Source organism: Oncorhynchus gorbuscha, linkage group LG12, assembly GCF_021184085.1.
Source record: "Oncorhynchus gorbuscha isolate QuinsamMale2020 ecotype Even-year linkage group LG12, OgorEven_v1.0, whole genome shotgun sequence".
In the NCBI taxonomy this organism is placed as follows: Eukaryota; Metazoa; Chordata; class Actinopteri; order Salmoniformes; family Salmonidae; genus Oncorhynchus; species Oncorhynchus gorbuscha.
In genome coordinates, this window is record NC_060184.1 from 25026347 (window position 1) to 25314704 (window position 288358).

At 43.0% G+C, this 288358-nt stretch overlaps 6 protein-coding genes and 1 long non-coding RNA gene across 16 annotated transcripts; 3 read left to right on the top strand and 4 right to left on the bottom strand.

Moving 5' to 3' along the window:
* Positions 1 to 371: 371 nt before the first annotated feature.
* Positions 372 to 8039, top strand: LOC123990757 (clusterin-like). Its single transcript, XM_046291586.1, has 9 exons — positions 372 to 527; positions 3683 to 3813; positions 3937 to 4085; positions 4261 to 4431; positions 4639 to 5077; positions 5171 to 5302; positions 5631 to 5857; positions 7497 to 7672; positions 7799 to 8039. Exons 2-9 carry the CDS (start codon positions 3723 to 3725, stop codon positions 7809 to 7811), a joined length of 1398 nt encoding a protein of 465 aa, XP_046147542.1. The 5' UTR covers positions 372 to 527; positions 3683 to 3722; the 3' UTR covers positions 7812 to 8039.
* Positions 8040 to 8842: 803 nt separating this feature from the next.
* Positions 8843 to 25797, bottom strand: LOC123990758 (ralBP1-associated Eps domain-containing protein 1-like). Of its 3 annotated transcripts, none has more exons than XM_046291588.1 (19): positions 24858 to 25796; positions 23193 to 23316; positions 20988 to 21181; positions 20597 to 20756; positions 19259 to 19323; positions 18651 to 18816; positions 18309 to 18372; positions 17914 to 18068; positions 17637 to 17755; positions 17069 to 17149; positions 13359 to 13446; positions 13046 to 13144; positions 12823 to 12895; positions 12530 to 12728; positions 12094 to 12267; positions 11915 to 12001; positions 11673 to 11812; positions 10733 to 10838; positions 8843 to 10559 (listed from the first exon to the last, which is right to left on the bottom strand). In XM_046291588.1, the coding sequence occupies exons 1-19, from the start codon at positions 25008 to 25010 to the stop codon at positions 10491 to 10493; spliced, it is 2316 nt and encodes a 771-aa protein (XP_046147544.1). In that variant the 5' UTR covers positions 25011 to 25796; the 3' UTR covers positions 8843 to 10490. The 3 variants fall into 3 exon arrangements, with proteins under 3 accessions (XP_046147544.1, XP_046147543.1, XP_046147545.1); XM_046291587.1 differs by having other exon boundaries at positions 19190 to 19323; XM_046291589.1 differs by lacking the exon at positions 17069 to 17149 and having other exon boundaries at positions 19190 to 19323; positions 24858 to 25797.
* A 3457-nt stretch (positions 25798 to 29254) lies between these two features.
* LOC123990760 (headcase protein homolog) lies at positions 29255 to 65128 on the top strand. Of its 6 annotated transcripts, none has more exons than XM_046291596.1 (4): positions 29255 to 29455; positions 38166 to 39260; positions 40037 to 40191; positions 40439 to 40934. In XM_046291596.1, the coding sequence occupies exons 2-4, from the start codon at positions 38282 to 38284 to the stop codon at positions 40601 to 40603; spliced, it is 1299 nt and encodes a 432-aa protein (XP_046147552.1). In that variant the 5' UTR covers positions 29255 to 29455; positions 38166 to 38281; the 3' UTR covers positions 40604 to 40934. The 6 variants fall into 6 exon arrangements, with proteins under 6 accessions (XP_046147552.1, XP_046147551.1, XP_046147550.1 ...); XM_046291595.1 differs by having other exon boundaries at positions 38169 to 39260; XM_046291594.1 differs by lacking the exon at positions 29255 to 29455 and adding an exon at positions 31420 to 31573.
* On the top strand, positions 32698 to 35532 carry LOC123991473 (costars family protein ABRACL-like). Its single transcript, XM_046293093.1, has 3 exons — positions 32698 to 32758; positions 34402 to 34578; positions 35468 to 35532. Exons 1-3 carry the CDS (start codon positions 32698 to 32700, stop codon positions 35530 to 35532), a joined length of 303 nt encoding a protein of 100 aa, XP_046149049.1.
* A 4961-nt stretch (positions 65129 to 70089) lies between the features above and the next one.
* On the bottom strand, positions 70090 to 98401 carry txlnba (taxilin beta a). The gene is made up of 10 exons (XM_046291590.1): positions 98271 to 98401; positions 91590 to 91925; positions 89741 to 89832; positions 88960 to 89130; positions 83635 to 83829; positions 74265 to 74384; positions 73880 to 73954; positions 71699 to 71791; positions 71393 to 71488; positions 70090 to 71310 (listed from the first exon to the last, which is right to left on the bottom strand). Exons 2-10 carry the CDS (start codon positions 91909 to 91911, stop codon positions 70399 to 70401), a joined length of 2076 nt encoding a protein of 691 aa, XP_046147546.1. The 5' UTR covers positions 91912 to 91925; positions 98271 to 98401; the 3' UTR covers positions 70090 to 70398.
* A 15699-nt stretch (positions 98402 to 114100) lies between these two features.
* Positions 114101 to 179932, bottom strand: cited2 (Cbp/p300-interacting transactivator, with Glu/Asp-rich carboxy-terminal domain, 2). 3 transcript variants are annotated; one of them, XM_046291598.1, is made up of 6 exons: positions 179776 to 179931; positions 168019 to 168090; positions 165766 to 165881; positions 165511 to 165607; positions 165225 to 165312; positions 114101 to 115974 (listed from the first exon to the last, which is right to left on the bottom strand). In XM_046291598.1, the coding sequence occupies exons 3-6, from the start codon at positions 165783 to 165785 to the stop codon at positions 115229 to 115231; spliced, it is 951 nt and encodes a 316-aa protein (XP_046147554.1). In that variant the 5' UTR covers positions 165786 to 165881; positions 168019 to 168090; positions 179776 to 179931; the 3' UTR covers positions 114101 to 115228. The 3 variants fall into 3 exon arrangements, with proteins under 3 accessions (XP_046147554.1, XP_046147553.1, XP_046147555.1); XM_046291597.1 differs by lacking the exon at positions 168019 to 168090 and having other exon boundaries at positions 179776 to 179932; XM_046291599.1 differs by lacking the exons at positions 165766 to 165881; positions 168019 to 168090; positions 179776 to 179931 and having other exon boundaries at positions 165225 to 165343; positions 165511 to 165599.
* Positions 179933 to 185247: 5315 nt separating this feature from the next.
* LOC123990764 lies at positions 185248 to 191043 on the bottom strand. The gene is made up of 2 exons (XR_006830711.1): positions 189722 to 191043; positions 185248 to 186156 (listed from the first exon to the last, which is right to left on the bottom strand). It is a non-coding gene; the product is annotated as an uncharacterized LOC123990764 (long non-coding RNA).
* Between the last annotated feature and the right edge of the window lie 97315 nt (positions 191044 to 288358).

Consider the following 288358-nt stretch of genomic DNA (forward strand, 5'->3'; position numbering starts at 1 on the left):
CCAAGTGTGGGGATATGCTTTGAAATAGAGCTACAGGGTGTTACAGTAAATGTGTGCTCTTGTTTGGCTGATGCCAATATGTTTTGAATGGGACTCATTTTGCACTATCCTTTTGTGTGTGTATACTGATGCACCCAAGTTAATCAGTTGTTCAGCCCTGAGTCATGGGGATGAGTGTTAATGTAAAGAGCAATCATCTTTAAAGTACCCTCCCCCAAACGTGTTTACTGACCCACACAGCACACACAATCCTCCCTCTATTTGGTTTGTCTCCCAGCAGCCATGCAGAGAGAAGCTAGAGGGGGTTAGTGACACACAGTGCAACACTGCCCACTTCTGGCTGCTTCATGGCTCAGCTCCGAGCTATGGCCGGAAATTACACAACTTCTGGAAAAGTCCAAAGCCACAGGGCATTATATGGGAGTGAATCACAGTGCCAACATCACCGCCAGGTCATGTATAAATACCTAGCAGCGGACAGCCCCACTGCGCTTCATCCACTCTGAAGAGACGAGATCCACAGGGAGGTGAGTGGTCCTCTGCTGCCTGTGAGAACAATTGTGTCTCGTGTTTCAGAGTACCAGCCCTGTGCGCAGATATCTTTTGCTGCATATTAAGATAGGTTTATTGTTGGAATGCTGGGTTGCTCTTACCATTTCTACCTGGGGATCAAGCTTTTATTGTTGTTTATTATTATCAACTCTTGACCTTGCAGAAATGTTGCAGTGATGGGACTGTATTTCCTGATTCTTACTCATGGGTGACCTCTAGTATCAACACTGCTATTTCTGCCTGGGAATGACCCAGATATGTACTAACAATATCAAAACATTTTAAGGTTGCAAGCTTTATTTGACACATTTGCTATAAAGAATGTACACATTTTGATAATTTAGTTCAACATCTTTTGCTCAAAGGCACAAATTCACTCTGAGTTATGGAGAGTTGTTATTGGGTTGATATTCTAGCTGCGCAGGGCAAGTTTGAGTGAGATGGACAGAGTAGACAGTAATCAAGTCTGGACGCTGCAGTTCTCTGACCCCATGTTTTCCCCTATTAGGAGGGTATTAAAATGTGCAAATCCATTCTAATACAGGACTCAGTCCATCTGTGTGTTAGATCAAAATTCTGTGTTCTACTTTTGAATTCTATAAATAGAGTTCTGTTTTGTCCTGCAAGTACTTTTGGAGCAATTTATGAGTAGGAAGTTGTTAACTATTGTTATTGACTTGTTTTTCTCCCATTATTATTGTATTTTAGAACAACGTCCATTTTCTAGGGTTTGCAGGCTGACAAAACAATCTGTCCCAGATCCATTTGTTAGAGGCAGCTCTCCTCCCACTCCATGGGAGAAGCTTCAGTAAAGACCCTCTGGAGAGGCCATGCAGCTGTCTCAGTGGTCCTCAGAAAGGAAACTCAAGTGTCTCTGCAGACACCAGCTGGAATCAGAAATATTATTAGAATAAAGTATTCAGAGTGACTTCATGGTTCTTACATAACCAAGCTAGGTGTTTTAGTTTGGCAAAGACTCATCCTCTCTAAGTGTTTTCTTATTCTATATCAGTGGCGCAGTGGTCTAAGGCACTGCAGTCCCTGGATCGAATCCAGGCTGTATCACATCTGGCCATGGTTGGGAGTCCCATAGGGCGGCGCACAATTGGCCCAGCGTCGTCAGAGTTTGGCCGGGGTAGGCCGTCATTAAATAAGAATCTGTTCTGAACTGACTTGCCTGGTTAAATTAAGGTTAAATAACAAAAACAAATGCTGTTTGGAGTCTGATCATATGTGATGATGCCTCATTTGAGAGGTCCTTTATCCAGCCAGACCAGTATAATGTGTAAGTCTACAGTCCTCAGACGGAAAATGTCAATAATATTTTCCAGAATTTTATCCACCCAGACCTGTAAAACAAAAAAGGCTACTAACAGTCATGTGACTGAACATGTCAACATTATGACCTCCTTCAATGGTGACATTTCCATTGAACATCTGGTGCAAAAATTGGACAGATGTGTCATTATATCTCCAAATGAAGATTACTTTTTTTGTTTCTCAATGATTCAGTGTTTTCTTGTATATTGCACAGTGAGTGTTAAATACACAAGGGATTATAGGGCTGCCTGGAATATTCACAGAGATTAGTGGAGAAGGATTTGTGTTTGTACTTTCCTCCTGTTGGATTGGAACAGAAACAAACGTTTATCTGTCAGATAAATGTCTCCTAATCCTCACATTGTATCCATGTCTACAGGGCTCTAGGAGTCTAATGTCTATACTTATATTAACAAAATTAGAAAAGTATCAAATGTGACAAAGGTATATGATGTAATGCAGATTAAACACACTGCATCCTTTGGATAAAATTTGCTAACGTCAGAATGTTCTCGTGGTATCCAATTAGTACCGTTACTGTCTTGTCTCATCCCTGCAACTCCCGTACGGACTCGGGAGAGGCGAAGGTCGAGAGCCATGCGTCCTCCGAAACACAACCCAACCAAGTTGCACTGCTTCTTGACACAACGCACATCCAACCCGGATGCCAGCCACACCAATGTGTCGGAGGAAACACCGTTACACCTAGCGACCTGGTCAGAGGGCACTGCGCCCGGCCCGCCACAGGAGTCGCTAGTGTGCAATGAGACAAAGATATCCCTTCCGGCCAAACCCTCCCTAACACTGGACGACGCTGGGCCAATTGTGCGTCGCACCATGAGCCTCCTGGTTGCGGTCGGCTGCGGCAGAGGCTGGGCTTGAACCCAGAATCTCTGGTGGCACTTAGATCACTGCGCCACCCGGGAGGTTGCTGTGTCACACTTAGGGTTGCAAAGGGAAGGTATATTACTGGTATCTTTCAAGTATTTTATGTAATCTATCACAAGATATCTAGTGGCCTTTTGGGTACTTCAGATTTTTACAGGAGTCTAATTATCTCTTGCCCTCTGTGTGACCTTATCACATGTAAAATATATGAAATAATTAAATAAGATGATATTCAAATAAAAAAATGTAATGACAAAGCTGTAAAACATTACCATCAACGTAGTGAATACCATTGGTTTTTAATATGAGGGTTTCAGCATGAAATATCCTTTATATTATATTAAATATTATATTATTTTACACACTTAAGTTATTTTATTTTACAACTTTGCTGTCCATATTTTTTAATCAAATGATGAAAAAAGTCAATAGTTGGAAGAGTTGCAACTATGGACTTGCCATTGTAGGTTAGATGTTTTTTTTCATTAGTCAGTCAATTTTCTCTTGAACCATATGTTGTATCTACTAGAAACTCATGAACAATATGGACACAGATGTAAAAACGTATACTATATATACATACTTTTTAAATGATTCAAGTATAAATTACCAAAGTAACAATAGATTGCCATAGATTCTCTCTTAATTACCAAAATTACTGAAGATTCCGGTAACTTTGCAACCCTAGTCACACTATTATCATTATTAGATGTGAAACATTACCCTCTAGTGGATATAATCAACATCACAACAACACCAAGGTCAGATGTGAACTATGAGGTCATTTTGCAGTGCTTTTCATGAGGTGTAATCATTACATCCAAAATACCCTCAGCCCCAAGTAGCTTCCATAGGCATCCCCTCCCCATAAATGTATTAGATTTAGGTTTGCCAGTGATATTGTATCATGTCTGTTTTTCAGGTTTGTACTGCATCAGTCACTTGATATATGAGAAAAAGTGATGATGAAAGTCTTTGGGTCAATAGTGGGCCTTGCCCTGCTCCTGGTCTCTGCTCAGTGTCTACTGCCTCCATCCAAGGACGATCTAAGCCGTAAGTCACCTGAGAACTATAACTAAATATTTTTTAAATTCCGGTAAATTGTATGATGCGGGATGTTCTGTCCATTGGAGTCATTTTGGAGATTTATTTTTAAGCAACGATTCTTATTGGCAGAGATTTCTCTCCTCGGAATGAAGTACCTGGACAAGCAGATAGAAAATGCTATCAGTGGGGTGAAGGAGATGAAGACAGTGATGGAGAGGTCTGGAGAGGACCATGAGAAGTTCCTGAGTGCCCTGGAGAAAACTACACAGCAAAAAGAGGTACAGTGTATTTGAGCATCATACTGTACATGTTGAGCTTGGTCACTATATTGGCCCCCCAAAAAAGTCAGTGATCAACTTGTACATTTTGTATGCAATACATCACCTTATCCAGTTTCCTGGGTGATTACAGTAGTTCCCAGCCACTGACCCTGTTTCTGTGCTTGTTTGTCAGGATGCTCTGAAGGCAGCTCAGGAGATGGAGACGAAGCTGAGTGAGGAGCAGGAGGTGTGTAACGGCACCATGCAGTCTCTGTGGGAGGAGTGCAAGCCCTGCCTGAAGAACACCTGCATCAAGTACTACTCCAGGACCTGCAGCAGTGGCGCTGGACTAGTCGGCAGACAGGTATGGCCTCAACTACACTACTCAACTATTATCAATCAATCTCCACATTGGTTTGCAATTGTAACTCAAATATGTTTTGTGAGAAAGACTTACACAAGGGCATGAAGTACAAAGCACATGATCAATGTGCTTAAGCTATTGTTATACAATCCTTTCAAATAAAATAGGTTACTATTGCACTAGCCGCTTTCTCCTGTTTTCTCTCAGCTGGAAGAGGTTCTGAACAGGACCTCTCCATTCTCCATCTGGATCAACGGGGAGAACATGGATGTTCTGGAGCGAGAGGACCAGGAGCAGAGCTGGAGGTTCCAGAATCTGGAGGAGCGCTACTCCAACGTGGCCGATGGGGTGGACAGCATCTTCACTGACAGCATGAGGGTGTTTGACCACATGCGCTCCCTCAACCCTCCCATGTTCCCCAGCCCCTACCGCATGCCCGGCATCTGGGGTCAGGGTGAGAGGGCCAATGAGAGAGCAAAGGTGGGCGAGGTGCATTCCCGTGTGGTCAGGTCCCCTCTGAAGGACCCAGACTTCCATGGGTTCCACAACATGTTCGCTCCCATGATGGACATGGCCTGGAATATCTTTGGCTCCATGGGGCCTTTCATGGATGCAGATGCTAACTTTGACATCAATCCCTCAGAGGGTATGCCTCAGTCCTAATTAAACAACTGTTATTAGAACATAATATGATGTGAAGAGTCACATAAAATTACCTTTGGGTATTTTTTTTCCACAGAGGGGAGTGTGAATGAGGATGTTGTTGTGACAAAGCCTTCCGGTATGACCTGCAGAGAGATACGTCGCAATTCTGCTGGCTGCATTAAACTGCGAGGAGAGTGTGAAAAATGTGTAGCGATCCAGGATATTGGTAAAGCCCTTCAGATTTGTCTTTTGCAACATTCACATAACCCAAGTGCTTCATAACTCAGAGGTCAGAACAGGTCTGAACAAAAGCAAGCAGGATTATCCTTGGCACTGACATCACAGGGAGTAGCATTCATCATGCAACATGCACTGGCTTGTACACCTATATTTTCAAGTCTCTATGATACCACAAAGCCAGGCCTTGGCTGAGTCAAGTATAATAAGTTGCTATTACATCACACCAGAAGTTGCTGACATAGGGCTGAAGGGATAACAGCAACCCTGTTGACTTTATAGTTGTATATTACATGAATTGATTTTCTCTCGTCCAGACTGCTCTGGGAAGAAGCCTCTGACTGGTCCTCTGAAGGAGGAGCTGGAGCAGGCCCTGGCCATGGCTGAGAAGTTCACCCAGGAGTACAACAAGCAGCTGAGGAGGTTTGAGGAGAAGATGTCTAACACATCCAGCCTGCTGGACCTGTTCAGCAAGCAGTTTGGCTGGGTGTCTGCCCTGGCCAACAATACCGACACCAAGGATGGAATCTTCAAGATTGAAACAGTGAGACTCAATAGTCTGCATTTCTATTAAACTATTTATTTCTATCATGGTCTTATGAATAGACGTACAGTTGAAGTCGGAAGTTTACATACACCTTAGCCAAATACATTTAAACTCAGTTTATCACAATTCCTGACATTTAATCCTAGTAAGAAATCCCTGTTGTAGGTCAGTTCGGATCACCAATTTTATTTTAAGAATGTCAAATGTCAGAATAATAGTAGAGATAATGATTTATTTCAGCTTTCATTTCTTTCATCACATTTCCAGTGGGTCAAACGTTTACATACACTCATTTAGTATTTGGTGGCATTGCCTTTAAATTGTTTAACTTGGGTCAAACGTTTCGGGTAGTCTTCCACAAGCTTCCCACAATAAGTTGGGTGCATTTTGGCCCATTCCTCCTGACAGAGCTGGTGTAACTGAGTCAGGATTGTAGGCCTCCTTGCTCACACACGCTTTTTCATTTCTGCCCACAAATTTTCTATAGGATTGAGGTCAGGGCTTTGTGATGGCCACTCCAATACCTTGACTTGGTTGTCCTTAAGCCATTTTGCCACAAATTTGGAAGTATGCATAGAGTCACTGTCCATTTGGAAGACCCATAGATGATGCCATCTATTTTGTGAAGTGCACCAGTCTCTCCTGCTGCAAAGCACCCCCACAACATGATGCTGCCACCCCCGTGCTTCACGGTTGGGATGGTGCTCTTCGGCTTGCAAGCCTCACCCTTTTTCCTCCAAACATAACGATGGTCATTATGGCCAAACAGTTCTATTTTTGTTTCATCAGACCAGAGGACATTTTTCCAAAAAGTACGATCTTTGTTCCCATGTGCAGTTGCAAACCATCGTCGCTTTTTCATGGTGGATTTGAAGCAGTTGCTTCTTCCTTGCTGAGCTGCCTTTCAGGTTATGTTGATATAGGACTCGTTTTACTGTGGATATAGATAATTTTGTACCGGTTTCCTCCAGCATTTTCACAAGGTCCTTTGCTGTTGTTCTGGGATTGATTTTCACTTTTCGCACCAAAGTATGTTCATCTCTAGGAGACAGAACGCGTCTCCTTCCTGAGCAGTATGACGGCTGCGTGGTCCCATGGTGTTAATACTCGCATACTATTGTTTGTACAGATGTACCTTCAGGTGTTTGGAAATTGCTCCCATGGATGAACCAGACTTGTGGAGGTCTGCAAGTTATTTTCTGAGGTCTTGGTTGATTCTTTAGATTTTCCCATGTCGTCAAGCGAAGAGGCACTGAGTTTGAAGGTAGGCCTTGAAATACATCCACAGGTAAACCTCCAATTGACTCAAATAATGTCAATTAGCCTATCAGAAGCTTCTAAAGCCATGACAATTTTCTGGAATTTTCCAAGCTGTTTAAAGGCACAGTCAACTTAGTGTATGTAAACTTCTGACCCGGAATTGTGATACAGTGAATTATAAGTGAAATAATCTGCCTAAATAATTGTTGGAAAAATGACTTGTGTCATGCACAAAGTAGATGTCCTTATCGACTTGCCAAAACTATAGTTTGTTAACAAGAAATTTGTGGAGTGGTTGAAAAATAATAACTCCAACCTAAGTCTATGTAAACGTCTGACTTCAACTGTATGTTGAATTGTCTTAATCTCCTCCAAGGTCATGTCCAAGGACACGGAGGACCCTGAGAAACCAGGGGACACCAACGTGTCTGTGCAGCTGTTTAACACCCCTGCCATGACCTTCAGTGTGCCTGGAGACATTACCTGGAATGACCCGAAGTTCTCAGAGGTGGTGGCACAGGAGGCCCTTGACCGCTACAAACAGACAACAGTGTGAGTACTGCTCTATTACTGGACAAATAATATTGCAAATCAAACCAGGCTTTATTTTTTATTGTTCAACTGCACCATGTGACAATGACAAGAAATGTATTTTAACTTACTTTATTCCCTTTCCAGAGTGGTGAAGTAGACATCTGGAGGGCACCAATGTTCAGGACAATTTCACAAGTCAACTATAAGAGAAGAGAATAGAAGTGATTGTATTCCTATATGTTCTGTGTAACTAGAGTTCATCCTGCTATAAAAAACCTAACTAGAAATGGTGCACCAAGTCCTGTTGTCTTGAGGAGAAAGAAGAATATAGTACTAATGTTATCCTTTGAGTAAAACTTGCTCACTGATCCTTGTTTCAAGTGAATTGCAACTTTTTATTTTGTACTTTGTGCTCTTCTGTCTGCATCATTTCCAATCTCCCATATTTTATTTGTAAATATATACAGTGGGGCAAGAAAGTATTTAGTCAGCCACCAATTGTGCAAGTTCTCCAACTTAAAAAGATGAGGCCTGTAATTTTCATCATCGGTACACTTCAACTATGACAGACAAAATAAGAAAAAAATCCAGAAAATCACATTGTAGGATTTTAAATAAATTTATTTGCAAATTATGGTGGAAAATTTGTCATAGTTGAAGTGTACCTATGATGAAAATTTGCGCAATTGGTGGCTCACTAAATACTTTTTTGCCCCACTGTATATACACACACAGTACTCGTCAAAAGTTAGGACATGCCTACTCCTTCCAGTTTTTTTCTCTCCTTTTTACTATTTCCTACATTCACTGTAGAATAGTGAAGACATCAAAACTATGATAACACACATAGGGAATCATGTAGTAACAACAAAAAAAGAAGAGTTAAATCTAAATATATTTTATATTTGAGATTCTTCAAAGTAGCCACCCTTTGCCTTGACATATTTTCCCCTAACCCTACCACCTCTCTCCTAATTTGAGTAAACGAATGGACACCACTTAGGCATCTACTTCCAGCTTATACACTACATACCTTTTGCTTGAGAAATGTTACACCAGGGGAGAAGTTAACTTGTATGTCAGACTGGAATACATAAATTGATAGTGTTAAAAATGTAGCAATATACACATTTGTAAGTTCTTCCTTGAGTCAAATCATCAATAAAATAAATTAGACCTGGTAAAAAGGCAGTTAAAATATTGTGCAGTTTTTATTTTGTGTAAAAATCACACAGCTGCTAGTTCATTCTGCAGAGATACATCCATGCAGTTAAACATCTATGATCACACAGCCATAATATAAGCAATTAAATAGAATATTTGCTGTTAGTCAGCAATTAATGCAAATGTACATATGAGATCAAAAGGTGTGTATCATATACAATATACAACATACCCCTTATACAGTACATCAACCTGAACAGCAGGGAAAAGAAGGCTCAACTTGGTTCAATACAGGGAGAATAGATTACAGTGGAAACCTGAACGCCAGGAGTAAGGCTTTTGAAGACAGGTTAAGAAATTAAGAAAACACAAGAAGTTCCAGAAAAACAAAAAGACAGTTATACAAGGTGTAGGTACCAACACAACTGTCAGACTAGGTAAGATACCGTATACAGGTAGAAATCAAGTGGTTTGTATTTAAGCACTGTCTTCATACTAGATAAGAGCATGAACAACATGCGGGGGGTGGACAACAACAAAAAACTGGGGGAAAGTGCAGTCGTTTCATTCTGGTCTCGCTTCCATAGTTGGTTATCATATCTCACAGAGAACCTTGTGTTTGGGGCAGGACTGATTCAATTTATGTACCGTAAGAGGCACAGGCAGCGTCAGCATGAGCAACTACAGAGCCAGGAGCAAAAACAAAAATGTGGTCTGTCATCTGGGGATCAATCACTTCACATAGTAACACAGCTCATTTTGTTACAGATTAAATTGCAGAAGACTAGTGGAAAAAAAAAATACATACACACTCATTTCATCATGCCGTTTATGTAACCATTGCGTGCCCAAATAAATCCAAAACACACACCATACATACAGCACACATGTATACAGAGACACACATGGACAGAATAGCCCTCCGCGTAGCGGGATGCTGTAATAAACTGGAACATGAATTCATTCCTGTCACATGATCAGTCCAAAGCGCTTCAGGATAGAGAGTCATCTCCTGCAGACTCCTCACAATGCCTTCACTTGCATGATTATCTGTCCTCGACAGGTCCCTGGAGACCAGGCCCACACACAGCACAGGCAGACCCCAGAGTGCTCCTCTATTGGACACTTATCACCATGGGGAAGAATGAGGGAGGGAACTCGGCCTTCAGTACCCCATGACTCAAGTTCCAGTTCAGTGCCTGTCAGTCTGGCCCCGGGGCCTGTGATATAGAATAAGGGATTGACGTCCAGAATAATCTTTGCTATTTATTTGATAAATAAAAGTGCCAATATTTGTAACATTCCTATCCCAGCCCCTTTGGAAAGACTGTTCTGTCTGATGAGGGCGAGTCCGGGTGTGTTGTTGCAAACCGACCGTCAGTCCGACCGACAGGCGGTCAGTCCGACCGACAGGCGGTCAGTCCGTCAGTCAGCCCGTCAGTCAGACCGACCGACCGTCCGTCCATCCGACAGACAGACCGTCCGACAGACTGTCAGACCATCAGGCAGACCGTCCAACAGACAGACGGTCGGTCAGTCCATCTGGTTCCCACAGAAGAGACAGCAGAATGCAGAGGGAATGGACAGTGGAGATAACATGTGCATCACACAAAAGGCCCCTTCAGGTCTCTCCTATCTTCTCTCATGGACTTGTCCTCCTCACACACACAGATTACAAATGGGAAAATGGTCTGAGCTGTTCCAGTTGAACCTCCAAAGATATCCTCTCTTCTAGTAAATCCTATGAATTAAAAACAACAAGATAAACAATCCTCAAACGAGGACTAAAGTTTAACCTTGTTAAAGGCTTGGATTTCGTGAAGATAACATTTTCCAAAATAAGCATCAGGTTCATTTTAGTAACGGAATAGCTAGCCAGCATGCATGCATGTATTATTGTAATCACTCCTATACCTTTAGCTGTTGCTGTAATTCACTGTTGAGTCTGGCCAAAACTGTGTTGGTTTCCTTGTTTCTTCTGATAGAGGCTTGAATTGCTTTTTTATCCTTACCAACAGACCTGTAAAAAGTATTCAAGAGAGTTTTAAGTTTGTTGATGTTAACTACGGAATCTAATGTATAATCAACAACCACAGACCAGTCACTATTCAGATTTACTATGTGCCCGATGTCACAAGAAGGCCAAAAAGATCATCAAGGACAACAACCACCCGAGCCACTGCCTGTTCACCCTGCTATCATCCAGAAGGCGAGGTCAGTACAGGTGCATCAAAGCAGGGAACGAGAGACTGAAAAATAGCTTCTATCTCAAGGCCATCAGACTGTTAAACAGCCACCACTAACATTGCGTGGCTGCTGCCAACATACTGACTCATCTCCAGCCACTAATAATGTAAAAATTGATGAAAAAATGTATCACTAGCCACTTTAAAAATGCCACTTCATATGTTTACATACCCTACATTACTCATCTCATATGTATATACTGTACTCTATACCATCTACTGCATCTTGTTTACATACCCTACATTACTCATCTCATATGTATATACTGTACTCTATACCATCTACTGCATCTTGTTTACATACCCTACATTACTCATCTCATATGTATATACTGTACTCTATACCATCTACTGCATCTTGCCTATGCCGTTCTATACCATCACTCATTCATATATTATTTTATGTACATAGTCTTATTCATTCCTTTACACTTGTGTGCATAAGGTAAGTGTTGTGAAATTGTTAGGTTAGATTACTAGTTGGTTATTACTGCATTGTCGGAACTAGAAGCACATGCATTTCGCTACACTCGCATTACCATCTGCTAACCATGTGTATGTGACAAATAACATTTGATTTGAGATTCCTTTGAAACCCCTGTTCCTACCTGGGAATGGATGGCAGTGTAGCTAGAACAGTGGCTATGACGTTAGACTTCGGGGGGGGGGCTTCATCCTGGAGTTCGTCCTCGGATTTCAGTCTCCGGCGGACAGGTTTGGGTGGGGGGGCCATGATGGACCCTTTGGCCTGACAGGAAAAAAACAAACCCACTGTATAAATCATCTGAACAAATGAGGACATTTAGGCCCCCAGTATTGGCATCATGGTCTCAGTAAGTCCACTACTTACAGAGTTCACAGTAGCTGCAGCTCTCTCTTCCTGGTTGTCAATCTTCACAGTTCTCAAAGGCCCAGCCCCTTCTGTAGACTTCTCTACCTGTGAACAGAGCACACACAGTCTCAGTCTCTTTTCTTATAACAGAGCACAGCTGATAGAGTATAATACAGAACCTGTTCTGTCTGACTTACTGGCAGACTCTCTGGGTGCTTCTCCCCGTCGTCACTGGGCTGATCTGAGGCAGCAAACGCCTGGAACTGACTGAAGTCAGCGAAGTTGGGCTGCTCTGGGATCTGCTGGGGCGAGGTAGTGGAGTGAGCTGCCAGGCCCTCATCCGAGCGATGCCCACTATGAGGACCAGAGGTCTGGGGACAAAGGGAATAGGACAGACAGAGTTCAGACTTACCCCTGCATATTGAAAACTGAACACAACCTTGAACTGGAGAGTACATGGTCAATGACTGTAGTCTGTGTAGAGTGAATAGAGCGTATGGACAAGAAAAGACAAAGGGAAGAGATTTCAGCATTTCAATGTGTATATTTCCTATTAAAAAATAGACTACCCAGAGGTGGCAACATCTCTTCTGCTATGAGATTGACTTTCTTCTGTCTGTATTGGCTTTCTACCTGTGTGGGTAGCGGCCTAGGAGGTATGGCTGGAGGACAGGCCACGACTCCAGATTGCTGGGGCCCTGTGGGGTGAGCGGCAAAGTTTCTGTTCATGTCTAGCGAGGAGGAGCGGGAGTGGGAGGCGTTGGGCCTGGGAGGGGGTGGTGGGGGGGCAGCTGCCACCTTTAGACCTTCAGGAGAGGTCCCAGAATTAGACCTACAACCCAGACAACACGGCTAGTGAGCTTACTGTTCAAAAGCGCTTCAATAAACAAAGCATCTATTATCTCTAGACATTGAGACTAACTTACCTTTGTCTTGTTACAACACTTGTAATTGGGTCTTGATCTGAAGTATATGAATCTGAACTGCTATAACCATCACCTTTAGTAAAGAACATGAGTATTCTGTTTAACCAATCCTCAAGGAAATGCCATATAATTATGGTCACATGACATTTTCTACAATAGATTTACCTACAAACTGCAATAGTCCTAAGTTCCTTATGATAATGGAACATCCCTTGACACTTACCAGAGTTAGCTGTTACAAACTTCATAGAGGTGGCAAGCTTAGTTTCTTCAGAGAGCTCAGGTGGTTTAGCCATCAGGGGACTGGTAGGATGTGTGTGGTCTGCAGGAATGAGAAAGAAAAACAGTAAATTCCATCAACAGTATATATATTTTAAACAGTTCTTAAGAGAAAAAGGTACAGTGCATCCCTTCACCACTCCCAGCCAAATAAGTGAGAGTTGCTAGTTGATGGAGTCTCAAAAGTGAACACTGTTTTAGAGGACAGAGCTCAGTGTATGTTTAAGCGCTGTTATCATATGGGGAAACCATCTTACCACTTCCGGTTCTTTTCAGTTCCATCTCTTGCATATGGATCTTGCTTGGGGTCATGCGGATGGGAACAGGGTGGACAATAGCTGTATCCTGTAAGAACAAAGGTTTCTTGTTTGATCATTAGCTCACAATAATAATGCCTGGAATCTATCCAATGCCTGGAATCTATCCATTCCCTTTCTGACTGTAAAGAGACCTCCTTTCATACTATCAGAACAGTTTATAAGGTTAGAAAAGGCTTACAGTGGGGCAAAAAAGTATTTAGTCAGCCACCAATTGTGCAAGTTCTCCCAGTTAAAAAGATGAGGCCTGTAATTTTCATCATAGGTACACTTCAACTATGACAGACAAAATAAGAAAATAAAATCCAGAAAATCACATTGTAGGAATTTTTATGAAATTATTTGCAAATTATGGTGGAAAATAAGTATTTGGTCACCTACAAACAAGCAAGATTTCTGGCTCTCACAGACCTGTAACTTCTTCTTTAAGAGGCCCCTCTGTCCTCCACTTGTTACCTGTATTAATGGCACCTGTTTGAACTTGTTATCAGTATAAAAGACACCCGTCTACAACCTCAAACAGTCACACTCCAAACTCTATGGTCAAGACAAAAGAGCTGTCAAAGGACACCAGAAACAAAATTGTAGACCTGCAATAGGTAAGCAGCTTGGTTTGAAGAAATCAACTGTGGGAGCTATTATTAGGAAATGGAAGACATACAAGACCACTGATAATCTCCCTCCATCTGAGGCTCCACGCAAGATCTCACCCCGTGGGGTCAAAATGATCACAAGAACGGTGAGCAAAAATCCCAGAACCAAACGGGGGGGCCTAGTGAATGACCTGCAGAGAGCTGGGACTAAAGTAATAAAGCCTACCATCAGTAACACACTACGCCGCCAGGGACTCAAATCCTGCAGTGCCAGACGTACTGGCTTAAGCAGGGGGACACATGTCCAGGCCCGCCTGAAGTTTTCTAGAGAGCATTTGGATGATCCAGAAGAAGATTGGGAGAATGTCATATGGTCAGATGAAACTAAAATATAACTTTTTGGTAAAAACTCAACTCGTTGTGTTTGGAGGACAAAGAATGCTTTGGGGCTGTTTTTCTGCAAAGAGACCAGGACGATTGATCCGTGTAAAGGAAAGAATGAATGGGGCCATGTATCGTGAGATTGAGTGAAAACCTCCTTCCATCAGCAAGGGCATTGAAGATGAAACGTGGCTGGGTCTTTCAGCATGACAATGATCCCAAACACACCGCCTGGGCAACAAAGGAGTGGCTTCGTAAGAAGCATTTCAAGGTCCTGGAGTGGCCTAGCCAGTCTCCAGATCTCAACCCCATAGAAAATCTTTGGAGGGAGTTGAAAGTCCGTGTTGCCCAGCAACAGCCCCAAAACATCACTGCTCTAGAGGAGATCGGCATGGAGGAATGGGCCAAAATACCAGCAACAGTGTGTGAAAACCTTGTGAAGACTTACAGAAAACATTTGACCTCTGTCATTGCCAACAATGGGTATATACAGTGCCTTGCGAAAGTATTCGGCCCCCTTGAACTTTGCAAACTTTTGCCACATTTCAGGCTTCAAACAAAGATATAAAACTATTTTTTTGTGAAGAATCAACAACAAGTGGGACACAATCATGAAGTGGAACGACATTTATTGGATATTTCAAACTTTTTTAACAAATGAAAAACTGAAAAATTGGGCGTGCAAAATTATTCAGCCCCTTTACTTTCAGTGCAGCAAACTCTCTCCAGAAGTTCAGTGAGGATCTCTGAATGATCCAATGTTGACCGAAATGAATAATGATGATAAATACAATCCACCTGTGTGTAATCAAGTCTCCGTATAAATGCACCTGCACTGTGATAGTCTCAGAGGTCCGTTAAAAGCGCAGAGAGCATCATGAAGAACAAGGAACACACCAGACAGGTCCGAGATACTGTTGTGAAGAAGTTTAAAGCCGGATTTGGATACAAAAAGATTTCCCAAGCTTTAAACATCCCAATGAGCACTGTACAAGCGATAATATTGAAATGGAAGGAGTATCAGACCACTGCAAATCTACCAAGACCTGGCCGTCCCTCTAAACTTTCAGCTCATACAAGGAGAAGACTGATCAGAGATGCAGCCAAGAGGCCCATGATCACTCTGGATGAACTGCAGAGATCTACAGCTGAGGTGGGAGACTTTTTCCATAGGACAACAATCAGTCGTATATTGCACAAATCTGGCCTTTATAGAGAGTGGCAAGAAGAAAGCCATTTATTAAAGACATCCATAAAAAGTGTTGTTTAAAGTTTGCCACAAGCCACCTGGGAGACACACCAAACATGTGGAAGAAGGTGCTCTGGTCAGATGAAACCAAAATTGAACTTTTTGGCAACAATGCAAAACATTGTTTGGTGTAAAAGCAACACAGCCCATCACCCTGAACACACCATCCCCACTGTCAAACATGGTGGTGGCAGCATCATGGTTTGGGCCTGCTTTTCTTCAGCAAGGACAGGGAAGATGGTTAAAATTGACGGGAAGATGGATGGAGCCAAATACAGGACCATTCTGGAAGAAAACCTGATGGAGTCTGCAAAAGACCTGAGACTGGGACGGAGATTTGTCTTCCAACAAGACAATGATCCAAAACATAAAGCAAAATCTACAATGGAATGGTTCAAAAATAAACATATCCAGGTGTTAGAATGGCCAAGTCAAAGTCCAGACCTGAATCCAATCGAGAATCTGTGGAAAGAACTGAGGACTGCTGTTCACAAATGCTCTCCATCCAACCTCACTGAGCTCGAGCTGTTTTGCAAGGAGGAATGGGAAAAGATGTCAGTCTCTCGATGTGCAAAACTGATAGAGACATACCCCAAGCGACTTACAGCTGTAATCGCAGCAAAAGGTGGCGCTACAAAGTATTAACTTAAGGGGGCTGAATAATTTTGCACGCCCAATTATTCAGTTTTTGATTTGTTAAAAAAGTTTGAAATATCCAATAAACGTGGTTCCACTTCATGATTGTGTCTCACTTGTTGTTGATTCTTCACAAAAAATACAGTTTTATATCTTTATGTTTGAAGCCTGAAATGTGGCAAAAGGTCGCAAAGTTCAAGGGGGCCGAATACTTTCGCAAGGCACTGTAACAAAGTATTGAGATAAATAAGTATTTGGTCAATAACAAAAGTTTTCCACCATAATTTGCAAATAAATTCATTTAAAAAATCCTACAATATGATTTTCTGGATATTTTTTCTTCTCATTTTGTCTGTCATAGTTGAAGTGTACCTATGATGAAAATTACAGGCCTCTCATCTTTTTAAGTGGGAGAACTTGCGCAAGTGGTGGCTGACTAAATACTTTTTTGCCCCACTGTATATGCGTGGCAATTATGCAGATTTAAGAAACCAGAAGATATGGGAAAGATATTTCATACTGCTATAATTTATCAAATAGCCCGGACATTGACTTGCCTAGTTAAATAAAGGTCAAAATAAATAAATATATTGTAGAACCCAATATATCATATTTTTAATATGGGACAGAAAGTTGAGTATCCAATAAGCTAAGCAAGCAAAATCACATTGACACCTCCGTTGTGGCAGATTCAGCAGAATTAAGTACATGCACTCTAAGAGAGAGATCAAGGGGCCAAGGGTTAATATTATCATTAATATAGAAACAGGAAAACTAGGTGATTGACTTACAGGGTCAGCTGGTGCAATGTTAGAATCAAATTGGGTCAGAGTTTGTGAGCTGGAGGAGCGTTCACTAAAAGTCTCCCACTGCTAGAGACAAGAGCAGAAGTACATCAGCACCACAGGCATCTCAATGGATCATCACACACAGGATGATTTCAGACCCAGTTACAAACCCCACTGCTCTCCCACAGGAGGGGTGATGAACTACATTTATCATCACATATCATCCATTAGTAATAGTGAGGAGGGGGTGGATATTGGCAAGAAACTGGTTAGTGATAACTAGATATGGAAGCAAACTGACTTTGGGACTGATAAGAATATCAACAATTGCAGCTTTCTGACAAAACATATACAGTATGTAAATTAGTAAGTACTAAGTGGTGTTTCTCAGAAATGGATAAGAAAGGTTCTGAATCAGGAAAGTCCTGCAAGAGGATAGGTACTAACACCTCACAATGGAAAGGACCTTATCGATCATTTCATTGAGAAGTCATTTACAAAATGCTGGAAAGTTAAAAGTTCAATAATGTCCTTTTCTACAGTGATAACATGGGGTGGTGCTGTGTCCAACCTCATTGCCCTGGTTGAGATCAGGCCAGGTCTGGTTGAGTGAGGGCATGGGGGACTTGTTTGGGGTCACCTCGACGGGGGAGCCCGAGTAGCCGACGTCAGGGGCCTGGTCTGGAACCTCTAGAACATGGAACATTTATACCATCAGGATGACTGTTCCATTCAATCACACTTATTTCTTTCCATGTTTCATAAATCAACTGTCTGCAGCAGATGGTCCCCGGGGCAGATTTTGACAGATTCAGAATATGTAGCAGTAGGAGAGTACGAGCCATTACCTGCTGAGTCATCCAAGTCAATAAGCTTTGGCATAAGACTCTCTGGCAGCTTTTCGGGAAGGTCATAGCCATTTTTCCGAGCAACAACAAGATGAAATGCAGCACAGAACTCATCCAGTGTCAACGCCCCGTCTTTATCAAAATCCGAAAGCTCCCTGTAATGCAAAGAATGTGAGAATATTTATTTAAACCCACTCATGCATTGCAATCTCCTGGAATCCCTTGTGAATTCACCAACTGGTAGCCAAATTCATTCATTGAAGAGGAGTTACCGAAGGTTATATTTTCCATTCTTTGATATAGCTTCCTAGATTAAAACTGAAGCAGATAGCTCATATGTTATCATTAGATATGGGGAACAACTAAAGCCAATAGCACACCTTCTAATAACTTACCAAATGTGGGACAGTTCAAGAATAGGTAGCTTTGATTTAGTGAAAAACTCTTTTGCGGCAGAACCTGTAATATAGACACAGGGGAAAAGTCAGTTAGTGATAGGCCAATCATTGTAGTGTAACAGCCAGAGTCCCTGTAACCTTTAAATGGGAACAAGTGTAAAAGGTGGTCTCAAACTAGGGTTGCAAAATGTCCTTAAATTCCCTGGTTTGTCAGAAATCCCGGTGGAAGATTCCTGATGTTCTGCTCATTCCAAGAATCCTCCATCCAGGTTTAATGGAAAACCTGTACATTTTTGGAAAGTTTACAACCCTATTCCAGACAAAGATCACTCTACTTACCAGGAATGAAACCGTTGAGGTCGGGCTGGATGGTCTTGAACTGATTGATGTAATACTGCCTCTGCTCGTCCGTGATTTTCCAGGGGTCGTCATAACCGCTACTGGACTGTCTTTGGATTTCATTGGCTGTAGTAACAGACGCAACTGTTCGTATGGAAGAGTTCTCCTAAAGGCAGCCAAGTGAAACATTTAGAGGAAAATAACAGATTGAAACAATCCTTTGGAAGAGCTGTGATAGTACTAATAGGTAATGAATACACAGACTGTGGGACGATGGGAAATAAACAGAAGAGTATCAGAAGAGGATTTGCAAGTGTTTGTTTTCAAATACCCTAACCCACTTACAATGAATCTTGCTCATTTGGACACAGAACTGTTCCTGATTTATTGCAGTGAAATATGTATTTTTTGAAGGGGAAACTGAAGCCATCAAAAAAGAGCATATAGTGAAGTAGGCTAGACAAGAAGTTAAGATAAAGCTCCATCTCTGCCTTTAAGTGAGAAAGATGACAGGTCCATGGAAGCATTTGCTGCACTACCTGGACCGGCGAGAGATGCATTGGTGGCATTTTGCTGGAGGAGGGGGGATAAGTATCTTTCAAACTGACCCAGCTTTCCTGAACGGGGGGAGGTGAGTGGGCAGACCACATCCCATCACCTACCACCACAGGTCCTATGGAGAGAGGATAGTTACACAGCCTCAGACAGTGCCATTAGATTACACAAAGATAGCAACAGTAGAGAGCATACTCAAGAACTGTTGAAGGACTGGACCACAGAGAGACCGTGCGGTGAAGAAATATTTGCCCCATTTTTTGATTGTCTCTATTTTTTGCATGAAGTGCTCATTTCAAGTCGTGCCACAACATCTCAATTGGGATTAGGTCTGGACTTTGACTAGGCTATTCCAAAACTTCAAATTTGTTGCTTTTTAACCATTTTCATGTTTATTTTAATTATTCAACTAGGCAAGTCAGTTAAGAACAAATTCTTATTTACAATGACGGCCTACCAAAAGGCCTCCTCCGGGGACAGGGGCTGGGATTAAAAATAAAAAATATATATAAATATACAACAAAACACACATCACGACAAGAGAGACAACACAACGCTACATAAAGAGAGACCTAAGACAACAACATAGCAAGACAGCAACACAGAATGGTAGCAACACAACATGGTAGCAGCACAAAACATGGTACAAACACTGGGCACAGACAACAGCACAAAGGGCAAGAAGGTAGAGGTGTGTTTTGGATCATTGTCTTGCTACATGACCCAGTTGTGCTTCAGCTTCAGACGGGTGGCCTGACATTCTCCTGTAGAATTACCTGATAGAAGGAACCATGAATTCTGCTCTATTAAGTCAAGTCGTCTATGTCCTGAGGTAGCAAAGCATCCCCAAACCATCAAACTACCACCACGCTTGACCGTTGGTATGAGGTTCTTATTGTGGAATGCAGGGTTTAGTTTTCACCAGACATAAAATGGGACCCATCTCATCCAAAAAGTTGACTCGTGTTTGCCAAAAAGCACCGAGATGATCATCAAGACTCTTGGAAGAGTGTTCTATGGACAGATGAGTCAAAAGTATAACTTTTTGGACGACTTTGCTCATGAAATAAGTACATAATTTGTTATTTAGTCACTCAGGTTCCCTTTATCTAATATTATGTGTTGGTTGAAGATCTAATAATATTTAGTATAAAAAAATATGCAAAAGTAGCTACAATTAGAAAAGGGGCAAATACTTTTTCACAGCATTGTATGACATTAACATCCTCGTCAGGAAACAAACCAGTTCTGTTTATTGGCTGAACCTCTCATTTATTTAAGACATGCAAAAGTTACAGGATGGTGAACGTCAATAAGACGCATTATTGGACATCTCCATCGCCAGATTGTCATCTTCGCAGAGGATACAGTTTGCAGAGTAGAGTGTGTACCTGATTGTGCTTCTCTGAAAGGTGTCCAGACAGCACCTGCCACCACCACAGGAGGTCTCTCTACGTTCCCCCCGCTTGCCTGCCGTTTGTGCTTTCTCCAGGCATGAGGCGAGGTGGGAGGGGACTGGTGGGGAGATACCACTGGGGATGTGGTGTCGGGCTGCAGAGGGGTAAATAACATTAGATAAAACGTATGTCTATCAAAGTTAAATCTGTCTCAGTTTCTTTAAAAAAGGATAATACAAATTGGTTTGTATCAAATAAATGTTGATTTCCTTGCCTTTTCCAACATGTAGGCTATATCAAACTTTCACCACTATCAAAATACCAGCTCTTATTGAGCATGATATCTAAACTACTTCTCCAGGCGGGAAGAATTATTATGACTGACCTGTGGTTCTACTGTGGGCACACAGGGCTGGATGACCTCGTGGGCAGACACCTTCTTGACCTGCCCTCGGCCAGGGGGTCGTGGAATCACACCCTGGTAAGGCCCCTGGTTCTCCAAGTCGGGGTACATGGCTGTGTGTCTGGCCTCCTGCTCATTTTTGGCCACAACAAAGCGAGGCAGAGGCAAGTCCTTGACTGTGGATGAAAAGCACTGCTAGATAACAGCACTACCTCAAATCCCCTCCAGCTAGTTGACTTGACAAGTCAGTTGTTGTAGTCTAGCATGGCTTATCACAACAAAAGTATTGATATTGAAAACCAGATCAAGTTAAGTATTACAAGATTGACAACGTGTGTGTGTGTGCGTGTGTGTGTGTGTGTGTGTATGTAGAAAAGGCCCATGGAGTTAGTGGAATACTCCTTTAATTAATTGCCATTTACTCAGCTGGGCCAGGGCCGCTTTAATTAGGTCAGGTGGAAATGTCCTACAGATCTCAACTCCATAAAAGGAGGAAATTGCCATTGCCTGATCTCGCTGCTTTCTCTTCCCTAAATCCATCTGATCCAGAAGTTCTGTGCGTCCATGAATCCACGTAAGTCCACCGACTCTTACCTTTCATCTGAATGATCTGTGGTGATCGGGAGAGTGGGCCATTCAGTTATTGTTTATAGTTATCACCGCGGAGCGCGGCTTGGAGCGCACGCTTCAAATATATTGTGTAATGTGAATTGTTAATAATGACTGCTATGATTTGATCTTTGATTATGAATTTGATTGTATACATGTCATTTGTTTCCTTTGTGATGCAGCACAGACTACCAGTAAATATACCGCTTTATGGTTAAAGGAATTCCTGCCTCAGTCTCATACATTCCTCTGTCACCTGACACGTGACCACCTGTTCAGCTTCACTGTCAGTCATCCTACCTGTCCAGCAACCCACACAGATTCCACTAATCTTTCAGTGTGTATATATATATATATATATATATATATATATATCTCAAAGGTCCTTTACAAAGCTTGATGTAGTCATATGACAATTCTAGTTGTTTTTCTTTGTTGAGTTAATGTGTGTGTGTTTTTATGTCTTTTTGTAGTTTGTCAGGGTAATTGCTTGTGTGTGGGAGTGATTCTTTTGTTAGTTTTTTCTTGGTTTGTTTGCTTTTGTGTGTCCACCAAACTGGGGTAGTGGGCTAAAAGGGTGGGGTGTTCTCGGGGAGGTGTGGAGGGTAGTCTGGGGGATCATGAACCTTTACCTCCCACTTTCCTATTGTGGTTTGAAAAGAAAGACCAAACACAGGACAAAAAAAGGTGGCGGCTAAAAAAGACGGGGAAAAACCTGATGTTCATGTTCTGAAGGGCAACTTGGAGTCTTTTCCTCCAATCTCACTGGCCCAGCTGCCCGTTTGGGTTGTGCAATTTCCTGTTGACTTAAGTCTCTATTCTTCTCTTGTATCTTAACCCTACAGGGATGCCTTTATTTCCTGCAAATGCTCACCAATGCTCTCTCTGAACCATCCATATATTTGCATCCTGTTGCTTATTAATAGACAGATATGAGACTTGGGTGAGTCTCCCAAGTGATGCACATATCCTCCATGTTTTGACAGAATACTACACATTTAAAAACAGCTCATCTCTAGAGAGCAAATTCAGTTCAATACCAAAACATACACTTATTTGTATTTTAGGCCCATGTGTTAGGGCTGTGACGATAGCAGTATTGCGATATTTGGTCATTAATGATGTTTGTTTCCAACATTGTGTCCGTTTTCCTAAATAAGTTAAATTTGCTTTGTGTTTTGTTAAATTGCCACGATAATAACGAGTATCGCAATATTGGTATTGTCTCGGCCCTACTGTGTGTCCATTGATTCAAATGGGAAACCTAGTCAGTTGCACAACTGAATGCAACTAACCCAACCCCTCTCAATCAGGGAAGAAGTTGGTAAGTGTAGGCTATCCTTATTCCATCTTTGAAGTTATGCAATAAGCTCTCCTGTTGCAACGTTTGAAGTCAAATAAATGCCATTGTATAGTCATGTGTTCTTTACTACTGTCCCTTCAATATCAGCAGGTTGATTTTAAATATAACCAGACCGAAGGCAAACAAAGATTTAAACATTGTCCGGTGCTATACCCTGCCTCATATTTTAGGGGTCCATTTCTAATAGTTGGAGAATTCTAGACATGTTTACTCACCAGAATTGAGGCTCTCTACCCGGAGTGGCAGTCCAGACTGGGCTACAGCGATGAGTTTCAGTGCAATGTAAAACTGGCTCCTTCCAAAATGGCCCAGGCGAGTGGCTCCACAGAGCTCTGTTATCTGAGACAACAAAATATTACCAACATCAGTCTGTAGAGTGATACAAACTCATTCTGTTAATGCACTACTGTTTTGTGCCAAAATGTTATAATGGGGAAAATGCTGCAGTCTCTCGCAGAGAAAGTTCCAAGGACAGTGCTTCCTAACACAGGAAGACAGTTGTTGCTTTGCGTGCTTACTGAGCAATGCGACTTGTGTCTGCACAAAATGGTCTGTAATGTCTAAAAGGAACATGCACTATCTGAATATGGAGAGGTGTACACCTTTAGCTTTGCAGTGCTATAGGGTAAGACCAACGTTGGTAAAATAAAAAAATGATGCTACCAGCCTAGGCCTAGTGAGTCAGCATCATTTCAATGTGAAATAGGCGGTCAAACAGACAGACCCAGGAAACATTTCACATCTCAGATTTATGGATCATGTATAAAGCCTATTCTTCAGTACACTAAACAACCATAGCAGAAACTATTAGTATTGTGTTTCTGCAGGAGGAAGAAATCATGGCCCCAAAAAAATAGCAAGTTAATTATGTACACCAGGACAAATGGCTGAGGAATTAGACTGAGCCGGTCAATAACTGACACTTCGAATGAAAGACAGCCCAGAAATCCTTCAACCGTGACAGTAATGTTGATGTCAGCCCAGAAATTGATAATAGCACGAATATACAAAGAAATAGGCAAGCTGAACAGAACTGCGTTCAAGTAACTCAGTCTGTGCTACAACGCACATTCTACTGACTTTACATCTTGGATTTGATAAATCGTTCAAATGAGCACTTTGACCTTTGGATAGGTCATTATTAACAAACCGTCACAATAAAGGTGCAGCACAATCGGAAATGTGTATATCAAGAGGTGATGATATTAAAACCAAATAATTATAACATTTATTTAACAATCCCTTGAAAACGACACATAGCTGGGCTCCTGAGTGGCACAGCGGTCTATGGCATTGCATCTCAGTGCTTGAGGCGTCACTACAGACATCCTGGTTCAAATCCAGGCTGTGATTGGGAGTCCCAAAGGGCGGCACACAATTGGCCAAGTGTCATCTGGGTTTGGCAGATCGATCGATCGCTATGCACAGTATTATGTTTTATTGATAACGACCTATATAATCAAGGTAATACAAATAAGATTGTGTCCGTTTAATATGGACAATATTATTATAAACTTTGTATCCAGTCATCAACTAAGTATCAACTGCACAAGGAAGGAAGTGGGCTATAGACTGTTAGGTAGCTAATAATTAAAATTGTAAGACTATCAAGCAGAAAGATAGCTAGAAGAACATTAGAAATAAATATGGTGCTGAAAGAACATGTCTATTAACATCAGTTTGCCCATGTAGATAATGGAATGCTAGCAACTTGCTAACTTCCTCTGGGTAGCATACTTGGTTAGCAGTTAGCAAAGTGAAAAGGGGCTTTGCAACTGGCTAACGTTAGAAGGTGTCTTGTCACGTTCACCAGTCAACAAGCACGCCACATACAATAAATCTCGATCACACTTCACAGATTGATACATTAGCTAGCTTACCTGCAGGACAACCTCACTGGGTAGCTGGGCCGCCCGGAAAAGATCAAGAACTTTGCCGTTGGAAGCCACTTTCTTGGTGTTGTCCGTATCGCAATAAACGAACAAATCAGAGTAATACTTCTGCTCCACATCAGTTAACGTTAAACTTTCCATTATGGCATCAAACGTACGTGATCAGCAGACTAATTTTGTTATCCTTGTGATTACTGGACTCAACAAGGCGAGAGGAGCGACGTTGCTGATCAGCTTTGCTAGTTTCTCTGCTTCGCTAAATACTACTGTAGTTAGCTAGCTATGGCAAGAAGGGTTTAATTTTTTTGTATTTCACCTTCGTGAATTTCCTCAGAAACTTGCCTAGTAGCAATATTACGTGCCGACTAAATAGAACAATGATTTATTTCGGATAATTATGAATTTATCAATCAATAAAATGTGAGTAAATAATGACTGACGTTGCTACCAACGTTAGCTAAACAAGCTAGCTATATGATATTAGCAGGTAGCTTAACTAACAACGTTAGCCTGAAGTCAGCAGTGCCAGTAGTCAACTTCCGAGACTGGACGTCGCTATTGAACAGTAAATCAACCAGAATTCGAGTTCTTCCGGTTCTATTCCGTTACCGTATGTTGTTTCAATCGATTTAAAATATTTCTTAATTATGTTAGAAGTAAAGTTTCAGGGTCTTTTGGCTCTTTCCTCCATCAGCCAGAGCCGCCATTCCTATACCCCGTGATGTCATCGTACAGACCGTGAGAGTCAGCGCGTGTCTGCAAAGCAGGGGGGACTAACCGTGTCCCGGATGAAGGATGTCAACCATAGAAATATAATGAATAGAACGGATCTTCCCATTCAATTCAATGGCCTTTTGTCATTTGACAAAGTCCGTCCTCAGCCCTCTCTTTCCCGTCCTCTCTTCTCCGTAACCCGGAAACCGATAAGTGTTGAGTGGTCGAGGAGTTGTTCCAATTCGTTTGTAGGCAAACGGAAGACGGTCCTCCCCTCCTCGATAGCCTCCTTTTGGTGAGGAAGCAGAAGTGTATCCTTCTCAGAACAATTTTGAAATCTGCCACACCCCCTTTGAATCAGTTATTGTTTTATCGAAGGAATGCACTCAAACATGTGTTCCTTATCATGTATTTTAAAAATGTCCTGCACAACTAGCTACATTTGTTTTAATCACTTTATACATCTATTTTGCGTTTTCACCCAAGTGTTGGAGAAGGAGAGTCTCATTTCATACAAGTACATTTAAGTCCACTTTCCCCTCTCCTGGCTGCCTCTCCTTTTCTCAATTGATGTGCTTAATTCCTGCATCCTCTCTCCAAGGTAATCGAGGCGAGGCAGTGAGGAGAGGGAAAGTGGACGAAAAATGAGATTGCATTTGGATTACTGTTACAGTGCTATTTGGGTTATTAATAGGATTTGTTCGGACATTTCTTAATTTCTTTCTTTTTACATTGTGTGTATTGTTTTGTATTGCTATGTTTTACTACACTGTTGGAGCGAGAAACACACATTTCGCTGCACCTGCGATAATGTCTGCAAATCTGTGTACGCTACCTGTAGGGTTCTGCTTTTATTTTCTTAGTCAACCTTGTTATTTTTTATTTGTATTCCTGAAAATAGCCATGTTTCTTTGTGTTCTGGAACATAGCCCTGTCTTTCATTTTTGTTGATTAATTTCACCTGTGTTCGGTCTCGTCAGTTCCCTATTTAGTTCAGTTCTTTCTGTTTGTATGATTGTGAGGTTTTGTTTGTTTTTGACCATTGCCTGCGACCATGATTCCTGCCTTTTGCATCAGACTGTGGCCCTCAGTTCACCTCACTTGTATGGAAATAATTCATGGAACACCTGGGGATCATGGTCAGTCTCCCCTCTGGGTACTGTCCTCAAGCTAATAGGCAGGTGGAGCAGGTTAATTAGGAAGTGGGCAGGTTCCTGAGGTATTACTGTCAGGACCGGTGGGGGAGTGGGTGTTTTTTTTAAACCTTGGGCGGAGTACGTGCAGCATTCCCTCTGCCACTCCTCCACTAACCTCACCCCAACACGCACTGGAAAGGCGTATCAGCCGGCCCTGGCACCTTGGCATCCCAGCCTGACTGAGGCCCCTGCGGTGGACGAGTGGTTTCGGCGCGCTGAGGAGACCTGGAACACTGCGCACACTCGTCTCCAGCGGGCTGTGTGTTGGAACAAGAAACAGGCTGACCGCCACTGCAACGAGGCGCCTGTTTTCTCTCCAGGCGACCAGGTCTGGCTCTCCACCTTTAACCTGCCCCTCCGCCTACCCTGCTGGAAGCTAAGTCTTTGGTTTGTGTGTCTGTTTTTAAAGTCCTGAGGAGAGTTAATGAGGTAACATACCATTTGCAACTCCCCGTTGACTTTTCATGTCTCTCCTCAGGCTAGTGGTGTCTGGTCCCCTCGCTGAGGCTGAACCCTGTGACGCCCTGCCTCCTCCTCTGGACATTGAGGGAGGTCCGTCATACTTGGTCAGTGAAATCCTGGATTCAAGGCGACAGGTGGGGCGTCTCCAGTACCTCATCGACTGGGAGCGGTACGGCCCAGAGGAGTGGCGACGTGTTCCTGCGGTGGACATCCTGGATGCTTCGCTGACCAGGGTTTTTCACCATTGGCGCCCATGACTGACCCATACCTTGTCCCTGAGGCCTGTACTCAGGTCTGTCTTGTCTCATTACGCACACCTGGTTCCCCCAGATTTAGTGTGCCCTCTTCCCCATTGTTTTTTTTCTCCATTGGTTTTGAGTACCTTTGCTCTGTTGTATTGTGCACTTGTTGTTTTAAATGGAGACATAAAACCCCTTATTACGTATTCCTGTGCCTGTCTCCTATCATTAAACATCATTAATAGTTATTGTTGATGGCCTTCATGAGAGAATTATGTTGGGGGATTATGTAGATTACATTTTTGATTCATTAAGTTACACTTAACTGGTTAGACCAATAGACTTATAAAGAGGGGTTCCTGCAGATTCATTAAGGGTGTGGTTCGATGTGACGGTTATTGATGTTTGTCACTATAAGCACAAAGCCAGTATAAATTCCGGACAATAGTCTAAATGAATTGAAGAACGCGTCAGCTTTTGCCAGGATTTTACTCAAGCAATTTTACATCTAGGTAACGTTTGGTGCAGTATTTCTCAAGTAAAAAAATGTCTTATGTAGACCATGCTTGGCAGGTCCGTTTCACTGTTTCCATCACTTGTGTGTAAAGTACGTCGGATAACATTTCATGACAGGCCTGATGGAAACATTTCGGAGGAACATTCAAAATGTTGACAAGACAAAATATGCAAGAAGTTGGGATAATTGTCTAAAATAAATCATGCAAGGGCTTTCGGTGGAACGCTTGGTTATATCAATACCCTTATTATTTAAATGCAGTTTATCTGCGGTCAACTGGTATTTTGGATGCAGAATAACTGCAGTGTACTTGTTGCAGATAAAAGGCTGTGCGTGATGTAGTGCACACACACATTTGCAGTTAAATTCAGTTTGGAAACACCACTGGTGGGGAAATGCTGATAAGTCTTTATGCAGATGTTAGAATATTCGCATGAAATCTGAAATGTCACCAATTGGATGGAAACCTCGCTAATAGCGATGTTCCTATTAACTTATGTGATTTTGTTTTTTCACATTTAAGTTCGCATAGAAAATACAATTTCCTGCTAGGGTGCATTTCCAGTGAGAACGATCTTGTATCGATAAAAACATTACCGATTTAGGCAACTTGTGTAATAAATCAGTGACCGCCTGTATGCCCTCCCACCTATCTGTTTGTCTCATGTAGCCTTATTTGCCACATTCTAATTATTCACATGCCAATGTATTGACACGGTCCGTGACATTGTAAAACTTGCCAACCAGAAAATAAATGTGACTCATATCAGGCATTCTTGAAAGAGAAACTAAATGTTTTAGTTGCAAGCAGTAGACATTTTGAATGCAAGGTAGACGTCACGTCTACCTTACAAATTATTCGGCAATCATCCTCTATTCGAAAAATCCACCCTTTGAATAGATAAAAATAGCTGTTTCCATTAACTTGTTAAGTGATTTTTATTTATTTAAATGTTGACATTTAGAAAGTTTCCATAGAAAATAGACTCAATAATTGCCTGCTAGGGTGAGTTACCTGGACGCAAAAGCCAGCATGGATAGTATGCAATTTAATATTTGCCATATTCTAATTATCAGTTTCCGTCATTTGTCGCAATAACAAAACTGACAAAAGAAAAATCCACCCCTGTCAAACGGCTAACATTTTAGTCGATCTTTAGAAAAATGGTCCTATATATCTGCCGTTTCCATTAGGCTACACCTAATGGTGTAGCGACGTCGCTTTAATCAAACCTGGGTCAATGGAAAACTGCCTACTGTTGTCGATCTTTCGAAATGTTTATCTTCCATTTCCATTACACATCTAATCATTTTTTGTTGCGACATTGCTTTTGTCGAATAAACGTGCGTCAATGGAAACTTAGTTAGTGCCGGGTGTATTCTGCGGATAGAGCGCAATCACCGCAGCTGTTTATCGGGTATGCGTGGGCATTGTTCCAATCAAAACCCAACCATCAAGTAAGTCCTGACGAACTCTTAATGAAATATCACAAAACCCAGTTTAGATTATATTGACTTCATGACAAATTAACCTACTTGCACTTCCTAGTCAATTTTTGCACTGGAATAAATGTTTCTGACAAACATCGCTGTCACATGCCGTTCAACGAAATAAGTTGGTTCTCGAGTTCAGGTCTGCTTTATTAACGTAGATGCAAATTACTGATGTATTTAATCAAACATCACACGAAGCTACTAGTGGTGCTCAAATGAATTCTGAAAGGGTTTTTGAGATGGGCTATTATCTATCTGTCAGTGTCTAGCAATCTTTACCCTGGCCTTAGTCCTTTTTTTTTTTTTAGAGTGAACACATTTATTGCACCTCAACAACATAGAAGCATATAATGTGTTGGTCAGTGATGTACGATCACCAGTATAATGTCATAGGCTGTGGTTGACCAGGCCTGAGAGGTTCATTAGGTGCAGTTCAGGAGTATGTGGGGCAACCTAGGACATTTATAAACTGTTATTGTTTCTCTTGAGGATAAGAGGAAACTTACCAAGAACAAATCAAAATAAAATGTTATTGGTTCCATACACATGGTTAGCAGATGTTAATGCGAGTAGTGACATGCTTGTGCTTCTAGTTCCGACAGTGCAGTAATATCTAACAAGTAATCTAACAATTCCACAACTACCAAATACACACATCTTAGTAAGAATAAGAATGGAATAAGAATATGTACATATAAATATATGGATGACTGAGGGGCATAGGCACGATGGTATAGAATACAGTATATACATATGAGATGAGTAATGCAAGGTATGTAAACATTATTAAAGTGACTAGTGATCCATTTATTATTAAAGTGGCCAATGATTTTAAGTCTATGTAGGCAGCAGCCTCACTGTATCAGTGATGGCTGTTTATAGTGATTGTTCAGTCTCTCGGTCCCAGCTTTGATGCACCTGTACTGACCTCGCTTTCTAGATGGTAGCGGGGTGAACAGGCAGTGGCTTGGGTGGTTGTTGTCCTTGATCTTTTTGGCCTTCCTGTGACATCGGGTGCTGTAGGTGTCCTGGAGAGGAGGTGGTTTGAACTCGGTGATGCATTGTGCAGACCGCACCACTCTGGAGAGCCTTGTGGTTGTGGGCGGTGCAGTTGCCGTACCAGGCGGCGATACAGCCCGACAGGATGCTCTCAATTATGCATCTGTAAAGGTTTGTGAAGGTTTTAGGTGACAAGCCAAATTTTGGGCCAGCATTGAATAGTTCTAGTCACAGGTATATCCTGTTTGAGTTTCTGCCTATAGGACGGTAGGAGCAAAATGGAGTCGTGGTTGGATTTGCCGAAGGGAGGGCGGGGGAGGGCCTTGTATGCATCGCAGAAGTTAGAGTAGCAGTGATCCAGTGTATTGCACGCACGAGTTCTACAGGCAATATGCTGATAGAATTTAGATAGCCTTGTTCTCAAATTTGCTTTGTTAAAATCTCAAGCTACAATAAATGCAGCCTCAGGATATATGGTTTCCAGTTTGCATAGAGTCCAGTGAAGTTCCTTGACGGCCGTCGTGGTATCGGCTTGAGGAGGGATATGCACGGCTGTGATAATAACCGGCGAGAAATCTCCTGGGGGATAATATGGTTGGCATTTGATTGTAAGAAACTCTAGGTCAGGTGAACAAAATGACTTGAGTTCCTGTATGTTATGATTACACCGTGAGTTGTTAATCATGAAGCATACACCCCCGCCCTCCTCCTTCCCAGAGATGTTTATTTCTGTCGGCGCGACACAAAGAATCCCGGTGGCTGTACCGACTCGGACAACATATCCTGAGAGAACCATGTTTCCGTGAAACCGAGAATGTTACAATCCCGGATATCTCTCTGGAAAGCAACCTTTGCTCTAATTTAGTCTACCTTGTAATCTAGAGACTGGACATTGGCGAGTATTATACTCGAAAGCAGTGGGTGGTGTGCACGCCTTCAAAGTCTGACCAGGAGGCCGCTCCATCTACCTCTTCTGTGGCGATGTTGTTTTGGGTCGGCCTCTGGAATCAGATCCAATGTCCTGGGTGGTGGTGCGAACAAAGGATCCGCTTCGGGAAAGTCGTATTCCTGGTTGTAATGTTGGTAAGTTGACATCGCTCTGATATCCAATAGTTATTTCCGGCTGTATGTAATAACATTTTAAGATTCTCTGGGCTAACGATGTAAGAAATAATATATTTTAAAAACAAATCTGCATAGTTTCTTAGGGACTAGAAGCAAGGCAACCATCTCTGTCGGCGCCATCATGCTAAACAAGGCACGTGCTATCTGGGATTCTTGGGATGTCCCAACTCTGACTTTACCCTATTTGAAATGTCAAATAGTTACGGTTAGGTAAGGGTGATGGTTAGGGTCACATTTCCATTTCCCAAGGGTCCCAGATAGCAATAACAGGCACAACTTCGATAGTGTTTTCTTCTCAAAGTTGCCGGGATGTCACATGTCCTACTTAGGCTATATCTGTACACTCCCAATAACATGATAATTACAACTTCTATTAGATCAAATAAACCTCATGTAGCAAATAAGCCATTACATTTTTTTGTTAACCAAATTCAACACTCATTGACCTCCATACAAAAACTCTTTGCTTGGTAAGCAAAGAAATGGCACTTGCTGGAAAAGATTTTGGGCCGAGTTATCCCTCTTGCTTTGCCTCTTCCTCTCTGTTTACGTTGTGTGGTTCAAACAAAAACACCCTATTGATTGGTTGACAATGATGAATACCACAATGTAGGATGAAGTTGAAGAGCAACTTCAGAAACTTTCAGTCAACTGCAGTCAACTTCATGACCTATGATCACATGATTTTTATAAAGATCATGCAGTTGACATGTACTATAGGTGCAAGTCGGAAAATGTTTATCCCCATAATGCAACACACTTTGAAAGGCTGTGACACAAAAGTGATCTGTTCGAATGCGCCCATAATTGCAAATTGTTACAATGTGACATTGATTTGTTTATTCTGCTGCTGTAGACCATTTAGCAACAATGTAGTCCATCTTTAAAATACTTTGTTGGAATATACTGTATTAATAAGGTACCATACATTATAATAATACAATACAAGGAATGTTATGACTTAAATGTCTTCATTATGACACCCCTCCCATTATTCTCCCTTGCTATTGATTTTGGCTTCTGGGAACACCTGTATAATATTGGCATGTAACATTATACACTTTGTTGTATTTCTAGGGACAATGACGGTTCACCATGAAGTATCTCTGCTTATTGTAGAGATCCAACTGTTTGCCAGTAAAAATAAGTCTAATCTAGTATTACAGTGCACGTTGTTTATAACAATAACCAATGCAAAAATCAAACAGTAGTCAATCAATCTGTCAATAGACACTTTTGTGTAAATATAGCATATGGACACCCCTTCAAATTAGTGAATTCGGCTATTTCAGCCAACCCTGTTGCTGACAGGTGTATACAATTTTGCACACCGCCATGCAATCTCCATAGACAAACATTGGCAGTAGAATGGCCTTACTGAAGTGCTCAGTGACTTTCAATATGGCACTGTCATAGGATGCCACAATTCTAACAAGTCAGTTCGTCGAATTTCTGCCTTGCTAGAGCTGTCCTGGTTGCCTGTAAATGCCGTTATTGTGAAGTGGAAAGGTCTATGAGCAACAACGGCTCAGCCGCGAAGTGGTAGGCAACACAAGCTCACAGAACGGGACCACCGAGTGCTGAAGCACGTAGCATGTATAAATTGTATGTCCTTGGTTCCAACACTCACAACAGAGTTCCATACTGCCTCTGGAAATAACGGCAGAACAATAACTGTTCGTAGGGAGCCTCATGAAATGGGTTTCCATGGCCATGCATCCGCACACAAGCCGAAGATCACAATGCCAAGTGTCGGCTGGAGTGGTGTTAAGCTCGCCTCCATAGGACTCTAGAGCTTCACCATCTGGCAGTCCGACAGACGAATCTGGGTTTGGCGGATGCCAGGAGAACGCTACCTGTCTCAATGCATAGTGCCAACTGTACATTTTTGGTGAGGGAGGAATAATGGTCTGGGGCTGATGGTTCGGGCTAGGCCCCTTAGTTCCAGTGAAGGGAAATCTCAACGCTACAGCTTACAATGACAACATCAGTCCCCGACCTCGCTAATGCTTGTGGCTGAATTGAAGCAAGTGCCCTCAGCAATGTTCCAACATCTAATGGAAAGCCTTCCCAGAGGAGTGGAGGCTGTTATAGCAGCAAAGTGGGCACCAACTCTATAATAATGCCCATGATTTTAGAATGAGATGTTTGAAGAACGGGTGTCCACATACTTTTGGTCATGTAGTGTACTTTGCAAGACAATCTGTTAAAATAATAAAATCACCAGGGATGGGTGGTGTGATTCCTGCAATAGGGGATGCACTGTATTTTAAAACCTCTATAATTCTAGTACTGGGGTGGAACCAAAGTCTGCACACCATGTGGATTCCCAGAATCATGAAGCTATTAATGAGATCTGTAATTAATTAGTACAATAAAAGTAAGCATATTTAGTCTTCATTTGGACACTTGCTCTTTATCCTCAGGCAGTGCAGCAACTGTTTGTGAACTCCTCTCTGGCTGTTCCACCTCATATTAGCTCCACTACCTCATGCTCTCTCCTGCTGTTGAAAATCCCCTGGCTTTCATATTTGTTTAGAGCCATGCTTCCTCTTTTTTGCTCCTCAGCTGACACAGCCTATTTGAGTGTATTGTTTCAGTATGATCCACTGTTTATCTGAACTGTATATATAATGATTAATGTTTCTGAATGTTTTGGTGGGGAGATGGAACTAGGAAGCCTTGCCATTACCATGCAGTGTTAGTGGAAACAATATAATGTCATAGACATTCACAAGAGCTTTAGGAATGTTGAGTTTCTCACTCAACCCTGCTTTGTTTTACACATTCAGATGGACAAACTAGTGCCAAATGTGGTGTTCTGTTCAATGCCTATAAGTGCACCAATATCTTTGAGGCTTTGGTTGTGAGGGCTGTCAAGAGGAAAAAGATCATTGCATTTGTAGGGGAGCTGCTCCTGCAAGGTGTCCATGACAGTGTTGATAACCATCAGCTTCATTCTTGTAGGAGTGTGTTATCATTATTCAGGTGATAAGTCAAGCGTTCCTTTGAGGCTTTACTATTACATCTACCAGGGATCATAAATCAACATTTTATAAATTCTTAGGACTACAAATATTGTATTTCTAGGGGATGAAATACGTAGACATCTTAGGAAACAAATTCCACTTGTTTTATTAACCCGTACAGGAATCACTAAATGGAAATTGAATTGATTGTTTAAATGGTAATTTTTCTACCTCGTGTGGAACTAAGAGAGCAAGTGCTTCAAGAGAGACCTTTGCACATACTGCTTTTGCAAAAGGCTCTCTTGAAGCACTTTTAGTTTTTCCAATGCATGGTGTTATTGTTATTCAAGGAAACACATACTTAGTATTGTGCTCTGGTAGGAAAGAAATGTGAAACTTGATATGGGAAGCAATTGTAATTCTTCAAGAAAATGTCTAGAAAAATAAATACCAACAATGACAAATAGTCTTATAATGTAAATAATACATTCCTAAGAAAGCAATTGGGGGGGTTCTGAGGATGGTGAATAAAGTACAAACCTTTACTTTGCAGCCTGATTATTAGCCCAATACAACAGATGCATTGCATACATCCTATCTTGTTTGTAGCCGTATGCTGTGTTATTACATTGCACTCTGCCTCTACTGTATTATTGAAGAACATTTGTATTCATGAAAAGGATAGGAAACCATGCAACTGCAGACTGAGTCTGCACTCAATCAATCTATTGTTGGCAAAGCCATAGAAGATTATGACTGCAACTGTAGCCTCAGATAAACCAGATAAAGCATTGACTTGATCCTGAGGTATTACCGTGGATTCCCCTTCCTACCAGGCCCCTTTACTTGGGACTCCCTTGCTAGATCTAATAATAACTTACAGCAATGGGTCGAGGGGCGGGGCCATGTTTCGTCATGGAGGCAGGAGGAAAACAGAACAGCGCCTGACCGATCTACATTCAAAGCAGGAATCAAAACAAGAAACGGACACGCCTTCTTCGTAGGTTACCTTTGCTGTCACAACTGCAGAAATCTAGATGGTGATATAGCTGCAAAAACAGTACCTGCAATCAAGAAGAGAGAATCAGTTAATTTGAAGTGGGATTCAAATGGAACCCACAGAAATGGCAGACAGTCGATTATAGTTTGAAATTATTCATATCAGGATCATTAAAATGCCCAACCAGAAAAGCAACAAGGGGAAGAGAAATAAACGCACTAATAGTAGTGGAGATGAACAAGAAAATGGAGCCAGTGCTGCCGCAACAGTGGGAGCACCAGGGGTAACAACCTTATTGGGTGCTACAGCTGCACCGTTACACGAGCATACAAGTGGTAAGTGTGAAATTGTGTCAAAACATGCGTGACAAGTTATTGCAATGGATTTTATTGCATACGCACTAGACGACAAGCTTACGTTGCTTCACATTTCATTGTTGTCATCGACTGTACCTAACTCACGTGTTATTGCTTTATTGGCAACTAGCATTATACATTGGTAATTTAATGATGCGTTGACATGGAGCTCCATGCACTGCCATATCACGACGCACACATTCAGCCTGGTCTCTTAGACTAGAGTAACATAATAAACGTTTATCCGGGAAACGTCAATGACTACGTTAAGTTACCTTTGGTAACCGCCCTACATAAGACAGAATGTTATTTTAGGCGGTAAACGAAAGTAAAGTGATTGGTCGGGGTGGATGGGTGAGCCTATAACGCAAACATGTAGCAACTCAAAGTTGCGTGTTTGAATCTCATCACAGACCATTTTAACGAATTAGCAACTGCTTATCATGTTAACTAACCCTAACCTAAACGTCTAACAACCCAAAGGTTATGTGTTCAAATCTCATCATGGCAACTTTAGCATTTGAGCTAATTAGCTTTGCAACTACTTATACTTTTTAGCTACTTTGCAACTACTTAGCATGTTAGCTAACCCTTCCCATAACCTTAACCCTTAGCCTAGTTAACGTTATCCATTTAGCCACCTAGCTAACATTAGCCACAGCAAATTGGAATTTGTAACATACTATACACCTCTCAAATTCGTAACATATTGAAATAATTGCAATTCGTAATATATACGAATTGTAATTAATAACATAATTTTAAGTGGTTGGCGGACATTCACAAATCATACTAATTGGAGTGTCCTGGATTTACATCTGTCTTAGTATGATATGTTTCGTATCGTATGTATTTTGTGGATATCTATAATCCATTTGGTATTGTATGTTACAAATTGAAATTCGTACAATATGTAACAAATTTGCTAAATACGAATTCCAATAGTTTTTGGCTAACGGTTTTTGGCTAACGGTAGCTAGGTGGCTAACGTAGGTTATGAGTTAGATGGAATGGTTAGTTAACATGCTATGTAGTTGAAAATAGCTAAAAAAAGTAGTGAGTAGTTGCTAAAGTTGTCCGTGATTAGATTTGAATATGTAACATTTGGGTTGGTAGACATTCACATTATACATCTACCCGTGACGAGCCAACCTACTTTCATTTTTGCCTTAAGTAACCTTCTGTCTCATGTACCCATACCAAACGTAACATATTGTACAATTTTACTGTACTGGGTTTACATTTACTATGTGATGTCTAGTCTGAGACCAGGCTGATCTAGAACCTGAAACGGTTCTTCAGCTGTCTGAAGAACCGTTTTGTGTTACATGTTTTGGGTTCAAAGTAGAGCCCTTTCCACAGTGGGTTCTACATGGAACCCGAAAGGGGTGTACATGTGTAACAGTGCTACTTCCGTCCCTCTCCTCGCCCCTACCTGGGCTCTAACCAGGGACCCTCTGCACACATCAACAACAGTTACCCTCGAAGGATCGTTAAAATCGCTCCACAAAAGCCGCAGAGCAAGGGAATCCATTACTCCAAGTCTCAGAGCGAGTAAAGTCACCGATTGAAACACTATTTTTCTTTAGCACCTCGCTAACCAGCTAGCCATTTCACACCGGTTACACCTGGAACCAAAAACGGTTCTCCTATGGGGACAGCCAAAGAAGCCTTTTGGAACCATTTTTTCTATGAGTGTAGTGCTTCTTTAATTACTTCATTAAAGGTCTCCCCTGAATCGTCGAAGGCCACATTTTCATTAAATCCATTCATTGGACTACTTTCCCACTCACTTGGCTGTACTGATGGGTTTCCCTGTCTGATGTGTATTCAGATGGCCTTTCTCAGTGATCCATGCTCAGTGATGATGGCTCTTATGTTGCAAAATAACACAGATCCCATTAGCATTCTTCTTATTTTTGAATGTTCACACAGTCCATTACAGTTTAATGTTAAGTTCCAGACAGGCTCTGCATTGATGTTTCAGTCCTGAATCGTTCACTAACAGCATGGAATATTTTCAACATGTCATTCACAGGAGTTAGTCTTTACAGCATTAATTCAAATCTATTATGTTTAATATCATTTTGTTGTTCTGTGATATGTCCAAAGTGAATATTGTGCCTCAAAAGCTCATGTTTGTTTTTACTTTCAAGTCATACTTCGTATGAAGATGTTATAATATATTTTTGAGTGATATAGTAACTCTTTTGTTTTGTGTTCAGCAGAAGCCCCCTGTGCCACCCCTCTTGTGTGCAGTCTGGCCAGAGACATTGACCTTGAGAAGGATGACTATCAACGTGTAGTGTGCAACAGTGATAGCTGCCCCTATGGCAACTGGATGCACTTTCAGTGCTTCTACGAGTGGGAGAGCAGCATCCTGGTCCAGTTCAACTGCATTGGAAGGGCCCGCAGCTGGAACGAGAAGCAGTGCCGGCAGAACATGTGGACTAAGAAGGGATACGACCTGGCCTTCCGCTTCTGCTCCTGCCGCTGTGGCCAGGGCCACCTTAAGAAAGATACAAACTGGTACCAGGTGAAGCGCATGACAGATGTAAAGAAGAAGATCCCTCTGGAGAAGAGCCTGGGGAAGTTGAGCAGCCTAACTGGAGCTGGGGGGGGTGCATGTGGAGGTGGGTTGGATCTGCCTGATGATCCTAAGAGGGGCAAATTACATGGGGGCAGTAAACTGGCTCACAGAGCAAGTCAGGAGCTGCCTCGCCGACAGTCAGTGGATCGGCAGAACTCTCAAGAGAGGGGACACGTAGGGCTGTTCTGTGCAAGCAGCCTGGGGCCCTGCTCACCCTCTGAGTCCCCGGGCCAGTCCCCTCCGTTAGGCTTCTCCTTCTTCTCCCCGCCCGCCTTCGCAGGGCCCCGCAACTCCCGGCACCTGGGGGAGTTCCTGAAGAATGCAGTGCACATGGATAGCCACCGGAAGCACATGCTGGCAAGCGGCATGCTGGGTCGCGGAGGCCACCTGGATCACACAATCTTGCCTCTGCCCAGACTCACCCTGGGGGACAACCCAGTGCAGTTCCTGCGAAGGCTGGACCTCACAGAGCTGCTGACCCACATTCCCAGACACAAGCTGAATACCTACCACGTACGTATGGAGGATGATGCCCAGGCGGGCCAGGGAGAGGACCTGAGGAGGTACATCCTGTCGGCTCTGAGCGCCAGCCACAGGAACATGGTCAACTGTGCCCTGTGCCACCGCACCCTGCCTGTCTTTGAGCAGTTCCCCCTGGTGGACGGGACCCTGTTCCTGAGCCCCGCTAGACATGATGAGATCGAGTACGATGTGCCGTGCCACCTGCAAGGTAGGCCTGCGGAACAATGTCTGTCTCCAAGGAACTGGATTTGAAACACTTAAGCGATCAGGTTCAGCAGACAGCCAAAACACTGCACATGCCTCATAAGTATGCTTTGATAAGCTACAAACTCATATTGCTAACGGAAAATGGCATCATTCTTGTTTGATATTCTGTGGACATATTTTCCCACAAACAGTCTCAGGAAACCTGTAATTACAACATTGAAAATGATTGCCTTGGTTCCGAGCTTCCTGCTGAGGTAGAAAAAATGTGTACAGTGAAAAGTTCAAGCTTACTGTTGACAGCTGATAAGGTTTCAGGAGCTACAGTATGTGGCTGCAAGCAAATTATTTGGACTCAAAAGGTGTATGGTGGGACAGACAAAGGTCTTCAGAATAACAATTTTCATCATTTGTTATTCTGGTCTGCATATAGGGTGTTATCTCTTGCATATATTTAAGATGAGAACACACCATAATAAACTTGGCACAATACAATTAATGACTAATTGAGAAGTAAATGAAATGATTATGCCACATGAATGTGATCAAGCATATCATACATATCAATCAAGTCAATCTATCCAATTTTCCACGAGCAGCTTGGTAGCTATTCACCACATGGATATGAATTAAACTGGATGGATGATGTTGCTTTGATCTTCAGGCTTTGATATGCATGATTAATATGCGTTACAGTGAAATCCTTTCATGCATGTATTTTTTACGCTGTAGGGCTTATTGTAGATTCTATTAAATAACACTATTGTCTCTCTTGTGAAGGGAGGCTGATGCACCTGTATGCAATCTGTGTCGACTGTCTGGAGGGAGTCCACAAAATTGTATGCATCAAGTGCAAGTCCAGGTGGGATGGGAGCTGGCACCAGTTGGGGACAATGTACACCTATGATATACTGGCCGCCACACCATGTTGTCAGGTGAGTAGGCCATCACATCTTTTTCTTCTCATGAGAAATTCATTTTGGGGTCAGTATCTGCATGGTCAAGGGTCGTCATTCGGACATGGCAGGCTGCCATAAAGTAACTTCGTGGGCCATAGTCCGAGCAAAATGGAGGTTGTGTTGTGGCTAGATCTCTTGCTATCAATTGCTATCTCATTGACATTATGAATGGCAAAGTCAACTACTGCAGATCCATAGCCATTTCCTCTCTTTGTGCTCTTAGGCCCGACTGAACTGCAAGCACTGTGGTAAGCCGGTCATAGATGTCAGGGTGGGGATGCAGTACTTCTCAGAGTACAGCAACGTGCAGCAGTGCCCCCATTGTGGGAACCTCGACTACCACTTTGTCAAGCCATTCTCCTCCTTCAAAGTCTTGGAAGCTTATTGACAAATGTTGTGCATGTATGCTAGTGCTGTTTCTCTTGTTACATTTTTTTTAACTAGGCAACTTAATTTTGAGCCTTGAATACTTTTTTTCTGGGATTCAGTTATTGTTTTCTCTTTTTTTAATGTATAGAAAGAATATGACTCTACTAAAAAGTTCCAAGACAACATCTACATGATTTCAGAAAAAATTATATTCATAAGACCTTAAACGGTTTGGAGCTGTCTGGCACTTAAAAAGACGAGCAACACATATACTGTGACAAGTGAATGTATCTGTAGGTCAAATTGCATTTTTACAAAAAATCTCTAATAAAGGAGAGAAAGAAATGTTGCATGTTCTCGTTCGTCATAATTGGCAAACAGCAAAGAGTCGGTGGAAATTAGTACATTTTAAATGATACTATGAATCTCTTTGGTTAATGCTTGGCTTATTGGTGCACAGTGATTGGTACATATCACTCAAAATAATGTTTAAGATCACAAATAACAATAACTGTAGCAACCCTGTGTTTATAAATATGGATATTGACTTTACTACTTAAGCATGCCTTTGTGGCACAGTCGATGCCATGCAGGGCTACAGGCCAGAAGGTTGAGGGTTAGCCGATCAACACGGATGAGCTCACTATTTGAACAAGGAGAGTGATGAAGTGCTGCATCAGATGACTGGCCTCCTCAATCACCCAACCTCAATCCAATTGAGATGGTTGGGGATGAGTTGGACCACAGAGTGAAGGAAAAGCAGCCAACAAGTGCTCAGCATATGTGGGAACTCCTTCAAGACTGTTGGAAAAGCATTCCTCATGAAGCTGGTTGAGAGAATGCTATGAGTGTGCAAAGGGTGGCTACTTTGAATAATCTCAAATATAAAATATATTTTTAATTTAACACTTTTATTTACTATATGATTCCATGGGTTATTTCATATTTTTGATGTCCTCACTATTATTCTACAATGTAGAAAATAGTCCAAATAAAGAAAAACCCTGGAATCAGTAGGTGTGTCCAAACTTTTGAGTGGTACTGTATATACTCACCCTAAAGTTACATTAGTAGCCAGCAATGTTGCTGGGGCTGGAGAGGCGGCATCCTTCTGATGTACTAAATATGACTGTCCCATGTTCTCCACTGCAACCTGTTGAAGAGGGCTCCCCTGACTGGGGAAAGCCCGGGATCTATTTTTCTGTTGCCATAATGTGAAGAAGCCTCCGTTACATCCTGCTTCATACGAGCAAAATGTGCTTCCTGCACACAATCGGAAAAGGGAAAACAATACAACGGATGCAGAAATGTGGCTCTCTGGTAGTCCACCCATTAGGGTGTTACTGCAGCCCCACCTGGTGCTGATTAGTATCCCACAGGTGGAGGAGAGGGAACATAGGATCCATGCTGCACCGTCCTCAGGCGTGGGGTTTCCATAGGCTCCAGAGAGGGGGGTATAATCCACATGGTAGTAGTACACTGGATACCTCAGAACCATACTCTACTGGACCGCGGGTTGGCAGCGTGGCAATTACCCTGTGTGGTCTCTGTGGGCCGCCATACTAAAGGAAAGGGGGATACCTAGTCCACATGTTTTAAGCAGACCACCATAGTGCTTGTGCCCAAGAACAATAAGGTAACCTGCCTAAATGACAACCGACCCGTAGCACTCACGTCTGTAGCCATGAAGTGCTTTGATATTAACAGAAAACTTGCAGGCTTGTTTTCGAATTGCTGTGCGTTTTGTTGCCAACCTATTTTGCTACCTGACAACTTTACGGGTTTCACTTTTTAATTACCGTTCATATATTTATTTTTTCCTCGACTTTTCTTTCCTCGACTTTTTCACTCCGGACGCTTTATCTGGACACGATTCGTCAGGACCTCCAACAGCCGAAGCTAAGTAGTAACATTAACATGATGCCTTCTAATTGCAGCCGCTGTGCTCGCCTTACGGCGAGGATAGCTGTACTGCAAGCCCAGCTTCAGACGCAATCGTTAGGCAAGGGTAATTTCAGTGTAGGAAAGGATGAAACAGCGTCTGTGCCACCAGTAAGTATAGATAGTAGTATAAATCCCCTGGCACAGTCCCCGCAGCCGGACAACTTTCTCACGGTTTCTGGAAGGAAATGCTGTAGGAACGCTCAACCGGTGTCGCTCATTCAGCAGACAGAAACTTTCAACCGGTTTTCCCCATTAAGCAGCGGGTCGGTGTCAGAGGCCGAGTCTTCTCTGGTCTCTACTCCTCCCGTTACGGGGTCTGAGACGCCGAAGCTTCCCACCATTAGCTCTGACAAATTGAAAACTCTAGTCATTGGCGACTCCATTACCCGCAGTATTAGACTTAAAGCGAATCATCCAGCGATCATACACTGTTTACCCGGGGGCAGGGCTACCGACGTTAAGGCTAATCTGAAGATGGTGCTGGCTAAAGCTAAAACTGGCGAGTGTAGAGAGTATAGAGATATTGTTATCCACGTCGGCACCAACGATGTTAGGATGAAACAGTCAGAGATCACCAAGCGCAACATAGCTTCTGCGTGCATATCAGCTAGAAAGATGTGTCGGCATCGAGTAATTGTCTCTGGCCCCCTCCCAGTTAGGGGAGTGATGAGCTCTACAGCAGAGTCTCACAACTCAATCGCTGGTTGAAAACTGTTTTCTGCCCCTCCCAAAAGATAGAATTTGTAGATAATTGGCCCTCTTTCTGGGACTCACCCACAAACAGGACCAAGCCTGACCTGCTGAGGAGTGACGGACTCCATCCTAGCTGGAGGGGTGCTCTCATCTTATCTGCCAACATAGACAGGGCTCTAACTCCTCTAGCTCCACAGTGAAATAGGGTGCAGGCCAGGCAGCAGGCTATTAGCCAGCCTGCCAGCATAGTGGAGTCTGCCACTAGCATAGTTAGTGTAGTCAGCTCAGCTATCACCATTGAGACCGTGTCTGTGCCTCGACCTAGGTTGGGCAAAACTAAACATGGCGGTGTTCGCCTTAGCAATCTCACTAGGATAATGACCACCTCCATTCCTGTCATTACTGAAAGAGATCATGATATCTCACATCTCAAAATAGGGCTACTTAATGTTAGATCCCTTACTTCAAAGGCAATTATAGTCAATGAACTAATCACTGATCATAATCTTGATGTGATTGGCCTGACTGAAACATGGCTTAAGCCTGATGAATTTACTGTGTTAAATGAGGCCTCACCTCCTGGCTACACTAGTGACCATATCCCCGTGCATCCCGCAAAGGCGGAGGTGTTGCTAACATTTACGATAGCAAATTTCAATTTACAAAAAAAAAATGACGTTTTCGTCTTTTGAGCTTCTAGTCATGAAATCTATGCAGCCTACTCAATCACTTTTTATAGCTACTGTTTACAGGCCTCCTGGGCCATATACAGCGTTTCTCACTGAGTTCCCTGAATTCCTATCAGACCTTGTAGTCATTGCAGATAATATTCTAATCTTTGGTGACTTTAATATTCACATGGAAAAGTCCACAGACCCACTCCAAAAGGCTTTTGGAGCCATCATCGACTCAGTGGGTTTTGTCCAACATGTCTCTGGACCCACTCACTCTCACAGTCATACGCTGGACCTAGTTTTGTCCCATGGAATAAATGTTGTGGATCTTAATGTTTTTCCTCATAATCCTGGACTATCGGACCACCATTTTATTACGTTTACAATTGCAACAAATAATCTGCTCAGACCCCAACCAAGGAACATCAAAAGTCGTGCTATAAATTCACAGACAACACAAAGATTCCTTGATGCCCTTCCAGACTCCCTCTGCCTACCCAAGGACGCCAGAGGACAAAAATCCGTTAACCACCTAACTGAGGATCTCAATTTAACCTTGCGCAATACCCTAGATGCAGTTGCACCCCTAAAAACTAAAAAAATGTCTCAAAAGAAACTAGCTCCCTGGTACACAGAAAATACCCGAGCTCTGAAGCAAGCTTCCAGAAAATTGGAACGGAAATGGCGCCACACCAAACTGGAAGTCTTCCGACTAGCTTGGAAGGACGGTACCGTGCAGTACCGAAGAGCCCTTACTGCTGCTCGATCGTCCTATTTTTCTAACTTAATTGAGGAAAATAAGAACAATCCGAAATTCCTTTTTGATACTGTGGCAAAGCTAACTAAAAAGCAGCATTCCCCAAGAGAGGATGACTTGCACTTTAGCAGTGATAAATTCATGAACTTCTTTGAGGAAAAGATTATGATTATTAGAAAGCAAATTACGGACTCCTCTTTAAACCTGCGTATTCCTCCAAACCTCAGTTGTCCTGAGTCTGCACAACTCTGCCAGGACCTAGGATCAAGAGAGACGCTCAAGTGTTTTAGTACTATATCTCTTGACACAATGATGAAAATAATCATGGCCTCTAAACCTTCAAGCTGTATACTGGACCCTATTCCAACTAAACTACTGAAAGAGCTGCTTCCTGTGCTTGGCCCTCCTATGTTGAACATAATAAACGGCTCTCTATCCACTGGATGTGTACCAAACTCACTAAAAGTGGCAGTAATAAAGCCTCTCTTGAAAAAGCCAAACCTTGACCCAGAAAATATAAAAAACTATCGGCCTATATCGAATCTTCCATTCCTCTCAAAGATTTTAGAGAAGGCTGTTGCGCAGAAACTCACTGCCTTCCTGAAGACAAACAATGTATACGAAATGCTTCAGTCTGGTTTTAGACCCCATCATAGCACTGAGACGGCACTTGTGAAGGTGGTAAATGACATTTTGATGGCATCGGACCGAGGCTCTGCATCTGTCCTCGTGCTCCTAGACCTTAGTGCTGCTTTTGATACCATCGATCACCACATTCTTTTGGAGAGATTGGAAACCCAAATTGGTCTACACGGACATGTTCTGGCCTGGTTTAGGTCTTATCTGTCGGAAAGATATCAGTTTGTCTCTGTGAATGGTTTGTCCTCTGACAAATCAACTGTACATTTCGGTGTTCCTCAAGGTTCTGTTTTAGGACCACTATTGTTTTCACTATATATTTTACCTCTTGGGGATGTTATTCGAAAACATAATGTAAACTTTCACTGCTATGCGGATGACACACAGCTGTACATTTCAATGAAACATGGTGAAGCCCCAAAATTGCCCTCGCTAGAAGCATGTGTTTCAGACATAAGGAAGTGGATGGCTGCAAACTTTCTACTATTAAACTCGGACAAAACAGAGATGCTTGTTCTAGGTCCCAAGAAACACAGAGATCTTCTGTTGAATCTGACAATTAATCTTAATGGTTGTACAGTCGTCTCAAATAAAACTGTGAAGGACCTCGGCGTTACTCTGGACCCTGATCTCTCTTTTGAAGAACATATCAAGACCATTTCGAGGACAGCCTTTTTCCATCTACGTAACATTGCAAAAATCAGAAACTTTCTGTCCAAAAATGATGCAGAAAAATTAATCCATGCTTTTGTCACTTCTAGGTTAGACTACTGCAATGCTCTATTTTCCGGCTACCCGGATAAAGCACTAAATAAACTTCAGTTAGTGCTAAATACGGCTGCTAGAATCCTGACTAGAACCAAAAAATTTGATCATATTACTCCAGTGCTAGCCTCTCTACACTGGCTTCCTGTCAAAGCAAGGGCTGATTTCAAGGTTTTACTGCTAACCTACAAAGCATTACATGGGCTTGCTCCTACCTACCTCTCTGATTTGGTCCTGCCGTACATACGTACGCTACGGTCACAAGACGCAGGCCTCCTAATTGTCCCTAGAATTTCTAAGCAAACAGCTGGAGGCAGGGCTTTCTCCTATAGAGCTCCATTTTTATGGAACGGTCTGCCTACCCATGTCAGAGACGCAAACTCGGTCTCAACCTTTAAGTCTTTACTGAAGACTCATCTCTTCAGTGGGTCATATGATTGAGTGTAGTCTGGCCCAGGAGTGGGAAGGTGAACGGAAAGGCTCTGGAGCAACGAACCGCCCTTGCTGTCTCTGCCTGGCCGGTTCCCCTCTTTTCACTGGGATTCTTTGCCTCTAACCCTGTTACGGGGCTGAGTCACTGGCTTGCTGGGGCTCTCTCGTGCCGTCCCTGGGGGGGTGCGTCACCTGGGTGGGTTGATTCACTGTTGTGGTCGGCCTGTCTGGGTTCCCCCCTTGGGTTGTACCGTGTCGGAGATCTTTGTGGGCTATACTCGGCCTTGTCTCAGGATGGTATGTTGGTGGTTGAAGATTTCCCTCTAGTGGTGTGGGGGCTGTGCTTTGGCAAAGTGGGTGGGGTTATATCCTTCCTGTTTGGCCCTGTCCGGGGGTGTCCTCGGATGGGGCCACAGTGTCTCCTGACCCCTCCTGTCTCAGCCTCCAGTATTTATGCTGCAGTAGTTTATGTGTCGGGGGGCTAGGGTCAGTTTGTTTATCTAGAGTACTTCTCCTGTCCTATTCAGGTGTCCTGTGTGAATCTAAGTGTGCGTTCTCTAATTCTCTCCTTCTCTCTTTCTTTCTCTCTCTCGGAGGACCTGAGCCCTAGGACCATGCCCCAGGACTACCTGACATGATGACTCCTTGCTGTCCCCAGTCCACCTGGCCATGCTGCTGCTCCAGTTTCAACTGGCCTGGGCCCTAGGACCATGTCCCAGGACTACCTGACATGAGGACTCCTTGCTGTCCCCAGTCCACCTGGCCATGCTCCTGCTCCAGTTTCAACTGTTCTGCCTTACTATTATTCAACCATGCTGGTCATTTATGAACATTTGAACATCTTGGCCACGTTCTGTTATAATCTCCACCCGGCACAGCCAGAAGAGGACTGGCCACCCCACATAGCCCGGTTCCTCTCTAGGTTTCTTCCTAGGTTTTGGCCTTTCTATTTGAACATCTTGGCGTTATTTTTCCTAGCCACCGTGCTTTTACACCTGCATTGTTTGCTGTTTGGGGTTTTAGGCTGGGTTTCTGTACAGCACTTTGAGATATCAGCTGATGTACGAAGGGCTATATAAATAAATTCGATTTGATTTGATTTGAAAGGCTGGTCATGGCTCACATCAACACCATCATCCCAGAACCCCTAGACCCACTCCAATTTGCATACCGCCCATACCGCCCATCTCTATTGCACTCCACACTGCCCTTTCCCACCTGGACAAAAGGAACAGCTATGTGAGAATGTGGTCCTTCTGTAGCTCAGTTGGTAGAGCATGGCGCTTGTAACGCCAGGGTAGTGGGTTCGATCCCCGGGACCACCCATATGTTGAATGTATGCACACATGACTGTAAGTCGCTTTGGATAAAAGCGTCTGCTAAATGGCATATATTATTATATTATAGAATGCTATTCATTGACTACAGATCAGCGTTCAACACCATAGTGCCCTCAACGCTCATCAATAAGCTAAGAACCCTGGGACTAAACACCTCCCTCTGCAACTGGATCCTGGACTTCCTGACGGGCCGCCCCCAGGTGGTAAGGGTAGGTAACAACACATCCTTCACGCTGATCCTCAACATGGGCCCCTCAGGGGTGCATGCTCAGCCCCCTCCTGTACTCCCTGTACACTCATGACTGCACGGCCAGGCACGATTCTAACACCATTGTTAGATGGGGGTATAACAACGAGACAGCCTATAGGGAGGAGGTCAGAGACCTGGCCGGACAATAACCTCTCCCTCAACGTGATCAAGACAAAGGAGATGATTGAGGACTACAGGAAAAAGAGGACCGAGCACGACGGGGTTGCAGTGGAGCAGGTTGAGTGCTTCAAGTTCCTTGGTGTTCACATCACCAACAAACTAACATGGTCCAAGCACACCATGACAGTCGTGAAGCGGGCACGACAAAACCTATTCCCCCTCAGGAGACTGAAAATATTTGGCATGGGTCCTCAGATCCTCAAAAGGTCCTACAGCTGCACCATCGAGAGCATCCTGACTGGTTGCATCACTGCCTGGTACAGCAACTGCTCGGCCTCCGACCGCAAGGAACTACAGAGGGTAGTGCGAACAGCCCAGTATATCACTGGGGCTAAGCTTCCTGCCATCCAGTACCTCTATACCAGGCGGTGTCAAAGGAAGGCCCTAAAAATTGTCAAAGACCCTAGTCATAGGCTGTTCTCTCTGCTACCACATGTCAAGCTACCAAGCCCCCCCCCTCCCCTCTCCACACCACTGCCACTCTCTGTTGTCATCTATGCATAGTCACTTTAATTAACTCCACCTACATGTTCATACTACCTCAACTAACCGGTGCCCCCGCACATTGACTCTGTACCGGCACCCCGCTGTATATGCTGTTATTTTTTACTGCTACTCTTTAATTACTTGTTACTATTTATCTCTTATTCTTATCCAGATTTTTTAGGGGCTTGTAAATTTAAGCATTTCACTGTAAGGTTGAAATACCTGTTGTATTCGGCGCATGTGACTAATACAATTTTATTTGATTTTGATTTAACCCAACCCCTCTGAATCAGAGAGGTGGGGTGGGCTGCCTTAATCGACATCTACATCATCGGCACCCGGGGTATATTGGCTTGACTGCCTTGCTCAGGGGCAGATCAAAAGATTTTTACCTTGTCAGCCCAGGGATTCAAACCAGCAACCTTTCAGTTACTGGCCCAACGCTCCTACCCTCCAGGCTACCTGCTGAGGTGTCAGCAAAGGCACAAATCCAGCTTAAAGGACCATGAAAGAGAGAGCACTAAAAAAAGGAAAATGTATATCCCCAATTTAAATTTTCGTCAGGGTGTGTAAATAAAGTTCCCTGTATGTGTTGACTCTAGGGGTGCCTTATTCCCCTCTAACTGGGGGCGGTGTCAGTGGGTCACAGGTCAGCAAATACGTGGAGCCTGGTCGCTCTCTTTCAAGTACACTCGTAACAATCTAAGCATTATGATACATCTATTAGATCAAATAAGCCTCACATATCAAAATAACAATTAATGTTTATCTTGACTAAATTTGACACTCATTGCCCCCCAAACAAAAATTCATTGCATGCTTTGCCTCCCTCTCTCTGCCTGAACCAACTGTCACTGGTTTAAACTATGATAGAGAGGTGGGGGTGTTCGTTTCATTTGGAATAAGCTTTTCTTTTTATATTTACCACTATCAGTACAAAATGGCATTTTAAACAAATAAGGGAATGGTTCAATTAGAGACCCCCCCAAAGTTTGACTTATGTTGCATTTTGGGGAGCTCATGTTTCCTTCTGGGGTTTGAGCCCCCTTTGGCCCCTGTAATTTGCACACTGAACAGATGGTTATTTGCATTTATCAAATGGCGTGGCGGTGCACAGTTTGGATGCTAGAATTATATTTTGGACGAACATGTGCAGTTAGCCTTGAAGTAGCCTAATCAGATTAAAACTTTGTCTGGTTGTGTTTATGCCACACATAAAAAGGTAATATATTTTATATTTAGGCTATATTGAAGCGTTCTAGGTGAGTGAAAAATAGCTACTTGGATCAGAGAGGAGGCAGTGCAACTTTAAGCTTTCCTGAATAACTAGGCATTCAGAAAGTATTTATTGAAATGAAATGCAGAAATATCGAATTTACATAAGTATTGACACCCCTGAGTCAATACTTTGTAGAACCAACTTTGGCGGCAATTTCAGCTTTGAGTCCTCTTGGGTACTGTATGTCTGTATCAGCTTTGCACATCAGTGGTGTGTATTCATGGATGCCAAGGGAAGGGAAAAATACATGTAAAAAATGTTTTTATTTATTTTTTAAATGCATCTTTCGTCTCTCTGTGTTTCATAATTTTTACTTAAAATCGCAAGAGGCGGAATGTATCTCACTGGAGGAAGCACCCGAGCGAGCGAAACAGCGCCCCTCTTTATCAGTATGTTTAGCCCACTTATCTGAGGCTGTCTGGTCTTAAAAGAGTATGACATCGTTGCCGCCCGTAGCATTTAATGCAAGGGAGGCGAGAGGGGAATAAGGCACCCCAAGAGTTAGCACATACAGGGAACTTTATTTACACAACTGTTGCATCTTGTTGTTCTTTCTACTTGCACGCACACACAAATCAGCACCATCGACAGCCACATCCTATTTAGCTTACTTTGATTCGATTCAATTGTTTTTGGTATCTTAAAGTTGTCATCGTATTAAACTAAGTGCAGGTGATTTGATGATGTTGAAATGTTCCTGGAATAGTGCAGGCAGCACCTGTTTTATTTTCCACTTGTGGTAACTCACCATGTTTCTAAGTCAATGGTTGTTTAGTAGTCCGAAACATTAACCTGCTTGACCATGCTGTAGGTCATGAAACTGTTTGTTACATGCAAAATGCTTTGTGGACTTCACTGGACAGATGTTGCTCTCCGGTATTGTGATGAAACAAAGGTGTGGTGGAATTTATTTTGCCACTGTGTCTTATAATAAAATGTTACCCCTTTTTCGTGATTACGATCTTGTCTCATCGCTGCAACTCCCCAACAAGCTCAGGAGAGGCAAAGGTCGAGTCATGCTTCCTTAGAAACATGTCCCGCGAAACCACACCTTTTAACACCCACTCGCTTAACCAGGGAGCCAGTTGCACCATTCAACTGACGACCGAAGTCAGCCTGCAGGCGCCTAGCCTGCCACAAGGAGTTGCTAGAGCGCAATGAGCCAAGTAAAGCCCCCCGGGCCAAACCCTCCCCTAACCCAGGTGACGCTGGGCCAATTGTGCACCGCCCTATGGGACATCCGGTCATGACCAGTTGTGACACAGCCTGGGATCAAACCCAGGTCTGTAGTGATGCCTCAAGCACTGCAGTGCCTTAGACCGCTGCACCACTCGGGAGGCCCTACTTTAAAGTATTTTTACGTAAGTACTTTTTACACCACTGATGAATGGTGGAAAGAGGGCAGGAAAGATACAGAAGTTAGACTGGTGAGCTATATTGATCTGTGGTATAGTTAGTGTGTGGAAAGGTATAGTGCCTAAGGATGTACCAAAACACTTTTATAGGGAAGGCTCATACAAGGCAAGCAGATGAGGACATTTGCCTAGGATGGAATAAATTATGTAGTAAAACCTGCAAATGGTCAAATGTAAACCAGAGAAAAAATATACCACCCTCCCCTTTGCCCAATTTTTAAAAAACTATCTGCAAAGGATGAATGTAAATCAGGGAGGGAGAAAAAAACACAACCCTCCCCAAAGCAAAGAAAAAGTTAGACAACTGTTCCCTATTTTAACATTTAGAACGAGACACCTCTTGCTCCACAGTGACATAGGGTGCATGCCAGGCAGCAGGTTGTCAGCCAGCCTGCCAGCTTAGTGGAGTCTGCCACTAGCATAGTCTGTATCCCCATTGAGACCGTGTCTGTGCCTTGATCTAGGTTGGGCAAAACTAAACATGGCGGTGTTTGCTTTAGCAATCTCACTGGAATAAAGTCCTCCTTTCCTATCATTATTGAAAGAGATTGTGATATCTCACATCTCAAAATAGGGCAACTTAATGTTTGATCCCTCACTTCCAAGGCAGTTATAGTCAATTAACTAATCACTAATCATAATCTTGATGGGATTGGCCTGATTGAAACACACTTAAGCTTGATGAATTTACTGTGTTAAATTAGGCCCCTCCTCCTGGTTACAATAGTGACCATATCCCCCACACATTCCGCAAAGGCGGAGGTGTTGCTAATATTTCTGATAGCAAATTTCAATTTTCACAAAAAAAAGACAGTCTTTTTGTCTTTTGAGCTTCTAGTCATGAAATCTATGCAGCCGACTCAATCACTTTTTATAGATACTGTTTACAGGCTTCCTGGGCTGTATACAGCGTTCCTGACTGAGTTCCCTGAATTCCTATCAAACCTTGTAGTCATGGCAGATAATATTCAAATTTTTGTTGACTTTAATATTTGCATGGAAAAGTCCACAGACCCACTCCAAAAGGCTTTCAGAGGCATCATCGATGTCCAACATGTCTCCGGAACTACTCACTGCCACAGTCATACCCGGGACCTAGTTTTGTCCAGTGGAATAAATATTGTGGATCTTAATACCTTTCCTCATAATCCTGATCTATTGGACCACCATCTTATTACATTTGCAATCGCAACAAATAATCTGCATAGACCTCAACCAAGGATAATCAAAAGCCGTCCAAGAATTCCTAGAATTCCTCCACCTACCCAAGGACGTCAGAGTACAAAAATAGGTTAACCACCTAACTGAGGAACTAAAAGTGGCAGTAATAAAGCCTCTCTTGAAAAAGCCAAACCTTAACCCAGAATTGTTTTTCTTTTTTAACTATCAGCCTATATCGTATCTCACATTCCTCTCAAATGTTAAATAAAAAGCAGCATCTCACTGCCTTCCTGAAGACAAACAATGTATACAAAAGGCTTCAGTCTGGTTTTAGACCCCATCATAGCACCGAGACTGCACTCATGAAGGTGGTAAATGACCTTTTAATGGCGTCAGACCAAAACTCTGCATCTGTCCTTGTGCTCCTAGACCTTAGTGCTGCTTTTGACACCATCAATCACCACATTCTTTTGGGGAGATTGGAAACCCTAATTGGTCTACATGGACAAGTTCTGGCCTGGTTTAGATCTTATATGTCGGAAAGATATCAGCTTGTCTCTGTGGATGGTATGTCCTCTGACAAATCAATTGTACGTTTCGGTGTTTCTCAAGGTTTCGTTTTAGGACCACTATTGTTTTTACATCTTGGTGGTGTCATTCGGAAACATAATGTTAACTTTCACTACTATGCGGATGATACACAGCTGTACATTTCTATGAAACATGGTAAAAGCCCCAAAATTGCCCTTCCTGGAAGCCTGTGTTTCAGACAAGTATGTGGATGGCGGAAAATGTTTCACTTTTAAACTTGGACAAAACAGAGATGCTAGTTCTAGGTCCCAAGAAACAGAGATCTTTGTTGGATCTGACAATGTCACGCCCTGATCTGTTTCACCTGTCCTTGTCCTTGTCTCCACCCCCTCCAGGTTCTGCCCTTCTTCCCCACTTATACCCTGTTTTTTTATACCTATGTTTTCTGTCTGTCTGTGCCAGTTCGTCTTGTTTGGTCAAGCCTACAAGTATTTTGTGTCTCAGCGCCTGCTTTTTCCAGTCTCGCGTTTCTCGCCCTCCTGGTTTTGACTCCGAGCCCACCTGCCTGACCACTCTGACTGAGCATGCCTGCGGTCCTGTACCTTTGCTCCTACTCTGGATTATCGACCCTTGCTTGCCTTGACCTGTCGTTTGCCTACCCCTCTTGTTACAATAAAAAAAATGTACTTCTACACAGTCTGCAGTTGGGTCTTACCTGAAACCTGACAGACAATTAATCTTGGTTGTACAGTCGTCTCAAATAACACTGAAAGACCGACGTTACTCTGGTTCCTGATCTCTCGTTTGACAAACATTGAATATTTCAAGGACAGCTTTTTTCCATCTTCGTAACATTGAAAACAATCAGAATTGTTGTCCTAAAATGATGCAGAAAAGCTAATCCATGCTTTTGTCACTTCTAGATTAGACTACTGCAATGTTCTACTTTCCGGCTACCCGGATAAAGCACTAAATAAACTTCCGTTAGTGCTAAATATGGCTGCTAGAATCTTGACTAGAACCAAAAAATTTGATCATATTACTCCATTGTTAGCCTCCCTACACTGGCTTCCTGTTAAGGCAAGGGCTAATTTCAAGGTTTTACTGCTAACCTACAAAGCATTACATGGGCTTGCTCCTAACTGTCTCTCCAATTTGTTCCTGCCGTACGTACCTACACGTATGCCACAGTCACAAGATGTATGCTACTGTCCTTATTGTCCCTTGAAGCTCAATTGTTATGGAATGGTCTGCCTATCCATGTGAGAGACGCAGACTCTGTCTCGACCTTTGTCTTTATTGAAGACTCATCTCTTCAGTAGATCCTATGATTGAGTGTAGTCTGGCCGAGGGGTGCGAAGGTGAAGGGAAAGGCCCTGTAGCGACAAACTGCCGTTGCTGTCTCTGGCTGGCCGGTTCCCCTCTCTCCACTGGGATTATCTGCCTCTGACCCTATTACGGGGGCTGAGTCAATGGCTTACTAGTGCTCTTCCATGCCGTCCCTAGGAGGGGTGCATCACTTGAGTGGGTTGAGTCACTGTCCGGGTTCGTGCCGTGGGGGAGATCCTCGTGGGCCATACTCAGCCTTGTCTCAGGGTAGTACGTTGGTGGTTTGTGGATATCCCTCTAATGGTGTGAGGGCTGTGCTTTGGCAAAATGGGTGGGGTTATATCCTGCTTGGTTGGCCCTGTCCAGGGGTATCATCGTACGGGGCCACTGTGTCTCCCGACCCTTCCTGTCTCAGTCTCCAGTATCTATGCTGCAATAGTTTGTGTCCACGGTTAGGCTGTTATATCTGGTGTAATTCTCCTGTCTTATCCGGTGTCCTGTGTGAATTTGAGTATGCTCCATTTAGTTCTCTCCCTCTCCCTCCCAGAGAACATGAGCCCTAGGACCATGCCTTAGGACTACCTGGCCTGATGACTCCTTACTGTCCCCAGTCCACCTGGTCGTGCTGCTGCTCCAGTTTCACCTGTTCTGCCCGCGGCTATGGAACCCTGACATGTTCACCGGATGTGCTACCTTGTGCCAGACCTGCTGTTTTTGACTCTCTCTCTACCACACCTGCTGTCTCAAACTCTGAATATACATATACTCCTGAGGTGCTGACCTGTTGCACCCTCTACAACCACTGTGATTATTATTATTATTTGACCCTGCTGGTCATCTATGAATATTTGAACATCTTGGCCATGTACTGTTATAATCTCCACCGGGCACATCCAGAAGAGTACTGGCCACCCCTCAGAGCCTGATTCCTCTCTAGGTTTCTTCCTAGGTTCCTGCCGTTCTAGGGAGTTTTTCCTAGCCACCGTGCTTCTACATCTGCATTGCTTGCTGTTTGGGGTTTTAGGCTGGCTTTCTGTATAGCACTTTGTGACATCGGCTGATGTAAAAAGGGCTTTGTAAATACCTTTGATTATTTGGGGAGTTTCTCCCATTCTTCTCTGCAGATTGTCTCAAACTCTGTCAGGTTGGATGGGGAGCGTTGCTGCACAGCTATTTTCAGGTCTCTCCAGAGATGTGCGATCGGGTTCACGTCCGCACTCTGGCTGGGCCACTCAAGGAAATTCAGAGACTTGTCCTGAAGCCACTCCTGTGTTGTCTTGCCTGTGTGCTTAGGGTCGTTATCCTGCTATAAGGTGAACCTTCGCCTCAGTCTGAGGTCCTGAGCGCTCTGGAGCAGGTTTTCATCAAGGATCTCTCTGTACTTTGCTCCGTTCATATTTATTAGTCTCCCATGCCCTGCCGCTGAAAAATATTCCCACATCATGATGCTGCCACCACCTTGTTTCACAGTAGGGATGGTACAAGGTTTCCTTCAGATATTACGCTTGGCTTCAGGCCAAGAAGTTTAATCTTGGTTTCATCAGACCAGATAATCTTGTTTCTCATAGTCTGATAGTCTTTAGGCACCTTTTGGCAAACTCCAAGCAGATTGTCATGTGCCTTTTACTGAGGAGTGGCTTCCGTCTGGCTACTCTATCATAAAGGCCTGATTGGGGGAGTACTGCAGAGATGGTTGTCCTTCTGGAAGGTTCTCCCATCTCCACAGAGGAGCTCTGTCAGTGACCATCAGGTTCTTGGACACCCCCCTTACCGAGACCCTTCTCCCTCGATTGCTCTGTTTGGCTGGGCAGCAAGCTCTAGGAAGAGTCTTGGTGGTTCCAAACTTCTTCCATTTAAGAATGATGGAGGCCACTGTGTTCTTGGGGACCTTCAATGCTGCAGAAATGTTTTGGTACCCTGTGCATCGACACAATCCTATCTCTGAGCTCTACGAACAATTACTTCGACCTCATGGCTTGATTCTTGCTCTGACATGCACTATCAACTGTGGGGCCTTATATTGACAGGTGTGTGTGTGCGACTTTCAAAATCATGAACAATCAATTAACTTTACCACAGGAAGACTCCAATCAAGTTGGAGAAACACCTGAAGGATGATCAATGGAAACAGGATGCACCTGAGATCAATTTCGAGTCTCATAGCAAAGGTTCTGAGTACTTATGTAAATAAGGTGTTTCTGTTTTTTATTTTTAATACATTTTTGAACATTTCTAAAAACCTGTTTTTGCTTTGTTATTATGGGGTATTGTGTGTAGACTTTATTTGAATCAATTTTGGAATAAGGCTGTAATGTAACAAAATGTTGAAAAGGTGTAGGGGTCTGAATACATTCTGAAGACACAGCACACTGAGTGTACAAATCATTAATAAGGACACCTGCTCTGTCCATGACATAGACTGACCAGGTGAATCCAGGTGAAAACTATGATCCCTTATTGACGTCACTTGTTAAATCCAGTTTAATCAGTGTAGATGAAGGGGAGGAGACAGGTTAAAAACTTCTTGGTGGCAGGGGGGCAGTATTGAGTAGCATGGATGAATAAGGTGCCCAGAGTAAACTGCCTGCTACTCTGTGTCATGTTTTGTCTTAGATTGTCTTGTCATTTTGCTTTTCCTCTGTTCATTTTCCCCCTGCTGGTCTTTTTAGGTTCGTTCCCCTTTTTCTCTCTCCCTTCCTCTCTCTCTTCTCTCTATCGTTCCGTTCCTGCTCCCAGCTGTTCCTATTCCCCTAATCAATCATTTAGTCTTCCCACACCTGTTCCCGATCCTTTTCCCTGATTAGAGTCCCTATTTCTCTCCTTGTTTTCCGTTCCTGCCCTGTCGGATCCTTGTCTATTGTTCACCGTGCTGTGTCTGTGTATCGCCCTGTCGTGTCGTGTTTCCCTCAGATGCTGCGTGGAGAGCAGGTGTCTGAGTCTGCTAGGTTCAAGTGCCTTCCCGAGGCAACCTGCAGTTCTTGATCGAGTCTCCAGTCTGTTCTCGTCATTACGAGTGGAATTATGTCTTATGTTTGTAGAATTACTTTTCTGGATTAAAGACTCTGTTTTCGCCAAGTCGCTTTTGGGTCCTCATTCACCTGCATGACAGAAGGATCCGACCAAAGAATGGACCCAGCGACTACAGACGTTCGTAACACTGCCGTCGAGATCCAAGGAGCCATGCTCAGCAGACACGAGCAGGAATTGTCTGCTGCTCGCCATGCCGTGGAGAACCTGTCCGCTCAGGTTTCCGACCTCTCTGGACAGTTCCAGAGTCTTCGTCTCGTGCCACCTGTTACTTCCTGGCCTGCCGAGCCTCCGGAACCTAGGGTTAATAACCCACCTTGCTACTCCGGGCAGCCCACGGAGTGCCGCTCCTTTCTCACCCAGTGTGATATTGTGTTCTCTCTCCAACCCAACACATACTCTAGCGAGAGAGCTCGGGTTGCTTACATCATTTCACTCCTTACTGGCCGGGCTCGAGAGTGGGGCACAGCTATCTGGGAGGCAAGGGCTGATTGTTCAAACAATTACCAGAACTTTAAGGAGGAGATGATTCGGGTTTTTGACCGTTCAGTTTTTGGTAGGGAGGCTTCTAGGGCCCTGGCTTCCCTATGCCAAGGTGATCGATCCATAACGGATTACTCTATAGAGTTTCGCACTCTTGCTGCCTCTAGTGACTGGAACGAGCCGGCGCTGCTCGTTCGTTTTCTGGAGGGACTCCACGCAGTGGTCAAAGATGAGATTCTCTCTCGGGAGGTTCCCGCCAGTGTGGACTCTTTGATTGCTCTCGCCATCCGCATAGAACGACGGGTAGATCTTCGTCACCAAGCTCGTGGAAGAGAGCTCGCGTCAACGGTGTTTCCCTGCTCCGCATCGCAACCATCTCCCTCCTCTGGCTCAGAGACTGAGCCCATGCAGCTGGGAGGTATTCGCATCTCGACTAAGGAGAGGGAACGGAGGATCACCAACCGCCTGTGCCTCTATTGCGGATTTGATGGACATTTTGTCAATTCATGTCCAGTAAAGGCCAGAGCTCATCAGTAAGCGGAGGGCTACTGGTGAGCGCTACTACTCAGGTCTCTTCATCTAGATCCTGTACTACTATGTCGGTCCATCTACGCTGGACCGGTTCGGGTGCTACATGCAGTGCCTTGATTGACTCGGGGCTGAGGGTTGTTTCATGGACGAAGCATGGGCTCGGAAACATGACATTCCTTTCAGACAGTTAGACAAGCCTACGCCCATGTTTGCCTTAGATGGTAGTCATCTTCCCAGTATCAGATTTGAGACACTACCTTTAACTCTCACAGTATCTGGTAACCACAGTGAGACTATTTCTTTTTTGATTTTTCGTTCACCTTTTACACCTGTTGTTTTGGGTCATCCCTGGCTAGTATGTCATAATCCTTCTATTAATTGGTCTAGTAATTCTATCCTATCCTGGAACGTTTCTTGTCATGTGAAGTGTTTAATGTCTGCCATCCCTCCCATTTCTTCTGTCCCCACTTCTCAGGAGGAACCTGGCGATTTGACAGGAGTGCCGGAGGAATATCATGATCTGCGCACGGTCTTCAGTCGGTCCCGAGCCAACTCCCTTCCTCCTCACCGGTCGTATGATTGTAGTATTGATCTCCTTCCGGGGACCACTCCCCCTCGGGGTAGACTATACTCTCTGTCGGCTCCCGAACGTAAGGCTCTCGAGGATTATTTATCTGTGTCTCTTGACGCCGGTACCATAGTGCCTTCTTCCTCTCCGGCCGGGGCGGGGTTCTTTTTGTTAAGAAAAAGGACGGTACTCTGCGCCCCTGCGTGGATTATCGAGGGCTGAATGACATAACGGTTAAGAATCGTTATCCGCTTCCCCTTATGTCATCAGCCTTCGAGATTCTGCAGGGAGCCAGGTGCTTTACTAAGTTGGACCTTCGTAACGCTTACCATCTCGTGCGCATCAGAGAGGGGGACGAGTGGAAAACGGCGTTTAACACTCCGTTAGGGCATTTTGAGTACCGGGTTCTGCCGTTTGGTCTCGCCAATGCGCCAGCTGTTTTTCAGGCATTAGTTAATGATGTTCTGAGAGACATGCTGAACATCTTTGTTTTTGTCTATCTTGACGATATCCTGATTTTTTCACCGTCACTCGAGATTCATGTTCAGCACGTTCGACGTGTTCTACAGCGCCTTTTAGAGAATTGTCTCTACGTGAAGGCTGAGAAGTGCTCTTTTCATGTCTCCTCCGTTACTTTTCTCGGTTCCGTTATTTCCGCTGAAGGCATTCAGATGGATTCCGCTAAGGTCCAAGCTGTCAGTGATTGGCCCGTTCCAAGGTCACGTGTGTCGAGTTGCAGCGCTTTTTAGGTTTCGCTAATTTCTATCGGCGTTTCATTCGTAATTTCGGTCAAGTTGCTGCCCCTCTCACAGCTCTTACTTCTGTCAAGACGTGTTTTAAGTGGTCCGGTTCCGCCCAGGGAGCTTTTGATCTTCTAAAAGAACGTTTTACGTCCGCTCCTATCCTCGTTACTCCTGACGTCACTAGACAATTCATTGTCGAGGTTGACGCTTCAGAGGTAGGCGTGGGAGCCATTCTATCCCAGCGCTTCCAGTCTGACGATAAGGTTCATCCTTGCGCTTATTTTTCTCATCGCCTGTCGCCATCTGAACGCAACTATGATGTGGGTAACCGCGAACTGCTCGCCATCCGCTTAGCCCTAGGCGAATGGCGACAGTGGTTGGAGGGGGCGACCGTTCCTTTTGTCGTTTGGACAGACCATAAGAACCTTGAGTACATCCGTTCTGCCAAACGACTTAATGCCCGTCAAGCTCGTTGGGCGTTGTTTTTCGCTCGTTTCGAGTTTGTGATTTCTTACCGTCCGGGTAGCAAAAACACCAAGCCTGATGCCTTATCCCGTCTGTTTAGTTCTTCTGTGGCTTCTACTGATCCCGAGGGGATTCTTCCTTATGGGCGTGTTGTCGGGTTGACAGTCTGGGGAATTGAAAGACAGGTTAAGCAAGCACTCACGCACACTGCGTCGCCGCGCTTGTCCTAGTAACCTCCTTTTCGTTCCTGTTTCCACTCGTCTGGCTGTTCTTCAGTGGGCTCACTCTGCCAAGTTTGCTGGTCATCCCGGTGTTCGAGGCACTCTTGCGTCTATTCGCCAGTGCTTTTGGTGGCCGACTCAGGAGCGTGACACGCGCCGTTTCGTGGCTGCTTGTTCGGACTGCGCGCAGACTAAGTCGGGTAACTCTCCTCCTGCCGGTCGTCTCAGACCGCTCCCCATTCCTTCTCGACCATGGTCTCACATCGCCCTAGACTTCATTACCGGTCTGCCTTTGTCTGCGGGGAAGACTGTGATTCTTACGGTTGTCGATAGGTTCTCTAAGGCGGCACATTTCATTCCCCTCGCTAAACTTCCTTCCGCTAAGGAGACGGCACAAATCATCATCGAGAATGTGTTCAGAATTCATGGCCTCCCGTTAGACGCCGTTTCAGACAGAGGCCCGCAATTCACGTCACAGTTTTGGAGGGAGTTCTGTCGTTTGATTGGTGCGTCCGTCAGTCTCTCTTCCGGGTTTCATCCCCAGTCTAACGGTCAAGCAGAGAGGGCCAATCAGACGATTGGTCGCATACTACTCAGCCTTTCTTTCAGAAACCCTGCGTCTTGGGCAGAACAGCTCCCCTGGGCAGAATACGCTCACAACTCGCTTCCTTCGTCTGCTACCGGGTTATCTCCGTTTCAGAGTAGTCTGGGTTACCAGCCTCCTCTGTTCTCATCCCAGCTTGCCGAGTCCAGCGTTCCCTCCGCTCAAGCGTTTGTCCAACGTTGTGAGCGCACCTGGAGGAGGGTGAGGTCTGCACTTTGCCGTTACAGGGCACAGACTGTGAGAGCCGCCAATAAACGCAGGATTAAGAGTCCTAGGTATTGTTGCGGCCAGAGAGTGTGGCTTTCCACTCGCAACCTTCCTCTTATGACAGCTTCTCGTAAGTTGACTCCGCGGTTCATTGGTCCGTTCCGTGTCTCCCAGGTCGTCAATCCTGTCGCTGTGCGACTGCTTCTTCCGCGACATCTTCGTCGCGTCCATCCTGTCTTCCATGTCTCCTGTGTCAAGCCCTTTCTTCGCACCCCCGTTCGTCTTCCCTCCCCCTCCTGTCCTTGTCGAGAGCGCACCTATTTACAAGGTACGTAGGATCATGGACATGCGTTCTCGGGACGGGGTCACCAATACTTAGTGGATTGGGAGGGTTACGGTCCTGAGGAGAGGAGTTGGGTTCCGTCTCGGGACGTGCTGGACCGTTCACTCATTGATGATTTCCTCCGTTGCCGCCAGGATTCCTCCTCGAGTGCGCCAGGAGGCGCTCGGTGAGTGGGGGTACTGTCATGTTTTGTCTTAGATTGTCTTGTCATTTTGCTTTTCCTCTGTTCATTTTCCCCTGCTGGTCTTTTTAGGTTCGTTCCCCTTTTTCTCTCTCCCTTCCTCTCTCTCTTCTCTCTATCGTTCCGTTCCTGCTCCCAGCTGTTCCTATTCCCCTAATCAATCATTTAGTCTTCCCACACCTGTTCCCGATCCTTTTCCCTGATTAGAGTCCCTATTTCTCTCCTTGTTTTCCGTTCCTGCCCTGTCGGATCCTTGTCTATTGTTCACCGTGCTGTGTCTGTGTATCGCCCTGTCGTGTCGTGTTTCCCTCAGATGCTGCGTGGAGAGCAGGTGTCTGAGTCTGCTAGGTTCAAGTGCCTTCCCGAGGCAACCTGCAGTTCTTGATCGAGTCTCCAGTCTGTTCTCGTCATTACGAGTGGAATTATGTCTTATGTTTGTAGAATTACTTTTCTGGATTAAAGACTCTGTTTTCGCCAAGTCGCTTTTGGGTCCTCATTCACCTGCATGACACTCTGTCCCAGATGCTAATATATTTATATTATTAATGTTATTGGATAGCAAACACTTTGAAATTTCTAAAACTGTTTGAATGATGTCTGTGAGTATAACAGAACTCATTTGGCAGGCGAAAACCTGAGACAAATACAACCAGGAAGTGGGAATTCTGAGGTTTCATTTAAGTGATTGCCTATCCAATATGTTGTGTCTATGGGGCCAGATTGCACTTCACAAGGCTTCCAGCAGATGTCAGCCACCTTTAGAAAGTTTGAGGAAGGGTGTCGAATAAGAGCTGTTTCAACAAGTGGACTAGGCTGAGACCAATCAGTTGGTTACTGCGAGGTCATGCGGGCGCGCCGTTCCTTCTTTTTCCTCTGTAATGAATACGCTATTGTCCGGTTGGAATATTATTGAAGATTTATTGTAAAAAGACCCTAAGGATGATTGTAAACATCGTTTGACATGTTTATACAAACTGTAATGGAACTCTTTTGACTTTTCATCTGGATTTTGCGCTCGCGCATTGTGCCTTTGGAATAGTGAACTAAACGTGCGAACAAAACGGAGGTATTTGGACATAAATATGGACGTAATCGAACAAAACAAACATTTCTTGTGGAAGTGGGAGTCCTGGGAGTGCATTCCGATGAAGATCAGCAAAGGTAGGTAAAGATTTATAATGCTATTTATGACTTTTGTTGACTCCACACTATGGCTTGCTTTTGTGGCTGAACGCTGTTCTCAGATTATTGAATATTGTGCTTTTGCTGTAAAGCTTTTTTGAAATCTGACACAGTGGTTGCATTAAGAACAAGCTTATCTTTAATTCTATATAAAACATGTATCTTTCATCAAAGTTTATGATGGGTATTTATGTTATTTGATGTGGCTCTCTGCAATTTCTCTGGATGTTTTGGAGGTATTTCTGAACATGGCGCCAATGTAAACTGAGGTTTTTGGATATAAATATGATCTTGATCGAACAAAACATACATGTATTGTGTAACATTGAGTCCTGGGAGTGTCATCTGATGAAGACCGTCAAAGGTTAGTGATTAATTTTATCTATATTTCTGCTTTTTGTGACACCTTTCTTTGGTTGGAAAATGGCTGAATGCTTTCTGTGACTAGTTGCTGACCTAACATAATAATATGTTCTGCTTTCGCCGAAAAGCCTTTTTGAAATCGGACTCTGTGGTTGGATTAACGAGAAGTTTATCTTTAAAATTGTGTAAAATACTCGTATGGTTGAGGAATTTTAATTATGAGATTTCTGTTGTTTTGAATTTGGCGCCCTGCAACTTCACTGGCTGTTGGTGAGGTGGGGCGCTAGCGTCCCGAACGATCCCAGAGAGGTTTTAAAGAAGGATTTCTAAGCCTTGAGATAATTGAGACATGGATTGTGTATGTATGCCATTCAGAGGGGGAATGGTCAAGACAAAGATTGAAATGCATTTGAATGGGGTATGGTAGTAGGTGCCAGGCGCAACGGTTTGTGTCAAGAACTGCAACGCTACTGGGTTTTTCACGCTCAACAGTTTCCCGTGTGTATCAACAATGGTCCACCACCCAGGACATCCAGCCAACTTGACAATTGCATTGAACTGCATTGAAGTACAACATGGGCCAGCATTCTTATGGAATGCTTCCGACACCTTGTGGAGTCCATGCCCTGACGAATTGAGGCTGTTCTGACTGCAAAAGAGGGGGTGCAACTCAATATTAGGAATGTGTTTTTTAATGGTTTGAACTTGGTGTATAACTTGTTAACAGTTACCCATTCCTAAGAGTGAGTACTATTTTAATAGTAATGTTAAATAATACACAATGGCTGTTAAGCCAATTATATTTTGACTGTTGCCTCCTGTTGAGGTTTATTGTGATGGTAATGATGTTTGTTTTTGATTATTATTTGGCGGAGGTTGCTAGCTACAGTGGTATCTTCAAACTAGCCTGACTTTGAGCTAGTGTACGCTATCTTGACTTGCTATAAAGTTGGAGAAACAAGTTGAGGAAAAAGTAACTAAACAAAGCATGTTTTATCACCAAAAACAAAATATTTATTCTGTCTTGGGAAAAAAAGTCATATTTTACAATCTTCCAAAATAAATGCGACATCTGACAAGAGGGCTCTCCTCTTTCTTGCGTTAGAAACAGTAAACTTGTCCGTTCAATAGCGGGGAAGATTCTGTGATAGGGATTAACACGGGTAGATGGTATCCTGGGACTGTCCCGGGACCACTTCACATTTCCTGAAGAAATACAATTACAGGACCTGGGAAATTACAACATTTTCCCAATGTCTCACTAATGCAATTCCACAAAATACACAACAGGGTGCTCTTCATGGATGAATCCTGGTTTCAACTGTACCGGTCAGATGGCAGACAGTGTGTATGGCGTTGTGTGTGGGCGAGCGGTTTGCTGATGTCAACATTGTGAACAGTGTGCCAGTGGGGTTATGGTATGGGCAGTGTGACGCCCCTCCCACTCTGTTTGCTGAATTCTTTCTCTTTGCTCTTGTTTTCCTTAATAGGATGTAGGTGGGCGGAGCTGGGAGGGTCATCAGCGAAATGGGACACGCCTGGGCTCAGCTGTTTCCCGGGTATAAATGCACCTTTCCCTCATTCATTGAGGAGACTCTCTCCACGCAGACACATTGTATTTTTTGTTCTGGCTTGTTTTTTTGCACCTCTCAACACCCCTCATTTTCACCATCTATGCACGCAACCACTCACTTACACTAATGACTACACTCACCATTGTTAATTGTATATGGTTTACTTTATTTAATAAATACATGTTTTGTTATTCCTTATCTCCACGTTGTCTCCCTCTTTGTTAATAAGGGCTACAAGCTGGGTTTGTGACAGCGGGCATAAGCTACTGACAACAAACACAATGGCATTTTATGATCTTTGCACAATTCCTGGAAGCTGAAAATGTCACAGTTCTTCCATGACCTGTATACTCACCAGACATGTCACCCGTTGAGCATGTTTGAGATGCTCCGGATTTACGTGTACGACAGCGTGTTCCAGTTCCAGCCAATATCCAGCAACTTCACACAGCCATTGAAGAGGAGTGGGACAACATTCCACAGGCCACAATCAACAGCCTGATCAACTCTATGTGAAGCAGATGTGTGGCGATGCATGAGGCAAATGGTGGTCACACCAGATACTGACTGGTTTTCTGATCCACACCCCTGTGACCAACATATCATCCAAGATGGCGTAGCAGTGCAGACGTGTTTTGTTTGTCCTCTCGTGTACTTTTGTATTTTTTCATCTATTTTTGTATATATTTCAATTTTATTTTAATTCTCTTCTCCATTTTAGTTCAATTATACTTTCCGGTAACCTGCCTCACCCAATGTGATACGGATCTGCTATTATTTTTAATTTCTAGACCTTATAGCAAGAACCACCTAGCCATCAGAAGCTAATTAGCTACAAGCTATTTAGTCATTGTTAGCCACTGCTAGCGGCCTTTACCTTCTGCACAGGTACCAGCCCTTTTTTTTAGCTTGGATAATACTCGCCAGCCTACCAGTAACAGACTGTTTCCACTACAACGCCGGATTCCTGCCGTAATCCCTGGACCATTCTCCTGATCTTCACAGCTAGCTAGCACCCACCGAGTTACCCAGTACCGAAGCTATCCCTGAGGCTCACCTCCCGGCCTACTCAGTTGTTCACCCGGACTCCACCCAAACACGGCTAGAACACACTACTCCACCGGACTCCACCCAAACACGGCTAGAACACACTACTCCACCGGATCCTTGCCGTAAGCTCTGGACCTTGGCACCGGATCACCGCTGCTACCGAGTGCCTATAGTGCCCCGAAGCTAGCACCAGTTAGCCGTGAGCCAGGCGCATCTCCCAGATAGAAAACTAAATTACTACAACTACAATACCTCTTTCGCCATCTGGCTTGGATCCTTAGTCGACACGGCGCCCTGCCACACCACCATGACAGGTCTGCCGATGAATACTCCATCCACTGTGCCTTCAACCGGCCTCCGTCGGACGTGGGAGCAGACGCTTCTACTAGCCCCGGGCTACTAACTTTAAACGCTGTGTCGCCCGCATGCTAGCGTAGCAAAGACTACTCCGCGGCTTCCCTGTCTCATCTATTGTTGCCCCCTGGGCCCTATGATCACTTGGCTACATAGCTGATGCCCGCTGGACTGTCCATTAATCACAGTACTCTATTCTGTTTTATTTATTTATTTGTTATTATTATTTTGTTTATCTGTTGGCCCCAGCTGCAAACTCAGGCTCTCTGTGTAGTTAACCGACCCTGTCTGCCCATTCATTTCCATTTGACCTGTTGTTGTTTTAGCTGATTAGCTGTTGTTGTCTCACCCGTTGTTGTCTTAGCTAGCTCTCCAAATCAACACCTGTGGTTACTTTATGCCTTGCTGTATGTCTCTCTCATATGTCAATATGCCTTGTATACTGTTGTTCAGGTTAGTTATTGTTTTAGTTTACAATGGAGCCCCTAGTTCCACTCATTATACCTCTGATACCTCCTTTGTCCCACCTCCCACACATGCAGTGACCTCACCCATTATAACCAGTTTATCCAGAGATACAACCTCTCTTATCATCACTCAGTGCCTGGGTTTACCTCCGCTGTACCCGCACCCAACATTTAGCATGCAATAATGTAGCCTAAATCAAGTGTATTATTTATCTATTGACTCACGTAGTAGCCATACATATACCCTAGGCTATTTTCTTATCGTCCCAATCCCACTAAAAACGCAAAATCTTGACTCCTGTCTCGCATGAAAATTCGTAACTTTATTCTGTAATCCATAGGTTGCATTATCAAAGCACGTCTGGGCTATGCATGTCAAAACACCGCTATAACATGTCCCCTGCTTCTCTGCGCTGTCTCGTATTGTTGCCGATATGAGAGCTCCGGTGGAGAATGTGTGATCTACAAACTATATGAGAGTATATATGGATATTTATTTTACGGGTTAGTCCCCGTTAAAATACCTTGATATTTAAACAATTTGCTTTCCATCTCCCCGTTATTCATGATCTGATATACCATCTGTATAACCAAATAGTAGATATGTCATTCGATGGAGGTTATCTAGCAAGTTTAGGAACTTTGGCCATTTGACTTTTGTTTAAATGCCGTTACAAGGTTTATATGATTCGACAATGCTGTGCCGGGGTGCGCTCTGTGTCGAGATATCCTAGGCTTACTGGTGAAATGTGATTAATTAATTGAGGAACATAACGCTCTGAATGTTGAACGGCCTTTTGAAATTCACAATGTCATTTGAGATCAAAGTTACTCTATCATTACTAAATCACAGTTTCACTTGCTGTGAAATCGTTATACAGTTGCGCAGCCAAGAAGGCAATGTGAAGCAGCGACAATCTTATTTTGGGAGAACATTGAGTGACCTTATCTTGGTTTAAACTTTAAATTGGCACTTGTATTTTTTACGGTATTTCCTGGGACTTCCCGGTTTTGCAATTTGGCAGATTTTGGGGAAAATGTGAATCTCTAATCCGCGAAAACGTACTGTGTAATGTAAAATGTCATAATGGTTGGTGCTTTCAGGACAACTGGGAACTCAAAAAAAGAAGGTACAATTCTGACGTCAGTCAGTTCGGAAAGTCGAAGCTCTAGATGCCTGAGTTTCCGAGATGGAATTCCGAATTGGATGACCGTTCAAAACGATTTTTTCCCCCAGTCGGAGATGTTTTTTTCTGCGAGTTCCCAGTTGTCTTGAAGTCGGACATTTCCGAGTGTGCTGTTTAATTAAGACTTCATCCATAGGTGCGTTCAGTTCGCTTGAACGTTTGCTACGTTGCGGAACGGTTTGTTCAGAACAACACGTTTCCCCAAAACGTTCCTGTAAATTATTGAAAATATTTTGAGGGAAGTTTGCTCCTGTTTGGTGGTTGTGGCTAGAAGCAATGCAATACGTATTTAAAGGGCAATGGCCATGTTGACAGCGTTCGACAAGGCAACCCCTCGCACTTTTTTAAACTGGTCGTTCAGTACAGCAACTTTCTCGTTCAATCGAACATACCAGAACGTAAACACGTACTGAACGCAGCCCATGTTCCACTGTCTCGTTCAGTTTCCATGTGAGTGAACCGAACCCAGACTCCCTGCTCTCACTTCACTGTCAATAACTGCTGATGAAGTTGCTGATGAAGTTGCTGATGAAGCTGCTGATGAAGTTGCTGATGAAGCTGCTGATGAAGCGGGTTTAGGGGATATATTTTATCCGATATCTAAAGTCAGGAAAAGGGGGCCAGCCTGAGAGCCGTTGGGCCAGTAACCGAAAGGTTGTTGATTCGAATCCCGGCTGGCAACGTAAAAGTATGACGTACTACCCCTGAACAAGGCAGTTAACATCATTGTAATTAAGAACGTGTTCTTATCTGACTTGCGTAGTTAAATAAAGGTTATAAAAAATGTTATGACTAGATATTTGGTATGGGCAACATGAACATGTGGTTTCTGGGGCTGTAAAAAAAAGTGGATACCTATTTTTAATCTTCAGGCTAAAATTAATTGTATAGGCTGTTGGTTGATACATTCATCTCTAAGATTCTGACTGTATGAAGTGCAAGCTCTCCTAAAATATGAGGTATGCAATGAATTTATTCCACCAACATTTTCCCAAGACTGTTCAAATTGATGTGAGTGTTTCTAGACATACTGTATCAATCCAGCATGGGATTAAAAATGTGAGGAATGTTAGTATGAGGGTTTTGGTGACATTTTGAATTGATTTCAAAGGCCCCATCTGGTGGCCACAACAATGAAGTGAAATATAACTGTGACCAGAAAGCTTTGAAGAACCTCTGCCATACTCTTCTTGAAACAGGTTTTGGAATTACGTGTAGCCTGTTTCCCTACGAATTTGTATGTTTGCAGTGTCTCTTTCTGCCTGCTGACTGATGATTCCCATAGGTTGGTGGTAATATGATGATACTTTATGACATTGTCAGTTTCTTCTTTAAGTGACAGCTAGGTCCTTTTGTCCGTTACTCTAGTTCAGAACAGTATAAATTGTTTTCCATTTTTGGTGTGCAATCTGCTCAACCAGTAATACAATCCAGAACATAAACATGATATTCACAGAGATCGGCAGCAGGTCTAATTTGTTTTCCCCGTGGCACTCAACACTGATCTGTATTTATTAAAAACCCAGGGTCCTCTGCACTATTATTATCACTCATACATTAGTGCTGTCCTCAACGGATTCGCAGATGGCGTTGCTATGGTGACTCAGTGCCTGTCAGTCTAATGTCCTGTTGTGTCCTTGGTGGAGGAGAGTTTGTGTAACTCAGTTATTTTGCCAGAACACAGACCGACCACGGCCAGGCCAGAACACAGACCGACCACGGCCAGGCCAGAACAACCCACTTTGTGGATAGAGACTGTCTGATACAGATTGTGTTAAAAAGGGAAATGTGCACCGGATGGGGGGAGTGTTGCCATGGAAACTACTGTAAGGATCCATGTCTAAATCATTGTGAATGACTGGCCAGTTAACTTTTAAGCAAATAGTTAACAATCCATATAGATAAGACATGAGTCAAAATAAAAAGGGACTTGGATTTAATATCAGGCCTTTATCTAGATATATGGGTCCATCTTCCAATATTTGGTCATATAAGGTTGGATATGAGATGTATATTGCGTAAAACAGTGTGATGGGTCTAAGCAATACATTCCAAAAAGCACAGGCCTGTCTACATAGTCTACAATTAGATATTTATTGAAGTTACATTATAGGGGTTCAGATGGAAAAAGTCAAAAAAAGACAGTGACTGTTCTGATGCTGTTTGCGCAAGGCAACATTCGGTATTGGAAAGTTTTGAGGGTGCATTGTCCTGAATAACCTTTCTACCTATTCTTTGGTTATGCAGTAAATCTCTGTCTGGCCTCATCTGGTATACGACTTAAACATACTTCTACTGCACACCACTTCAGATAAAACAGTATATAGACAAACCAAGCTGGATTGGATATCTCAACTCAACCATAACACGAGGCACAGGGACTATAGTTCTAACGCTCACAAAATGACACATTCGTCGGTTCAGCTAGTCTTTTTGCATTCTCCTTTTTTGGCGTCTGCTTCTTGGCGGAGGGCTCTGGCTGTTTTGGGGTCTCTGGCTGGACTGGGGCAGCCATCTCTGCCTGTGCTGGTGCCTCCACCTGTGCCGGTACCTCTACTTGTGCTGGAGCCTGTGCTGGAGCGTATGCTGGTGCCTCTGCCTGTGCTGGATCCTCTACCTGTGTTGGAGCCTGTACTGGTGCCTCTACTTGTGCTGTAGCCTGTGCTGGAGCCTCTGCTGTATCCTCTACTTGTCCTGGAGCCTGTGCTGGAGCTTGTGCTGGTGCCTCTGCCTCTGCTGGAGCCTGTGCTGGTGCCTCCGCTTGTGCTGGAGCCTGTGCTGGTGCCTCCACTTGTGCTGGAGCCTGCGCTAGTGCCTCTACCTGTGCTGGAGCCTGCACTGGTGCATCTGCATATGTTGGTTCTGGTTCCTCTGCATGTGCGGGTGCCTCTACCACTACCTGTACTGGGGCCTTTGTTGGTTCAGGGATCTTCTGGGCCTCAGCAGGTTCTGTAGACTCTGGCTCTTCCTCACTGTCAGAGTCATCGTCATCATCGTCTCCTGTAGATGGGGCCAGTAGGGAGGCTGCGAACTCCGCCAGCCTGTTCTGCTCAGCCCTCAGACGGGCCATCTCCTCTGTCATCTCGGGTTCCTCAACTATGTCCATGAGGCTGTGGACTGGTTCAGTGGCCACCTCCTGTGTCTCGACCTTGGGTGTCCCCTCGGTGGCGTCAGGCGTTTGGCGAATGCCTTTGATCTTGGAGTACAGGATCTTCCTCTCATCCTGGAGTGCTCGGCAGAGCCTCTCCAGCTTGTCAATCTTCACGACGAACATCTCATACTCATTCTCCTTCACAGTCCTCTGTGGAAAAGAGAGTCTAACTTGTTGTAGTGCATTTGAATAAAGTCTAACACTATTGCATGTGTTATAGATGAGTATTTACCTCTTCAATCATCTCCGAGAGAGCCTTGTTAGTGCTCTCAAATCTGGTCTTCCAAACATTCGACTCTTTATCAAGTTTTTTCATCTTCTTTGTCATCTATGAAGCAAAATGTTTGTTGGATTAAAACGTATCTGAAAATGTAACCATCATTCAGAATATGATTAATATAGAAAACAGTCCCTCCAACATAAAGCTGTTTTCTCATTTCAGAATTATGTCGACCTTATATTACCTCCATGCACTTGGCCCTAAAAATAAACAGTATATTTAAAGGAAGGATGATTTTATTTTAAGGATGCCACATACCTTCTCCATTTCATTTTTGAAGCTGGCGTACACATCGTTGCTCTTAGACAATGTAGTCTGGAACTCCTCAAACTTCTGGGAGTACAGAGCAAGCTGCAGAAAAACAGAGGGACAGTCAGAAGAGAACTCCAGAAATTGATTTCACATGTAGCATTCATCTGCTAGATCTATGCTTTGAACCTTATTTGACCCAGAAACAAATTTGTTATACTTGATGAGATGAGATGTGGTGAGAGGAAGAGCCAGCCGTTTTCACCAAACATTTAGTCAATTCACGACTGACTCAAATATGTATATTTTCCCATACAAACATGGCCACGCATTGTTGGTATGCCTTGCCTGGTTTCTTCATTGCTTCAGGGCCTAATTACAGAGCATTGCATTCCAAGTCCTAGGGCCCTCGGTGTGAATGCTCTACACTCAGCTGGCCAGGCGGCCTCCCTGGGCTTCCCTTTGTTAATGTTAATGAGCAGCTCTATACATTTTTCAGTGGCAGTCGGTCCAGCTAGAGTTAACAGGCTAATCTCCGGAGGCCCTCAGGGGAAACCACATTGCACACACCGCCAGTCTCCCGTATTCAAACCTGTCTATCTGCTAGCCACCCCGTTGAGATCAACTGTCTTTATTTGAAAAACAACTGATTTGACATGCGCTATTAAAGAGGAAAGGCATTTGCTTGGTTATGTGTTGTATTTCAGAAAAGCTCACTTGATACAGATCAGTTTCTGCCTCACGTCTTTCTAACAGATTTTTCTTGCTGGCTGCACTGCTTTGGCCGTTTCCTTGTGTGATCTAAATCTACGCCTGGTATCGTAGAGACAAATAAGGTTGACATTCCTAGTTAATTGGATTGGAAATATGACATGGTCTGGTACAAATACATGATGAAACATATTGTCATGCCCTGATCTGTTTCACCTGTTCCTGTGATTGTTTCCACCCCCTCCAGGTGTCGCTTATTTCCCCCAGTATATGTATCCCTATTTTTCCTGTCTCTCTGTGCCAGTTCGTCTTGTATGTTAGTCAAGTCAAACAGTGTGTTTTTCCCGTACACCTTTTGCTATTCTCTTTTGATAGTTTTCCTGGTTTTGACCCCTGCCTGACTCTGGACTACTTTCCAGCCTGCCTGATCATCCTGCCTGCCCTGACCTTTATTCTGCCTGCCCTTCGGTACCTTTTGGACTCTGAACAGGTTTTGACCCTTTTGTCTGTCTACGACCATTCTCTTGTCTTACCCTATTGGATGAATAAATACTGCCTCCTGTGTCTGCATCATCTGCCTCCTGTGTCTGCATCTGGGTCTCGCCTTGTGTTATGATTTATATAGGCACTGAAATGCAGTATTAACATAATTTGTTTTATTGTTACTTTGTCATTTGGGAGTCAGGGTAATGTTTCTACTGAGAAAACACAAGGCTTTAAATAATGGCAAGGTTTCTCTGCAATTAATTATAACCATATCAACTGTCAGCTATAATTTCTGAATCCAGCAGGGAAGCATTTATCTTTGTGCGTCAGACCAACTCATTTCATTGTATAATTTGCTTGCACCATACAATAATTGTGCCATATCCAATAAACATAGCAATTGCAATTGGTTCATAATTTATAATTGAATGATCAATGATCAATGATACTGGAGTATGTGGTACTTGTGTGGCATTGCATCACATTTTTTTATATTCCCATGATGCTGTGTCATCCTGTTGGTTCAGGAAGAGGGAGTTTCTCTTGCCTGCTGCTATCATGGGAATTATGGCTGCTCTGTACAGTACAGCTGACACATTTTCCTTTCATATCAAGTACCAAGTACATCAAGCCATATAGCCGAGTTATGAGAGGAGAATCTAATTTTTGATGGTCACTTTTGCCATGGTGAGGATATTGAAAAACATTACTATAGATCCAAATGAACTTAATACAGTATATACTGAAATATTAGTTGTCTTTAACACACATGGAGCAATCCAGAGGACCTTAATGGTAGGATTGGACTTGCCTTTCATAGACTTAGCCCTGAAATAAATGTAGTGAAAAGGGTGTTTGGCACCACATTGGATATATTCACCTGAGCCTGCATGACAGTCTCTTGCTCTCTCAGAAGTTTAGCTTGTAGTTTCCACTCAGCTGCATGTACCAGTAACTGGTTAAAAACAAAACACACGTAAAGCACAAATTTACCTTTTTCTTCAACTGCAACTCTTGCTCCTTCAATGTGTAGCATTTCTTTGTTTTGTCAATTGCCTCCCTAAGTAGCTAACAACAGAGACAGTGGCTGGTTACAATACTCATTTCTGTGAGCATCAAATGCACAACAAACATGATTGGTTTTAAACTTAATACCGTTTATTAGACAAAAGTTACTCAACTATATTTACATTGCTTTACAGTACTTGTGGGTAAGGTCAGTAAAAGCTGTGCTGCTGTGTGGCTCAGTTGGTAGCACATTGCACTTGAAATGCCAGCATTGTGGGTTTGATTCCCATGGGGGACCCGTCTGAAAATGTATGCACTTGCTCTGGCTAACAGCGTCTGCTAAATGACAAATGTAAGTACAGTGACTCACGTATTCCTTTTCTCTCTTGTGCTTCTCCTCAGCCTCCTGCAGCTGTGCATTAGCTTGCTCCAGTTTGGTATCAGACAGCTTCTGCTGCAGGTCGTGGTGCTTGAAGATCTTCTCCAAGCTCTGAGTGATAGACAAGGTGAGATGACTCACTAGATTAGACACTTAGTTTTAAGAAGGGCTTCTAAGACATTCTGTACAGGTTATGAATCCATCCATTAGGATACATTTCTCTAAAACCACCACTTCCATCCTGTCTGTCTATGAGAAATTATCATTAACATGTGCCTTGAAAAGTAATTAAGGCCATTGTTGTTTGCGCACAGTATTTCATTGGAAAGTTCAGACACGTTTTATGATGCCTGAGAAAACAGACAAAATAGTGGGTGGAGAACTCATAAAACCTGGGACTTGAATTACAGTTTCACAATTAACAGGAGGACAAATGCAAAAGCTTTATCTATATTTTTTAAGTATTGTCTTTTTCAGGATTACATTTACATTTGTCATTTTAGCAGACACTCTTATCCAGAGCGACTTACAGTAGTGAGTGCATATATTTTCATACTTTTTCATACAACCCACTCATAAAGGATGGATTGTAAAGGATAAAGGATTAAGGATTATTATTATCAGGGCACAATTTCTGATAAGAAAACTGACCCCAGATTAGTTCAATTGGGATAAACAATTGTTTCTATAGAAATTATTTATTTTTACGCATGAGACTAATCTATACTGCACAAAAATATAACAATTTAAAAGATGTGACTGAGTTACAGTTCATATAAGGAAATCAGTCAATTCAAATGAATAAATTAGGCCCTAATCTATGGACTTCACATGAGTATGCAGGGGTGCAGCCATGGGGGACCACTTGGCATTCAGGCCCACCCATTGGGGAGCCAGGCCCAGCCAATCAGAATTAGTTTTTCCCCACAAAGAGGTTTTATTACAGACAGAAATACTCCTTAGCTCCCCTCCACAACCCCCTCAGACAATCCCACAGGTGAAGAAGCCGGATGTGGAGGTCCTGGGCTGGTATAGTTACATGTGGTCTGCAGTTGTGAGGCCAGATGGACGTACTTCCAAATTTTCTAAAACAACATTGGAGGCAGCTTAGGGTAGAGATTTTTTACATTTTTTCCCCCAATTTCATGCTATCCAATTGGTAGTTACAGTCTTGTCTCATCGCTGCAACTCCTGTACAGACTCGGGAGAGGCGAAGGTCGAGAGCCATACGTCCTCAAAAACACGACCCAACCTAGCCGCACTGCACATCCAACTCGGAAGCCAGCCGCACCAAAGTGTCAGAGGAAACACCGTACACCGGCCGACCTGGTCAGTGTGCACTGTGCCCAGCCCAACACAGGAGTCGCTAGTGCGCAATGAGACAAGGATATCCCTGCCGGCCAAACCCTCCCTAACCCAGACGTAGCTGGGCCAATTGTGCACCGCCCCATGGGCCCTTCCGGTTGCGGCCAGCTGCAACAGAGCCTGGGCTCAAACCCAGAATCTCTGGTGGCACAGCTAGCACTGTGATGCAGTGCCTTAAACCACTGCGCCACCCGGGAGGCAGGGTAGAGAAATTAACATTAAATTATCTGGCAACAGCGCTGGTGGACATTCTTGCAGTCAGCATGCCAATTGCACATTCCCTCAAAACTTGAAACCAGCGCTGTGGCATTGTGTTGTGACAAAACTGCACATTTTAAAGTGGCCTTTTACTGTCCCTAGCACAAGGTGCACCTGTGTAATGATCATGCTGTTTTAATCAGCTTCTTGATATGCCACACCTGTCAGGTGGATGGATTATTTTGTCAAAGGATAAATGCTCACTAACAGGGACATAACTAAGAATTAAGCTTTTTGTGTGTATGGAGCAATTATGGGATATAGCTCATGAAACATGGGACCAACACTTTACATGTTGCATTTATATTTTTGTTCAGTGTATTTACTTTACTATGGCAAATAGCCATATGTGTACACAATGTGGAATAATCCACAATTTCTCTGCCAAAAGGAGAACATTTAATGTCCATCTGGAAATGAATCCATCTCAGCATTTAGCCAACTATCAAATGTCAACTTGTGTCCATTTTATGCAACTGCTGATGTCAGAATGGCTTGTTCATCATTGCAATGTGTGGTTCTAATCACTTATTTTAATAGGACACATTAGATGTTATTTGGATGTCAAATAATCACATCTCTTTCTGGCACGCTGCCTCTTAAGTGTTTATGCTGACTACAACCAGCAGATGGCACTTGAGACAAATTACTAGAAACTCCACCAGTAAAAAAGCAACAACAAATAAATAGGACATTTAAATCATGATGGTTTTTATACACCATTCCCAGCTGTGTATGTGAGCAGCAAAAGCAGCAGCAGCAGCTTGTCCTGTATTGTATTTATTATGGATCCCCATTAACTGCTGCCAAGGCAGCAGCTACTCTTCCTAAAGTCCAAATTAAGGCAGTTATACAGTACCAATCAAACGTTTGGACACACCTACTCATTCAAGGGTTTTTTTTGTACTATTTTCTACATTGTAGAATAATATTGAAGACATCATGAAATAACACAAATTAATCATGTAGTAACCAAAAAAGTGTTAATCAAATCAAAATATATTTGAGATTCTTCAAAGTATCCACCCTTTGCCTTGATGACAGCTTTTCACACTCTTGGCATTCTCTCAACCAGCTTCATGAGGAATGCTTTTGAAGGAGTTCCCACACATCCTAAGCACTTGTTGGCTGCTTTTCCTTCACTTTGAGGTCCAACTCAACCCAAACCATCTAATTTGGGTTGAGGTCGGGTGATTGAGGAGACCAGGTCATCTGATGCAGCACTGCATCACTCTCTTTCTTGGTTAAATAGCCTTTACACAGCCTGGAGGTGTGTTTTGGTCATTGTCCTGTTGAAAAACAAATAGTCACACCAAGCGCAACCCAGACGGGATGGCGTATCGCTGCAGAATACTGTGGTAGCCATGCTGATTAAGTGTGCCTTGAATTCTAAATAAATCTGACCAACCTTGATCTGTTTCACCTGTCTTTGTGGTTGTCTCCAACCCCTCCAGGTGTCGCCCATCTGCTCCATTATCCCCTGTATATTCATACCTGTGCTCTCTGTTTGTCTGTTGCCAGTTCGTCTTGTCTCGTCAAGCCTACCAGCGTTTTTTCCGTACTCCAGTTCTCGTTTTCCCGGTTTTTACCATTCTGCCTGTCCTGAACCTGAGCCTGCCTGCTGTTCTGTACCTTGTGACACTGCCCTGGATTACTGACCTCTGCCTGCCATTGGCCTGACCTTTGCCTGCCCTCTGTTTTTGTAATAAACTTCTGTTGCTCCGAACTGTCTGCATCTGGGTTTTATCCTGAGGTCTGATAAAATCACAGACAGTGTGACCAGCAAAGCACCCCCACACCTTCACACCTCCTCCGTCTTGCTTCACGGTGGGAACCACACATGCGGAGATCATCTGTTCACCTACTCTGCGTCTCACAAAGACATGGTGGTTGGAACCAAAAATCTAAAATTTGGACTCTTCAGACCAAAAGACAGATTTCCACTGGTCTAATGTCCATTGCTTGTGTTTCTTCGCCCAAGCAAGTCTCTTCTTCTTATTGGTGTCCTTTAGTAGTGTTTTTGCAGCAATTCGACCATGAAGGCCTGATTCACACAGTCTCATCTGAACAGTTGATATTGATGTGTCTATTACTTGAACTCTGTAAAGCATTTATTTGGGCTGCCATTTCTGAGGCTGGTAAATCGAATGAACATCATCAGCAGCAGAGGTAACTCTGCATCTTCCTTTCCTGTGAAGGTCCTCATGATACTCATAGCACTTGATGGTTTTTGCCATAATATGGACTTGGTCTTTTACCAAATAGGGCTATCTTCTGTATACCACTCCTACTTACCATTTCTCCAAAAAGTTTGATCTTTGTCGCCATGTGCAGTTGCAAACTGTAGTCTGCCTTTTTTAATCACGGTTTTTGAGCAGTGGCTTCTTCCTTGATGAGCAGCCTTTCAGGTTATGTTGATATAGGACTCGTTTTTACTGTGGATAGAGATAATTTTGTACCTGTTTCCTCCAGCATCTTCACAAGGTCCTTTGCTGTTGTTCTGGGATTGATTTGCACTTGATTTAGATTCCGTCTCTCACAGTTGAAGTGTACCTATGATAAAAATTACAGACCTCTACATGCTTTGTAAGTAGGAAAACCTGTAAAATCGGCAGTGTAAAAAATACTTGTTCTCCCCACTGTATAGGGCAGGTAATCAAGGAGGTGATGGAGTCCAGGTGAGTGTCATTATGCCCCTAATGCTGGTGACAGGTTTGCACCCTAACGAGCAGCCAGGTGACCTAGAGGCCCGAGAGGTCATGTGACAGGGTGAGACATTCTTACTAGTTTACTAGAGAACCATTTTGGATTTAAGTATAACTTTTGCATGACTGATGCCTTTAGTGAGTGGTCTAATGCTTTAATATTTAATCATTTCTGCCTTCTGAATTCATATTTAAATTTTGTCTGGATTGCAATTCCAAATAAAATTGAATATTTTTTGCTCATATAATTTAAAAAGCAGGTCTCTAGGTGTAGGCAAAACCATAAGCAAATAGGTCAACTGTAAAATGACTAAAGAATTAATCAGGATGATTTTTCCATAAATAGACAGGTATTTACATTTCCATGGTAGCAAGATCTTATCTATTTTTGCTGACTTTATATTAAAATTGATTGTCGTGAGATCTTTTCTTTCTTTTGTGATATGTATACCGAGTATGTCCACATCCCCTTCAGACCATTAAATTGGTAAACTACACGGTAATGTATAGGTAGCCTATTTTTGTGATCCAATAGATAATATAATACACTTACCATAATTTGGTTTTAATCCAGAGAGGTTTGAAAAAGTATCTAGATCCTCTATGAGGCTGTGGAGGGATTCAAATTGTGGATTTTTGATCCCTTAATATTATTGTTGGATCTAATTTTAACAGCTAACATTTAGATGGCAATAATAAATAATAAATAATAAATAAATATGCCAATAATGGACAACCTTGTTTTACTCCTCTTGACAGTTTAAAACTTTCTGAGATGGAGCCACTATTTACTATTTTACACCTAGGGTTACTATACCTAACTTTAACCCATTTTATAAGAGATTCTCCAAAATGAAAATATTCCAGGCATTTACATTTATATATAAACTCAAGTCGTACTTTATCAAAAGCTTTTTCAAAGTCAGCAATGAAAACCAGGCCTGGTTTCCCAGATATTTCATTGTGTTCTATTGTCTCCAGTTATTGTCTTATATTATCTCCAACATATCGTCCATGTAAAAAGGATGAATAATATCTAACAAAACCATTTTAATTCTATGCGCTAAGCATTTAGCAAAATGTTTGCATCACAACACTGAAGTGTAAGAGGCCTCCAATTTTTTTAAATGGACTGGAGTTTTATAGTGGTCCTTCTGTAGCTCAGTTGGTAGAGCATGGCGCTTGTAACGCCAGGGTAGTGGGTTCGATCCCCGGGACCACCCATACGTAGAATGTATGCACACATGACTGTAAGTCGCTTTGGATAAAAGCGTCTGCTAAATGGCATATATTATTATATTATATATTATATATACTAATTGGATCCTGTTTCAGTAATTTACATTTACATTTAAGTCATTTAGCAGACGCTCTTATCCAGAGCGACTTACAAATTGGTGCATTCACCTTATGACATCCAGTGGAACAGCCACTTTACAATAGTGCATCTAAATCTATTAAGGGGGGGGGGTGAGAAGGACTACTTTATCCTATCCTAGGTATTCCTTAAAGAGGTGGGGTTTCAGGTGTCTCCGGAAGGTGGTGATTGACTCCACTGTCCTGGCGTCGTGAGGGAGTTTGTTCCACCATTGGGGCGAACAGTTTTGACTGGGCTGAGCGGGAATCTGACCTTGTTGACCTTGTTGAATGTCGTATAAACTACCATTTATATAGGAGTGGTTATAACATGCTAATAATTGTCATCTGAGTATATAAAAAAAGTATACCTCCACTGGTATGCCATCCAGCCCTGGAGTTTTCCCGGACATAAAGTCTTTAATTGCATCAAGAAGTTCCTCCTCTCTAATTTGGCCTTCACATGAGTCTTTCTGAACAGATGTTAATTTAACATTATTAATAAGAAAAAAATCCGTACAATTAGCTGTTTTTGGTAGCATTTCTATGTTGAAGATTGAAAAATTATTTTGTGCATTTATCCCCATATTCCATCCAGTTCCCCTTATTTTTCATAATATATTACACTTGATATTTCTTGAATAAAGTTCCTTCCTTTATTTTTGTTTTTCCTCTAACTTACTCTGCGCCTCAATGATACCGTTTTTATTGCTATTTATCTTTACTGTTAGTCAGTTATGAATTATTCTGTCCTAAATTTACAATATCCTCGCCAACGTGGAAATTCTGTAAGAGTAATATGAGAGTAATAGAGTAATATGTAATTATGTGGTCCTACTGCACTCTGTCCCATATCAACACTTTTTAAACGTTTGGTGCCAGAGAGAATGACATAAGAATGTAATCAAGACAACTAGCTCGATTAAGCCTCCGCCATGTATATCTGATTTCCTTAAGAACCTTTTAATGATTTGACCCTTTTTCAAAATTTTTACCTAAAATGACATAGCCAAATCTAACTGCCTGTAGCTCAAGCCCTAAAGCAAGGATATGCATATTCTTGGTACTATTTGAAAGGAAACACTTTGAAGTTTGTGGAATTGTGAAAGGAATGTAACAGAATATAACACAATAGATCTGGTAAAAGGTAATACAATGAAAAAAACAACCGTTTACATTTTTTTGTAACATCATCTTTGAAATGCAAGAGAAAGAACTTAATGTATTATTCCAGCACAGATGCAATGTATATTCTGTCCACTCGATGGCAACAGTGTTTGTGCAACATTTTAGACTGATCCAATGAACCATTGCATTTCTGTTCAAAGTTTTTTGTCAAGACTGCCCAAATCTGCCTAATTTGTTTATTAATAACTTTTCATGTTGAAAATTGTGCACTCTCCTCAAACAATAGCATGGTATTATTTTACTGTAATAGCTATTGTAAATTGGATAGTGCAGTTAGATTAACAAGAATGCAAGCTTTCTGCCAATATCAGATATGTCTATGTCCTGGCAAATTTCTTGTTACTTACAACCTCATGCTAATCACATAAACCTATGTTAGCTCAACTGTCCCGTGGATGGGACACCGATCCCTAAATAAATTTTAAGTGCCTGAGGGTGATAGTTTGTAGTGTGATTTCCTTTACGATCCATAGAGGTATTTAAAACCGTATTATAATCTCCCACCATAATAATAGAGTCTTGTTTGTAGGGTTGATAAATTATTATATACACTACTGTTCAAAAGTTTGGGGTCTTCAGTTTCTTGACAATTTCTCACATGAAATAGCCTTCATTTCTCAGAACAAGAATAGACTGACAAATTTCAGAAGAAAGTTATTTGTTTCTTGCCATTTTGAACCTGTAATCGAACCCACAAATGCTGATGCTCCAGATACTCCAGATACTCAACTAGTCTAAAGAAGGCCAGTTGTATTGCTTCTTTAATCAGGACAACAGTTTTCAGCCGTGCTAACAGAATTGCAAAATGATTTTCTAATGATCAATTAGCCTTTTAAAATGATAAACTTTGATTAGCTAACACAACGTGGGGCGGCAAGGTAGCCTAGTGGTTAGAGCGTTGGACTAGTAACCAAAAGTTGGCAAGATCAAACCCCTGTACAAATCTGTCGTTCTTCCCCTGAACAAGGCAGTTGACCCACTGTTCCTAGGCCATCATTGAAAATAAGAATTTGTTCTTAACTGACTTGCCTAGTAAAATAAAAGTTAAATTAAACATGCCATTGGAACACTGTGACCTTTGCTGATAATGGGCATATGTAGATATTTAATTTAAAAAACAGCCTTTTCCAGCTACGATAGTCATTTACAATGTCTACACTGTATTTTCTGAACTATTTGATGTTATTTTAATGGGAAAAAATAGCTTTTCTTTCAAAAACAAGGACCTTTCTAAGTGACCCCAAACTTTTGAATGGTAGTGTACATTTTCAAGAAGTGTGGATCATCATTATATGGACATTATAGGTTAATAAGCCATATCTGTTTATGGCCCAATAACATATTTAACCTCATCCATCTATCTTGAGGATCTTTTTGGACAATTTTCACATTTGGATCAAAATAATTGTTAATTAATATCATCACCCCTTTTGAAATTTTTCCCCATGGGAGAAGTATATTTGGCACCCCCAGTCCTTTTTCCACAAAACTCCATCTAAAATTGTTGAGTGAGTTTCCTGTAAACAATAGATATTATATTCCTTCTCTTTTAGCCAGGTAAATACTGATCGTCTTTTCTTATTATCTGCTAAGCCTTTACAACTATAACTAGCTACACTTATTTAATGAGACACAAGTTTAAATTATATTCATCATATCTATGTTTATAAACGTACCATTAAGAAGTAACATGATGATTGAGTGTCTATGCAGCTGTACCATGATATTTGCATTACTACTAAGTAAAGGGTCACTACTTTGAAGAATCTCAAATATAAAATATATTTTGATTTGTTTGGTTACTACATGATTCCATATGTGTTATTTCATAGTTTTGATGTCTTCACTATTATTCTACAATGTAGAAAATAGTAAAAATAAAGAAAAACCCTTGAATGAGTAGGTGTGTCCAAACTTTTGAATGTTACTATACATTTGAAAAACATTACAATACAATATATTCGTAACAGATTTCACAACATATTAAGTGCGTGCCCTCATATTAAGTGTGTTTTTTGTGATTATACTGTACATGCTATAGTGTCACTAAATGAGTGAGATTCAACCTTAAAAATGGTATGAATTTGTCATGTATACAGCACAAATAAGGAGCCCTTGCTGGCTACATCTCTAAGTATTGATGTGAGTAGGAAGCAATAATAGCTTTAAGCATAGCAGCAGGAAGTAAGGGTGCTGAGGGGGCTGCATACTGTACCCCCCCCCCCCCCCGACAGCACCCCCACAACATCTTCCCGCGGCCAGCCATGCCTCTGAGTGTCTTTATCTGACTCAACTCTTTTGTCACAGCTATCTCACTCAACATTACATGCAATTGTTCATTTCCTGTAGATGAATCATCATCAATAACGTCTTTGGTTATCAAATGACTCTCTGACTGGAGCCTGCATGCATGGGGTTAGTAGGCCGGGGATGAGGGTGTACAGATATACAGACATGTAACAGTGAGGTTAAGTGTCCCTGTCGTGTACCTCCTCTCTCTGCTCATACTGGCTGATGATGTGTTTGAGTTTGTCTGCCAGGTTGGTGTTCTCCGAACACAGCTTGTTGTTGCGGTTACTGTGCTGCTCGATCTGAGCCTGGATGTCTGTCAGCGTGCTCTGGAAGTGAGTGGTGATCTCTCTGCGCTTCTCCTCATCCTCACGACAACGCGCAAGGGTCTCCTCCTGAGGGAGAGGGAGGGGGAGAGGGAGAGAGAGAGACATTCAGACTTTAGTCAACCTCCAACACAACCCTCTCATAAAGATGCTGGGGTCAGGTTTGTGAAATGCCAGTTTCCAGACTCAGCTTACTGAGAAGCAAGCCAAGCATTGCCAGAGTTTCTATATTAAGACATGGCTGTTTATTTTACAAATGACACAGGCGTAAGCCCCCACATGGGAAATGTAACTCAATTCAACCTGCAGCTAAGTGCTCAAAGACAGAGCTCCTACCACTGAAGTAGCAAAGCACATTAACGCCACTCCTCCTCAGACTCTGCTACCAGATGACAAGACATGATGTTCCACTTTCAACAGCTGTCACATTCCCATTCAAATCGGCACATTTTGATTCACTTTGCATGTACTAACAATGTTCATTTTTGCATAATGATTGCTGCATATCAATCGGTTATACCCAATAGTCAAATGATAACCCTAACTCTGCTTCAACCCTGATCTCCTATAGACATTGAAATGTGAAGATGTTAGAAGGAAAGAGATGGATGTGTCAAGGCTTTAGAGCTTTAGCCCATCAGGCGAGGGCCGCGCCCATCCTCTGCTTGTGCCTCTGAGCCTTTTTCTCTTGCCTTTGATTTATAGTCGAAGGGCAGATGCCACAAAAGACCAATGAGACCATCCCTCTTGTCAGAGAGCCACGACACCTGTGCCCTGTGTTTGAGGGGTCTCCTCCCAAGGCCTGAGTGTGAATCACACACACACTAACACACACACACACGGCGCAGTGTGGCAGTGAGAGACAACAGAGGTCCTCCAAGTGTAGAGAGACGGGGTGTCCAATTACCTCCCCAGGGGAGAAGAACAGGAGATGAAATACGTCCCAGAGGTTGTGTAAGTGGTACACAATAGACAGGATACTGATCCAGTGAAAAAGGTCCATTTGTTTACAGATCATTGAGCATTATGCCATTAATGACCAATAGGGTGATTTATAAATGATTCATAAACAAATCAAATGCCCATTTAATCATACTGTGTACATAACTGTTGGCTGTGAGTCAAAGAATACGTGAACACTGGGTTCAGTGATGCTGAATTAAGGGATAAACTTAATCAAAACCGGAGATTTAGCCAAAGAGGTTTCACATTAAGAGGACTAACAGCAGTGGCAACACAATATAAATCTTTGATTATGCTAAACCTGTGACCTTTGCTTAAGCATGTGGCCAAAATAGGTAGTGCTATTGGTCATGGACTTTCTTTGAAACCTTACAGACAAACTGCTTATAATGGGATGACTAAACATTTGTCAATCTATTATTTATAGATGTAACAGGACACTCAAGCATGTAAGGGCTAATTGAGCTATGACCCTCTGACATTGAGAGGACTCTGACTCAGGGAAGTGAGTCAAGGCCTTTTGGAAGTGGCCCCTTTAGCAATCTAACTTTTAGAATGAAAATACCAGTAGTTTAAGATATAAAATCAAATGTACATTGGACAGTAAGTATAGTTGACAAGCATTGACAGTAACATTTTCTCTCTCCTGCGTTTGATGTCCTATTTCACTCATCAAGTTTATTTGAGTTTCAATACTCACAGCTACCAACAGTGAGACATCAATAGATCAGTTGATTAAACATACAGTAAGAGGCTGGTAGATTGTTGCTCTGCTCCCCTGCTGTGTATTGGAGTCAACTAAAGGCATCCCGTATGGTTCCCATCCGAAACATTTCGGAACAGTTTGTACATACAGTACCAGTCAAAAGTTTGGACACACCTACTCATTCAATGGTTTTTCTTTATTTTATACATTGTAGATTAATAGTGAAGACATCAAAACTATGAAATAACATATAGGAAATCATGTTGTTACCAAAAAGTGTTAAACAAATCAAAATATATTTGAGATTCTTCAAAGTAGCCACCCTTTGCCTTGATGACCTACACTGGCCCTTCTTTGGACACTGTGTTAACGACCCTCCAGACGAGCTTCAATGCCATACAACTCTCCTTCCGTGGCCTCCAACTGCTCTTAAATGCAAGTAAAACTAAATGCATGCTCTTCAACTGATAGTTGCGCGCACCTGCCCGCCCGTCTATTATCACTACTCTGGATGGTTCTGACTTAGAATATGTGGACAACTACAAATACCCAGGTGTCTGGTTAGACTGTAAACTCTCCTTCCAGACTCACATTAAAACTCTCCAAACCAAAATTAGAATCAGCTTCCTATTTCGCAACAAAGCATCCTTCACACATGCTGCCAAACATACCCTCGTAAAACTGACTATCTTACAGATCCTTGACTTCGGCAATGTCATTTACAAAATAGCCTCCAACACTCTACTCAGCAAATTGGATGTAGTCTTTCACAGTGCCATCCATTTTGTCACCAAAGCCCCATTTACTACCCACAACTGCGACCTGTATGCTCTCGTTGTCTGGCCCTCGCTTCATATTCGTCGCCAAACCAACTGGCTCCAGGTCATCTATAAGTCTTTTATAGGTAAAGCCCCGCCTTATTTCAGCTCACTGGTCACCATAGCAGCACCCACCCGTAGCACACGCTCCAGCAGGTATAGTTCACTAGTCATCCCCAAAGCCAACTGGCCACCTTTCCTTCCAGTTGTCTGCTGCCAATGACCGGAACGAATTGCAAAAATCACTGAAGCTGGAGACTCATATCTCCCTCACTAACTTTAAGCATCAGCTGTCAGAGCAGCTTACAGATCATTGCACCTGTACATAGCCCATCTGTAATTAGCCCACCCAACTACCTCATCCCCATATTGTTATTTATTTGTTTAGCTCCTTTGCACCCCAGTATCTCTACTTGCACATTCATCTTCTGCACATCTATCACTCCAGTGTTTAATAGATAAATTGTAATTATTTCGCCACTACGGCCTATTTATTGCCTTACCTGCCTAATCTTACTTAATTTGCACACACTGTATATAGACTTTTCTATTGTGTTATTGATTGTACGTTTGTTTATTCCATGTGTAACTCTGAGTTGTTGTTTGTGTCGCACTGCTTTGCTTAATCTTGGCCAGGTCGCAGTTGTAAATGAGAACTTGTTCTCAACTGGCCTACCTGGTTAAATAAAGGTGAAATATATATATATTTTTTAAATGACAACTTTGTACACTCTTGGCATTCTCTCAAACAGCTTTATGAGGTCATCACCTGGAATGCATTTCAAATAACAGGTGTGCCTTGTTAAAAGTTCATTTAATGCTTTTGAGCCAATCCGTTGTGTTGTGACAAGGTAGGGGTGGTTATACAGAAGATAGCCATATTTGGAAAAACACCAAGTCCATATTATGGCAAGAACATAATGACAGAGAAATGACAGTCCATCATTACTTTAAGACATGAAGGTCTGTCAATCCTGGAAAATGTCAAGAAATTTTAGCGTTTCTTCAAGTGCAGTCGCAAAAACCATCAACCGCTATGATGAGACTGGCTCTCATGAGGACCGACACAGGAACAGAAGACCCAGAGTTACCTCTGCTGCAGAGGATAAGTTCATTAGAGTTAACTGGGCCTCAGATTTCAGCCAAAATAAATGCTTCACATAGTTCAAGTAACAGACACATCTCAACATCAACTTCTCAGATGAGACTACTTGAATCAGGCCTTCGTGGTCGAATTGCAGCAAAGAAAACACTACTAAAGGACACCAATAAGAAGAAGAGACTTGCTTGGGCCAAGAAACACAAGCAATGGACATTAGACCGGTTGAAGTCTGTCCTTTGGTCTGATTATTCCAAATTTGCGATTTTTGGTTCCAACTGAAGTGTCTTTATGAGATGCAGAATAGGTGAATGGATGAGCTCCACATGTGTGGTCCCCACTGTGAAGCACGGAGGAGGTGGTGTAATGGTGTGGGGGTGCTTTGCTGGTGAAACTGTCAGTGATTTATTTAGAATTCAAGGCACATTTAACCAGCATGTCTACCACAGCATTCTGCAGCAATACGCCATCCCATCTAGTTTGTGCTTAGTGGGACTATCATTTGTCTTTCAACAGGACAATGACCCAACACACCTCCGGGCTGTGTAAGGGCTATTTGACCTGTAAGGAGAGTGATGGAGTCGTGCATCAGATGATCTGGCCTCCACAATCACCCGACCTCAACTCAATTGAGAAAGTTTGGGATGAGTTGGACCGCAGAGTGAAGGATAAACAGTCAATACGTGCTCAGCATATATGATAACTCCTTCAAGACTGTTGGAAAAGCATTCCATGTGAAGCTGGTTGAGAATATTAAGAGTGTGCAATGCAGTCATCAAGGCAAAGGGTTGCTTTATTTATTTATTTATTTATTTTATTTTACCCTTATTTTACCAGGTAAGTTGACTGAGAACACATTCTCATTTACAACAATGACCCGGGGAATGGTTACAGAGGAAAGTAGGGGGGATGAAAGAGCTAATTGTAAACTGGGGATGATTCGGTGGCCATGATGGTATGAAGGCCAGATTGGGAATTTAGCCATGACACTGGGGTTAAGTAGAATGGTCTACTTTGAAGAATCTCAAATATAAAATGTATTTGGATTTGTTTACTACATGATCCTACATAAGTTATTTCATAGTGTTGATGTCTTCACGATTATTCTACAATGTAGAAAATAGTAAAAATAAAGAAATACCCTTGAATGAGTAGGTCTGTCCAAACCTTTGACTGGTACTGTATATTAAGACGACATTTTGTAGCATTTTTGTTCATTTTTGTTCATTTTGGTCTATGGTAAGGGTTTTCGGCTGTTCATACACACAAACAATGTTCTCAAGGCAAGCTGAAGTTTGGAGCCAAAGTCTACGCAACTTCATCTGTCATTGGTCAACAGTAGGGATTCGTCAATTAAGTGTTTGTTGTCATGCAATGATAGACAACTAATTTTCATGCCAATTTTGTTCAACTGAGAAATACTGCACCAAACATCTTAGTTAGATATGTAAAATTGCGCGACTAAGATCTCCTCTGTGAAAACGTCAAAATTAATGACAGATTTCTTGAGTTATTTTAGAGCTGAGCAGTGAGCATCAACCCACCTTCAGGGTCTTGAACCCATAATGTCGAGTAGATTAGTGTAGTGATGGAGCCGAACAGTTATCACCCACCTTGAGGGTCTTGTTGTGCCTCTGGAGTTCCTTGCAGAGGCCCTCCAGTTTGCTGTGGGCCAGGATGGCTCTGCTGTGCTCGTACTGGAGCTGGTCCCTCTCCTTCCCCATGTGGCCCTGCTTCTTCTGAAGGAACTTCAGCTGCTTCTGCTCTCCTCGCCGCTCCTCCAGCTGTGGACCATGCAGACAGATGTGCCATATACATTGCACTGCCTTTCAGCCTCTGCCCTCTGTTCAGACTTGGGCTATCTAAGCTGCTTTTGACTAAAATAATAAAAACATGTCCTAAGAAGATTTCTTATGGCTGGGTGGGTGGATGGGTATATATTTGTTTCATCTCGACATCTCTTTAGGTTTGTCTCTTTCTTTTTCCTGGTGATACTATGCACTGTATATGTAGGTACTGTCCAATTACTACACATGAAGCAGACTGGTAGGCGATGTCTTTGGTAATATTATTCATAATGCCTCGTGTTCCTGATGTTGCCTTGTTGAGGAATTACAGAGCCATGTTGCAGCTAGCTGTCTTATTATGGAATACGGCCTTTGCGTTCATATTCGCCTTTGCAGCCAGAGGCGCAGAATATTTAGGTCATCACGGTACGAGACTGAACCACTTTCAAGATCTCACTAGGCACTCTCTGTTTTCCCTCTTGATTCATGTGTGCTTTTATTTGTTTCCTTTCAACTTTCCCTGGTCTGTTTTATTGCTGCTGGTTCCTGCTGTGCTGAAGGACTCTACTCTCTGGTGTGCTGATAGAGGGGAGAAGAGAACACTCACCAGTTCGGCATACTTCTTGAGTAGAGCATCCAGTTTCTCTTCTGGCGTGCACAGCTTGTTCAAACTTTGCATTAGAAGCGTGCCCTCCTTTCCTGTGTGGATAGAGAGAAATTGTGTAGTGTTTGTTTCCATTTGGACAGGCACTAGAAAAAGAAAGATGAAAAAAGGCCAACAGGGATCATTCTATAAATGGTTTCAAAATAAATACTTTTCTGAAGCAATTTCCCCTGCGTGAAAGCTCTTGCATCTTGACACCTATGGCTTTGGAAAAGCAAATAAAATCAAATGACTGAAAATGCGTAACCAAGATTTGTATTACCCTCTGTTGCTGGCCTGGTTTCATGTTGAGGCAAAGAAACTATCTCCAACATCTGCTATTGGTTAGAAAATACACTTTGTGTTGCTCTGAAGCAGGCCTCTCCCCATAACTTGTGTAACCTGTCCTCAAAACAAAGTCTGAACATGGGGCACAACATGGATGGATGTTGAGATACAATAACATGACACTTAACATGTCTGCTTTTTCCTTTGTGGATAAGCAGTCATGATTTTAAATGACCTTGCCCACTTCTACAGTAAGTCTTAGATTCAAAAGAAGATGAAGGAATGTATCCTCTGACTATATAATAATAATTTGCCGGATGCTTATATTTGTTCTATTTCAAACATTTACAAGTGTGTACTATACGCATGTGTGAATTTGATATATATTTTTTTGCATATCCCAACTCCCCCTGAGAGTAGGGTCATGGCCATGGTCTTCCATTATTAACAGTGACTCCTGAGCAATTAAGGTTAAGTGCCTTGCTTAAGTGCACATTGACACATTTTTCACCTTGTCAGCTCAGGGATTCAAACGAGCAACCTTTCAGTTACTGGCCCAACACTCTAACTGCTAGGCTACCTGCCACCCCATTTACAGTGAACAAAAATATAAACACATGTAAAGTGTGTTGGTCCCATGTTTCAGGACAGAAATAAAATATCTCAGAAATGTTCCATACAAAAGCTTATTTCTTTCAAATTTTGTGCACACATTTGTTTACATCCCTGTTAGTGAGCATTTCCCCTTTGCCAAGATAATCCATCCACTGGACAGGTGTGGCATATCAAGAAGCTGATTAAACTGCATGATCATAACACAGGTGCACCTTGTGCCGGGGATAGTAGAGGGCCACTCTAAAATGGTCAGTTTTGTCACACAACACAATGTCACAGATGTCTCAAGATTTGAGGGAGCGTGCAATAGGCATGCTGACTGCAGGAATGTCCACCAATTTAAATGCACAAAGATGCCGCAACGAGATCCTGAGGCCCATTGTGAGGCCCATTTGTTTAAGGTATCTGTAATCAACAGATGCATATCTATATTTCCAGTAATGTGAAATCCATAGATTAGGGCCTAATGAATTTATTTTCATGGATTGATGTCATTAAATTAACTGTAACAGGAAAATCTTTGAAATTGTCGCATGTTGCGAACATATTTTTGAAGTCAATGAAAACTATTCTTAAGAGCAATATACAGCATTATGTGTCCAATCATTCCTTTTAACACATGTTCTGTCAATTGAATGCTTGTTGAGTGGTAACTATAATACCTCCTTTGGTCTATCTCATTAGCACACTGCCCCGTCTTTACGCTCACAGATACTGTTGTCGGACAACAACAAATTATAGCATAGCTGTGTTGAAATACAAAACCCTTCTGCTTCTGAATGTAAGGTTGTGGGACTTGACTATGTTTTCTATATATATCAAAGTGTTAATGTTGTCTTTAAAAACAAAACTGCACAATCCAAGTAATGCGTGAGGAAAACAAAACATTGACCTCCCTAAATCCACCTACCTAAGCCTTTCAGCAACTTCTTTGCATCCTTGCCCGTGCTGGTGTTCTTGGCGGCTGTGACTTCATCAGCTTCCTCTCCGCTTGCCTCCTCTTCCACCTTATCCGTTTCCAGGATGATGCACTGTTTCTCTATCAGGCTGGCTGCGGAGCCATAGGTGTTGATAATTTCGTCCAGCCGACGACCAAACTCCTCCATAGGGTCCATGTGCTGGCCCTCCTGGGGTAGAGGGACCAGGGTCTCTGCTGTGACTGGGGACGGTGGTGGAGTCACACTGGTCTGGGCTGGGATGACCTCTGCAACAGACTGGACGTTGATCTCCATTCTCACAGATGTGGCTGAGAGGGGACAGAGATATAGGATGTTAGATGTCCTACATATACAAAATTCTGTGGACACCACTTCAAATTTGTGGATATTTCAGCCACACTCGTGGCTGACAGGTGTATAAAATCGAGCACACAGCTATGAAATCTCCATAGACAAACATTGGCAATAGAATGGCCTTACTGAAGAGCTCAGTGACTTTCAACGTGGCACTCTCATAGGATGCCACCTTTCCAACAAGTCAGTTCGCCAAATTGCTGCACTGGTAGAGCTGCCCCCGTCAACTGTAAGTGCTATTATTGAAGTGGAAACATCTAGGAGCAACAACAGCTCACACAAGCTCACAAAACGGGACCGCCGAGAGAACTTAACATGTAAAAATCGTCTGCAACACTCACTACCGAGTTCCAAACTGCCCCTAGAAGTAACGTCAGCACAAGAACCATTGGTCGGGAGCTTCATGAAATGGGTTTCCATGGCCGAGCAGCTTTTAAGATAACCATGCACAATGCCAAGTGTCAGCTGGAGTGGTGTAAGGTTTGCCGCCATTGGACTCTGGAGAAGTGGAAACACGTTCTCTGGAGTGATGAATCACACTTCACGATCTGGCAGTCTGACAGACAAATCTGGGTTTGGCGGATGTCTGGAGAACACTACCTTCCCAAATTCATAGAGCCAACTGTAAAGTTTGGTGGAGGAGGAATAATGGTCTGGGGCTGTTTTTCACGGTTTGGGCCCCATAGTTCCAGTAAAGTAAAATCTTAACATTACAGCAATGACATTCTAGAAGATTCTGTGCTTCTAACTTTGTGACAACAGTTTGGGAAAGGCCCTTTCCTGTTTCAGCATGACAATGCCCTCGTGCACAAAGTGAGGTCCATACAGAATGGTTTGTCAAGGTCGTGTGTGGAAGAACTTGACTGGCCTGCATAGAGCCCTGACCTCAACCCCATCGAACACATTTGGGATGAATTGGAACGCAGAATGTGAGCCAGGCCTAATAGCCCAACATCAGTGGCCGACCTCCCTAATGCTCTTGTGGCTGAATGGAAACCGAAAGTCCCCGCAGCAATGTTCCAACATCTAATGGAAAGCCTTCCCAGAAGAGTGCAGGCTGCTATAGCAGTAAAGGGAGGACCAACCCCATATTAATGCCCATGATTTTGGAATGAGATGTTCGATGAGCAGGTGTCCACATAATTTTGGTAAGGTAGTGTACTACTACCCATCTGGCAGATATGGAGACACATTAGAAAACTAACAAACAAACTGACAACTATACTAATAATACTAACTATACTAAAAAGGTACCTGTGTAATAGTGATGCACGGGATGACTCATATCCGCTGGGCGGACGGTTTTAGGGTCATTCAGGTTTGAATAAAGAGAAGCAATGCCTTTTAAAAAATCCATAAATGTATAATTATTGTGCAATTTATATAGGTTTCATTGAGGCTTTTCTTTCACTATTTTATTCTATCTGGTATTTGTGCATAAGCCTAAACTTCACGGCTGTAAACGCATCAAATAGCCTACACAGCCAATCTCCAAATAATGCTTTTGGGAACGGGCAGAAAAACTTAACGTCAATCGCAGGCAAAACAGACGTTGTCCAAGTTCAATTCAATAAGACAAAAGCTGAGAAATTAGAGTTGAAAATAATGAGAACGGAGGGCCAGAAAAGTAATGTTTGTAAAATATTTGGTGAAGTGGTAAAAGAGGATGATAGCCTTGCCAGCTATGTGATGTGTCATGATTGTGAGGCGCTAAACAAATCTGACAGTCACAAGACGGGACTTCAAATAGGCCTATGGCATGTCAAGGGAACAGTAGCATACTGTTTAGATTGGTTAAATGAAAACTGAAATCTGGCATTGACTAACCAGAATAACCTACTGTTTTTCTGGCAAACTACAAAGTCCTCTGATAGTACTAGCCCCGTGCCAATCGACATCCCTGTGTTTTGAGAGAAATGGCGGAGTTTGACAGGTAGCCTATTGCTCACGGTTTGAGCATGAAAACAATAACTGATTTCATGATAAGGACAGATGCTTGCTTGAAGCAAGTACAGGGAGTGAACATTTAATTAAGAAACAGACATAAAATAGGACAGAAGAGCGTCTGGACATGAAAAACATAACAACCTTAATGCTGACATGGGGATGAAACAGAGGAACAGACAGATATAAGTAAGGCAATCAAAATGGGAAGGAGTACAGGTGAGTCCAATGAAGTGCTAATGCACGTAATTAAGGTGGCAGGTGTGCGTAATGATGGGCAGTCTGTCCCCTTTGAGCGACCAGGGAGGGGGAGCGGGGGCAGGCGTGATACCTGGGCGAGGCGTAGAAGCCCATGGGAGGCTGATGATCCGGCTGAGGCGTGAAAGCCTGACGAGCCGACTGAGGCATGGGAGGCTGATGATCCGGCTGAGGCGTAGAAGCCCGATGAGCCGACTGAGGCATGGGAGGCTGATGATCCGGCTGAGGCGTGAAAGCCTGACGAGCCGACTGAGGCATGGGAGGCTGATGATCCGGCTGAGGCGTAGAAGCCCGATGAGCCGACTGGGGCATGGGAGCCTGACGAGCCGGCTGAGGCATGACGTGGGATGGGAACCTGCCGAGGCAACCGAGGCAAGGAAACCTCTCGAGCCAGCTAAGGCGTGGAAGCCCGACGAGCCAACTGAGGCCCCCCGGCTCCATCGGCAGCCCCGACGTTACCAATATAAACAAAAACAAAAACTCCCTGATGCTTCAAATTGTGGTGTCAGCATTCTGTGAGGACAGGCGCTTGGAGACGAGAAGCAAGTATAGGGAGTGAACATTTAATTAATAAACATATATGAAGCAGGACAGGAGAGCTTCTGGACATAAAAAAACATTAATGCTGACACGGGTATGAAACAGAGGAACAGACAGATATAGGGAAGGCAATCAAAACGTGAAGGAGTACAGGTGAGTCCAATGAAGCGCTGATGCACGTTAAGAAGGTGACATGTGCGTAAAATGGTGGGCAGCCTGGCGCCCTCGAGTGCCATGAAGGGGGAGCGGGAGCAGGCATGACATCGATCAATTTAATGTGCATAGCCTACAGTTGATGTCGGAAGTTGACATACACTTAGGTTGGAGTCATTAAAACCACTCCACAAATTTCTTGTTAACAAACTATAGTTTTGGCAAGTCGGTTAGGACATCTACTTTGTGCATGACACAAGTCATTTTTCCAACAATTATTTACAGACAGATTATTTCACTTATAATTCACTGTATCACAATTCCAGTGGGTCAGAAGTTTACATACACTGAGTTGAATGTGCGTTTAAACAGCTTGGAAAATTCAAAGAAATTATGTCATGGCTTTAGAAGCTTCTGATAGGCTAATTGACATAAGTTGAGTCAATTGGAGGTGTATCTGTGGATGTATTTTAAGGCCTACTTTCAAACTCAATGCCTCTCTGCTTGACATCATGGGAAAATCAAAAGAAATCAGCCAAGACCTCAGAAAAAAAATGTAGACCTCCAAAAGTCTGGTTCATCCTTGGGAGCAATTTCCAAACACCTGAAGGTACCACGTTCATCTGTACAAACAATAATACGCAAGTATAAACACCATGGGACCACGCAGCCGTCATACAGTGCAGGAAGGAGACCTGTTCTGTCTCCTAGAGATGAACGTACTTTGGTGCGAAAAGTGAAAATCAATCCCAGAACAACAGCAAAGTACCTTGTGAAGATGCTGGAAGAAACAGGTACAAAAGTATCTCTAACCACAGTAAAACGAGTCCTATATCGACATAACCTGAAAGGCCGCTCAGCAAGGAAGAAGCCACTGCTCCAAAACCGCCATAGAAAAGCCAGACTACAGTTTGAAACTGCACATGGGACAAAGATCGTACTTTCTGGAGAAATGTCCTCTGGTCTGATGAAACAAAAATAAAATTGTTCGGCCATAATGTCCATCATTATGTTTGGAGGAAAAATCAGGAGGCTTGCAAGCCGAAGAACACCATCCCAACCGTGAAGGACAGGGGTGGCAGCATCATGCTGTGGGGGGGGGTGCTTTGCTGCAGGAGGGACTGGTGCACTTCACAAAATAGATGGCATTATGATGTAGGAAAATGATGTGGATATATTAAAGCAACATCTCAAGACATCAGAAGTTAAAGCTTGGTCGCAAATGGGTCTTTTCAAATGGACAATGACCCCGAGCAAACTTCCAAAGTTGTGGCAAAATGGCTTAAGGACAACAAAGTCAAGGTATTGGAGTCCTATAGAAAATTGTGGGCAGAACTGAAAATGCGTGTGCGAGGCCTACAAACCTGACTCAGTTCCAGGAGGATGAGGGCCGCAGTAGGTATATCAGATAGGGGGGAGTGAGGCCCTAGAGGGTTTTAGAATAGGCATCAACCAGTGGGTCTTGCGACTGGTATGATGTGTCCTATAAGGAGCATTGGTAGCAAATCTGATGGCCGAATGGTAAAGAACATCTAGCCGCTCGAGAGCACCTTTACCTGCCAATCTATCAATTACGTCTCAGTAATCTAGTATGGGTAGGATGGTCATCTAAATCAGGGTTAGTTTGGCAGCTGGGGTAAAAGAGGAGCGATTACCATAGAGGAAACCAAGTCTAGATTTAACCTTAGCCTGCAGTTTTGATATGTGCTGAGAGAAGGACAGTGTACCGTCTAGCCATACTCCCAAGTATTTGTATAAGCTCTAAACCCTCAGAGGTCGTAATCACACCGGTGGGGAGAGGGGCATTCTTCTTACCAAACCACGTAACCTTTGTTTTGGAGGTGTTCAGAACAAGGTTAAGGGCAGAGAAAGCTTTCGGACACTAAGAAAGCTGTGTTGTAGAGCGTTTAACACAACATCCGGGGAGGGGCCAGCTGAGTACAAGACTGTATCATCTGCATATAAATGGATGAGAGAGCTTCGTACTGCCTGAGCTATGTTGTTGATGTAAATTGAGAAGAGCGTGGGGCCTAGGATTGAGCCTTGGGGTACTCCATTGGTGACAGGCAGTGACTGAGACAGCAGATGTTCTGACTTTATACACTGCACTCTTTGAGAGAGGTGGTTAGCAAACCAGGCCAAAGACCCCTCAGAGACACCAATACTCCTTAGCCGGCCCAGAAGAATGGAATGGTTTACCATATCTAAAGCTTTGGCCAAGTCAATAAAAATAGCAGCACAATATTGCTTAGAATCAACAGCAATGGTGACCTGTGTACCACTTGCCTAAATCTAAAACAAGATCTCCAAACTGCAATATCTCTTTGTTAATCTAAAAGATGAACATTTTCTGAAAGAAAACTAAAAAATGTACATTTGTCATATTTAATCTGATGGTTAAGCTTCTCTTAGACTGAATACTAGGTATAGTATTAATTCTCAGTAAAGTAACTTTCAATCTGATGCATGTGGAACAAATAACTGTGGGTGGTGTACAATAGCACAAACCCAATAGCCTGTCAGGAGTCAGGAAACAATACCAATGTGAAGATTTAAATCTGCCCTGTCACAAATACACCTCAGGCCCAGTAGCCTCCCTTCCCACTTCTCTATTTGATTTAATACAGAATTAATTTAAAGCATCCAGAGGTTGTTTATCCCTCAGCTCTATTGCTACATGACTGCTTCCAGCTTATCAGGATAAAATTAGCCCTAACCCCCCCCCCCCCCCGCAGCCCCTTTCCCTCTCCCACCCTCCCTGCTTCCAGCGGACAGGCACATGGCACCTGTTCTGAGGCCTCACTCTATTTTAGGAGCCTCTAAATATGGTCAAGATATTTGTTATTCCAGCCACGTATCTGTTGATGTCGATGACGGCACTTTTAATGTAGCAATGTGAAAAACACAGTTGACATTATGTTCTAAATGTCTACATTCATTCTTTGTTAGCTGATAATACATCTAATGAGATGACATATATATTTTTAAAGACAATGTGTTTCAGTTGATGATTTCGAATAGATCATAACCTTCTCTGATAATGTTGAATAAACAACACAAATCAAAAAACACTGAATAATTCAGTGTGACTTCAGACCAAACTAACACAGGGGAATACTTCACCACCAACTCAATTCACCATAATGATACAGAATCGTTAGCTTACACTACATACGTTACACAGGTCACACTAGCACAACACATTTGTCACTATGATCCGAAGGTAAAGCCAAAGACAACTCATCAACTTTGTCACCACACATCATGAAGCAGTGTTTTTCTAATCATCAGAACTAAACAGGGCAGATAGACATCGCTCAAAGAAAAGTCCACCATAAACTCAAACTTTACATAGAATTTCTGCACCTGAACAGTGTGTAAAAGTGTTTGGGAAATCCACTTACCAGGTCCAGGGATAGAAAGATAAAAGTGAAGAGGGTCCAACAGGACTCTGGTGACTGAGGCAACAGCTGTGACAGGCAAGCCCCTCAAAATAACTTCCTGCAACTCAACTCTGCTCACATCAAGTGGAGAAGCTGTCAGCGTATGAGGGGCCACAATAATAGCCTTTCTGATCAGGCTTTGCTGGAGGGCAGCTCAAAGGCCCACCCTTGCCTGTCCTTCCTGGAATCTCCAGGGGCTGTTTTTAGAGAATGGTTTGGTGCAGTTTTAACGTGCAAGTTTGGATTGTCTGGTTATTATAGCTCTTGTTTAGGGCACTGAGTTTTTCCTTACCATGTCACCTAGATGGCTCATAACTAGGGCCCAGTTTTTCTATATATACAAACGTATTTGGACACCCCTTCAAATTAGTGGATTCGGCTGTTTCAGCCGCACTCATTGCTGATAGGTATTTAACATCGAGCACACAGCCACGCAATCACCATAGACAAACATTGGCAATAGAATGGCCTTTCTGAAGAGCTCAGTGACTTTCAACGTGGCACCGTCATAGGGTGCCACCTTTCTAACAAGTTAGTTTGTCAAATTTCGCCTTGCTAGAGCTACCCCAGTCAACTGTAAGTGCTATTATTGTGAAGTGGAACACCTAGGAGCAACAACGGCACAGGCGTGAAGTGGTAGGCCACACAAGTTCACAGAAGGGGACAGCCGAGTACTGAATTATCTGTCCTCGGTTGCAACAGTCACTGCCGAGTTCCAAACTGCCTCTGGAAGCAGAGTCAGCACAAGAGCAGTTCGTCGGGAGCTTCATGAAATAGGTTTACATGGCCGAGCAACCGCCATTGGACTGCAGTAGAAATGCATTCTCTGGAATGATGAATCACACTTCACTGTCTGACCAATGAATATGGGTTTGGCGGATGCCAGGAGAATGCTACCTGCCTGAATAACGTTTGGTGGAGGAGGAATACTGGTATGGGTCTGTTTTTCATGGTTCGGCTAGGCCCCTTAGTTCCAGTGAAGGGAAATCTTAACGCTACAGCATACAATGACATTCTAGACAATTCTGTGCTTCCAACTTTGTGACAACAGTTTGAAGGACCTTTCTTGTTTCAGCATGAGAATGCCCCCACGCACAAAGCGAGGTCCATACAGAAATGGTTTGTCAAGATTGGTGTGGAAGAACTTGACTGGCCTGCACAGAGCCCTAACCTCAAACCCATCGAACACCTTTGGGATGAATCGGAACAGCGACTGCGAGCCAGGCCTAATCACCCAACATCGGTGGCCGACCTCACTAATGCTCTTGTGGCTGAATGGAAGTAAGTCCCCGCAGCAATGTTCCAGCATCTTGATTTTTAATGCACATGATTTTGGAATGAGATGTTCGATGAGCACATAATTGTGGTCATGTAGTGTATCATGTGGTCATGATAACCTCCTCCTCTGGCCCTAGTTAAAGCTTATGTTGTGTTGCGACCGCTGTAAAAACGGCCATGTCTCATGTTATATAGAAGTATTTAATAGAGCTGTTTGTAGGACTCATACAAATGTGTATACATTTATTCCAATGGAATATATGATGGACATCAGCTATCAACATTTACAGGAGGCAGCCAAAATGGCACTGGGCCATCTAAATGACCTCTTTTTAATTAAAACTTTTATGGAATGACTCCCGATGATGAGCATTTAACTGCTCCAGAGTGCATTTTGTAACTGCGTTGGCGCCCTGATTTACCACCAGCTGCAACACTACTTCTAATTCTTGCCAAGTCATAAATGTTAATTATTTCATTTCATGGATTTCATGTGGAAGCTTTGCCTCTGCACCATCTATTTCATAGGCCAGCACTGAACTGTATATTTAAAATAAACTGTATGTAGCTACTGACCCCGCACCCTCTATATGGTCAAATTCAATGACTGGCTAAATGGCAACTCAGATTCATCTGATTGATGTGGATTGACTGAGCAGAAGAATATGTTGAATCCTACTGCTGGACTGGGATTAGAATCCTAAATCTAATTATTCAGAACATGATTGAGGTGGCCAGGATTGGGGTGGGGGATGGGGCACTATCTCAGCAGCTTGACAGTATGTTGAGGTTGATAGTGAAAGCCATGGCTTCTCTGTTGTACTGCACAGTATCCTACTTTGCTAGTACCCTACGTTCAGGCTATGCTCAAACCCTGCACCCCAACATATATATTTTTAAAGCCTTTTGTGAACTTACACTCCCACTTGAATTTTTTCCCCCTACTAGCTCTGACTTTGCTGATAACTACTTTATTGAGGGAACACTTACTTCCCATGACTGTGACATGTGGTTGTCCCGCCTAGCTATCTTAAGATGAATGCAGTAAGTGTAAGTCACTCTAGATAAGAGCATCTTCTAAAGGACCACACATTAAATATACAGTGCATTTGGAAAGTATTCAGAAGCATTGCATTGTTCTTGAAATTTTAATTTAGCTATGAATGAAGACGTGTGGAAAACAACGGAACTCCGGATCTAATGGAGAACAAAGGAACAAAATCTGCTGTGGGGAGACACAAACTCAACACTGAAAACTTTGGAACTCAAGAACTCAGATACCTGTGTCAACACCTAATAGCAACCAGCCAGCTAGCTAGCTAACTAGGTTGCAATGGAACCCGCTTCACCTGGAATAACTAACAAACGTTTCCAGCGCTGTAGACACAGTGTTTTGTACATACTTGTCCGTGACAATATTGACAATCCGGAGTTCCAATGCGGCAGTTGTTTGCTAGCGGAGGACTACAGGAATGAGGTGGCTATGCTTAACAAACAGATCTCAATTCTGGAGGAAGCAAATGTAAAGCCCCCTTTACTAAGAACAGTAAAAGCACCCTTTACTGGCTCTAATAGCCAACCAATCGGCCTGTTACCAACCCTTAGTAAACTTTTGGAAAAATTGTGTTTGAACATATACAATGTTATTTTACAGTAAACAAATTGACAGCAGACTTTCAGCATGCTTATTGGGAAGGACATTCAACAAGCACAGCACTTACACAAATGACTGATGATTGGCTGAAATAAATTGATGATAAAAAATATTGTGGGGGGTGTTTTGTTAGACTTCAGTGCAGCTTCTGACATTATCGATCATAGTCTGCTGCTGGAAAAATGTATGTGTTATGGCTTTACATCCCCTGCTATATTGTGGATAAAGAGTTACCTGTCTAACAGAACACAGAGGGTGTTCTTTAATGGAAACCCATCCAACACAATCCAGGTAGAATCAGGAATTCTCCAGGGCAGCTGTCTAGGACCCTTACTTTTTTCAGTTTTTACTAACGACATGCCACACTGGCTTTGAGTAAAGCCAGTGTGTATATGTATACGGATGACTCAACACTATACACGTCAGCTACTACAACAAGTGTAGTGACTGCAAACACTTAACAAAGAGCTGCGGTGAGTTGCAGAATGGGTGGCAAGGAATAGGTTAGTCCTAAATATTTCAAAAACTAAAATCATTGTATTTGGGACAAATCATTCACTAAACCCTAAACCTGAACTAAATATTGTAATGAATAATGTGTAAATTGAGCAAGTTGAGGGGACTAAACTGCTTGGAGTAACCCTGGATTGTAAACTGTCACGGTCAAAACATATTGATACAATAGTAGTTAAGTTGGGGAGAAGTCTGTCCATAATAAAGCGTTGTTCTGCCTTCTTAACAGCACTATCAAAAATGCAGGCCCGACAGGCCCTAGTTTTGTTGCACCTGGACTACTGTTCAGTTGTGTGGCCAGGTGCCACAAAGAGAGACTTAAGAAAATTGCAATTGGCTCAGAACAAGGCAGCACAGCTGGCCCTTAGAGAGCTAACATTAATAATATGCATGTCAGTCTCTCCTGCCTCAAAGTGGAGGAGAGATTGACTTCATCACTACTTGTATTTGTGAGAGGTTTTGACATGTTGAATGCACCGAGCTATCTGTTTGAACTACTGGCACACAGCTCAGACACCCATGCATACCCCACAATACATCTACAGTCAATCACGGTTTACAAAAAGAAAACCAGCACCGTCACGGACCAGGATGTCTTGCTCCCAGGCAGACTAAATAACTTTTTTGCCCGCTTTGAGGACAATACAGTGCCACTGACACTGCCCGCAACTAAAACATGCGGACTCTCCTTCACTGCAGCCGACGTGAGGAAAACATTTAAACGTGTCAACCCTCGCAAGGCTGCAGGCCCAGACGGCATCCCCAGCCGCGCCCTCTAAGCAGGCGCAGAACAGCTGGCTGGTGTGTTTACGGACATATTCAATCAATCCTGGGTCTCGACCCCGCCCTGTGCAACTGGGTACTGGACTTCCTGACGGGCCGCCCCCAGGTGGTGAGGGTAGGCAACAACATCTCCACCCCGCTGATCCTCAACACTGGGGCCCCACAAGGGTGCATTCTGAGCCCTCTCCTGTACTCCCTGTTCACCCACGACTGCGTGGCCACGCACGCCTCAAACTCAATCATCAAGTTTGCGGACGACACAACAGTGGTAGGCTTGGTTATCAACAACGACGAGATGGCCTACAGTGAGGAGGTGAGGGCCCTCGGAGTGTGGTGTCAGGAAAATAACCTCACACTCAACGTCAACCAAACTAAGGAGATGATTGTGGACTTCAGGAAACAGCAGAGGGAACACCCCCCTATCCACATCGATGGAACAGTAGTGGAGAGGTTAGTAAGTTTTAATTTCCTTGGCGTACACATCACAGACAAACTGAAATGGTCCACCCACACAGACAGCATCGTGAAGAAGGCGCAGCAGCGCCTCTTCAACCTCTGGAGGCTGAAGAAATTTGGCTTGTCACCAAAAGCACTCACAAACTTCTACAGATGCACAATCGAGAGCATCCTGTCGGGCTGTATCACCACCTGGTACGGCAACTGCTCCGTCCACAACCGTAAGGCTCTCCAGAGGGTAGTGAGGTCTGCACAACGCATCACCGGGGGCAAACTACCTGCCCTCCAGGACACCTACACCACCCGATGTCACAGGAAGGCCATAAAGATCATCAAGGACAACAACCACCCGAGCCACTGCCTGTTCACCCCGCTATCATCCAGAAGGCTAGGTCAGTACAGGTGCATCAAAGCCGGGACCGAGAGACTGAAAAACAGCTTCTATCTCAAGGCCATCAGACTGCTAAACAGCCACCACTAACATTGAGTGGCTGCTGCCAACACACTGACTCCTCAACTCCAGCCACTTTAATAATGGAAATTGATGGGAAATTATGTAAAATATATCACTAGCCACTTTAAACAATGCTACCTAATATAATGTTTACATACCCTACATTATTCATCTCATATGTATACGTATATACTGTACTCTATATCATCTACTGCATCCTTATGTAATACATGTATCACTGGCCACTTTAACTATGCCACTTTGTTTACATACTCAACTCATATGTATATACTGCACTCAATACCATCTACTGTATCTTGCCTATGCCGCTCTGTACCATCACTCATTCATATATCTTTATGTACATATTCTTTATCCCCTTACACTTGTGTCTATAAGGTAGTAGTTTTGGAATTGTTAGCTTGATTACTTGTTGGTTATTACTGCATTGTCGGAACTAGAAGCACAAGCATTTCGCTACACTCGCACTAACAGAGGTCTCTTCACAGTCCCCAAGTCCTAAACAGACTATGTTAGGCGCACAGAACTATATAGAACCATGACTACATGGAACTCTATTCCACATCAAGTAACTCATTCAAGCAGTGCAATTAGATTTTAAAATAATATAAAAATACACCTTATGGAACAGCGGGTACTGTGAAGCAACACAAACATAGGCACAGACACATGCATACAAACACACAATAACATACGCACTATACACACGTAAACATGGATTTTATGTTGTAGAGAGCCCGGACTTGAACCCGATCGAACATCTCTGGGGAGACCTGAAAATATCTGTGCAGTGATGCTCTCCATCCAACCTGACAGAGCTTGAGCGGTTCAGCAGAGACGAATGGGAGAAACTCCCCAAATACCAAGCTTGCCAAGCTTGTAGCACCATTTATTTATTTATTTTCTTCAACCTTTATTTAACTAGGCAAGTGGCCTCTGTCATGACGTTGCTATCATTAATGCGATGACGGCTATTCATTGAATAATTACATACCACGTTCAATTATTACGCGATTAAATTAATCATATAACAATTAATTATGTAGTAATCTGCGGCACCACGGGGAAAGTTTTTTTAACGAGTTACCGTTTTCCGAATTAACTAAAATATTAGAATATCTCGATATACTCTCCCGTCATCCATCAATCATTTGCTCCTATTTCAGTCTGAACGGCGTAATATCCTATAAATCTGTATGAACCCTAGTCTTCATGATGAATCAGCTTACACAAATTGGCTTAATTGTTTATTTACTAACTAATGAAATAATCACACAGGAATACATAAACACACACACAGTATAGTATTGAATATTAACATAATGCAATGAAAAGTCCCTAGTGGACTAACCCAATATGATGGCTGGTTACACAACGAAAGGGGGCGGGGAACAAAAGTAGAGGAGGAGAGACAAAGGAATTCAGCTATCATACATACAGTTGTATAATATGCTCATCGTAAATGTGGATATTTAGCACCCTAACAACCGCTCATTTGGATTTAGGATTGCAACACATATTTACGCTTGTATGTCTTTGTCGTCTCTCTCTGTTGAAAATGCCGGATCAGTCTGTGGAGTCAGTCAACAGAAATTCTCTGGTTGTGTAAGTCTCTGGTTGTCCACCAGAGGTCACCATGTCCTTTGTAGTTGTAGTAGGTTGGTCTATGAGTGTCTGTTAGAACAAATCTTCCAGAGGTGTACCACATGGTATTCAGCGGGCCTAGTCCTTCACTCTGTTTGTTTAGAATAGATACCCTAGAGATATCTATAATGGTGAGAGGAAATTGTTCTTTGTTTCTCGTCTTAGATCGAGTTTCCTAGGCTAACAGCTGCAGACTGAATGTTCCTGTGTAGTCTTCTTCTTCTTTGAGAGAGTTTCAGAGGGTCTTACCATTTTCTGGTATTGTAGTTTCAAACCATTTTGCCATATCCCGCTCGCACTGTAGTTCGACTGGTATTTAGTTTTAAACCATTTCTCAGCAGTGTAGCCACCTCTTCACGCTGTCTGGTCTGGATGAAATGTTCTTCTTCTCTGTTGAGTTTCAGAGTTTCTAACCATTCGTACCTTTCATCGGGCATGCTTGTCTAATGTAGAGTCTAACCATTTTAAACGTCCGGCTTACCGTCCGTATACTGGTCTGTAGAGATTCCAACCATTTCTACGTGTGGATGGTCCTCACGTTCTCTGGTCTAATGTACATTTTGTTAGCTGTCCTTTTATGCCCTTGTCTTGGAGGGCAGTTCCATACCGCTGCCACAAGGTCTGTGCTCACATGTGCGTGCTTACTGACTGGGTAAAACTTTACATGAAAAACAATTATCTCATTTAGAAGGCTAAAATCACATTTAATCTTCTCACAAATAGTTTCATATTTAATCATATAAGTTCCACAACATTTAGATGTAACTGGGACATATACATTTGTAGAGTTACCGTTATTTGGTTATACCGTCCTTAATAATATCACACAACAACAACTGATCTGACATAATTGTTCTTTAAGTCCCTCCCTCCCAATTCCCACATTCTTTGTGTTGGGAATATTGTCTCAAAGTTCAACCTTTTGATGTTACAGTACTGCAAAGTCTCTCTCTGTTGTAAACAAAGGGATTTTTAAATTCCATTTCTGCAGAGTGGGAGAGAGAGTTCCTGCAAGGTATTTACGACAGTCATAAAACTGGCCAACTTCCCCCCTGGACAACTTCCTCTCTGGTGGTGGAGTCGGGGCTCTCTCTGAGCCTCACTTAGGAGGGAAAGTTATGACACCTCCATCATACCCAAGAAGACTCAAGGATGTAATTTCTGCCAAAGAAGCTTCAACAATGTACTGAGTAAAGGGTCTGAATACTTATGAAAATGTGATATTTCAGATTTTTTAAATTATTAGCAAAGATTTCAAAAAACCTGTTTTTGCTTTGTCATTATAGGGTATTGTGTGTAGATTGATGAGGGACAAAAAAACAATTTAATCAATTTTAGAATAAGGCTGTAACGTAACAAAATGTGGAAGGATCTGAATACTTTCTGAAAGCACTGTAGCCATCAGCAGAGAGGATCAGAAAATCTACCTAGCCAGCGTTCACATGTACTTGCTAATGCGAGATAATTGCTATAGCAATACTGATCTTAGGGAGGCCATCAGTCTGTATAATGGGAAATATAACTCTCGATGTCCTCCATGGATTGAGTACTTTATAAATGTCTCACTAATTACAACACAGAGAGAGAGAGAGAGAGAGAGAGAGAGAGAGAGAGAGAGAGAGAGAGGTTTTTACATTGCGCTCAAGGCTTAATTATATCAATGAGTGCTTGCAGCTAATTTTTTTATAATGTCCTCCACCTCAAAGAAAAGACGCATTGGATGATGTATTGGTAGACAGCAAATTGTTGTAGCTTTTCATCTATACTGAACAAAATTATAATTCAATATGTAAAGTGTTGGTCCCATGTTTCATAAGCTGAAATAAAAGATCCCAGAAATTGCCCATGTGCACAAAAAAGCTTATTTCTCTCAAATGTTGTGCACAAATTTGTTTACATCGCTGTTAATGAGCATTTCTCCTTTGCCAAGATAATCCATCCACCTGACAGGGGTGGAATATCAAATAGCTGATTAACAGCATGTGTAACCAGTGTGAAATGACTAACTAGTTAGCGGGGTGCATGCTAATAGTGTTTCAATCAGTGACATCACTCGCTCTGAGACCTTGATGTAGTTGTTTACCTTGCTCTGCAAGGTCCGCGGCTTTTGTGGAGCGATAGGTAACGATGCTTCGAGGGTGACTGTTGTCGATGTGTGCAGAGGAGCCCAGGTAGGGGCGAGGAGAGGGATGGAAGCAATATTGTTACACATGATCATTCCACAAGTGCACTTTGTACTAGGGACAATAAACGTTCACTTTAAAATGTGCCGTTTTGTCACACAACACAATGCCACAGATGTTTCAAGTTGAGGGAGTGTGCAATTGGCATGCTGACATCAGGAATGTCCACCAGAGCTGTTGCCAGAGAATTGAATGTTAATTTCTCTACCATAAGCTGCCTCTAATGTCGTTAGACACTGGCCTCACAACCGCAGACCAGGACCTCTGATTCCGGCTTCTTCACCAGCAGGATTGTCTGAGACCAGTCACCCAAACAGCTGATGAAATTGCAGAGTATTTCTGTCTGTTATAAAGCCCTTTTTTGGGGGAAAAACGAATTCTGCTTGTCTGGGCCTGGCTCCCCGGCCCATAGATTAAGGCCTAATATATTTATTTCAATTGACTGATTTCCTTGTGAACTGTAACGCAGTAAAATCATTGAAATTGTTGCATGTTGCATTTATATTTTTGTTCAGTATAGATTTAACATCACACTTAACCATCTTTCTGTCAGATTGATCAAAGGCGTTTGTTATATTAAACTGATTCAATGTATAGCGTGCCCAGAAACAAATGAATGTGCTATAAATAAATATTATACATTATTTATTTATGTCAAAAGTCTCTGTAATAGACCAGAAACTATTAAGTATCTGTGGTTAGTTTATTCATTAACTAAATCTATTATGTCTTCCCTGTACTTTTCAGAAGGTTCCTTTCATCTTCGCTTTGCTCCGACTGACACTATATGACAAGATTACTTACTGCTAGGCACCAGTATAATTGGCACAATCAAACATTCCGTAGTCAACTGTGGACCTGCTCCGTCTTGCCAACTCATATTCCAGTGCTGCAGTAGCTGTTATAAAAGGTAGGATACCCCGAGTGCATGTTACATAAGCAGCAGAGATCTAAAGCATTGCTTTAATTTGACCCAAGGTGACTCTTTCCTTTTCATGGAGTTGAGTTGGAGTCCTGCAGTATGTGCAGTGAATTTGTAAGTGAAGCGCAAAGAAAGCTTTGTGGTATGATTTCAGAAAAACTTTGGGACAGAAAGCAATTGCTTGTTGAAATCGAACATACTGTAGACCAACAATCAGATGATCCGACCATGAAAGCTGACTATATGTTTGATCTGGTATTTCATGTATTGTATCTCCACTGGTCTTAGATGTGGCAAATATGTACATGCTTTTTCATCTTTGGGGATTTTATACGGTGTATCGCTCTTGATCAATGTCAATCTACATTCTGCTTCTGTCTCCTACAGCATTACAGGCCCTAGCTGCTCCTCTCCTCCTCCTCTCATATCAGATTCATTGGGAACCAAGACACTCTCCTGCTTTAACACTCCAGAGAACCTGAACATGTCATTAAAGAAAGATAAGTTGGAGAGATACACTGTCAAGGAAGTCAGTGGAGTGTATCTTGTATGTGCAAGATGAAAGTGGCCCTGTTACTCAGTTCTCCATGTGTATTTTGAATGTATAACTCCTCTGCAACGTGACTCCTCTCCAACATGATGCCTCAGAAACAGAATGTAGATTGACATTGATCAAGAGAGATACACCGTATAATAATCCCAAAGATGAAAAAGCATGTACATATTTGCCACATCTAAGAACAGTGGAGATACAATACATTAAATATTGCTGGTGCTGGGTACAAATAGAATTAAAGGCAACGCAGAGGGATCTGCACTATCCAAGGTACTCTCTCTCACCTTGGGATGGAAAGAAGAAGAGGCATAGTGCTCCTCCTGGGCACTATGCCTCCAGGCTGAGAGAGAGTACCTTGGATAGTGCAGATCCCTCTGGGTTGCCATTAATTATATTTGTACCCAGCATAATCCATCAGTTTCCAAACAGTGGCAGGGTTAGGGTGTTGAAAGTACAGATTGGTTCTTTAAATGGTGGGGATTAAGTCTTCAACAAAAAAATCTGTGCACACCTGTGAACAAAATTAATCACAAAGCATTTAGCCTTTTTTAAGGGCAGGTAATTGTATTCCTTCTACTAGAAACTGTAAACATACAAATCAGGGCTTGTTTGCACACTCAACAAGGTGTTAATGGCACACAGACTGACAAGCAGAGCAATAGCTATGGTTTTTGGCATAATGATACTCCTCTTCACTGTAATACATCCCTGCCAACTGTCCCTAAGACAGTTCTGTGTCTATATGAAGAATCATGGTCGGGCTGAAGCTGAGGTATATTGAGGTGAATCTGGAATGTTGGGAGCCAATAGAGCATATCATTTTGTCTGAGTGAAATTAATATACAGTGCATTAGGAAAATGTTTTCATGTCCCTTGACTTTTTCCACGTTTTGTTACTTTACAGCCTTCTTCTAAAATGGATCAAATAAAATACGATTCCCATCAATCTACACACAATACCCCATAATGACAAAGTGAAAACAGGTTTTTAGAATTTTTTGCAAATGTATTAATATAAAAACCAGATATATCTTATTTAGATAAGTATTCAGACCCTTTGCTATGAGACTCAATACTGAGCTCAGGTGCATCCTGTTTTCATTGATCATTCTTCAGATGTTTCTACAACTTGATTAGAGTCCACCTTTGGTAAATTCAATTGATTGGACATGATGTGGAAAGGCACACACCTGTCTATTTAAGGTCCCATAGTTGACAGTGCATGTCAGAGCAAAAACCAAGCCATGAGGTCGAAGGAATTGTCCATAGAGAGAAGTATACCAAAACATGTCTGCAGCATTGAAGCTCCCCAAGAACGCAGTGGCCTCCATCATTCTTAAATGGAAGAAGTTTAAATTCCATTTCTGCAGAGTGGGAGACTCTTCCTAGAGCTGGCCGCCCAGCCAAATTGAGCAATCAGGGGAGAAGAGCCTTAGTCAGGGAGGTGACCAAGAACCTAAAGGTCACTCTGACAGAGCTCTAGAGTCCCTCTGTGGAGGTGGGAGGACCTTCCAGAAGGACAACCATCTCTGGAGCACTCCATCAATCAGGCCTTTATGGTAGAGTGGCCAGACGGAAGCCACTCCTTAGTAAAAGGCACATAAAGACTCTCAGACCATGAGAAACAAGATTCTCTGGTTTGATGAAACCAAGATTGAACTATTTGGCCTGAATGCCAAGCGTCACGTCTGGAGGAAACCTGGAACCATCCTTACAGTAAATAATGGTGGTGGCAGCATCAAGCTTTGGGGATGTTTTTCAGCTGCAGGGACTGGGAGACGAGTCAGGATTGAGAGAAAGATGAATGGAGCAAAGTACAGAGAGATCCTTGATGAAAATATGCTCCAGAGCGCTCAGCACCTCAGACTGGGGTAAATGTTCACCTTCCAACAGCACAACAACCCTAAGCACACAGCCAAGACAATGCAGGAGTGGCTTCGGGACAAGTCTCTGAATGTCCTTGAGTGGCCCAGCCGGAGCTCAGACTATAACCCGATCGAACATCTCTGGAGAGAACTGAAAATAGCTGAGCAGCAACGCTGCCCATCCAACTTAACAGAGCTTGAGCAGATCTGCAGAGAAGAATGGGAGAAACTCACCAAATACAGGTGTGCCAAGCTTGTAGTGTCCTACCCAAGAATACTCAAGGCTGTAATTGCTGCCAAAGGTGCTTCAACAAAGTACTGAGTAAAGGGTCTGAATACTTATGTAAATGTAATATTTCAGTTTATTATTAGTAATACATTTGCTAAAAACGATTTAATCAATTTTAGAATAAGGCTGTAACGTAACAAAATGTGGAAAAAGTCAAGAGGTCAGAATACTTTCCGAATGCACTGTATACTGAACAAAAATATAAACGCAACTTGCAGTTGTTGGTGTTGGTCCAATGTTTCATGAGCTGAAATAAAAGATCCCAGAAATGTTCCATATGCACAAAAAGTATATTTCTCTCAAATGTTGTGCACAAATTTGTTTACATCCCTGTTAGTGAGCATTTATCTTTTGCCAAGATAATCCACCCACCTATCAGGCGTCTCATATCAAAAAGCTGATTAAACATCATGATCATTACACAGGTGCACCTTGTGCTGGAGGTCAATAAAAGACCACTCTAAAATGTGCAGTTTTGTCACACAGCACAATGCCACAGATGTCTACAGTTTTCAGTGAGCATGCAATTGACATGCTGACTGCAGGAATGTCTAACAGAGCTGTTGCCAGAGAATTTAATGTTCATTTCTCAACCATAAGCTGCATCCAACGTCATTGGCAGTACATCCAACCGACCTCACAACAACAGGTCATGTGTAACCACGCCAGCCCAGGACCTCCACATCTGGCTTATTCACCTGCAGGATCATCTAAGGAGGGGTGTGGGGTGGGGGTAGGGGGTTGCTGAGGAGTATTTCTGTTTGTATTAAAGCCCTTTTGTGGGGGAAAACTCCCAAGTAAAATCCATATATTAGGGCCTAATGAATTGATTTAAATTTACTGATTTCCTTCTATGAACTGTAACTCAGTAAAATATTTGAAATTGTTGCATGTTGTGTTTACATTTGTGTTCAGTATAATTAAAGGGATTGCACAGCACACTTCACAAAGACAAGTGTCTCTGTTGCTAACCTAGTGTATTGATGTGTCAATTTCGTTTTTTATAGTCAATGACACCAATTTCAGGAATTATTGCAATTTAATGATAACCCTTCAACTATTCAGTCTCTCCCTGCTAACAATTCAAGCTTCTTTTAAAAGTGTGTCCCTCTGAATCTAATCCTTTCTTTGTTATGAAAGGGATGACTGATTTGGAAATGGGGAGAAAAACTCAAGGACAATACAGGGTAGATTGCCTCTGGGATGAATGAGTCTCCACTTCAATATTCAGTAAAAATCTCACCTGGGACTCATCTCCCTGCACTTTTATTAGTCTCAATTATTGATTTAAGCCATGTTTAAAATTCTCTTCAAATTAACTCCCTGTAATAGATACATAAATTAGGAGTGAACAGTCAGTAGTATAATTGCCTTAGCTGAGAAACGGTTCAGGTCTTGTCAGACAGTGAGAGAGAGCTCAACAGATGAAGCCACCGAACATTAGCATGGTAAAGGTTAGACGCCTGCAGTGTAACATCTCAGGGTTCATTCCATAATCTCATTGAGTACTTCCTAGTGGCACTCCAGTCTCATTTTCACCTCATTTAACACCTGATTTACTTAACAAAAGGCACATCTCAATAGGTGGTCCAGGTAAGTCATGACATAGCACAAGTGTGTGTGTGTGTGTGTGTGTGTGGGGGGGGGGAGTTCTCTGTTGCTCCTAAATTGTTCCCATCAAACCAACTCCTTGAAGTTTGCAGTTGTGTCTAAAAGACCATTTTGCTCAAAATATATATTTTTTACCCTGTAGTGTGTGTGTGCTTTACTGTATTTATATTGCTTTTCAACAGTGAAAGTTTACAAATCACTGGAGGACGTTTGTATGTGTTTGGTTCCGCTCTCTCTCGCACCATTAAGGATGCATAGAAACAGGCATTATGGACTGAAAAGTCTAAACGTCATTTCATAGTTCATTGTCATCCAAGGAAAGTGTTAAATCTCTTAAATGTTTTATCCTATTTACAGTTTGGCGAAAACAATAAGAGTGTACTTATTAACTAGCTTGACAATAAGACCAACCTTTTACACTCAGCATTCAATGGCAGAGCCTTCTTACATGGCATATCAAGCATAACTAAAAACAGTATCACATTAGATCATTGTCCAATATCTGCAGTGGTATCATTGTAAATAATAAATAACACAGGTGTGTTATCTTAGTTTCAAGGACAAAGTGAAACTCTCATTGCACTGTATTTCCACTGGCTTCCAGTTGAAGCTCGCATCCGCTACAAGACCATGGTGCTTGCCTACGGAGCTGTGAGGGGAACGGCACCTCAGTACCTCCAGGCTCTGATCAGACCCTACACCCAAACAAGGGCACTGCGTTCATCCACCTCTGGCCTGCTCGCCTCCCTACCACTGAGGAAGTACAGCTCCCGCTCAGCCCAGTCAAAACTGTTCGCTGCTCTGGCCCCCCAATGGTGGAACAAACTCCCTCACGACGCCAGGACAGCGGAGTCAATCACCACCTTCCGGAGACACCTGAAACCCCACCTCTTTAAGGAATACCTAGGATAGGATAAGTATTCCCTCTCACCCCCCCCCCTTTAAGATTTAGATGCACTATTGTAAAGTGACTGTTCCACTGGATGTCATAAGGTGAATGCACCAATTTGTAAGTCGCTCTGGATAATAGCGTCTGCTAAATGACTTAAATGTAAATGTAAATTTCTATGCATGCATAGTTTCAATCACAGGGATGCAAAACCCTAGACTTCTTTGTAATACCTATGTAATAAGTACTAGAATGAATTGTTAGGTGGTTGGGTATTTTTAGGCTGTATGCATCATTAGTGGTTAGCCTCAGAACTACACTCTTAGAATAAAAGGTGCTATCTAGAACCTAAGAGTGTAGTATTTCCTCACAACAACACTAACCGGACACCGAAGACGTGGATGTCGATCAAGGCAGCCCCTCGCACTTCTCTTATTCAGAGGAGTTCGGTTAAATGCAGAAGGCACATTTCAGTTGAATGCATTCAGTTGCACAACTGACTAGGTATCTCCCTTTCCCTAACTACAACTTTGGGCCCATGTGAACCAAACTGAAATCTGAATGTAAAAGGATAGTTGTTTTTTTGTCCTGCCACTATGCAAAAGTATGCAACAACAAACCCCACAAATTGAAAACACATGGAACGGATGCCAACACCCACAATCACACCATGTTCACTTCAGTAATGCACTTCAGCTGCTTTATTCATGTTTGCAAATTAAAATAGAATAAATTACAAAAATACTGTCCAACTTTCCTGGAAAGCTTCAACACAGTAGTATTGCCATGTATCGCATACACTAAATAAGCACAGTGGTGTCAATTCTCAGAACTGATGAGGAAGAAAACATCCTGTGAAATTATACTCTCTACCTTGATAACATTCCACACCATTTATTGTCCACAAAGGAAAGAGCAGGGGGGAGGGGGCCGGGTATTCAGGCAAGGAGTATCCTTTTTCCAAAGACAATATTTTGTCTCACTCTTTCTACCAGACCGGTCCCATTTAAGCATGTGGACAATACCCACACCTCAACACATCACTCCCTCTGTTATTGAAGGATCCACATCTCTCCTACAATTAACCTTTACAATAACCAAGACAGCCAAGTTCACTCACACCGCATCCTGGCTGGGATACAAGCAATGTTAGAAAGACATTTGCAGGGGAGAAGAGAAAAAAACAAATTGCAGTTCTCTTCCATGATAGACAAATCATTTTACATTACAGATATCTGATAAGTATATCGCAACAAAATTTTACAGTATATTATTGTAGGGAACAATGACACAGCACTTGTCTAGAAGCATGTTTCTTAACCACTTAGATCATTTAGAATATGGTTCATTTGCAATTCATAATAATTCAACATCTTCTGTCATCCAAAATGTTTGAATGAGGCAGGAAAATAAATATACCAAGCACACCATTGTACATCTCTATTTTCTTTGAGGATTATTCAAATAAGCAGACAGCTCTACTCGGGTAGGTTTTCTTGATTTCCCATGTTCAGTTGTTAAATTAGGTAATGATGCATTTCATGGATTTGAAGATTTTCCTTCTGACAGACTCGATTGAGATTGTAGTGCATTCCTACTCAAACAAACTCATTTCCATGATGTCTGCAGTGTAAGCCTATTACCTTCCAAATAGAGGAATGTATCTAGTATAGCCTACATGTTTGAATGGTTCTCCATTGGTATATTGCAGATCTCTCACAAATGCTTGAGTTTAAGAGACAAACAGGAATGCTTTAAAGTCTGTTTGAGTAGATGACTGTATAAGTCCACTTGCTGTGATTTAACAACTCACTCGGCTTGGCTGTTGCTTACATACGAAGTCTGTCATGAAATCAAACTCGTTCTGTCCTAACCACAGCTCAGGTAGCTCCTTTATTCGGTCCAGGCCCATCTCAATGACCAGAGACATCAAGACCTCCTCATCAATAAAGTCCGTGTCAATGACGTTGGGGGGCAGTATTGCAGCAGGCAAATGGTGCGCCTGTGGAGCCAAACTGGACGTGCTGTGTTTCGCGTTGCCATCTCTGAACTGTTGTCCTGTCCCGTTAAGTTGATGATTCGCAGGATGCAACTCATGCATATAATGATGATGAGAGGGATGTGTATGGTGGCTGTAGTACTGCGTGTTGAGCTTTTGTAACTGCATACTTGCCGCGAGCTGTCCTTGAGTGGGGACGGCGGCGGTGGGTCCCACAAATTGAGAGCTATAGCGCGCACCGGGAGGCATGTTGCCGTTTGGGTGTCCAGCGTTTACATTTACATTCCCCGAACCCACAGAATGTCTAATTCCGTGGTTAGATGTTACATTTCCCCCTCCGTAGTGCAAATGATCTCCCATAATACCAGTAGTGTAGCCATGCTGCTGTTGCTGCTGCTGCTGCTGCTGTTGTTGTTGCTGATGGTGTAATGGGTTCGAGAACTGCCCCATGCCCATTCTGCGTGCTGGGTGGTGATGGTGGAGACCATTAATAGCTTCAGGGAATCGTCCATGGTTCATTGCCATCATGCGGTCTACCATTCCCCAAGCTGTCACAAATTAAAAAATAAAATTACATTTGCATCGACAGGATAAGACAAACATCATTAGTTTATCCAATAAATTACGCACAATGAAAGTGGAAAGGATTATCACCCAGTAAATAGTCTGGCTGTTAAAGCCTTCAAATTATCAAATGAGAAAGTATTTAGAAGCATACTTCCCATGCAAAACATTAATATTAAACACTATGTATAAAATGTAACTGCAGACTGGTTCACAATAATAACAGAGCTGCAAGGCTGTATCAAATATCTCCGTGATATTGTAATTACTTTTTTTTCAGTGTATAAATTTCCCGCAGATCACTCCTAGGCTGTTGTCCATACACAAAACTTGACTGGATCCCTTGGATGTGGTTCCGCTGTCAGCACAACACGAGTAACTATATCAGTCCAGTTTATGCGATATGTAGTCCCAACTCAGTGAACACTGTGCATTCTGAAAATCAAGATAGCGTACTTTCGCCCTAAGCTCAGAAAAAAAATAAAAAACTGTTTCAAGCGCCCTCGCCCAGTGCTGATATACTATACAACCAGTAATGGGCGGAGCGAGCCAAATCTTGAATCTGACGAGACGAAAGTCTGGATTCAGGATCGCAAAAAATGTGGAGCAGAGCCTTCGCCACCCTCCCGCACCAATCGCCTCCCGCGTTCACAGCAGAAACATCGAGGCACATTACCTCATTGCAGCTATTTCTGTTTAAGGCAAGAGTGGGAAAACATGAACTCACTTTTCACAGCTTTGGAAAGTTCAACATGCATAGAAGCTGTTCCCCAATTTTGCGCAAAGAGGTGAGAAAATGACCAAATGGACAGATTATTAGGCTATCTATTGACTCCTAAAACTGTTCAGGATCTATACATGTACCAATTCATAATGTGTTATCCACGAGTTTATCAACCTTCATAATTATAATTACAGAATCAACTATCCTGAATCATAATGTTAAGAATGACAATGAGATGCTCTGTTAAGGTAGGCTATAAGTATACAGAATACAACACTTTAACAGTGTAGATTTCATTTGTATTAATACGCGTTTTTATATCAGTATTTGACATTTCTGACATGTTGAGAGACACATGAATACAGTTGTAACAGTGGAAACAATCCAATGCTTTTGGAGCCTTTGCTGGTTCCATGTTTTATGAATATCCAAACGCTTCTGCAGGCGTGCGGTACGTGCGCCCTGCTCCTAGCGGTTGTCACCGATGTTTTGATCAGCCAAACTCATGCTCAGTGCTCTGTAAACAAACCTGATCACCTCAACCAATGTACTGTTTTGCCTCAAACCTGACTATGCTCACTGCTGTGCACAAAAACATATCCTGTTGCTTCTCCTGAGGGTACAAAGCACATGCGGCTGCTGAGTGGAGGACAGCTCATAATAATGGCTGGAATGGAACAAATGGAATGGCATCAAACACATGGAAACCATGTGTTTGATAAATTTTATACCATTCCCTTGATTCGGCTCCAGGCATTACCACGAGTGCGTCCTCCCCAATTAAGGTGCCACCAACCTCCGGTGGTACAAATCAAATTTTATTGGTCACGTACATACACATGGTTAGCAGATGTTAATGTGACTGTAGCGAAATGCTTGTGCTTCTTGTTCCGACAGTGCAGTAATATCTAACAACTAATCTAACAATTCCACAACAACTACCTAATACACACAAATCTAAAGGGATGGAATAAAAATATGTACATATAAATATATGGATCAGCGATGACCAAGTGGCATAGACAAGATGCAATATATGGTATAAAATACAGTATATACATATGAGATGAGTAATATAAGATATGTAAACATTATTAAAGTGGCATTATTTAAAGTGACTAGTGATCCATTTATTAAAGTGGCAATGATTTCAGGTCTGTGTGTAGGCAGTAGCCTCTCTTTGTTAGTGATGGCTGTTTAACAGTCTGATGGCCTTGAGATAGAAGCTGTTCTTCAATCTCTCGGTCCCAGCTTTGATGCACCTGTACTGACCTTGCCTTCTGGATGGTAGCAGGGTGAACAGGCAGTGCCTCGGGTGGTTGTTGTCCATGATGATCTATTTGGCCTTCCGGGGGCATTGGGTGGTGTAGGTGTCCTGGAGGGCAAGTAGTTTGCCCTCGGTGATGCTTTGTACAGACCGCACCACCCTCTGGAGAGCCTTGCGGTTGAGGTTGGTGCAGCTGCCGTACCAGGTGGCGATACAGCCCAACTGGATGCTCTCAATTGTGCATCTGTAAAAGTTTGTGAGGGTTTTAGGTGACAAGCCAAATTTTTTCAGCCTCTTGAAGAGGCGCTGTTGTGCCTTCTTCACCACACTGTCTGTGTGGGTGGACCATTTCAGTTTGTCCGTGATGTGTACGCCAAGGAACTATCCACCTGCTCCAATGCTGTCCCGTCGATGTGGATAGGGGGGTGCTCCCTCTGCTGTTTCCTGAAGTTCACGATCATCTCATTTGTTTTATTGACGTTGAGTGAGAGGTTGTTTTCCTGACCCCACACTCTGAGTGCCCTCACCTCCTAACTGTAGGCTGTCTTGATGTTGTTGGTAATCAAGCCCACTACTGTTGTGTCGTCTGAAAACTTGATGATTGAGTTGGAGGCTTGCATGGCAATGCAGTCATGGGTGAACAAGGAGTACAGGAGGGGGCTGAGCATGCACCCTTGTGGGGACCCAGTGTTGAGGCTCATCGAGGTGTAGATGTTGTTTCCTATCTTCACCACCTGGAGGCAGCCCGATCAGAAAGTCCAGGACCCAATTGCACAGGGCAGGGTTGAGACCCAGGGCCTCAAGCTTAATGATGAGCTTGTAGGGAACTATGGTGTTGAATGCTGAGCTGTTGTCAATGAACAACATTCTTACATAGGTATTCCTCTCGTCCAGATGGCGAATAGGGCAGTGTGCAGTGTGATGTGGACCTGTTGGGGCGGTATGCAAACTGAAGTGGGTCTAGGGTGGCAGGTAAGGTGGAGGTGATATGATCCTTGACAAGTCTCTCAAAGCACTTCATGATGACAGAAGTGAGTGCTACGGGGCGATAGTAATTTGGCAATTTCAGTTCTGTGCGAATGCCGCCAGCTATCTATGGTTTCTGGTTAGGGTAGGTTTTAATAGTCACATTGTGTACAACATCTCCAATGCACTTCCTTATAAACTCACTCACTGAATCAGCATATAAATCAATGTTATTCTCTGAGGCTGCCAAGAACTGTCACACATAGGTGTAATAGGTGGCAGGGAAGTCAGGCGCAGGACAGTCAAATGGAGTGTAAATATGGAGTCTTTTAATAAAGTTCCACGAGTATGCTCCATAACAATACATGTACAAACAAACAAAACATGGGTACGAAGACCCGACGCGCACCTATACAAACAATCACACTACACTGACAACAAATCAATCTCTGACAAAGACATGAGGGGAAACAGAGGGTTAAATACACAACAGGTAATGAATGGGATTGAAAACAGGTGTGTGGGAAGACAAGACAAAACCAATGGAAAATGAAAAAAGGATCAATGATGGCTAGAAGACCGGTGACGTCGAACGCCGAGCACCGCCCGGACAAGGAGAGGCAACGACTTCGGCAGAAGTCGTGACAGTACCCCCCCCCCTGACGCGCGGCTCCAGCTGCGTGTCGACACCGGCCTCGGGGACGACCCGGAGGGCGAGGTGCAGGGCGATCCGGATGGAGACGGTGGAATTCTGATAACATGGGAAGGATCTAACACGTCCTCCACCGGAACCCAGCATCTCTCCTCCGGCCCGTACCCCTCCCAGTCCACGAGGTACTGAAGTCCCCTCGCCCGACGTTTCGAATCCAAAATGGATCGAACAGAGTACGCCGGAACCCCCTCGATGTCTAGAGGAGGCGGAGGAACATCACGCATTTCAGCCTCCTGGAGCGGGCCAGCCACCATCGGCCTGAGGAGAGACACATGGAACGAGGGATTAATACGGTAATGAGTGGGTAGTTGTAACCTATAACATACCTCGTTCACTCTCCTCAGGACTTTAAATGGCCCCACAAACCGCGGACCCAGCTTCCGGCAGAGCAGGCAAAGGGGCAGGTTTCGGGTCGAGAGCCAGACTGTAGCGGTATTTCTTAAGAGAGGTGCGAACACTGGGGCCTCACTGCGGCGACGGTCTGCGCCAATTTTCTGGCGCCTTATGGCACGCTGAAGGTGGACGTGGGCTGCCTCCCAGGTTTCGTCAGCGTGCCGAAACCAATTGTCCACCGCAGGGGCCCCGGTCTGGCTCTGATGCCAAGGAGCCAGAACCAGCTGATACCCTAATACACATTGAAAGGGAGTAAGGTTAGTGGAGGAGTGACGTAGCGAGTTCTGAGCCATCTCTGCCCAGGGCACGAACTTCGCCCACTCCCCCGGCCGATCGTGGCAATAAGACCGCAGAAACCTACCCACATCCTGGTTAACTCTCTCCACCTGCCCATTACTCTCGGGGTGAAAACCTGAGGTAAGACTAACCGAGATCCCCAGACGCTCCATGAACGCCTTCCAGACCCTTGATGTGAACTGGGGACCCCGATCAGACACTATATCCTCAGGCACCCCATAGTGCCGGAAAACGTGTGTAAACAGGGCCTCTGCAGTTTTTAAGGCCGTAGGGAGACCGGGCAAAGGGAGGAGACGACAAGACTTTGAAAACCGATCCACAACGACCAGGATCGTGGTGTAACCCTGTGAAGGTGGAAGATCAGTCAAAAAATCCACCGACAGGTGCGACCATGGCCGTTGAGTAACGGGTAGACGTTGTAGCTTACCTCTGGGCAGGTGTCTAGGAGCCTTGCACTGGGCGCACACCGAACAGGAAGAAACATAAATCCTCACATCCTTAGCTAAAGTGGGCCACCAGTACCTTCCTTCAAGACAGCGCATCGTCCGACCTATGCCAGGATGACCAGAGGAGGGTGACGTGTGAGCCCAATATATCAATCGGTCGTGGACAGCAGACGGAACGTACAGATGACCAGCTGGACACTCAGGGGGAGAAGGCTCTGCACGTGACGCCCGCTCAATGTCCGCGTCCAGCTCCCACACTACCGGCGCCACTAGACACGAAGCTGGGAGTATGGGAGTGGGATCCATGGACCGCTCTTCTGTGTCATACAGCCGAGACAATGCGTCTGCCTTAACGTTCTGGGAGCCTGGTCTGTAAGAAAGAGTAAACACAAAACGAGTGAAAAACATGGCCCACCTTGCCTGGCGAGGATTCAATCTCTTCGCCTGCCGGATGTACTCCAGATTGTGGTGGTCAGTCCAGATGAGAAAAGGGTGTTTAGCCCCCTCAAGCCAATGCCTCCACACCTTCAAGGCTTCTACGACAGCTAACAGCTCTCGGTTCCCCACATCATAGTTTCGCTCCGCTGGGCTGAGCTTCTTCGAAAAGAAAGCACAGGGGCGAAGCTTCAGTGGTTTACCCGAACGCTGAGAGAGCACTGCTCCTATCCCAGCTTCGGATGCGTCCAACTCCACTATGAATGGCAAAGAGGGATCCGGATGAGCTAGCACAGGCACCGAGGTAAACAGAGTCTTCAGTTGCTCAAAAGCCCTGTTCGCCTCAGCCGACCACTGCAAGCGCACCGGGCCCCCCTTTAGCAGTGAGGTAATGGGAGCTGCCACCTGACCAAAACCCCGGATAAACGTCCGGTAGTAATTGGAAAACCCCAAAAAACGCTGCAACTCCTTTACCGTGGTTGGAGTCGGCCAATTACGCACGGCTGTAATGTGGTCGCTCTCCATCTCCACTCCTGAAGTGGAAATCCGATGCCCTAGGAAGGAGATGGATTGTTGGAAAAACAAGCATTTCTCAGCCTTGACATATAGATCATGCTCCAACAGGCGACCAAGCACCCAGCGCACCAGGGACACATGCTCGGCGCGTGTAGCAGAGTATATCAGAATATCATCGATATACACCACTACACCCTGCCCGTGCAGGTCCCTGAAGATCTCATCTACAAATGATTGGAAAACTGATGGAGCATTCATCAACCCATATGGCATGACCAGGTACTCATAATGACCCGAGGTAGTGCTAAATGCCGTCTTCTACTCATCACCCTTCTTAATACGCACCAGATTGTACGCACTCCTGAGATCCAATTTTGTGAAAAAACATGCCCCGTGCATTAACTCAATAACCGTATTGATCAGAGGTAGCAGGTAGCTATATTTCACTGTGATTTTATTAAGACCTCGATAATCAATGCACGGGCGTAAACCACCATCCTTTTTCTTCACAAAAAAGAAACTCGAGGAGACGGGTGAAAGGGATGGCTGAATGAACCCCTGATGCAGGGATTCAGAGACATATGTCTCCATAGCCTCCGTCTACGCTTGTGACAGGGGATACACGTGACTCTTGGGATATGCAGCGTCTACCAGGAGATCTATCGCACAATCCCCCCGTCGATGGGGTGGTAATTGAGTCGCCTTCTTTTTACAGAAGGCGAGAGCCAAATCGGCATATTCGGGGGGAATGCGCACGGTGGAGACCTGGTCTGGACTTTTCACCGTAGTAGCACCAACGGAAACCCCTAAACACCTACCTGAGCATTCTCGCGACCACCCCGTGAGAGCCCTCTGTGGCCAAGAAACAGTGGGGTTATGACAAACTAACCAGGGTAGGCCTAGCACCACAGAATACGCAGGAGAATCAATAAGGAAAAGACTAATCTTCTCCTAGTGACCCTCCTGCGTTATCATACACAAAGGTGCGGTAACCTCCCTGATAAACCCTGACCCTAATGGTCGACTATCTAAGGCATGAATAGGGATAGGCATATCCACAGGAACAATAGGGATCCCTAAACTATGAGCTAGACATTTATTAATGAAACTCCCAGCCGCACCTGAATCAACTAGTGCCTTATACTGGGAATGCAGTGAAAAATCAGGAAAAGAGACAGAGACAAACATTAGTGTAGCAGAGGGCTCTGGATGAGAATGGTGCCTACTCACCTGGGGTGACGCCAGAATGCCCTGCCTGCCCTCTCTATTCCCAGAGGAACCAACCCGTCCCGACGGACGTCCTCGCGTAGACTACAACGATAATGGTCGATCAGGGCCCTGTCGCTCCATCCAGCGCCGGCAGCCAAGGTCCTAAATTCCACAGCAAAATCCTGTGCACTCCTCGTCTCCTGCCTCAGATGATAGAGGAGCTCACCCGCTGCTTTGCCTTCAGGTGGGTGATCGAATACTATCCGGAATTGGAGGGTGAACTCCTCAAAATGGTCCAACGCCGCATCCTCCCTTCAACACACAGCGCTGGCCCATTCCAGGGCTTTCCCGGTGAGGCATGAGACGAGGGCGTAACTCTTCTCACGGTCAGATGGTACTGGGGAGGCCGTGGCTAGATATAAGTTTAGCTTGAGGAGGAAACCCTGGCAGCCGGCAGTATCTCCGTTGTATCCCGTGGGTAGGGATAAATGGATCCTCGATTCCGGAGAGGAAAAAACGTTCACGGGAGATTCCGGTTGTTGTGGTGGCGCTGGAGAAACTCCCTGTCTCTCCCAGCGATCCATTTTCTGGACAATGTGCTCCATGACGGAGCTGATACAGTCAAGCTCCCTCGCTTGTTCCTGAACGCGTTCCTCCAGGTCCATGGGTATAGTGTCTTCTCCTGCTGACTTCATATATATTGGTCAGAGATTCTGTCACGCATAGGTGTAATAGGTGACAGGGAAGTCAGGCGCAGGAGAGTCAAATGGAGTGTAAATATGGAGTCTTTTAATAAAGTTCCACGAGTATGCTCCATAACAATAAATGTACAAACAAACAAAACATGGGTACGAAGACCCGACGCGCACCGATACAAACAATCACACTACACCGACAACAAATCTCAAACAAAGACATGAGGGGAAACAGAGGGTTAAATACACAACAGGTAATGAATGGGATTGAAAACAGGTGTGTGGGAAGACAAGACAAAACCAATGGAAAATGAAAAAAGGATCAATGATGGCTTGAAGACCGGTGACGTCGAACGCCGAGCACCGCCCGAACAAGGTGAGGCAACGACTTCGGTAGAAGTCGTGACAAGAACATTTCCCAGTCCGTGTGATCAAAACTATCCTGAAGCATGGATTCCGATTGGTCAGACCAGCATTGAATGCTTCTTGCCACGGGTACATCCTGTTTGAGTTTCTGCCTATAGGACGGTAGGTGCAAAATAGAGTCGTGGTCGGATTTGCCGAAGGGAGGGCAGGGGAGGGCCTTGTATATGTCTCGGAAGTTGGAGTAGAAGTGATCCAGTTTATTGTCCGCGCAAGTGCTACAAAGCCAGCTCCATATTATGCTTGGCTTTTAAAGGGGCAATCAGCAGTTGCTACATCCATTTTTTGTACTTGTAACTTAATTAGTTAAGTTGATTCTTGAAGAATATAGCCTAGCTTATAAATACCTCATGAGCTTATAAATACCTCATGAGCTTAGTTGAACTGACATACTCTATCAAAAGCCAAACTATAAGCTTTTTTACTCCAATGTTTGTAAACAAAGCAAATGTAAACAAACAATGTATATATTCCAAAAATGATTAAAACTATCATGTTGATATCATGGATGGTCAGTCCTTGCATCCATAGCTCTGTCTTTGAATTTGAGAGTGGTTCAATTTATCCTGCCCCAACCTGCCACTTTTTTACAGAACCAGGGAAAGGGGATACCTAGTCAGCTGCACAAGTGAAAGCATTCAACCGAAATATGTCTTCCGCATTTAACCCAACTCCTTTGAATCAGAGAGGTGAGGGGGCTGCCATAATCGACATCCTCAACACCTAGGTCCTAGGGTGTAGTTGTTGTTGGGGGTTAACTGCCTTTCTCAAGGGCATAACCTTGCTGGCTCGGGTAATCGAACCTGTCATGTTTTGTCTTATATTGTCTTGTCATTTTGCTTTTCCTTCTGTTCGTTTTCCCCCTGCTGGTCTTTTTAGGTTCGTTCCCTTTTTTCTCTCTCCCTCCCTCTCTCTCTTCTCTCTATCGTTCCGTTCCTGCTCCCAGCTGTTCCTATTCCCCTAATCAATCATTTAGTCTTTCCACACCTGTTCCCTATCTTTTCCCCTGATTAGAGTCCCTATTTCTCTCCTTGTTTTCCGTTTCTGTCCTGTCGGATCCTTGTATATTGTTCACCGTGCTGTGTCTTTGTATCGCCCTGTCGTGTCGTGTTTCCCTCAGATGCTGCGTGGTGAGCAGGTGTCTGAGTCTGCTACGGTCAAGTGCCTTCCCGAGGCAACCTACAGTTTATGATCGAGTCTCCAGTCTGTTCTCGTCATTACGAGTGGAATTGTTTTTTATGCTTTATTTACCGCTCCGATTTGTCTAGGAGTATTGCATATTTCCGTTACTGGATTAAAGACTCTGTTTTCGCCAAGTCGCTTTTGGGTCCTCATTCATCTGCATAACAGAAGGATCCGACCAAAGAATGGACCCAGCGACTACAGACGCTCGTAACACTGCCGTCGAGATCCAAGGAGCCATGCTCGGCAGACACGAGCAGGAATTGTCTGCTGCTCGTCATGCCGTGGAGAACCTGGCCGCTCAGGTTTCCGACCTCTCTGGACAGTTCCAGAGTCTTCGTCTCGTACCACCTGTTACTTCCTGGTCTGCCGAGCCTCCGGAACCTAGGGTTAATAACCCACCTTGTTACTCCGGGCAGCCCACGGAGTGCCGCTCCTTTCTCACCCAGTGTGATATTGTGTTCTCTCTCCAACCCAACACATACTCTAGAGAGAGAGCTCGGGTTGCTTACGTCATATCACTCCTTACTGGCCGGGCTCGAGAGTGGGGCACAGCTATCTGGGAGGCAAGGGCTGATTGTTCTAACAATTACCAGAACTTTAAAGAGGAGATGATTCGGGTTTTTGACCGTTCAGTTTTTGGTAGGGAGGCTTCTAGGGCCCTGGCTTCCCTATGCCAAGGTGATCGATCCATAACGGATTACTCTATAGAGTTTCGCACTCTTGCTGCCTCTAGTGACTGGAACGAGCCGGCGCTGCTCGCTCGTTTTCTGGAGGGACTCCACGCAGTGGTTAAAGATGAGATTCTCTCCCGGGAGGTTCCTTCCAGTGTGGACTCTTTGATTGCTCTCGCCATCCGCATAGAACGACAGGTAGATCTTCGTCACCAAGCTCGTGGAAGAGAGCTCGCGTCAACGGTGTTTCCCTGCTCCGCATCGCAACCATCTCCCTCCTCTGGCTCAGAGACTGAGCCCATGCAGCTGGGAGGTATTCGCATCTCGACTAAGGAGAGGGAACGGAGGATCACCAACCGCCTGTGCCTCTATTGCGGACTTGCTGGACATTTTGTCAATTCATGTCCAGTAAAAGCCAGAGCTCATCAGTAAGCGGAGGGCTACTGGTGAGCGCTACTACTCAGGTCTCTCCATCTAGATCCTGTACTACTATGTCGGTCCATCTACGCTGGACCGGTTCGGGTGCTACATGCAGTGCCTTGATAGACTCTGGGGCTGGGGGTTGTTTCATGGACGAAGCATGGGCTCGGAAACATGACATTCCTTTCAGACAGTTAGACAAGCCTACGCCCATGTTCGCCTTAGATGGTAGTCATCTTCCCAGTATCAGATTTGAGACACTACCTTTAACCCTCACAGTATCTGGTAACCACAGTGAGACTATTTCTTTTTTGATTTTTCATTCACCTTTTACACCTGTTGTTTTGGGTCATCCCTGGCTAGTATGTCATAATCCTTCTATTAATTGGTCTAGTAATTCTATCCTATCCTGGAACGTTTCTTGTCATGTGAAGTGTTTAATGTCTGCCATCCCTCCCGTTTCTTCTGTCCCCACTTCTCAGGAGGAACCTGGCGATTTGACAGGAGTGCCGGAGGAATATCATGATCTGCGCACGGTCTTCAGTCGGTCCCGAGCCAACTCCCTTCCTCCTCACCGGTCGTATGATTGTAGTATTGATCTCCTTCCGGGGACCACTCCTCCTCGGGGTAGACTATACTCTCTGTCGGCTCCCGAACGTAAGGCTCTCGAGGATTATTTGTCTGTGTCTCTTGACGCCGGTACCATAGTGCCTTCTTCCTCTCCGGCCGGGGCGGGGTTTTTTTTTGTTAATAAAAAGGACGGTACTCTGCGCCCCTGCGTGGATTATCGAGGGCTGAATGACATAACGGTTAAGAATCGTTATCCGCTTCCCCTTATGTCATCAGCCTTCGAGATTCTGCAGGGAGCCAGGTGCTTTACTAAGTTGGACCTTCGTAACGCTTACCATCTCGTGCGCATCAGAGAGGGGGACAAGTGGAAAACGGCGTTTAACACTCCGTTAGGGCATTTTGAGTACCAGGTTCTGCCGTTTGGTCTCGCCAATGCGCCAGCTGTTTTTCAGGCATTAGTTAATGATGTTCTGAGAGACATGCTGAACATCTTTGTTTTTGTCTACCTTGACGATATCCTGATTTTTTCACCGTCACTCGAGATTCATGTTCAGCACGTTCGACGTGTTCTCCAGCGCCTTTTAGAGAATTGTCTCTACGTGAAGGCTGAGAAGTGCTCTTTTCATGTCTCCTCCGTTACTTTTCTCGGTTCCGTTATTTCCGCTGAAGGCATTCAGATGGATTCCGCTAAGGTCCAAGCTGTCAGTGAGTGGCCCGTTCCAAGGTCACGTGTCGAGTTGCAGCGCTTTCTAGGTTTCGCTAATTTCTATCGGCGTTTCATTCGTAATTTCGGTCAAGTTGCTGCCCCTCTCACAGCTATTACTTCTGTCAAGACGTGTTTTAAGTGGTCCGGTTCCGCCCAGGGAGCTTTTGATCTTCTAAAAGAACGTTTTACGTCCGCTCCTATCCTCGTTACTCCTGACGTCACTAGACAATTCATTGTCGAGGTTGACGCTTCAGAGGTAGGCGTGGGAGCCATTCTATCCCAGCGCTTCCAGTCTGACGATAAGGTTCATCCTTGCGCTTATTTTTCTCATCGCCTGTCGCCATCTGAACGCAACTATGATGTGGGTAACCGCAAACTGCTCGCCATCCGCTTAGCCCTAGGCGAATGGCGACAGTGGTTGGAGGGGCGACCGTTCCTTTTGTCGTTTGGACAGACCATAAGAACCTTGAGTACATCCGTTCTGCCAAACGACTTAATGCTCGTCAAGCTCGTTGGGCGTTGTTTTTCGCTCGTTTCGAGTTTGTGATTTCTTACCGTCCGGGTAGCAAGAACACCAAGCCTGATGCCTTATCCCGTCTTTTTAGTTCTTCTGTGGCTTCTACTGATCCCGAGGGGATTCTTCCTTATGGGCGTGTTGTCGGGTTGACAGTCTGGGAATTGAAAGACAGGTTAAGCAAGCACTCACGCACACTGCGTCGCCGCGCGCTTGTCCTAGTAACCTTCTTTTCGTTCCTGTTTCTACTCGTCTGGCTGTTCTTCAGTGGGCTCACTCTGCCAAGTTAGCTGGTCATCCCGGCGTTCGAGGCACTCTTGCTTCTATTCGCCAGCGCTTTTGGTGGCCGACTCAGGAGCGTGACACGCGCCGTTTCGTGGCTGCTTGTTCGGACTGCGCGCAGACTAAGTCAGGTAACTCTCCTCCTGCCGGTCGTCTCAGACCGCTTCCCATTCCTTCTCGACCATGGTCTCACATCGCCCTAGACTTCATTACCGGTCTGCCTTTGTCTGCGGGGAAGACTGTGATTCTTACGGTTGTCGATAGGTTCTCTAAGGCGGCACATTTCATTCCCCTCGCTAAACTTCCTTCCGCTAAGGAGACGGCACAAATCATCATCGAGAATGTGTTCAGAATTCATGGCCTCCCGTTAGACGCCGTTTCAGACAGAGGCCCGCAATTCACGTCACAGTTTTGGAGGGAGTTCTGTCGTTTGATTGGTGCGTCCGTCAGTCTCTCTTCCGGGTTTCATCCCCAGTCTAACGGTCAAGCAGAGAGGGCCAATCAGACGATTGGTCGCATACTACGCAGCCTTTCTTTCAGAAACCCTGCGTCTTGGGCAGAACAGCTCCCCTGGGCAGAATACGCTCACAACTCGCTTCCTTCGTCTGCTACCGGGTTATCTCCGTTTCAGAGTAGTCTGGGTTACCAGCCTCCTCTGTTCTCATCCCAGCTTGCCGAGTCCAGCGTTCCCTCCGCTCAAGCGTTTGTCCAACGTTGTGAGCGCACCTGGAGGAGGGTGAGGTCTGCACTTTGCCGTTACAGGGCACAGACTGTGAGAGCCGCCAATAAACGTAGGATTAAGAGTCCAAGGTATTGTTGCGGCCAGAGAGTGTGGCTTTCCACTCGCAACCTTCCTCTTACGACAGCTTCTCGTAAGTTGACTCCGCGGTTCATTGGTCCGTTCCGTGTCTCCCAGGTCGTCAATCCTGTCGCTGTGCGACTGCTTCTTCCGCGACATCTTCGTCGCGTCCATCCTGTCTTCCATGTATCCTGTGTCAAGCCCTTTCTTCGCACCCCCGTTCGTCTTCCCCCCCCCTCCCGTCCTTGTCGAGAGCGCACCTATTTACAAGGTACATAGGATCATGGACATGCGTTCTCGGGGACGGGGTCACCAATACTTAGTGGATTGGGAGGGTTACGGTCCTGAGGAGAGGAGTTGGGTTCCGTCTCGGGACGTGCTGGACCGTTCACTGATTTCCTCCGTTGCCGCCAGGATTCCTCCTCGAGTGCGCCAGGAGGCGCTCGGTGAGTGGGGGGGTACTGTCATGTTTTGTCTTATATTGTCTTGTCATTTTGCTTTTCCTTCTGTTCGTTTTCCCCTGCTGGTCTTTTTAGGTTCGTTCCTTTTTCTCTCTCCCTCCCTCTCTCTCTTCTCTCTATCGTTCCGTTCCTGCTCCCAGCTGTTCCTATTCCCTAATCAATCATTTAGTCTTTCCACACCTGTTCCCTATCTTTTCCCCTGATTAGAGTCCCTATTTCTCCCCTTGTTTTCCGTTTCTGTCCTGTCGGATCCTTGTATATTGTTCACCGTGCTGTGTCTTTGTATCGCCCTGTCGTGTCGTGTTTCCCTCAGATGCTGCGTGGTGAGCAGGTGTCTGAGTCTGCTACGGTCAAGTGCCTTCCCGAGGCAACCTACAGTTTATGATCGAGTCTCCAGTCTGTTCTCGTCATTACGAGTGGAATTGTTTTTTATGCTTTATTTACCGCTCCGATTTGTCTAGGAGTATTGCATATTTCCGTTACTGGATTAAAGACTCTGTTTTCGCCAAGTCGCTTTTGGGTCCTCATTCATCTGCATAACAGAACCAGTGATCTTTCTGTTACTGGCCCAACACTCGGCTACCTGCCGCAAATAGAGGTGGGGAAAACGCTTTGTAATTGTTGATTGCCGCTTTAAAGTGACTGACTGCACAGGGATCTGCCTGCCGATTATCAGTGCCACACTGGAGGCAAATTAGCAATGCATGATTGTAAACATCTATTATTTGCAGATCAGTAGGCCTATGTCAGTACTTAATAAGTGAAGGTGGTTCATGCATATGAAAAGGCAATGATACTGGTGTATGCAAATCACCTTACAATTTGCTTTGGTGCAGATACAGCTTCATTTTGGACTCTTTATGATATAGTAATAAACATTTAATTTAAAACCCTGATACTTGTATAATAACAATTCTTACCATCTAATGTTTTTGGGTGTAAGGTAGACTTATACAATGACTGACTTTTTACATTTTGTCATGTCAGTGAAAACCAGAGTGGAAACCAATATTGATCAATGACTTAAATATACATTGATAGGGTATGCTAATTTTGAAGCCATCACGCCTCCATCTTGGCACTCTCCCCACCATTCTTAAAACATTTTTGGGAAGCTATAGAAATGCATATTTTCCCATGTTTATTCTATTTCAGACACCTTAATGTATGCTTTCAAATTATATTATGTGAGCTAAACATAAAAATGAATGACAAAATATAGAATACAATTTTCCTTAAAGTAGAATTTTTTTAATGTTCGAATGTTACTCTCCCCAACTACAAAAAATAATAATATTAAAAACATGTAATTTTGTTCTTGGAACATTTAATTAAAATACTGTAGAATTCCATTCATTCCTATGGAGGACTGCTTATTTTCAAGTAGCTGCAGCCCAATATGGCGACCGGTGTATAAGCGATTGGGTGTGTCAAAAGGAGTGGGTGTATGGAAAGCGAATCAACTAATTGGGCAGATTTGTTGCTTCTCAAGACCGTTTTGCATAGCTGATTGGGCTGCACTACGAGTGGATAGTAAGTCGGCTACCAGTGCTCCGGTGTTGTGCCTGCCGACTAGAAGTGCTTCCTACTAGGTATCATGGACATGTCGCCGGCGGTAGATACGTGGCCATTTTTTCTTTCTCACATGCTTTCCTTTCAAGTAGGATAGCAGCCAGCACAATAAATACCTAATATTGAAACCAAAGGCACTTGATTTTTTGCACATTTCTTTTACGTTACAGCTTATCCCCCCCCCCCCATCAATCTACACATAATACCCCATAATGACAAAGCAAAAGTATGTCTTCTGTTTTTTGTTGCAAAAAAACAATTAAAAATGAAAAAAATGAAATATCACATACAGTACCAATCAAAAGTTTTAACATACCTACTCATTCCAATGTTTTTTTTACTATTTTCTACATTGTAGAATAATAGTGAATACATCAAAACTATGAAATAACACATTTGGAATCATGTAGTAACCAAAAAAAAGTGTTATACTTCAAAGTCACCACCCTTTGCCTTTATGTCAGCTTTGCACACACTTGGCATTCTCTCAACCAGCTTCATGAGGTAGTCACCTGGAATGGATTTCAATTAACATATGTTTTATTTTATTAGTCAGTATTTTACTAGTCAGTTAAGAACAAATTATTATTTACAATGACAGCCTACTCCAGCCAAACCCAGACAACACTGGGCCAATTGTGCACTGCCCTTTGGGACTCCCAATCACAACTGGATGTGATGTAGTCTGGATTTGAACCAGGGACTGCAGTGACACATTTTGCACTGAGATGCAGTGCCTTAGACCGCTGTGCCACTCAAGAGCACAACAAGGTGTGTCTTGTTAAAAGTTAATTTGTGGAATTTCTTTCCTTAATGCGTTTGAGCCAATCAGTTGTGTTGTGACAAGATAAGGGTGGTATACACAAGATAGCCCTATTTGGTAAAAGACCAAGTCCATATTATGGCAAATAGTCCATCATTACTTTAAGACATGAAGTCAATCCGGAAAATATCAAGGACTTTGAGTCCATATTATGGCAAGAACAGCTCAAATAAGCAAAGAGAAACGACAATCCATTATTTTTTAAGACATGAAGGTCAGTCAATCTGGAAAATTTCAAGAACTTTTAAAGTTTATTTAAGTGCAGTACTAAAACCTATCAAGCGCTATGGTGAAACGGACTCAATTATTGTTGGGTATGAAGCTAGATGCTTGGCACACCTGTATTTGGGGAGTTTCTCCGATTCTTCTCTGCAGATCCTCTCAAGCTCTGTCAGGTTGGATGGGGAGAGTTTCTGCGCATCTTTTTTCAGGTCTCTCCAGAGATGTTTGGTCAGTTTCAAGCCTGGGCTTTGGCTGGTCTACTCAAGGTCATTCAAATACTTGTCCTGAAGCCACTCCTGTGTTGTCTTGGCTGTGTGCTTAGGGTCGTTGTCGTGTTGGAAGGTGAACCTGCACCCCAGTCTGAGGTCGTAAGTGCTCTGTAGCAGGTTTTGATCAAGGATCTCTGTACTTTGCTTCGTTAATCTTTCCCTTGATCCTGACTTCTCTCCCTGTCCCTGCCTCTCAAAACATCACCACAGCATAGCATGATGCTGCCACCACCATGCTTCACCATAGGGATGGTACATTGGCAATTTTAGCATGTAAATCTTGGGGGGGGGGGCAAACTCCTCCACATTGTTTTTAGATGCATTGCCGTCAAGTCACTACACAACACTAAACAATACATGAATTGCACTATAACGGTGACAAATAGTGCCCACAAACTGTTAGAGCCTACATAAAGCTGTCCCAACAGCAGAGCTTTTCTTCAGCACCATGGATTCTTTACCACCGCTACATCTGGCGGTGCCTCGTCTGGCAGCGAAACAGTTAATTCAGCCTCATTTACTGCCTTTACAAAAAACATAGCTGATATGGCTGACTTGCTTAAACAAACGTGGTTGCTACTGACAGTTGAGATGTACAAACTATGGCATAAGGGGACGACGAGTGGATGAGAAGCAATCCGTTATTTCGATGAAGACATTAATGAGCGAGCTAGGACGGACATAGTCAATATAAATATTTGTTCATCTCTTTTGGAATGTACAGCGACAAAATTCAGAACATGGGCTTCTAACAGCTTAATACACAACATACACTTAGTATTACTTTCATAGCTACAGTATACATATCTCCCTGGCATATTACATCATTTATGCAGCAGCATACAATACATGTTTGGACTCACCTTGTTGTGCTGTGCTCACTTAAACAGGAAGGTGGCACGGCAGTCCTTGTGGACAAATTTTGTCATCTAACTTTGTAATCAGAGTCTGTCATTCTCTGGATTTATGGTGCTTTCAAGACAACTGGGAACTAAAAAAAACAAGGTTGAATCATGACGTCAGTGATCTTCCGGTCGGAGCTCTAGAAAGAGGCCCAAGTTCCGGACTTAGAATTACAAGTTGGATGACCATACAAAACGTATTTTCTCAGTTGGAGCTTGTTTTTTTTCTGGAGTTCCCAGTTGTCCTGAACTCACTGTTTTGAACATGGAAGAAGTCATGGCCTATGGTGCTGAATGTTTATCCTTTTAAGCTTGGAAAAGAGACCCTTAAACCCAGACTTGGACCACACACACTCCACTGAATAGCAGGCTAGTGACTGCTTTGCAACTCTTGCAGCTAGCCACGGATTCCTTCCAAATCACTCATTGATTGAATATGCGATTTCCAACTTGTTGTGTGATTTTTGCTTCCAATGGCCGATTCATGACGATGACTGCTTATCTAGCTTGCTAGCTAAGATTTTGATTTTGAATCAAAGCTACGGTAGATATAATGGGATTTGATGTCATTTTATCTGTGGCCAATGACCTTGAGCCTTCTTGGATTGGCACTTCTAATGTAACTCTATGGCAGCACCAAAGGGGCTTGAATTTTTTAGCTCTCCCCTTAGATTTTGTGGTGACGTAGTGTCCCCATGAGTGACAGAACACTGAGACAATCACAGCGCAACTAGAGAACCAACTACCAACCCCTACGCTTTGTATTTTCAGCTGGATGCCCCACCACCACAGAAAGCACTGAGCTATGCTGAAATAACTGCATTTTGGAGCTGCCTCGCCCAAGAAAGCAAAAAAGACAACATTTTTTATGCTGCTTTAACAACAACAATAATATTTTACATTGCTTGAAAACTGACATGTGTCATGTATTAATTCTAAAATAACATGCAAAACAGGCAACAACAAAAAACATGTATATATATAGATTAACTATACACATGGGGCTCTGCCACACTTGCCCTGAATGAAGGGTCTCCAATGGGATAGTGCCAGGTTTCCTCCAGATGTGACCCTTGGTATTCAGTCCAAAGAGTTCAATCTTGGTTTCATCAGACCAGATAATTTTGTTTCTCATGGTCTGAGAGTCCTTTAGGGGCATTTTGTCAAACTCCCAAGCGGACTGTCATGTGCCTTTTACTGAGGAGTGGCTCTCGTCTGCCCACTCTACCATAAAAGCCTGATTGGTGGAGTGCTGCAACCTCTGGTTGTTCTTCTGGAAGGTTCTCCAATCTCGACAGAGGAACTCTTTAGCTCTGTCAGAGTGCTCAGTTTGGCCAGCTCTAGGAGGAGTCTTGGTGGTTCCAAACTTCTTCCATTTCAGAGTGATGGAGGCCACTGTGTTCTTGGGGAACTTCAATGCTGCAGACATTTTTTGGTACCCTTCCGCAGGTCTGTGCCTCGACACAATCCTGTCTCTGAGCTCTATTGACATTTCCTCGACCTCATGGCTTGGTTTGTGCTCTGTGAGACCTTATATAGACAGGTTTACGCCTTTACAAATCACGTCCAATCAATTGAATTTACCACAGGTGGACTCCAATCAAGTTGTAGAAACATCTCAAGGATGATCAATGGAAACAGGATGCCCCTGAGCTCAATTTCAGAAAGTAAAAAATTGTAAAATGTAACACAATAAAACAACAACAGCGAGGCTGTCACGGGCGTCGTAAGAATCGGACCAAGGCGCAGCGTGGTGAGCGTACATATTTATTTTTATTAGAATGTTGCCAACAAGAAACAATACAAACGACCGTGAAGCTTAACAGGGCTATGATGCCTCTAACAAGGTTAACTACCCACACTGAAAGGAGGGAAAAAGGGCTACCTAAATCTGTTTCCCAATCAGAGACAACGATAGACAACTGTCCCCGATAGAGAAACATACACGGCCAAAACCTAGAAATAAAGAAAGCTAGAAAACAAAACATAGAATGCCCAACCCACATTACACCCTGACCTAACCAACTAGAGAAATAAAACGTCTCTAAGGTCAGGGCATGACAGAGGCTATATACAGGGGGTACCGGTACCGAGTCATTATGCGTCGTACCCTCTTGGTGTGTTTGGACCATGATAGTTGGTTGGTGGTGTGGACACTTGAAACTCTCGACCTGCTCCACTACAGCCCTGTTGATGTTAATGGGGGCCTGTTCGGACCGCCTTTTCCTTTTCACGATCAGCTCCTTTGTCTTTCTCACATTGAGGGAGAGTTTTTTTTGTCCTGGCACCACACTGCCAGGTCTCTGACGTCCTCTCTATGGGCTGTCTCCTCGTTGTCAGTAATCAGGCCTACCACTGTTGTGTCATTAGAAAACTTGATGATGGCATTGGATTCATGTTTGAAAACGCAGTCGTGGGTGAACAGGGAGTACTGGAGGGGACTAAGTACACTCCCCTGAGGGGCCTCAGTGTTGAGTATCAGTGTGGGAGAAGTGTTGTTGCCTACCCTTACCACCTGGGGGGCGGCCTGTCAGGAAGTCCAGGATCCAGTTGCAGAGGGAGGTGCTCACATAGGTGTTCCTTTTGTCCAGGTTGGAAAGGGCAGTGTGGACTTCGATTGAGATTGCGTCATCTGTGGATCTGTTGGGGCGGTATGTGAATTGGAGTGGGTATAGGCCAGGACTGCCCAACCCTCTTCCTGAAGATCTACCGTCCTGTGAGTTTTCAGTCCAACCCTAATTTAACACACCTGATTCTACTAATTAGCTGCTCAACAAGACCTTAACTAGCTGAATCAGATATGCTAAATTAGGGTTGGACAGAAAACCTACAGGACAGTAGATCTCTAGGAAGAGGGTTGGGCAGCCCTGGTCTAGGGTATCCGGGATGATGCTATTGACGTGAGCCATGACCAGCCTTTTAAAGCACTTCATGGCTACCGACGTGAGTGTTATGAGGCGGTAATCATTTCAGCAGGTTACCTTCACTTCCTTGGGCACAGGGACTATGGTGGTCTGCTTGAAACATGTAGGTATTACAGACTCGGTCAGGTAGAGGTTGAAAATGTCAGTGAAGACACTTGCCAGGTGGTCCGTGCATGCTTTGAGTAAACATCCTGGTAAACCGTTTGGCCCTGCGGCTTTATGAATGTTGACCCGTTTAAAGGTCTTGCTACCGAGAGCGTTATCACACAGTCATCTGGAATAGCTGGTGCTTTCATGCATGCTTCAGTGTAGCTTGCCTCGAAGCGAGTTTCTGGCTTTCCCTTTGTAGTCCGTAATAGTTTTCAAGCTCTGCCACATCCGGCGAGTGTCAGAGCTGGTGTAGTATGATTCAGGCTTAATCCTGTATTAACTCTTTACCTGTTTTATGGTTCATCTGAGGGCGTAGCAGGATTTCTTATAAGCTAAAGCTGTCATGCAGGTGAAAGAGGACCCAAAAGCGACTTGGCGAAAACAGAGTCTTTAATCCAGTAAAGTAAATACAATCAAAAAAACACAACTTTCACTCGAAATGACGAGGACAAACTGGAGACTCGATCTTGAACAGCAGGTGAACAGCAGGTTGCCTCGGGAAGGCACTTGAACCAAACAGACTCAGACACCTGCTCACCACGCAGCATCTGAGGAAAACACGACACGACAGGGCGATACACAAACACAGCACGGTGAATTCTAGACAAGGAACCGACAGGGCAGAAACGAATAACAAGGAGAGAAATAGGGACTCTAATCAGGGAAAAGGATCGGGAACAGGTGTGGGAAGACTAAATGATTGATTAGGGGAATAGGAACAGCTGGGAGCAGGAACGGAACGATAGAGAGAAGAGAGAGCGGGAGAGTGAGAGAGGGAGGGGGAGAGAGAGGGATAGAAAGAGGGAAAGAACCTAATAAGACCAGCAGAGGGAAACGAATAGAAGGAGAAGAACAGGGACAAGGCATGATAATCAATGACAAAACATGACAGTACCCCCCACTCACCGAGCGCCTCCTGGCGCACTCGAGGAGGAATCCTGGCGGCAACGGAGGAAATCATCAATGAGTGAACGGTCCAGCACGTCCCGAGACGGAACCCAACTCCTCTCCTCAGGACCGTAACCCTCCCAATCCACTAAGTATTGGTGACCCCGTCCCCGAGAACGCATGTCCATGATCTTATGTACCTTGTAAATAGGTGCGCTCTCGACAAGGACGGGAGGGGGGAGGGAAGACGAACGGGAGTGCGAAGAAAGGGCTTGACACAGGAGACATGGAAGACAGGATGGACGCGACGAAGATGTCGCGGAAGAAGCAGTCGCACAGCGACAGGATTGACGACCTGGGAGACACGGAACGGACCAATGAACCGCGGAGTCAACTTACGAGAAGCTGTCGTAAGAGGAAGGTTGCGAGTGGAAAGCCACACTCTCTGGCCGCAACAATACCTTGGACTCTTAATCCTGCGTTTATTGGCGGCTCTCACAGTCTGTGCCCTGTAACGGCAAAGTGCAGACCTCACCCTCCTCCAGGTGCGCTCACAACGTTGGACAAACGCTTGAGCGGAGGGAACGCTGGACTCGGCAAGCTGGGATGAGAACAGAGGAGGCTGGTAACCCAGACTACTCTGAAACGGAGATAACCCGGTAGCAGACGAAGGAAGCGAATTGTGAGCGTATTCTGCCCAGGGAGCTGTTCTGCCCAAGACGCAGGGTTTCTGAAAGAAAGGCTGCGTAGTATGCGACCAATCGTCTGATTGGCCCTCTCTGCTTGACCGTTAGACTGGGGATGAAACCCGGAAGAGAGACTGACGGACGCACCAATCAAACGACAGAACTCCCTCCAAAACTGTGACGTGAATTGCGGGCCTCTGTCTGAAACGGCGTCTAACGGGAGGCCATGAATTCTGAATACATTCTCGATAATGATTTGTGCCGTCTCCTTAGCGGAAGGAAGTTTAGCGAGGGGAATGAAATGTGCCGCCTTAGAGAACCTATCGACAACCGTAAGAATCACAGTCTTCCCCGCAGACAAAGGCAGACCGGTAATGAAGTCTAGGGCGATGTGAGACCATGGTCGAGAAGGAATGGGGAGCGGTCTGAGACGACCGGCAGGAGGAGAGTTACCCGACTTAGTCTGCGCGCAGTCCGAACAAGCAGCCACGAAACGGCGCGTGTCACGCTCCTGAGTCGGCCACCAAAAGCGCTGGCGAATAGACGCAAGAGTGCCTCGAACACCGGGATGACCAGCTAACTTGGCAGAGTGAGCCCACTGAAGAACAGCCAGACGAGTGGAAACAGGAACGAAAAGGAGGTTACTAGGACAAGCGCGCGGCGACGCAGTGTGCGTGAGTGCTTGCTTAACCTGTCTTTCAATTCCCCAGACTGTTAACCCGACAACACGCCCATAAGGAAGAATCCCCTCGGGATCAGTAGAAGCCACAGAAGAACTAAACAGACGGGATAAGGCATCAGGCTTGGTGTTCTTGCTACCCGGACGGTAAGAAATCACAAACTCGAAACGAGCGAAAAACAACGCCCAACGAGCTTGACGGGCATTAAGTCGTTTGGCAGAACGGATGTACTCAAGGTTCTTATGGTCTGTCCAAACGACAAAAGGAACGGTCGCCCCCTCCAACCACTGTCGCCATTCGCCTAGGGCTAAGCGGATGGCGAGCAGTTCACGGTTACCCACATCATAGTTGCGCTCAGATGGCGACAGGCGATGAGAAAAATAAGCGCAAGGATGAACCTTATCGTCAGACTGGAAGCGCTGGGAAAGAATGGCTCCCACGCCTACCTCTGAAGCGTCAACCTCGACAATGAATTGTCTAGTGACGTCAGGAGTAACGAGGATAGGAGCGGACGTAAAACGTTCTTTTAGAAGATCAAAAGCTCCCTGGGTGGAACCGGACCACTTAAAACACGTCTTGACAGAAGTAAGAGCTGTGAGAGGGGCAGCAACTTGACCGAAATTACGAATGAAACGCCGATAGAAATTAGCGAAACCTAAAAAGCGCTGCAACTCGACACGTGACCTTGGAACGGGCCAATCACTGACAGCTTGGACCTTAGCGGAATCCATCTGAATGCCTTCAGCGGAAATAACGGAACCGAGAAAAGTAACGGAGGAGACATGAAAAGAGCACTTCTCAGCCTTTACGTAGAGACAATTCTCTAAAAGGCGCTGTAGAACACGTCGAACGTGCTGAACATGAATCTCGAGTGACGGAGAAAAAATCAGGATATCGTCAAGATAGACAAAAACAAAGATGTTCAGCATGTCTCTCAGAACATCATTAACTAATGCCTGAAAAACAGCTGGCGCATTGGCGAGACCAAACGGCAGAACCCGGTACTCAAAATGCCCTAACGGAGTGTTAAACGCCGTTTTCCACTCGTCCCCCTCTCTGATGCGCACGAGATGGTAAGCGTTACGAAGGTCCAACTTAGTAAAGCACCTGGCTCCCTGCAGAATCTCGAAGGCTGATGACATAAGGGGAAGCGGATAACGATTCTTAACCGTTATGTCATTCAGCCCTCGATAATCCACGCAGGGGCGCAGAGTACCGTCCTTCTTCTTAACAAAAAAGAACCCCGCCCCGGCCGGAGAGGAAGAAGGCACTATGGTACTGGCGTCAAGAGACACAGACAAATAATCCTCGAGAGCCTTACGTTCGGGAGCCGACAGAGAGTATAGTCTACCCCGAGGAGGAGTGGTCCCCGGAAGGAGATCAATACTACAATCATACGACCGGTGAGGAGGAAGGGAGTTGGCTCGGGACCGACTGAAGACCGTGCGCAGATCATGATATTCCTCCGGCACTCCTGTCAAATCGCCAGGTTCCTCCTGAGAAGTAGGGACAGAAGAAACGGGAGGGATGGCAGACATTAAACACTTCACATGACAAGAAACGTTCCAGGATAGGATAGAATTACTAGACCAATTAATAGAAGGATTATGACATACTAGCCAGGGATGACCCAAAACAACAGGTGTAAACGGTGAACGAAAAATCAAAAAAGAAATAGTCTCACTGTGGTTACCAGATACTGTGAGGGTTAAAGGTAGTGTCTCAAATCTGATACTGGGAAGATGACTACCATCTAAGGCGAACATGGGCGTAGGCTTCTCTAACTCTCTGAAAGGAATGTCATGTTTCCGAACCCATGCTTCGTCCATGAAACAACCCTCAGCCCCAGAGTCTATCAAGGCACTACATGTAGCACCCGAACCGGTCCAGCGTAGATGGACCGACAAAGTAGTACAGGATTTTGATGGAGAGACTTGAGTAGTTGCGCTCACCTGTAGCCCTCCGCTTACAGATGAGCTCTGGCTTTTACTGGACATGAATTAACAAAATGTCCAGCAACTCCGCAATAGAGGCACAGGCGGTTGGTGATCCTCCGTTCCCTCTCCTTAGTCGAGATGCGAATCCCTCCCAGCTGCATGGGCTCAGTCTCTGAGCCAGAGGAGGGAGATGGTTGCGATGCGGAGCAGGGAAACACCGTTGATGCGAGCTCTCTTCCACGAGCCCGGTGACGAAGATCTACCCGTCGTTCCATGCGGATGGCGAGAGCAATCAAAGAGTCCACATCTGAAGGAACCTCCCGGGAGAGAATCTCATCCTTAACCACTGCGTGGAGTCCCTCCAGAAAACGAGCGAGCAGCGCCGGCTCGTTCCACTCACTAGAGGCAGCAAGAGTGCGAAACTCAATAGAATAATCCGTTATGGACCGTTCACCTTGGCATAGGGAAGCCAGGGCCCTAGAAGCCTCCCTACCAAAAACTGAACGGTCAAAAACCCGAATCATCTCCTCTTTAAAGTTCTGGTACTTGTTAGAGCAATCAGCCCTTGCCTCCCAGATAGCTGTGCCCCATTCTCGAGCCCGGCCAGTAAGGAGTGAAATGACGTAAGCAACCCGAGCTCTCTCTCTAGAGTATGTGTTGGGTTGGAGAGAGAACACAATCTCACACTGCGTGAGAAAGGAGCGGCACTCAGTGGGCTGCCCGGAGTAGCAAGGTGGGTTATTAACCCTAGGTTCTGGAGGCTCGGCAGGCCAGGAAGTAACAGGTGGCACGAGACGAAGACTCTGGAACTGTCCAGAGAGGTCGGAAACCTGAGCGGCCAGGTTCTCCACGGCATGGCGAGCAGCAGACAATTCCTGCTCGTGTCTGCCGAGCATGGCTCCTTGGATCTCGACGGCAGTGTAACGAGCGTCTAAAGTCGCTGGGTCCATTCCTTGGTCGGTTCCTTCTGTCATGCAGGTGAAAGAGGACCCAAAAGCGACTTGGCGAAAACAGAGTCTTTAATCCAGTAAAGTAAATACAATCAAAAAAACACAACTTTCACTCGAAATGACGAGGACAAACTGGAGACTCGATCTTGAACAGTAGGTGAACAGCAGGTTGCCTCGGGAAGGCACTTGAACCAAAACAGACTCAGACACCTGCTCACCACGCAGCATCTGAGGAAAACACGACACGACAGGGCGATACACAAACACAGCACGGTGAATTCTAGACAAGGAACCGACAGGGCAGAAACGAATAACAAGGAGAGAAATAGGGACTCTAATCAGGGAAAAGGATCGGGAACAGGTGTGGGAAGACTAAATGATTGATTAGGGGAATAGGAACAGCTGGGAGCAGGAACGGAACGATAGAGAGAAGAGAGAGCGGGAGAGTGAGAGAGGGAGGGGGAGAGAGAGGGATAGAAAGAGGGAAAGAACCTAATAAGACCAGCAGAGGGAAACGAATAGAAGGAGAAGAACAGGGACAAGGCATGATAATCAATGACAAAACATGACAAAAGCTCTAGCCTTTAGCTTGATATGGATGTTGCCTGTAATCCACGGTTTCTGTTTGGGATATGTACGTATGGACACTGTGGGGACAACGTCGTCGATGCACTTATTGATGAAGCCGATCACTGAGGTGGTATACTCCTCAATGCCATTTGATGAATCCCGGAACATATCCAGTCTGTGCTAGCAAAACAGTCACTGGTACTTCCTGCTTTAGTTTTTTGTTTGTAAGCAGGAATCAGGACGATATAATTATGGTCAGATTTGCCAAATGGAGGGCTAGGGAGAGCTTTGTGTGCATCTCTGTGTGTGGAGTAAAGGTGGTCTAGAGTTTTTTCCCCTCTGGTTGCACATGTGACATGCTGGTAGAAATGAGGGAAAATTGATTTAAGTTTGCCTGCATTAAAGTCCCCAGCCACCAGGAGCGCTGCTTCTGGATGAGCATTTTCTTGTTTGCTTATGACCTTATACAGCTGGTTGAGTGCGGTCTTAGTGCCAGCATCGGTTTGTGGTGGTAAATAGATGGCTACGGATAATATAGATGAGAACTCTCTAGGAAGATAGTGTGGTCTACAACGTATCATAAGATACTCTGCCTCAAGCGAGCAATACCTCGAGACTTCTTTAATATTAGACATTAGGCACCAGCTGTTTTTGACAAATAGACGTATTATCCGTGTCGTCATTCAGCCACGACTCAGTGAAACATAAGATATTACAATTTTTAATGTCCCGTTAGTAGGATGGTCATGATCGTATATCATTTGTATATTGTGTGTAGATTGATGAGAATGAGTTTTTATTTAATATATTTTAGAATAAGGCTGTAATGTAAAAAAAAAAATTCAAGGGGTCTAAATACTTTCTGAATGCACTGTACATACTATCTACTACTCAATGGGGGGGGGGGGGGGGGATGTACAGCAACAACACCGGGACAGTAGTGCACTACTGTCAGGCAACAGCGTGGGAAGTAGCTACCTAGTAGCCAATATAAGTGTGCCAGTCGCAGTAAGCACACGCATACAATGCATGAAGCAACAGTACACCCATCATCAGTACTTTTAGAAGAAAATAAATTATGGTCAGTTTTACAACGGAACATTTAAAATTATTTGCGTAAAACTAACAGTGAAATACGACTCAGATTCATCCTCTGTCTTAAAAATAGAAGTCCAAACTCTCGCAGTACAGTAGCTCAATGTAAGGTAGTTGCAAGTTAGGAAACGGACAGAAAAACCCCAGCACAATCAAAACCATCTAACCTATAGCAGAGCTCTTTTGACACACCCACTCGCTGATACTCTGGTCGCCATATTTGGATGCAGCTACACCCTTCTCCTTCTGGAGAGTGCCAATATGGCCGACCGGTGGCTTCAAAGCCCCTCATTGGCCAATACATAGCATCAGAAATCCAGCTTGTATATGCTAATCCTCAACACAGGGGCCCCTCAGGGGTGCGTGCTCAGCCCTCTCCTGATCTCCCTGTTCACTCATGACGGCACAGCCAGGCACAACTCCAACACCTTCAATAAATTTGCCGATGGCACAGCAGTGGTAGGCCTGATCACCGACAACAACGATACAGCCTATTGGGAGGAGGTCAGAGACCTGGCAATGTGGTGCCAGGACAACAACCTCTCTCTCAATGTGATCAAGACAAAGGAGATGAGCGTGGACTACAGGAAAAAAAGAAAAGAAAAAGAAGGCTGAGCACGCCCCCATTCTCATCGACGGAGGCTGCAGTGGAGCAGGTTGAGAGCTTCAAGTTCCTTGGTGTCCACATCACTAACAAACTAACATGGTCCAAGCACACCATGACAGTGGTGAAGAGAGCACGACAAAACCTATTCCCCCTCAGGAGACTGAAAATATTTGGCATGGGTCCTCAGATCCTCAAAAGGTTCTACAGCTACATCATTGAGAGCATCCTGACTGGTTGCATCACTGCCTGGTATGGCAACTGCTCGGCCTCCATCCGCAGGGCACTACAAAGGGTAGTGCGAACGGCCCAGTACATCATTGTGGCCAAGCTTCCTGCCACCCAGGACCTCTATACTAGGCGGTGTCAGAGGAAGGCCCTAAAAATTGTCAAAGACTCCAGCCAGCCACCCTAGTCATAGACTGTTCTCTCTGCTACCACACAGCGAGCGGTATAGGAGCGCCAAGTCTAGGTCCAAGAGGCTGCTAAACAGCTTCTACCCCCAAGCCATAAGACTCCTGAACATCTAGTTACCCCCCCCCCTCCATACCACTGCCACTCTCTGTTGTCATCTATGCATAGTCACTTTAATTAACTACCTACATGTACATACTACCTCAACTAACTGATGCCTCCGCACATTGACTCTGTACCGGCACCCCCCTGTATATATTGTTATTTTTGACTGCTGTTCTTTAATTACTTGTTACTTTTATCTCTTATTCTTATCCGTGTTTTTTGAAACATGTGGCTAATAAAATTTGATTTGATATTATCATTTGTGTTGACTGACAGTGAGGGAAGAGGAGGTAGGCTATGTGAGTGCACTCATCTGACTGTATAAAAATGAAAGGGACTAGTGAGTGGAACACACAGTGTGGAATGTGTGGATTCCGTTTAAGTTAGCCATGCTTGGTTAGAAAGCACTGCTCCTAGCTTGAGGAAAACGCTTAAGCCGCTGTGTGAAAAGAGAGAGCTGGAGATTCTGGGACCTCGGCAGACATCCTCTTTGTAAAAATGCCCTTTGAGTCACAGATCTGGAAAGTGGTTGAGGGAAGTAGAAGGAAGGGGAGCCATTGGAAGGAAATAGAAAGTTGTTTACACGTTTAGGGTTGAATCAATTTTGATCCTCTATAGAAGCACTTTGGGGTCTCCAATGCCTCTTTTTCTTTTAGAATTGAGCCCTAATAGTTATGATGCTGTTTCTCCTCAACATAAAGGCATGTGTTATTTCCAGTCTCTCCACTCTTTCCTCCTAGGGATATTGCACATTCTGTTTGGCAAACCACATGCAATTTCCCTCCTTAGTTGATATTGGTTATTATCATTATGAAGCAGAACAAACAATCTTGAGCCATTGCTTCGAAGTCACCACAGTAGACTTTGCAGAATGCCTGCAGTTCAAGGCTCACTGTACATAATGATAAAAGAGACTCTTAATGCCTGGCTTTCCCCCAGCCAGCCAGCTTCTTGTATAACCACGCTTCTATCCTTTTACTAATTGGTCTGTCCTTTTCAAATGTACAGTTTTCTTCCCCTTTCCAGCTGTTGAATGTGGAGGGACAATAGCATTCCTCAGTGGTTTAATCCCAACGTCACGCCTCACTCAACCCCAGTGGGGAATAGAACTAATGAGCCGACAGCCACTAAGCCATAATGGAGACCTATTGCACATTTGTGCCACAAGAAATCACCCGGGTGCTCTGGCTGGATCTCTTTGTTTTAAAGGAAATGCAACGTGCTTTATTCCTGTTTTAATGTGCTGTTCACTGTTTAATTCATTGGTCATATTTTATTTATCCTACTGTTCTTCCGCTTCTAAAATATAAGACCACCCCCAAGAAAACATTCCCTCAAAATCCACTGTGGTGTGAAATTATATTAATAGAAGTGTCTGCATTTTTATTTACTGCTGTGCAGTGCAACCAACCATGCAGTAAACTCAGTGGGGCCAATACTATTTAATTGAATCAGAAAGTACTGCTTTATGCCTCTTAATAAATCAGAGAAAAAAGGTTGCAATAGACCTCTTTTTAGTCTCCAATAGCACAATCCCACCATTAGGCACAGTAAACTAGAATCCATACAGCCAAACACTGTGTGGTTATAGCTAGGCCTGCAGGTCCAGGTGTTTAACCTTAATCTTACAGGAATTAGGTTCTACTGTTGTGGTCTGTTCTGACTGCCCATATCCAGTTATATTAAACCTGCCTGAGGAGGATACTGCCCTCTGAGGCACTGGATCCGTTTGAGGGCAACCAAGAGTAGACCTAATCATTTATTTGGTTGGGTTTAATGTTTGTGTGAGGTGACAGTGCGTGTCTGTGCGTGTGTCTGTGTGCATGCTTTAAGTACACATTTTAAAACTTTTGGATGGATATCTGTGATAAAAGTATGTGCTTTTTCTAAACAAGCTTATTTATGAATTAATTAATTAAAAAATATTTATGAATAATAACACGAGATGAGCTCTTGAGCAGAGTAAGTAATTGATGATACATCTCAAAGATCATGAAGAGATGCAGTTTTAAAAGGCTTATTTGTAAGTGGATGACCTGAGTCTGACAAACTATACTTTTATTTGACTTCCCTTTAAATAATGGTACATGAGGGAAACTTTTGGGAAAAGTGAAAAATAATGATTACCCAGTGAACAATATCTGAACAGTTACTAAACAGTTACAGCTCTCCAGTCTCTACATGATAATGTTTACAAGCAGGAGATCATTTCCTCTTGTTCACAACCCGTTAGCTTCACTCCCTTGCACTAACGCAAATAAGTCAAAATACAGTGACTCATAGCCAAGCCATACAATCAACAGCTCTACTGTAGCAAAATGAGTGCGTGGACATCAGGCTGCAAGCATGTGAAGAAACAGCTCTTAGAAAATAAACTCTCTCAATTGGCCTGGGATGCTGCAACATTTTCAACGATTGGGTGGCAGGACTTCGCTCGAATTTCCCATTACAGTCGCTACTCACTACAGGCTGTAAAAGAGCCTGCTCTGGGTTTGTGTCATGTGGTCTGTGTTGATGGCTGGCCGCTTCTCCCTCTGCAGAAATGTCTTATCTTCATGCTGGAGAGGCATAAACAAATAGGTGGCCAGGTGAGTGAACCTGCCGTAATCGGAGGTTAAATATTAACTTGAAAGTGAAAGTTGCTAGGGCAAATGGGCAGAGCCAAGACAGCAGCACATGGATAAAGCAACTATTCTGAGGCAGTCTACTGCTTCCTTCTGCTCCTTTGAGCAAATATCCTTTGAGCCCTTTTGGACGTGTGTTTGTCTTGTCCCGTCTTGTCCCATGTAAATAGTCTGTCTCATCGTTTTGTCCCGGATATATTTTGATCTCACTTTCCATCTATGATCTAAATATGCTTTCCTGCAACCCGCCCCACCCAATGTGGTACGGCTCTGCTATTGTCATACGTTATAACTGGAACCTCCATCAGAAGCTAGCCAGCTAACTAGCTAGTAGCTAATATTCATTGTTAGCCACGGCTAGCGGTCTTCACCTTTAGCTCGGTCACCAGCCAGCTTTAGCTCGGTCAATACCTGTCAGTCTGCACAGCGCGATATCGGACTGCTTTTCTCCACCACATCACCGGATTCCTGCCCACAAGCTCTGGGCCATTAAACCGGATCATCGCAGCTAGCTAGTTGCAACCGAGTGGCCACCACTCCGCCTCTGTCCCGAAGAAAGCACCAGTTAGCCGAAGAGGTAGAGACACTATTTCGTGGGCTACAATACCTCTATTTCCAATTGGCCTGAACCCTTTATTACCGACACGGTGCCCTGCCGATCCATTACGACTGGTCTGCTGACGTAATCGTCCAATGTGGTTTCAACAGGCTTTTCCGTTGCGTTGTCCCTGAAGACCCATCTGCTAGCTCCAGCCTGCTAGCTTTTTGAACAGTGTGCCTCCCACTTGCCTAGCATAGTAGCGACTACCGAGCAGCTCCCGGACTCATCTATTGCTGCTCATTGGAACCTATGATCACTCGGCTACACATGCCTCCTTCTAATGTCAATATGCCTTGTCTTCTGCTGTTTCGGTTAGTTACTGTTTTATCTCACTGTAGAGGCCCTAGTCCAGCTCAACATGCCTAAGATAGTTATTTTGTCACACACCCCACACATGGGGAGACCTCACCTGGTTTAGCTGGTGTCTCCAGAGATGCAAGCTCTCTCATCGTCACTCAATGCCTAGGTTTACCCCCATTGTACTCACATCCTAGCATACCCTTGTCTGTACATTATGCCCTGAATCTTTTCTACCACGCCCAGAAATTTGACCTTTTCATTCTCTGTTCCCAACTGACTAGACGACCAGTTCTTATAGCCTTTAGCCGTCGCCTTATCCTACTCTTCCCCTGTTCCTCTGGTGATGTAGAGGTTAACCCTGGCCCTGTAGCCCCCAGCATCACACCTATTCCCCAGGCGCTCTCATTTGTTAACTTCTGTAACAATAAAAGCCTTGGTTTCATGCATATTAACATCAGAAGCCTTCTCCCTAAGTGTCACACCCTGACCTTAGTATTCTTTGTTTTCCTTGTTATTTTGGTTAGGTCAGGGTGTGACATGGGTGATGTATGTGTTTTTTGTCTTGTCTAGGGGTTTTGTATGTTTATGGGGCTGTCTCCTTTCTAGGTATATTGTATGTTTATGGTTGCCTAGATTGGTTCTCAATTAGAGGCAGCTGTCTATCGTTGTCTCTGATTGGCAACCATATTTAGGCAGCCCTATTCTGTGGGTACTTTGTGGGTGATTGTTTCCTGTCTTTGTGTTCTCTGCACCAGATAGGACTGTTTCGGTTTTGCCACGTTTGTTATTTTGTTATTGTGTTCATGTTTAGTTTCACTTATTAAACACCACGAAATCTAACCACGCTGCATTTTGGTCCTCCTCTCATTCGACGGAAGAAAGCCGTTACACTAAGTTTGTTTTATTCACTGCTTTAGCACACTCCATTGACCCTGATGTCCTAGCCGTGTCTGAATCCTGGCTTAGGAAGACATTTCCAACCCCAACTACAACATTTTCAATCAAGATCGAACTGCCAAAGGAGGCGGAGTTGCAGTCTAATGCAGAGAGAGCCTGTGGAGTTCTATCATACTGTGCCCAAACAGTTCGAGCTTCTACTTTTAAAAATCCACCCTTCCAGAAAAATTATCTCACTGTTGCCGCTTGTTATAAACCACCCTTAGCCCCCAGCTGTGCCCTGGACACCATATGTCAATTAATTGTCCCCCATCTATCTTCAGAGTTCGTACTGTTAGGTGACTTAAACTAGGATATGTTTAGCACACCGGCCATCCTACAATCTAAACTAGATGACCTCAATCTCACACAGATTATCAAGGAACCTACCAGCTACAACCCTAAATCCGTAAACATGGGCACCCTCATAGATATCATCCTGACAAACTTGCCCTCTAAATACACCTCTGCTGTCTTCAACCAGGATCTCAGCGAACACGCATTGCCTGCATCTGTAATGGGCTTGCGGTCAAACGACCACCCCTCATCACTGTCAAACGCTCCCTAAAAAAATGTTCTAATCGACTTGCCCAGGTATCCTGGAAGGATATTGACCTCATCCCGTCAGTAGAGGATGCCTGGTTTTTCTTAAAGTGTTTTCCTCACCATCTTAAATAAGCATGCCCAATTCCAAAAATGTCGAACTAAGAACAGACCAGCCCAAAATCATCCTGTGGCATACTGCATTAGCATCGAATAGCCCCCGTGATATGCAACTTTTCAGGGAAATCAGGAACCAATATACTCAGTCAATTAGGAAAGCTAAGGTTAGCTTTTTCAAACAGGAATTTGCACTAATTCCAAAAAGTTTTGGGACACCGTAAAATCATGGAGAATTAGAGCACCTCCTCCCAGCTGCCCACTGCACTGAGGCTAGGAAATGCTGTCACCACCGATAAATCTATTATAATTGAGAATTTCAATAAGCATTTTTCTACGGCTGGTCATGCTTTCCACCTGGCTACCCCGGCCAACAGCTCTGCACCCCCTGCAGCAACTGGCCCAAGACCCCCCACTTCTCCTTCACCCAAATCCAGATAGCTGATGTTCTGAAAGAGCTGAAAAATCTGGTTCCCTACAAATCAGTTGGGCTAGACTATGTGGGCCCTCTCTTTCTAAAATGACCAGCCGAAATTGTTGCAACCCCTATTACTAGCCTGTAATAGGGGTTGCAACAACCTCTCTTTTGTATCGTCTGAGATGCCTAAGATTCGAAAGCGGCCACTGTCATCCCCCTCTTCAAAGTGGGAGACACTCTAGACCCAAACTGTTTCAGACCTATATCCATCCTGCTCTGCCTTTCTAAAGTCTTCGAAAGCCAACTGAACAAACAGATCACTGACCATTTCGAATCCCACCGTACCTTCTCCACTATGCAATCTGGTTTCCGAGCTAATCATGGGTGCTCCTCAGCCACGCTCAAAATTCTAAACGATATCATAACCGCCATAGATAAAAGATAGTAGTACTGTGTAGCCGTTTTTATCGACCTGATCAAGGCTTTTGACTCTGTCAATCACCGCATTCTTATCGGCAGACTTAATAGCCTTGGTTTCTCAAATGACTGCCTCGCCTGGTTCACCAACTACTTCTCAGATAGAGTTCAGTGTATCAAATCGGAGGGGACCTCTGGCAGTCTCTATGGGGGTGCCACAGGGTTCAATTATCGGGCCTACTGTTTTCTCTGTATATATCAATGATGTCGCTCTGTATACATCTGGCCCTTCTTTGGACACTGTGTTTACAAACCTCCAAACGAGCTTCAATGCCATACAGCACTCCTTGTTTGGCCTCCAACTGCTCTTAAATGCTAGTAAAACTAAGTGCATGCTCTTCAACCATTTGCTGCCCGCACCTGTCCACCTGTCTTGCATCACTTCTCTGGACGGTTCTGACTTAGAATATGTGGACGATTACAAATACCCAGGTGTCTGGTTAGACTGTAAACTCTCCTTCCAGACTCACATTAAGTATCTCCAATCCAAAAATAAATCTAGAATTGGCTTTCTATTTCACAACAAAGCCTCCTTCACTCATGCTGCCAGACATAACCTCGTAAAACTGACTATCCTACCGATCCTTGACTTCGGCGATGTCATTTACAAAATAGCCTCCAACACTCTACTCAGAAAATTGAATGTAGTCTATCACAGTGCCATGCATTTTGTCACCAAAGCCCCATATACTACCCACTGTTGCGACCTGTATGCTCTCGTTGGCTGGCCCTCGCTACATATTCGCCACCAAACGCAGTGGCTCCAGGTCATCTATAAGTCTTTGCTAGATAAAGCCCCGCCTTATCTCAGCTCACTGGTCTCCATAGCAACACCCACCCATAGCACGCACTCCAGCAGGTATATTTTACTGGTCATCCCCAAAGCCAACACCTCCTTTGGCCACCTTTCCTTCCAGTTCTCTGCTGCCAATGACTGGAATGAATTGCAAAAATCACTGAAGCTGGAGACTTATATCTCCCTCACTAACTTTAAGCATCAGCTGTCAGAGCAGCTTACCAATTACTGTAGCTGTACACAGCTCATTTGTAAATAGCACACCCAACTACCTAATCCCCATATTGTTATTTATTTTTTTGCTCTTTTGTACCCCAGTATCTACTTGCACATCATTGTCTGCACACCTATCACTCCAGTGTTAATGCTAAATGGTATTGTTTTTGTTGCCACTATGGCCTATTTATTGCCTTACCTCCCTAACCTTACTACATTTGCACACACTGTACATATATTTTTCTATTGTGTTTTTGACTGTACATTTGTTTATCCCATGTGTAACTCTGTGTTGTGTGTTATTTGTCGCACTGCTTTGCATTATCTTGACCAGGTTGCAGTTGTAAATGAGAACTTGTTCTCAACTGGCCTACCTGGTTAAATAAAGGTGAAATAAATAAAAACTAGAAGACTTTATACCTTATGTTGGCCTTTATATTATGTCTATTGTAACTAGCTCCCTGACCGTTGGCTCCTTTCCAGCCTATTTTAACTGTTCTGGTCCAAACTCTCATTAAAAAGCTCAATCTCGACCCCTCCTCACTGAGTAATTATGTACCTCTCTCTAAACCACCATTTTTAACCAAGATTTTTGAAAAAGTTGTTTCAAGCTGGTCTCAATTCCAGTCGGGCTTCTGTTCATTTCACACCACGGAAACTGCTTAATTGAAAGTCAACAATGACGTTCTGTTGGCTGCCGATGCCAGTGAATGCTCTATTGTAGTTCTTTTGGATCTCAGTGGCGCATTTGATACTATTGATCATTTACATTCTTGTTGACCGGCTGGAGAGGTGGGTGGGAATCTCTGGTGTTGCTCTCGATTAGTTCAGGTCATATTTATGTGACAGACCTTTCTCAGTGAGCATGGGTGGTTCAGTATTGTCCCCAGCACCTATCCTCTATGGTGTCCCTCATGGGCCAATTCTGGGCCCTGTCCTTTTTCTCCCTGTACATGCTCCCCCTTGGTGACATCATCCGCAATTGTAACATTGAGTTTCATTGGTAATGCGGATGACACGCAGCTTTATTTACCTGTCAGACCCAGTGATCAAGCTAGCATAGCTACCCTTCAGATGTGTCTTGCCGACATCAAATGTTGGATGTCTGACAACTTAATGATAAGAAATCAGAGGTGGTTTTATTTGGCCCCCACCTTGCTAGGACCTAGATTAAAAATAACCTTCACCAATGTAAAGCCTACGACCAGAAACCTTGGTGTCTTCTTTGACCCTGACCTAAACGTTTAGCTGCATTTAAAGAAGGTTGTCCAGCCATGCTTTTATCATCTAAAAAATATAGCTAAAGTCAAGTATTTTATTTCAGTTACTAATCTTGAGAAAGTTATACATGCTTTTATTTCCTCATGCCTAGATTACTGTAACTCTTTGTCTAAATGTTTGAAATCACTCTATCGTCTACAGTTAGTTCATAATACTGCAGCTCGGCTTATAACCGACACGAGAAACTGTAACCATTTCATACCTGATTTAGCTTCTCTACACTGGCTACCGTTCATTTTCAAAAATAGATTTTTAAATGTTATTAATCACGTTTAAGGCTACGCTCTGTTTAGCCCCATCCTATTTCGCAGATCTTTTATCTCTTTACGAGCCAGGATGCAGCCTGAGATTCTCTGTCAGGGCACTGTTGACCATTTCAAAGTCTAAGTTGAAAAATAAAGGAGACTAGACATTTACCATTAGAGCCCCTAGACTTTGGTATGTTGTGCCAGAGATCAGGCTTACAGGTTCAGCCAGTGCCTCTTTTTAAATCCCTGCTGAAGACACATTTTTAAAAATAATTTTAATATATGATTTCAATATTCAGAGGGATTTGAATTAACAATCTTGTTTAATTTTTCTACCTCTTGTCTATGTTTCTTTGTTGGTACTTATATTTTATTTTATGATGTGAGCACTTTATTACTTATATTGAAAGCTCTATACAAATAAAGTTATTATTAGTATTATAAATAATTTGTCACCTAATACATCTCTCTTTGTATTCCTCTCACTCTCTCTCACTCTCTCTCACTCTCACTCTCTCTCACTCTCACTCTCACTCTCTCTCACTCTCTCCCTCCTCCCTCTCTCCCTTTCATTCTCTGTTTCGCTTGTTCTCTCTCTCTTTCTTTGTCTCTCTAACTAAACATCAAGAAAACTGTCTGTTGGCCACAGAAATAACACTATGCATTTTTTATTGAGTCTCATGGTTGGGTTATATTGTACATCCATGTCTTCCATGAATTATATATATTATCTTTATTTCTTTATTAGTTGGCTGTCTCAAGCCCTTATGAAACTTACTGTGTAAAACGTTCAGATTACATATTTGCTTGTACAGCATTTACATCACCTTGTTGGTATTGAGATACTCTGCTTGTGATTTTTTAAACTTATATATTTACTGTTTGAGGCTGTACATCACGGTTGAATACAATAGAAGCTATAGAAGCCTATATTTCGTAAAACCTTGGACTGCTTTGGTAGCAGCACGTTTTTTGCTTACTACCTCACCCTTATGTTTCACTAGAAAATGCTGAAGCAGGGATAAAAACAACAGTCAGTATTTTAGCAGGTTAAAAATGTCAGCATTTGAAAATGAACACGACACACTTTCAGGCAGCTTTACTTACATTGTGGATAAACATACCCCTTTGGATATGGTCGTAATGAGAGAAAAGAAGCTGCTTTGAGTCATCTCCTGTCAGCTCTAATTGAAGAATGACCTTGAGTGTCAGATGTCTCTGTATCCGGTGCTGTGGCTGAAGGCCTTTGGTTAATATAAAGCACACAACCACATAATACCCTAAAAGCTTTGATTGTTGTCTATAGATATCAGAATATACTATAGCCTACCCTGTGCTGCTATTTGACTGTAAAATACACCATCCCTTGGTCATTACTCATAGAGGAGGATTCTCCACTTGGCTAGCTGCTCCTCAAAGTGTGGTGCCTGGTGGTGTCAGCTTTCCTGTTCTAGATCAGGGGTACTCAAGTACTTTTTGAGAAGGTCCGGTCCCACAAATTTCCTAGGTCTAGAATTTATCGCTGTAGTAACAAACCCCCACCTCACAACCCATGCGAGCCGAAACTGTTAACACCCCTCTTGTTGGCGAAGAGAAAATGTTGCAGTTTTAAAGCTACATTCCCGCAATTCTACACATTTAGCATGGGGCAGAGATTTGTTTTGCGGTTTTAAAGCTAATTTAGTGCAATTCTATCCATTCTTCCATGTCTTATGTGTGTTTATGTGATACCAGAATTGTATAAGAGTGTGCAAAGCTGTCATCAAGGCAAAGGGTGGCTATTTGAAGAAGTCTAAAATATATTTTGATTTGTTTAACACTTTTATGGGTTCTACATGATTCCATATGTGTTATTTCATAGTTTGGATGTCTTCAATATTATTCAACAATGTATAAAATAGTACAAATAAAGAAAAACCCTTGAATGAGTAGGTGTTCTAAAACTTTTGACTGGTAGTATATAGATACAGTTGAAGTCGGAAGTTGACATACAGCTTAGCTAAATACATTTGAACTAAGTTTTTCACTATTTCTGACATTTAATCCTAGTAAAAATGATCTGTCTTAGGTCAGTTAGGATCACAACTTTATTGTAAGAATGTGAAGTGTCAGAATAATAGTAGAGAGAATGATTTATTTCAGCTTTTATTTCTTTCATCACATTCCCAGTGGGCCAGAAGTTTACATACACTCAATTAGTATTTGGTAGCATTGCCTTTAAATTGTTTAACTTGGGTTAAATGTTTCGGGTAGCCTTCCACAAGCTTCCCACAATAAGTTGGGTGAATTTTGGCCCATTCCTCCTGATAGAGCTGGTGTAACCGAGTCAGGTTTGTAGGCCTCCTTGTTCGTACATGCTTTTTCAGTTTTGCCCACAGTTTTTCTATAGAATTGAGGTCAGGGCTTTGTCAAGACCACTCCAATACCTTGACTTTGTTGTCCTTAAGCCATTTTGCCACAACTTTGTAGGTATGCTTGCGGTCATTGTCCATTTGGACGACCCATTTGTGACCAAGCTTTAACTTCCTGACTGATGTCTTGTGATGTTGCTTCAATATATCCACCTAATTTTCTTACCTCATGATGCCATCTATTTTGTGTGCACCAGACCCTCCTGCAGCAAAGCACCCCCACAACATGATGCTGCCACCCCCGTGCTTCACGGTTGGGATGGTGTTCTTCGGCTTGCAAGCCTCACCCTTTTTCCTCCAAACATCACAATGGTCAATTATGGCCAAACAGTTCTATTTCAGTTTCATCAGACCAGAGGACATTTCTCCAAAAAGTACAATGTTGTCCCCATGTGCAGTTGCAAACCGTAGTCTGGCTTTTTTATTGCGGTTTTGGAGCAGTGACGTCTTCCTTGCTGAGCGGCCTTTCAGGTTATGTCGATATAGGACTTGTTTTACTGTGGATATAGATACTTTTGTACCTGTTTCCTCCAGCATCTTCACAAGGTCCTTTGCTATTGTTCTTGGATTGATTTGCATTTTTCGCACCAAAGTACGTTAATCTCTAGGAGACAGAATGCATGTCCTTCCTGAGTGGTATGACAGCTGCGTGGTCCCATGGTGTTTATACTTGTGCACTATTGTTTGTACAGATGAACGTGGTACCTTCAGGCGTTTGGAAATTGCTCCCAAGGATGAACCAAACTTGTGGAGGTCTACATTTTTTTCTGAGGTCTTGGCTGATTTCTTTTGATTTCCCCATGATGTCAAGCAAAGAGGCACTGAGTTTGAAGGTAGGCCCTGAAAAACATCCACAGGTACACTTCGAATTGACTCAAATAATGTCAATTAGCCTATCAGAAGCTTCTAAAGCCATGACATGATTTTCTGGAATTTTCCAAGCTGTTTAAAGGCACATTCAACTTAGTGTATGTAATCTTCTGACCCACTGGAATTGTGATACAGTGAATTATAAGTTAAGTAATCTGTCTATAAACATTTGTTGGAAAAATTACTTGTGTCATGCATAAAGTAGATGTCCTAACCGACTTGCCAAAACTATAGTTTGTTAACAAGACGTTTGTGGAGTGGTTGAAAAACAAGAATGAATGACTCCAACCTAAGTGTATGTCAACTTCTGACTTCAACTGTATATATATATATATATATATATATATATATATATATACTGTATATACACCACCAGTCAAAAGTTTGGACACATCTACTCATTCAATGGTTTTTCTTTATTTTTACTATTTTATACATTTTAGAATGATAGTGAAGACATCCAAACTATGAATTAACACATATGGAATCATGTAGAAACCAAAAAAGTGTAAGGTGTAAATATAAATATATTTTATACTTGATCCTTCATATAGCCACACTTTGCCTTTATGACATCTTTGCACACTCTTGGCATTCTATCGGAGTGTAAAGTGAACAGTTCTAACGGTTTTAACCTTCATAAAAATACAATCATTGCCATCACCGTTTTTTACCACCTCACACCTCACCCTCACCAGTCAAAACACCTCAATCAAACAGAGCTTGTTCCTATCTGTCCTTCCTCTAAGCCAATTGTACCTCTAAGCTGACTAGTTTGCTGTGTATTAATGCCCCTTCATGCTATTCCAAATTTCAGTTTGCATGCTGTTAGGCCAGAAGGTGTTTCTCTGTTGGGGCTTTACAGCAAGGCTTTACACACTTCTCCTTCCCATGCGGTCCCAGTCCCACCCCCGTGATGTGCTCCATGCTCCAAAACAGCCTGCAGGGTCAGGGGGGTCAGGCGCACCAGGAATGTGTACATGTGACCACCACTCCACACTCTGTTTGGCTCTGCTCCTCTCTCTCTCTCTCAGTGGGATGCGTTTGCTGGCTGGAGGCTTTCATTTGTTTCATTATGCAAAGACAGGATGTTTACACACTCCAGAGCCAATTCGCCATACAATTATCATAAATCAATTCACTTTGGGTTGGAGCTGGACTTTGATCATGGACGAGCAGAGGGAATGCTTGAATTAGAGGGGCTTCGCAAACACCTCTGCTCTGGATTGCTCCAGAGCTTTTTTATTATTAATGGGTTAATATTGTGTTGATGCCATCAATATGGCGTTTTCCCCTCCTCCTGTGCTTGTCCTTGCTGTGTTTGGCTGTCAAAGGAAGCTCTGGGGGAGAAAGTTCTGATACCTGGGAGTTTATTGTGGATTAACAACTTCATATGATTCTTACCTCCCTGGATCAGTTGTGATATTAATTACAGGAAGTCAGCTACTTCGCTAATGAACTGCTTGCGTCTATCAGGCTGCCTTTGTGCTGAAGCATTAGTTCCTGTTCAATGTCCTCTTCTCCCTCTTGCCCCTTCTGTCACTTTTTGCTATAGTTTATTGCAATTCAGATACAGAATTCAATACAGAATACGTAGACTACAGACTACCATAGGTAAATATCTGTGGTTATTCTTACATTTTGGTCTCACATGAATGTGAGATGAACACTAGAAAATAAACATATCAGTAGCATATAAACAAAATGCGTTTTGATAATGCCTCCCGGTTACGACATGCCTGCCATCCTGTCTGATGTACACAGTGGGGCCAAATGATTGTGGAATTCCATCAGACTGACAAGACCAGTCCTGTGCTCGATTCACACTGGCATAACAGAACTGCACGGTCAACACCAAAGTTCTACATGGCTTGACAAATTGGACTGCAGAGTGTGAGATTGTGGCACAACCTATATTGTGACGTTTTACCATATATAAACTTATTGACTAATGTTACGCATTGGACCAATCGTAATGCTCCTTCTATATGACAAAGATAAAATGCTTAGACCAAAACATACTTCTTATTGGCTGTATTTATTTCACTGTCTATAATATCTGCAGCACATCTCAACTAAAAGACCACGAGATAAGGACTGACCACTTTGTTTTTCTCCCACTAAACCAAGAGCATTTTTCTCATCCCAAGTACATCCAGAATATTTCCCCATCACTTGGCTGAGAGACGCAGGATAAATAAACATTGAGGCAATCCAGCAGATTAAAAAAAAGCAAGAGCAACTTTCCCCTGGTCTCCAAGCAACAAGAGCCACTGGAAATTAATACTCTATCCAACACTCTGGAATTGACAGTGTACTGGTAGCTACCCGGAATGTAATTGCCAGCCTGAAGGTATTAAATTAAGCTGTGTGGCTCTGTAACTGAAATGTTGGAGATATTACCTAAATTTCCCAGACATCAAGCACTCAGACAGGTTAGATAGGCTACATACTCATCTACTCTACCTTATGAAGTTTGTCAGACCCACACACACTCATGCGTGCAGGCAGGAACCCATGTACGCACACACACATGCGCTCATGTATTGCACACTGACCTACACTTTATGGAATCTAATATTGGAATACATAGCCATTACCACTCCAGCACACTTAGGAATTCACATGAAGCACATGGAAGTTGATTGTGTTTTGGTGGCCATATGGTGTGTGAATATGCAGCAGTGTCACGAGCCATCACTTTAGAAACCCATTGACATACACACTTGAGACAAGGGTTAGTTTGCTTTTCCTTGATTTATCTGATCAATTGATTTGGGTAAGTAAGTGTGCTCCCAATGTATTGATCAGAAACCAAAATTATTTAACTAATTTAAATGGATATTGCTTAGAAACGCTGTGCAAAGTCAGTTCCTGGATGCTAATGACCAGTAGAGTTTGCTGCCAAATGCAAATGAACTATAATTCGACTCATAAATAATCTAACCATTGTTGTGCTTATCCAATCCCCCTTTAAGAAGTTATTGGACAACAGAGAGTTGTATAGGAAAATAATTTACACAATGATGAACTGACTCCATAGCTTATTGCGTTCCCTGTTTAACACAAGACATTTGTCATTTCACTAACTTCTTGCTATCTAATACCATGCAGCAGGGCTCGAATTTGCTGGTGGCATTGGCAGCCATGGCCGTTGTTGTGTTGCCGCAATGCCCTCAAAAAAAATGTTTATGTCTTGTGGACAAAGTGGCCGTTGTGCCCTTGGGCTGAATTTAACAATTATATTTCCCTTCTCCTGGCTAATCGCCGTAGCCTACTCTGAAGCACCTCTCACTCACATGGCTTTCTCAGATATCTCAAATCTTATTAGCCAATGCCCGTCACGTGATCGTGCCCTTTTAACAGGCATTGCAGCTCCGAAGTAGGCTACAAGTAAAGACCGACACACCCGGGATGCAACGGTGCACATCCTTATTATCAAACTCTGAGGTGCATATGGAATATGTTAGAAGAACTGTCCACATTTACTTTTTGTCAGTCAACAAGATGAGTAGGCCTAACGAACAGCAAAAGCGCTAGCCTAAGTCAATCTACTATCCCCCATAGTACAAAAGATGACCTGTTCTATTGGTCAGCTTGTCCTTCTGTACGATAAATAAATATTCCAAACGTACTCAGGGACAGTTGTGGGATGCGATAGATCCCTGTACATCAAAACATGTTTAAAAGCAATAACAGGTTTTTAGAAATGGTTGCAAATTAATTAACAAATAAAAAACTTTAATATCACATTTACATAAGTATTCAGACCCTTTACTCAGTACCTTGTTGAAGCACCTTTGGCAGTGATTATAGCCTCGAGTCTTCTTGGGTGTGACACTACAAGCTTGGCAAACCTTTATTTGGGGAGTTTTTCCCATTCTTCTCTGCAGATCCTCTTAAGCTCTGTCAGGTTGGATGGGGAGCATCGCTGCACAGCTATTTTCAGGTCTCTCCAGAGATATTAGATCGGGTTCAAGCCCGGGCTCTGGCTGGGCCACTTAAAGACTTTCAGAGATTCGTCCCGAAGCCACTCCTGCGTTGTCTTACTTTGATCTGTTCATCTTTCCCACGATCCTGACTAGTCTCCCAGTCCCTGCTGCTGAAAAACATCCCCACAGCATGATACTGCCACCACCATGCTTCACCATAAGGATGGTGCCAGGTTTCCTCCAGATGTGACGCTTATTATTCAGACCAAAGAGTTCAATCTTGGTTTCATCAGACTAGAGAATCTCGTTTCTCTTTGTCTAAGAGTCCTTTAGGTGCCTTTTGGCAAACTCCAAGCGAGTTTGTGCCTTTTACTGAGGAGCGGCTTTCACCTGGCCACTCTACCGTAAAGGCCTAATTGGTGGAGTGCTGCAGATACTGTTGTCCTTCTGGAAGGTTCTCCCATCTCCACAGAGGAATTCTGAAGCTCTGTTAGAGTGACCATTGGATTCTTGGTCACCTCCCTGACCAAGGCTCTTCTCTCCCAATGTCTCAGTTTGTCCAGGCGGACAGCTCTAGGAAGAGTCTTGGTGGTTCCAAACTATTTAAGAATGATGGAGGCCACTCTGTTCTTGGGGACCATCGATGCTACAGAAAAGTTTTGGTACCCTTCCCGAAATCTGTGCCTCGACACAATCCTTCGACCTCATGGCTTGGTTTTTACTCAGACATGCACTGTGAACTGTGGGACCTTATATAGGCAGGTGTGTGCCTTTCAAAATCATATCCAATCAATTGAATTTACCACAGGTGGACTCCAATCAAGTTTTAGGAATCTCAAAGCTGATCAATGGAAACAGGATGCACCTGAGCTCTATTTCAAGTCTTATAGCTATGGGTCTGATTACTTATGTAAATATGGTATTTATTTCTGTTTTTTATTTTTAATACATTTGCAAAAATGTCTAAAACCTGTCTTTGTCATTAATGCATTTTTGAATAAGGCTGTAAACGTAACAAAATGTGGGAAAAGTCAAGGGGTCTGGATACTTTCTGAATGCACTGTATATACTGAACAAAGATATAAACGCAACATGCAACAATTTAAACAATTTTACTGAGTTACAGTTCATACATGGAAATCAGCAAATTGAAATACATTCATTAGGCCCTGATCTATGGATTTCACATTACTGGGCAGGGGCACAGCCATGAGGCCCACCCACTTGGGAGCCAGGCCCAGTCAATCAGAATTAATTTTCCCCCACAAAATGGGCTTTATTACAGACAGAAATACTTCTCAGTTTCATCAGCTGTCTGGGTGGCTGGTCTCAGACGATCCCGCAGGTGAAGAAAATAGATGTCGAGGTCCTGGGCTGGCATGGTTACACTTGGTCTGCAGTTGTGTGGCCGGTTGGATATACTGTCAAATTCTCTAAAATGAAGTTGGAAGCGGCTTATGGTAGAGAAATTAACATTAACTTATCTGGAAACAGCTCTGGTGGACATTCCTGCAGTCAGCATGCCAATTGCACGCTCCCTCAAAACTTGAGACATCTGTGGCCATGTGTTGTGTGACAAAACTGCACATTTTAGAGTGGCCTTTTATTGTCCCCAGCACAAGGTACACATGTGTAATGATCATGCTGCTTAATCAGCTTCTTGTTATGCCACACCTGTCAGGTTGAAGGGGATTTTCTTGGCAAAGGAGAAATGCTCATTAACAGGGATGTGAACAAATTTGTTTACAACATTTGAGAGAAATAAGCTTTTTGTCTATATGGAACATTTCTGGGATCCTTTATTTCAGCTCATGAAACATGGGACCAACGCTTTACATGTTGCGTGTATATTTTTGTTCAGTATATGTAATTAAAAGTCTAATTCAAGTTTGGTTACATTTTCAAGCACCTTTCTCATGTGAGCATCTGTCTGGACATGACATAGTCTAGTAGTCATAGGCTATCACCTACACTTCATCTACACCTTGACATGTATGCTAATTATTTATGTACATTTACATACACCTATGTGTTTCTTAAAAGAATAGCTAGTGTTTTTCTGCTTTCAAATCAATTTAATTGGCTATTTTGGTTAATGGCCTTGGTGCCCTGGCAGATTTGGCACCTCTTGAAGGCCAAATGGCCTGGCCGCTAAAATCACAAAATTTCAGGCCTGCCATGCAGACAGACAATGCTATTATTAAAGGGTTGTTTGATTCGCTATGGAAGTTTCCGCTTACAGCCCAGTTTGAGTAAAGGATATTGAGTATTTTTTGTCTTTAATTTTACCAGAGTAATAATTAGCTTCATCTTAGCAGCTTGATTAGAGTAGTGTGGGCTGCCCTCCCATTCTTAGCCCTCACTGCCTGTCTCCTCTCCTCGCCCCTCTCTCTGAAATGTTGCCAGGCAACTGCAGCAGAACATCATGACAAATGTTTACTGCAACAAAACTTGCATGATGACTCACTTCTCTCTCGCTCATCAAATAGCAGGTGAACTTCATTGTTTGGAGACAATTGGTCTTTTTACTTGTAATTTAATGTTTAATGTTTTTTTTCAAAGCTGAGAGGCTCTTGTCATTGTGAAAAGTGCAGATTTATTTGATTGTGTTAAAAATGGGGAAATAAGGGGAATAACATCCACATGTGATACCACAGGCTCCACAATATTTCACAATTGTGTGCTTTGGTGGTTAGAAAGCACTTTATTGGTTACGCTCAGCCAATATTGTAGTGTACAGGGTCGGGGATGAACAATATACCATGTATATTAAATGGATTGTTTTGTAATATTTAATTTCATGAGATTGTCAGAAGGGCACAACTGTTCATATTGAAACCAAGTGGACTTACTACAAGTCAGAGAGAGGATGCCTCTGGCTCCCTGTTAAAAGCTTGGTAGGCTTTGTCCTGGCTCGAACTTCCATTGTGACTCCGGGCATGCTGTTGCATAAGACAGGAAATACATGTTCATGTAAGGACTTCCTTTGAAGCATTGGCAAACACCAATAAGAGTCAATTTCATGTTAAGCTCTGGATTCATTGGAAGGCAAAGTTCAATTCACCGTTAGACCACAGATTCTCATCTGGGTGGATTTTCTCTAGCACTTCAGAAATACTGTTTGGGGTTCCTGTTTCCTCATAGGGAAAAATTGTACAGAGTGAGCAAAATAACAACAACATTTTTTATAGATGGGATAGGCATGTCATACAAGATGAGTTATGAATACTGCAGTGATTGCATTGCGTGTGACATATTTTCACTCTGTTAAAAAACATATTCTGGATTGGTGTCCCTTCCATGGAACGGTTGAGCTAACGTAGGCTAATGCGTGTAGCATGAGGTTGACATATCTGATATTGGCAGAAAGCTTACATTCTTGTTAATCTAACTGCACTGTCCAATTTCCAGTAGCTATTACAGTGAAATAATACCATGCTATTGTTTGAGGAGAGTGTACAATTTTGAACATGAAAAGTTATTAATCAACACATTTGGGTAGTCTTGATACAAAATGTTGAACATAAATGCAATGGTTCATTGGATCAGTCTAAAACGTTGAACATACACTGATGCCATCTAGTGGCCAAAATCTAAATTGCACCTGGGCTGGAATATTACATTATGGCCCTTCTCTTTCAAATATGATGTTACAAAAAAATACAAAAGAACGGTTGTTTTTTTCTTTGTATTATATTTTACCAGATATATTGTGTTATATTCTACTACATTCCTTTCACATTTCCATAGACTTCAAAGTGTTTCCTTTCAAATGGTACCAAGAATATGCATATCCTTGCTTCAGGGCCTGAGGTACAGGCAGTTAGATTTGGGTATGTCATTTTAGGCGGAAATTTGGGAAAAAAAGCGGCTAATCCTTATTAAGTAAAACTGTTGTTGTTGTTTTTGCACAGTTCAGTGCTGTTTTGAATGAGAATGTTTTTACCTATGGTATTAAATGGAAGACCATTGTAAATAACTAACTAACAGTTCTCTCAGTTATAGGGAAACCATCTACCTTTTGGAACCTAATCAGAGCACATCAGTTGTCCTTGTAGTAACTAATGTGAACTAGTTATATGATCTCTGACCATATAAGTGGAATACAAAGTTGTCTAGTTTAGCATATCGTGAGAGAGGCCCAGTGTCTAATGGGTGTGATAGGAATTCCTCCAGGTCACAGCGCTGAGCCACTGAGTTGGCCGGGGGACCAGGACCTTGTAAGCACCAATTGGGTCAGTGAAGAAAAACACCTAATCAGGCTTCCCTCAGAGCTAGTGTTTCCCCCAGCACCACGCAGGAAGAACTCTTTATTCATTTCACCGCTCAGCCGTTCTGACATCTCAGCATGATTCTCTGACATTCTCTCCATCTTGAAACACAAACAGTTCTCAAAAGGAGCCCTTTTGTCCTTTTTTCACTGCCCTGTGATCATGCAGCCTGACACCATATTTGGAGGTATGTTTATTTACTGTGGAGGGAGTGTAGACTATCACCTCAGTCCCCAGATGAAGTCCTAGTTGAGTTGAGGCACTGTGTCTTTAAAAAGCCTCTGCCAGCTGTCTGTATGTGTGCAGTCAGGGCCAGGATAGGGGGAAGGGAAAGAGCAGAGCCACACTACACTACCACGGCTGGTATTCTGACTCTGTTTTTCCTACTCCCTGTTTTTTAAAATGATTTTGAAATGTTATTTTTTTGTTGCTGGGCTGTCCCTGTGTCAATTACATGCCAGTGTCTGAGGTAGAACCGGTTGGATCCTCTTGCACTAGTAATACCATTTTGTTTTCATTACAAACTTGCTTTCAATTAAAGAGAGAGGGTTGTTTTCTTTCTCCATGGCAGACCCCCCCACCCCCCACCCCTCCAACTAACCAACCCTCCCAAATGCCCAATACTGGAGCTGATTAAGGAGGAACCTTCTGGTATAAACAAACACAGCCCATGTTTCCCAGACACCCCATCTGATGTAATGTGTTTGTCACCTTTGGACTGGTAAATGCTGCCTGTCTCATGGTGATCAGCACAGGTCGCTCCCCTTAGTGGCTCCGGGTTAGACTTTGGCTCCAGACACTAATGAATATAGAGCAGCAGAGCCTGGTGACTTGAAAAATTGAAGAGGATGGGAGACCTCCGGTATAGGCGCGGAAAGCATGGAGACAACAAAGTGTGTTTCAAAAATCGTCAAAGACAAAACATTTGAACCTAAAGCATTTAATAAAGACATTTATAGTCAATATTATGGGGAATGGGAATGAGAGGGCTACTTACACAGTGTTGGAAAGGGATCACGGCAGTGATTGAATGAGGGTATGAGGCATGAGTTGAGGTGTTCAGAGGCTTGACTTCATTGCAAGAAAATATTTGACTGGGAAGACAAAAAACAATAGCACTACACAGTAAGACAAAAGAGCTAAGAATGAGTTAGTCCAAGCAAGGAGTCAAATCATTGATGTGTAATAATGTGATTGTGGATGTCATTGACTCTACATACAGTAATGAGAGAAAATTGATAGGGCTACTCACAGTGCTTGGAGAGGAAACATTCAACGTGCCAGTAGATGAGAGGGCACATGAGACATGGCTTCAGTTCATGCCAAGAGAGAGTTGACAATGATAGTTGAGTGGAGTGGTCATCACCTCTTAATCAGGGAAAAGGATAGCATTTAGTTGTAAATACTAATAGCAGATACATTCCATTACAGCTCCACTATTGTAGGTTTGAACAACAAGTTTCTCCATGAAGTTAAACTTGGACATCTCAAAATACACGAAGCCAAAAAGACTGCACATTTCACCCTTCAAGATACGTTCCTGAATAAAGCCCTGATCATCCACATACCTGACGATAACTGACAACTGCAAGCAGACAGGTGGCACCATAGGTCCCAGAGGGATGGGGCAATTTTCATCTATGCTATATAAATACAGGAGGAAAGTGGAAAGCCTGCTTGAGAGCACGCAAAAAATGTGCTTCGTCAACCTCTCTCTTTAATCTAACTTTGAATGGGTGATGCGATGGAAACTATCAAATCATTCTGAATTGATTTAGACATCCCAGATGTAGTTGCCCTTGTTAGCTGAACTTTCCCTCTCGTCTTGTCCTCTAAAAGCCTATTCTTGCATGCTCAAAAAAACACAGTGGTGTTGATAAGCCACTTGAGAACATCCCTGTTTCTTCTTACTTTCTTGTTGTGTCGCGCAGTTTGAATACCCAGACCTCCGTCATGATCGGTGCAGCTTTTTCCCAGAAGCTTAAATCTGATGAGGTCATTTATATGCTCTCTGTTTTTGTTTTTCTATTTAGCTGAACGATATTTGTTCTTCAGGCCACTGTACCCCCCTTTCACCCAAAGCTCAGATTTTCCAAAATGCAGGCAAGGCCAGTAATACAGGCGACTTGATGAAAGGCTCCGTGTTAACCAGCTACACTTTTGATACCAATTGCTATTGAATGTCCTCACCTTTTCATCTTTCTTCATTAAAATGATCTTAGGCTGAGGTCAACCGTCGGTTTTAATTTGCACCTTTTCCGTGTACCCCAGAGAATAAAAGGGGTTCTTTAACAAAAAGTAGCCAAAATTGGCGGTAGTGTTTGGCGCAAAGTAGCTGCTGCTACTTGTTACTGTAATTAGCAAGGCAAATTTATATAAATCAACTGTGCACGAAAATAAAGTTCTAAAACCAAGAAAAACAATTTATAATCTACCTCCTCCGTCTTCTGTAATATAAAGAACTAATTTGAATTGAATAATATCCAAGAAATGCTTAACTATCACTTTTCAATCTCTATCCAATGTCACCAACTCACCAAGCTTCTCAACACACTGAATCCCCCCCTATAATGCTCTGTGACACGACCTAAATATAACACACTAGGTTCATTCTCTGATTCTAATCCTATGATTGAATGGACAACATGTCAGTTCATACTGCAAAAGCTTTGATTGGTTGGAGGTCATCTTCCAGAAGTGGTCATAATTACGATGTAGGTCCATGGAAGGGTGTGAGGCCAATGAGCCTCCTAGGTTTTGTATTGAAGTGAATGTACCCTGAGGAGGACAGAAGCTAGCTGTCCTCCAGGTACACCATGGTGCTACCCCAGAGAGTGGTGTTGAAGTTACTAGAGATCTTCATTGCAAAGCAGTGTGTTTTCATCAATTATTTGATTAATTAGACAAAGGACTATATTTAGTATGGTTTTATCTAAAAATGATAACTTTTTTAGTGTTTCATTACTTACATTTTTATGAAATTTTACTGAGGAGGATGGTCCTCCCCTTCCTCCTCTGAGCAGCCTCCACTGATATAGAGCGTGTCCATCCTTTGACAAGAAAGAGCTGCAACTCACGGTCAGTGTTGTGTAAACTGTACATAGATCTGTAGCCTACCATGCAATATTTTTCTTGAAAATGTAAGCAGTCTACTTGTTTTTAATTACAAAGATGCGATTCTGTGAATGCACCTAATGTATATATTAATCAGAAACCAAAAGGATATGAAGGGTTAAAACCAGTTGGATATAACCCAGCAGTTTGTTTGTTGCCTGTTTCTATGTTAGCAGATTGCTCAGAAGAATATGTTTTTTTGAGCTTTATTAAGCCACTTTGCACATTGAAGAGCCCTATTAATGGTTAATTCCTGCTCCTCCTAACATTGGCTTATTGCAACATATTCTGAAGTGAGGACACACTCAAGGTTCCCAGTAATGCCTTGTTCTGAATAACGTGGCAAAAATCTTAAGAGGGGCAGGGGGAGGGCTGTATCAATATAACATACTTGTGCTTGGAACAGAGAGTCAATTAATGGTGGCTTGAAGGTCTGAGGGGCCAAATCCATCGGAATTTTCACCTGAGCAGAAATGGAAATGTATTAAAGAAAATGATATTGCAACACATACTGTTCAAAAGTTTGGGATCACTTAGAAATGTCCTTGTTTTTGAAAGAAAAGCACCTTTTTTGTCCATTAAAATAACATCAAATTGATCATAAATAAAGTGTAGACATTGTTAATGTTGTAAATAACCATTTTAGCTGGAATATCTACATAGGCGTACAGAGGCCCATTATCAGCAACCATCACTCTTGTGTTCCACTGGCATGTTGTGTTAGCAAAACACCAGTCTCAACGTCAACAGTGAAGAGGCGACTTCGGGATGCTGGCCTTCTAGGCTAGGCAGAGTTACTCTGTCCAGTGTCTGTGTTCTTTTGCCCATCTTTAATCTTTTTATTATTGGCCAGTCTGAGATATGGCTTTTTCTTTGCAACTCTGCCTAGAAGGCCAGCATCCCGGAGTCACCTCTTCACGGTTGACATTGAGACTGGTGTTTTGTGGGTACTATTTAATGAAGCTGCCAGTTGAGGACTTGTAAGGCATCTGTTTCTCAAACTAGACACTCTAATGTACTTGTCCTATTGCTCAGTTGTGCAACAGGGTCTCCCACTCCTCTTTCTATTCTGGTTAGATCCAGTTCGCACTGTTCTGCGAAGGGAGTAGTACACAGCATTGTAGGAGAACTTCAGTTTCTTGGCAATTTCTCGCATGGAATAGCCTTCATTTCTCAGAACAAGAATAGACTGAGGAGTTTCAGAAGAAAGTTATTTGTTTCTTGCCATTTTGAGCCTGTAATTGAACCCACAAATGCTGATGCTCCAGATACTCAACCAGTCTAAAGAAGGCCAGTTTTATTGCTTCTTTAATCAGGACAACAGTTTTCAGTTGTGCTAACATAATTGCAAAATTATTTTATAATGATCAATTAGCCTTTTAAAATTATAAACTTGGATTAGCTAACACAACGTGCCATTGAAACACAGGAGTGATGGTTTCTGATAATGGGTCTCTGTATGGCTATGTAGATATTCCATAAAAAATCTGTCGTTTTCAGCTACAATTGTCGTTTAAAACATTAACCATGTCTACACTGTATTCCTGATCAATTTGATGTGATTTTAATGGACAGAAAAATGTGCTTTTCTTTCAAAAACAAGGATATTTCTAGGTGACCCCAAACTTTTGAACGGCAGTGTACGTATCTCCAAACTTGTAAAAACAGCAGAGAGCTAATGCAATACATTTTACAGATGGGTGGTGAATTCATCATAGTTGAACAAGTCACATTTTCCTTATTTTTTTTGTCATGTGTTTTTATTAGTGCTTTAGTCTTTGTTGGCATTGGCCCCCCTTTCATTCTTGACACAAAATCAACGTTTGGGTTTTCTAAAAGATAACTCTCGATTAAATGTCAGGGGTGCACAATGCATCCAGCATGCTATTGACTGTGGCAGGCGAATACGAGCAGGCAGAGTTTATTGTTAGTAAATAGAATGTGGAGTGAGACAGAATGCAGACGGAATGCACTGGAACACTAAGCTTGAACAAACCTTCCTATGACCTCAAAAAAAAAAAAAAAAAAACGCTACCAGATGGGATTCATTCTCAAAAGTGGATTTCTGGTACAATATCTCCCTGTTTCCTGAGGGCAAGAGGTAGAATTGAAAAGAGGGGGCAAGGTTGGAATAAATCAGTATAGACTGGATCATGAGCTGAATGCAATGTTGTGACAACACATTGCGCACAAACTCACTTCCTCTGTGGTCGCCACTTCTTACTTCTATTGGTTCTCAAATCCACAAAGACCTTTGAAATATGTCCAACGATGCACTCAAAATACCAGCCAGAAAGAGTAAAAGAGTCAATTCAGTGTAGAGTAATTGTTCTTGATGTCGTCAGTGTAAATGCCACAGGATCTATGAACGATATGAACCACAGCAAGTGGTCTTTATGAAACATGTAGGCTCTTCTTTGTATGAGATTGTTCGTTTGTGTGCGATATGTAATTTCATGGTGTGCACACATAATCTACGATAATCTATGAAGGATTTACCGCATTGCAAATATGAGCCTCCTTGTCAGTGTGGCTGAAGAGGCATGTTTTTGTAACAGTCATGGGATTTGCCTGATGAAGAGTCATAGGGAGATATAGAGAGAGAACTTTTGAAAGATCACTGTCATTCCTACTGCCCCCTCGGTTGAATTTCAATGGGCTGTATTGGGCTGCATAACACTTGCAGTTTCAATGGACTGCATATGAACTAACTTCACCCGCTATGCACGTTCAGCAACGCTTAGACTCAGCAAGTTCTTACCTCCATGAAAATATGTCCCTTTTGAAGCTCTCTCTCTCTGTGTTTTCTGAAGTACAAAAAATCATATAAGAATATGAAGGAAAGTAGGTTCTATTCTTCAGGGTCAGGAAGATGTGAAATCATTTTCTCTCTCTTGTCACTCGGTCAGAAATCCATGTCTTCCTCGCCACTGTGGAAACAGTGTTATGGGTACTGCTGTACTTGTCTAGGATGTTTGGAGCAAGTTATACAGGCCCGGGGACAATGGTTGTACTAAAGCGATCACTGGTGCAGAACTAAACCCGCCACTTCTGTCCTCTTCTGTCCCACACTCTGATTTAGTTGGGGGAGCTGTGTGCATATATATTTGTTTCAGGGGGGGAAAAAGTCTCAACTCAACAAATAATTTATGTTAGATATTACATACATGAATAATGGACCACATCAGAGGAGAGCTCCATAACCTGTAGCCGCGTGTGTCAATAAAGCCAAAGCAATAGTGATTATTTTCTCTGCAAACACCCAGCTACGGGAGAAGTGCACGGCGATAATGATGGAGAAAATTATTTGGACCAGGCTTAATTAGCTGTCTGTCAGGGAAAGCCATAGGGGAATGAGCTGGAGTAAGAGCTGTGCTTTGAGAGGGAGTGATCCAGGCGCCAAGCATACTGGAGACAGCGAGCAAAGGAGCAGGTTTAATTTAATATTCAGATCAGTGAGCTGAAGGGTTTGTCCTGGCCCTCCGAGCAGAGCAGAACATGAAGGCTTCAGCAGACCTGCCTCAGGGGAACACTTAAGAGGCCTGTCTTGGCTAATACACTTTTTACCCTTATAACAGCAAATACCACCTCAAAAGCATCCAGCCCATGTTATGTCTGGACTGTATATCCACGTTTCATTTTTAATGCGCTTTGTTTTGTTGTATTTTTATTCTGTTTGTTGAGTTGTGCTTGGTTCCTCCAGTAAAGCCTTGACAAGCTCCATGGCCTTGTGCTAGATGCTGTGTTGACTTTACTTAAACAAAGATACAGAGATGGGGGGGAAGCATTGCAGGGCTTTTCAAAGGGAATAATGGGGATTGGAGGGAGGACAAACTCTGTAGAGTGTTGTTCAACTGGAGCGAGCGAGAATCTAAGTGGAGAAAGTTGAGAGGCGGCTGGGGGGAATGCTATTGTACTAAAACATATGGTAGTAAAGAAACCCCCATAAATGATAAAACACATGGTTAAAATAAACGTCCCTTTTAAATAAAGGGGGGAAAAGTCCCTTCACTACTTTTTATATCTTCCACTATACAATATACAAAACCCGTCAAAACTTTTGACACGCCTACTCATTCCAGGGTTTTTCTTTATTTGTACTATTTTTTTTACATTGTAGAATGATAGTGAAGACATCAAAACTATGAAATAACACATTTGGAATCATGTAGTAACCCAAAAAGTGTTAAACAAATAATATTTTATATTTGAGATTCTTCAAAGTAGCCACCCTTTGCCTTGATGATAGCTTTGCAGACGCTTGGCTTTCTCTCGACCAGCTTTACGAGGTAGTCACCTGGAATGTATTTCAATTAATAGGTGTGTCTTTTTAAAAGTTAATTTGTGGAATTTCTATCCTCATTAATTGATTTGAGCCAATCAGTTGTGTTGTGACAAAGTAGGGGTGGTATACAGAAGATAGCCCAAGTCCAAATTATGGCATGAACAGCTCAAATAGGCAAAGAGAAATGACAGTCCATCATTACTTTAAGACATGAAGGTCAGTCAATACAGAACATTTCAAGAACTTTGAAAGTTTCTTCAAGTGCCATCGCAAAAACCATCAAGCCCTATAATGAAATTGGCTCTCATGAGGACCGCCACAGGAAAGGAAGACCCAGAGTTACCTCTGCTGCAGAAGACAAGTTCATTAGAGTTAACTGCAACTCAGATTTCAGCCCAAATAAATGCTTCACAGAGTTCAAGTAACAGACAAATCTCAACATCAACTGTTCAGAGGAGACTGCATGAATCAGGCCTTCAAGGTTGAATTGCTGCAAAGAAACCACTACTAAAGGACACGAGTAAGAAGAAGAGACTTGCTTGGGCCAAGAAACATGAGCAATGGACATTAGATCGGTGGAAATCTGTCCTTTGGTCTGAAGAGTCCAAATTTGAGATTTTTGGTTCCAATCGCCATGTCTTTGTGAGGCGCAGAGTAGGTGAACGGATGATCTCCGCATGTGTGGTTCCCACAGTGAAGCATGGAGGTGGAGGTGTGATGGTTTGGGGGTGCTTTGCTGGTGTCACTGTCTGTGATTTATTTAGAATTCAAGGCACACTTAACCAGCATGGCTACCACAGCATGGTTAGTGGAACTATAATTTGTTTTTCAACAAGACAATGACCCAACACACATCCAGGGCTATTTGACCACGAAGGAGAGTGTTGGAGTGGGGCATCATATGAACTGGCCTCTACAATCCCCTGACCTCAACCCAACTGAGATGGTTTGGGATGAGTTGGACTGCAGAGTGAAGGAAAAGCAGCCAACAAGTGCTCAGCATATGTGGGAACAACTTCAGAACTTTTGGAAAAGCATTCCTCATGAAGCTGGTTGAGAGAATGCCAAATTGTGCCTGTCATCAAGGCAAAATGTAGCCACTTTGAAGAATATAAAATATAAAATGTATGTGTTATTTCATAGTTTTGATGTCTTCACTATTATTCTACAGCGTAGAACATAGCAAAAATAAAGAAACCCTTGACTGAGTAGGTGTGTCCAAACTTTTGACTGGCACTGTATATATATCTTGGGCTCTATCCTATCATGCTCTATCAAGAATAACCTTTCCTATTTTGCTTGTATTCACAGTGAATTAATTCATTTTAAATGTATTTTGTATTTTGAAAGTGTATAGACGTGGTTAACATTGACCATAATCTAGTTTCAAATCAATTTTTTTTGGTCACATAAAAGCAAACGTTATTATGAGTGTAGTGAAATGCTTGTGCTTCTAGTTCCGACAGTGCAGCGATATCTAACAAGTAATCAAACAATTCCATAACAACTACCCAATACACACAAATCTAAGTAAAGGGATGGAATATGTACATATAAATAGAATGGATGAGCAATGACCGAGTGGCATTGACACGATGCAATATATGGTATAAAATACAGCATATACATATGGGATGAGTAATGCAAGATATGTAAACATAATTATTAAAGTGGCACGAATAAAGTGACTAGTGATCCATTTGTTAGAGTGTGCAATGATTTCAAGTCTGTATGTAGGCAGCAGCCTCTCTCTGTTCATGATGCCTGTTTAACTGTCTGATGGCCTTGAGATAGAAGCTGTTCTTCAGTCTCTCGGTCCCAGCTTTGATGCACTTGTACTGACCTCGCTTTCTGGATGATAGCGGGGTGAACAGGCAGTGGCTCGGGTGGTTATTGTCCTTGATTATCTTTTTGGCCTTCCTGTGACATTGGGTGCTGTAGGTGTCCTGGAGGGCAGGTAGTTTGCCCCTGGTAATGCGTTGTGCAGACCGCACCACCCTCTGGAGAGCCCTGCCGTTCTGGGCGGCACAGTTGCCGTACCAGGTGGTGTACAGCCCAACAGGATGCTCTCAATTGTGCGTCTGTAAACGTTTGTGAGGGGTTTAGGTGACAAGCCAAATACCTTCAGCCTCCTGAGGTTGAAGAGGCGCTATTGTGCCTTCTTCACCACACTATCTGTGTGGGTGGACCATTTCAGTTTGTCCCTGATATGTACGCCAAGGAACTTGAAAATGTCCGCCTTCTGCACTGCTGTCCCGTCGATGTGGATAGGGGGGTGCTCCCTCTGCTGTTTCCTGAAGTCCACAATCATCTTCTTTGTTTTATTGACATTGAGTGAGAGGTTGCACACTCCGAGGGCCCTCACTTCCTCCCTATAGGCTGTTTCGTCGTTGTTGGTGATCAAGCCTACTACTGTTGTGTCATCTGCAAATTTGATGTTCGAGTTGGAGGCGTGCATGGCCACACAGTCATGGGTGAACAAGGAGTACAGGAGGGGGCTGAGCACGCACCCTTGTGGAGCCCCAGTGTTGAGGATCAGCGAAGTGGATTTTTTGTTTCCCACCTTCACAACCTGGGGGCGGCCTGTTGGGAAGTCCAGGACTCAATTGCACAGGCCGGCATTGAGACCCAGGGCCTCTATCAAGATAGAGCTGAGAGATTGCTTTGTAGAAAATGACACAAGTTAGAAATCCCTATGTTAATATTTAAACAGCGCAGCACTCTGACATTGAAGAGCATGTTTGCCTAGAGCCCTGTGGTGATGCTGGTTTGCTGTGCAGAGCTTGTGAAAGACACAAATTAGATTAGTCATCTCTGCAGAGAGCACGCTGCAGTTTCAATCACAACTACAGACTGCAGACTCTCATTCTGACAAGCCATCTGCCCCCACACACTTCAAATAGTAAGCTTTAATGATGTTTGAGAAATTGTGTACAAGGTCTATCTCTTTCCTATTTAAGACTGGTGAGCACCCTCACTGCTCTCTGGTAAGTAACCAAGCAATACCAGAACCAACAAGGGAGTGTTGTCATTTTAATGCTTGACATTTAGCTCTGTCAGCAAGAAGAAGCTGTGTATGGTTACCACATTTTGAAAATGCAAGAAAAAGCCACCCTCCCCCATTCTGCAAGCAGGCTATATGTAGCAATGACCAACAAAAATGTCAACTGAATCATATGTTGTGGCGCAAAACTAGGGCTTTTGCAGTGACTATACTACCTGCACATGACCACAGTAAAATTCCACGGTAATCTCCTTTTATGCTCCGGACATGCTTTTGTAGTACCCAACTTGCTAACGACCATCAGGTCCTAATGGCTTGGTACTCATGTATCTAATGTCCCTCTAACCACCCTGACAGCAATGTAAATGCATTCGAAAATCATATCAAACACTTATCATCAAAACAGTACGTGCTTTTAAAACTCACCTCACTGTGATTGACCAATTTGAAGAAAGAAGTTCAACAACATTTTGAAACTGAGTGGAAAACATGGTCATAGTGGATGTTGTTTCAAAGCCTAGCACAACGAAATGGACAGTGCTTTCTAAGGTGATGATTAATTCCAAACACCCATACGCATATTAGAGTTTATGCATACACATAGGGCTATATATGAGCCCAAGTCTAAAAAACACAAATTCAAATAATGATTGTGCCCTTATACAGTGCGATTAAAAAAGTATTTGCCCCCTTTCTGATTTTCTCTATTTTATCATATTTTTTTATACTGAATGTTATCAGATCTTCATCAAAACCTAATATTAGATAAAGGGAACCTGAGTTTACAAATAACATAAAAAAATGTATACTTATTTTATTATTTATTTAATTAACAAGATTATGTCAAATCAAATTCCCCTGTGTGAAAATATAATTGCCCCCTTACTTTCAATAACTGGTTGTGCCACCTGTAGCTGCAAGGACTGCAAACACATGCTTAGGCCCACTGTTGCATGCAGAACTGCTTTAACACAATGACATTTGTGGGTTTTCAAGCATGAACTGCACAGTTTTAATTGAACCTTTATTTAACCAGGCAAGTCAGTTAAGAACAAATTCTTATTTACAATGACGGCCTACCCCAGCCAAACTCTAACCCGGACAACGCTGGGCCAATTTTGCGCCGCCCTATGGGACTCCCAATCACGACCATTTGTGATACAGCCTGAAATCGAACCAAGGTCTGTACTGATGCCTCTAGCACTGAAATGCGGTGCCTTAGGATACTGCGCCATTTGGGAGCACTGCGCCACTCAGGAGTTTCAAGTCCTGACATTATCTGATACAGAGCAGAATTCATGGTTCCTTCTATTTAAGGCAAGTCGTCCAGGTCTTGAGCAAAGCATCCTGAAACCATCACACTACCACCACCATACTTCACCATTGGTATCAGGTTCTTACTGAGGAATGCAGTGTTTGGTTTTTGCCAGACATCCAGTAATGGAACCCATATCGCTGAAAAATTTGACTGAAGTTTGCCAAAAAGCATCTGGAAGCACCTGGATGATCATCAAGACTCTTGGAATAATGTTCAATGGACAGATGAGTCAAAAGTATATTTTTGGACGAGATGGTTCCCATTAAGTCTTGCGAAAATCAATATGGGCTGCATGATGCGACTATAGGCTATTGATGATTTGAGAATGCTCTGTTGCTTGCCTCAGGCTGCACACGCTATTCTCTCATCAAGTGATTCGCCACAGCCCTACGCAAGCCACCGTCAAATTCCATGCTCTGTTAGGACCAGCTTGTTTTCCTTCAGTTTTCCCAGCTTGCCAATGCTTCCCTAGTACGTTGCACAAGTCTATGCAAAGAGGTTTGCGAGGTGTAATATTCCAATAGCTTACCAGTGAATTTGAGTGGAAATGTCAACAGCAAATTGAATTGAAATATTATCCTGTATGCTAGAGAAGACTACAGATAGAATTCAGTGGATTTAGCCAGTGGAGCCCCTATTACACAAAAATGGCAGAGCAGTACAACCTTTAGAGAAACGAGTGGCCATCTGTCTTTTAAATTCTAGAAGTGAACAATCACCTCAGCCGAAGCCAGATAGGGAGAAAGAGCAAGGAGTAGAATACCTGTGTCTGAGCAATACGAGAGGCAGTCTGCAACCCTACCGCCACAGCAGCCTGTGGCAATTAGAGGCAGGGTGAAATATTTGTTGAGAGAAAGGCTGAGTCCCGGGGGAAGAGAGGCAAGAAACACCCAGGAGATTGCAGATCACAGCTCTAAAGGAGCCACATGCAGTTGTGAAGGTGTGGGGAAGGTGGCAGGAGCCTCCTTAGTATCTGGGCATGGGGGCCCGTAACTCCCTCCCGCCACAGTGAAACAGATCTCCAGAGGATCTGTCTGAGAGACTTGTCATCAGATTACCAGCGAATTCAAAAGATGCCGCAAAGATACGCGAGAAACATCTTTGGGCTATAACTACAGGCAACTGTACTTATTGAAGTGTAACTGATCAGTGGAGCGGGTTGAGCTAGTGTGTTACAAAGAAAAGTGTTCTAGGTAGGAACATGATTTGTGAAACTAGGCAATTCAAAACAGACTTGGCTGCCTTTATATGAGTTTCAGATTTATTGTGGATACGACTCAAGTGTCTGGGGCCTTGAGTCTTACTGACATCATCCAGAGTGGAGTATTTAGGTCAAAGCATACAGTATCAACCGGAGATGCCAAGGATATCTTAGTCAAAAACACTTCTTATCTTTCCTGCTGGGAAAGGAAGGTGGGAGGATTTAAAATCTTACAGTCAAACATAAATATATTTCTTATAAGTAAAAGTGAACATGTAAAATGGCTTTCAGATATATTTACATCTTCAGGCCTAATCTTAGTGAACATTTCATATGCGTCATGTCTAACATACTGTATACAGTGAAATCAGTTTTGTAATCAGTGCCACACGTTTGAAGAAATATATACTCAGATATTAATTTGAATGACTATAAATCAATATAATATCTTCACATATTCACAATTTTAATTTAAATAAAAACATCTAGGCATATACCCTGCTAGGCATATACCCTGCTAGGCATATACCCTGCTAGGCATATACCCTGCTAGGAATATACCCTGCTCTATAAATGCAATAAGAATGAAGGCTTAAGCTGTAAGCATTATTCTGCTGGAGGTATCCAGGGCAGCTGGGAGATGGGGCGGATTGAGGGAGAGGGAAAAAAGGGAGAGGGAGCTAAAGAGAATGAGGGAAAGGGAGAAGGAGCAGTATGTAGATGAATAAGCAGACAGGCAGTCAGAATAAAGCCTTCACCCACAACGCTTGACTGGGCCCTACAAAAATAGTCTGGCCTAAAGTTAGCACAGCAAACAGCTCTGCTGCTGCACTTTGGATTTTTTTTAACACTTTAACAATTAGAGCTTGCCTCCAGTAGATCCAAGGCAGACATACGTATTTCATCAGAGCTGACACATTCCTCACTCACTGTGTCATGTTTCATTTCACATTTCTGACATCTGCTAGTTGCATTATACTAACAGTCATAACATAAATGTTGTGTAGCCTATGCATTTGCTTACATGTTCTGTACAAGGTTACATAATAATCTGTAACTTGTGTCATCATCTTTTATTGCACAAAGAACTACAAAGGGAAACCCAGCCGTGAGCTGCCCAGTGACCCGAGCCTATCAGAGGAGCAAAATGCCTTTTATGCTCGCTTTGAGGCAAGCAACACTGAAGCATGCATGAGAGCAACAGCTTTTCTGGACGACTGTGTGATCACGCTCTTCATAGCCTAAGTGAGAAAGACCTTTAAACAGGTCAAAATTCACAAAGCCGCGGGGCGAGGCGGATTACCAGGACATGTACTCAAAGCATGTGTGGACCAACTGGCAAGTGTCTTCACAGACATTTTCAACCCCTCCCTGCTTATTTTTCATTTATTTGACTTTATTTAACTAGGCAAGTCAATAAATAACAAATTATTATTTTCAACGACAGCCAATGACCGAGTCCATAATATGTACGTTTCCAACAGACCACCATAGTTCCTGTGCCCAAGAAAGCGAAGGTAACCTGGCTAAATGATTACCGCCCCGTAGCACTTAAGTCGATAGCCATGAATTGGTTTATTAATTGGTTTATTCATACATTTTAAAGTTCATAACTGCACTCTCCTCAAACAATAGCATGGTATTCTTTCACTGTAAAAGCTACTGTAAATTGAACGGTGCAGTTAGATGAACAAGAATGTCATCTTTCTGCAAATATCAGATATGTCTATGTCCTGGGAAATGTTCTTGTTACTTACAACCTCATGCTAATCACATTAGCCTACGTTAGCTCAATCGTTCCACGGGGAACCCACCAGTCCTGTAGAGGTTATTAAGTCTCGACAGAAAAGGGTATTATACAACAAAAGTGAGTAATCACAAACCATGAATTATTGTCAATATTTCAGGAGGGTATCTGCATTTCTCTGCCCTTCACATTTTCTATGAACCTTTTAAGAAATCCCTTTTTCTTGTTTTCCTTTTTGGTTAGAAGAAATCTGTCCTCCAGACATGTAATTATGTGGTGGAAAACAATAACATTGTTTAGCAGCTCTGCTGAATGGCACAAACATGCACTCAGCAGCTGATTTACTCATCTTAGTCAATATGAAACTCTTAGAGTAAGAGCTTCTGTTAAAACCTCTATGGAGGCACATTCAAGCACTATTCACTATAGGTACTCATAGTGACAATTTGCAGAGATAAAATGCATGTTTTAAGTGTAGCAAATACAGTTGATAATACACAGGCTACATTACTGTTATATAGTTCTAAATTGGTTAAAAATGGATCGAACCACCACTATCATTTCTATAATAAATGTCCATCCACATTCCATACCATTTCACTCTGTGTTCTAGTTCCTTTCATTGCAGACCCAGAGTTGCCTCAGGTTATTCAGCTCCTTGCTTTGAAGAATCTGAAGGCTAGCCACAACTTCGGCAAAGCTACAGGTCCTATTTCCTCTGAAAATAATGTAGAGAATGCATTTTCCCAACAGGCACATGAGCAGTGCTCTGCTGATGAACTCTCCTCCCTCTCTTTCCTTATATCCATTCATGAGTCAATCAGTAACCATTTTGTTAAGACCGAGGGAATTAGGTGTAAGAATTTACAAACTATAAACCAATTTTGATGTTGTATAATGTTGATGAAAATAATTGCCCTTATTTGAAGCTCAAAATGTAGGACTGGTCTTATTCCACCAATGGATACATAGCCTAGTTGTCATAGCTCCTCTTAGTGTAAAGTGCTCCAAACAAAGGCATGCACTCTGCCAAACACCAAACAACACTGAAACGCTGTGCACAAGGTGCAAACAATAACATCCCTGTTAAAGATTGGCATCCGAAACGGTCCGTTACGGACAACTGACACAACAGCACACACAACAGCACACATCCAAACAGCTCATTGATGATAATTTGTGCTGCAGCCGATGCCATTGTCTAGAAGACTATTTCTATATTGGTCTATTCAGAATATCTGGCACGGGACAAAGGTCGCTGCCCTGTGGATGCCAGATTTCACAATGACTAGCCTACTCTGCCCACGCAGTCCAGCAAATTCAGCCTGGGCCTCAGACACTCCAAAACCATGCTAAGTAATTACATACTGAAGGATCCAGAGCAAAAACAACAAACTAGCTACAAAAGAGAAGAATTCCATGAAATGATTAATGCATATTGCAGCAGCATAGCAATCAGTCAAATCAATCCTGAAGTGAGCCTTGATACTAATAATAGCAACAGTAGCAGTGCTCTCCTTCTTCTTTATGACAATATAATCACAATGAGTGATGTTAGCGACTGTATCCATGTCCTTTGGGGCATCTCGTTCTGCATTTCTCTGTATCTCCATTATGTCTGTCAAATACACTTCAACTAAGGCTGAGGGGAAGGAAAGAAGAATGAGGGAAACAGTGGGAATGAGCAGAGTGATTGTTCACAGAAGCTGTTTGTAGCATTTTTCAAGCCATGTGTATAATGCTTGTAGTAGGTGATAATTAGCCATTCGTCACCACGCCATCTTGTCTTTGCCCTCTCTAATTACTCTAGTGGTACCAGGAGTAAGGTTGAAACTGATCTGTTATTATTTGTTGACAGGGGCAGATGATGCCATTTACCATTTTGCTTTCTTCTACAGTCCCCCGAGCGTTACACAGAGAAATTATTTGCAGCTGATTGAAGATTGCAGGGTGGAATGATCTCTTTGGTTTGTGATGTGCAGTGAGTGACAGAAGCTGTTGGTGGAGCGGAGAGTCTTCCATTTCCTTCCTGACATGTCCCCAACACACGGCCTGACCTTGTTCACCACTGTTTTTGGTTTGATTATGGAATCAAGGCTGGCCAGGGGAAATAACATATTATTCCTTATTGGTTTGTTTAATGGGGTGCAGAGTGCACATACTTCTCTTTCACATGGCACATTAACCTTCTCTGTGCTCTGCATTGTGAAGGAACAATAATGAATTGTCCCTAAATTATTCAATGTTTACTTTGTGGGTTTTGTGGTCTGTAATTGTTTGGATCATATTTGGATTTTGGAGAAGGCCAATGTCTAAAAACTGAGTGAGGAAACTCTTGCCAATTTTTGTGAAATATATAAACTCTTGCCTCTTAGGGAGGAATCTGTCCTCTGCCATTGCAGTTTAATGTCAGAACTGTCAGGAGAGTTCAACAGCTTGTTAGTGGCAGACAGTCATGTCTTGCAGATTATTTCCTAGAAGAGCCCTCTCCTCTCTTCCTCTGTTGACGTGTGGATAGAGAGAGAGGCATCTGAGAATCATTGTGTCACCTTGTCTTAGGTGATGTGACTGAAGTCCTGTCACAGAGACCACTGCAGGGGTACCTGCGTGTCTAGGACATCAATCCCAGAGAATCACACACTTCCTGTGTTGAAATGACCAGGAAAGTATTAACCATGGAGAGTGCCAGGGAACATGGGCTACTTTATGTCAGTATTTGCTGTTGTTTAATTAACACTCACAATGAGTTCATAAAGGGTGTGCCAAATAAACTCAGCAAAAAAAGAAACATCCCGTTTTCAGGACCCTGTCTTTCAAAGATAATTCAGAAAAATCCAAAATAACTTCACAGATCTTCATTGTAAAGGGTTGAAACACTGTTTTCCATGCTTTTGAATGAACCATAAACAATTAATGAACATGCACCCGTGGGATGGTCGTTAAGACACTAACAGCTTACAGATGGTAGGAAATTAAGGTCACAGTTATGAAAACTTAAGACACTAAAGAGGCCTTTCTACTGACTCTGAAAAACACCAAAAGAAAGTTGCCCAGGGTCCCTGCTCATCTGCGTGAACGTGCCTTAGGCATGCTGCAAGAAGAAATGAGGACTGCAGATGTGGCTAGGGCAACAAATTGCAATGTCTGAACTGTGAGACGCCAAAGACAGCACTACAGGGAGACAGGATGGACAACTGATCGTCCTCGCAGTGGCAGACCACGTGTAACAACATCTGCACAGGATCGGTACATCCGAACATCACACCCGCGGGACAGGTACAGGATGGCAACAACAACTGCCCGAATTACACCAGGAACGCACAATCCCTCCATCAGTGCTCAGACTATCCACAATAGGCTGAGAGAGGCTGGACTGAGGGCTTGTAGGCCTGTTGTAAGGCAGGTCCTCACCAATCAAAAAATAACACAAGAAAATGACATAACATAACGAGGCTATATAAAGGGGGTACCAGTACAGAGTCAATGTGTGGGGGTACAGGTTAGTCGAGGTCATTTGTAAAGTGACTATGCATAGATAATAAACCGTGAGTAGCAGCAGTGTAAAAACAAAGAGGGGGTGAATGTAAATATTTCGGGTAATTATTTTGATTGATTGTCCAGCAGTCCTATGGCTTAGGGGCAGAAGCAGTTAAAACTTCTTAGGGCGAGGGCCCTTTTTTCTCAATTTCCTGCCTGAATGACATGCCCAAAGTAAACTGCCTGTTGCTCAGGCCCCGAAGCCAGGATATGTACCATTGGAAAGAAAACACTTTGAAGTTTGTAGAAATGTCAAAATAATGTAGGAGAATATAACACAATAGATATGAAGTGAAAAACCAACCAGAATAAAACCTTTTGAGAGACCATCCTCTAAGAAATGCAAGAGAAAGGTCATATTGAAAAGTAGCTCCCTGGATGCAATTCAACTCAAAAATGAATAAGAAATAACAATTTTAGTAGAAGGACACAGTCTTAGAAATCTGTGTTTGCGCGCGCCATAAAGAAATTATGCACCTGCTAAAATCGGTTTCCTATTGAATATACTTCTTTAAAATGTTTGATTACATTTTATGGTATCTGAGGAGTAAATATAAACATATTTTGACTTGTTGAAACAAATTTTAGGGGTAGATTTTTTGATTCCTTTCTCTGCAAGTTGAATGAGTGGATTACTCAAATTGATGGCGCCAACTAAACTGACTTTTTTGGGATATAAAGAAGGATTTTATCTAACAAAACCACACTATATGTTATAGCTGGGACCCTTTGGATGACAAAGGTTTTCAAAAAGTAAATATTTCAAAAAGTAAGTAAATGTATATGTGAATGTATGAAACCTGTGCAGGTGGAAAAATAGTTTGATTTGGGGCGCCGTCCTCAAACAATCGCATGGCATGTTTATAGCTACTGTAAATTGGACAGTGCAGTTAGTTTAACAAGAATGGAAGATTTCAGCTAATATAAGACACTTATATGTACATAAATGTTTAAAATCCATAATATTTCTGATTATTTATTTGAATTGTGTGCCCTCCAGGTTCACCGGAAGTTGTCCCACTAGCGGGAGGCCGATCCTTCATCGCCCATTAGGACATCTACCAGGCTGAGCAAATTTACCAGGCTGAGTACACACTGCTTATCAACCACTATTTTCTTCCTTTGGCAGTTGAAGAAGTATCAAGGGTGTAAATTGTTGTTAACATTTGGACACTAATTTGATTACATTTTTGTTTTGAAATGTACAGTTGTTTGCCATTGTTTAAAAAAAAAAGAAGTCTATCATTCACTTTGACCATTGTCTTTGTCCACTATGCTGGCTTCTCATTCATGTTACAATATAACATCTCTGAGACTACTATGAATGTTTCCTAGAAGTACATGTTTGATTGTTGAAGATAAAAATCCAAAAAGCAAAACATTATAACCTTTTGTTCCTCCATAAGAGGGAGGAAATGGCAAGGACAGACATGATACACATCGCCTGCTACTTACTAAGTGATTCTTCATGTCCAATTATAGCATTCTAGTCAGCTCAGCTCTGCTATGACTGGCAGATAAAGATCACCTCGCAATTCTATTCCTGTAAAACTGGGGGGAAAGTAGTGCTTTTGAACATACAGTATAAATTAGAGTGGGATACTTATAGCAGAGACTTTGCAGAATAACATTAGTGTATTTGGCAGAGATACAATATGCCTGGTAGAATCTATCATTATACATGGTTTTTTGTTTAAGCAGGATTCTTCAGAGCCTTTACCAAAAGTTGAGTAGTGAAAGTAATGAGCGGTGTGATATTATGGTAAAGGACACGAAAGCTCACCCAGAAGAGTTCAGTACTGGCAAAATATGTTTCGCTTTTTGCTTATCTCAATTTAATTCACTCGACTTCTGCAATATCGGATTTTGGGGCAACAACATCAGTAATGTATTGGTGAGGCAGGCAGCCCAGCGGTTAAGAACTTTGGGACAGTAACCGAAAGGTTGCTGGTTTGAATCCCCAAACCGACTCGGTGAAGAAAATCTGCCGATGTTCCCTTGTGCAAGGCACTTAACCCTTAATTTATCTAAAATGTAACAAATGTGCTTCTTCTCACCTTCCAGGATGTTATGATTGGGCCAAGCCTGACCATCCAACTACTGTTAAAACACCAGCAGGCCCTTTTCCAGCGTGGCTCTGAGGGGCTTACTGGATGAATTCTACCACTTGTGGGAAATTGATAGCACCAGTTACCCTGCACAACAGCAATAAGCCAGGACTAATTTGTTCCTGTGGTCTCTGGTCTAGACTGGCTCCTCCGTCACTGGAATCCACTCTAAACAGATGAAACCTCGAGAATCCCATAATTTACCCAAAGGTGCCCAGCCGTGCAGTAGGGAGGGATAGCTTGGTGCCTTTTATCTAGTACTACCAGACATTGACATATTGATTAGATGGAATAAGCAGCATTGGAGATTGCTACTGTGCTCTAAGTGCCCCTTATATATTTTTGAATGCTTCCACAAATCCATCAGTTTTCACCACCGCTGTTATTCACAGACCATAAATAATAGACATGGAATCAGGCTGAGGAACACACAGATAAAAAACATTTTATTCTATTCATGTGTAGTATGTGTAGTAGGAGGACATATTGACAGTTAGTGGTGTTATTCTAGGTGCAAATAACTTAAAACTCATTAAAAAAATTACCATATTAATATACAGTGAATGTATAACAGATTTGAATATTTCCTTGAAAATAGTCTTATCTGTCTATCCCAAGTGAAAGTGAAACCCGAAATTCCGAAAACGAAATTCCTTTGTTGTTAAAGTTCATTGGTCGCGTACACAGATTTGCAGATGTTATCGCAGGTGCAGCAAAATACTTGTTACAAGAGGGAAGTGTGTAGACATGCAATCCTCCAGTGCCGGAAGAAAGCCTTTTCCCAAAGGACATGTCCTCAAGCTGGCTTCTTCCAGCTCCACAGTTTCATCATCCACATTCCACATCTAACTCCTGTTTACATGGAAAAATCTGAGATTTGGACTGTTACTCCCCTGAAGTCTTCCATTATCCAGTTAGAAAAAAAGTGCTCTCAGTTTGCTTTGGTGCTTATAGCTCTCACAGCCCTGATGAAAAAAGTGCTCTCCGTTTGCATTGGTGCTTATAGCTCTCACAGCTCTGATGAAAAAAGTGCTCTCCGTTTGCATTGGTGCTTATAGCTCTCACAGCCCTGATGAAATAAGTGCTCTCCGTTTGCATTGGTGCTTATAGCTCTCACAGCCCTGATGAAAAAAGTGCTCTCCGTTTGCATTGGTGCTTATAGCTCTCACAGCTCTGATGAAAAAAGTGCTCTCCGTTTGCATTGGTGCTTATAGCTCTCACAGCCCTGATGAAATAAGTGCTCTCCGTTTGCATTGGTGCTTATAGCTCTCACAGCCCTGATGAAATAAGTGCTCTCCGTTTGCATTGGTGCTTATAGCTCTCACAGCCCTGATGAAAAAAGTCAAGTGAAGTGTAACTTAGTGCAACATCCTTGTAATTATCACCAACTTAGTGTGTATTTATCCAACTCCCTCAAAATGTAACTTCTTGCAATATAGTTTGCGTCTCAATTGACTTCAGCATCCAAAACTGTACAAAAATAATCAGAACTTTGGTACTTTCATTGAATTTATATTTGGTGTAAAACAGAGCAGTCAGGATTTCATGCAGTATTGTGCTGTTATTCCAGAAGCAGGAAATTATAATATAGCACGTTTTTTTTGCATGGGTTCAATGTTTATATTGTGTAAACAATAGAGGCAAAATACGTCATCTAGAGATTTGTTTTTAAAGTAATCTGTGAGAACAGTAGGGGAGACTGGGGTAAATTGAGCCATTGTTTACATTCAGCATCACTACGTCAAGGGAAATGTTGTATTCTTTCTAACAAAGACATCTACATAGTGTATATTTCAAAATGTGGTGTATCCCTGGACATAATCAGAATTCATGTAAACATATACAGTTTTGAAAATATTTCTTGTCCAAAAAAAGTGGTCTCTTGGCACAATTTTATCCGGGTATGGGGTAAATTGAGCATAGGAGCAGGGTAAGTTGAGCCGCCTCAGGGTAAGTTGGTGATGGTGCTGGTAGGTCAAAGTTTAATTATATTGTATGTCTTAAATGTAAGCCTACATTCAGATATAGATCTGTGCAATATCACGTACCTTTCCATTTCTTGACCAGTTGTCTGTGTCAGGGATGTTGGTTCAATGTGTCAACTTCTAGGCATGTTCTCTGCATTTCATATTTTTAGATAACCTTTATTTAACTAGGCAAGTCAGTTAAAAACTAATTCTAATTTACAATGACAGCCTACCTGGGAATGGTAGGTTAACTGCCTTGTTCACGGGCAGAACAACAAAATCCCCATCAGCTCGGAGATTCGATAGGGCAACTTTTCGGTTACTGGCTCAACACTCTAACTACTTGGCTAACTGCAGACCATTTGAAACTGCTAAGCACATGAAACCGGCCCTCGAGATTCTTGATATGTTTAGCAAGCTCAGACTCCATGTCATCATAGCCTCTCATTTGCACAGGTACAGTACCTTCAGAAACTATTCATACCCTTGACTTATTCCACATTTTATTGTGTTACAGCCTGAATTCAATATGGATTTAAAAAATAATCCTCTCACCCATCTACACACAGTACCACATAATGACAAATTGAAAATGTGTTTTTAGAAATCTGTGAAAATGTATCAAATGAAATACAGAAATATCTAATTTACATAATTATTTACACCCCTGAGTCACTGTATAAAAGCACCTTTGTTCCCTCCATCCTTACCAGTTCCCAGTCCCTGCCGCTGAAAAGCATCCCCAAAGCATGATACTGCCACCAACATGCTTTACGGTAGGGATGGTGTTAGACGGGTGATAAATGTGCTGTGCCTGGTTTTCTCCAGACATAGCGCTTTGCATTCAGGCCAAAGAGTACCATTTTGTCTCATCACATCACATAATCTTTTTCCTGATGATCTCAGTCTTTCATGTGCCTTTTTGCAAACTCCAGGCATGCTGTCATGTGCCTTTTTCTCAGGAGTGACTTCTGTCTGGCCACTCTCCCATAAAGCCCAGATTTGTGAGGTGCTGTAGAGACTGTTCAGTCTCCGAGTTCAGTTCAGTCTATCCCATCTCAGTGAAGGAACTCTGTAGTTGTGTTAGAGTGGTCATTGGGTTCTTGGTCACCTCCCTGACCAAGATCCTTCTTGCCCAATTGCTCAGTTTGGTCGGACGGACGGCTCTGGCTAGTTCCATATTTTTTCAATTTCCCAATGATGGAGACCACTGTGCTCTTAGAAAAGATCAACACTCTAGACATTGTTTTATAGTCTTCCCCAGATATATATGCCTCATCACAATTCTATCTCGGAGATCTACGGACAGTTCATCGTATAGTTTCAGCTCTGACATGTGGGACCTTATATAGACAATTGTGTTTCTTTCTAAATAATTTCCAAACAGTTGAATCGGCCACAGATGGACTCCAATCAATTTGTAGTGACATCTCAAGGATGATCAAAGGAAATGGGATGCTCCTGAGCTCATTTAGGAGTGTCATAGGAAAGGGGTGTGAATACTTATATAAATGAGATATTTCTGTATTTCATTTTAAATACATTTGCTAAAATTTCAAAAAATATGTTTTCACTTTGACATTATGAGGTATTGTGTGTAGATGGGTGGTACTTTTTTTCAATCCATTTTGAAATCAGGCTGTAACACAACAACATGTGGAATAAGTCAAGGGGTATGAAAACTTTCTGATAGCACTGTACATGTAAGTTTATTTTTTTGTCAACGTACCTCTTCAGTGTCATTCAGTCTATTTTTTCCCTTGCTGCTGCTCGAATGGGACTCATTCCTTTCTCTATTTCCTTGGCTGCTCTCTAAAGAAGGGGGCTGGACCCCTGTTTAAAAAAAAAAACATTTGTACTGCATGTATACACAGGGTGTGATGATGTCTTCTCTGTAACAATGACAATGCACTATCTTGAGTTCAAATGCATGACACATAGCAAAACAAACTGCATATTATGCAGAAAACGTATGTATGTTATCATCATTTGTATGGGGTATGGTGGCCATTGGCTCAACTTACCCCATGGCAATTGGCTCAACTTAACTCAAGGCAAACATTTTGACTATATTAGCCCACACAGCTCCAAGGATGCACTGTCATGCTAGGTTTAGGAGCTCATATTGAAGCTTATAGAGACCCCAACTGATGTATAAAACAATCTTAAAATCTACTTTGGTTTAGATACAAGCGTCATGTTTTTTGGACCTACCTTGCTTACCACTTTTTCCATGTGGTTTCTTCCTTCAAACGACTCTATGATATGATGATCGCTTCCTAAATAATTGGTCACATGATTAATTTTGTTAATGGTTTCCTAGAAACAAGGAGTGGCTCAACTAACCCTTTGGCTCAACTAACCCCACTCTCCCCCACAGATGTAGGATCTTCAGTTGATCCTCCTGTTGGATAACTTTCCTGCAGTGCTGGAAATTTTAAACTTGTAGTGTATTTGAGGTTTAAAATGACTTCTGAAGTTTCTAATTTCCACTTCAAAATTTCTGTCTTGATTTTCACTTAGAAAAATGTATCAATGTCACGTCCTGACCTTAGTTCAATTTTTTATGTCTCTATTTTAGTTTGGTCAGGGCGTGAGTTGGGGTGGGCATTCTATTTGTTGTTCTATGTTTTTGTGTTTTTGTGTTTGGCCTGTTATGGTTCCCAATCAGAGGCAGCTGTTTATCATTGTCTCTGATTGAGAACCATACTTAGGCAGCCTGTTTTCCCACTATGATTTGTGGGTAGTTATTTTCTGTTTAGTGTTTTTGTTGCACCTTACAGAACTGTTCGTTTGTTGTTTTTGTTCAGTATTCATCTTTATTCAAATGATTATAAAAATAATAATATTCATTTCTTTCATTCAAATGATTATGAACCCAATACAAGCGCCATGCTCTACCAACTGAGCTACAGAAGGATACGTACCACGCTGCACTTTGGTCCTCTTTTCCTTCTCCCAACGACAATCGTTACAATCAACCCTGACAAAAAAAACAAATAATTGTAATCCACATAATAATTCACGTTTCTTGTTGCTGCAGGATTATTTTCCTGCTGTAGCAAACAGGCTTAAATTAAGGGTAAGGGATAAGTGGGGTGGATACCCAGTCAAGATCCTACATCTGTACATACTGTGAAATTAAAGCCGCAACAAGTGAAATCAGTTCCTAACAGAGTAGAAATTGCAGTTCAGAGTATTGTCATTTATATTTTCGGTTTGTACATTTATTTATGCATAAATTCATAATTGTGAACATCGGCAACAAAACCTGTTTTCATCCAATGTATCATCTTTATTTAGCCAGTGCTTTGTTACAAACCACAGGCTTCATGTTTCAAGTGATAATTATTCTCATTGTGAGATCATTTCTCACTGATAGACATCCATTACTCCCAGGGCTCAGGCATTATCTTGGTGGGGATGAGTCGGTGAACAGTGCCTAGAGGTATTCATCAGCAGTAGAGAGTGGAGACATCCAGACCAGTGTGGGTTAGCTACGACTCTAACTACCAGCTCCTACTAATAGGATCTGAGACCTGGAGCGGTTGGCTTCTCAGTGGTTCTGAGTCACGACAGCGACAGGAAGATGAACCTCAAGGCGTATCAACTCTCTGTGTTCCAAAGCCACAAAACCACCAAGCTCTCTGACAGTGCTTATAACCTTTAAACCATACAATGAGTTTAGGAAATAACTTAATAGGCTTTAAGAAGCTTAGAATGGTTATTTTGACAGAGTGATAACTCCCTTTAACTGTCGGTGCCCACTGAAGTGAAGGGAAAAGGAATAGCACAGATTCTACTCATAAATATGAAATTACTCTACTTCTCACATAACACAGAAGACTTGCAGGTATACAATTCTGTCTGCCTAAGATATGGATATATGGTACAATGTGAACTTAAAAATGAATCTGGGAGAACTGGAGGGTCTGGAGTTTACAACAGCTATGAAATGTAATGGGTAAAATAGTGACAACAAAGCTTTTATCACAGATATTGAGAGCAATATATCTAAAACCATTGATGTATTGCACATCCTTCACAGGGAGACCTAAGAGGGGGCCATTAAAGAAATGCTCATGAAGGAGGAAGAATGACAGTCACAAATTAAAATAAATGTATTCTGCATCCATCCTCCACTTGGTGAATGAGTGAATCGAGGCACAGATCTGGGGAAGGGTACCAAAAGATTTCTGCAGCATTGAAGGTCCCCAAGAACAGTGGCCTCCATCATTCTTAAATGGAAGAAGTTTGGAACCAAATCAAATCAAATCAAATCAAATCAAATCAAATCAAATTTATTTATATAGCCCTTCGTACATCAGCTGATATCTCAAAGTGCTGTACAGAAACCCAGCCTAAAACCCCAAACAGCAAACAATGCAGGTGTAAAAGCACGGTGGCTAGGAAAAACTCCCTAGAAAGGCCAAAACCTAGGAAGAAACCTAGAGAGGAACCGGGCTATGTGGGGTGGCCAGTCCTCTTCTGGCTGTGCCGGGTAGAGATTATAACAGAACATGACCAAGATGTTCAAATGTTCATAAATGACCAGCATGGTCAAATAATAATAAGGCAGAACAGTTGAAACTGGAGCAGCAGCACAGTCAGGTGGACTGGGGACAGCAAGGAGCCATCATGTCAGGTAGTCCTGGGGCACGGTCCTAGGGCTCAGGTCCTCCGAGAGAGAGAAAGAAAGAGAGAATTAGAGAGAGCATATGTGGGGTGGCCAGTCCTCTTCTGGCTGTGCCGGGTGGAGATTATAACAGAACGTGGCCAAGATGTTCAAATGTTCATAAATGACCAGCATGGTTGAATAATAGTAAGGCAGAACAGTTGAAACTGGAGCAGGAGCATGGCCAGGTGGACTGGGGACAGCAAGGAGTCCTCATGTCAGGTAGTCCTGGGACATGGTCCTAGGGCTCAGGCCAGTTGAAACTGGAGCAGCAGCATGGCCAGGTGGACTGGGGACAGCAAGGAGTCATCATGTCAGGTAGTCCTGGGGCATGGTCCTAGGGCTCAGGTCCTCCGAGAGAGAGAAAGAAAGAGAGAAGGAGAGAATTAGAGAACGCACACTTAGATTCACACAGGACACCTGAATAGGACAGGAGAAGTACTCCAGATAAACAAACTGACCCTAGCCCCCCGACACATAAACTACTGCAGCATAAATACTGGAGGCTGAGACAGGAGGGGTCAGGAGACACTGTGGCCCCATCCGAGGACACCCCGGACAGGGCCAAACAGGAAGGATATAACCCCACCCACTTTGCCAAAGCACAGCCCCCACACCACTAGAGGGAAATCTTCAACCACCAACTTACCATCCTGAGACAAGGCCGAGTATAGCCCACAAAGATCTCCGACACGGTACAACCCAAGGGGGGGGACCCAGACAGGCCGACCACAACAGTGAATCAACCCACCCAGGTGACGCACCCCCCCAGGGACGGCACGAGAGAGCCCCAGCAAGCCAGTGACTCAGCCCCCGTAACAGGGTTAGAGGCAAAGAATCCCAGTGAAAAGAGGGGAACCGGCCAGGCAGAGACAGCAAGGGCGGTTCGTTGCTCCAGAGCCTTTCCGTTCACCTTCCCACTCCTGGGCCAGACTACACTCAATCATATGACCCACTGAAGAGATGAGTCTTCAGTAAAGACTTAAAGGTTGAGATCGAGTTTGCGTCTCTGACATGGGTAGGCAGACCGTTCCATAAAAATGGAGCTCTATAGGAGAAAGCCCTGCCTCCAGCTGTTTGCTTAGAAATTCTAGGGACAATTAGGCCTGCGTCTTGTGACCGTAGCGTACGTGTAGGTATGTACGGCAGGACCAAATCAGAGAGGTAGGTAGGAGCAAGCCCATGTAATGCTTTGTAGGTTAGCAGTAAAACCTTGAAATCAGCCCTTGCTTTGACAGGAAGCCAGTGTAGAGAGGCTAGCACTGGAGTAATATGATCAATTTTTTTGGTTCTAGTCAGGATTCTAGCAGCCGTATTTAGCACTAACTGAAGTTTATTTAGTGCTTTATCTGGGTAGCCGGAAAATAGAGCATTGCAGTAGTCTAACCTAGAAGTGACAAAAGCATGGATTAATTTTTCTGCATCATTTTTGGACAGAAAGTTTCTGATTTTTGCAATGTTACGTAGATGGAAAAAAGCTGTCCTCGAAATGGTCTTGATATGTTCTTCAAAAGAGAGATCAGGGTCCAGAGTAACGCCGAGGTCCTTCACAGTTTTATTTGAGACGACTGTACAACCATTAAGATTAATTGTCAGATTCAACAGAAGATCTCTTTGTTTCTTGGGACCTAGAACAAGCATCTCTGTTTTATCCGAGTTTAATAGTAGAAAGTTTGCAGCCATCCACTTCCTTATGTCTGAAACACATGCTTCTAGCGAGGGCAATTTTGGGGCTTCACCATGTTTCATTGAAATGTACAGCTGTGTGTCATCCGCATAGCAGTGAAAGTTTACATTATGTTTTCGAATAACATCCCCAAGAGGTAAAATATATAGTGAAAACAATAGTGGTCCTAAAACAGAACCTTGAGGAACACCGAAATGTACAGTTGATTTGTCAGAGGACAAACCATTCACAGAGACAAACTGATATCTTTCCGACAGATAAGACCTAAACCAGGCCAGAACATGTCCGTGTAGACCAATTTGGGTTTCCAATCTCTCCAAAAGAATGTGGTGATCGATGGTATCAAAAGCAGCACTAAGGTCTAGGAGCACGAGGACAGATGCAGAGCCTCGGTCCGATGCCATCAAAATGTCATTTACCACCTTCACAAGTGCCGTCTCAGTGCTATGATGGGGTCTAAAACCAGACTGAAGCATTTCGTATACATTGTTTGTCTTCAGGAAGGCAGTGAGTTGCTGCGCAACAGCCTTCTCTAAAATCTTTGAGAGGAATGGAAGATTCGATATAGGCCGATAGTTTTTTATATTTTCTGGGTCAGTCTTGGTGGTTCTACAACCACCAAGACTCTTCCTAGAACTGGCTGCCCAGCCAAAATGAGCAATCGGGGGAGAAGGACCTTGGCCAGGGAGGTGACCAAGAACCTGATGGTGACTCAAACAGAGCTCCAGAGTTCCTCTGTGGAGATGGGAGAACCTTCCAGAAGGACAACCATCTATGCAGCACTCCACCAATCAGGCCTTTATGGTAGAGTGGCCAGACGGAATCCACTCCTCAGTAAAAGTCACATGACAGCCCTCTTGGAGTTTACCAAAAGGCACCTAAAGGATTCTCAGACAATGAGAAACAAGATTATCTGGTCTGATGAAAACAAGAATGAACTCTTTGGCCTGAATTCCAAATGTCACATCTGGAGGAAACTTGGCACCATCCCTACGGTGAAGCATAGTGATTGCAGCTTCATGCTGTGTGACTTTTTTTCAGCTGCAGGGACAGGGAGACTATTTGTGAAGTTTCATCGCCTGGTCACATACAGTTGATGTGTTGTGCATTGAAGTCCATAAGTGAAGTCAAAAGGTGACAGGAGGAGACCGCATTGATGCGAGAATGAATACAATGTCGCTCCTATGAAGTGAACTGTCTTTATGGGTGACAGGGGTGTATTCATTCCACTGATTCTGTTGAAAAACATTTCTTAAATGGAAGCAAACATACTAAACTGGAATAAACATACCTGAATAAGTCCAATAGAAACTCTTGTTTGCATGAATACATCAGACCTATGAAATAACACATATGGAATCATATATTAACCAAAGAAGTGTTAAACTAATCCAAATATATTTTATATTTGAGATTCTTCAAAGTAACCACCCTTTGTCTTGATGACAGCTTTGCATACTCTTGGCATTCTCTCAACCAGCTTCATGAGGAATTATTTTCCAACAGTCTTGAAGTAGTTCCTGCATATGCTGAGCCCATGTTGGCTGCTTTTCCTTCACTCTGCAGTCCAACTCATCCCAAACAGCTCGATTGGTTTGAGGTCAGGTGATTGTAGAGGCCAGGTCATATGATGCAGCACTCCATCACTCTCCTTCTTGGTCAAATAGCCCTTACACAGCCTGGAATAGTGTTTTAGGTCAATCAAATCAAATCAAATGTATTTATGCAGCCCTTCGTACATCAGCTGATATACCACCATGCTTCACCGTAGGGATGGTGCCAGGTTTCCTCCAGAAGTGACGCTTAGCATTATGGCCTAAGAGTTCAATCTTGGTTTCATCACACCAGAGAATCATGTTTCTCATGGTCTGAGAGTCTTTAGGTGCCTTTTGTCAAACTCCAAGCAGGCTGTCAGGTGCCTTTTACTAAGGAGTGGCTTCCATCTGGTCACTCTACCATAAAGGCCTCACTGGTCACCCCCAAAGCCAATTCCTCCTTTGGCCGCCTCTCCTTCCAGTTCTCTGCTGCCAATGACTGGAACAAACTGCAAAAATCACTGAAGTTGGAGACACATATCTCCCTCGCTAGCTTTAAGCACCAGCTATCAGAGCAGCTCACAGATCACTGCACCTGTACATAGCCCATCTGTAAATAGCTCATCCAACTACCTCATCCCCATACTGTATTTATTTATTTATCTTGCTCCTTTGCATCCCAGTATCTCTACTTGCACATTCAGCTTCTGCACATCTATCACTCCAGTGTTTAATTGATATATTGTAATTACTTCGCCACCATGGTCTATTTATTGCCTTACCTCCCTTATCTTACCTCATTTGCACACACTCTATATAGACTTTTCTACTGTATTATTGACTGTATGTTTGTTTATTCCTGTCACGCCCTGACCATAGAGAGCCCTCGGGGATTGCAATAGGTCAGAGCGTGACTAGGGGGTGTTCTCGTTTTGATATTTATATGTTGGTGTGAGTATGGTTCCCAATTGGAAGCAGCTGATTATCATTGCCTCTAATTGGGTGTGGTCCTTTTCCCACCTGCGTTTGTGGGATATTGTTTTGTTTACAGTTAGTGCCTTAGTGCGCTCTGTACTGGACGTTCGTTGATTCTTTGTTGTTTTTGTGAAGTTTCACTTTGTAATAAAGTATGTGGAACTTTACTCACGGTGCGCCTTGGTCCGCTCCTTTCGACGAACGTGACAGAATATCCCACCACGCAAGGACCAAGCAGCGTGTCTGGGGGATAAAGGAGAGTTGGACATGGGAGGAAATCCTAGGAGGATGCGAAACCCTTCCTTGGAGGAGTCGCCAAGGAATATAGGAGGACAGCGACGATGCCGGGGTCCGCGGCCACAGATACCCCAAGATCTTTTTTGGGGGAAGCACATGGGGCTGTCGGTCGAGCCGAGGAGAGAGCCAGAGACTGTCGGGGAGTCAATGGAGCTGTTGGAGGAGAGGGAATGGAGAGATATGTTGGTTAGGTGTATTCTGCATGGCACTTGCCCTGAAGAGTGTGTCATCAGTCCGGTGCCATCTGTGCCGGCTCCACGCACCAGGCCTCCAGTACGCCTCCCCAGCCCGGCACGTCCTGTGCCGGTTCCCCGCACTCGAACTGAAGAGCATGTCATCAGTCCGGTGCCACCTGTGCTGGCTCCATGCACCAGGCCTCCAGTGCGCCTCTCCAACCCGGTATGTCCTGTGCCGGCTTCCTGCACTCGCCCTGAAGAGCGTGTCATTAGTCCGGTGCCACCTGTGCTGGCTCCACGCACAAGGCCTCCAGTGCGCCTCCCCAGCCCGGTACGTCCTGTGCCGGCTCCCCGCACTCGCCCTGAAGAATGTGTCATCAGTCCGGTGCCACCTGTGCCGGATCCACGCACCAGGCCTCCAGTGCGCCTCCCCAGCCCGGTACGTCCTGTGCCGGCTCCCCGCACTCGCCCTGAAGAGTGTGTCATCAAGGTCTACAGTCTTGTAACCAAGGTTATTTAAAAAATAATTATTTAACCTTTATTTAACTAGGCAAGACTGTTAAGAACAAATTATTATTTACAATGACGGCCTACCAAAGGCCAAAAGGCCTCCTGGGATTAAAAATATATATATAAATAAATATAGAACAAAACACACATAACAATGAAAGACAACACAACACCACACAAAGAGAGACAAAAACACATTATCGAAGCAACACAACATAACAATAACATGGTAGCAACACAACATGGTAGCAGCACAAATCATGGTTCAAACATTATTGGTACAGTCAACAGCACAAAGATCAAGAAGGTAGAGACAACAATACATCACACAAAGCAGCCACAACTGTCAGGTAGAGTGTCCATGATTGAGTCTTTGAATGAAGAGATTGAGATAAAACTGTCCAGTTTGAGTGTTTGTTGCAGCTCGTTCCGGTCGCTAGCTGCAGCGAACTGAAAGAGGAGTGGCCCAGGGATGTCTGTGCTTTGGGGACCTTTAACAGAATGTGACTGGCAGAACGGGTGTTGTATGTGGAGGATGAGGGCTGCAGTAGATATCTCAGACAGGGGGGAGTGAGGCCTAAAAGGGTTTTTATAAATAAGCATCAACCAGTGGGTCTTGCGACGGGTATACAGAGATGACCAGTTCACAGAGGAGTATAGAGTGCAGTGATGTGTCCTATAAGGAGCATTGGTGGCAAATCTGATGGCTGAATGGTAAAGAACATCTTGCCGCTCAAGAGCACCTGTACCTGCTGATCTATAAATTAGGTCTCCGTAATCTAGCATGGGTAGGATGGTCATCTGAATCAGGGGTAGTTTGGCAACAGGAGTGAAATAGGATGTCCAGGAAATTAATATCTGAGAAAAAAAGGTTGAAGACCTATTGGATGAAAGGCAGGGTCACATAGAAATAAAATAAATGATCCTGAAATTCAATTCCAGGGTTTGCTAGTCCATGCAAACTTCCAGTTTTATTGGTCACTAAAGATACCCAATGAGTTGGAACAATATTTCTTGACAAGAACATGCTGCTTGAGTTTAGCTCTGCACTACACTCACTGCTAGAAGGATAGTCTTATTAGGACTGAGCTAGTGCGTCTGGATAATGCAGGATACATCTTGAGTTTAACTGCTAGGTTGTTAATGTTTTATGGAGATGGTTCATTTGAAAGATAACCCTCTGAGACTGAGGCAATCATGGCTAGGCTCTATGTTTGAGATGTCTCTCATCTTAATTAATTTGCCCTGTGCGAAGAGAGTGTCTACTGTCTAAATGTTTTCTGAGAACATTAGGAGGTAAAGGCAAATACTGAATACTGAAGTGTGGCGTTCAGGAATATCAGGTTCTGTAAAAATTTTGACGGGTTTAACCATAACCCAGGATTAAGACATTGCAGTGAAAACAAATGCTCAATAGTCTTACCAAAAGTCAATTTTGTCCTAGGTCTATAGTCTTAATAATCTGAAACCAGCCCCACGTCTCTTGTTTTCCCTGGTTCCATATGGATGTTGTACAGTATCATAGTAGATAATTTACATTACATTTACATTTACATTTAAGTCATTTAGCAGACGCTCTTATCCAGAGCGACTTACAAATTGGTGCATTCACCTTATGACATCCAGTGGAACAACCACTTTACAATAGTGCATCTAAATATTTTAAGGGGGGGGTGAGAAGGATTACTTTATCCTATCCTAGGTATTCCTTAAAGAGGTGGGGTTTCAGGTGTCTCCGGAAGGTGGTGATTGACTCCGCTGTCCTGGCGTCGTGAGGGAGTTTGTTCCACCATTGGGGAGCCAGAGCAGCGAACAGTTTTGACTGAGCTGAGCGGGAACTGTACTTCCTCAGTGGTAGGGAGGCGAGCAGGCCAGAGGTGGATGAACGCAGTGCCCTTATTTGGGTGTAGGGCCTGATCAGAGCCTGGAGGTACTGAGGTGCCGTTCCCCTCACAGCTCCGTAGGCAAGCACCATGGTCTTGTAGCGGATGCGAGCTTCAACTGGAAGCCAGTGGAGAGAGCAGAGGAGCGGGGTGACGTGAGAGAACTTGGGAAGGTTGAACACTAGACGGGCTGCGGCGTTCTGGATGAGTTGTAGGGGTTTAATGGCACAGGCAGGGAGCCCAGCCAACAGCGAGTTGCAGTAATCCAGACGGGAGATGACAAGTGCCTGGATTAGGACCTGCGTCGCTTCCTGTGTGAGGCAGGGTCGTACTCTGCGGATGTTGTAGAGCATGAACCTACAGGAACGGGCCACCGCCTTGATGTTAGTTGAGAACGACAGTTTGTTGTCCAGGATCACGCCAAGGTTCTTAGCGCTCTGGGAGGAGGACACAATGGAGTTGTCAACCGTGATGGCGAGATCATGGAACGGGCAGTCCTTCCCCGGGAGGAAGAGCAGCTCCGTCTTGCCGAAGTTCAGCTTGAGGTGGTGATCCGTCATCCACACTGATATGTCTGCCAGACATGCAGAGATGCGATTCGCCACCTGGTCATCAGAAGGGGGAAAGGAGAAGATTAATTGTGTGTCGTCTGCATAGCAATGATAGGAGAGACCATGTGAGGTTATGACAGAGCCAAGTGACTTGGTGTATAGCGAGAATAGGAGAGGGCCTAGAACAGAGCCCTGGGGGACACCAGTGGTGAGAGCGCGTGGTGAGGAGACAGATTCTCGCCACGCCACCTGGTAGGAGCGACCTGTCAGGTAGGACGCAATCCAAGCGTGGGCCGCGCCGGAGATGCCCAACTCGGAGAGGGTGGAGAGGAGGATCTGATGGTTCACAGTATCGAAGGCAGCCGATAGGTCTAGAAGGATGAGAGCAGAGGAGAGAGAGTTAATAATAAAGTGAAATGTGGGGATAGAGTCTTTCAGAGGTCAGGGGTACAGGTGTCACACTGCCTCTGACATTCAAAGGGCAGCAGCATCCTGCCATGATGCTTAAAACGACTGCAGATCAAGGGGCTTTGAAAAGGCAGGGGTAGCAAGGTGGACAGATTAGGAGACATCTGAAAACGGTTCAACATTTGCAAACTAAAATGGCAGCATATGGAAGCCAAGACCTTTTCTATTCTAATGGCATGCCTCATGGAATGATAAATGACCACTGCGAAGAGACAGTTTCTAAACATCGGGGGCATGTGGACTAGATAAGATGTTGCGTTGTCGTGTTCACAGTATTCAAATGAAACCCTATGACTTTCGGAAACCCTGTGGCACATACTGGCATTGTAAATCTTTTGTGTGTTTCAAAGTGAGTATTTTCTGTACTGCTGGCTCCATGGAAAGTAAAAAATACCATATTATCGTCACTGTATGTGTTACACCATGTGATATTGTAAGACTGTCCTTGGATTGTTTGCATCAATGTTCTTTTGTCATCTTCCCCAGATAAGAGTAATTATGTTCATGATGGTACCAAAGAGGGATACCAAAGAGATGTGTATCTCCATTATCCAACTTAAACAACCAGAGTCCAGCTGTTGAGCAACTGGTCAGACAATTATCAATACTCACCAATACTCAACAGATACAGTAATGCAGTTTAGTGCCATAGCTTATGCCTTGATTTTCTCTGAAACCAATGTTCATTACCAATTATCTTCATCCCAGCAAACTGGGAACATTCCCAGAACATTAGCTAAGATTCCCATTAACCTGTAGTTAGGGTTTATTCTAACATTAGGATGATAACATCCCAAAAACATTCAAAGAACATTCAAAAAATATTTTTTCTTGTATATTTACTTTTTTAAATGAAATATCCTTGGAATGTTCTCCTAAAATGCACAGAACGTTCCCCCAAATTTCCCATTAGGTTTCCAGGTAATGTAATAACACAATGTACTAGTATTATTTTCTCAGCAAACCAAAATTGATTCTGTAAAAGTTCCCAGAACAGTTGTTAGGTTGTGGCAAATGTTCTCATAACACACAAACTATCTAGTTGTCCGGATGATTCTACAATGTTAAAAGAACATTCCCAGTACACATTTTTTATGTTCTTTAAAAGATCCCAAAACATTTCATTAGAGTGTGGGAACAGTGTATATACATTAGAGATAGATTCTGAAAAATATGATCAGTTCTGAAGACATTCAAACAATGTTTAAGTTAGGTTGCACAGGATATTCCCTTAATGTTGCAAAAATATTGTTGTGATATTCATGAAGGTTGCACAATTTCCAAATGAGTCCATTTTTATGACATTCATAGCATATTTGTTTTAGGTTTAACATAATATTCCATTGATGTTCAAGCAATATACATTATACAATGTCTTGGAGATCTTCAGAAAATGTAAATAATGTTTAGAAAGTGTTTTACCTAATATTACCATAACATTCCTCAGCATGCAAATTTGTAGCTCCTTAAAAAGCAATACAGTAATTCACATTTGAGGTCTTTAATGTGGGCCCACTACAAGTTGATATAGACAACTTCATTCATAGGACATTCACACAGCAACGAATCATACAAGTTCAACCATCTTTTTTGTCCTTTTATTTGACAATCTGCACATGCGGGGTTTGGCTCCCAAGTCAGGTTTTTGATCCCCTACACCACCAGGAAAGCACTCATTCAACCTCTTTTTTTCCAGTCTATAGCCATGGCAGTAGAGTCAATCAGGAATTCCATGCTTCCTTTGTTACAGAATATGTGGGTTCAACCTGCAATCTTTGGATCTGCAGCCAGAACATTAACCCTCTGCACCACCAGAGTTGTGGTACTATTTTGATTTTTCAGTCTCATACGGTCAATCAGGACACAGAGCACAATTTCTGAGATATTAAAATGATTGTCAACATATGAAGTGTACAAAATATGGTTGTGTTTGTATGATTAAATGCTGTGCAAATGTCCTATAAATTAAATAATGTGCAGATTGTCGACATTTGAAGTGTAAAAAAATGTGATTATGATGAAATGCTGTTCAAATGTGCTATGAAATTATGTGCCGATTGTCAACGTATGAAATGTAAAGAATATGGCTGTGTTAGTATTATTCAATTCTGTGTAAATGTCCTATGAATAAAATTATAATGCTGTGTATCTCTGTACATCAAATGCAAATGGCCATAAATCTGGAGAGAAACATATGCTTTAAAGAGAGACAAATTTGCAGGCTGAGAATGTTGTGGTAATATTAGGTAAAATTTCAATGTAACATCTTCAAAATGTTCTTTAACTGTTCCGAGGACCTTCAAAACAAGGTAAAATGTATATTGCGTGAACATCAATTCAATATTATGTTAAACCTAAAACAATTATGCCATGACTGTCATTAGAAATAGACTTATTTTGAAATTGTGGAACATTGCGCAACATTGTGGGAATGTTCTGTGCAACATATGTGAATATCACAAGAATATTCTTGCAACATCCCAAAGAACTTAGGCCAGCTGTTCTGTCAACATTCTTACAACATTAAAGGAATGTCCTGTTCAACCTAAATTAAACATTATATGAATGTCATCACAACTGAGCATATGTTGTGTTTTGGAAACCTATCTCTTATAATGTACAAAAGAAAGCAAAGGTAACTGAACTAAATGACTATTGCTCCGTAGCACTCACTTCTGTCATCATGAAGTGCTTTGAGAATAGTGAACCTCTTTGGGATAGGGGGCAGTATTTTGAGGTCCGGATGAAAAGCGTGTCCAAAGTAAACTGCTTGTTACTCAGGCCCAGAAGCTAGGATATGCATATAATTGGTAGGTTTGGATAGAAAACACTCTAAAGGTTCTAAAACTGTTAAAATAATGTCTGTGAGTATAACAGAGCTGATAAATCCGAGGACAAACCATCCCCCCCAACAATTCAGCCTATCACTGTATCCAATGAACAACAGCAAATGACCTTGTGAAGAAGCTGGAGGAAACAGGTACAAAAGTATCTATATCCACAGTAAAACGAGTCCTATATCGACATAACCTGAAAGGCCGCTCAGCAAGGAAGAACCACTGCTCCAAAACCGCCATTAAAAAGCCAGACTATGGTTTCCAACTGCACATGGGGACAAAGATTGTACTTTTTGGAGAAATGTCCTCTGATCTGATGAAAGAGAAATAGAACTGTTTGGCCATAATGAACATCGTTATGTTTGGAGGAAAAAGTGGGATACTTGCAAACCGAAGAATACCATCCCAACCTTGAAGAACGGGGGTGGCAGCATCATGTTGTGGGGAGGTGCTTTTCTGCTGGTGAACTTCACAAAATAGATGGCATCATGAGGGAGGAAAATTAGGTGGATATACTGTATTGAGGCAACATCTCAAGACATCAGTCAGGAAGTTAAAGCTTGGTCGTAAATGGGTCTTCGAAATGGACAATGGCCCCAAGCATACTTCCAAAGTTGTGGCAAAATGGCTTAAGGACAATAATAATAAATAATAATATATGCCATTTAGCAGACGCTTTTATCCAAAGCGACTTACAGTCATGTGTGCATACATTCTACGTATGGGTGGTCCCGGGGATCGAACCCACTACCCTGGCGTTACAAGCGCCCGGCTCGACCAACTGAGCTACAGAAGGACCACGAAGGACCAAGTCAAGGTATTGGAGTGGCCATCACAAAGCCCTGACCTCAATCCTGTAGAAAATCTGTGGGCAGAACTGAAAAAGTGTGTGTGAGCAAGGAGGCCTACAAACCTGACTCAGTTACACCAGCTCTGTCAAGAGGAATGGGTCAAAATCCTCCCAACTTATTGTGGGAAGCTTGTGGAAGGCTACCCGACACGTTTGACCCAAGTTAAACAAATGAAATGCAATGCTACCAAATACCTATTGAGTGTATGTATGTAAACTTCTGACCCAGTGGGAATGTGATGAAAGAAATAAAAGCTGAAATAAATAATTCTCTCAACTATTATTCTGACATTTCACATTCTTAAAATATAGTGGTGATCCTAACTGACCTAAGACAGGGAATTTTTACTAGGATTAAATGTCAGGAATTGTGAAAAACTGATTTGAAACATATTTGGCTAAGGTGTTGGCCCGTTCCTGTAGGTTCATGCTCTACAACATCCGCAGAGTACGACCCTGCCTCACACAGGAAGCGGCGCAGGTCCTAATCCAGGCACTTGTCATCTCCCGTCTGGATTACTGCAACTCGCTGTTGGCTGGGCTCCCTGCCTGTGCCATTAAACCCCTTCAACTCATCCAGAACGCCGCAGCCCGTCTGGTGTTCAACCTTCCCAAGTTCTCTCACGTCACCCCGCTCCTCCGTTCTCTCCACTGGCTTCCAGTTGAAGCTCGCATCTGCTACAAGACCATGGTGCTTGCCTACGGAGCTGTGAGGGGAACGGCACCTCAGTACCTCCAGGCTCTGATCAGGCCCTACACCCAAACAAGGGCACTGCGTTCATCCACCTCTGGCCTGCTCGCCTCCCTACCACTGAGGAAGTACAGCTCCCGCTCAGCCCAGTCAAAGCTGTTCGCTGCTCTGGCCCCCCAATGGTGGAACAAACTCCCTCACGACGCCAGGACAGCGGAGTCAATCACCACCTTCCGGAGACACCTGAAACCCCACCTCTTTAAGGAATACCTAGGATAGGATAAGTATCCCCCCTTTAAGATTTAGATGCACTATTGTAAAGTGACTGTTCCACTGGATCTCATAAGGTGAATGCACCAATTTGTAAGTCGCTCTGGATAAGAGCGTCTGCTAAATGACTTAAATGTAATGTAAATGTGTATGTAAACTTTCGACTTCAACTGTATCAATTAAACAATTGACAAAATATAAACGTATTAAGTTGAGAAAATGCAAATAAACAACACGAATTAGCAACTGTCAATACATTACTGATCCCTTGCCAGATCTGTATGTCATATTGTTCAGATTCATTCTACAGATACAGATGTAGGATCTTACTTTAATCACCCTGTTGCAGGAGAACTTTATGTGAAACTTGTAGTGCATTTGAGGTTTGTAATTTCCACATTTTCTCTTATCGAAAATGTATCAACCCCTACAAAGATGTCCATTATTAAAAATGTCCATTAATTATAATCCACAGAATTATTCACATTTCCTGTTGCTGCAGAATTATTTTCATGCTGTAGCAATCTGTCTCAAATTAAGATTTTACATCTGTCGGGGCAGCGGTTAAGTGTGACAATGTTGTGGGTGATATAGAACATTGCAGTTGGTATAGACTTTCAATGTTACAGGAGAATGATAATGAGATGTTTTGTAATAGAACACTATTATTCTTCACTATTATTCTGTGATCCTGAAGGCTAAACCTATTTCAAAATGAACAAGGAACATGCATTCTGCTTAGAAAGGAAAATGGCTCACCATGAAAAATGCTTATCCTCTCCACACACAGTATTAGTGGTAGGATTCATCAGGCCAATGGGATGTGTAACTCTCCCTTTACACCCCAAATCACTCCCCTTTGTCTCCTTAGATTGACATTAACATCAGATCTCCTGTAGTTAAAAGCCCACCTGAAAACAATAGCCATGGAAGGAGGGATTTGGTTGTAGTTAAAGCAGTAGTTCCTAAACTGTGGAGCATGCCCCCTATGGAGATGAACAATTACATTTATTATTATTGTTTTTGGACCATAAGACATGGCAAAATCTGTAGAATTTCAGGAAATTAGCTTTAAAGTGGCACTCCAGTCTCCTTTTCACTTCATTTAACACCTGCTTTACTTAAAGAACAGACTAAATATGTTCTGGGAATGTTCTTGCAAGATCAGGCGATTTTGTTTTCAACCTAATAGAAACATTGTAAAATCACTCGCAAAACTGGACAGTTTTTGTGTTTTGGGAACATATATTTTCTGATGTCCCCCCATTGTCCTCACAAGACTGTTCCCACAACCTAATGAAACATTCTGGGAACATTTAAATAACAGATTGAATGTGTTCTAGGAACCTTTTTGCAACATCAGGCAATTTTTAAAATCTAAATATTCTATAATCATCACCACGACTGGATAGTTTTAGTGTTATGAGAACATTTGCCACAACCTAACAAATCTTTTGGGAACTTTCACAGAACCATTTTTGGCCTGCCGGGGACATACCTGGAACACCTATTGATATGTGCCTTTTGTTAAAGGTTCCCAGAATATTGAATTATATTTTGGTAACAGTGTGGGTACATTACAAGAGATGGTTTCCCAAAACACAAAATATGCTCAGTTGTGATGACATTCATACAATGATTAAATTAGGTAGCAAAGGAAATTCCCTTAATGTTGTAAGAATAAAATAAGTCAGCTATGAAATTCATAGTGTATTTGTTTCAGGTTTAACAAAATATTGAATTGATGTTCCCGCAATATACATGTTTCATTTTCTTGGAGGTCCACAGAAAATGTCAGAAAATGTCAAGAGCATGTTATATTTAACTTAACCACAACATTGAATTGTTTCGTTCCGTAAATCAGATTAGAATGCATCCCCATGATCTTTCTCTCCAGATTTAATGGCAATTTGCATTTGATGACTGTATTGTAGGTGATATAGAGACACATCACATGTTAATTTCCTTTACAGGACATTTGAACAGCATTTAATTACACAAACACAACAAAAATGTTTTGCACTTTATATATTGACCTATCTTATGGAAGGGGAACCTAAATGTGTAAAGCCTAAACACCACAGGAGTTAAATCTGGTTTATCTCAAATAAGAGAAATGGCTTAATTTATACATTTAATATCAAGTTCACATCAAAAACGTAATGTTGGCAAAATTGTTTTGATTGTAAGTCAAAGAAGTAATTGAAGACACAGAATTGGAGGATACGTGAGAATGAAAAATATACTCTAATTGTTTGAAATCAGTGCACATAGCACACAAGCAGGAACATGAAATAGTTTATACAATGGAGCATTCAAAGACTGACATTAATTGATCAAAATGTAATTTGAGAATTCCGCTAAGGGCTTTTGTGCTCAGAGTGATTTAAAAGAAAGGGTAGAATACTGTTCAGTAATACAGCAATTTAAAATGATGCTGTATATACAGTTAAATAAACACCACAAAGGGACAAACAATTGAACACAAATAATTACAAGTATATATAATTAACTGAAAATGGAGAGTAACTGATCGGTGGCTCCATCAGAATGCCCAGCCCGTAAGGAGCAGAGGACGGGGCTGACTGAGGGACAGCCAGGCATAGGTGTGGAGGTCAAAGACAGAGAAACAACTGGGCACAGGTGTGGAGATCAGGAACAGAGGCCTAGCCGGGCACAGGTGTGGAGATCAGGAACAGAGGCCTAGCCGGGCACAGGTGTGGAGATCAGGAACAGAGGCCTAGCCGGGCACAGGTGTGGAGATCAGGAACAGAGGCCTAGCCGGGCACAGGTGTGGAGATCAAGAACAGAGGCCTAGCCGGGCACAGGTGTGGAGATCAGGAACAGAGGCCTATCCAAGCTCAGGTGTGGAGATCAGGAACAGAGGCCTAGCCGGGCACAGGTGTGGAGATCAGGAACAGAGGCCTAGCCGGGCACAGGTGTGGAGATCAAGAACAGAGGCCTAGCCGGGCACAGGTGTGGAGATCAGGAACAGAGGCCTATCCGAGCTCAGGTGTGGAGATCAGGAACAGAGGCCTAGCCGGGCACAGGTGTCGTGGGCACAGACAGAGGCCTAGCCGGGCACAGGTGTGGAGATCAAGAACAGAGGCCTAGCCGGGCACAGGTGTGGAGATCAAGAACAGAGGCCTAGCCGGGCACAGGTGTGGAGATCAGGAACAGAGGCCTATCCGAGCTCAGGTGTGGAGATCAGGAACAGAGGCCTAGCCGGGCACAGGTGTCGTGGGCACAGACAGAGGCCTAGCCGGGCACAGGTGTGGAGATCAAGAACAGAGGCCTAGCCGGGCACAGGTGTGGAGATCAGGAACAGAGGCCTATCCGAGCTCAGGTGTGGAGATCAGGAACAGAGGCCTAGCCGGGCACAGGTGTCGTGGGCACAGACAGAGGCCCACTGGGGCACAGGTGTGGCGATGATGAACAGAGACCTAGCAGGGCACAGGTGTCGTGGGCACAGACAGAGGCCCAGCCTGGCACAGGTGTCAAGGCCACAGAGTCCGTACAGGAGCTTAGGACTGATGCGGGTAGAGGTGTGGCCTGGATGCTGGATGATGGGACTCCTTCAAAGTAATCTGATTGGCAGCACATTTTTTTGCATCAGTCTTCATCGATGCCACCAAATACCCAGCACACCAAAGAGAATTTTCAACAACATACTTGAAGGTCTGCTTCCTCTTCAGGCTGAACTGCATCTCGTGTTGACCCAACAAGTGTGCTTTGTTGCTGGTTTGCCATCTCGGAAAGCTCTCTTACAGCTTATTTTTTTCAGTATATGCTGGTCAATCAGGAATTCCAGCCTTTTAGATATTTACTAACCCAGGGAAATACTTCACCCATCCTCTTTATATGCTGCTTACTTCTGGGCCCATGTTTACAAGGTATCCAAGACCATGAGGGCTGATCTTACAATCACTTTTGCTTTTCAGATCATGAAAAATAAGCAAGGGGGACCATACCGAGTGTCTCAAACTACGAATGATATTGATGTGTTGAACAGTAGTTTTTTACATAACGTTTTATTTTTTACAGTTAGTCTAAATTCTGCATTTCTGATTGGATTTATACATTTGGATGAAATAAAGACATCCTCTCTTTTAGTCGAGTAAAACCTGAGCCTCAAGTTAAAAAAATATCTGGACAGAAACATGGTTAAAGAATATTTTGAGCCTGCAATCGAGATTGTTAACCCTCTGTGCCAGGGAATAACTGTTGCGTTGTGGGTTTCCAGTCAAATATGATCAATCAGAACCCAATTTCTGAGTTATTAAAGGTCCCGCACAGTCATCCTATTTCTCAAATTTAAAAAAAAGTATTTGAATGGTCAAAACATCACCCACAGTATTTTCATGCTATTAAAATGCTCCGAATTTAAGACATTTGACTTTTTTTCTAATCTCTATTTATCAGGAAGGCTCTAAGAACAGTATGAGTGTGCGGGGTGCTTATATTCATTATATTCGCCCTTGTGGTCGTTTTCAGGTAACAAGGTAAACAATGAGCCACGTGTTATTCCAAGCCTAAATAGTATGCCTCAACCCATTTTCTTTGCAAAGTCCTCTCATGGTCAACACAGCTGGACTGTTGGATATCAGGCAGACAGCAGCAATACACAATTACATTTCTATTGTTTTGTAACTAATTACAGAATACAGTTCACTGATACACTTCTTTACAAGAATTAGTAAAGCCCAACTCACCCAACTCACCTGCATAGGCATAAGGGAATGCACAGTACATGAAAACAGCATACAATAAGTATACTGGACCATTTTTTGGTGACTCTGCATAGCCAAAATATTGATCAACATGAACACTCTGTCCCAACAGTGTGCAGGACCCATTGATTTGTACATTTTGTAACACTCATCTCCTGTCTGAATGCTTGAAAATCAATACAAAGTAACAAAGAGTGATGTCATACCACATAAAATGTAATTACTTAGGCTTTAGGAAATACAACCAACTACAGAGATTGATGGGGAGGGGAGAAGAAAAGGAGGGGGACCCATGTACCCTGCTTCAATCAAGCAGGCTACAGCCACCCCCAAAATCCAGCTATGGCCTCCACCTTGTCAGGCCTCTCACACTGGGCAGACATGGACAACTCAAGCAGCTTCCCCACAAACAGCGCTGGATCAAGGGTGACATGTTGAAGAGGAGATCCAAGCTTGTTTTTATATTTAACTAGGCAAGTCAGTTAAGAACAAATTCTTATTTTCAATGACGGCCTTGGAACAGTGGGTTAACTGCCTTGCTCAGGTTTTTGTTTTTACCTTGTCAGCTCGGGGATTCAATCTTGCAACTTTTCAGTTACAAGTCCAACGCTCTAACCATTAGGCTACCTGCCGCCCCGTCTACTTAGCCTGTAAAGTTTTTGGAAAGGGAAATGTTTGTTCAATGGATCGTGAATTTGATTTCCTTTGATTTCCTTTCTGAGTTATGATGCTCTCAAGTCGTTGATGTAGTGGTCTACTCATTCTACAATGTCTTTTCTGGTGTTTAAAAGCACTCCATTTGAAATATGCAATATTTGGTTGTGCACTTTTTTGTGAAAACTTTTGATTAATTATTGTGTGCCTGAAATGTTCAATTGACTTACATTTGCAATAAATAACTATAACTTCACAGGTTTCACAGCATATCCCACCTAATTTACCTTGGGAAAGCTGATTTTGTATCACAGCATTCCTGCTGCTGTGGTTGCCTAGGAAGCTGTGCAGACAGTACATTTTCTAAAATGTCTATCATTACAGTTTGATGATTGTGGATAGACAAAAGGAGATGGAAGTTAAATAATACACAGCATGTGAAGAGGAAGGGAACGTTATAATAACTCAGAAATTGTGTTCTGTAGCCTGACTGACCATGTTTGAATGAAGAAGAAAACGAACACAAGGCTCCAGCTGATGATCTAGCTGTAGAGTCAAAGATTGCAGGTTCAATCCCACATACTCTTCAACCATGTTTCTTAAAAACAAAAACAAATTGAAATCGAGGCCCAGATATACTCTACTAAAAGAAAGGATGTCTTTATTTTGTCCAGATGTATAAATCCAGTCAGAATTGCGATACTTAAATTAACTGTTAAAAAAAAGAACACATTGTGGAATATGCACTGTTAAAAAAACGTACGTAATATGATTCCTACTTTGAAGTTCTTCATATGGTCCCCCCTGTCTTATTTTTCCTGATCTGGAAAGCAAGTGACCTAGATCAGCACTCAAAGTCCTGGATACCTTGTAAAATTCTACTATTAGCTCTGCGACTTTGAATCCAATCAGGAAGCCTATTGTGGCTAACTCAACCAGTTCTATTGACTCTTGTGTCACCATGGATACTCCTGCTGTTTTCAAATCTCACAGAGGGTTTGGAATTTTACATATAAATGTCGTCTAATCTGGACTTTCTGGACATCTGAGTGCATGACACTAGCCCGGACGTTCTGGTTATCTCAGAGACCTGGCTGAATAATCTGATTGTGGATAAGAGCACTGCCAGTGCGGACTACAACATTTTCAGATGTGATAGACAACAAAAAAAAAACGGGGAAGGGTGGCTAGTTATGTAAGATCTTCTCTTAAACCATGCTCTCTTACTATCTCTGTCCCCAAAATATGTGAGCTGTTGGTTATAAAAGTGTCCATAAATCAAAACATGCATATCTTTATTGCTGTGGTCTACCACCCTCCAGCCGCTTCGGCGGAGACTGTTGGTATCTGAACTGGTTGTGTTAGGAGATCTAAATCTTGAATGGGCTACACATGCCTCAGATCAGTTTAAGAATATCTGTCCTAAATTCGACTTGACTCAGCTGATAATGATGCCCACTCGGATTAATGTATAGTATCTGGCAAACTCATCATTTATAGACCTTAATCCTGACTAACTGTCCCCGTAAGTACTTGGCTAGTGGTGTTTTTTCAAATGTTATCAGCGACCACTGCCTTATTTCTTGCAATACAGATACCAAATGGAAATACTCTGACCCTCGTATAATTGTGAATATAATTTTTTCATCTCACCCCTTCGTTCCTTACTATCTATATTATTCAGAGCTTTTTTCTACTAACTGCATACCAGACACTTTAATTTTTCTGATCCATTTTTACCTCTCTGGCTGATAAATATGCCCCTTTCAAGTGACTCAGAGTCAACAAATTAAGTAATCCATGGCACTCTCCTGTACTCTCAGACCTGAGCCAAGGCTAGACAAACTGGCTCGTTAGCTGATTGGCAGATATTTTGGCAATTGAGAAATAGGTGTACTGCCTCAGTTAAACATGCCAAATCCAACTACTTCCTTAGTACTATGACAGACTGTTAGTGATCCCTCTAAATTCTGGAAAATCATTAATTCACTGAAGCTGGATAATTCCTCCACTTCCTTGCCTAAGCAAGTAGTCTTAGACTCCTGTATCATTACTGAAAAAGTTAAGATGTGTGATGCTTTAATCAGCATTTTAACTCAGCTGGTTTCTAATTGTATAGAAATGGTGGTCATACTGGTCTTGGCCAGTCCGTTGTCTGTTCTTCCCACATACAGCCTCCAGTTGCCTTGATGGATGATCAGTCAACCTCACGTGACTTGGGAAGTGGTAGGGTTTTTCCTTTTGGCTACTCACAAAAACAGAAGGTCTTACTACCTTATTAGTTGTTAACAACAAGAAGTAATTAGGGGCTGGCAATTTTGATCCGTCCTTGCTTAACTATGCAGTGCCACTCATTGTTGACTCAGTAACACATTATTTATTTAACTTTAGTATCAGGAAATATTCCAAAACGGGGGAAAGCAGCTTTTGTGCTACCATTCCATAATTATCGACCCGTTTCTAGGCTCCCTTTTCTTGTCAAAATACTAGAATCGTTCGTCAACAAACAGCTACGTGATTTTCTCTCTGTAAATGGTATTCTTAGTGTTAATCAGTCCGGATTCAGACCCAAACATAGCATCACTAGGCCTACCATGCTTGTTGTAAATGACATAGCAAATGTCTTAGATGATAGAAAGAATTGTGCTGCCATGCTTGTAGACGTCCCAAGCTTTAGATACTGTAGACCACGTTATTCTGTTGAATAAGCTGTCCTCGAAATGGTTGGGTACTGATGCTTCCCAATGGTTTCATAATTATCTCAATTACAAAACTCAGGCCTTCAAGGTAAATGGGGTCAAATCTCAGTTCCTTGAGTTACATAAAGGGGTGCCCCAAGGTTTGATACTCGGCCCCTACTTGTCTCGAATCCCACCGAAGATGGTGCCTCTTCCTGTTCGGGTGGCGCTCGGCGGTCGTCGTCGCCGGCCTACTAGCTTCCACCGATCCCCTTTTCTGTTTCATTTAGTTGTGTCTGATTAGTTGCACCTGTTTCGTGTTTAGGTTTGGTTGTGGGCTATTTAAACCCAATAGGCCCGCAGGCTTTTGTGCAGACTTGTTTTTCTGTTTATGGTGTGTGATTATTTTGTGGTATTCATTTTTCCGATCAGTTTCGTCCTGTTTATTTGGACTGGGTCTTTACGTGCCCTTGTGTGTGTGGCGTGACCGTCTCTCTGGTTTTTTGGAAAATAAAGATCCACATCTTTTGAACTACCTGTCACGTTCTGACCTTTATTTCCTTTGTTTTGTCATTATTTAGTATGGTCAGGGCGTGAGTTGGGGTGGGCAGTCTATGTTTGTTTTTCTATGTTTTGGGGTATTTCTATGTTTCGGCCTAGTATGGTTCTCAATCAGAGGCAGGTGTCATTAGTTGTTGAGAATCATACTTAGGTAGCCTGGGTTTCACTGTGTGTTTGTGGGTGATTGTTCCTGTCTCTGTGTTTGCACCAGATAGGACTGTTTAGGTTTTTGCACATTTATTGTTTGTTAGTTATTTCATGTCTAGTTCCTTTATTAATGAACGTGAATAACCACCACACTGCATTTTGGTCCACTTCTCCTTCACCACAGGAAAACCCTTACACTACCCTGCTCTCTGCGCCTGACTTATAGAAGACGTGACACTACTGTTTACAATCAATATAAATAACATTGGTAATGCTGAGAAGAAAAAAAATTGTATTCATGCAGATGATACAGTGTTGTGTTCTATTACTCCATTGGTTGGCCAAGCCGTTTCACATTTGAAGTCTGATTTTCAATCATTGGATAGGGCACTACTGGATCTAAAGTTAGTGCTAAATGCAAACAAAACTAAGTGCATGCTTTTTTCTAGGTCCCATAACCCATATTTAAATGAATTTGTAATGACTAGTTTGAACGGTACACAAATTCAGTTCCTTCCTACACATATCTTGGTATCGGACTTGATGACACAGTGTCAGTTAAAAAACGTGCCATTGAGCTGGTGAAGAAGTTGAAGTTCAAGGTTGGTTTCTTTTACAGAAACAAAGCATGTCTGACTATTGTTAATAGGAAGGACATTTTCCAGGCCACTTTTATGAATATTTTATATTATTTTATATTATGGGGATATTATCTATATGCATGCAGCAACATCTACACTTAAACCACTAGATGCTGTTTTCCATTGTGGCCTTAGTTTTATTACTGGTAATGGTTACAGAGAGCGTGAATGGTTACAGACAGCGTGAAACCCAAATGCCAACAAAAATACACTCAAACAACAAAACAGACGAACAAGCCCGCACGAAACAGAAGCGGGCTGAACAGACTATATATAACCCTATCCTAACAACCAAACTAGAAACAGGTGCTACCATTAGACAAAACTAAACGAACACAGAACAACGGATCGGCGATAGCTAGTAGACCGGCGACGACGACCGCCGAGCGCCACCCGAACAAGAAGGGGAGTCACCTTCGGTAATATTCGTGACACTAACAAGGTAATAGTAACAAGGTAATAGTAAGAGATTGTGCCCAGTGAACATTCAGTATTGTACGTCTGATAATGGAGACTGAGAGGCTGTTTCATCTTCCTAACCAAAAGCACAGAGAGAATGACAAGGCAGGAGTGCTGCCACTACAGTACAGCAATCAGGACTCTTCTGTCTGATTGGAGGTTGGAGGGAGACAAGGGGGACACTAGGGTGGGGGGGGGCTCGGCTCTCCTCCTCTCTGAAATACTCCACTCTTCTCTCTCTCATGGTTCTGAGAAGCCATGTAATTACATAGCAGTGGCCTGACACTAATTATTGCACTGTTTGTACCTGCTGGCAAGTACCATGGAAATGGTTCTTCAAACAAGGAAGAGCTGTAGCAGGTGCTCCAATAAAAAATAGTTTTGTCCACTTTCTTTGTCTTCCCTTTGTTCCCCCGCTGAGGTGGGTGCTGAGGTGGGTGGTGAGGGGTTAAAGACCTTGTTGGTTGATAAGATGTTGGGCAATGATGGTTACATCACCAGCATGTGCATTCTGCATTCCCTGTCTGTCCTGAGAATTGTGGTGTCCGTCCAGACATGCTGTCCTTTGAGACATGGTGTTCAGTTGTCACTTAGCTGAGAGACAGTTGATTGGTCGTCCAGTCCTCAGGGAGAACTCTATGTAAGGGTAATTGTGTGAAAGTAGTAGTGAAGTCTGTAGCTCGCGGAAGAGAGTCAAAGGAAGCAAATGTGGAGTCAAAGGAAGCAAATGTGTGTACTTGTTAGGCTTTAAGGCCTTGATGACTTGCAGAGAACGTTAGCTACAGATGAGGAGATACCAGGTGTGCCTGAAGCATTTGTAGCTTTCCCCCAAATGAATTACAATAGGTTAACTGGGTTATTGAATCTAGCCTAAACTAGCATGCCTTTTGTCAATTTGGCTATTACAGCTAATGATAATGGAAAATATCTCTAGAAATAAGACAACTCCTGTGTACAAATATACTACCTCTTGTAACATTTTCACACTCACACTACATAATGTTGGCCCATGCCTCATAATCTTAACTTTAGTTCTTGCTGTCATTTCAGAGAAAAGGAATGTCACAAAAATGTCTTATCTGCCTCGCACTACCAGTGCACCCCAGCCCCCCTGTGGTTCTGTGCCATGTAGCTGGGAGCCCATTGAGTCTCTTCCCACTGTTGAGAGTTCTCTCCTCTGAGATGGTCTCTGTCTCCTCCAGTCCCCCTAACTACTGCTGTTACTCCCACACTGCTACACTAATGAGGAAGCTCCATCAGACAGGTTGCAAACTGGGACATAATCTACATCCCAATTGTAGTGCTTCCTGGATGAGATTGGATCAAACCGTAATAGCTCTGTGTGGTCTAGTGCGATTACCTAGGAGGGGAATGAGGAGATAATGGAATACAGCTCTGAGAATTGAGCACTAGACAGCTCCAAACCAGTACAGCCTGCACACATAGAATTCCAGACTATCATTATCAGCCTAATGAAGTGATGAAAAAATAAATAATAATCTCACCTTCATGGACTCCTTTTAAAAATGTTGACTTATTACAAATCGCAACTAAGAACTGGCAAGCAACCTGTGCTATCTGAAAAGTCAAATTAAGGAAGTTCCGTCCGGCTTAACACTCAGGGAAAATAATATCTTTGTGTTTTTATGTTGGTTTTTTCACCACCTGCAGGCAAGGATGTTAGTATAGTATATATATATATTTTTTTAAATAACATGTTAATTATGTTATGCAGGTGAATGAGGACCCAAAAGCGACTTGGCGAAAACAGTCTTTAATCCAGTAAAGTAAAAATACAATCATAAAGCACAATTTCCACTCGTAATGACGAGAACAGACTGGAGACTCGATCTTGAACTGCAGGTTGCCTCGGGAAGGCACTTGAACGTAGCAGACTCAGACACCTGCTCACCACGCAGCATCTGAGGGAAACACGACACGACAGGGCGATACACAGACACAGCACGGTGAACAATAGACAAGGATCCGACAGGGCAGGAACGGAAAACAAGGGGAGAAATAGGGACTCTAATCAGGGAAAAAGATATGGAACAGGTGTGGGAAGACTAAATGATTGATTAGGGGAATAGGAACAGCTGGGAGCAGGAACGGAGCGATAGAGAGAAGAGAGAGAGGGAGGAAGAGAGAAAGAGGGGAACGAACCTAAAAAGACCAGCAGGGGGAAAACGAACAGAGGGAAAAGCAAAATGACAAGACAAAATAAGACAAAACATGACAGTACCCCCCCCACTCACCGAGCGCCTCCTGGCGCTCTCGAGGAGGAACACTGGCGGCAACGGAGGAAATCATAGATCACAAACGGTCCATCACGTCCCGAGAAAGAACCCAAACTCCTCTCCTCAGGACCGTAACGAAAAAAACGATAAAAAGGGAAACTAGGGTACTACTCTAAAAAAAAAATGAGACACGGGTAGAGAACTGAAAGCTTTAGAGCAAACAGGACCAAACAGGCCAGGAGAGTAACAACTAGGGACAGACTGAGACACAGCAAGGGCAGGAACAAGAACAGGAGAGATGCGATGGCAGGGAACAGACTGAGACCCAGCAAGACCAGGAGCAGAAGCAGAAAAAAAATTACCAGACTTATTCTGCGCGCAGTCTGAACACGCAGCCACGAAACGGCGCGTGTCACGCTCCTGAGTAGGCCACCAAAACCGCTGGCGAATAGAAGCAAGCGTACCCCGAACGCCGGGATGGACAGCTAACTTGGCAGAGTGAGCCCACTGAAGAACAGCCAGACGAGTAGAAACAGGAACGAAAAGAAGGTTACTAGGGCAAGCGCGCGGCGACGCAGTGTGCGTGAGTGCTTGCTTAACCTGTCTCTCAATTCCCCAGACAGTCAACCCGACAACACGCCCAACAGGAAGGATCCCCTCGGGATCGGTAGAAGCCACAGAAGAACTAAAGAGACGGGATAAAGCATGAGGCTTGGTGTTCTTAGTACCCGGGCAATAAGAAATAACGAATTCGAAACGAGCGAAAAACAACGCCCAACGAGCATGACGCGCATTCAGTCGTTTGGCAGAACGGATGTACTCAAGGTTCTTTTGGTCAGTCCAAACGACAAAAGGAACGGTCGCCCCCTCCAACCACTGTCGCCATTTGCCTAGGGCTAAACGGATGGCGAGCAGTTCGCGGTTAGCCACATCATAGTTACGTTCCGACGGTGACAGGCGATGAGAAAAATACGCACAAGGATGGACCCCATCGTCAGTATCGGAGCGCTGGGACAGAATGGCTCCCACGCCCACCCCCGACGCGTCAACCTCAACAATAAACGGTTTAGTGACGTCAGGTGCAACAAGGATAGGAGCGGATGCAAAACACTTCTTGAAGAGATCAGGACAACAATCATACGACCGGTGAGGAGGAAGGGAGTTGGTTCTGGACCGACTGAAGACCGTGCGCAGACCATGATATTCCTCCGGCACTCCTGTCAAATCACCAGGTTCCTCCTGAGAAGAGGGGACAGAACAAACAGGAGAAATAGCAGACATTAAACACTTCACATGACAAGAAACGTTCCAGGAAAGGATAGAATTACTAGACCAATCAAAAGAAGGATTATGACACACTAGCCAGGGATGACCCAAAACAACAGGTGTAAAAGGTGAACAAAAAATCAAAAAAGAAATAGTCTCACTATGGTTACCAGATACAGTGAGGGTTAAAGGTAGTGTTTCATATAATATACTGGGGAGAGGACTACCATCCAAGGCAAACATGACCGTGGGCTCCCCTAACTGTCTGAGAGGAATGTCATGTTCCCGCGCCCAGGCTTCGTCCATAAAACAGCCCTCTGCCCCAGAGTCTATTAATGCACTGCAGGATGCTGCCGATCCGGTCCAGCGTAGATGGACCGGTAAGGTAGTACATGTACTTGACGGAGAGGACCGTCTAGTAGCGCTTATCAGTCGCCCTCTGCTTACTGATGAGCTCTGGCCTTTAACTGGACATGAAATGACAAAATGACCAGCGGAACCGCAATAGAGACAGAGGCGGTTGGTGATTCTCCGTTCCCTCTCCTTAGTCGAGATGCGAATACCCCCAGCTGCATGGGCTCAACACCTGAGTCAGTGGGGAAAGACGGTAGTGTCGGAGAGAGGGGAGACACAGTTAACGCGAGCTCTCTTCTATGAGCTCGGTGACGAAGATCTACCCGTCGTTCAATGCGAATAGCGAGTTCAATCAAAGAATCCACGCTGGATGGAACCTCCCGAGAGAGAATCTCATCCTTAACCTTAGTGGAGTCCCTCCAGAAAACGAGCGAGCAACGCCTGCTCGTTCCAGTTACTGGAGGCAGCAAGAGTGCGAAACTCTATAGAGTAATCCGTTATGGATCGATTACCTTGACATAGGGAAGACAGGGACCAGGAAGCTTCTTTCCCAAAAACTGAGCGATCAAAAACCCTTATCATCTCCTCTTTAAAGTTCAGATAATTGTTAGTACACTCAGCGCTTGCCTCCCAGATAGCTGTGCCCCACTGCCGAGCCCGACCAGTAAGGAGTGATATGACGTAGGCAATCCGAGCTCTCTCTTGAGTATGTGTTGGGTTGGAGAGAGAACACTATATCACACTGGGTGAGAAAGGAGCGGCACTCAGTGGGCTGCCCAGAATAACATGGTGGGTTATTAACCCTAGGTTCCGGAGGCTCGGAAGAACCGGAAGTAGCTGGTGACACGAGACGAAGACTCTGATACTGTCCTGAGAGGTCGGAGACCTGAGCGGCCAGGGTCTCAACGGCATGCCGAGCAGCAGACAATTCCTGCTCGTGTCTGCCGAGCATTGTTCCCTGGAACTCGAGAGTAGAGTAGAGAGAATCCATAGTCGCTGGGTCCATTCTTGGTCGGATCCTTCTGTTATGCAGGTGAATGAGGACCCAAAAGCGACTTGGCGAAAACAGAGTCTTTAATCCAGTAAAGTAAAAATACAATCATAAAGCACAATTTCCACTCGTAATGACGAGAACAGACTGGAGACTCGATCTTGAACTGCAGGTTGCCTCGGGAAGGCACTTGAACGTAGCAGACTCAGACACCTGCTCACCACGCAGCATCTGAGGGAAACACGACACGACAGGGCGATACACAGACACAGCACGGTGAACAATAGACAAGGATCCGACAGGGCAGGAACGGAAAACAAGGGGAGAAATAGGGACTCTAATCAGGGAAAAAGATATGGAACAGGTGTGGGAAGACTAAATGATTGATTAGGGGAATAGGAACAGCTGGGAGCAGGAACGGAGCGATAGAGAGAAGAGAGAGAGGGAGGAAGAGAGAAAGAGGGGAACGAACCTAAAAAGACCAGCAGGGGGAAAACGAACAGAGGGAAAAGCAAAATGACAAGACAAAATAAGACAAAACATGACAAATTACTTGGGAAAACATCAGAAGTGACAGGAATAGGTTGTACATGTGCTTCAACACCCGGTTTTTATTCATATGTAATGTATACATAATTCAAGCTTGAGAACAATAGTGCCTGTGCAAATGTTGTATTTGAATGAGATGATTTGCATGTGTACATCTTTTGCCATGGTTTATCTGCGAACTGAATGTATGTGTGTATTGGTCCCATAATTAACTAATGCACGTAGACAGGAACTATTTCACTACTATGCAGTAAAAGATTAAACAAGCTCTGAAATGGTTTACCCAGAACTGTATTCAATATTTTGTTCCCCAACAGTTTGATAAGATCAGGCAGCATTTCAAATGGCAAGGCACCATTATGCATTTAATCACTTTATTTTATTTCAACATGTCACAGAGTACAGGACAGTCGAGCTCTGGGAACAAAATTATTAGCATAACAGAAAAGGACCCAAAACGAAATAATATCCTGGGTGACATGAATTATAAGAGTCACAGGAATTATAAGTGTCACATCATAAAATAGAAATTAGCTTCAGCTACCCCGAGGGGGAGCTAATTTGGCTGTTGGCTACGCTGCCAAAATCAGTTTGACCCCACAGTTAAATATCCATCCATATCCTTTCATTGAGAAAATGGCACACAGCATTGGTTGTTAGGCAAATGTTATTGAATGTGAATGAGTTGAGTGGTCAATAATATAAATGAAATCCCTCATACTATGTTGTAAGTAAAAAGTCAGAGCTAAGATAATGCATGGACAACAATGAAAAGAATAATAACATTACCAGGATACATTGTTTCTCTCATCTATTCTAAAGGCTTGCTGTCCTTGATTAACAGTGTGTTCATTAGAGACGGTGAAATCAGACTGACTGAGCACTAACGGAGCAGTCTGCAGGCCCAGCCCAGCCCTCTGTCCAGTTCCAGCCAGCTGGCAGACCACAGCCATGGTCATTGGGAAGTCACCCATGCAGTCTGCTTTTTTAACAACCATCAGTCTCTCAGACAGTCAGACCTGCAATACTGGCATACGGCCAAGAACATGTTAAAGGACAAAGCCACGATGTGGTCTTTTTGGGGACAATTTTGCTCTGGATGTGTGTTTATAGCTTGCAGAGGGACAGACACTACACAAAGCTGTGGCAATGTTATGAACATGATAACCCTGAGGATCTCAGGGGATAGAAGATGCCATAGACAGAATGGAGCAATTTAGGAGGTAGAAAAACACAGTAAGGGCTACACTGTCAACAAGTGATTAGAAACTCATGCATATAGACAATGAAATGACAGAATGACAAGTACTTTTTAAGAGTCATCGGGAGCAGAGTTGCTTTCATCTCTGTCAGAAACCTCTCTGTCTCTCTTCAATACTGTGATTCCTGTTTATTTCCATATTGAATAATAGACAGCAGCTTTTCGGTTTGCCGGTTCATGTAATGAAGTGTCATTAGTTTATCCCATCTGCCAGATGATTTTTGCCATCCAAGTGTGAAAAACCAAAATAGCAGGTACAAATTACTTCCTGATGCTTTAGGCTACATTTGTCTCATTTCCAATGATCTGGAAGTATTTGTTTCTCCTCACTATGCCTCTGGGCCCAGGGAAAGCAGCAAGCACATTTTATAATCTTGTTGGCATGTCTACAGCAATCTAAATCCAGCAGTTAGTTCCCCCTTGCTCGACAGTTGGTCTCTCCATTCTGCCAGCCAGTGTATTACTTAATTAATTCACTGCCTCTTTTCAAAGAGTTGAGATAATAACTTGTGAAGAGTTACTCAATGCATATGTAATGATGGAATTGAGTCAATGTTCTATCATCTGGATCTTATATAAAGACTGGCCTCAAGGTTAACTTAATCATCTTAAGTTGGTAAGAAGTAGTGGTAGGGGATATTTTTCCTTCTTGACTTGTCTCCAGTTTATATATTTTACAGTATAATAACTTCAAATGATTTACCCAAATAGTTATTTGCTAAGTGAATACCAGTTTTAATAGCTTACCAAAAATAAGATGCTTCCCATTATATTATCATAATTAGGAATGTCAAAATCAGTTGTTTTCCTAATACATTTGATGCTCGTTGAAACACTTTCACACAAGTTCACCCATTGCCTTTCAGTGAACTTCACTTATTTCTCTTGAATTAGCAGCTCTTGTAAATGCGACCTCAGGACGTCAAGGTCTAGATGTACCAGGACAAATGGTGGTAATGCATTCATGCATGTAATGTACCTTTTATGTATTGCCCAAACCATTCTGACCCTGTCTCGGGAGGTCCTGGGGAATTAGCCTTAGTGCTCAATCACACTTCCGTTCAGCTTTCTAACACATGGCCCTCTTTAGACTGTTAGAACATGTGTTTACTCGTCTTGAATGGGTTCTTATAAAGGAAAGCTTGTCAGAACACAAGTCACAAGCTGATGTGATGAGGGTAGGGAGAGCCAATGCCTTCTAGTTGTATAGAAGGAGTTAGAGTATAGGGGGAGGAGTCTGCTTCCCAGAAGAAACAGTTGGGAGAGTTTGTGTATATATTATGATGACATTTTGTGAATTGTTTTTTTTCGTTTTGGACTTCAGTAGGGCTGTTCGGGCACACAATATTTTTCTTGAGGCAAGTCGAAGTCGATAGACGAAGTCTACACCTCTTAGTCAACCGTAGGGATTCTTCAATAAAGTCTTTGTTGTCATTCAATCAGAGATGGTTCGTTTTCATGCAAATCTTTTCATTGAGAAATACTGCACCAAAATGTTTAGTTAGATGTAAAATTGACCAACTAAAACTGTCAAAATTAACAACAGATTTCTTGAGTTATCTAAGACTAATTTGGACTATTTTGAGGAAGCGTATACTGGCTACGGCGTCTCAAAATGTACAAATTGTACTAATGCTGCTTTTTTCTTGTTTTTTAAGGGAGTAAGGGTCTTTTAAGGGAGTATACGAGCACACTCGTACGGGTTGCCTAGGCGAGTTCGGCTAGGCACCAGCCGAACTAAAGCACGCCGAAGCCTTTAGGACTGCATATGAGGGTGGCAATACCGTATACAGCACTACAAGAAGTGAACAGCCAGCACTAAAAGGAGATCCTTGACTTTATATGAAGTTGAAGATGTTTATTGTATGTTGTTTATGACATCTGTATGACTTGATCAATTGCAATTTTTTAAAGCAACTTTTTAAAATGTAAGTAACAAACAAAAAACATTGGGGCATTGGAAAGGCATCAAATAGGTTTCAATATTCCAATTAAAAATATTATGACAAGATCAATGTTCCCAACTAGAGCAGAACATTGAACACCAAGATGTCAAAACATTTTAACATTGTAATTGATTTGTCGCTGAGGTGGAAAGATCCAACATTGACCCAATTACTTTAGCCATTTATTAATAAGATATATACCCACCCACGCTCTGTTGTTCAGTGAGCTCATGCATCCCTATAGCTTTCAGAGTCAGGACAGGACTGTGTAGTCTGGTCCTCTGGTCCCTTGTTTCACAGGGAAATATCCTTGCATGTATGCTGCCTGCTGCCTTGTAACTGGTGCTGGTGTTCTGTTGCTTTCTGTAGCTTAACCATGCCACCGCCCCCTCCCTCCATCCGCCTGCCTCCCCCTCCTTCCTCCCTCCCCCTCCAGGCCTGGGATTAGAATTGGAATAACAAATGACTCCTGAGGAATGTGTTTTTGTTGCAGATGTGGCCACAACATGGTCAGGTGATCTCCTGCCGAAGTTCCCTGGGGGCCCAGTGCGCCTTCTTCTCTTTCGCAGAAATTTACTGGAGCAATAAATCTAGTGCACTCATGGAGAAAAATTAAAGCGGAGACTCCCACAATGAGCGAGAGCGAGAAGAAGAAGAAATGAAGGTTGAAAGTGAGGGGAGAGAGGTGGGGATAGGGGTCAATCTGAAGAAGAAATGAATGTGGAAGGGAGGGGAGAGAGGTGGGGATAGGGGTCAATCTGAAGAAGAAATGAATGTGGAAGGGAGGGGAGAGAGGTGGGGATAGGGGTCAATCTGAAGAAGAAATGAATGTGGAAGGGAGGGGAGAGAGGTGGGGATAGGGGTCAATCTGAAGAAGAAATGAAGGTGGAAGGGAGGTGAGAGAGGTGGGGATAGGGGTCAATCTGAAGAAGAAATGAATGTGGAAGGGAGGGGAGAGAGGTGGGGATAGGGGTCAATCTGAAGAAGAAATGAATGTGGAAGGGAGGGGAGAGAGGTGGGGATAGGGGTCAATCTGAAGAAGAAATGAAGGTGGAAGGGAGGGGAGAGAGGTGGGGATAGGGGTCAATCTGAAGAAGAAATGAATGTGGAAGGGAGGGGAGAGAGGTGGAGATAGGGGTCAATCTGAAGAAGGAAAACGTACAAATGTTACAACTGTACCCTCTCTGGAGGTGATTTCAGCGTTGACAACGTAAGAACAAAGCAGAGGCCAACCTAGAGAGTCTGGGGTTTATGGCTGTGAGTTCACCCACTCACTGAGACGGTTATGTCCTCGTGTAATGTAGAACAATTCACCTGGAGAATACTGGGCTCAGGAGCCGTATCAATATACATTGTTCACCCTCAGGAACACTGTTTCCCGTACATATCAAGGCATAAGAGGAAGGTTGAGTGGATTTCCTCTGAGGTTGATAAGGTGTTTGTTAAACACAGTCTTATTTAAATCAGATTCGGAATGCACCTTACAACTGAGCTCTCTGTTGGCTATCTCTCCCATCTCACCGGGGGGAAATCTCTATCCCTTTGTGTATGCCACATTTCCTATTGTACCGTTGGGAGTTTCCCCTAGAGGAGCGTTTCAGCAATAAGTGTTGAGCTAGCAGACGGTGCCATGCTTTCCCCCAAGGCCCAAACATTCCTCAGATTGCTCCCATTACTCTGTGCTCTGTGTCTCTCAATGGGGAGGCAAGATGCCTAATGAAATATTAAGATGCCGGAAATGAGACTCATTACTGAGGGGAATATTCGCTATGTTTGTGCTTGTGAAGAATAATGGGAGCATTGCAAGTCATAAGTCAACCATTTAACTTCTGGTTGGTTGCTTCTTTTTCACGACAAAGCAGTTGAAATTGATAAAGCAATAGCACTTAAGACAATAAAGACAAGTTAAGATAATAATGACACAAAGCACAGTATGATTATACATATACTCCCACTGCCAAATGAATTGCAACACATGCAGTTAATTCTTCAACTTTATGACGCTACACTTTAATACTCTATTTTAAATGATATACACTCAGAGCTTTTCCTTTGTTTCTGTGTTAATTGGACACACTTGAACAGTAAACACCTCCTGGGGCCCCTCTCTGGTTTCTCCACGTGTCAGTCGCCATTAGATCCATATTCAAAGGCATCCTTAGGAACCATAAATGAGCTGCCGAAGCTCATGCTGTCCTTAACAGAGTACAAATGGTCTGCAGACGGAAATTGACTGGACAGCTCTCAACATAAAACCACCAGATCTGAATTAGATTGTGGTGTTAGGTCTTGCATAACAGCCCAATAGCAAATTACAGCCTAATGGAATTTCTTATCGAAATCTATTAACCTTGGGTTTACCCATATATTTTCATGCAGTTTTGTTCACTGATAGCTCTGTATTGTGTGAGTGAATTGTAATTTCACTTCTCTCTCTCTGAAGTGTTTAACACCAGACGGATGCCATTGCAGTGTTACAGAGGTCCAAGTGAACTATGTTCTACTCTATTTGTATTCAAATGCAGTACATAGAGCATGCATAATTACATACACCGGGACAATGATGTACTGGCAAAAACAATAGGTGGGCAAACGCCGTTTGCGGTAAGTAAAGTAAGGCTTCCTATTTCTCCAATGCGTCTTTGTGCAGAAGGTGGGTAAATGCTCTGGAAAAATCTAAATGAAGCGTTTATCCTCCAGTACACCACTGATGCCAGTCTAGTGCACATTGTACGTTTAAAGGGATTTGTGAAAAAAGGCCCTCAAGTTGTTATACTGTTAGCATTGTTCCCTTGATTGTGTCTTTGACTCCACTCCTGCGTCTGGTTTGAAAAGCCCACGTTTACCCCATCACCTCCATCTGTACAATGAGCTGGTTGTCTCAGCCTTGGACCATTATGTCAACCTAATGTGATTCCTCAAGTTTATGTGTGCAGTCGGCAGCGTTGGGTTAGGGCAACAAGTAAACAGCAGGGAGGATATTGAGGGATTAAATCAGTTCAAAGGCAAGGCTACTACACGGAAAGTACACCTGATCCCATTTCCCCAAATGAAACCACAGGTTGTCACTTTGTGTACAGTCCGAAGTAGCTGATATAGTGGCCAATGCTTTTTTTAATTATTATACCGGTAATAGTGTGTTTTGTTTAAACCTTCCTTTGATCTTCAAGTATCTGTGAAGACAATGGACAGGTATCTACAGGTATCTACAGGTATCTACAGGTATCTACAGGTATCTACAGGTATCTACAGAGCCTTCAGAATGTATTCCTACCTCTTGACCTATTCCACATTCTGTTGTGTTAGAGCTTGAATCCAAAATGGATGATATAGATTTTTTTGCAAATTTATTGAAAATTAAATACATAAATCTAATTTACATACAATGTAAGTATTCACACCCCTGTGTCGATACATATTAGAATCACCTTGGTCAGCAATAGTTTTGCACACCTGGATTGTACAATACATGTACTTTTAAAAATTCTTCAAGCTCTGTCAAGTTTTTCTCCCCAATTCCGTGATTACGATCTTGTCTCATTGCTGCAACTCCCTAACGAGCTCGGGAGAGGCGAAGGTCTAGTCATGTGTCCTCCAAAACATGACCGGCCAAACCGCACTTCTTAACACCTGCTTGCTGAACCCGGAAGCCAGCCGCACCAATGTGTCAGAGAAAACACCGTTCAACTGACGACCAAAGTAAGCCTGCATGTGCCCGGGCCACCAGAAGGCAATGAGCCAAGTAAAGCCCCCCTGGCCAAACCCTCCCCTAATCCGGACAACGCTGTGCAAATTGTGTGCTGCCCTATGGGACTCCCGTTCATGACACAGGCTCAAACACCCGGCTCTAGTGATACCGCAACACTGTGATGCAATGCCTTAGACCGCGATGCAGTGCCTTAGTCCGCTGCGCCACTCAGGAGGCCTAGACAGTCATTTTCAAGTCTTGCCATAGATTTTAAAGTCGATTCAAGTCAAAACTGTAACTCGGCCACTCAGGAACATTCAATGTCGTTTTGGTAAGCAATTCCAGTATATATTTGACCTTGGGGTTTAGGTTATTGTCCTGCAGAAAAGTGCATTTGTCTCCCAATGTCTGTTGGAAAGCAGACTGAACCAGATTTTCCTCTAGGATTTTGCCTGTGCTTAGCTATATTGCATTTATTTTTATTCTAAAAAACTCCCTAGTCCTTGCCGATGACAAGTATACCCATAACATGATGCAGTCACCACCATGCTTGAAAATATGAAGAGTGGTACTCAGTGATGTGTTGTGCTGGATTTGTCACAAACATAATGCTTTGTATTCAGGACATAAAGTTCATTTCTTTGACACATTTTTTGAAGTGTTATTTTAGAGCCTTATTGCAAACAGTATGCAACAAGATGCATGTTTTGGAATATTTTTTATTCTGTACTTTCCACTCATTTAGGTTAGTATTGTGGAGTAACTACAATGTTGTTGATCCATCCTCAGTTGATCCATCCTCAGTATCCTTCTATCACAGCCATTAAACTCTGTAATGGTTTTAAAGTCACCATTGGCCTCATGGTGAAATCCCAGAGTGGTTTTCTTCCTCTCTGGCAACTGAGTTAGGAAGGACACCTGTATCTTTATAGTGACAGGGTGTATTGATACACCATCCAAGGTGTAATTAATAACTTCAACATGCTCAAAGGGATATTCCATGTATACTTTTTTTCCTTCTTTTTTTGACAATAGGTGCCCTTCTTTGCGAGGCATTGGAAAACCTACCTGGTCTCTGTGGTTGAATCAGTGTTTGAAATTCAGTGCTCGACTGAGGAACCTTACAGATAATTGTATGTGTAGGGTACAGAGATGAGGTACTCATTCAAAAATCAATGTTAACCACTATTATTGCACACGGAGTCCATGCAACTTATTATGTGACTTGTTAAGCACATTTATTCCCCTGAACGTATTTAGGCTTTCAATAATAAAGGGTTTGAATAATTATTGACATTTCATCTTTTCATTTTGAATTAATTTGAAAAAGATTCTGAAAACATAATTCCACCTTGACGTTTTGAGGTATTGTGTGTAGGCCAGTGACACAACATCTCAATTGAATCCATTTTAAATGCTGTCTGTAAACACAACAAAATGTCAAGGGGTGAATACCTTCTGAAGGCACTGTACATCCTTCATGATGCCCCGTTCATTTTGATCTTAATGTTAATGAACAAGGATGAGAAAAAAAACGGGGAATCTTGAGTGGAGCTCTTACAGTAGTATCCAGCAGTGTGTTTTCTGTCCAGTAATTGAAAGCAACCATGCACAAACGTGTCCTCCATCTCTAGCAGTTCTACTACACACATCAATCTACAGATCCTTCATCTATTTCATGTTGTTCTTCATCACTCATATTACACGCATTTTAATAGTTTAGAATACAAAATATTAACGTCATGCTTAGGGAAATATCTGTATGATATTCAGCTGCACCTAAATAACCAAATGATATGCAGAAGCTTACTCAACGTTAAACAATCATCATCTAGAGTGCATTGCCCCAAAATGCCTGACTTCCACACCACTGTATCCATCATGCTGTGTTGAATTAACTCCAGCAAAGGCTGCAATTGTTCATGTGAAATTTCACTCAAAAAAAAACAATCTTTCAGTATTTTGTTATTTGTCCAACCGTTGTCCCAAATTGTTTTGCATGTCAGCAGTCACGTTTTCAAGATATTGGACTTTCAAGAAGCAAAGAGTCACTAGCCACATCATCATGATGATGCAAAATGAATCATATGCTGACACGCAAAACATTTTGGGACTGTATTAACAGTGGACTAATGAGAAGAAAAAACACCAAAATAAGTTTTTGAGTCAATTTTCCCTTTAATAAAAGCCCATATAGACATGCAGTCGGTAGTCAGGAGTACTTCATTAATCAATTCCTCACTGTAACGGAGTATTTCCAGGCTCCCTCAGCTGCCTCTGTGGAGAGACAAGTAAATTGTGCTGTGCTTGACAATGCTCATGAAATGGTTAGCTGGATTTCCAATCGATCACCAAGATTACCCAGCTGTTACACTGTCACCAGAAGAACAGAACAGGCTGTTTTTCACAGCTCCCGGGTACTATGCTTTAGTTTCAACATATTCCCATCATATCATGTAAAAAATAACATAAAACAAAGATGGATGTGTTTTAATTGCTTTTATTGATCAAAATGTGAAATGCATTGCTTGGTTGTGTGAGTGCATGTGTGCATGTGGGTGTGTGGCCATGCTTCCTCCATCTCTAGCAGTCAGACCATCAGACATTGATATTTTGATTACGAATGAAGCCACATGATCTGCTGAGTGTACAGGGTTGTGGTCATGATCAATAGACATGGATAATTATGACTGTGACTATACATGTACTGTTAGTGTAAGACACGTTATTTAGAGACAGTGACCTTAGTGTTCCTCAGGCAATCAGCTGACACTTTGATGACGCTTCCTGTTTGGTGCGTCATTCAGAAACGCTTGTCCCAGATTTTTCATATTTGTCATAAACTGACTCGATTACACATAAAACTAAAGTGCATCTCCGAGAGAACTCTCAGATATGTTCCTATTGTATTGCAGATTTCACACATTCTTAACGGCCTTTAAAATGATCCATTTCCAGTTTTATCTTCTTGTCTTTGTTTCCAATCTGGTGTAATTTGGCTCATTTGCTTTGTGTGTTTGTGAATAGTCTCATCAGTAAACAGTTGTTGTGTTTAGCCGCTTGGCTCCAATGAGAGTGGCTCTTCGTTATATCCCACAGCTTGTTGTTTGTGTCATTTGCATTCCACTGCTTCCCTCCTCCAGGAGAAATAACCTGGCTTGGCTGTGAATAGGAAAACAATGTGAGGCTCGCACATCACTGTCAGTATCACCTCTATGATGGAGGGTTTTATGACAAAACCAGTGAGAGTCGTTCAAAGTCCAACAGGGCATAGGGAAATCCATAAGCACCACAGTGGAATAGTTGTGGGCAGGCAAGTTTTCTGTCTGGAAGTTTTCAGCAACACCATCACTGACATACTCCCTAGTTTTATGAGTCTGTGCACGTCCTACTTTTTCATTATCAAGCACACTGCGTTTGGAGCTTGATTTGAACATTCCCCACCAGCAACAGCCTGTCCCCCTGAGTCTAGAATAGTATGAGTCTCTCCCCCACTGGAATTTGAATACCTGATGTAATAATACCCTTACTGGGTTTTATAATGGTCCGATTTCCTCCGAGAGTCTCATATAAAGAACTATTTTGTCAAGTGGCTTTAACACGTTCATGCTTCTGTATGGTGTTATACAAGCAGACTAAATAATCAAATAGTCTTCGGGCTTCCCTAGCTGTGGTATGAAGTGTAGCCTTGAGGTCAGCTTTCTTGCAGATACAAACCAGAAATGCATGTGTTGGACAGTGCATGTTATCACCAATATTGGTCTATCTGGCGCCACAGAAGTCAGAGGGTATGTTTGCACCTTACTACCATAAATTACACTGGCTATCTCCATGGGACCAGACCAGTGAAATAGAATATCATGTCCCAATTATGTCATGAGATATACTTACAGTCCACAGTATGTCATCGATTTCTGACCTCATCAAGACAGCTACTAACGTGCTCTCATACGTATATTTTGTGCATGCTAGTAACTATAAGGGAAGTTAAATACAGATCAACTTGGAAAGCGTTGCAATATTCCAATTAGATGTGCAACAAGGTGGGTTTGACTGTTGAAAACAATACAAATATACATCAGAATGTGTAAGTGATTCCAGAGACAATCATGCAATCAACTATTAAACAGTTATTTCAGAGCTGACTTTCTTTATAAAAACACAATATGTTTAAAACATATTGTGTAAAACAAGATAGTGTAGTCTAACTACTACGGATAAGCTTGAGAGAGCTCAATCCACTGGTTTTCCACTGACTTCCCCAAACACCATACCACCATCTGTTTTATTTAATGAGTACTGAATGAAATGCCTATAATGCTTGATATAAGTGCATTTATTCTCTTACATCATCAACAATGGCCCCAACACGCCCATTGAGAATGATCAGATTTGGACCACGTTTCACAGATGTTGATTGTATGTTCACAGCGAAAACTAATCAATTGAGGTGTGTAGTTTTCCTGCTCATTATGAGAGTGAAGCATTAATCCTCCCCCATCACAGTGAGTTCCATTAGAGTTGGGAAGTAAACATAATTGCTGGGTTTGTTTCAAGCCTTTACCCCTTTACTAGACACTAATAATCACCAGTGTCTAGGTATTAATACTACTTAACAGCTCTAGACATCTGAGTCATTTAACAGAGACTCATATCCAGAGCAACATACATTTTCATACTTTCTTTCATACTAGTCCACGATGGGAATACAACCCTCAACCCGGGTGTTGCAAACACCATGCTCTACCAATTGAGCCACACAGGAAATTCTTGGGTCATGCAGGCTTTTTATCCAGACTGCTGTAACACACCTGATTAAGCTTATCAAGGTCTTAATGAGCAGCTGATTAGTAAAACCAGGTATGTTAGATAAAGCAAGGCTTGAGCAAAATCCTGCATACCCAGTAGCTCTTCAGGAGACTCTTCAGGAGGAGACTCTTCTGGTTGGCCACCCCGAACCATCATAATGTATAGTAGTTGTCGTCAGCTTCATTGTGGATACTGTGCCACTTGCCCATCCATCTACAGTCAGAAGTTTACATACACCTTAGCCAAATACATTTAAACTAATTTAAACTACATTTAAATACATTTAAACTGGCCCACTTTATCTTAAGAATGTGAAATGTCAGAATAATAGTAGAGAGAATGATTTATTTCAGTTTTTATTTCTTTCATCACATTCCCAGTGGGTTAGAAGATTACATACACTCAATTAGCATTTGGTAGCATTGCCTTTACATTTTTAAAACTTGGGTCAAATGTTTCAGGTAGCCTTCCACAAGCTTCCCACAATAAGTTGGGTGAATTTTGGCCCATTCCTCCTTACAGAGCTGGTGTAACTGAGTCAGGTGTGTAGGCCTCCTTGCTCACACACGCTGCTTCAGTTCTGCCCACACATTTTCTATAGGATTGAGGTCAGGGCTTTGTGATGGCCACTCCAATACCTTGACTTTGTTGTCCTTAAGCCATTTTGCCACAACTTTGGAAGTATGCTTGGGGTCATTGTCCATTTTGAAGACCCATTTGCGACCTAGCTTTAACTTCCTGACTGATGTCTTGAGATGTGGCTTCAATATATCCACATCATTTTCCTTCCTCATTGATGCCATCTATTTTGTGAAGTGCCCCAGTCCCTCCTGCAGCGAAGCACCCCACAACATGATGCTGCCATCCCCGTTCTTCACGGTTGGGATGGTGTTCTTCAGTTTGCAAGCCTCACCCTTTTCCCTACAAACATAACGATGGTCAATATGGCCAAACAGTTCTGTTTCATCAGACCAGAGGACATTTCTCCAAAAAGTACGATCTTGGATCAGTGGCTTTTTCCTTGCTGAGCTGAGTGAACTTTCAGGTTATGTCGATATAGGACTTGTTTTACTGTGGATATAGATACGTTTGTACCTGTTTCCTCCAGCATCTTCACAAGGTCCTTTGCTGTTGTTCTGGGATTGATTTGCACTTTTCGCACAAAAGTACGTTCATCTCGAGGAGACAGAACGCGTCTCCTTCCTGAGCGGTATGATGGCTGCGTGGTTCCATAGTGTTTATATTTGCGTACTATTGTTTGTATGGATGAATGTGGTACCTTCAGGCATTTGGAAATTGCTCCCAAGGATGAACCAAACTTGTGGAGGACTACCACAATTTTACATTTTTTTTCTGCTGATTTCTTTACATTTTCCAATGATGTCAAGCAAAGAGGCACTGAGTTTGAAGGTAGGCCTTGAAATACATCCACATGTACACCTCCAATTGACTCAAATGATGTCAATTAGCCTATCAGAAGCTTCTAAAGCCATGACATAATTTTCTGGAATTTTCCAAGCTGTTTAAAGGCACATTCAACTTAGTGTATGTAAACTTCTGACCCACTGGAATTGTGATCCAGTGAATTATAAGTGAAATAATCTGTCTGTAAACAATTGTTGGAAAAATGACTTGTGTCATGCACAACGTAGATGTCCTAAATGACTTGCCCAAACTATAGTTTGTTAACAAGACATTTTTGGAGTGGTTGAAAAACGAGTTTTAATGACTCCAACCTAAGTGTAACTTCTGACTTCAAGTGTATATACTGTGAGCGACAAAAGTATTGGACAGTGACTTATTTTTTGTTGTTTTGGCTCTGCACTCCAGCATTTTGGATTTGAAATTATACAATGACTTTGAGGTTAAAGTGCAGCATGTCAGCTTTATTTTGAGAGTATTTTCATCCATCTCGGTGAACAGTTAGAATTCTATACTATTCTACTGTATCTTAGTCACTTAATAATATTTACATATCTTGCATTACTCATCTCATTTATGTATACTGTATTCCATACTATTCTACGGTATCTTAGTCACTTAATGTTTACATATCTGGCATTACCCATCTCATGTATATGCTGTTTTCTATACTATTCTACTTTATCTCATTCAATTAATAATGTTTACATATCTTGCATTACTCATCTCATATGTATATACTGTATTCTATACTATCCTACTGTATCTTAGTCCATTCCGCTCTCACATCGCTAGTCCATATGTATTTAGTCTTAATTCATTCCTACTTAGATTTGTGTGTATTGGGTAAATGTTGTGTAATTTGTTAGATATTACTTATTAGATAACACAGCACTGTCGGAGCTAGAAGCACAAGCATTTTGCTACACCTGCAATAACACCTGTTAATCATGTGTATGTGACCAATACAATTTGATTTGATTTGAAATTACAGCACTATTTGTACATAGTCCCCCCATTTTAGGGGACCAGAATAATTGGGACAAATTCACTTATATGTGCATTAAAGTAGTTAAAAGTTGAGTATTTGGTCCCGTATTCCTATCACGCAATAATTACATCAAGCTTATGAATCTACCAACTTGTTGGATGCATTGTCTGTTTGTTTTGGTTGTGTTTCAGATTCTTTTGTGCATAAAATGTGGTGAGTAGTTGACTCAAAGAGAGAGAAAGACAATAGTTGAACAGTTTTGAACAAATTAATTTCTTCAACAATGGAGGAGCAAGAGAGAGAGAGAGAGAGAGAGAGAGAGAGAGAGAGAGAGAGAGAGAGCTAGCTATATTTAGTCTTTTTTTTCACTTTCACATGTAGCAAATGCAGCTAGCTAGTTTAGCCTTTTCAAACACCCGGCTCAAACAGGGGAATGCTATGTTAGCTAGCTGGCTATGACTGTCAACACTGGAACTCGTCCAAGTCAAGGTAAGCTTTTGGTTTTACACATTATTGCTACCGGGGCCCGCCTGGACACAGACAGCTGTCCATTGAAGTCCACAAGTGAAGGGAAAAAGTGAGAGAAGGAGATGTGAGAAGGAATACAACAAGATATGTTTTATGTCAGGGTGTATTAATTCCGCCGATTCTGTTGACAAATGTTTCTTGAGCGGAAGCAAACAGAATGAAACGGGGATAAACATTCCTGAATTTGTCCACAAGAAACTCTTGTTTGCAACTGTTGGACTAATGATTACACCCTAGATCAGCTAGATGCAGGCAAGAGTGTGCAAGGTGGTATTGAATGTGTCACTGTCTGTTCATGTGTCACTGTCTGTCACCTCAAATATTTCTCTTGACCTGTGTGCACCTATGTTGTAAACTTTTATTTATAGGCTAGGTTGTAGCAACTTCATGATGGTTATAAGGAAATTTTGAGTATCATGTAGTAGCCTAAACCTATCACTGTTACATTGAGCTGGGGGAATGGAATATGAATGACAGTCATCCAATACGCTGTAATAGAAATAAGGCCATGCTTGTAAAAAAAAAAATATCATCCTCCCTCATCTTAAAAGGTACCGACAGCCACTGGTATATACAGTATGCAGACCAACCCTAATCTACGCTGGTATTTGTTTTATAGCAGTCATGTTTGAATTATTTGATACTGTAGTTTTCAGATGGCACTTGTTTTGGAGTTATTACCAACTGGGCATGAAAGTCAAAGGATATTTTGTACATTCTTGCCAAAATCAAAAGACACAAACAGTGACAAACATATTAATGAAATGTCTCTTTTGCTTTTACATGAATACATTTGAAGTTATGCACGCTTGTTAATAAGTGTACAAACTGCTTTAAGTGAAGGTTCCTGCAGCTGTGTCTCTGTATTCTCATTATCTGCAATATTTTTCCTGTCACATGATTTCATTTGAGCCCGTCGTTCAGGCCACTAATCTCGTGAAAATGAGACTTCTATCTTTGGGAAGTATGTGCAGCTAAATAGAGGCAAAAGGGGAGTATTTTCACCCAGCGTGTTATGTAAATGTCTTAAGAAAACAAGGACATCTGCTGTTTACGAATAAACATCTTCTCAGTATGATATAACCACATTAATGGACAATTTAAATTCTACATGCTTTTTGTCAGTTGTTGAACTAAATTCGCTTTATTAAAATACTAACCGCAATAGATGTGTTTACTCAAACACTGCATGGGTTTAAGTGATTATTAAAATGATTCATAGAGCTCAATGTGTTTCATTGGGGTAAATTACCCCCACTCTTAGACAGCTTCAGCTTAGGAGTCCACACTGTTCTGGTTAGACGATTGGCACACACTATCAATGGTTAACTGTCTAACGGCATAACTGCTTTCCAAAATACTAAAATAACATTTACAACCCATCATTTAATCCATGCGGCTAGCTCTCATATTAAACACTGGTTGGTAACTTAAAGATTCCATCATTTGAATACTTTCAGTACTGTAGTAGTCAGCATTGCAGTATTGCTTCATTTGTGTGAGCATTAATGTTATTAATGTGTTACACATGTACTGTTGTTTCCACGGGATCCTTGTCTATTTCCTTATTACCTGTGTAAGTAAGAGTGCTGGTAAGGCAGGGAAGCAAGTTTTCTGTCTGGATGCCATGTCTGTTATGTGTGCTGTGCTTATAGCTCTCGTAGCCTGATGGAAGTTTACCTTTTTCATAAGCCGTCAATGATTTATTAAGAAGCCCTGACACAGAGCGCCATGCACGGAGAGCGAACAAACCAACAGCATCTCTCTCAAGGTGACTTACCACAGAGTGTCAGACTCAGCAGGCTGTACATCTGGTAAATTGGGAAGAACAAGGGAGAAAACAACGAGAGTGTTTGCTTGATATGTCTCATCACCTCAATAGCTGTTTAAGAGCAGTATCGCTGAACTAAGGAAAATCTGTTTTTATTATAGAAGAGACATACATACTCATCTTTGTGTGTGTATGATTATGAATGTCCTCTATACCATAACGCATAATTCGTACAACTATGTTGATATGTTTCTCATCTAAGGAGGCATATCTATGGAAGTTATATTCCCTTGTACTCTAGTATCTCTTCACATCAAAACATGTCAATTGGTTGAAATCACCTTTCAGTACACATTATAGCTATATCCATAAAGTGTTCATTATGACATTTCCCTATATATCTCTTCTCTGTACACATCAATCATGTCGCTCTCGCTGATGGTGATTCTTTGATCCACCTCTACGCAGACGACACCATTCTGTATACCTCTGGCCCTTCTTTGGACACTGTGTTAACTAACCTCCAGACAAGCTTCAATGCCATACAACTCTCCTTCCGTGGCCTCCAACTGCTCTTAAATGCAAGTAAAGCTAAAAGCATGCTCTTCAACCAATCGCTGCCCGCACCCGCCCGCCCGACTAGCATCACTACTCTGGAAGGTTCTGACTTAGAATATGTGGACAACTACAAATACCTAGGTGTCTGGTTAGACTGTAAACTCTCCTTCCAGACTCACATTAAAGATCTCGAATCCAAAATTAAATCTAGAATCGGCTTCCTATTTCGAAACAAAGCATCCTTCACTCATGCTGCCAAACATACCCCCGTAAAACTGACCATCCTACCGATCCTCGACTTCGGCGATGTCATTTACAAAATAGCCTCGAAGGGTCTACTCAACAAATTGGATGTAGTCTATCACAGTGCCATCCGTTTTGTCGCCAAATCCCCATATACTACCTACCACTGCGACCTGTATGCTCTTGTTGGCTGGCCCTGGCTTCATACTCGTCGCCAAACCCACCAGGTCATCTACAACTCTCTACTAGGTACAGCCCCACCTTATCTCAGCTCACTGGTCACCATAGCAGCACCCACCCGTAGCACGCGCTCCAGCAGGCATATCTCACTGGTCACCCCCAAAGCCAATTCTTCCTTTGGCCGCCTCTCCTTCCAGTTCTCTGCTGCCAATGACTGGAATGAACAGCAAAAATCTTTGAAGCTGGAGACTCTTACCTCCCTCACTAGCTTTAATCACCAGCTGTCGGAACAGCTCACAGATCACTGCACCTGTACATAGCTCATCTGTAAATAGCCCATCCAATCAACCTCATCCCCATACTGTATGTATTTATTAATCTTGCTCCTTTGCACCCCAGTATCTCTACTTGTACATTCATCTTCTGCACATCCTACCATTCCAGTGTTTAATTGCTATATTGTAATTACTTTGCCACCATGGCCTATTTATTGCCTTATACCTCTCTTATCCTACCTCATTTGCACATGGTGTATATAGATTTTTCTACTGTATTATTGACTGTATGTTTATTTATTCCATGTGTGTAACTGTGTTGCTGTATGTGTCGAACTGCTTTGCTTTATCTTGACCAGGTCGCAGTTGTAAATGAGAACCAACCTAACCTGGTTAAATAAATGTGAAATAAATAAATAAAATAAATATGATACACTCATCGGATTGAGTTGTGTCAACAAAAGTACTAGTAAAAGCTGTGAAACTACCACCATTGCAGAGACATCTTAAGTTTTGAGTTTTCATCCCAATATTACACTTGATATACATCACAGAAGACTAAACTGTTTACCATAAAAACACTGGAGTTTCTGCGATTATTTTTGGAAAAGGTTTATTAATTCTGAAATTCTGAAAAAGATGAATAACATTCCACCCATGAGGCCACTAGAGGGCGATTTGGCCATTTGATTGCAGGAAAAGTGTCTTCTGCAAAGATGTCTTCTGCTAAGTCTTCCACAGTAATCACACTGTTACACACTCACTCCCAACAGCATCATACCCCATTTTAGCCATATTGCATCCAGACAGAACCCTGGATGTGATATAGGATGGGATGCTGATGCATATCATGTAGAATCTAAGGTGTGATAACACTACTACCCAGTTGTTGTTTCAGAGAGTCATTCATGTATCTGAGGCCACAGAAGAGGGTGTATTAACAAAGATAAAATGTGGCCAGATATCGTCAGGAAATAAATGTCACTTAACAATGAGTAGGCAATACCTGACACAGTATTGCCATCATACCAGTCTACCACTATCTGCTTAATTGCTATTTAACTAGGTAGGCTACCTTGAGATTCTCTACAAGAATGACCTCACAAGGAAGCTGATAGATGTAAACTTTTTGGGTCTAAACTCACAAGTATTTTCTGTTAAATTCCCCTCATTGGCAAAGGACGCCTCCACTGTGGTGTGAAGAATGGCAATATTTAAGCAACTGTCCAATAACCTTTTTATAGCCCAACAATGGCACAACATTGGAATGCTGAGTCATTCTCTCCACATCGTTATTCAGGATAATAAAATAAATGTCTTTAAAAAGCCTTGAGGTTCGTACACAGCTCAAGTTCATTTAGCATAGTGTTCTTTTCATAAAAGATCAGAAGGTTACCTGGTGAGATCAATACCTCTGCCAGGGAGCTATGGATCAGCAGTCTGTTAGTTCAACAGACCTGTATCCTCCATACTCTACCTACTGAACAATATATCTACCATACAGAGTAACTGTGGAGTACACTTTTTACACACATAGTATACATTGTAGCTCTTCTCCACTAAAGTACATATTCACGTGCAAAATATTTACACATTATAGTGTAAAAAGCTGTGACAGAACAGGAAATGTTTGCTCTATTGGAGTGGGACTTCAAACAAACACCTTCAGAGACCAAAGAGGTCATGGAGTTTTTCCTAATCAGAGCCTTGACCTATTGTTCGAGACATTGTAAGATAATGAGAAAATTAACAACGGAATCAATGTTGCCAGTATATGGTGGTTTTAGCTGTTTGGACCATGGATTGATCTGAAGTTGTTAGGCACTTGTGTGTAATGACCACTACACCTGTTAATGACAAACACTCACAGGAATATAGTCAACCACACTTTTCAGGTAGTCTTCATAAGGCATCTTTTCCGAGCCATGAGAGAGCCAGAGAGCCAGAAAGACACTCAATGTCAATTGCTGGTTCTATATAATCTGCTGACATGTTGGTAGGGGTAAATGACTTATCTTCATGGCACAAGTGGCAGCAGTGCAGTACAGTCTGGATACCATGCCCCAACTCACATGGCCTGATATAACAGAGCCAAGGACACCTAATAGATTATGAAGATAACACAAAATATTGACAAATACTTTCTTGTGTATTTGGCTTTGAAATGTCTACAGCCCCTAATGTTTTGCTCATTAGTGTGTTTCAGAGTTACTCCACAGTTATTCAAGCAAGACCAAGCTAATGGTGTAAACCTAATGTGCCTCAGGACAGCTTGCCGAATCGTCTGTGGTACTGCTTCAGATTAAATACATAAAAATGAACTGTGTGTTGCAAATTCAAAGAATACAATCTGCTGTTATTTTAATTGAACCCTATGCAATGGGTAAACATACTCTAAAGGAAGTATGCAGTAGTTCCTCAGATGTCAGCTTTTAAACAGATAAAATGTCTCAATATAAAGTCTTAATGTGATTGAGTGTATGGTTTATAATAGCATAAAACATGAATAATCAAACCGTGTTTGTTTAATGTTCTATGGCCCATGAGGTCTCTAAAACGCTCTGAGAATGTTTTTTTTAATATATTTTTTATACCAGTATGCAAGTATGACCTTCAGAATAATTTGGGTTGTAACTTCCTGTCTGCCATGTTGCCATGGTAACTAGTCCTCTGCGTCTAATACAGATGATGTAAAGCGAAGTGTAAAACACTCCGGCCTGAGCGGTGGATGCTTTTAGTGCTGTCAGAGCCGACTACTGCAAGAGTCAGGATGTACGTAGCAATACAGGCAAACTTTCACACATTATCTAGGAGTGCCCAAAGTTTATTTGAGGGGAGGTTGAAAGGTGCTTAAAAATGTCAAATAAAATTGAAGTAGTGCCCATAATGTCTACTTTAAGTTTCAACACAATAATGTTTACCTAGTTAATGCAATGTTTATTTGACCTTTATTTAACCAGGCAAGTCAGTTAAGAACAAATTCTTATTTTCAACGACTGCCTAGGAACAGTGGGTTAACTGCCTGTTCAGGGGCAGAACAACAGATTTGTACCTTGTCAGCTCGGGGGTTTGACCTTGCAACCTTCCAGTTACTAGTCCAACGCTCTAACCACTAGGCTACCCTGGCACCCCAATTTCATGAATTTAAGTTTGGTACAGCCTCATACAGAAAAATCTTGATGAGTTATTTCTCACAAATTATTTTACATATAGTCCAAATTATGAATTGTTATGAAATAGAAACATCAGAACGGGCTTTCACTAACAGGCTTTACATGAAAACCATTAGACTACTTGAACATTACAATGTCGTTTTTATTAGCATAACATTTGTTTTCTCACAAACAAAAAAAAAGCTAGAATTTCAGCGAAATGTTGGGATGTGAGTTAGCGGTATTACATTTCTGTCAGATATGTGCATAGTGATCCATAATCAATTTATATCTGTAATGCAAATTGTTCATCTAATGAATATGTTTCTCTCACTCATGCACTTTGTGCATACTAATTTCGACATTGACCCAAAGAACGCGGCCCTGTCGGTCTAAAAATGGAGACTTGCGAAACTTCATACACGTTTATCCCCAACATGGTGCCAAAACAAACACCTACAGGCAAACAGTGGTTTTGGAAGCGCAATGAACCTGAATCCTGAGTTTCATTAACTGTGGAATCAGCAGATTATGCAACATATGAGGATATAGACATTCTTTGCTGGTTTAATTATGATACAGTACCTGTGTATCAGTAGTAACTGTGTTTATTAACAATGTTGTTGTTACATGGTACTTCAGTTATTGCTTTGTAATTGCATAGTAATGGAGTAGAGGGTTTTTGTTACATCAGTGGAATAAGGAATAGCCCCTATTCCGTAATTTGATGGTATGACTTCAGTTCAGTTTCTGCCTCAAATTAGCCATTTTAGAGGTTTTTCTTGGTAAGCCCTTCTCATAACTTGATGGTGTAACTGGGAGTGACAAAAAGTGGGAGGATTTTAATTTAGTATTCAATTTTAAAACAATGAGTATGTAAATGTAAGTGTATTAATAAAACAGTAATCCTTAAGAAACTCTCCTCCGGTAGGCTACAACCAATCATTGTCATTCTATACACCAGTGTATCCATGCCCAGTTCATACCTTGGAACAGATTGCAAAGTGTTTAATGTCATATATCAAAAGTGTTTTATTGCGGTAACAGATTTATTCTGTGTTTTATTTTTACTCTAGGCACTTCATCCATCACAGAGTATACGCTTGCAGTTATTGTCTTGATGGTCTTATTCAATATGCCATACGTATCACAGAATCTCAATGACAGAATTATTTTATTGTTCTTTCTACATATAATTATTTTCTTAGAATTAGGGAAATGTTAAGAGAGTATTCACATCTGACAGCAGTCATTTGATAGACATATTTCACTAGAGTTTTCCTCATGTATTAGCAGGTTAAATGTTAAACAGGCATGTCATATTCAATTTGCCCCATTCCATGGAAATATACTCCATTTACATAACTTCAATGAAAAGCTGGTGATCCATTTTAAGTATGCAGTTTAATGAGTTTCATTGAAATAAATGGTTGGAAGAAGGGATACTTTTATGAGATGCATTCATTAATATCAAGTGACCAGAAAGTTGAATGTACTTATCTCTCACGTGCCCTGAGTCTCTCTCTTGTATGCAGTCTTACCGCTATCATACTCTACCCTCAATTAAAATCATACTGCAATTCCTCTATATTCTTGCCTTGACAATTGCTATCTTGTGGATAATCTCTATAGCGCAATTAATTGATCGCCAAGTACTGGTAGTACTAACCAGTGTTGGGAAAGCTGCTCTGAAAATATGGTTACCAAGCTACCAATTACTTCACAATGGAAGAAGATAAGCTACACTAAAGCTACAGTTACTAAAGTTAATTTGAAAAAGTGTTCACTGCATCCAAACTACTTTGTGAAAAATGATCATATATAAATCTGAAATGTCAGACTACAAATTGCAAGGCACAAAATCACTTTGGGCCAATTATGTTAACAGAATGTGTCATTTAGCCGATTATACACAACAAAACGTGAGAATTAGGCAGAGTTGATGCTGAAAAAGAAAGGAGATTATTGCCTACTTCGCACATATTTTAATTTTGCAAAAAAAGTATTGTATTAGTTCCAGTAGTTAGCTACACCACTACATGGCTAAAAAGTAATAAACTACTGAAAACACTACCCAGATTAGAATTTAGCTCAACTACCACCAAACTACTGCAAAATGTAGTTAAGTTATTAATAGAACAACATGTAGTTCACTACTCCCCAACACTGGTACTAAAATATTTAATAACAGTCAGTTCTATGTTATACGTATATCTTGAATATATCCATACTTGTCCTCTCATGTAACCAAACGATGGTGTAGTCATTATTAAGTAGGTCAGCCTGTAGATAAATAGGTAGAGGAAATGTTACAGTAGTTATGACAGCCTGTTTCCCCTGCAGCGTATCCATGCTTGAGCAATAGCATACTGTTAATCAGTAACACATAGGATATCTGGTTGTGACAGGTTACAGTTCAAGCTAATGATATTTGTCAAAAAAATATGACACCCCCTGTTTGTCACCCAGTACAGCAAGTTTTCTGGGGACCAGTTGGAGCAGGGAAATAATGATTACTCATGAATCCAAATGGAGTGATGAAGAGCACAATGGATAGTATTAGCAGTGGTAAGAAAACAACATATGAGGCGTGGCACAAACATGAGATAGAGTCAGGGTTGGATTTAGGGTTGGGAAATACCACATCCAGACTAGAGTTTGTGACAGGAGCACCAGTGGGATGTAGTATATGGCAGTTAGTTACAAGGATGAACAAACATAGATGTTCTAGAGAGAAGGCTGGCTGGCAATAGAACATGACTTTGATTTGGACTTCAAGGACCTTGGTAGATTATGTTCAGAAGGTTGAAGAAAATCTCTGGACATCAAGATGTACTTGTGAAATATGTTTCATTTGATAACAATCAAGGTCATTTTTTAAGTCTGTAAGTGAAATTAAAAGGGTGTTAGGAATAGAAACAACATAATGTTGTAGTGTCTTCTAAAAACAGATCAGACTGCCTTGCTGCATTGATTAGCAGAGCAGACTGCCTTGCTGCATTGATTAACAGATCAGACTGCCTTGCTGCATTGATCAGCTGATCAGACTGCCTTTCTGCATTGATTAACAGATCAGACTGCCTTGCTGCATTGATTAGCAGATCAGACTGCCTTGCTGCATTGACTAGTAGATCAGGCTGCCTTGCTGCATTGATTAACAGATCAGACTGCCTTACTGCATTGATTAGCTGATCAGACTGCCTTGCTGCATTGATTAACAGATCAGACTGCCTTGCTGCATTGATTAGCAGATCAGACTGCCTTGCTGCATTGATTAACAGATCAGACTGCCTTGCTGCATTGATTAACAGATCAGACTGCCTTGCTGCATTGATTAACAGATCAGACTGCCTTGCTGCATTGATTAACAGATCAGACTGCCTTGCTGCATTGATTAACAGATCAGACTGCCTTGCTGCATTGATTAACAGATCAGACTGCCTTGCTGCATTGATTAACAGATCAGACTGCCTTGCTGCATTGATTACCTCAATGTTGAAGGGACTGCGTCTCATGCAAAACAGGTTAATAGGCACTAGTCACATTCCTGCCTCTTTGTATTGGTCATTAGATGTCAGGTCCACAGTGGGGGCAGATGTTAAAGAGGGCATGTGTGCTGAAACAGCAGTGACAAGGCTATTCCTTCCTGCCTACCTGAGAGCTGAAGAGGGATGGCGAGGGGGGCTGGGCGGCTGGCCGGGGCTGAGTGAGCAGCCTGTATGTGAGTGATTAATGGGATTGTACCAAGCGTTCCAGAGTTAGAGAGAACAGGACCCACGTCACATCACTCGAGATGGCATTAAGATTCACTGGATGCCTGAACAAATTACGCGGGAAAACGGTAAGGCTGGCAGTGAAAATGTGATCACAGTGAGTGACAATGGGGCACTGTGAAGAAGAGAACTGCTCATCCAAAAAGAGAAAATTAGAGAAGGGAACATTGAGAGAGAAAAAAATGCTGAAGTAAAAATACTTTTTCACACTTTCTGTGTTTGCAATTTTAAGTGTGCAATATTGGACATGCCTCTACACAGATAACACTCATCTTCTAGAGTTGTTTTAGATTGATCACTTTGCACATACAGTAGCTACTGGATATTCCCAATTTTCCAGAAAGCCAAAGTGTGATCCATGCTATAACACAATCCCTTTGGACAAAGATATAGTGTATCCAAGGTTATGAGGTAAAGACATGGGGTCAGACTTGGTAACTGCTCTACAAATACTCCAGAAGTGTGTACGACATACGCCAATAGCTACGAGTGATCACAAACTCCATAACTTGAAAGTCCTGAGTGCTAAGGTCATTTTAAAATGTCAGGCTTGAAAATCCAATCAGCCATTTTAACACAGTGACTCAAAGTTAATATACCAAAAAAAAAATAGTATTATTATTAATCAACAACAGTAGACAAGTATGTCATTTCTGATGTCATACTGATCACATTATATGCTATTGACCAACTGAATGAATAGTCAAAACATTTATGGAGATTTCATTTTCTAATTCAAGCATTCAAGTCACTGTCTGTTCATCTAAAGGCTTGAATAATACACTGACACAGTCCGGGAAGAGAAACTATTGTCCTAAGATTTGCACCATGCATGTTTGTTGGGGCATCAGCAGATAATTAATGAGGGTCTACAGTATGTTTGATTGACACCTTCTCTTTCATTCTTCCAGCAAAAGCAGTTTATAATGTGGTGGTGCAAGAGGAAGCAGCTGGATTGCCCATCCCCCATCTCAATGCAGGCTTTGGGAGGAGGCCACATGCTGTTACACAAGCACATTTCTTCCAGAGGAAGATTGCCTCTGCATGGCACTTAAAGGGGAAAACATTTTAGCATGCCCTTAACTACCTCAGCATTACAATTCCATTGATATGTTGAGTTGGATGCTCCTGACAGTCACTGGGGTATAAAACTGCCAGGGTTCGGCATTGTTTGTCGTTTCGAAATAAAGTAACTCCCATGTGTGATTAAGATGAGAGATGACAGACATATAGACATTAGATTAATAATTGTTGCACATTTAATCCCAGCCAGGTCACCTGTGATTCAAGTCAGTATTCAATGTCAATCCATGTCTGAGGAGGATGACGTGGAAACTGGCCACTAGATGCAACAGTGAGTTCTGTTACCTTCAAGTATGTTTTGGTTTTGCTAGGCAGTTGTGGACGGGGTGTCATATGGGCATAAGCATCTGCCTCTGATTCCAAATGTTGCGATTTTGAATCCATTGTTAAACAGTTGTTTTTGAGATTTGTGTTTTGAGCCTATCACAAACCTTAACCCTTACCTTAACCATTCAAAGTGAATGCCTAACCTTATGATTTCGGCTTCAATGCCAAAACGTAACCTTGAAAACTTATGAAATTTGACGTTTGCAGCAACTTTCGAGATGTAATGTTTGAGAAACATGGATGAATGTCTAATTCTGATGTGAGACTGAAAGCTAGTTGTTTAATCCACACAGTAGGTATTATTGTTTTTATTACTCAAAGTGGTTCTTCAGCTTGGATTTGAGGGGGGAAAAAACGTGTCCCTTTAAACTGAATTTGTAAATGTGTTGTTGCAGCATTATTGATGGAGTACATATGTAGGCTCTTAATTTGATGATCACCCTGTGCAGGAGAACTTTCCTGCAATGTAGGAAATGACAAACTTGAAGTGTATTTGAGGTTTATAAAGGCTTCTGAAGTTTGTAATTTACACATTTCAGAAATACATTTTTCCTGCTGTAGCAAACTGGCTCAAATTAAGATCCTACGTCTGTAGGCTGTAGTTGGCCCTAGACACTGATCCAAGACCAGCTATGTGTTCTCCCCCTTATGGTTAAGGTTAGGAAGCTGAACCTAGATACTCTATATGCTCAACAGTAAAATGTCCCTGAAGCGTGACAGACAGGACCAACCATTTAAAATGACCTATACGTTTTCATGGTGCCATCGTGACGTTCACTCATGCTGTTATTTGACTGCCATCTATGGGAATGATTATTTCCTTCTCTGTTACTGTTATGTTGTTAAGTGTACCTTGAAGACTTTATCATTGATGTGAGAATATGATTACACTTGTAATGTTTTCAGAAAAAGGAAAATATTATCTGAGTATTAAAGTAGTAGTATTAAAATGGGCAAACTTCCCCAAATACTATGAATAATGCTATTGAGAAATCCACAACTTCTCTTGTTCCCATCGAATAAGGAAAGAGAGAATGGACTGCTTGCAGCCAAGTCATTTTAGTTAAGATTCACATCTAGGGGATTTCATGACACATGTTGTACAAGTGGAAATGTTCTGTCAAAAGAAGGACAGCCACTAACAGCACAAAATGTTCCTCTCATAAACAAAACTTGTGTTGTACGTTAGTTGCACATCTTTACTTATCACCATGCAGTTGCATTATGTAAACTGCACCATCCATAGTATATTGTACAAAGTGGCAATGACATTTAAATATATTAGGGACTGGACATTATTGCTATTGGGATCTGCATTATACCATTATCCCAATTCATTTGAGTTCATCTGAAAGAGCCTCTCAATAAAAGAGTAAGCACTGCAATATCTGAGACACTCAGAACATTTTTTTCCCAAGGATGCAAACAGTAGACTTTATGTAAGTCTCTCCAGGGAGCAGTCAGCAAGGAAATGCAAATAGCTTGAACAATCCACCTTGACAATCCAGTACAGAACATACTGGTTGCTTCACTAAAGCAGAAGCTTTTCCCGGATGAATAAGGCTGTAATGCCTATGGTGTTACCTTGCTCTGGGGTTGTCAGCTCTGCTTTAGGCACTATGCCAACCCTGAAGTTGGTTATAGATTATGTTGAAATGGAACATGTTGCATGAGCGAGATGGGATATCTCTACTGCATTGTCACAGAGTGACATTAAAGGGAAGGTTCCCTATACAGCTGTGGAGTGTGGTGTAAAGTTGGCTTAGATTTGAGGTCCATGATTTGAGGTCCATGATATGAACTTACAAAGAAGATTACAAAATACAACACAAAAATAACTGAATACTGAAAATTATACCATTAGTCCCCCAAATATTTAGACTCTTCAGAAGATGAATATTATTTCATCGCTCTATAAAATTGCTCTATAAAGACATTGCTTTATTGGTGCTGTCTGCCTAAACTAATGTGAAGCACACTCATGCATGCACCCACTGCTGTCTCAGCCTCTGAATGCTCAGCTATGAAAAGCCAACTGACATTTACTCCTGAGGTGCTGACTTGTTGCACCCTCTATAACTACTGTGACTATTATTTGACCCTGCTGGTCATCTACAAACATTTGAACATTGTGATGAACCATCTGGCCTAAATGGCCATGTACTCTTATAATCTCCACCCGGCACATTCAGAAGAAGACTGGCCACCCCTCAGAGCCTGGTTCGTCTCTAGGTTTCCTAGGTTCCCTGCCTTTCTAGGGAGTTTTTCCTAGCCACCATGCTTCTACAGGTTCTAGACTGGGTATCCGTATAAGCATTTTGTAACAACTGCTGTTGTAATAAAGGCTTTATAAAAATCAATTTGATTGATTGATATATGACACTTTAAAATAAACAATATTTAGACAGTAAAAAGTGAGTAAAAGAGCACAGAAATGAATCCACTCTTCCTTCCTCCGGTGTAAACCAAGCCACAACACTGTAACCATCTGTCAGCACAGAGAGGAGAGGCTAAGACAAGGGTACGCTAAAACCAATTATAACCTTCATTTTGCGCTTCAGTTACTTAAAAAGTCATGCATTAATTACGCAATGGAAAATATGACTCATTATTTCCACTTTGTAGTGATGACTTCTCTCTTACGACTACAGGGGATTATGGATCCTGTTTTTTCCCATGGAACTTTTAAACTGCCTCATTAGTTATTTTAAAGTTTAATCATTGTTCCCTGAAACAAAAGAGTGGCTTAGCTTGCCCCCTACATGCCACATATACTGACTTTTCTATAAAGCCTTATTAATGTTGTCTTTACAAAAATGATGACAGTTAATAAGCTTAATAGTGATTGGAAATGTTCACTTTTTAACATCAGCATTCAACTATCTGCGCAAGTCATTCTATATGTTATTCAAATGACATCATTACAACCAGATAACAACCAGTAAACTTTGACCGTTGGGATCTAGATCTAGATGAAGAAGATTCAAGATATCGTTATATCATACTGTTACATAAATAGCCGTTTGAAAATGAAAATACACAATCGATTATCAATACACTTAATGAAGCAATACAATTAAGGTATATTTGGAGCTATACAGTAGACGGTAGAATAATTCAAGTTCAACTCAAAAGCCATGCAGGTTGTAGTAATCACAGAGGAATTTCCAACACACAGAAAAACGTCAGTATGAGAAATTCATGAATTAAACTTGAGTAAATTAATGATTTTCTAGCTACAGTATTTCCAATTCCTTCAAGATTTCTCCAAGAGCAATATATTTCAGATGTTTTTACTACCATTTGACTATTTACTCTCATTTCTCCTTAAATTAATTGCATGCTATTTTGGGTTTGCATCAGAATGATTTCATGTTGTCTGGAATGTAGACAAACCCTGCCAGTATACTTATGGACACTGTTTTTCTCTCCCATTACCTTGTCTCAAAACCCCTGCACGCCAATCCTAAAAAGGGAGCAAAACCTGAACCCTGTGTTTGATGAGATAATGAACTACTTGTATTTGTTTAAAGTAAGATACTATGATTGGAGTTTTTTGAATGCAATATAATTAAACCATCACCGTTGTACTATTATTTGCATCATTAGGAACAGTAATTGAGCAATGATGCAATGTTTTGCATATATCTGAGAAGCAGGCAGGCAAGGTTCAGTATCCATGCCCTGCAAACACAGAAGGAAATTGGCCACCTAATTATCTGCCAACATATTTAGTTTTCTCTCTCTGCATATCACAGATATCTCACCCCTATGACTGGTATGAACAAGTCAAGACAGAGGATTTTTCCATAATGCCTTACAAGGTCTTGGGAGAGGGTGAGACCTAAGGAAATGTGTGGCTGCACTGAGCAGCATGTGACAGGAAGGGCTTGTCTTAATATGTCTGGAATTTAGCAGGACTGTACTTAAGGCCAAGAATTTACAACGGGACTGCTGTCAGACGCATTTTGCTCCCTTACTAGTTGATGCATGCTAATAAAAGACAAGATACTGTAGCTGATTAGAATTATAAAACACGTCGGGAATTCGATTTGATCGGATTGTGACTGTATTGGATTTGTAGAGAGAGATGACTATACTATATATCAGGGATACTCCTACAGGTACAACTCTCACTTTTGGAAGAGTAGATGGTAGAGTAAGGATGGCAACCCAATATATTACTTCATAGTGACCTAATGAAGACGTTTTGGTTGACCACGTTCGTAGATGTCATCTCTGTTCTCATCACAGTATATCATAGGATTCCTATCCAGTTGTCAAAAGACATCTAATGGAAATGGAGCACTCTACCTAGGTGATATTCAAAAATTATATATTTACCTGAGGAACAGTGCAAATGCAAAGTTTGGTAACAGAATGACATTAAAATCTCCCTCAGTGTTTTGTGAACACGTTTTCCAAAGACTGTTAAATATCTACTCCGAATTAACATTCGCAGATGTCTGCAGAGAAAATGGGGTGCCAGCTATGACATGAGAGCTTAAAGTTAAACAAAATCTATTTTGGTTATCAAATCAACACCAAAGTGCAGGGGTACGAAGTAATGGAGGTAGATATGTACATATATGTAGGGATAAAGTGACCAGGCAACAGGATGGATAAATAACAGTAGCAGCAGTGTATGTGATGAGTCAAAAAGGGTCAATGCAGATAGTCCAGGTAGCTATTTGGTTAATTATTTAACAGTCTTATGGCTTGGGGGTAGAAGCTGTTCAGGGTCCTCTTGGTCCCAGACTTGGTGCATCGATACTACTTACCGGTGCGGTAAGCAGAGAGAATAGTCTATGACTTAGGTGGCTGGAGTCTTTCACAATTTTTATGGCCTTCCTCTGACACCGCCTGGTATAGAGGTCCTGAACTACAGTAAGTGAAGTGGATCAACACCCAATGATGGTAACATGATGACATCATTGGTCCTTGATCTGTACTATGCATAAATGCATAATGATTCATGTCATTGTCTTCATGATGATGTATCCTGAATTGGATTAGGGTTAGACACAGGTAGAACAATTGAATATCGTCCTTTGCATGTTTGGGTATTATTCTACACAGTGGATATTATTTGAATGAGCTCTGCCCCCAGACCAGACCAATCTGTACCAATCATAGACTCATAGACACACGTTTCACAAGTTTGGACATCACAGTCCAGCAAAGCAGAGCACAGTAGGGTAGAGTACAGTTCAGTACAAGTACTTTCAAAGTTCTTGAAATGTTCCGTATTGACTGCCCTTCATGTCTTAAAGTAATGATGGACTGTTGTTTCTCTTTGCTTATTTGAGCTGTTCTTGCCATAATATGGACTTGGTCTTTTACCAAATAGGGCTATCTTCTGTATACCACCACTATTGATTTGTTTAACAATTTTTGGGGGTTACTATATGATTCCATATATGTTATTTCATAGTTTTTATGTCTTCACTATTATTCTGCAATGTAGAAAATAGTATAAAGAAAAACCCTTGAATGAGTTGGTGTGTCCAAAGTTTTGACTTGTACTGTAGTTCAGTGTAGTACAGTAGAGTTCAGTACAGTAAAGAAAAGTAGTGTTCAGTACAGTAGAGTTCAGTACAGTAAAGAAAAGTAGTGTTCAGTACAGTAGAGTTCAGTACAGTAAAGAAAAGTAGTGTTCGGTACAGTAGAGTTCAGGACAGTAGAGTACACTAAAGTAATGAAAAGTAGACGAGTAAAGTTCAGTACAGTACAACACAGTACAGTCCAGTAGAGCACAGTAAAATACAGTACAGTACAGTAGAGCACAGAGTACAGTACAGTACAGTACAGTAAAGCAAAGTAAAGTAGAGTATAGTTCAGTACAGTAGAGTGCAGCACAGTCCAGTAGAGTAGAGTATAGTTCAGTACAGTACAGTGCAGCACAGTCCAGTAGAGTAGAGTATAGTTCAGTACAGTACAGTGCAATATAGTACAGTAGAGTGCAGTATAGTCCAATTGAGTAGATTACATTACTATACTCTAGTTATGTGTTCTCTTCTGTACTGTACTGTACTGAACTCTACTCTATTGTATTGAACTTTACTGTATACTGTACTATACTGTGCTGTACTGTGCTCTAATGCAACTGTGGTTGTGACTACTAATGTATATGATTTCCCATTGTGGCCAATTCAATTGCAGTCGTTCTGTTACAGATTTTTCAGTCACCTTGTTACTGATTTACTAACAGAGTGACACGCTTTAATCACTTAATAATTCATAATCAAAATTGCTATCAGTAAAAACACTATAACTAATTGATAGGTCTATGTTTACTTGTTACTTCTGTGAACTTCTCCTCATGAGGGAGAGAAATGAGAAAATATCTTAAGGATGTGGGGGGGGTTTGGTAAAAGAATGACAAGACATTACAAAGCAGTATTTGTTAAACTTACAAAAGGTAAAGAATTTATGCAAAACTAAATATAAATGTTGATATTAGTTGCCAGGGTCCTTTACTTCAACATGAATGTGTTTTGATGTATAACTAATACCTTTTAAGACTTTTTCTAGTAATGTATTTTTAAGTCTCCTTTTCCATCTGTGTGACCAGAAATAAAAGCCTTTGCTTATTCGTAATTTTTAGGATGGAAAATGGTTGAAAGATGTATCTATGCCTTCATTTCCCCAAAATATAGACTCTTAGCTTTCATTTGACACCAAAGTTGATATGCTCCTATTAACTTCACACGGGTCCTTTTACATGTAAATGACCATAGGTAAATGTAAAGATGTGTTTCTGTAAATAACTCATTTACAGTATGTGTTTGGCACCAGATCAAACACAGTTCTGCTTGGAAGGGTTGCTTCAAAACCCTGCCTGGCTCAGCTCATTATTTGATTAGGGATTCCGGGATATTTGTCCTCCTCTGTGTTGATAACCTTGTACAACGATTGCTATAGGAAAGACAATATCATGATCAGGGCTAGCTCAATAGTAAGATAAGTCACACAAAAAATAGGGCTACTGGTTGAATAAATTTTGTTAGAGTGTTGGACTAGTAACCGAAAGGTTGCAAGTTCAAATCCCTGAGCTGGAAAGGTACAAATCTGTCTTTCTGCCACTGAACAGGCAGTTAATCCACTGTTCCTAGGCTGTTATTGAAAATAAGAATTTGTTCTTAACTGACTTGCCTAGTTCAATAAAGGTAATATATATATATTTTTTAATATAATTATTTTGTCTTGCCCATACACCCTTTGAATGGCACACACACTCACAATCCATCTCTCAATTGCCTAAAGACTTAACGTTCCGTCTTTAACCTGTCTCCTCAACTTCATCGACACTGATTGAAATGGATTTAACAAGTGACATTAATAAAGGATCATAGCTTTCACCTGGATTCACCTGGTCAGGCTATGTCATGGAAAGAGCAGGTATTCTTAATATTTTGTACACTCAGTGTATATTACAATGGAAGTTCAATTCAATCTAAATTCTATCCCCACCAAAGCGTAAAATCAACAGTGGAACAAAATGACACTGAACAGGTACATTACGATGGACAGGCAAAATTCACAGATGAAATGGTCTGGCTACTTTCAAAACGATAATACCGTAGGAAATCGCCTCACACCACTTCATCTTATTTGCAGCAATATATATTCAAATTTGATCCAGACTGAATAAATGTATTCTGGGCTATCAAAACGAGGATCTATTTGAAGTAGGCATCTTATGAAATTGTTATGGATTCTTTACCCCTATCTCCCCAAGGCAATAAGTATTTATTCTACAACCCTAAGCAGTGAATTTATATAAGATTCCTTGGGGGTCAAGAAAGAGAAACATCAGCAGTCAGCTAAATTCTCTGCATGTCTCTGGAAAGTCAAGGAGGAAATCTGTGCATTTAAAAACAGATCCAGATATCGCTATGGCACCCTGTTTGGAATAGGTCCACTAAAATGACAGAATATTGCTTTCGGCATAAAGGCTACCCAGTTATAGTCGATCAGAAGTCCAGAAAATGTTCATAAGGATGTGTCACACACAGCTAAATTGCCTTTATGTGATTCTCATTGATATTTCATTGTGATTGACATTTTAGCAGACACTCCTATCTACAGTAGTTTACAGTAGTATGTGCATATATTTGTTGTACTTTTCCATACTGGTCTCCCATGGGAATCGAATCCCCAACCCTGGGGTTGCAAGCGCCATGCTCTACCGACTGAGTAAAATCAAGATTGAAGATATGTTGCCAGCAGTACTTTCCTTTGGGAATAAACGTGGTTAAGGTTTCCGAGGAAAAGGGAGAAGATTGCAGACACCATTCTGTTTTTGTATGCGTTAAAAACAAAATATATTGTATTTTAAGTAGGATTCAAGCTGTAATGTAGGAACCTTTGTTCACTCTTACGATATACAATCAAAGTCATACATCCATAGCGATCAGTCTCTGTTCATTACACACCTGTGGGGCTCATGCGTTCACTCATTCTTCATCCACTAAATACTTCCATTTCCGGGACAATATTCCTTTTTATGTCTCACTCAAATGAGCTGATTCAGATTTATATTGTTCATGGTGTTTTACCATAAATACCCAAATGGACTAAATGTATTAGAGCACTGCATTCTCCCTGTCTTCTAATTTCATGGTTGAGAGAGGCTAACAGCTTATTTGAATACATGAATCAATTATCACTGAGTGTAAAGTGTTTGATTAAGCAGGATAATTGTCACCATTATTTGCACAAAGCATTATCATCCAAAAATATATATTTTTCCAGCTTTGTTTCCCCCGTCTCTTTGGTTTGGATATAAAAGCTATTGTTTAATCGTTTACTGGTTTTGTTTATGTGTATGTTCTGGTGTATGGTGTAATATTGAGGTAATTTACTCTATGGATAAAGGTCATGACTGGTACGACTTTCACACTTCCACAAGCTATATTTGTATGTACATTATCCTTGGATATGAGGTGCAGAATGTAGATGACCCCATCCTTTTCCCCAGCTGAGCTCATAAAATGACCAGCTACTCTGAGATTACAAATGATTTGTCATGTACAGTAAATGGTTTCTTTTTCCATTAGTGTGTTATTCCAAATGTTGAGTAGAAAGTGATCCATGTGTTTCTTACCTTGCTTGTATCTAATGGATGTTAGATAAAACCAAGGGAGCCCAATTTGGCTCCAAAAGGATTAAGGAGGTTAAAGTATGTTTGGATAAACACACTTTCCCCCATTTCAGTAGCATTTATGTGCATTGTATGGGCAGTCCAGCATTCTCTTTGTACAGTATGACATCCCCAAGCCAAAAAAAAACCTCCAGTTGCATTAATCTGTAAATGTCTCCCCTAGGAAATGTCCAGACATGTCTAAGTGTGCCTCCGCCCCTCCACCTCCTTGTCAAGAGTTTGGCCCTTTTTGTCAAAGATAAGTTAAATGCAAACGACAGGGTGTTAGGTCCTAATGTTGTTAGTGCAGGACATTGTTCTATTTTCATTCCAAGTATAGTGTTATTTGTAACACTTTTAAAATGTCGATATATTTCTTGTTTCAAGACGAAAACACATAGGTGGTGGTGTGTGACAGCATGTTCTCTATTACTATAGTGTAGACACCGTTCTCATTAGCTGAATGTTGATAGGCTTTATAACCCAAGGGAGCAAATACGTTTCAGTTGGGAAAACGATAGATATGTTTAAGGATTGTGTTCACGCCTGCAAGTTTCTCTGCAGATTGGCATCCCCCTCTGACTTATGCCAGTCATTTTCCAGATAGGCACACTGAATACAAAGTGAAAAGACAAAGTGATTCCTTCAAAGCATTATTTTATGCAAATGTAATGACCAGGTTATAATGATATTAATACTATGCACATATTTGAAGAGCTCAATAAGATCTGAATAACATCCTGTATTGTCCAAGAAATATTACCGTTATATGGGTATTATTTGCCGGATCTACTGTAGCTGATTACAACATGCAAGACCTTGTACCTGCTCGTTTAATCAAAACACTAAGTTCCTTGAGCAAACAACATATATTAACTCTAATTTCACACACTTTCATCCACAACATATCATCTACGGCCTATAGGGGCTGTGGAACGGCTTCCTCCAATCCAATGGAGCTGTAGTTGATGATTACCTGGATGGATTATAAGTCAGAGCAAGTGGCCAGCTGCTTGGTCGCCACACCATGGCTCAGTGCCGGCTGGCTGCGGGCTGTGGGCTGTGGGGGAGGGCACTGTGTTGATGATATCACTGCTGAGTCTATGTGGCAGCATAGACTCTGCCCACTCGGCCCACTATCTGCCCACTTGGCATAGGGCTTAGATCACTCTGCAACAGACTGGTTCCACTGAAACTGCCTTATTAAATGCAGTGTATTGCTGTTTCATTTATGCTGAGTGCCAGTCAGTGATCTCTCTGTCATTTTATGAATGAAACATCCGGAGAAGAACACGGTGTGCCTTTCACTGGGTGGTGAAGATCATCTGGTGCCCCTTTTGGACCAGCATTTTTCACTGTAATATGCATTACATGCTGTTTCTGTGCATATGCTTGTCTATATTGAGCTACTCATACAGTATAATGTATGATTGTGGAGGATGTTCTCAACAACCATTTCTTAGCCATCAGTGATTGATATGCTTCATGTACAGTAGTACCAGGATTTTGTCATGAGCACCAGATCTGACCAGAAAATCTCCAGCCACTGATTATATGGTGTACGCACTTTGCATGGTTTATTGCAACATCGCAATAAACTGTTCAGATTAGACAAAACATTCATAATGTTACTCTGAATGATGCCATTTTGTCTGTAAACACCACTTCTACAACTAGATAATACAGTAGCAATCTAACATTTATACAAATAAAAGCTGCATGTACAGTACCAGTCTTGGTACTGGACACACCTACTCATTCAAGGGTTTTTCTTTATTTTGACCTTTTTTATCTACATTGTAGAATAATAGTGAAGACATCAAAACTATGAAATAACACATGGGGAATAATGTACATAGTAACCAAAATAGATTTGAGATTTGAGATTTTAAGTAGTCCCCCTTAACTTTGATGACAGCTTTTCACATTCTTGGCATTCTCTCAACCAGCTTCATGAGCTAGTCACCTGGAATGCATTTCAATTAACAGGTGTGCGCTTTTAAAGGTGAATTGAAATGTATTTCCTTCTTAATGTGTTTAAGCCAATCAGTTATGTTGTGACATGGTAGAGGTGGTATACAGAAGATAGCCCTATTTGGTAAAAGACCAAGTCCATATTATGGCAAGAATAGCTCAAATAAGCAAAAATAATCTAAGTTTATTTGTTACGTGCGCCAAGTACAGCAGGTGTAGACCTTACAGTGAAATGCTTATTTACAGGCTCTAACCAATAGTGCAAAAAAGGTGTTAGGTGAGCAATAGGTAAGTAAAGAAATAAAACAACCGTAAAAAGACAGGTTATATACAGACAAAGGTTAGTCAGGCTGATTGAGGTAGCATGTACATGTAGATATGGAATTAAGTAACTATGCATATATGATGAACATAACAGTAGCGTAAAAGAGGGGTTGGGGGCGGGTTGGTGGGGGCACACAATGCAAATAGTCCGGGTAGCCATTTGATTACCTGTTCAGGAGTCTTATGGCTTGGGGGTAAAAACTGTTGAGGAGCCTTTTTGTCCTAGACTTGGTACCGCTTGCCATGCGGTAGTAGAGAGAACAGTCTATGACTGGGGTGTCTGGGGTCTTTGACAATTTTTAGGGCCTTCCTCTGACGCCGCCTGGTGTAGAGGTCCTGGATGGTAGGCAGCTTAGTCCCAGTGATGTACTAGGCCGTACACACTACCCACTGTAGTGCCTTGCAGTCAGAGGCCGTACAAGGCAGTGATGCAACCAGTCAGGGTGCTCTCGATGTTGCAGCTGTAGAACCTTTTGATGATCTCAGGACCCATGCCAAATCATTTTACTTTCTTTAGAGGGAATAGGCTTTGTCGTGCCCTCTTCATGACTGTCTTGGTGTGTTTGAACCATTCCAGTTTGTTGGTGATGAGGACACCAAGGAACTTGAATCTCTCAACTTGCTCCACTACAGCCCCGTCGATGAGAATGGGGGCGTGCTCAGTCCTCCTTTTCCTGTAGTCCACAATCATCTCATTCATCTTGGTTACGTTGAGGGATAGGTTGTTATTCTGGCACCACACGGCCAGGTATCTGACCTCCTCCTTATAGGCTGTCTCGTAGTTGTCGGCGTCGGCGATCAGGCATACCACTGTTGTGTCGTCTGCAAACTTAACGATGGTGTTGGAGTCGTGCCTGGACATTAGGTCGGGGGTGAACAGGGGGTACAGGAGGGGACTGAGCACTGTGGAGCACCAGTGTTGAGGATCAGCGTGGCAGATGTGTTGCTACCTACCCTCACCACCTGGGGGCGGCCTGTCAGGAAGTGCAGGATCCAGTTGCAGAGGGAGGTGTTTAGTCCCAGGATCCTTAGCTAAGTGATGAGCTTTGAGGGTACTATGGTGTTGAAGGCTGAGCTGCAGTCAATGAATACCATTCTCACATAAGTGTTCCTTTTGTTCAGGTGGGAAAAGGCAGTGTGGAGTGCAATAGAGATTGCATCATCTGTGGATCTGTTTGGGCGGTATGCAAATTGGAGTGGGTCATTACCAACCTTTCAAAGCTCTTCATGGATACGGATGTGAGTGCTACGGGTCTGTAATCATTTAGGCAGGTTGCCTTAGTGTTCTTGGGCACAGGGACTATGGTGATCTGCTTGAAACATGTTGGTCAAATTGCTGCAAAGAAACCACTACTATAGGACACCAATAAGAACAAGAGATTTGCTTGGGCCAAGAAACACGAGCATTGGACATTAGACTGGTGGAAATCTGTCCTTTGGTCTGATTTTGTCAAAATTTGAGATTTTTGGTTCCAACCGCCGTGTCTTTGTGAGACGCAGAGTAGGTGAACGGATGTTCTCCGCATGTGTGGTTCCCACACGTGAAGCATGGAAGAGAAGGTGTGATGGTGTGGGGGTGCTTTGCTGGTGTCACTGTCAGTGATTTATTTAGAATTCAAGGCACACTTAACCAGCATGGCTACCACAGCATTCTGCAGCGATACGCCATCCCATCTGGTTTATGCTTAGCGGGACTATCATTTGTTTTTCAACAGGACAATGACCCAAAACAAAGGACAATGACAATGACCCAAAACACCCCTACAGGCTGTGTAAGGGCTATTTGACCAAGAAGGAGAGTTATGGAGTGCTGCATCAGATGACCTGATCTCTACAATCACCCGATCTCAACCCAATTGAGATGGTTTGGGATGAGTTGGACCGCAGAGTGAAGGAAAAGCAGCCAACAAGTGCTCAGTATATGCAGGAACTCCTTCAAGACGGTTGGAAAAGCATTCCAGGTGACTACCTCATGAAGCTGGTTAAGAGAATGCCAAGAGTATACAAAGCTGTCATCAAGGCAAAGGGTGGTTACTTTGAAGAATCTAAAATATATATTGATTTGTTTAACACTTTTTAGGTTACTACATGATTCCAAATGTGTTATTTCATAGATGTGATGTATTCATGATTATTCTACAATGTAGAAAATAGTAAAAAATAAAGACAAATCCTTGACTAAGTAGGTGTGTCCAAACTTATGACGGGTACTGTATATCAACAAACACTGTCAACATCTCAAGAATAATGGCTCAGACCAACAATGAATACTGGTAGCCTAACTATTGATTCAGTGCCTGGGGTGCAGGCAGCAGATACTGTATACTGTCTGTGGGTGTGTCATCTTTATGTTCTCTAATTACCTCCAGTGTCCTACAACTGCATATGGGAATTACAGCCATCTAAATCGCACGGTCATTTTATGTGACAACACATTATTAGTTCAATCAACTGCAACCCACACATGAATGACACGCCACGAAACATAATCCATTGAATCAGCAATGAGACCACAGTGGTGAACTCGGTGGTACAGATATTACCACCGAGAGGTACAGATATTAATTGATTGTTCCTTTATCATTTGCATTGTTGGCCTGTTTATTACCACTAAGTCATTGATCTGATCTGACTGGAAAACTCATGGCAGGATGGTTGTGTTGATTAGGATGGTGTAGCGTGAGTAAAGCACACAATACAGAATGTAGTTGTGGAATCCTCCTCAGTATTTTACTGCCTCGCCATTGTCAGAGTTACTCATAGCAGAAAAGTGTAGGGATCATCATGAGGTAATAGTGTGGTGGAAAGTCGAACAAGAGACAGGGAGAGAGAGCAGGAAAGAGGGGAGAAAGAGAGTAGGGCAGGTATAGAGAGAGAGGAGAAAGAGAGAAGAGTGAGAAAGAGAGAATGTTATTTTCTGTAATGACCTTTGACCCTTATCCTTGAATGATTGATCTGAAATGACTTGTTGTTTGACTGAACCTTATTTGATAATTTTCTTCAGCACAGACATTCCCTTGTGTTCATGGCAATGGAAGTAATATTTACTGAACAAAAATATAAAAAGCAGCATACAACAGTTTGAAACATTTTACTAAGTTTTAGTTAATATATGGAAATCAGTCAATTGAAATAAATTCTTTAGGCCCTAATATATGGATTTCCATGACTGGGAATACAGACTGGACTCATTAACCCACCCCTCAACCCATCCCACCTATCACCATAGGCCTCAGCTCTTTAAACCCACCCCTCAACCCATCCCACCTATCACCATAGCCCTCAGCTCTTTAAACCCATCCCTCAGCCCATCCCACCTATCACCATAGGCCTCAGCTCTTTAAACCCACCCCTCAACCCATCCCACCTATCACCATAGCCCTCAGCTCTTTAAACCCACCCCTCAGCCCATCCCACCTATCACCATAGCCCTCAGCTCTTTAAACCCACCCCTTAGCCCATCCCACCTATCACCATAGGCCTCAGCTCTTTAAACCCACCCCTCAGCCCATCCCACCTATCACCATAGGCCACCCTCGTTAGGTTTCCATGTGACAAGTATTTTTTAATTGTGCTGTGATGTTTTACATGATGTTTTACATACATTTTGTACCTTTCTAATAGTATAGTATCCACAGATTGTGAGCTAAAGATGAAAACCTTTTCTACAAGTATTATTATATTATTTATTATAATAATAATAATATATGCCATTTAGCAGACGCTTTTATCCAAAGCGACTTACAGTCATGTGTGCATACATGACTGACAATGGCTTTCCAAATCACCCAATACTGCTATTTGTAGGGTTCAATTTAAGTGCATGTTGTGATTTTTTAAAACCATTCCTGTAACCAGAAACAAGCTACAAAGGAGCAATACCAGAATAAATGATCTCGTGATTCTGTCTCTTCGCAGCTGAGATTGTTGTATGCCCCATATACTGTATATAGCATTCTGTTGGTGGCAAGAATAATTTCAATTAAAAAACTCGAAGTGTTGAATCAAGTGTTGTTTTTGGAACCAATTTATTAACCATGTGCCATGGAATCGGTACATTTTTGGTACAGTTTTGTCCTCAAATGAAATGGGGATATTTTGTATATTTATCCCTGTTCCTTTCAGCCAATTTGTAATATATGGCAAGCAAACAAGTTCCCTACCTGCCTCCTTTTAAACACCAGATCTGAAGGGGGAAAACACTTTTAAAAACAACTTCAAAACCCCTGCCACTATCACTTCATGCCCAGGCAGTGTGTTACAAGGGTGAATGGTCGGACTTGGGGCAGACTCACTCCATGGAAATGTAGGCTCCCCTCTCAGGTGTGCTCTCCCTCTTTCCCTCTCTCCTTCTCTCCCTCTGCTTCCTCTTCTCCCTCTGCTTCCTCCTCTCCCTCGCCCTGCTCATCATCTTCTTCCTCCTACTGCTCCTCTCCATGTTCCTCTTCTTTTCCCTCCACTCCCTTCCTTTCCCTCCACTCTCCTCTCGCTCCACTCCTCCCTCCTTTTCCTCCTCGCTCCACATCTCTATCCCTGCAATCATCTCTAACTCCTCTTTCTCCCTGCCTTCTGCTGCTGAGCCCTGACTCTCCACATCACTTCCCTTGCTTTCAATGACCTACAGGAACAGAGTAACACCAGGTGCCCTTGAAGAATTCCTCAATGAGACCTTGATAAGGTCATTTCCTGACGATGGCTCCTAGCTCTTCATTCTTGGCGACTTCAACTTCCCGACGTCTGCCTCCGGTTCATTTCTTTCCAACTCTATCTTTCCCCTCCTTGCCTCTCTTGACCTAACCCTTTCACAGTCCCCTCCAACTCACAAGACAGGCAATGCGCTTGACCTCGTCTTACTAGAGGCTGCTCGCCTACTAATCTCACTGCAACCCCCCTCCAGGTCTCTGATCACTACCTTGTTTCCTTTTCTGTCTCCCTTTCCTCCAACCCTAACCACTCAGCCCCTACCCAGATGGTCAAGCGCCATCACAATCTTCCCTCTCTCTTTTCCACTACTCTCTCCTCCTCTATCCTATCATCTCTCCCTTCTGCTAAATCCTTCTCCCTCCTGTCTCCTGCTTCTGCCTCTTCGACCCTACTCTCCTCCCTTTCCACATCCTACAACTTGCACTGTCCCCTTTCCTCTTGGCCGGGTCGGCCCTCCCTTCCTGCTCCGTGGCTGAGTGACTCATTGCAAACTTACAGAACAGGGCTGCAGGCAGCTGAGCGAAAATGGAGGAAAAAGAAACTTTGGAAGACCTATCATCCTTTCACTCCCTCCTCTCTACCTTCTCTTCCTCTGTATCCACTGCTAATGCCACTTTATTTCACTCTATCACTTCCTAGAGCTTCTGCCTCCTTAATCCTCCACCCCCCCCATCTCTCCTCCCTCTCTGCGGACAACTTTGTCAACCACGACATCCGCTCCTCATTTACTCAGCCTATTGAGTTTACTGGTCCTACTCACACAGAACTACCCTACACCTTGACCTCTTTCTCCCCTCTCTCCAGATGAAATCCTGCGACTAGTAAGATCTGGCAGTCCGACAACCTGCCCACTCGACCCCATTCCCTCCTCAAGACCATCTCTGGAGACCTTCTCTCATTCCTCATCAACTCATCCTGACCACTGGTTTAAGTCCCCTCTGACTTCAAAATGGCCCGAGTTGCTCCCCTGCTCAAGAAACCAACACTCGACTCATCTGATGTCAAAACTATAGACCTGTATCCCTTCTTTCTTTTCTTTCCATAAAACTTGAGCGTGCTGTCTCTGATCAACTCTCTTGTTATCTCTCTCAGAACGATCTTCTTGACCCTAACCAGTCAGGCTTCAAGATGGGTCACTCAACCGAGACTGCTCTTCTCTGTATCACAGAAGCTCTCTGCACTACCAAAGCTGACTCTCTCTCCTCTGTTCTCATCCTCCTAGATCTATCCACTGCCTTCGATACCATAAACCATCAGATCTTCCTCTCCAACCTCTCAGGGCTGGGCGTCTAAGGTTCTGCACATGGATTGTATCCTACCTGGCAGGCCGCTCCTACCAGGTGACATGAAGAAGATCTGTGTCTGCACCACGTATTCTCACTACTGGTGTCCCCCAGAGCTCGGTTCTAGGCACTCTGACTTCTCTCTATACACCAAGTCACTTGGCTCTGCCATATCTTCACATGGTCTCTACTATCATTGCTATGCGGATGACACTCAACTACTTTTCTCCTTCTCCCATTTTAACACCCAGGTGTTAAAATCTCTGTGTCCCTGGCAGATATCTCAAGCTCTAGAAGAAAAAGAAACACACACCTAGTAAGACGATGTGCTGGCTAGCGGAGTAGAAACTTTAAAATAAAATAGATAGATAGATATCTCAAGCTCAACCTCGACAAGGCGGCGCTGCTCTTCCTCCTTTGGAAAGACCTGTCCGCTCAAAGACCTCTCCATCATGGTAGACAACTCCACAGTGTCACCCTCCCAGAGTGCAAAGCACCTTGGCGTGATCCTGGACAATACCCTGTCGTTCTCTGCAAACATAAAAGCAATGACTCGCTCCTCCAGGTTCATGCCCTACCTCACACAGGAAGCGGCGCAGGTCCTGATGCAGGCACTTGTCATCAAACCCCTGCAACTTATCCAAAACACTACAGCCCAACTTGTTTTCAACCTTCCCAAGTTCTCTCATGTCACCAAGCTCCTCTGCACACTCCACTGGCTTCCAGTCCAAGCTCACATCCACTACAATACCATGGTGCTTGCCTACCGAGCAGCAAGAGGAACTGCCCCTCCATACCTTCAGGCTATGCTCAAACCCTACACCCCAACCCGAGCACTCCATCCTTCCACCTCTGGTCTCTTGGTCCTCCCACCCCTATGGGAGGACAGCTCCACTCAGCCCTGTCCAAGATTTTCTCTGTGCTGGCACACCAATGGTGGAACCAGCTTTCCCCTGAAGCTAGGACAGCAGAGCCCCTGCCCATCTTCGAAAGCACCTGAAATCCTACCTCTTCAAAGAGTATCTTATATAATTCACTGAACCAATACTTGCACTTGATCCTCCCCTCCCCCTTCTAGCTCTGACTTTGCTGATAGCTACTTTATTGAGGAGAAGTGTACTTGTCCACCTAGCAATCTTGAGATGAATGCACTAACTATAAGAGCGTTTGCTAAATTTCTCAAATGTAAAAATGAGAGAGAGAGAGAGAGAGAGAGGGGGGGGGGGCAGAATAACAAATAGGATACAATTGTGGTCAGGAACATCATCTTTCTCTCTCCCTCTCACACTGTCTCTCAAATCCTTCCTCTACTTTTTTCTCAACCATACACATATTTTCTCCCTAATAATCACCTCTTAGGGATTTCCATAAAACAGTGTGTGATACAATTACACACCTCCCATTCCACACACACTCACTCACTCACTCTTAATCACACACACACGCATGCATGCACGCACGCACGCTCACACTCACACACACACACACACACACACACACACACACACACACACACACACACACACACACACACACACACACACACACACACACACACACACACACACACACACACACACACACACACACACACACAGTTTCTCAGTTCATGATGATGGATAATCAGACAGGATAGAGTACAGAAAAATACATTTGTGAATGTGTTCATAGATGGATCAGATTATTACTGTAAATGCTACATAGGGTACACACACTTCAAGAACCATGGTCAGGTGACTTTTCATAGATGGTAAGATTCAACACTATTGTTTTACAGATTCAAGTGTTGTTTATTTACATATGATGTTGAAAGTAAAACATTACAAAGATGACACTGTACAATTTAGCCAAACAGGCTTAGAATACTATTTCATCTATTTCGATGGGCATAGTTTGCTGGTTGTCTTTGTAGGGAGGGATAGAGTTGATCAAGCAACAGCGTCACGAGCAAAGCACAATTTTGTCTCCAATCAACTCTTCTTTTATTGTCTAACAGTTTGCTGATGATTTAAAACATGTTTTTATTGTCACACACTGGATATGTGCAGTGAAATGTGAGCTGAGGCAGTTTCCAAATTAATTGCATTGGTAGAAACAGGACAAAACAAGCAACATGTTAGCAGGCTATGTAAGAAAATACACTATATATATATATATATATAGAAAAGTATGTGGACACCCCTTCAAATGAGGGGTGGATTTGGGCAATTTCAGCCACACCCATTGCTGACCGGTTTATAAAATCGACCACACAGCCATGCAATCACCATAGACAAACATTGGCAGTAGAATGGCCTTACTGAAGAGCACAATGACTTTCAAAGTGGCACTGTCAAAGCATGCCACCTTTCCGACATGTCAGTTCGTCAAATTTCTGCCCTGCTAGAGCTGCCCCAGTCAACTGTAAGTGCTGTTATTGTGAAGTGGAAATCTAGAAGCAACATCACCACAATAACTCTTTGTCGGGAGCTTCATGAAATGAGTTTCCATGGCAGACCAGCCGCACACAAGCCAAAGATCACCATGTGCAATACCATGTGCAATTGGACTCTGGAGCAGTGGAAACGACTTCTTTGGAGTGATGAATCACACTTCACCATCTGGCAGTCCGACAGAAAAATCTGGGTTTGGCGGATGCCAGGAGAACGCTAGCTGCCCCAATGCACAGTGCCAACTCTAAAGTTTGGTGGAGGAGGAATAATGGTCTGGGTCTGTTTTTCCTGGTTCAGGCTAGGCTCCTTCATTTTAGTGAAGGGAAATGTTAACGCTACAGCATACAGTGACCTTCTAGGAGATCCTGTGCTTCCAACTTCGAGGCAACAGTTTGGGGAAGGCCCTTTCCTGTTTCATCATGAAAATGCCCCCATGCACAAAGCGAGGTCCATACAGAAATGGTTTGTCGAGATCGGTGTGGAAGAACTTGACTGGGCTGCACAAAGCCCTGACCTCAACTCCATCGAACACCTTTGGGATGAATTGGAACGCCAACTGATCGCCCAACATCAGTGCCCAACCTCACTAATGGAAAGCCTTCCCAGAAGAGTGGAGTCTGTTATAGCAGCATAGGGGAACTCCATATTAATGCACAGGTGCCGACTTACTTTTGGACATGTAGTGTATCACTGCAACACAATATCATATGAGCTCTCACTGTGCGGACATATACCCTAACAAGACAGCTAAGCTGGCAAATAATAGGAAAACAAGACAGTATAGTCTATGAATATCTGTACCTAGCAAACATGGCAAACCATCACCTAAGCCTAACAGATAAACACAAATTACTCTAATCTCCATTTCGGTGGCTAGTTAGCTGGTTGTCTGTATGGCTAGCTACTGAAAATATCAGCTGAGCACGCTTCACGAGCACAGCCCAAATTACCTCAACACAAAACGCTTGCCTGACAGACTAGCTAGCTAGCGAGCTCTAGCAAGCAGCTTGAGCTGTTTCCATATGTATTACATTGGTAGAAACAAGACAAAACAACCAGCTAGTTAGCGGATTATATACAGATATAAAACTGCAACACAATTTCTGAGTTATTAAAATGTTTCCATCCTCTTCATATGCTGTGTACTTGTAACTCTGCATTTTAAGGTTTTCTTAATTCATCACGTTTTGAAGGTTTTTATTTTATTTTATTTTTCTCCCCAATTTCGTGGTATCCAATTGTTAGTAGCTACTATCTTGTCTCATCGCTACAACTCCCGTACGGGCTCGGGAGAGACGAAGGTTGAAAGTCATGCGTCCTCCGATACACAACCCGTACCAAGCCACACTGCTTCTTAACACAGCGCGCCTCCAACCCGGAAGCCAGCCGCACCAATGTGTCGGAGGAAACACTGTGCACCGTGCAACCTTGGTTAGCGTGCACTGCGCCCGGCCCGCCACAGGAGTCGCTGGTGCGCGATGAGACAAGGATATCCCTACCGGCCAATCCCTCCCTAACCCAGACGACGCTATGCCAATTGTGCGTTGCCCCACGGACCTCCCGGTCGCGGACGGTTACGACAGAGCCAGGGCACGAACCCAGAGTCTCTGGTGGCACACCCGGGAGGCCCACGTATTGAAAGTCATATGAAGTATGATTTTAGTTGGATAGAGCTTCCTTTAAATAACTTGTATTATTGTGTAGTTATACGCTATTTAAATACAAGCTCAGAATGTCTATGTACAGATAATAAATAGCGCGTAGCAGCAGCGTATAAAGTGGGGAGGAGTAAATGCAAATAGTCTGGGTAGCCCTTTGATTAGCTGTTCAGCAGTCTTATGGCTTGGAGGTAGAAGCTGTTAAGAAGCCTTTTGGACCTATACTTGGTGGTCCGGTACCGCTTGCCATGCAGTAGCAGACAGTCTATGACTAGGGTGGCTGGAGTCTTTGGCATTTTTTCCTGGGTGGCAGGAAGCTTGGCCCCGGTAATGTACTGCTCTACCTTCTGTAGCGCCTTGCGGTCGAAGGTGGAGCAGTTGCCATACCAGGTAGTAATGTAACCAGTCAGGATGCTCTCGATGGGGCGGCAGGGTAGCCTAGTGGTTAGAGTGTTGTACTAGTAACCGGAAGGTTGAAAGTTCAAACCCCCGAGCTGACAAGGTACAAAACTGTCGTTCTGCCCCTGAACAGGCAGTTAACCCACTGTTCCTAGGCCGTCATTGAAAATAAGAATTTGTTCTTAACTGACTTGCCTAGTTAAATAAAGGTAAAATACAAAGCTGTATACCATTTTGAGGATCAGAGGACCCATGCCAAATATTTTCAGTCTCCTGTGGGGGTCTTGTTGTTGTGCCCTCTTCACATCTGTCTCGGTGTGTTTGGACCATGTTAGTTGGTTGGTTATGTGGACACAAAGGAACTTGAAGATCTCAACCTGCTCCGCTGCAGCCCCGTTGATGAGAATGGGGGAGTGCTTGGCCCTCTTTTTCCTGTAGTCCACAATCATCTCCTTAGTCTTGATCACGTTGAGCGAGAGGTTGTTGTCCTGGCACCACACCGCCAGGTCTCTGACCTCCTCTCTATAGGCTGTCTCGTCATCTGTGATCAGGCCTACCACTGTTGTGTTGTCTGCTAACTTAATGAGGGTGTTGGAGTCGTGCTTGGCCACGCACTCATGGGTGATAAATATACAAAAACGAATTCAGGTTCAATGCAATAACAAACATCTCTCCCCTGGTGGCGCAGAGAGTTATATGATCTGGCAGAAGATTGTCGGTTCAATCGCACAAATGATTTAACCAAATGAGAACTTTTGGGGAAAGTTCAGTGGTGGTTGTGACAGATGTTGTGAACACAGTTTTAGTGAATGTTAGGATAACATTTCAAGGATATTTCATTTAAAAAATGTATAATAATTGTTATCAAAACATTATTACAATTGTTTGGGGATGTAACCATCCTAATGTTAGATAAAACCCTAACTAGAAGTTAATAGGAATCTTAGCTAATGTTCTGGGAATGTTCCCAGTTTCCTGGGCAAGCACCACAGATTGAGTTTGCTCAGACTAATATAGAATAACCAATTAAGTTACCATTCAATAGGATGACAGAACATTCTTGAGATTGGCTAGATTTGACAAAACCACACTGCATTCAGACAATTATGGCCGAAAGCACAATCAGCATTGCTGTGACTTGAAGCCATGATTGATGATTTAGTCAATAGACTGTTTCTATCACATTCTGAAACGACATAGAAAGCAGATCTGAGCAGTCTGTACATGTTTGTTATAGAAGCACATGTTACATGTCTCCTGTGACATTTGGAGGATGTGTCAAAGTCTATATACACTGAAGAAAATAAAAATAAATGCAACATGCAACAATTTCAAAGATTTTACTAAGTTACACGAAATCAGTCAATTGAAGGAAAACAGTCAACTGAAATAAATTCATTATTAAGTCCTAATCTATGGATTTCACATGACACTTTTGGTCACAGATACCTTAAAAAACAGGTAGGGGCATGGATCAGAAAATAAATCAATATCGGGTGTGACCACCATTTTCTTCATGCAGAGAGACACAACTCCTTTGCATAGTGTTGATGAGGCTGTTGATTGTGCAAAACCACAGTTTCATCAGCAGTCCGGGAGGCTGGTCTCAGGCCCGCAGGTGAAGATACTGGATGTGGAGGTCCTGGGCTGACATGGTTACACGTGGTCTGCGGTTGTGAGGCTGGTTGGACGTACTGCCATATTCACTAAAACAACGTTGGAGGCGGCTTATGGTAGAGAAATTAACATTAAATTATCTGGCAACAGCTCTGGTGGACATTCTTACAGTCAGCATGCCAATTGCACGTTCCTTCAAAACTTGAGACATCTGTGGAATTTTGTTGTGTGACAAAACTGCACATTTTAGAGTGGCTTTTTATTGTCACCAGCACAAGGTGCACCTGTGTAATGATCATGCTGTTTAATCAGCATCCTGATATGCCACACCTGTCAGGTGGATGGATTATTTTGTAAAAGGATAAATGCTCATTAACAGGGACATAAATAAGAAATAAGCTTTTTGTGTGTACCTTAGCGAAGGAGAAATGCTCACTAACAGGAATGTAAACAAATTTGTGCACAACAATTTTGAGAAATAAGCTTTTCATTTCTGGGATCTTTTATTTCAGGTCATGAAACATGGGACCAACACTTAACATGTTGAGTTTATATTTTTGTTCAGTATAATTTCAATTTGTATATTTACCAACATGTAAACATCCCTGTCTGTGAGCAGTGTGTTTCTCTGGGGACGCTCTCCTTTGTTGTTCAAATATATTTATCCCTGAACTGACATTGAAGCTGATGTACTCCAGCAATAGCAGTATGCCCTGGGAATGACTCTCCTGTGAGCACAACTTGGAATTATACAAGCATCTGATCTGCTTTGGTCTTAAACACATTGTGATTTAATATTTTCTGTCTCACAATGCAGATCTTTTTTTTCGGGGGGTGATGACATTGAGATTTTCCCTTTAGGATGCATTCTTTAGAAAAGGCGGTCCCACCTATTAGTGACGCATGGTGTAAGTTACCACCAAGCGTACTGTATGTACAGCATGTTTGAGACCCAGTTTTGAGACTAAATGTGACTAAATATGACAACCATTGGTCCATGTATCTATCACTTCTATAACATGAAAAAGGCAGACACATATTGCTCCCAATGATGAAAGCTATTGCCAGCAATGCACTCCAAATGTTTCCAACCTGATGGATACTGGAATTACATGTGGAGATTGCATTGATATTCCTATCAGCTCACACACTGCAAATTTTTTCTGCTGTCACCTGTGACGGAAAGACACAAATACATACAACGTCACCTGTCTACATTACCTCTAAACTTCCAGGCAAAGCTTTCAGTATTGATACAGTATGATCGTTTTTTCCCCCATACATTTAATGACTCAGACATTGAGGGTCAGAGTTTACCATAATTCCTGCACCTCATTATACGGCCACTTTTTCAATTACCAATGAAATTATTTACAGTAATGTCCCCACCCCCCACACCTATCACATCCTGATTGGGAGCAGTTTGGTAATTGTTTAACTTGTCACCATACCACAAGATTTAATGGTGATTCCATGGCCACGCTTCTCAATTGAAACGTAAAATAAGCCCTTGTCCTTGATCGGGACAAAGTGAGATAGAGATGGCAGAGACTGAGCAATAGAGATGAGAGGGTTGGAGTGAGAGAGATAGTGTATTATATTTGTCATTTAATGTTAAGTAAGCCAGTGTTTGTGTGAAGCAATGAAATTAAATGAGGGCCTTTACTGCCAACTGTAAAAGTAAAATGGAAAACACCTGGTAATTTCATATACAGTAAGTGTACAAAACATTAAGAACACCTGCTCTTTCCATGACAGACTGATCAGGTGAAACCAGGTGAAAGCTATGATCCTGTAAAGACCACGCTGGGAGACAGGAAGCAAATGCAGGTAGTGAGTTTAATAATAGAAAACAATGCATGATACAAGTATAGCGTATGGACATGGAACAACATTAATACTGCTTGGGGAGTAGACCTAAGGGAGTGGCAGATATAGGGGAGGGGAGGTAATGAGAGAGGAATTGGAGTCCAGGTGAGCATTATCATGAGGATCAGGTGTGCGTAATGATGGTTGCACCCCCCCCCACCCCACCCCCACCCCCGATGCACGGCTTCAGCCACAGGATGATGCCAGAGGGATGGCCCCGAGTAGGAGGAGCAGGCTGGTAGGCGAAGATGGAAATCACGAAACCCAACACTGTTCCACTGGACCGTACCCCTCCCAGTCCACCAGACACCGACCCTCCCGACGTCGTGAGTCCAGTGGGGATCTGATGGCATAGGTAGGACCTCCCTCTATGTGCAGGGGGGGTTGGAGGAGTGTCGTGGGAGACAGCCTCAGTCAGGGGACCAGGAACCACTGGCCTGAGAAGAGAGACATGAAAGGAAGGTGGAATGCGGTAGTCACTGGGGAGCTGTAATCTACACATCACCTCATTGACCCTCCGGAGAACCTTGAATGTTGCAACAAACCGGGGACTCTGCTTTTTGCAGGGCAGGCGGAGTGACCCCAAGCTTCTCCATAAAGGCTCTCCATACCCGTGATGTGAAATGGGGGCCATGGTCAGAGATGATGTCCTCCGGAAAGCCATAATGCCAGAAGACCTGCAGGAACAGTGCCTCAGCGATCTGGAGAGCAGTAAGAAGACCAGACAGGGATGAAACGACATGATTTCGAAAATCTATCCACACCTGTCCACAGAACAGGAGTTGAACTAGCGAGTAACGTCCTGCGCCAGGGTGGGCCACCAATACTTTTCGGAGAGTGAAAGTATAGTACACGTGGTCCTTCTGTAGCTCAGTTGGTAGAGCATGGCGCTTGTAACGCCAGGGTAGTGGGTTCAATCCCTGGGACCACCCATACGTAGAATGTATGCACACATGACTGTAAGTCGCTTTGGATAAAAGCGTCTGCTAAATGGCATATATTATTATTATATATTAGGTGATCCCAGGATGTTCAGCGATGACAGCTGTGTGTGCCCAGGTCAACAGATGCTCCCTTATCCCCGTGGGAATGTAGATGCGCTCTCCAAAAATAAGTAGTGGGAGCGGGTTCCTTCTCCAGAGCCTGGCGAATGTCCACAGCTACATCCCAGAGCACAGGGGCTGCGACATGATAGGGAACAGTAAACAAGCATTCAGGTGACCATTCCATGATTCTCATCCTTGACCATGAGATGGTGGGGTTATGGAGTTGGTGCTATGGGAGGCCGAGGCTGATCTTGTGAGCTGGTGCACTTGTGATGAAGGGGATGTTTTCCTGATGAATGAACTCCACAGTGAGGGTGAGTGGTGTGGTGATGGTTCCAGATCCTAGTGGTTGATTATCAAGGGCTTGAACCAGAAACGGAGAGGAGAGCGGGTATGAGGAGATGTTCAGAGAAGCGGCAAGGGTCTGGTCAATAAAGTTTACCGTGGCACCGGAATCCACTCACGCTGTAACAACAGTAAATGAGGGACAGCCTGCTAGCTTGATCGACACTAAAAAGGTTTTAGCAGAAACTGACGAAGATGGGATACTCACACCTGCCCCAGGAGTTGGAAGATCAAGTGACCGTCCCTCTACTCTCGTGGATCCCAGGTTGGGACGTACCAGACAGGGGTGAAGCCCTCCTTGACCACAACAGAGACAGAGCCTCAGCTGTCTCCGTCTGCATCGCTCCGCTGCGGGGCGGCATGTGACCCCTAGCTCCATAGGTTCAGGCTCTGCTACAGAATGTTCACTGAGGGAGGGAGAGAAGTGATGAGGGTACCGTCGCTACTGAAGTAGGTTATCCAACCAGATGCCCATCGTGATGAGGGTGTCCAAAGAGAGGTGTTCATCACAACATGCCAGTTATGTTTGACTTCCTTGCGCAGTCCTCTTCGGAATAGCGTACGGAGCATCGGCTCATTCCATCCGCTGTATGCTGCTACTGTCCGGAAGGTGAGCGCTGACTCGGCAGCATTCCAGTCATCCTGCCGTAGTTGGAGTAGGCACTCTCACCCCCTCTCTGCCTTCCAGCGGATGATCAAAAATACCTCTGAACACAGCCATGAACCCCTAATACTTAGCCAGCTCCTCCTTTCCCAAATGGCCGGAATCCACTCCAACAGTCAGCAGAGAAATAACCGTGGCAACCTTTGATCTCTCGGTAGAGGGGCCTCCAATATGATGCACAAAATAGAGGGAGGACTGGAGTAAGAAGCCTCTACATTTAGATGGGGTTCCGTCATATTTATCCGGAAGAGACAAACTAGCATTGCTGACCTGGGCGGACTGCTGAATAGACTGATGTGCTGACTCGCTGGGCCGACTGGTGGCAGAGTATCCTCTGATAGTGGAAGGTAATGCCTCTTGGGCGTGTTTGAGATGTTGAAGACTGCGAAGAACCTCTTCCATAGCCGTCCCCAGTTTCGCCAGCTGGTCATGTTGCTTACGAAGTAGGTATCCCTGTTCGTTGACTGTCTGGTAGATGTCCATTTGTTGAGGCAGTCTTCTGTAATGACGACGCTGGGAGATGGGACGCAAGTGCAGGTAGTGAGGTTCATAATAAACGTAACAGAGCACGATGTAAGACACAAGTGTAACGTACGGACATGGAACAACATTAATACTGCCTGGGGAATAGACTTAAGGGAGTGCCAGATGTAGAGGAGGTAATAAGAGAGGAAATGGAGTCCAGGTGAGCCTAATCATGAGGAGCAGATGCGCGTAATGATGGTTGCCAGGACCGGTGTTTTGTAAACGACGTCGAACGACGGAGGGGAGGAGCGGGAGTAGACGTGACAGATCCCTTATTGATGTCACTTTCTTTAAATCCACTTCAATCAGTGTAGTTGAAGGGGAGGAGACAGGTTAAAGAAGGATTTTTAAGCCTTGAGGCAATTGAGACATGAATTGTGTATGCACCATTCAGATGGTGAATGGGAAAGTGCCTTTGAACAGAGTATGGTAGTAGGTGCCAGGCGCACACACAGTTTGTGTCAATAACTGTAACATTGCTGTTTTTTTACACTAAACAGTTTCCCATGTGTATCAAGAATGGTCCACCACGAAAAGGACATCCAGCCAGCTTGACACAACTGTGGGAAGCATTGGAGTCAACACGCGCCAGCATCTCTGTGGGAAGCTTTTGACGAAGCAAATTTGACAAAACAAATTGAGGCTGTTCCGAGGGGAAAAGGGGGTGCAACTCAATATTAGGAAGGTGTTCATAATGTTTGGTATACTTAGTGTCTAATGCCTTGCTGTGTCTACAAACCAGGAGCTGCTGGGGGCATAAGCCAAATAAGAATCCTGGCATGCTGTTCTCTGGCAAATTGACACTGAGAGATGGAATACTTAAAGACAGAAATAAATAACAAAGTAGGTCAGTCAAACCCACTTCCCAAACACATCACACTTCCCTGAATGTCTTTGTCTGGACAGGTCATACTGATGCCTATATGGTGGTAAAACTGTTAGAGAGGGTTTTGCTTTGGTGAGCAGCGTCGTTATACAGCAGTTTAGAGCTGATGTCTCATGAGAAGTCCTTTCAGATGTTTACAACGTCAACAAACATTTCAGTGTTTATTTAGCCATGAAGCTTTGCTACCAAACTAGAATACTAGCTACTGGGATGAGGATATGTGTTTATCCCCAATTATGTTCCGCCTGAATGGGCCAAGAGTTATAGAATGACACAGGTTCATAATAAATGTTTTTTTATATCACTAATGATCTTATCTGTCTCAATACAATTACTCTTATTGGTATTTTACTCAACACTTATTTATGTTGACTTGAAGATGTCAATACTCGTCTACTATTCGTCTTTCAAAGGGCCATCCCAGGGCTCTGCCCCCCCCCTCCCCACACACACACACAACAAAAACAGCCAGTCTCTTTACATGGTGAATCATAATGAACAAAGGAATAAAGAGGAACTGTGAGTGTGAAGCCTTCTCTCAGTGAGAAACAGACAGACTGACAGTTCCCCTCCCTAATGACAGAAAGACGGGCATCAGGAAGACCCTCTGATGAGCTCTTGTTTTAACCTCCCATCGATATCACAACAGCTGCGAGCCAGGCATTCAGCACAGGGCAGGCAGGCAGGCGGGCAGGCGGGCGGGCAGGCGGGCAGGCAGGGGGCTGGTCCTGAAGGCATGGCCCAATCCAACCCTGATGGCTAATTAAGTGCTGGTGAGGATCGAAGCGTGTGTGCTTATCCCTGTGTTCACTCATCTGTGCAGTGTGTTTGTGTGTCTCTCTGTGTGTGTGTGTTTGCTGTACAAGGAAAGAGAAAGGAAGGGGTCCAAACCACGCCAACACAGCTGTGATGGGTCTGTGACTGCTTGGGCACTTCACCCACTTTCTTTCTATTTCCCCCTTTCTCTCCCTCTCCCTCTTTCTCTTTCATCCTCTCTGGCACCCAATCCTTCTCCGGCGCCATCTTCTTCTCCTTCTCTCCTCCTTATTTCCTCCCCTGGGCCTTTCTATCTTTCTCTCTCCATTTCCCTACATCCCTGCTTCATAATCCCCCCCCTCTACTTCTCCCTCCTTCCCTCTCTCCATCAGTGAGATGGCAGTCCTGTGCATCTGTCTAATCAGATATTAATTACACATGGCCAGGCATCCCTGATTGAATTTGGGTCTGTGTGGCAGAGCTTCTAATGTGATAAAACTGATGTCCTCAAGCATCAAGAGTTTAGCTCAAATATTGAGGATGCCGTACACATGTATGATGTCCTTGTAATGCTGTGTGCTACAACAGACAAAACAGTGTACAGTGTATGGATGATTGTGTAAAATGGCTTGCCAGTTACTATGTAATACAAAAGCATTGAGTCAAATCAGGTCCCTCACATGTAAAAGCCTTTGGTGGATGTCTGTTGTCAGTTTTTGTCTGTTCTACTCCATCCCTACATTTGAAGGCTATGTCATTCTGCTTTCTTTGGTCCTTTGCAGCAACCACATTGCAAGTCAGTCAAATGTCAGCCCCTTAGTACGGTCACACCATTGACCAACATGCAGGTGTGTTCTACTTTCCAGAACGGATTAAAACAACAAGCACTGTGTAGTATAGCAAACACTGCTGCCTGGGGACTGTTTATAACTGCAGCTTAAATCAAACCAAATCCAATTTTATTTCTCACATGCGCCAAATTCAACAAGTGTAGACTTTACTGTGAAGTGCTTAATTACGTGCCCTTTCCCAACAAACCAAGTTATAAAGTAAGAACATTTACAAATAGATAAAAGGAAAATAGTAACACAATAAAATAACAATAGCGAGGCTATATACAGGCTACACTGGTACCTATTCAGTGTACTGCGGTACGAGGTAGTTGGGGTGATTGATTGAGGTAATATGTACATGTAGGTTTGGTTAAGTGATTGATTGATTGAGGACACACAGGCAGGGTTGATGAAGCACTCTTAAGAGTGAGTCTCTGAGACCATCTCAGCCCAGCTCATTATAAAGCCATCCTCAGACCAACTGAAACAGTAATGCTTTGATGAAATGAAATCTAACCCTCCAGTGTTGCGCCCATGCTGCCACAGCGGCTGGTCTGAAAGGGGTAATTGTGCTAACACAAACAGTCAAAGCTTTAGGAGACAAATGGGATGTGAGGGGGAGGTTAGGGGGGCGACCGGCAGCAACTGATCAACCAGCTCTTACTGTCCCCAGCGATATACATCCCCCTCCATCATCAGAGATCGTAATGGCTCGTTTGTGTCTCTCAGGATCTAATGGACTTTTATGGGATTTACAGCATGAGAGCTGCTGCAGAAGCAAAGTCATTCATACAAACACGCGCAAATGCGCACACACACACAAAGAGACATAATGACGGACTATTATATAGATATGAGATGAACTAACCCCAAATTCAAAGCTGGTAGCCTGATACTCTGGGCAGACATTTTGGGTAGCATAGTATTAATGTGTTTAGGGATAGCTGCTAGCTATCAGTGGTCCTTGGAAAACAATAACAAATCCATGATAAAGTAGTCATTATCAACCAAGCAGTAGATACTACAATATGCAGTGAAGCATTATTGAGCAGTGAACAGTCAGAATAACTTTAGTACATGTGATGAAAAAACTAGCTAGTCTAACATAAAGGTTAAAGACCTTTCAGTGAAATGTTAAATCTCTCAGGGGTGGATAATGCCTACTATTAATCTTACTTATTGTCCTCCGTAAGATTCACTGGCCATTCACTGGGACTCTTCGATTGATTTGCTGTTGGCATTCTGACATTGAATCATTGTGTATTTGCTTTAGTTATTTGATTTGATTCATCCTGAGATGGAAATATATATTTGCATGCTGATCTCTGAATGATGACTGTAATCACGTTGTGATATGCTATGCAGAAACACATTGTAGAAACACATCATGTAGAAAGACATTATAGTAGGTTTTTCTACTCTACACTTTACTTTCTGTTCTGTGATATGCCACTATCTCTTACTAGTGTTAACATGACAGGAGATAACCGATGAGATCGAGTCACTAAACTAAATTAACTGGGCCCACTACTGCCAAGTAAATCCAATCAGTTGGACTGACAGCTGGTCTTAAGTGACCAGTTAAAGATATGTTGAATGCAGTGTTTCAGTCAGGAACATGATAATAGATCACCACTGCAGGGTATTGGTCTAAGTTTAGTATCTGTGGATGGTGATGTGTCCCACACACAATGCCCTACAGTATTTTTGTATTTCTAGCTCTGAATATTTCTCCTGAATACGACACTTCAGCTCTTTGCACAGATCAGAGTTCAAGATGGAGCCGCACAAAAGAGAGTCTTTTTGGTTGCGGTATCCTTCATGTCTCCATACAATGCATATTTTCCCTCCAGCCTGACCTATGGAGTGGTCCGTCTGAATGGGAGAGACAATAGGAAGCTTTACTAGGTTCACTTTACGCTAGTGTAGAGCGCACCAGAAAGAATGTATTGATTTTGCTGCTCCAACAGGGGGGATGTTTCTCATTTTTCTATGAACTGAGAATGTAAGGAAATACAGTTAAAACAATGCTCACCATTCACTAGCCAGTTAGAAGCAAAGGGGCTATACTCAAGGTCAACTTTGCTGTTTTATCAATAATCCCAACAGTTCTTTAGTTTACATAAAGTAACATCCAAATAAAACTGACTATCCCCATTTACTTGTGAAGACAGTGAAGTAATCAAGGGCAAGTAATCTGTTCACCCCCAAACTATGTCACACTTCCAGCCCAGGTGTGTGAAAACCCAAATACCTTCATGATGACAAACCAAGGAGAATCAGAGAGCTGCTACCTGTATCAGATTTCAGTTGAACAATGTAAAGACAACATACATGTAACTGCCAAAGTAAAGGAAACACCAGCATAGTGTCTAAACATGTGAGTATGTTGAGAAATATGTCAGTCTTACAGTTCATTATCCTTATACATAGGACAAATCATCAGAAATAGGGGTATTGTAAAGCAGTTAGGGACTGTAAAAACGTAGCACAGAGTTGTATGCCTGTTTTGCCCCTGTGCATGATTGTACAAGATCACCTTTCCTACGTGACTTGTCAACTGATACAGCATTGCCTGTTTCGCTGCTTGAAATTCATTAGCTTACAGTGTATCACTGAAATTCAGAAAATGAGTGGAATATATTGTATTCAGCAGTGTACCAGGTATTTCAGCAGTGAATTGTACTCTACACTATAATTCCAAATGGTAGCACATACAGTGACTCTTTCCACTGGCTGATGGAGAATGATGACCCTGATCTCTCTTTTGAAGAACATATCAAGACCATTTCAAGGACAGCTTCTTTCCATCTACGTAACATTGCAAAAATCAGAAACTTTCTGTCCAAAAATGATGCAGAAAAATTAATCCATGCTTTTGTCACTTCTTGTCATGTTTTGTCATTTATTATCTTGTCTTGTCCCTGTGCTTCCCATTCTATTCGTTTCCCTCTGCTGGTCTTATTAGGTTCTTTCCCTCTTTCTATCCCTCTCTCTCCCCCTCCCTCTCTCACTCTCTCGCTCTCTCTTCTCTCTATCGTTCCGTTCCTGCTCCCAGCTGTTCCTATTCCCCTAATCAATCATTTAGTCTTCCCACACCTGTTCCCGATCCTTTCCCCTGATTAGAGTCCCTATTTCTTCCTTTGTGTTCCGTTCCTGTCCTGTCGGTTCCTTGTCTAGAATTCACCGTGCTGTGTTTGTGTATCGCCCTGTCGTGTCGTGTTTTCCTCAGATGCTGCGTGGTGAGCAGGTGTCTGAGTCTGTCTGGTTCAAGTGCCTTCCCGAGGCAACCTGCTGTTCACCTGCTGTTCAAGATCGAGTCTCCAGTTTGTCCTCGTCATTTCGAGTGAAAGTTGTGTTTTTTGTTTGTATTTACTTTACTGGATTAAAGACTCTGTTTTCGCCAAGTCGCTTTTGGGTCCTCTTTCACCTGCATGACAGAAGGAACCGACCAAGGAATGGACCCAGCGACTTCAGACGCTCGTTACACTGCCGTCGAGATCCAAGGAGCCATGCTCGGCAGACACGAGCAGGAATTGTCTGCTGCTCGCCATGCCGTGGAGAACCTGGCCGCTCAGGTTTCCGACCTCTCTGGACAGTTCCAGAGTCTACGTCTCGTGCCACCTGTTACTTCCTGGCCTGCCGAGCCTCCAGAACCTAGGGTTAATAACCCACCTTGCTACTCCGGGCAGCCCACTGAGTGCCGCTCCTTTCTCACGCAGTGTGAGATTGTGTTCTCTCTCCAACCCAACACATACTCTAGAGAGAGAGCTCGGGTTGCTTACGTCATTTCACTCCTTACTGGCCGGGCTCGAGAATGGGGCACAGCTATCTGGGAGGCAAGGGCTGATTGCTCTAACAAGTTCCAGAACTTTAAAGAGGAGATGATTCGGGTTTTTGACCGTTCAGTTTTTGGTAGGGAGGCTTCTAGGGCCCTGGCTTCCTTATGCCAAGGTGAACGGTCCATAACGGATTATTCTATTGAGTTTCGCACTCTTGCTGCCTCTAGTGAGTGGAACGAGCCGGCGCTGCTCGCTCGTTTTCTGGAGGGACTCCACGCAGTGGTTAAGGATGAGATTCTCTCCCGGGAGGTTCCTTCAGATGTGGACTCTTTGATTGCTCTCGCCATCCGCATAGAACGACGGGTAGATCTTCGTCACCGGGCTCGTGGAAGAGAGCTCGCATCAACGGTGTTTCCCTGCTCCGCATCGCAACCATCTCCCTCCTCTGGCTCAGAGTCTGAGCCCATGCAGCTGGGAGGGATTCGCATCTCGACTAAGGAGAGGGAAGGGAGGATCACCAACCGCCTGTGCCTCTATTGCGGAGTTGCTGGACATTTTGTTAATTCATGTCCAGTAAAAGCCAGAGCTCATCTGTAAGCGGAGGGCTACAGGTGAGCGCAACTACTCAAGTCTCTCCATCAAAATCCTGTACTACTTTGTCGGTCCATCTACGCTGGACCGGTTCGGGTGCTACATGTAGTGCCTTGATAGACTCTGGGGCTGAGGGTTGTTTCATGGACGAAGCATGGGTTCGGAAACATGACATTCCTTTCAGAGAGTTAGAAAAGCCTACGCCCATGTTCGCCTTAGATGGTAGTCATCTTCCCAGTATCAGATTTGAGACACTACCTTTAACCCTCACAGTATCTGGTAACCACAGTGAGACTATTTCTTTTTTGATTTTTCGTTCACCGTTTACACCTGTTGTTTTGGGTCATCCCTGGCTAGTATGTCATAATCCTTCTATTAATTGGTCTAGTAATTCTATCCTATCCTGGAACGTTTCTTGTCATGTGAAGTGTTTAATGTCTGCCATCCCTCCCGTTTCTTCTGTCCCTACTTCTCAGGAGGAACCTGGCGATTTGACAGGAGTGCCGGAGGAATATCATGATCTGCGCACGGTCTTCAGTCGGTCCCGAGCCAACTCCCTTCCTCCTCACCGGTCGTATGATTGTAGTATTGATCTCCTTCCGGGGACCACTCCTCCTCGGGGTAGACTATACTCTCTGTCGGCTCCCGAACGTAAGGCTCTCGAGGATTATTTGTCTGTGTCTCTTGACGCCGGTACCATAGTGCCTTCTTCCTCTCTGGCCGGGGCGGGGTTCTTTTTGTTAAGAAGAAGGACGGTACTCTGCGCCCCTGCGTGGATTATCGAGGGCTGAATGACATAACGGTTAAGAATCGTTATCCGCTTCCCCTTATGTCATCAGCCTTCGAGATTCTGCAGGGAGCCAGGTGCTTTACTAAGTTGGACCTTCGTAACGCTTACCATCTCGTGCGCATCAGAGAGGGGGACGAGTGGAAAACGGCGTTTAACACTCCGTTAGGGCATTTTGAGTACCGGGTTCTGCCGTTTGGTCTCGCCAATGCGCCAGCTGTTTTTCAGGCATTAGTTAATGATGTTCTGAGAGACATGCTGAACATCTTTGTTTTTGTCTATCTTGACGATATCCTGATTTTTTCTCCGTCACTCGAGATTCATGTTCAGCACGTTCGACGTGTTCTACAGCGCCTTTTAGAGAATTGTCTCTACGTAAAGTCTGAGAAGTGCTCTTTTCATGTCTCCTCCGTTACTTTTCTCGGTTCCGTTATTTCCGCTGAAGGCATTCAGATGGATTCCGCTAAGGTCCAAGCTGTCAGTGATTGGCCCGTTCCAAGGTCACGTGTCGAGTTGCAGCGCTTTTTAGGTTTCGCTAATTTCTATCGGCGTTTCATTCGTAATTTCGGTCAAGTTGCTGCCCCTCTCACAGCTCTTACTTCTGTCAAGACGTGTTTTAAGTGGTCCGGTTCCGCCCAGGGAGCTTTTGATCTTCTAAAAGAACGTTTACGTCCGCTCCTATCCTCGTTACTCCTGACGTCACTAGACAATTCATTGTCGAGGTTGACGCTTCAGAGGTAGGCGTGGGAGCCATTCTATCCCAGCGCTTCCAGTCTGACGATAAGGTTCATCCTTGCGCTTATTTTTCTCATCGCCTGTCGCCATCTGAGCGCAACTATGATGTGGGTAACCGTGAACTGCTCGCCATCCGCTTAGCCCTAGGCGAATGGCGACAGTGGTTGGAGGGGGCGACCGTTCCTTTTGTCGTTTGGACAGACCATAAGAACCTTGAGTACATCCGTTCTGCCAAACGACTTAATGCCCGTCAAGCTCGTTGGGCGTTGTTTTTCGCTCGTTTCGAGTTTGTGATTTCTTACCGTCCGGGTAGCAAGAACACCAAGCCTGATGCCTTATCCCGTCTGTTTAGTTCTTCTGTGGCTTCTACTGATCCCGAGGGGATTCTTCCTTATGGGCGTGTTGTCGGGTTAACAGTCTGGGGAATTGAAAGACAGGTTAAGCAAGCACTCACGCACACTGCGTCGCCGCGCGCTTGTCCTAGTAACCTCCTTTTCGTTCCTGTTTCCACTCGTCTGGCTGTTCTTCAGTGGGCTCACTCTGCCAAGTTAGCTGGTCATCCCGGTGTTCGAGGCACTCTTGCGTCTATTCGCCAGCGCTTTTGGTGGCCGACTCAGGAGCGTGACACGCGCCGTTTCGTGGCTGCTTGTTCGGACTGCGCGCAGACTAAGTCGGGTAACTCTCCTCCTGCCGGTCGTCTCAGACCGCTCCCCATTCCTTCTCGACCATGGTCTCACATCGCCCTAGACTTCATTACCGGTCTGCCTTTGTCTGCGGGGAAGACTGTGATTCTTACGGTTGTCGATAGGTTCTCTAAGGCGGCACATTTCATTCCCTCGCTAAACTTCCTTCCGCTAAGGAGACGGCACAAATCATTATCGAGAATGTATTCAGAATTCATGGCCTCCCGTTAGACGCCGTTTCAGACAGAGGCCCGCAATTCACGTCACAGTTTTGGAGGGAGTTCTGTCGTTTGATTGGTGCGTCCGTCAGTCTCTCTTCCGGGTTTCATCCCCAGTCTAACGGTCAAGCAGAGAGGGCCAATCAGACGATTGGTCGCATACTACGCAGCCTTTCTTTCAGAAACCCTGCGTCTTGGGCAGAACAGCTCCCCTGGGCAGAATACGCTCACAATTCGCTTCCTTCGTCTGCTACCGGGTTATCTCCGTTTCAGAGTAGTCTGGGTTACCAGCCTCCTCTGTTCTCATCCCAGCTTGCCGAGTCCAGCGTTCCCTCCGCTCAAGCGTTTGTCCAACGTTGTGAGCGCACCTGGAGGAGGGTGAGGTCTGCACTTTGCCGTTACAGGGCACAGACTGTGAGAGCCGCCAATAAACGCAGGATTAAGAGTCCAAGGTATTGTTGCGGCCAGAGAGTGTGGCTTTCCACTCGCAACCTTCCTCTTACGACAGCTTCTCGTAAGTTGACTCCGCGGTTCATTGGTCCGTTCCGTGTCTCCCAGGTCGTCAATCCTGTCGCTGTGCGACTGCTTCTTCCGCGACATCTTCGTCGCGTCCATCCTGTCTTCCATGTCTCCTGTGTTAAGCCCTTTCTTCGCACCCCCGTTCGTCTTCCCTCCCCCCCTCCCGTCCTTGTCGAGAGCGCACCTATTTACAAGGTACATAAGATCATGGACATGCGTTCTCGGGGACGGGGTCACCAATACTTAGTGGATTGGGAGGGTTACGGTCCTGAGGAGAGGAGTTGGGTTCCGTCTCGGGACGTGCTGGACCGTTCACTCATTGATGATTTCCTCCGTTGCCGCCAGGATTCCTCCTCGAGTGCGCCAGGAGGCGCTCGGTGAGTGGGGGGGTACTGTCATGTTTTGTCATTTATTATCTTGTCTTGTCCCTGTGCTTCCCATTCTATTCGTTTCCCTCTGCTGGTCTTATTAGGTTCTTTCCCTCTTTCTATCCCTCTCTCTCCCCCTCCCTCTCTCACTCTCTCGCTCTCTCTTCTCTCTATCGTTCCGTTCCTGCTCCCAGCTGTTCCTATTCCCCTAATCAATCATTTAGTCTTCCCACACCTGTTCCCGATCCTTTCCCCTGATTAGAGTCCCTATTTCTTCCTTTGTGTTCCGTTCCTGTCCTGTCGGTTCCTTGTCTAGAATTCACCGTGCTGTGTTTGTGTATCGCCCTGTCGTGTCGTGTTTTCCTCAGATGCTGCGTGGTGAGCAGGTGTCTGAGTCTGTCTGGTTCAAGTGCCTTCCCGAGGCAACCTGCTGTTCACCTGCTGTTCAAGATCGAGTCTCCAGTTTGTCCTCGTCATTTCGAGTGAAAGTTGTGTTTTTTGTTTGTATTTACTTTACTGGATTAAAGACTCTGTTTTGTCGCTTTTGGGTCCTCTTTCACCTGCATGACACTTCTAGGTTAGACTACAGCAATGCTCTACTTTCCGGCTACCCGGATAAAGCACTAAATATGTTGTGTTCCGGCGCCGACAGAGATGGCCGCCTCGCTTCGCGTTCCTAGGAAACTATGCAGTTTTTTTTTTTTACGTGTTATTTCTTACATTAGTACCCCAGGTCATCTTAGGTTTCATTACATACAGTCGAGAAGAACTACTGAATATAAGATCAGCGTCAACTCACCATCAGTACGACCAAGAATATGTTTTCCGCGACGCGGACCCTGTGTTCAGCCTTACAAACAGGACAACGGAATGGATCGCATGCAGCGACCCAAAAAAACGACTCCGAAAAAGAGGGAAACGTAGAGGTCTTCTGGTCAGACTCCGGACAAGGGCACATCGCGCACCACTCCCCAGCATTCTTCTTGCCAATGTCCAGTCTCTTGACAACAAGGTTGATGAAATCCGAGCAAGGGTAGCATTCCAGAGGGACATCAGAGACTGCAACGTTCTCTGCTTCACGGAAACATGGCTTACTGGGAAGACGCTATCCGACGCGGTGTAGCCAACGGGTTTCTCCACACATCGCGCGGACAGAAACAAACATCTTTCTGGTAAGAAGAGTGGCGGGGGCGTATGCCTCATGACTAACGAGACATGGTGTGATGAAAGAAACATACAGGAACTCAAATCCTTCTGTTCACCTGATTTAGAATTCCTCACAATCAAATGTAGACCGCATTATCTTCCAAGTGAATTCTCTTCGTTTATAATCACAGCCGTATATATCCCCCCCAAGCAGACACATCGATGGCTCTGAACGAACTTTATTTAACTCTTTGCAAACTGGAAACCATTTATCCGGAGGCTGCATTCATTGTAGCTGGGGATTTTAACAAAGCTAATCTGAAACAAGACTCCCTAAATTTTATCAGCATATCGATTGCGCAACCAGGGGTGGTAAAACCTTGGATCATTGTTACTCTAACTTCCGCGACGCATATAAGGCCCTGCCCCGCCCCCCTTTCGGCAAAGCTGACCACGACTCTATTTTGTTGATCCCTGCCTACAGGTAGAAACTTAAACAAGAGGCTCCCACGCTGAGGTCTGTCCAACGCCGGTCCGACCAAGCGGACTCCACACTCCAAGACTGCTTCCATCAAGTGGACTGGGACATGTTTCGTATTGCGTCAGATAAAAATATTGACAAATACGCTGATTCGGTGGGTGAGTTCATTAGAACGTGCGTTGAAGATGTCGTTCCCATAGCAACGATAAAAACATTCCCTAACCAGAAACCGTGGATTGATGGCAGCATTCGCGTGAAACTGAAAGCGCGAACCACTGCTTTTAATCAGGGCAAGGTGTCTGGCAACATGACCGAATACAAACAGTGCAGCTATTCCCTCCGCAAGGCTAATAAACAAGCTAAGCGTCAGTACAGAGGCAAAGTAGAATCTCAATTCAACGGCTCAAACACAAGAGGCATGTGGCAGGGTCTACAGTCAATCACGGACTACAAGAAGAAACCCAGCCCAGTCACGGACCAGGATGTCTTGCTCCCAGGCAGACTAAATAACTTTTTTGCCCGCTTTGAGGACAATATAGTGCCACTGACACGGCCTGCAACGAAAACATGCGGTCTCTCCTTCACTGCAGCCGAGGTGAGTAAGACATTTAAACGTGTTAACCCTCTCAAGGCTGCAGGCCCAGACGGCATCCCCAGCCGCGCCCTCAGAGCATGCGCAGACCAGCTGGCCGGTGTGTTTACGGACATATTCAATCAATCCCTATACCAGTCTGCTGTTCCCACATGCTTCAAGAGGGCCACCATTGTTCCTGTTCCCAAGAAAGCTAAGGTAATTGAGCTAAACGACTACCGCCCCGTAGCACTCACTTCCGTCATCATGAAGTGCTTTGAGAGACTAGTCAAGGACCATATCACCTCCACCCTACCTGACACCCTAGACCCACTCCAATTTGCTTACCGCCCAAATAGGTCCACAGACGATGCAATCTCAACCACACTGCACACTGCCCTAACCCACCTGGACAAGAGGAATACCTATGTGAGAATGCTGTTCATCGACTACAGCTCGGCATTCAACACCATAGTACCCTCCAAGCTCGTCATCAAGCTCGAGACCCTGGGTCTCGACCCCGCCCTGTGCAACTGGGTACTGGACTTCCTGACGGACCGCCCCCAGGTGGTGAGGGTAGGCAACAACATCTCCTCCCCGCTGATCCTCAACACGGGGGCCCCACAAGGGTGTGTTCTGAGCCCTCTCCTGTACTCCCTGTTCACCCACGTCTGCATGGCCACGCACGCCTCCAACTCAATCATCAAGTTTGCGGACGACACAACAGTGGTAGGCTTGATTACCAACAACGACGAGACGGCCTACAGGGAGGAGGTGAGGGCGCTCGGAGTGTGGTGTCAGGAAAATAACCTCACACTCAACATCAACAAAACTAAGGAGATGATTGTGGACTTCAGGAAACAGCAGAGGGAACACCCCCCTATCCACATCGATGGAACAGTAGTGGAGAGGGTAGCAAGTTTTAAGTTCCTCGGCATACACATCACAGACAAACTGAATTGGTCCACTCACACTGACAGCGTCGTGAAGAAGGCACAGCAGCGCCTCTTCAACCTCAGGAGGCTGAAGAAATTCGGCTTGTCACCAAAAGCACTCACAAACTTCTACAGATGCACAATCGAGAGCATCCTGGCGGGCTGTATCACCGCCTGGTACGGCAACTGCTCCGCTCTCAACCGTAAGGCTCTCCACAGGGTAGTGAGGTCTGCACAACGCATCACCGGGGGCAAACTACCTGCCCTCCAGGACACCTACACCACCCGATGTTACAGGAAGGCCATAAAGATCATCAAGGACATCAACCACCCGAGCCACTGCCTGTTCACCCCGCTATCATCCAGAAGGCGAGGTCAGTACAGGTGCATCAAAGCTGGGACCGAGAGACTGAAAAACAGCTTCTATCTCAAGGCCATCAGACTGTTAAACAGCCACCACTAACATTGAGTGGCTGCTGCCAACACACTGTCATTGACACTGACCCAACTCCAGCCACTCTAATAATGAGAATTGATGGGAAATGATGTAAATATATCACTAGCCACTTTAAACAATGCTACCTTATATAATGTTACTTACCCTACATTATTCATCTCATATGCATATGTATATACTGTACTCTACATCATCGACTGCATCCTTATGTAATACATGTATCACTAGCCACTTTAACTATGCCACTTTGTTTACTTTGTCTACATACTCATCTCATATGTATATACTGTACTCGATACCATCTACTGTATGCTGCTCTGTACCATCTATCATTCATATATCCTTATGTACATATTCTTTATCCCCTTACACTGTGTATAAGACAGTAGTTTTGGAATTGTTAGTTAGATTACTTGTTGGTTATCACTGCATTGTCGGAACTAGAAGCACAAGCATTTCGCTACACTCGCATTAACATCTGCTAACCATGTGTATGTGACAAATAAAATTTGATTTGATTTGATTTGATTTAAATAAACTTCAGTTAGTGCTAAATATGGCTGCTAGAATCCTGACTAGAACCAAACAATTTGATCATATTACTCCAGTGCTAGCCTCCCTACACTGGCTTCCTGTCAAAGCAAGGGCTGATTTCAAGGTTTTACTGCTAACCTACAAAGCATTACATGGGCTTGCTCCTACCTATCTCTCTGATTTGGTCCTGCCATACATACCTACATGTACGCTACGGTCACAAGATGCAGGCCTCCTAATTGTCCCTAGAATTTCTAAGCAAACAGCTGGAGGCAGGTCTTTCTCCTATAGAGCTCCATTTTTATGGAACGGTTTGCCTACCCATGTCAGAGACGCAAACTCGGTCTCAACCTTTAAGTCTTTACTGAAGACTCATCTCTTCAGTGGGTCATATGATTGAGTGTAGTCTGGCCCAGGAGTGGGAAGGTGAACGGAAAGGCTCTGGAGCAACGAACCGCCCTTGCTGTCTCTGCCTGGCCGGTTCCCCTCTTTCCACTGGGATTCTCTCCCTCTAACCCTATTACAGGGGCTGAGTCACTGGCTTACTGGAGCTCTCTCATACCGTCGCTGGGAGGGGTGCGTCACCTGAGTGGGTTGAGTCCCTGATGTGGTCATCCT

What these genes read in the sequence shown, in the direction of transcription:
- LOC123991473 (XM_046293093.1), top strand. Translation starts at nt 32,698, where the DNA reads ATGACGGTTCACCATGAAGTATCTCTGCTTATTGTAGAGATCCAACTG. An exon ending in CCAACTGTTTGCCAGTAAAA is followed by an intron (nt 32,759 to 34,401) that starts ATAAGTCTAATC and finishes TTTGTTTTACAC; the next exon opens with ATTCAGATGGACAAACTAGT. An exon ending in TAACCATCAGCTTCATTCTT is followed by an intron (nt 34,579 to 35,467) that starts GTAGGAGTGTGT and finishes AATAACTTACAG; the next exon opens with CAATGGGTCGAGGGGCGGGG.
- txlnba (XM_046291590.1), bottom strand. Translation starts at nt 91,911, where the DNA reads ATGGAGATCAACGTCCAGTCTGTTGCAGAGGTCATCCCAGCCCAGACC. An exon ending in AGTTGCAGTTGAAGAAAAAG is followed by an intron (nt 71,792 to 73,879) that starts GTAAATTTGTGC and finishes GTTTTTCTGCAG; the next exon opens with CTTGCTCTGTACTCCCAGAA. An exon ending in TCAAAAATGAAATGGAGAAG is followed by an intron (nt 71,489 to 71,698) that starts GTATGTGGCATC and finishes TTTGCTTCATAG; the next exon opens with ATGACAAAGAAGATGAAAAA.
- cited2 (XM_046291597.1), bottom strand. Translation starts at nt 165,785, where the DNA reads ATGTTTCCTCTCCAAGCACT. An exon ending in TGATCCCTTTCCAACACTGT is followed by an intron (nt 165,313 to 165,510) that starts GTAAGTAGCCCT and finishes TATATTCATTAG; the next exon opens with TGTCTGGAGCCAAAGTCTAA. An exon ending in CAGCATTTACCAGTCCAAAG is followed by an intron (nt 115,975 to 165,224) that starts GTGACAAACACA and finishes AATTTGTGACAG; the next exon opens with CTTGGGGAATGGTAGACCGC.
- LOC123990758 (XM_046291587.1), bottom strand. Translation starts at nt 25,010, where the DNA reads ATGGAAAGTTTAACGTTAACTGATGTGGAGCAGAAGTATTACTCTGAT. An exon ending in CCAGTGAGGTTGTCCTGCAG is followed by an intron (nt 23,317 to 24,857) that starts GTAAGCTAGCTA and finishes TTGTTGTCTCAG; the next exon opens with ATAACAGAGCTCTGTGGAGC. An exon ending in GTTTGTAACAGCTAACTCTG is followed by an intron (nt 12,896 to 13,045) that starts GTAAGTGTCAAG and finishes TCTTTACTAAAG; the next exon opens with GTGATGGTTATAGCAGTTCA.
- LOC123990760 (XM_046291591.1), top strand. Translation starts at nt 35,760, where the DNA reads ATGCCCAACCAGAAAAGCAACAAGGGGAAGAGAAATAAACGCACTAAT. An exon ending in GTTACACGAGCATACAAGTG is followed by an intron (nt 35,920 to 38,165) that starts GTAAGTGTGAAA and finishes TTTTGTGTTCAG; the next exon opens with CAGAAGCCCCCTGTGCCACC. An exon ending in TGTGCCGTGCCACCTGCAAG is followed by an intron (nt 39,261 to 40,036) that starts GTAGGCCTGCGG and finishes TCTCTTGTGAAG; the next exon opens with GGAGGCTGATGCACCTGTAT.
- LOC123990757 (XM_046291586.1), top strand. Translation starts at nt 3,723, where the DNA reads ATGATGAAAGTCTTTGGGTCAATAGTGGGCCTTGCCCTGCTCCTGGTC. An exon ending in ATCCAAGGACGATCTAAGCC is followed by an intron (nt 3,814 to 3,936) that starts GTAAGTCACCTG and finishes TCTTATTGGCAG; the next exon opens with AGATTTCTCTCCTCGGAATG. An exon ending in CTGGACTAGTCGGCAGACAG is followed by an intron (nt 4,432 to 4,638) that starts GTATGGCCTCAA and finishes GTTTTCTCTCAG; the next exon opens with CTGGAAGAGGTTCTGAACAG.